The sequence below is a fragment of the Schistocerca nitens genome, unplaced genomic scaffold (genome assembly GCF_023898315.1).
Source record: "Schistocerca nitens isolate TAMUIC-IGC-003100 unplaced genomic scaffold, iqSchNite1.1 HiC_scaffold_376, whole genome shotgun sequence".
Taxonomy (NCBI): Eukaryota; Metazoa; Arthropoda; class Insecta; order Orthoptera; family Acrididae; genus Schistocerca; species Schistocerca nitens.
In genome coordinates this window covers 2,392,128-2,680,485 of record NW_026045910.1, presented here as the reverse complement: position 1 = coordinate 2,680,485, position 288,358 = coordinate 2,392,128, and the positions used below count along the sequence as shown (strand labels likewise).

The window sequence follows — 288,358 nt, the reverse complement described above, 5'->3', positions numbered from 1 at the left end:
CACAATATATTGAAATTATCAAATGGCTCAAATGCCTCTGAGCACTATGGGACTTAACTTCTCAGGTCATCAGTCTCCTAGAACTTAGAACTACTTAAACCTAACTCACCTAAGGACATCACATACATCCATGTCCGAGGCAGGATTCGAACCTGCGACCGTAGCGGCCGCGCAGTTCCAGACTGTAGCGCCTAGAACCGCTCGGTCACTCCGGCCGGCTTGAAATTATCACTCGCAAAAATCTATCCTTCAATAGCTCAGCTAACCTGATACTGAAAAGCATTTGTTGCAGTCAGTACAACGAAAAGCTAGTCCGAAGCTGCAAATTTTACTTTTTTTTTATTCATTCGATGACTAGTTTCGAGCCGAGACCCATTTTAAAATCATCGTAACATGGTCAAAAATAGTATTTCCAAAGCTGTGAAAAATGTGCCACTGATAGTTACAGCGCATACAGATAACTCTGTATCTGTATGCGCTGTAATTGTTCGTTGCACACTTTTGACATACTTTTCACATCTTTGGAAATACTATTTTGACCGTGTTACGATGATTTTAAAATGGGTCTCGGCTGGAAATTAGTCATCGAGTGAATAAAAAAAGTAAAATTTGCAACTTTGGACTGGTTTTTCGTAAGAGCAACAACAATAATAAACTTAACGTTCGTTGTGTCACTTAGACGTGTAGTGCAACATTTAGTTATTTATTTATTTATCGTATGGCAACAACAGCAAACATTGACAAGTACATAAAGTTTAATTTTATATGTATATCTAGTTAAGTATTTACATGTACTTAACTAAATATACTTTTACTTTTTGGCACAAATTGTATACACATTTTTAAATTGTGAAAATTATTAACTTAATATTACTGACTACTTTGACTGATATAATTGCAAGTTAAAAAAGGCAGATACATTTAATTACAGTTCAATATCTAATGATTGAAGCCAACTAACAGGAGAGGGAGTAGCATTAATAAAGTCACTATATGGTCCAGGATACTTCTGAGAACAGTCTCTAACAATATGTTGAACTGTTTGTTCTTGGACCCCACAATCAGAGGCTGAAGAATCTCGGAGTCCCCACTTGTGCATCATAGCGTTGCACCTTGCGTGGCCAGTTCTTATTCTGTTCAGCCTTGTCCACTCCCTTCTCTGCAGATGAAATCCAGGTAGGCTGGCAGTTGGGTCTTGGATACCTCGATGTGCTATTGTTGCAGCATTCCACCTCTGGTGCCACTCTTCTTTAATGTCGAACTTCTTATCGTTCCTTCCATTATGCCACAGTGGATTTCGAGATTTTAAGAGGTCTGGGGGAGGGTTGTTTAAGACTGTATGAATTGGGAGGTATTGTGGGTAGTCGGGGTAGTGTAGTATCCTCCATTCTCGATCGATTGCTTCTTGGCGTCGTAATTCAGATGGTAAGATGTTGCTGATGGTGTGCAGACAGAGGATCGGGGTGGATTTTAATGTGCCTGTAATAATCCTCATTGACTCGTTCAGGTGTACATCCCGCTTCCTCGTGTGGGCACTAAGTTGCCACACTGGAGCACAGTATCCGGCAACTGGGTACACCAGCATAAGTGCTGTAGTGCGTAGAGTCGATGCGTCGGCACCCCATGTTGTGCCAGTTAGTTTCTTCAAGGTGTTGTTTCGGGTCTTTAGTTTTTGGCTTGTTTTTTCAAAGTGTTTTTTATACGTCAGAGACCGATCTAGTGTGACACCAAGATATTTAGGCTGGAAATTATGTCTAACATTTTGTTGGCAGAAGCTGGCATTCAACCGCTGGTGCAAGCATTCAATGAAAGTTAGTAGGCCAGCCATAATAATGTTAATTTGCTTTTCCAAGACCCCTCGTACGCAGCAGCAGATTTTGATGTCATAGGATGTGCGAAGATGATACACTTCCGCACAGACTGCCTTTATCTTTTTTGTTCTTTTATTTTTGTCTCACTAGTCCCAAGCTGAATGCGCCATCCATTTCTGTCTGGTGGAGTCGCACCGCTTCCATTCCCTTTTATTTTTCTGCGCGCGCTGAGAAGTGGGGCGCCTCCATTACGCGCCGTTAGGGCGGCCGTTGGTGGCTGCGCGCAGATATGAAGCCCGTATTTTCAGTCGTGACTTATTCAGGCAGTAATGGACCTGAGGTAGGTAGGTAGGAGGGGGCGGGATCGGTCTGCGAGTCGCAAGGCCCGCAGCAGCGTACGGAAGAGACGTGCCTCATCTGCGGTACTTCCAGATCCAGGACGTTCCTGGAAGAACCGTTTTGCACGAGGGAGCAAGCACCGCGTCCACGCCATAAAAGAAACGGAGACGCTCACATTATTAAAGAAAGTACTTCTCGTGGCGTATTAGTGCGCGACTGTTTTTAGACTTCAAACTGTGTTTTACAGGCTCACAAGGTCTTCAATTACGTGCTGCATTCAATAAGTAATGGAATACATTTTTTTCTCGATCAATTTCGGTCGAAAAAATACGGAATTTGATGTGATACATCGCGTTTCAGCGACTGTAATTTCTTGAAGTTCCCACAGGTGAAGCCGGCCGCTGTGGCCGAGCGGTTATAGGCGCTTCAGTCCGGAACCGTGCTGCTGTTACGGTCGCAGGTTCGAATCCTGCATCGTGCATGGATGTGTGTGATATCCTTAGATTAGTTAGATGTAAGTAGTTCTATGTCTAGGGGACTGATGACCTCAGATGTTAAGTCCCATAGTGCTTAGAGCCATTTGAACCATTTGAACCATAGGTGACGGCGCTATGCGTACCATTCAAAATGGCGTCTGTAGCGGAGGTGTTTTCCAAACAGACAGCTGTCATTGAGTTTCTTTTGACGGAAAAGCAGAGCATCGCAGATAATCATAGGCGCTTGCAGAACGTCTACGGAGACCTGGCACTGGACAAAAGCACGGTGAGTCGTTGGGCGAGGCGTCTGTCATCATCGCAACAAGGTAGCGCAAACCTGTCCGAACTCCCGCGTGCCGCACACAGCTGTGACTCCTGCAGTGTTGGAACGTGCGGACACTCTCATTCCGAAGTGATCGACGGATCACAATCAAACGCCTCGCTGCTCAACTGGACGTCACTGTTGGTAGTGCTGAAACACAGGCCCTCCAGTTGGAGGTGTTCAAAGATGTGTGCCTGATGGGTTCATAACCATCTAACAGAAGATCACAAAAAGCAATGAAAGATAATGCGTGCAGAGTTGATTTGCTATACGAGGCTGATCATGACAATTTTCTGTCGAAAATCACCACAGGCAATGAAACATGGGTTCATCAGTTTCAACTGGAAAGAAAACACCAATCCATGGCGCCACACCACCTCCCCTCTGAAGAAAGAGTGCAAAGCCACACCCTCAACCGGAAAGTCACAGCGATGGTGTTCTGGAGCTCTGAAGGGGCTATTCTGAATGATGTACTCCATCATGGTGCAACGATCAACTCTGAAGTGTATTGTGCTATCCTCAGGAAATTGGAGAAACAACTTCAGAGTGCTCGTCGCCACAAGGTTGCAAACGAACTTCTCCTTCTCCACGACAACGCAAGGCGTCACCCAAGTCTGTGCACCCGAGAGGAGTTCTCAAAACTTCATTGGACTGTCCTTCCTCATCCACCTTCCGACTTCCATCTGTTTGGCTCAATGAAGGATGCTCTCCACGGAAAACAGTACGTGGATGATGGGGAGGTTGTTCATGCCGCAAGACGTCGACCAGTAGAGTGCTACCATGCGGGCGTACATTCTCTCCCATTCAGGTGCCGTAAGGCCATGGCACTGAGCGGAGATTATGTTGGAAAACTGGGTTTTGTAGGCAAAAGAGTGGGTAATAATATAGTGTATTGGAAACCTGAATAAAACCATCCTGCTTTCAAAAAGAATGTGTTGAATTACTTACTGAACGAACCAACTCACTGTGGATGAGCAGTCTATAAACTTTTACAGTGGTTAAAATGAATGTAGTATATTACTTTATTGTCGGTACTAGAAATAAAACTGATTTTATTCTATTAGATAAATTGCTACACCAAATGCGGATGATAAATGGGTATTCATTGGACGAATATATTATACTATAACTGACATGTGATTACATTTTCACGAAATTTGGGTGCATAGATCCTGAGAAATCAGTACCCAGAACAACCAACTCTGCCTGTAATAACGGCCTTGATACGCCTGGGCATTGAGTCAAACAGAGCTTGGATGGCATGTACAGGTACAGCTGCCCATGTAGCTTCAACACGATACCACAGTTCATCAAGAGTAGTGACCGGCTTATTGTGACGAGCCAGTTGCTCGGCCACCATTGACCAGACGTTTTCAATTGGTGAGAGATCTGGAGAATGTTCTGGCCAGTGCAGCAGTCGAACATTTTCTGTATCCAGAAAGGCCCGTACAGGACCTGCAACATGCGGTCGTGCATTATCCTGCTGGAATGTAGGGTTTCGCGGGGATCGAATGAAGGGTAGCCGGCCAGAGTGGCCGAGCGGTTCTAGGCGCTTCAGTCTGAAACCGCAGGACCGCTACGGTCGCAGGTTCGAATCCTGCCTCGGGCATGGATGTGTGTGATGTCCTTCGGTTAGTTAGGTTTAATTAGTTCTAAGTTCTAGGGGACTGATGACCCAAGCTGTTAAGTCCCATAGTGCTCAGAGCCATTTGAACCATTTTTGAATGAAGGGTAGAGCCACGGGTCGTCCACTATTCAAAGTGCCGTCAATGCGAACAAGAGGTGACCGAGACGTGTAATCAATGCACCCCATACCATCACGCCGGGTGATACGCCAGTATGGCGATGACGAATACAAGCTTCCAATGTGCGTTCACCGCGATGTCACCAAACACGGATGCGACCATCATGATGCTGTAAACAGAACTTCGATTCATCCGAAAAAATGACGTTTTGCCATTCTTGCACCCAGGTTTGTCGTTGAGTACACCATCGCAGGCGCTCCTGTCTGTCATGCAGCGTCAAGGGTAACCGCAGCCATGGTCTCCGAGCTGATAGTCCATGTTGCTGCAAACGTCGTCGAACTGTTCGTTCAGATGGTTGTTGTCTTGCAAACGTCCCCATCTGTTGACTCAGGGATCGAGACGTGGCTGCACGATCCGTTACAGCCATGCGGGTAAGATGCCTGTCTTCTCGACTGTTAGTGATACGACCCCGTTGGGATCCAGCACGGCGTTCCATATTACCCTCCTGAACCCACCGATTCAATATTGTGCTAACAGTCATTGGCTCTCGACCAACGCGAGCAGCAATGTCGCGATACGATAAACTGCAATCGCGATAGGTTACAATCCGACCATTATCAAAGTCGGAAACGTGATGGTATGCGTTTCTCCTCCTTACTCGAGGCTTCACAACAACGTTTCATCAGGCAACGCCGGTCAACTGCTGTTTGTGTGTGAGAAATCGGTTGGAAACTTTCCTCATGTCAGCACGTTGTAGGTGTCGCCACTGGTGCCAACCTTGTGTGAATGCTCTGAAAAGCCAATCATTTGCATATCACAGCATCTTCGCCGGCCGAAGTGGCCGTGCGGTTCTAGGCGCTGCAGTCTGGAACCGCGAGACCGCTACGGTCGCAGGTTCGAATCCTGCCTCGGGCATGGATGTGTGTGGTGTCCTTAGGTTAGTTAGGTTTAACTAGTTCTAAGTTCTAGGGGACTAATGACCTCAGAAGTTGAGTCCCATAGTGCTCAGAGCCATTTTTTGAACAGCATCTTCTTCCTGTCGGTTAAATTTCGCGTCTGTAGCACGCCATCTTCGTGGTGTAGCAATTTTAATGGCCAGTAGTGTACATGGTAAACTCAAACAAAACAAAAAAATGAAACCAAAATCTTATATAAGATTCCAACACAAACACTATAGTTTCTGTTTACTGTCATCGTGGATAACACATTGTTCATGAACCAACTGGCTTTCTTCTTAACTGGAAACGCTCTCAATGAGGTTAGGCACACTACTCACCAAATTGTCCGGTTAAGTCTTTGGGATACTGTCCCATTCCTCCGCACCAGGCTCTATGATGCTCTAGAAGTTTTCTGATGTGCTAGGACGATTGCACACCGCTCAATTTTGCTTTGCCCATGCTCTCCCAATGCATTTGAGATCAGGAGAATACGGAAGTCATTCCATCTGATTGATCCTGTCCTCCCCTAAGAAGGTGTTGACAAGACGGTGACGGTGACTCCGTGCATTGTGGTCTATTAGTGTGAATCCCACTCCAACGTGCTTATCAAATGGAGCCACAATGCGTGCAAGGTTGCTGCCCTGATAGGTCACACCAGTCCTAATTACCGGCGCCAGGGGTGTCCAGTGGCCGTACATATTTCTATCCCAAAACATGACTGAACCATCTTGATAAGGGTAGTCGTCTGCCATACAGTTAGGGTGTCAATTTTGTCCTCGTTGCCTCCACACAAGAATACTGGTATTGACAGACAGGAGTCTGATACGGATCTCATCAGAAACGAGGTTTGTGTCCCATTCCTGCCTGGTCCACAAAGAGTGATTTCATGCCCATGCGACACGAGACCCGCGCCAAAGCTGATTTAGAGGAGGAACCTTGAGAGCTTGTAACACCGTTACCGATTGTGAGTAGTTTATACAATGTTATTATGTGTTTGTAACTATGAAGTGATTGTTCTGTACTAGTTAATATCTTTGTATTGTCAGAGGTAAAGTGGAAGTTTATGATTTATATATTGTAAAGATTTAATAATATTTAAAAATAATGAAACTTTATAAAATATATATTCTCGTAAAAGAATTGTACCTTGAATACTGGTATATAAAGAAAAAGGCGAAGAGAACCCAATGTTGCCACATTGCGAGGGCAAATTGATGATATTAATGATAGATTTGACACTGAGATAATGAAAATCCAAGACAAGATAGAATCGTTGGTAGTAACTAAAGTTGACGAAAAGCTTTTTGGCCTTAAAACCACATTATTTAATAAATGTAACACCGAAATTTCTCAATTGAGACAAATGGTGAATGAGTCTGAAATAAGAATTCAATAAAGAAGTAGTAACTTGCGAAAAGAAGTGTGGGCATAACACAGATTCAGAACAAAATGAACGATCTTGAACATAAGGTGCGAGAAAAACCAAAATTATGCCAATGAAAGAGTAATTTGCAGTAAATTACTGGAGGGAGAAGAACGATTCGATCCAGCTAAAAGACATAACGGATGGCATCTCTTAGACTTTCTGAAAAATTTTGAGAGGAATTTTCCTGATTATTTGACTGATCAGGAGAAAATTAATGTGGTTTTCAGCGCTTTAGCAGGTGATGCAAAAAAGAGGGGACTGAATTTAGAAACAGACTAGATTCGTCTGAAGAGTTGAAGCAAAAATTTATTGATGAATACTGGTCAGAACAAAAACAGGACTACCTGTGATGAGAGTTCATTATGGCAAGGCTGTACGATAATAGGGGCAGGAATCCCTTAAAGAATTTTGTGAAATTTGGTACAGAAAATTGACTCATTTAAAAACTAGGCGAACCGAATCCGAGATAGTGTGGAAGCTATGGAAAAAGCTCCCAGAGGACTCGAAACGGTACATGGGAAGTAACCACAAAAGCTTTGCATCATTTACAGAATGAATAGAAGATGAGAATCACTGGAGAGGAAACCGTGATTATCATCAAAACAGCAACAACCGAATGAGGGAAAATTATGAGCCGAATGAACAAACGGAGAATGAACGATACCACGTGAACATGATACAGAGAGGTAGAGTCAGGGGTCGCGGTAACGTGTCTTTTCGCGGTAGAGGATTTGTACCGCGAAATTTTCAAAATAGAGATGATACGGAAAACTAGGGCCCGCGTGCATTAAGCGCCAGATTTTCGCGGATAACTGTTTTGGGCTCAAGCTGGAGAAACCATACCGGGTTAAGAAGGATTAGTGCAAGAGACAAGGCTGGCTGGTGTGGCCGAGCAGTTCTAGGCACTTCAGTCGGACATGTTAAATAATAGAAATGACAAGGGGAAAATGTCGTGCGGAAAGGAGTTGTCAGGAAGCGAAAAAGAGCGGAATTATGTAATTGACAGTGTAAAGCAATTTGAACAGGGAAATGTTGAAGAGAATTATATGGCCAAAGATGTGATGAAAGGAGGAAACGTTGGAATATAGACGTTTACCGTAGGTAGAAATGAGGTGGAAATACGAGCGCCATGCAAGGTGCGAGTGTAGCAACTTTAGGAGAAATTAGTGAGAGAAAAGGAGGTACCGCTACGGTCGCAGGTTCGAATCCTGCCTCGGGCATGGATGTGTGTGATGTTCTTAGGTTAGTTAGGTTTATGTAGTTCTAAGTCTTAGGGGACTGATGACCTCAGATGTTAAGTCCCATAGGGCTTAAGGCCATTTGAACCATTTAAGCAAGAGATGAACTAACAGTAGGAAAGCGTCCTGAGTCCGTGTACGCGAAATGACAAGTGCGGACATATATGAGTCATGCACTGGCTACAATGCGTCAGGCCTGAGTGTGCTTTGAACCTTGCGGAGCGATCAGCTGGCCGCTGTGAGACTGAAATAGCTGCAATAAAAAGAGATAACGCCGTTAAAGAGATAGTGGAACTGTTTCAGGGAAAAATTTCACTGAAACGCATAAAAATCGGACATGTTAAATAATAGAAATGACAAGGGGAAAATGTGCGGAAAGGAGTTGTCAGGAAGCGAAAAAGAGCGGAATGATGTAATTAACAGTGTAAAGCAATTTGAACAGGGAAATGTTGAAGAGAATTATATGGCCAAAGATGTCATAAAAGGAGGAAACGTTGGAATATAGACGTTTACCGTAGGTAGAAATGAGGTGGAAATAGGAAGCGCCATGCAAGGTGCGAGTGTAGCAACTTTAGGAGAAATTAGTGAGAGAAAAGGAGGTACCGCACGAAGTACACGAGCTGTCATTATTAGGGAAAGTGGTGTAGGAAATAGTAAAATGGCCAGTATAAGTAGAAATAGGGAGGAGGATGAAATCCTCAACAATGTAGAGGCGATCCTAACTGAAGAACATCTCGCACCAACAATTATTAGCGATAGTGATGAAGATGTCAATTCCGACAATTACATGCGAACCACTGAAGTCCACGATGGTTATACCGAGTACGAAGTGAAAGTCGATGTCATCGGAAGTAATGTTGAGGAAGTGCCTGAAACTGTAAGTCAAGTGCAGAATTTACGAGATGATCAGAAAACCGAAAATAACGAAAGATCAAACGTTGAATTAGCTCGTTGTCTTAGGGTCACATTCATGCTTGAATCAGATAGTGAAGGAGAACTCAGTAATAATCCAGTGGAAGAATACATGGATATAGAGGAGAGGGAACAAAACTTTAGCGAAAATGAATATGAAAGGTTAAACGAAGTCTTCTCAGAGTAAAATCCGGCGGTAGAGACCGAACCAAAGAAGAAAGAGCCGCTGGATGATACAATGCTGGGGCAACAATTGATTACAGTAGTGAAATTCTGAACTTTCAAAACCAAAGGAGCCACCTGACGATACAATATGATGGCAAGAATTGAATAGGACAGTAAAAGATGTAGAAAGTAGGAGACCAAACAAGACACCAGATACAGGTGATTGGTCAGTAAATAACAACTTACTGCCACCACAATCACAAGCCATGGGGCAGGTTTGTTACGGATTTTGAAAATAATAGGAATACTCTTTGTCACGAAACTACAGGTTTCACACCCGAAGAAATCCTGCTAAATAATAAAAGTGTAATTGAAGAGATTTTACAATTTCTACCCATTGTAGAACTCGATCTAAAAGAGAAAAAAGATTTGGTCAGAAAACGAATGAAAGAAAAAGCGGAAGCCGAGTTCTAAAGGGCACGATAATAGCCGCAAAGTGATTAAATTCAAAATTGGGGATTTTGTTCTAGTAAAACCTCACGAAAAGTCCAGTGAAATCAACCAAGAAATTTCTAAATTTAAATATATCTACACTCCTGGAAATTGAAATAAGAACACCGTGAATTCATTGTCCCAGGAAGGGGAAATTTATTGACACATTCCTGGGGTCAGATACATCACATGATCACACTGACAGAACCACAGGCACATAGACACAGGCAACAGAGCATGCACAATGTCGGCACTAGTACAGTGTATATCCACCTTTCGCAGCAATGCAGGCTGCTATTCTCCCATGGAGACGATCGTAGAGATGCTGGATGTAGTCCTGTGGAACGGCTTGCCATGCCATTTCCACCTGGCGCCTCAGTTGGACCAGCGTTCGTGCTGGACGTGCAGACCGCGTGAGACGACGCTTCATCCAGTCCCAAACATGCTCAATGGGGGACAGATCCGGAGATCTTGCTGGCCAGGGTAGTTGACTTACACCTTCTAGAGCACGTTGGGTGGCACGGGATACATGCGGACGTGCATTGTCCTGTTGCAACAGCAAGTTCCCTTGCCGGTCTAGGAATGGTAGAACGATGGGTTCGATGACGGTTTGGATGTACCGTGCACTATTCAGTGTCCCCTCGACGATCACCAGTGGTGTACGGCCAGTGTAGGGGATCGCTCCCCACACCATGATGCCGGGTGTTGGCCCTGTGTGCCTCGGTCGTATGCAGTCCTGATTGTGGCGCTCACCTGCACGGCGCCAAACACGCATACGACCATCATTGGCACCAAGGCAGAAGCGACTCTCATCGCTGAAGACGACACGTCTCCATTCGTCCCTCCATTCACGCCTGTCGCGACAACACTGGAGGCGGGCTGCACGATGTTGGGGCGTGAGCGGAAGACGGCCTAACGGTGTGCGGGACCGTAGCCCAGCTTCATGGAGACGGTTGCGAATGGTCCTCGCCGATACCCCAGGAGCAACAGTGTCCCTAATTTGCTGGGAAGTGGCGGTGCGGTCCCCTACGGCACTGCGTAGGATCCTACGGTCTTGGCGTGCATCCGTGCGTCGCTGCGGTCCGGTCCCAGGTCGACGGGCACGTGCACCTTCCGCCGACCACTGGCGACAACATCGATGTACTGTGGAGACCTCACGCCCCACGTGTTGAGCAATTCGGCGGTACGTCCACCCGGCCTCCCGCATGCCCACTATACGCCCTCGCTCAAAGTCCGTCAACTGCACATACGGTTCACGTCCACGCTGTCGCGGCATGCTACCAGTGTTAAAGACTGCGATGGAGCTCCGTATGCCACGGCAAACTGGCTGACACTGACGGCGGCGGTGCACAAATGCTGCGCAGCTAGCGCCATTCGACGGCCAACACCGCGGTTCCTGGTGTGTCCACTGTGCCGTGCGTGTGATCATTGCTTGTACAGCCCTCTCGCAGTGTCCGGAGCAAGTATGGTGGGTCTGACACACCGGTGTCAATGTGTTCTTTTTTCCATTTCCAGGAGTGTATAATGGTCCTTTTGAAGTGCAAGAAACTCTGCACACAAATGCTTATTATCTCGTGTACCCAAAGTCTAAGAAACCATTGGGGGTACGCAATATTGTAGATCTAAAATTGTATGTCCACAAAAGTGAATAAGAATGGACGAAAATGAAAAAGTGTCTATGTAATGTAATATACATGTTTTTTATTCATGATGATGTGTTAACAAATACACTCCTGGAAATGGAAAAAAGAACTCATTGACACCGGTGTGTCAGACCCACCATACTTGCTCCGGACACTGCGAGAGGGCTGTACAAGCAATGATCACACGCACGGCACAGCGGACACACCAGGAACCGCGGTGTTGGCCGTCGAATGGCGCTAGCTGCGCAGCATTTGTGCACCGCCGCCGTCAGTGTCAGCCAGTTTGCCGTGGCATACGGAGCTCCATCGCAGTCTTTAACACTGGTAGCATGCCGCGACAGCGTGGACGTGAACCGTATGTGCAGTTGACGGACTTTGAGCGAGGGCGTATAGTGGGCATGCGGGAGGCCGGGTGGACGTACCGCCGAATTGCTCAACACGTGGGGCGTGAGGTCTCCACAGTACATCGATGTTGTCGCCAGTGGTCGGCGGAAGGTGCACGTGCCCGTCGACCTGGGACCGGACCGCAGCGACGCACGGATGCACGCCAAGACCGTAGGATCCTACGCAGTGCCGTAGGGGACCGCACCGCCACTTCCCAGCAAATTAGGGACACTGTTGCTCCTGGGGTATCGGCGAGGACCATTCGCAACCGTCTCCATGAAGCTGGGCTACGGTCCCGCACACCGTTAGGCCGTCTTCCGCTCACGCCCCAACATCGTGCAGCCCGCCTCCAGTGTTGTCGCGACAGGCGTGAATGGAGGGACGAATGGAGACGTGTCGTCTTCAGCGATGAGAGTCGCTTCTGCCTTGGTGCCAATGATGGTCGTATGCGTGTTTGGCGCCGTGCAGGTGAGCGCCACAATCAGGACTGCATACGACCGAGGCACACAGGGCCAACACCCGGCATCATGGTGTGGGGAGCGATCTCCTACACTGGCCGTACACCACTGGTGATCGTCGAGGGGACACTGAATAGTGCACGGTACATCCAAACCGTCATCGAACCCATCGTTCTACCATTCCTAGACCGGCAAGGGAACTTGCTGTTGCAACAGGACAATGCACGTCCGCATGTATCCCGTGCCACCCAACGTGCTCTAGAAGGTGTAAGTCAACTACCCTGGCCAGCAAGATCTCCGGATCTGTCCCCCATTGAGCATGTTTGGGACTGGATGAAGCGTCGTCTCACGCGGTCTGCACGTCCAGCACGAACGCTGGTCCAACTGAGGCGCCAGGTGGAAATGGCATGGCAAGCCGTTCCACAGGACTACATCCAGCATCTCTACGATCGTCTCCATGGGAGAATAGCAGCCTGCATTGCTGCGAAAGGTGGATATACACTGTACTAGTGCCGACATTGTGCATGCTCTGTTGCCTGTGTCTATGTGCCTGTGGTTCTGTCAGTGTGATCATGTGATGTATCTGACCCCAGGAATGTGTCAATAAAGTTTCCCCTTCCTGGGACAATGAAGTCACGGTGTTCTTATTTCAATTTCCAGGAGTGTATTATTGTGTTGGAAAGAACTTTGCTGTTACCAGATTTCTAATATCTGTCTGTCAGTTTCAGATTCTATATAAAAAATGAGATGTACTATATATGCCGGCCGGTGTGGTCGAGCGGTTCTAGGCGCTTCAGTCTGGAAGCGCGCGACCGCTACGGTCGCAGGTTCGAATCCTGCCGCGGTCATGGATGTTTGTGATGTCCTTAGGTTAGTTAGGTTTAAGTAGTTCTAAGTTATAGGGACTGATGACCTCAGATGTTAAGTCCCATAGTGCTCAGAGCCATTTGAACCATTTTTGTACTATATACGTAAGTTCCGGCTATGTCATGTATAAGAACTGCAATGAGGGAATATTGAAGTACGACAAAAATGGACTGACAAATATGTTACTGGGCAGACAAGCCATGATGATCACAAAAAAAGGGACTGCATTGAAAACCAAGGGGGCAGCAAAAAAAAAGGAAAAGGACTTGCCAAACTGGGGGCAATAACGTATGTGTTAATCATAAACTGCCATAAATCAGTGTTAGGCAATGTATGGAATTGAAATTCTTTTGAATTTTTTCTGTGTAATGTTGTGTTAAAATTGAATTACCAGAAAATTTAAAGTGGGCAGTCAAATGTTTAGTGTCTGGATAAAATGGAAGTTTTTGCAAACATGGACTGCCAAATACTATTGCAGGCAGCAAAATCATTTGATTATTGTCTTAATTAATGTTGTGTGTGTTATCTTATGGTTTCTAAAATGGGCTGTCTGTTTCAAACAAGGGCAGTGAGAAAATAAGGCTAGGACCAATGTAAACTTGTTACATGTCTGTGCAATTAATCAAAAATGGACTGCTATTATTAGAAGCAGCATTAAAAACCTTTTACTTAGTAATTTCAGAACTATACTATGGAATGTATAAAATGTACATTGTAAAATTTCTTGTAGTATTATTATGTGTGTGCTTGGGTACATGTACACCTACATTTTTCTTGTATACTATGCAAATTTTGAAAAGGTAGAAAATTTTGACTAACCTATTGTTTCATAAAATGAGAGTGAATTATCACATGTTTATGGATTGAATATTAATGTTTATGTCTTGTTTTGAAAATGGTGTGTATAAAGTGTAGTGTGTTTTAGGGTATTTTGTGACTTTTTTTATGCCCAACTCTGGTTGGATTGATTTTTTTTAACTGTTCAACACCGCACAGGTGTTGAAATGTTTCATTGATGTAGCCCTGTCGGGAAACGTCAATGAAACATGGGGCATGTGTAACACCATTATCGATTATAAGTAGTTTATGTAGTGTTATTATGTGTATGTAACTATGAAGCGATTGTTCCGTACTAGTTAATATCTTTGAATTGTCAGAGGGAAAGTGGAAGCTCATGATGTATATATTTTAAATATTTAATAATATTTAAAAATAATGAAACTTTATCAAATATGTACGCTAGTAAAAGAGAAACTATACTTGGAATACTGGTTCATATTCAGGGGAATTGTATTATACAAAGGAAAAGGCGTAGGGAACCCCCTCCGCTACGGAAGGGGCTTGGCACATGTGAAAAGGTGGATCTGACGGTCAATCTGGGCGGGAAGAGAGACAGCACATTACGCAGCCAGTGTCTACATGTTGTACTGTTAACAACGCGGGTGCCAAGTGAGGCATTTGGAAGCCAATTTATGTTGAAATTGCCTCGGATGTGGTTTTTTGCTGGCGTATGGTGCTCTTGTTATCATCGAATGGCTCTGAAATGAAGGAAATACGTCACCAGGAAGAATTTATAAAGAGCATTCAACTCCAAGAGCATGGGACCACTTAGCCGCCATGTGCTTGCCACTACTATTGCGCCACTGCTCCACCAACTGCAGGATTCAGATATGTATCACAGTATGGACCAGTCTATTGATGTGAGTGTTTTTTCAATAATGATCCCAGTGACATAAAACTGTGTTTGCACCTTAAAATTTGTCCTAATCACAAACCAATGCAGGGTCCTGTCTTTAACGTACAGACAACCACGCATCCTGTTTCTGAAAATATAGTAGTTTGTTGTTGCACTAAAGGTGCTAAAGTTCAGTGCTAAAATATTTGAATGTTGTAATCAAAGCTACCTACTTCACAGGTGGTTAGAAAGGCATGTATATTGGACTATGGTGAAAAATAACTTGCATTTATTAGTATTATGAATTATTTTCTGAAATTGGTTGAGCTTAATATTTGACTAACTTGTGTTAAAGCATTAAAACATAAACTAGTGCAAGTGGGGCTAAAAATTTAATGATATGTAACTGCAGTTGGTCTCCGAAATAATTACAGAGTTTGCATGGAGAAAATAACAGGTTATGGGTCCACACAGAAATCTATTCTCAAATTGAAAGACAATTGGGTTTTTCGTCGCCATTAAAAGAAAATTTGTGACATTGCTAATAATGAAAGCATAATAAGTATAGGTGTGAGATTATTTAATTTCATTTGTGGTATTATGTGTTAGCTGAAATCAGAACTCTTTCCATGCCAAATTTCAGTCCAGTGTGTCTTTAGTGACATCTTAATGTTGAATTAATACTGAATCAATTAAGAATTGCAATAGTAACTTTTATTACTATGAGTGAAGTATTATTTAGTTCTCTATGTTTGCTGGTTTGTTGAAAAGCTATCTACTGCTAACCACTACGTAGTTCGTTCGTTAGTTGTGTGTATCCTTTGTACTATTTAAAAGGAGCATTAACGAAAGTCACTTCAGCAACCCATGTCAATTTTTCTTTAAACTGTTTCAAAGTATTATGCCTAATTAGGCTGGCGACCGTCGATTATTTCATTTGTATGCTTTTATTACTTTCATTATCTCAAAAACTTAGTCTGTTAGACTTTCTATTCTCTGACATAGCAGCAAAAATACTGCTTGAGACCCTCTGCCCATTAGGTTAAACCAGGGTCAAACTTCAAAAACCCTCCCATAGGGTAACGCTAGATTGCAATAGAGCGTTATACTCGACGCGAACTTGCAGTAATAGTGTTGAAAGGTCTTCTGCACGTAGTCGCTGCTCATGGAGCCTATTTTATATCGTTTTTGTTGTAACCTGCACTCATGTAACTGTTTGGAACTGCGGCTGTAGAGGTGCAGCATTGTCTTAAGGGTTTTTGCTTTCTGTTTGCTACGTTACCTAACGGATTTCTGCTGAGTAATTACTCTCTGAACAGCATACCACATGAGCAAATCAGTTATGTCTTTATCTGGTGTTACTACTACCTTAGGTAACAGGGCTATGCACGGCTCTGTTTGAAAAAGAATAGCTCAATGTAGTCATAGGGTTGAGCCACACTCTTCTGCTTTCTTGTCCAGCAGCTGACTCGCTGCAAATAATAATCTTTAGCTGTGATCCTGCAATTAGAACTGCGAGTTAATAAAATACACTCCTGGAAATTGAAATAAGAACACCGTGAATTCATTGTCCCAGGAAGGGGAAACTTTATTGACACATTCCTGGGGTCAGATACATCACATGATCACACTGACAGAACCACAGGCACATAGACACAGGCAACAGAGCATGCACAATGTCGGCACTAGTACAGTGTATATCCACCTTTCGCAGCAATGCAGGCTGCTATTCTCCCATGGAGACGATCGTAGAGATGCTGGATGTAGTCCTGTGGAACGGCTTGCCGTGCCATTTCCACCTGGCGCCTCAGTTGGACCAGCGTTCGTGCTGGACGTGCAGACCGCGTGAGACGACGCTTCATCCAGTCCCAAACATGCTCAATGGGGGACAGATCCGGAGATCTTGCTGGCCAGGGTAGTTGACTTACACCTTCTAGAGCACGGTGGGTGGCACGGGATACATGCGGACGTGCATTGTCCTGTTGGAACAGCAAGTTCCCTTGCCGGTCTAGGAATGGTAGAACGATGGGTTCGATGACGGTTTGGATGTACCGTGCACTATTCAGTGTCCCCTCGACGATCACCAGTGGTGTACGGCCAGTGTAGGAGATCGCTCCCCACACCATGATGCCGGGTGTTGGCCCTGTGTGCCTCGGTCGTATGCAGTCCTGATTGTGGCGCTCACCTGCACGGCGCCAAACACGCATACGACCATCATTGGCACCAAGGCAGAAGCGACTCTCATCGCTGAAGACGACACGTCTCCATTCGTCCCTCCATTCACGCCTGTCGCGACACCACTGGAGGCGGGCTGCACGATGTTGGGGCGTGAGCGGAAGACGGCCTAACGGTGTGCGGGACCGTAGCCCAGCTTCATGGAGACGGTTGCGAATGGTCCTCGCCGATACCCCAGGAGCAACAGTGTCCCTAATTTGCTGGGAAGTGGCGGTGCGGTCCCCTACGGCACTGCGTAGGATCCTACGGTCTTGGCGTGCATCCGTGCGTCGCTGCGGTCCGGTCCCAGGTCGACGGGCACGTGCACCTTCCGCCGACCACTGGCGACAACATCGATGTACTGTGGAGACCTCACGCCCCACGTGTTGAGCAATTCGGCGGTACGTCCACCCGGCCTCCCGCATGCCCACTATACGCCCTCGCTCAAAGTCCGTCAACTGCACATACGGTTCACGTCCACGCTGTCGCGGCATGCTACCAGTGTTAAAGACTGCGATGGAGCTCCGTATGCCACGGCAAACTGGCTGACACTGACGGCGGCGGTGCACAAATGCTGCGCAGCTAGCGCCATTCGACGGCCAACACCGCGGTTCCTGGTGTGTCCGCTGTGCCGTGCGTGTGATCATTGCTTGTACAGCCCTCTCGCAGTGTCCCGAGCAAGTATGGTGGGTCTGACACACCGGTGTCAATGTGTTCTTTTTTCCATTTCCAGGAGTGTAGAAACCTCACTTTGACATCTGTCTCATTCCGTGCTCCATTAGAGTAATTATACGGAGCCTCTGATCGTACGTTATTGTTGACCAAAACATCGTGAAGCAACACAACTCTTGTAATGACACACAGCACAAGTACTGTAATGTTTACAGGTGACGCAATGCCATAGACTGCACATAGTGCCTCCTCACAGTAGAAAGATGACTGTTTCCGCTAGAATTACATTATAAACAAACCAGTGTACTCAAACGTAATGTATTTCTGTATCACACCGATCAATATTAATGTTTCGACAACACTTATTTTGACCTACGTATTTTGGTGTTCTGCCCATTACGAAACTCTATAATAATGTTGGCTTTCCATCTTTCTCTGTTTCTCTGTCTACTGCTATTATTATTATTATTACATAACTGCTTTGCTCTTTCACTATATCTGTCACCTTGTACCCTGTTGTCCCTCTAACTCTTTTTCCATTCATCGTTCCCTCTAAACTACCTGAAAGCATACATCATCTCTTTAGATACTGTCCTAACGACATTTCCTTAAATCTCTTGTTATATTTGTCTTTTTTTCCACTAACCCTTATAATATTTCTTCATTCATAACTCTGTCCTGCTTATCTCCCCCATCTTGCTCCACTTCCACAAGCTCAAAGGCCTCTAATGTCTTTCATTTTTCTTCCTTAAAGTCCATGTTTATGTGGCATACGAACTACAGTGCAAATAAAACATTTTTACTGCTCGTTTTGTCAGCTGTCTGTTCAGTTTTCCACATACTAGTTTCTTCTTCCTGTTGAATGCTTCCCTAGCCATTGCAATTCTGGTTTCATTTTCCTGAGTCATGTCATCATTGCTAAGATGTCTAATTGTGTGAAGCCTTTTATTTGCTCAGTAGCATCCTGTTCTAATCTTATGCTTGTCTCTCTTTTCCCTCTTTACCAATGACCATATTGTTGGTTTTAATACTATCAGTTCTCATCCCATACTCTTGGCAAGCTGCACACAGATCTCCTACCATTTTGTTCAGTATTAATTCATCATCAGCCAAAAGCACCATGTCATCAGCGAATTTTATATTTCTTCCCACAGACAGATACTATGTTATACACATCAACACATTCCTGTACTACATATATATTGAACAAGTTGGGAGACAGACTGCAGGGGGACTGATGACCTTCGCTGTTTAGTCCCCCTTAACATCCCAACAACCACCACCACCACAGACTGCATCATTGTTTGAGCCCTGTACCTAACATACACAGGGTTGCAATTATTGAACTAAAATAAAATAGTCGGCAGGGAGTTTAAACTGCACGGCTAGCCGCGGGGCATGATGGGAATTAACACGCGCATGCATCCTTTGGTTTAGCGACGAAGCCCACTTTCATTTGGATGGGTTCGTCAACAAGCAAAATTGGTGCATTTGAGGACTGAGTATCCGCATTTCGCGGTCGAGAGGTCTCTTCACCCTCAACGGTCTCAGTGTGGTCTGCAGTGTCCAGTCACGGAATAATCGGTGCGATATTCCTTGATGGCACAGTGACTACCGAACGGTATGTGAAGGTATTGGAAAATGATTTCATCTCCATTATCCGAAGTGACCCTGATGTGGTTCATGCAAGACGAAGCTCGACTGTATCGCAGCAAGAGAGTGTTTGATGTCCTGGAGGAGCAGTCTGGGGACCGCATTCTGGCTCTGGGGTACCCAGAGGCCACTGGCATGGACCTCGATTGGCCACCATATTCTCCGGATCTGCACACATGCGACTCCTTTTCGCGGAGCTGTATTAAAGACAAGGTGCACGGCAATAACCTCAAAACCACTGCTGAGCTGAAAACAGCCATTCACGAGATAATCGACGGCATGGATGTTCCGACACTTCAGCGGTTCATGCAGAATTTCGCTATTCGTCTGCGCCACATCATCTCCAATGACCTAAATTCGAATATCCTTAGTAAGTATATATGTCGAATGAAGTGTGTGCACGCCGTAGTTTGTAACTAATTTACGTTTTTTTTCATGTAGTTCAATAATTGTCATCCTGTACACACTTGTGCAATCGAATTTAATTTCCCTACAACGATGTTAACCATAAATCTGCAACAACTGTCAACTGTCTCGTGAAGTGAAAGCCAGATTTAATCGTGACCAGTGTATGGTTTAATGTCAGCAATCTCGTATTCATAAACTTGTTTCAAATAATTTTTTGCGCAATGACGACTCATCTGTTACCTTGCTGCTACTGATACTGTCCAAGAAGTTCTTAAAAGTAGGCTTCTTCAACACGTTCCGTGCCGCAGTAGCCGACGCTAAAATCTCGCGCAAGGCTAGATTAAAGTAGTCCATTGCACTCCTTGTCACAGAGGAAATTATTGATGGCTGAACCTACTGTTAGCTCTTCTTCCTAGTGGCTCTCGCAATACGAGCTGCAAAATGTTTGTGTTGAAGGAAATGTACCTAAAATTTAAACAAACAAACTCTAAGAGCATGACGGTAACTAAAAAATAAGAATGTTATCATGTTAAAATGTCAGCTTCAATTGAGTCGCATACGCTTGTCAGTAAACTAATTATAAATTTAGATTTTAAAATTAGGAGGAAGAAGACCAGGAAGATGACTGGTGGATAAAATGATTTATAAAAGTAACCTCTGTTTATTTACTTGTTTTTGACAGGCTTCACAAAAAGTTACTTGGCTGCCAGTTGTGAAATTGGAGTCTTCCCCTAATACAATGGAGGAAAAAAACAGTTTTTGACGATTTATGCTTAAGCGTGATGAAATTGCACATAAAGTGCACTATTCAAAGTGGCAGCTGTGCTTCGTAACAAATCAAGTGCCACCGATTTGTTTCCTTAATATACCTGTCCATTGTCTGGCGGCATTTAAGTAAAGATTGGCTGGATTTGTCCCAACACAGCGACGTGAGAACATACGAGTATTCTCAAAGCAGCAATGCGGCAACAGTGCTGAGATGTTGTGATGCATACGTAACTATAACAAGTATTTTCCACAAATGATGCGGAGAACGGAAGTGCTTGCCGCACGAAAACGTAAGTAAATATTAATATAGGCGCGATAACGTCGCGAAAAACTAAATTACATTCTAGAAGATAGGTTAACTCCCAACAAAAAACTTTCTCATCAACAATGTTTGGTTGCAGATGACAAGCTACCTGTAGTAATTAACACAAAAGTGATCCAGAAAATTCATGCACACCAAATGTAAAGCTATTTACAAAAAGAAACGACCTGTTGTTTGAACTAAAAATGTACATAATTTTATAATTATCTAACAAAAATGTTCACATTGCAGAATAAATAAAAACGAAAACTCACTGATGATGGCACAGTGGTGCCGAAACATGTTTGGGTACTGAGAAATACAGTGTTTTGCATAACTGGCGGACCTCACATCCAAAAATTTGAACTGCAAACACGGCCAATACAAGGAGCTACAAACCAAAAAGATAGAAATGTTTCTTATTTGGCATACAATACGCCTGCTGTTAACAATAACAACGTGGGAGAGAAAAACTGTTAGTCCATAACGTGAATGATTACTAGAACATAAGGTCGCCACTTACCTAAAATTAGAATAACACCATGCCGGTCTGTAGTGTAAACGAGGATAACTTACCTAACATTGTATTTCAACCATTAGTATGTGTAAGGTGAAACTACGGGAAATGCCAGTCCTACAAAACGCCACAAGAAAATTTTACTCAAAGTATACGTCAGTTTAAGCGACCTCATGAAACAAAAGTGCCACTATATACATCTCATCACTCATCACATTAACAGCAAAATGGTAAAAGTATCTGAACAGCGAAACAACCGCATTGTCAGTCTGCATCGAGAATACGTCTTCACCCTACGGACCGCAGAAAATCCCCTTATAACTAGTCAATAAGCAACCTGTATTCCTCCGCCCAGCCTTTCCTGAATTTCTTTCACAAAAACGCTAAAAGGTGATGAAACCAAGGTTACCATCCTGTACTGATGACCTAGAGGTGTGAGAATCGTATTTTAATCCATCGCGGTCTAATTTCGTTTACGTATTACGAACAGCGCTACAACGGCTGCAATCTCCTATCCAGATGCAGATTGTGCCTGACCGTTGATTCTGAACGAAACAAGGTGTCTGTGAGTGAGAAAAGAAAGCTCTTTGCTACGTGAAAAATATAGTTTAGTGACTTAATAGACAGGTATCACGTAACCAGTTCTGAGACATTGACGTATGTTAGGGCGCACTGTGTCTCCAGAACAAACTGTGGATTTAGTCTATTGAACACTTCTCCCTCCGGCTCACAGTTACATATCCCGGGCGTGCCCGAAAAATTATAGCATATTCGACTTGCCGTGAAAAAAACTTCAGGGTACACAAATCGACACTCTGTTCATACGTACGTGTAGAAAGACAGAGATATTAAGCACTAATGTCAATATTCTGGTAGATGATACTACCATAGTGCAACAAACATTTCTGATCCCCTAGAAAAGTCATTAACAGTCATAAAGCGAAAATTAAAAGTGTCTGAATCATATAATATCCGTTCCCCGCTAATAACCACAAGTTTTCAGGTTCTGCCTGGCCTTATTGCCAGTTTAATAACTCGCAAGCTCTGAAAGCAATTTTCTACGTTCCGCCGACAGCGACGAAATTAATTTCGTGTGTCGCCCGCTACTCTTTTAATTTCACTAATTATTTTTAACCAGGCTGAAATTAAATGTTTCGCAGCCGGCAAAAGCTAGGCTAGCATTCAACAAAGGTCACAAACAGGAAAACAGTAAAAATAAAAAAGAACAAAAAAAAAAAATGTGTGCAAGGGTGTGAAGTCATTTCAGTCACGCGCATCATTGAAGTTGTCGGATTTTTCGCGAAGCGTGGTGTACTCCTGCGTTCTCTGCTACTTTGTTTTACACTTCACTTGACTTAATAACTTTTGACCACCTTTCTGCACTGAAGGCAACTTTACATTCGTACATTTGCTCTCTAACAAAGGCCAGCTACTTCATACGACCAAGAAGCTACAGTCTGACCATCATCGTGTAATAATTTCGCAAGCTGCTGAGAACAAAAAATAATAATACTTGAGTTTGGGCGATCCTAATTTGGCCCAGCGTAATTAAAATGGTTATCTGAGTTATTTGGCCTTAGAATGGCCCTTCGACTTTTCCCTTGCAACATACACCGATACACGGTGTTCACTGATTCCGCGACATTGGGTGTCGCCTGGTTGAACCGCTGGCAAGCAACGGCTCGAAAAATGTGAGAGGCGTTTTTTTTCAAAAAGCAGGTTGGTTTTATTCAGGAATCCAATACACCATATTATTCCCCACCGTTTTGGCTACAGAACCCTATTTTCCAACGTAATCTCCGTTAAATGCGTCAACCCTAACACCAACTCACTGGGAGGGCCTGAATGACTGCGTGGTACCATTCTACTGGTCGACGTCGGACACAACGTCCTGCTGGATCAATAACCTTCCCATCATACACGTACTGCTACCTGTGCAGTCATCGTTCATTGGGCCAAACAGATGCGAGGTCTGGGCTGTATGTTGGATGAGGAAGAACAGTCCAATGAAGTTCTGTGAGCTCCTCTTGGGTTCCGCAGACTTGTGCGATGCCTTGGATATGGAGAGGGAGAAGTTCGCTTGCATTTTTGCAGCGACGAACACGCTAAAGTCTTCTTTAATTTCCTGAGGGCAGCACAATACACTTCCGAGTTGATCGTTGCACCATGAGGATGACATCAAATAAAACAACCCGTTCAGAGTCCTAGAAGACCGTCACCATGACTATACCGACTGAAGGTGCGGTTTTGAACTTTTTCTTCAGAGGAGAGGTGGTGTGGCGCCATTCCACGGATTGCCGCTTTATTTCCGGTTCGAAGTTATTAACCATGTTTCATTGCTTATGACAATGTTCGACAGAAAATTGTCGCAATCACCCTCGTAACGCGCAAGTAATTTCTGACAGATAGTCCTTCGTTGCTCTTTATCGTCTTGTGTTGGGTGGAGAGAACCCAATGGGCACATAGGTCTGAGTACCCCAGCTGGTGGACGAATGTGTCAGCACTACCAACAGAGACGTCCACTTATGCAGCGAAGTGTTTGATTGCGATCCGTCGATCACCTCGAATGAGAGTGTCCACACGTTCCAACATTGCAGGAGACACAGTTCTGTTCGGCTGGCCGGCGTGAATGCGATCGGACAGGTTTTGCACGACCTTGTTGTCATGATGACTGACGCCTGGCCCAACGACTCAGTGGGCTTTTGTTCACTGTCTGGTCTCCGCAGAAATTCTTCATATCTTCAGTGTCTTCAAATGGCTCTGAGCACTATGGGACTGAACATCTGAGGTCATCAGTCACCTAGACTTAGAACTACTTAAACCTAACTAACCTAAGGACATCACACACATCCATGCCTGAGGCAGGATTCGAACCTGCGACCGTAACAGCAGCGCGGTTCCGGACTGAAGCGCCTAGAACCACTCAGCCACAGCGGCCGGCGCAGAAATTCTGCAAGGGCCTGTGTAAATGTGCACTGCTCTGACCTCCCGCCAAAGGAAGCAAGCTCTATGACAGCTCCCTGGTTGAAAATCACCTCCGTTACAGACGCCATTTTGAATGGTACGTACAGCGCTGACAACTATCGGGACTACATGAAATTATTGGGGCTGAATTTGGAACATTCCACGATGTCCGACAACAAATTCCGCATATTTTCAGCCGAAACTGTCCGAGAAAAAAATTTGTTGTATTACTTACTGAACGCCTCTCGTGTATACGTAGACAGCAACGAATGGGGAACCGTTCTATTGGCGATCAGGCCGCAAACGGGGACGTACCCTGATTTAAGCGACTTTGACAAAAGGCTAGTTGTTATAGTCTGGCGTGTAAGAATGGGTATAACTGGTCAGGTGTTTGCTGCTATTGTTGTGACAATTTATGGGAAGTGCTTGAAGGTCGCTGAAACCACGAGTGGGCGGTAAGGTGCTGGACATCCACGCCTCATCACAGAATGGGGAGGTCAGAGGTTTGCCCCCTCTTTAAGATAGAAGGTGATCTCGGGCAGACCTGACGACGAAATACAGCGCTGCAGCAGGCGCTACTGTTTCAGAATACACAGTTCAGTGCAAACTGCTAAACGTGGGATCCACAGCAGGCAAACCATAAGTGTAACCACGTTAATCCAAAGAAGGCACGGAATCATCTAAATTGGTCCGTGGGTCAATGGACACATGTCGCCTGTTGGTATGAATCACGCTTCTCATTACACCAGGACGGTGATCGAGTCTTATACACCGTCATCCAGGGTAATGTCTGCTCTAAGCATGCACCACGCCACGAATGCAGGCCGATGGGTGCAGCATCTGTACGCATGTGACATCATGCTCTATCTAATGTGTTCCAAAGCGCTGAGCATAAAAACTAGATTCATTGTTCATAGCAAGGTAGGATCAAGTGTTTTGGATAGCCCTTGGGCTGGGGACCATTTGCATGCATAACCGAAGGATCGTCGTACAGCGAGTGGATCTCCTCCAGTACAGAGTCAATATTTTATTATTACACACTTCCTCCTGCTTAGGCAAATGGAGCAATTCGATTTGCTCTTTTTGCATTATATGTGGTCTACGGTGTGCCTTAAGGGATTTATAGAAGCACCATTTAGTTTAAGGGCTGTTCCTGAGAAAACCCCAAAAATAGGTTTTTGGATACCAAAACCTATCGGCAGATTCCAACACAGCGATGCACAGTAAATGCCTGTAATTTTTGATATATTTCTATGATCTAGAGCTCGAAAAAGCTTGAAAAGTTTCTTAATATCTTTATCACTTTTCAAGATACATGGTTCAAAGTTACCCTACTTGATGTTGTTGTTGTCTGAAGACTGATTTGATGCAGCTCTCTATGCTACTCTATCCTGTGCAAGCCTCTTTATCTCGCAATAACTACTACCACCTGCATCTTTCTGACTCTGCTTACTGTATTCATCTCTTGGTCTCCCTCTACGATTATTACCCCTACCCTTCCCTCCAGTACTAAATGGTGATCACTTGATGCTCAGGATGTGGTCTACCAACTGATCACTTCTTATAGTCAGGTTGTACCACAAATTCCGCTTCTCCCCAGTTCTATTCAGTACCTCCTCATTAGTTAAGTGATCTATCCATCCAATCGTCATCATTCTTCTGTAGCACCACATTTCAAAAGCTTCTATTGTCTTCTTGTCTATACTTTTTATCGTTCATGTTTCACTTCCATACATGGCTACACTCCATACAAATACTTCAGAGAAGACTTACTGACCCTTAAATCTATACTCGATGTTAACAAATTCCTTTTCGTCAGAAAAGCTTTCCTTGCCATCGTCTGTCTACATTCTATATCATCTCCACTTCGACGATCGTCCATTATTTTGCTGCCCAAATAGTAAAACTCATCTACTACCTTAAGTGTCTCATTTAATAATCTAAGTCCCTCAGAATCACCTGATTTAATTCGACTACATTCCATTATCCTCGTTTAGCTTCTGTTGATGAACATCCTCCTTTCAAGACACTTCCATTCCCTTCAACTGCTCTTCCAAGTCCTTTGCTGTCTCTGACAGAATTACAATGTGATCTGCAAACCTCAAGGTTTTTTTTTACGTTTCCCTGAACTTGTATTCCTATTCTAAAGTTTTCTTTGGTTTCCTTTACTGCTTGTTCAATTTACAGATTGAATAACATCGTGGTTAGGCTACAACTGTGTCTCAGTCCCTTCTCAACCACTGCTTCCCTTTCGCGCTCCTCGACTCTTATAACTGCCGTCTGGTTTCTGTACAAGTTGCAAATAGCTCTTCTATCAGTTTTTCCATTCTTCTGTAAAGAATCCGTGTTAGTATTTTGCAACAATGAATTATTAAACTGATGGTTCGGTAATTTTCACACCTGTCAGCAAAGCTTTCTTTGGAATTGGAATTACTACATTCTTCTTAAAGTCTCAGGGTATTACGCCTGTCTCATACATCTTCCACATCAGATGGAAGAGTTTTATCATGGCTGGCTCTCCCAAGGCTATCTGTGGTTCTGACAGAATATCATCTACTCGCGTGGCCTTTTTTTGACGCGGATCTTTCATAGCTCTGTCAAATTCTTCTCGCAATATCATATCTCCCATTGCATCTTTATGTACACCTACTTCCCTTTCTATAACATTGCCCTCAAGTTCATCTCCCTTGTAGAACCCTCTATATACACCTTCCACTTTTCAGCTTTCCCTTGTTTGCTTAGGACTGACTTCCCATCTGAGCTCTCGATATTCATACAGCTGCTTCTCTTTTCACTATGGCCTCTTTAATTCTGCTGTAGCCGGTACCTATCTTTTCCCTAGTTAAATATGCTTCTAAATCCTTACATTTTTCCTCTAGGCATTCGTGCTTAGCCATTTTGCACTTCCTGTCAGTCTCTTTTTTTAGAACTTTGTATTCCCTTCCGTATGCTTCATTTTCTGTATTTTTTAAATTTTCTCCTTTCATCAGTTAAATTCAATATCTCTTATGTTACCCAAGATTTCTGTTAGGCCTTGTCTTTTTACCTATTCGAGTCTTTGCTGCCTTAGGTATTTCATCCCTCCAAGCTACCCATTCGTCCTCTACTGTATTCATTTCCTCTGTTCTAGTCATCTGTTCCCTAATGCTCCCTCTGAAACTCTCAACAGCCTCTGTCTCTTTCAAATTATCTATGTCCTAGCTCCTTAATTTCCTACCTTTTGCAATTTCTTCAGTTTTAATCTAATAACCAATAAATTGTGGTCAGTGTCCACATCTGCCCCTGGAAACGTCTTGCAATTTAAAATCTGTTTCCTAAATTTCTGAACCCTTCCGGTGTCTCCACGTCTCTTCCACGTATACAGCCTTCTTTTATAATTCTTAAACCAACTGTTAGCTATGGTTAAATATGCTCTTTGCAAAATTCTACTAGGTATTCCTTTCCTCCACTCCATATTCACCTATTATTTTTCCCTCTCTTCCTTTCTTTGTTGTCGAATTCCATTCCCCCATGACTATTAAATTTTCGTCTGCCTTAACTAACTAAATAATTTCTTTTATCTCATCATACATTTCTTCAGTCTCTTCATCACCTGCTGAGTAAGTTGGCATATACATTTGTACTACTGTAGTGGGTGTGGGCTTCGTGTCCACCTTGGCTACGATAATGCGTTCACTATATTGTTCATAATAACTTACCTGCATTCATATTTCATTATTCATTATTAAACCTACTCTTGCATTACCCCTATTTGATTTTGTATTTATAACCCTGCATTCGCCTGACCAGAAGTCCTGTCCCTCCTGCCAATGAAGTTCGCTAATTCCCACTATATCTAATTTCAATCTATCAATTTCCCTTCTTAAATTTGTTAATCTACCTGCCCGATTAAGGGATCTAACATTCTATGCTCTGATCCGTAGACTGCCAGCTTTGTTTGTCTTGATGACGGCATCCTGCTGAGTGGTCACCGCCTGGAGATTGGAATGGGAGACTATTTTCCCTCTGGCATATTTTACCCGAGAGGATGCCATCATTATGGTACTATGCAGTAGAGCTGCATTCCTTTGAGAAGAGTTACGGTTGCAGTTCCCCATTACTTTCAGCCGTTTGCAGTATCGGCACAGCAAGGCCGATTTGGTTGATGTTACAAGACCAGATCAGTCAATCATCCACACTGTTGCCCCTGCAACTACTGAAAAGGCTTATGGAACCACTCGTTTGTCTGGCCTCTCGACAGATATCCCTCCGTTGTGGTTGCGCCTACGGTTCGGCTACCTTTATCGCTGAGGCACGCAAGCCACCCCTACCGACGGCATGGAGCTCCCGTGTCGTTGTACTACTGATGCACATGAAAAATTTTTGTGCACATAAAATCCTGGCCGAGGTGTAAAATTATATGATTTTGCGTTATTTCAATTTCACATCAGTAGACTATCAAAATTTTACCCATCCATAAAATTCTTTTCTTGTGAGGGAGATGCACTGCTGTAACAGTGAAAAGATGGAAACCAGCGGAAAAATTCTCCTTTTGGATAACAAAAAAGGCGAATAAGCTCCTGCTTAAAAGAATCCGGCTGAAAAGTTGGGTACCAGCTGCCTCATTCTAACTTCCTCGGCACTTTTAAAAATTTGCATGTTAAAAAGAGGGTGAATATGTTCGCATGTCATGTTGTTTGGGAAAAAATTTAAAGGTGCTGAGTAAGACAGAATGGCTTTCCACTCAGAATCTTTTAATAAACAGGATCGTATACGCCGTTTCTGTGCTCCGACTGGAGCATTTTTCCGCTGGTTACTATGGGGAACATTCACCTGAGCTTCCATGGAACCTGTGATACTGATGGAAGAGCACCGTAACACAGTAGTAGCTGTCGATTACGTGAGAATTACTGTGGACTACCCGCAGCCCTTCCTGCTTCATGTCGTCCCCGACTGCGTGGCATCTACCAGAACGATAACTGTCCGTCTCACATTAGCAGAATCTAGCTACAGTCGTTTGAAGAGCTTGGTAGTGAACTCTCTATTATGTCTTCACCACGGTATTCACCTGGTCTGAAGTCGATGGGACATTACGTCAGGCTCTGTATTTGCGGAAAATGCGTGACCTTTGCATACTTGTCTGGTGCACAAACCTCTGGCAACCTATGAAAGACTTGTATTGCGTTCCAGAGCTGGACCAACATCCTATTAACTAGGTCGTTATAGTGTATAATGAAATTTTCTTTCAGTCTAAACCATATTTTAAGAACGACACAGAATTCAGTACTGTTTTTTCCGTCAACTGAGCTTCCAACTTAGGTTTCGTATTGTAACGGGACATCCTCCTCTAGCATTACTTTTCCTTAACACTAGTTGTCGATACCAGTATTATTTTTCGAATTTTGGACAGGTCAGTATTATCTCAGTTGCTTTTCTGAAAACTTTCATATAATTTTATACACGGTATATTATACTGCAAGCTAAAATCTATGAAAAGGAATTAATTTATAAAATATTTTAGTTTCGATGCTATAATCGATAAGTACTAGTTCTGAATGTTCAGTTAAACGTTTTTAGATACATTCGAAATTACGAATTGTTTGCACACTTAAAATTTCTATTATTAATTACGCAATCATGTACTGTTTACTATGTTTATTTCTGTATTCATTTATGAAATAATAATCGAAATTAATAATGTAACGAAAACTAGTAGGAAGTGATTTGTTAAAGTTTTAGACTCTTTGGAACATTGTTATTTCCGCACTGTGTGAGAGTCGTAATAACTTGCCTCTGATGTGGTCAGACTTATATCTGTATAATAGATGCGAGCAATGTAATTTGTCTTTGTTAAGGTGAAAAATTAAAATACTGTATGATATACTAATATGTGAGAAAATTTACATAAAAATGGTGCAATAACAATCTTCCAATTTATTTAGTTCAAAACCAACCGTGAGGACCTGATGTTAGATTTTCAGCTTCAAGAATCAGACCGTTGGACTATAAGAACTGCAGCCATCTCAACATGACAAACTAACAAAACCGGAAAGTTTATTGTGATCTTAGCTCCTCTCAAATCTTCATAAAAGACTTTGTTTATTAATTACTTGGACTGGGCATTGTTGATGTGGACAATAGATGGAAGAGGGAATGAGGGGGGGGGGGAGGAGGCGGGGGATTGCAGTATCCCAGGTCAAAGATCACATCTACGAGCACTTAACTTTTTTCACGTAGTATTGAAACCCTCTTGCATTGTCTGTAGATACGTTCACACAGAAAGAAGTCTGCATGCAGGAGGGTATAAAATATTTTTGAGTCGGCCGATCACAGTGACTTTTCGTTACAACGATTTTATGTAAAGGTACACGCTTGGACGGCAGAAAAATCGGACGATACCAGAGTCCGGAGCAAGGGAGAAAATTATCGGCCTCTCACTCGTCATTGGCCAAGGGTGTCACTCGTACAATTGTACACAAGAGACCGCGCATGTGTTGATTTCAGTCAGTCGATTGAATTATATTTTTTGGAAACTACGATAGAGGGAAATAATGCATTGACTTTGTCGACTTATGTTCTCAGCTTCAAATAAATATAACATTTATAAAATGGGTAATGCTAATATTAAATAGGAAACTCTTTCTAATGTTCTGCAAAACTGCAAGGATTCTCTCACGAACCGTCTTTCGGCTTCTTAACCCACCTTCGGAATACGTTATTGCTTTACTAGTGATACAGTGAACAGTTTTCTAAAATACAGGTCTTAGAACTATTGAAATGAAATGAATGTAATGTCCAATGGTCCGCTGTAGCTGTAATTGTTCACGTCAGTTATAAACCCACACAACCTGTTTCGCAACTTTTTAAGTTGCTTCTTCAGATGTAAATATGCTATTCCATAGTTGCAGAATGTCGCAGTGTAACAATTCGCGTGGCTAGGTAATGTCTTCAGCCCTCCTGAATTGGTAGAAAAAGGCATCGCCAGTTGATAAAATAATCATCGTTAACGATGATGTCATGTCTGTGTTAAGTCTTCGGAAGCCGAAAGCCGGTTCATGAACGAATCATTGTAATTTGGCAGAACATTAGGAAGAGTTTTCTTTTTAACATTATAATCTCGTTCTGTCAAGCTCCGACGGGTTAATTCAATTAATTAATGGCTAATATTGTTTACTTCATATACGTACTTACATTAAGATAATTAAAAGACTTACGAAGGTACTACTCCAGGCGGATGTAAAATGCATATGTGCAACGGAAAATACTGAACGCTAAAATGATGATTTGGCCCTGTCTGACTACCCCCTGAAGCAGATCTTAGGATCTCTTAATGCTCTTTAACATATAAATTATAACCTCAACTTAAATGAATGATTAACGCAACTAATACTACCAAAAGATAAACGTTGTTTCTTATTATACATTTATTGTAGATTGAAAAACAACCCTTTGTTACAAAGGTCTATATTTCCTAACTAAAATTTCTGATCAATTGCCCAACTCCGTCCCTTTTTATGGGCACACGATCTAACATAAATAACGCGAAATGACTGACATCATCTATGTACCAAACACTAGAAGACCCTACTTTCAAAGATGATCTACGGTGGAGTGGAAATAAACTAGCGTGATCACAGCTGTTTAGCTTTATAGCAATATCACCGAATGTACTGCGTCCGGTTCGTCAGAGCGATGTTTCTCGTACACGTCTGCGACGATGGAAGAACTCCAGCCACAAAATAAAACTCTTTCAAACACTAGGACGGCAGAAGGCGTTCCTCTGACTAATATACTCTAATACTGCCTTCTCCTCTCAGTGTTCTACAGATGAGAAACGCGAACTCCCAGCCACAAGGACGGAGTTCAAATAACGTCTCAACATAAGTATAGGCAGAAGAAGTGCACTCAATCACTGAATGCTGCATACTCAATGACGACTTCCAACCCAGAGGCGAAGTCATGAATCGTATAAGTTCGCAACAGTACAGAGCCAAACTGTTCTAACTAAAAACTCTCCTGAGAGCAAAGACAAGTCCGTCTGTACCAACAGAGCTGATACTGAGCGACTGTCACGCACGGGAGCTCAAAAACAGAAAACCCTTCCTCTCCACCGCTGGATTCCCAGCAAGACTCGGCTCCCCTCCCTCGTAACTGCAGAAGGCAAATCATCTTCTCGAAACCATGGAATATTCTTCCTCCCTGCAGATTCTTCCGAATGCCAACCAACCATGTTTTAGGCTTTTGTCGTCCAGCACGGAAAGTTTGCGAGGAAATACCTATGCTCGTACAATGGTACGCTTCTGAGTAATATCCGCAGAAATAACCCAGCCTGGCTGATTTCAAAGGTGACACTTCCTTGTTCCTCTCAGCTGCATCCAAAATTTTCATTGTTTCCGAAGTACAATCCTTCCAGCCTAGCTACAATACCGGCCAGCCGCTGCTGTATTGTGGCTATCGGGGTTAGCCAAGCGGTCTGAGGCGATGCAGTCATGGAATGTGCCTGGCTGATTTCCGAGATGACACTTCCTTGTTCCTCTCAGCTGCATCCAAAATTTTCATAGTTTCCGAAGTATAATCCTTCCGGCCTAGCTACAATACTGGCCAGCCGCTGCTGTACTGTGGCCATGCGGTGTTAGCCAAGCGGTCTAAGGTGCTGCAGTCATGGAATGTGCGGCTGGTCCCGGCGGAGTTTCGAGTGCTACCTCAGGCATGGGTGTGTGTGTTTGTCCTTAGGATAATTTAGGTTAAGTAGTGTGTAAGCTTAGGGACTGATGACCTTAGCAGTTAAGTCCCATAAGATTTCACACACATTTGAACATTTTTTGCTGTATTGTGTTTCTGCGCCCAGGTGTCCAGACGGTCCGTCTTGGCACTTCCTGTGTCAAGCATGACCAGCACACCTGTGCGGGCCTTTTTCCACCCAGGGCTTGAGTTCCGCTGCTGTTATCTCCACTGGCATTCCAACCTCTACCAGTATAGGCAATCATTCATTACGCCATTCTGATAATAAAGACACTCTGTCACCTTTCATCCAAAAGCTTTAACAATTATTTACAACACATACGTGACAATGTTAGTCTTCTTTAAATATTCATATATACTATGTACAACCTATCAAATCATACCTAATTGTGGTTGTAGATCAGGGCAAAATATGTAGATGAGTGCTTGTAAGGTGCGAAATTATAGCCACCTTACAACTTTCAATACTTGAAGCACTCTGGTGCACAAAACTTAGGGATGAAAGTAACTTTTAGATGGTCAGTTCCAAGTAATGCAACTCAGTGAAACTTGGATCATACATAGAAAGAACTGCTGCAGTATAGTACATTGCAGAAGATAGCTGAAATAAATATGCTTACTTTCTTTTTTTATTAGTTTATTGATTTAACATGATCACATTAATGCCATCAGGCCTTGTCTTACGTAGCACCAGAAATGACACTTTTACTCACAGACAATAGTTACACTATAGTCACTGCCATTCATGACGGTCTCTTGGACTTCAGCAACGGCAGGACACGATTCTTGATAATGTGTGTGATTACCATGGACGACAATATAGGCTACGCAACGTGCCCCCATCATGGCCACAAGGTTGGTAAGTAGTTCTCGTGGTGGGGTGCTCCATTCCTCCTCCAGTGCGGCTGACAACTGATGGATGGTTTTTAGTGCACGTGGACGTGCTGCCTTACGTCTCCCCGAAGCATCCCACACGTTTTCGGTGGGTTTTTAGGTCGGGAGTACCAGCGCGCCAGTCTATTCTCCGAATATCCTCCACCTGCACAGTTCGATGTCATCAACTAAAATGAAGTCACGGCCGAATGCACCACATAAAAGACGAACACTAACATGAAGGAAAGTGTCACAATATGATTGACTGCTGAGTATACCGTGTTCAAAGCTCTGGAGGTCAGTGCGACCATGCAACATTATGCCTCCTCACGCTGCAACACTTGGACCATCAGAACCATCATGTTCGAGAATGCTGGACGTACGCTCATATGATGAGAATCTGTAATGCATCCAAGAACGAACATGATCATTTTGGCAGTGGAGCTCTTGCAACGAGAGGGTATTCCGCGAATGGACTGGCCTGCCCGTTTCCCCAACTTAGATCCCAGCGAGCACGTGTGGGATGCTTTGGGAAGATGTACCGCAGCATGTGCACATTCACCAACGACCATCCAATGGTTTTCAACTACACTGCCACAGGAATGGAAAGCAGTACCACAAGAACCCCTTACCCACTTTGTGGGCAGTGTGGCAGCACGCTGCATAGCACGCAGTGCCGTCCCTTGTGATCATACACCCTGTTAAGAAGCATGTTTCGCCTTCTGTAATGTCCTGGGGGCCGTCATGAATGGCAGTGACTACAGGGTAATATTTGTCTGTGAGTACGAGGGTGAGTCAAATGAAAACCTTAAATTTTTTTTTTAATATTATTTTTTGTGCAGAAGTGGTACAAAGCTGTATCACTTTTCAACATAATCTCCCCTACGCTCAATGCAAGTCCCCCAGCGCTTACAAAGTGCATAAATTCCTTTAGGAAAAACATTCTTTTGGTAGTCCGCGCAACCACTCATGCACCTCGTGGCGTACCTCTTCATCAGAACGGAGCTTCTTTCCTCCCATTGCGTCTTTGAGTGGTCCAAACATACGGAAATCACTTGGGGCAAGGTCTGGGTTGCTCGCTCTCTTCGTTTCCGGTTGGTGGAAGTGAACCCAGGTTTCGTCCCCAGTAACGATTCTTGCAAGGAAACCATCACCTTCTCGTTCAAAGCGCCGAAGAAGTTCTTCACAAGCATCAACACGTCGTTCTCTCATTTCAGGAGTCAGCTGTCGTGGCACCCATCTTGCAGACACTTTGTGAAACTGGAGCACATCATGCACAATGTGATGTGCTGACCCATGAATAATCTGTAAAGATGCTGCAATGTCATTCAGTGTCACTCGGCGGTTTTCCTTCACTATGGCTTCAACTGCTTCAATGTTCTGTGGAGTCACAACTCATTGTGCCTGACCTGGACGAGGAGCATCTTTCACTGAAGTCACACCATTTGCGAACTTCCTACTCCATTCGTAGACTTGCTGCTGTGACAAACATGCATCACCGTACTGAACCTTCATTCGTCGATGAATTGCAATAGGTTTCACACCTTCACTACTCAAAAACCGAATAACAGAACGTTGTTCTTCCCTGGCGCAAGTCGCAAGTGGGGCGGCCATCTTTATACCGATACTGCGACGGTATGTGTGCATCTGCACTATTCTGCCACCTACAGGCCATTCTGCACGCTGTTTGTAGTACGCTTACCAACTTAGAGGATAACGGCGCGAAATTTTGATTTGTTATTATAAATTTAAGGTTTTCATTTGACTCACCCTCGTAAAAGAGCCATTTCTGTTCCTCTCATTGCGTATTTCTTTCAGATATGTTCTGCACTCTACTGTCGCACTCACTCATTTCTATGTATGGTCCAAGTTTCATCGGGCTACGTTATTTGGCACTGACCATCTTAAAAGTTACTTCTGTCGTTAACTCTTTGCACACTATTGTATTTAATACACTCATGAACCGCAACATTATGACCAGCTGCTGTGTACATCTACGTCTACACACTGCAAACCATGGTGAAGTGCATGCCCGAGAGTACGCCCCACTGTATCAGTTTTGGGGGCTTTTTCCCGTTCCATTCTCGTACGAGGTGTGATTGGAAAATTTTAATAATGAATCCCCTACTGCTTACCGGTTTGGCGGGCAGGTACACAGAGGGTGGGGAGTGAGTCATTGCCTTGTCCTTGAACGCGCTCTGACACGAAACTACGTTTCCTTTATCCAGTTCGTTGTGGCAGCTGGTTGAGTATGGATCTGTTAGGGCTTGTTGTCGGATTTTGTCTGCGTGAAAAAGGAGTTTGTGTGAAATTTTGTTTTAAAACCGGAAAGTCAGCTTCTGAGACTTATGAACTATTAAAAGCGGTTTTTGGAGATAATAGTATGAGCCAGTCAAATGTTTTTGTCTAGTACAACAGATTTAAAAATGGTCGTGAGTCATTTGAAGATGAACCACGGTCTTGCCGTGCTTCCACCTCAAAAACGAATGAAAATGTTGTGAAAGTTCGCGACTTAGTGCGCTGTGATCGTAGACTTACAATTAGGGTAATGGCTGATGAATTTAATTTAAGTTTCTGTGCAGTTCAGTCAATTTTAAATGAAGATCCGAACATGCGTCGAGTGTCCGCAAAATTCATTCCAGAAGTGTTATCAAGTGACCAGAGACAATACCGACTTGACGTGTGGTAAGAACTGATTAATCGGACTAACAAATGATCCAGATTTGTTAAAGAGGGTAATTACAGGTGACGAATCTTGGGTATATGGATGTGATCCTGAAATCAAAGTGCAGTGTTTTCATTTCTTTCAGCATCTCAGTCACACTCTACTGCGGGTCGAACAAACCTGTGAGCATTCGTGCTGCCCTTCTCCGTAAACGTTCACTGGCCCCTGCTAGTCCTATTTGGCACAGGTCCCACACACCTGAGCAGTATCCTAGGACAGATCGCATGAGTGACTTGTAAGCAGTCTCCTTTGTAGACCGACTGCACTTCCCTAGTATTCCACCAATAAACCAAAGGTTGGTGCCTGCCTTAGCCATCACAGAGCTCATGTGATCGTTTCACTTCATGTCCCTATTAAGTTTTAGACCCAAGTATTTGTATGAGTTTATAGGTTCCACCTGTGGTATTCTAACTTTATATTCATTCATTCATTCATACATTTCATTTTTGCCCTTATGGACAGTGTTTGAACTCGAAAATCACATGATGACACAATTTTCACTTCTTTCCTCTCTTCCTCTTCTCTTCCCAAAATCTCTTCATCCTTTGGCTGTGCTCCTGTTTCCTTTGCTCTGTCCATAATGTTCCTGTCTTCTTTCTCTCCTTTACAATAAATTTTGCACTCCTAACTTTGTTTCTGAAGTATTTCCTGTCCCCTATCATTTGCCTGTTGATCCCTATCTGCCTTAAGTCTTCGTCTATTTCATGATACCAATTTGTTTTCTTGCTTGAGCTGTTTACTACATCAAAAATTTTCTTTGTAAGTCGGTTGTTGTCCATTCTCTGTATGTGCCCATAGAAAGTTAATCTGCGTTTTCTGATCGCGTCTGTTAGTCTGTCAGTGTGTTGGTACAGCTCTTTGGTAGGTCGCTTCATCCATATGCCATCTCTGTGAATTGGTCCAAATATTTTTCTGAGAATTTTGCGTTCTATTTTTTCTGTGTCTATGATGCCTGATGCTCCAATTGTGGTTGTTTCTGACGCGTACAATGCTTCTGGTAATACAACTGTTTTGTAGTGCCTAAGTTTGGCCTGCCTCGATATGCTTTTCTTATTATAATGTGACCATGTGAGTTTGTATGCCTTCTGGAGTTTCTTCGTTCGTTCCATGTTAGCCGCCTTGTTTGATCCTCCCATTTGTATGTACTCCCCTAAATACTTAAATTTTTCGACTCTTTCTACGGATCCATATACAGTATGCATGGTGTGTACATTGTTGGTCTGTCGTTCCATATATTGTGTCTTCTCGTAAGATACCTGCAGACCTGTTTTGGCAGCTATTTCATGCAAGCATTCCAGTGCTTCCTTTGCCTCCTGTGTATTATTGCTGAGTATGGCTATATCATCTGCAAATGCCAGACATTTTATGATTGTTTTGGTTTCACGTGTTCTTCCCAGCTGTATTCCTTTAACTTGTTCCTCCCACTGCTTGATAATTTTGTCTAACACCATGTTGAACAGGATTGGTGAGAGCCCGTCTCCTTGTCGGACACCTGTGTGTATGTGGAAGGGTTCCGAAATTTCTCCCATGAACTTAATCTTGGAGGTAGTGTCTGTAAGCGTCTGTTGTATAAGTGTCCTGGTTTTTCTGTCGATACCATATTCTTCCAGTACGTCAAAGAGTGTCTGTCTGTCTATGGAATCATATGCTTTTTTAAAGTCCACAAAGGTAACTACAGTGTTTCTTGCCTGTCTGACTTTCAAAAGTGTTCTCAAGTTCCAGATCTGTTCGATGCATGATCTCCCTTTTCTGAAGCCCGCCTGTTATTCCCCAATTTGCAGATCTGCTTGTGGTTCTAGTCTGTTTAATAGCACCTTAGAGAAAATTTTGTATGTAACTGGTACTAGCGAAATGCCTCTGTAATTGTTTGGATCTGACTTATCACCCTTTTTATGTAACGGATGGATCAATGCACATTTCCATTCCTCTGGCACTTTCTCTGTGATCCAAATTTCGGAGATAATCTTATGGATTTTTTTGGTGATGTTTTCATCTTGGAGTTTCCAGATCTCGGCGATAATACCATCTTCTCCGGCAGCTCTGTTATTTTTCATTTGTTTTATGATTTCCTCTATCTCTTCTATTGTGGGTGGATCAGAATCGGCATTAGATGTGGTCTTTTGGAATGTTAATTTTCCTGTAGGTTTTTTGCAATTAAGAAGTTTATCAAAGTAATGTTTGAGAATTTTACAGTTTTCTTTTGTGTTTGTTTCCAGGGATCCATCTGTTCTTCGGAAGCAGAGGCTAGTGGGTTGATAGCCCTTAATATTTTCTTTGAAAGTTCTGTAAAAATTTCTTGTGTTATTTCTTTTGAAATCTTCCTCAATTTCTTTTAGTCTGTTATTGTCATATGCTCGTTTTTCCCTTCTGATTTCTTTCGATGCTAGTTTCTGAACTTCGTGAAATTCTTTCCATGTTTCTGAATTTCTGTAGCTACTGAACTTGTCCCATGCTTGCTTTCTTCTCTCAATGGCTTCATCACAATTTGCGTTCCACCACCTATGTTTGCGTTTTCTAGGTGTTTGTCCCCAGCACATAGTCTTCTGAACTGCTTTCGCCAGATCTGTCCATGTGTCTATTGAATGCCTATTAATTTCTTCAACGATTTTATCCCTGTTTATCTTCAAGTATTCCGGATCAGGTTTGACTATTTTGTTTTGCGCTGTCTGTTTTAGTCTTGGGATTGGCCTAATCTTAACTTGTAGCAAATAATGATCAGACTCGAAGACTCCTTTACGTGTTCTGACATTTAGAATTTCCCGCGAATTTTTCTTGGATATGGCCACATGATCAATCTGAAATTCTCCCCACACTGTGTTGGGTGCTTTCCATGTTGTAAGTTTTCGTCTTGGTTTTTGAAATTGTGTTGACATGATTTTGAGGTTAAAGTTTTGACAATATTTTATGAGGTGTTCCCCATTTCTGTTCGTGCGAATATGTGCTGAGTATGGGCCTGTTATTTCTCTGAATTTTCTCTCCTTACCAAGCTGCGCATTGAAATCACCCATTAAAATTTTCACATGTCTTTCTGGTACGTTGTTAGTTACTTCCTCCATGTCTTCCCACAAGTCTTCAATTTCTTGTGGCTTCTTTCTGTTATGGTCATTTGTAGGTGCATGTGCGTTGATAATTGTGTATGCTTTATTACCTGATTTGAAGGACAGTGTCGAGATACGTTCTGATATTGAATTGAAGTCTATGATGTTATCCATGACTGATTTGTGTACTGCAAACCCTGTACCAAACAATAATGGTGTTCCTCTTCTGACCGCGGGTTTACCTTTGTAAATCCTGTAATGTTCTGTGTCGAAATGGTTTTCATCTACGAAGCGCGTCTCTTGAATGGCAAGAATTTTGATGTGAAATTTATCTAGCATGTCTGTCAGTTGTTTTAGTTTTCCAAGTTTGAACAGAGTGTTTGCATTGAGAGTGCCAAGGTAGTGCTTGCGAAGAGGTTTTGAGAAGCTCCGACTCTTCTCCTCATGATGTTCCTGGTCCCCCAGAATCCGATGACCAGGAAAGTCCAGTCCGTTGACTGGGGCCTGGGGTAGCGGATTTCTTTCCATTTGTTCCATCATGATTACTTCAAGTTGAAGTTGGTTGTGGTGACCTTTAACAAGATCACGGTAATTGCAGACTTGATTGTTGAGATCAAGCCATATTTCACTGCCGCACCAACTAGGTAAACAGACGCAGACCACTAGTCGCTGGATACCAGAACAGACACTAATGGATTTCTTGATGTTGTGTGTTTGGTCCGCGAGAGCTATTTTATTTCGCTCAAGTCCGCCGGCAAGCCGGTGAGGACCCCCCTATCCGCCACCTGGGACGCGCCACGTCGGAGTATCACCTCTCCGCCTGCTACGACACCGTAGTAGGTTCGTGGCTAACTTTATATTCATAGGATACAATGTTTTTTTCGTTTTGTGAAGTGCAAAGTTTCATATTTTTGAAAACTAAAAGCAAGCTGTCAATCAAGCTGTCAGCTCTGAAATTTTATCGAGCTCTGATTGAATGTATGTACAACTTCGCGTAGACTGTTATTTCGTTGTAGGTAGCTGCATCGTGTTGGCCTGCCTTTGGAGGTAGTACAGCAGCTATTCTGTGCGGCGTGGGTTCGACGTGTTATTGGCAGGTTTCCAAAGCTGTATGGCAGCAGTTGTGTACGCCCAGGTGACGACGTTCACGTGAATTACGGGGCAGCGCCCGACTGCGTCCCAGATCAGGCGGATCAGTGGGCTGAGGAGCACATTTCTAGCATTTGTTATCTAGAATAAAATCCCGCAAAACCTTGCTATATAAACTCAACGTTAAAACCTACGTGAAGATAATCGAACTTACACTGAAGCGCCAAATAACCTGATATAGGCATGCGTATTCAACTACAGAGATATGTAAACAAGCAGAATAAGGCGCTGCGGTCGGCAACGCCTATATAAGACAACAAGTGTCTGGCGGAATTGTTAGATCGGTTACTGCTGCTACAATGGCAGGTTATCAAGATTTAAGTGAGTTAACGTAACGTTATAGTGGGCGCACGACTGATGGCGCACAGCATCTCCGAGATAGCGGTGAAGCGGGGATTTTCCCGTACGACGATTTCACGAGTGTACTGCGAATACCAGAAATCCGGTGAAGAATCAAATCTCAGACATCGCTGCGGCCGGAAAAAGATCCTGCAAGAACGAGACAGACGACGGCTGAACAGAATCGTTCAACGAGACAGAAGTACAATCCTTCCGCAAATTGTTGCAGATTTCAATGCTGGGCCATCAACAAGTGCCAGCGTGCGAACCATCCAACGAAACATAATCGATATGGGCTTTCGGAGCTAAATGCACACACGTGTACCCTTGATGACTGCACGACACAAAGCCTTACATCTCTCCTGGGTTCGTCAACATCGACATTGGACTGTTGATGACTGAAAACATGTTGGCTGGTCGGACAAGTGTCGTTTCAAATTGAATCGAGCGGATGGACATGTACTGGTATGGGGACAACCTCATGAATCTGTGGACTATTCAATGACAGAGGCTCTGTAATGGTATGTGCGATTGGAGTGATATGGGACCCCTGATACTTCTAGATAAGATTCTGACAGGTGATACGTACGTAAACATCCTGTCTGATAACAAGCATCCATTCATGTCTAATGTGCATTCCGACGGACTTGGGCAATTCCAGCAGTACACTGCGACATCCCCCACGTCCAGAATTACTACAGAGTGGCTCCAGGAATACTCTTCTGAGTGTAAACACTTCCACTGGCCACCAAACTCCCCATACATGAACATTACTGAGATGATCTGGGAGGCCTTGGAACGTTCTGCTCAGGAGAGATCTCCACTCTCTCGTACTCGAACGGATTTATGGACAGCCCTGCAAGATTCGTGGCGACAGCTCCGTCCAGCATTACTTCAGACACTAGTCGAATCCTTGCCACGTCGTGCTGTGGCATTTCTGAGTGCTCTCGGGGTCCCTATACGATATTAGGCAGGCGTACCAGTTTCTTTGGCTCTTTTGTGTATATGTAACGGACAGATAAAAATGCAAAGTTTTTTAGTAAACTATACGGGACAGAAAAAACGAAGCTACACCAGAAGAATCGGATACTGAGTGAACAAAGACACTATTATTACCAGCAATGGATAAATAGTGTCTACCCGGAGTGAAAAACAAAAAATAAAGAAAAAACACTTTCCAAACATAGAGAATCTCAGTAAGCAAACTGTCAAATAAATGGCAAATCCTATTTTATAGAGAACTTATTGTCAAATATGTGTCAAGACGTATTCCGCACGTATATACTGATCATAAAAGTGTAAAACAGGGGATGAAAATTTTTTTGGAAATATGTCGCTATTAAGGCGATTTTGAAGCTAAAACTACGAAAATCGGTATTTGGTTTCTCAGTCAGGAATAAAATAATACTTGTTTCAGCATTTTTGGAAATTCAACCACTAAGGGGGTAAAATAATGGGCGACAGTTTTTTTGAAAACAATTCATTATTTAAGTACTACTAAAGTGGTCTTGATGCTGCGTCTAAGAGAATTAGCATTTGATTTCCCGGTTAGAAATTAAAAATTCGTGTTTATGTGTTTTTAGAAATTCAATCTCCCTAACGGAGTGACGTTTGGGACGGAATTTTTATGAAATTTTTCATAATGAAATTATTTTTAAAGCCAAACTACGGCACTTTAAATATGGCTTCTCTGTTAGAAATTTAAAAAAATAGGTTTCACTGTTTCCGGAAAATTAACCTCTAAGGGGGTGAAATATGGGATGAAAATTCTTAAGAAAATATTTCATTGTATTAAAAATGATTTAAAGCAAAATCTATCGAAATAAAGAAATATGTGTTAGGGGACGAAAGATTACGCGGAAATATCATCACAAGAACGTGAAATGTGTGATTAACAAAAGCCTTGAACTCCAACTGCCAGAATCGCTTTTTGGTCAACAGTACATCTGTAGAAGACCATGCATTAACGGCAATAGTAAGCGTTAAAATCTGGAAGGTGTTGCAATTTTTGAACAGCATAAAAATTAGAATAACGACAAACAAAAGAAATGTGCAGACCATACAATCTACGAGAGCAAAGCAGCGGGCGGTAAGTTCGTAATTACAGTATGTCACGTAATCACTATAAACCAGATAGTGACAGTTTACTATGTATGCAATATGGGCATGAAATCATACTAGACGTAAGTACCAATGTAAAATACCGTATTTTAGTATTCACATGAACAAACCCACCACATATGTATATAGTATCACCGATGTTATTTCTGAATGGCAATAAAGCCTAAACGCCTGTCGTAAAGAATATCAAACATCTTGCAGCTAGTCTAAACCTTTTGAAAATGTCTTACTAGGACGTGTACTATTCTACCGGCCCATTCAAATGTAAAACATTTATTTACGGTGTGAACTGAGTCTCTGCAATTAGCGCCGATACACTGCAAGCTGTTTTTATTCTATTATTTATTTCTTTTCCTGTCCATCTAGTCATTGTCTTCGAGGGAGAATGTCAAAAGAATTCCTATCTCTTGTCTTTATGTAGTGATATAATTCTGTTACCTCGAACAGCCATTAAGATAAATGAAACAAAAATATTGACCCATAACCTTCTTCTAACGCGAACTCTCTTTTCTACGTCTCTCTCGGTCATGAAAAAAAGACAACTTACGTGAGAAGCAAATTACAAAAAAATGGTTCAAATGGCTCTGAGCACTATGGGACTCAACTGCTGAGGTTATTAGTCCCCTAGAACTTAGAACTAGTTAAACCTAACTAACCTAAGGACATCACAAACATCCATGCCCGAGGCAGGATTCGAACCTGCGACCGTAGCGGTCCTGCGGTTCCAGACTGCAACGCCTTTAACCGCACGGCCACTTCGGCCGGCTAAGCAAATTACACTTCATGATGGATCTTACAAGGGATGAAAGTCATTCTGTAACACAAATGAGAGCACGTATTTGCAACTCAAGATGTTGTCTTCTCCCAGCGTATTCTGTAGCGCCATTGTATACCGTGCCCCCTCCGCTTCTGGCGAGAACGAAATGTTATCCCGCGCCTATAGGACGAAACAAACAACTTCCTCCATTGTCTTTCGCCATCTCATTCATAACATTTCCTCTGAATCCCATTGTTCTTACTTACTGTATAGATTAATTTCCCCATTCCAATGAACAGTCTTCCTTATTCCGTTCCCAAACATTACCTATGAATTCTGTCGCTTTTTAGCACAGAAAAAAAAGAAAGAATAAGACGGTCGCTGTCCTCTTCCTTTCCCTAAAATCTCTGCAACACGAAAATTAACGACTTTTCAGCCTGTCGTGTTCTGCATGCGGCTCGATAGTGAGTCCGCAATTATTCTCTGACAAATCGCTTCAGGACCATTTCTTCAGTGACTGCCGCTCTACAGTATTCCTGATCACCTTATGTAGACCGATCTGTAAATATGCAGTAAATATAAATTTGGAAATGAAAGCATTTATTATATGTGCAATGCAGACCATTTTCTTTTTACACCAGAAAAGTAAGGCTTGTCCAAATGCGAAAAATTGTTATATATGAAATTTGGTGTGTATTTGTGTAAATCCTTTCTTAAGAGTAGCAATTCAAAATTGCCGCCTTTTAAAACGTGAAATGAAAGGCATTTTCAATTTTTTTTTTCCGTCTCCTAGGGGTAGAGTGGGCTGTGCGAGATCCTGCACACAGGAGATTCACTGTTCTATTCATCCAAATATCAGACAGTTTTTGTACTTCCATTCTTCTGTTGGAGGTTTGAGGGACTTCAGCCGTTCACTTATGTAATAAGATGGAAACCCTATAGTCATCCTTACGATGTTCTTTATTATATGGCTACCAGTTTCGGTGCTTCAGTTCATCATCTTCAGGAGCTAACTGACGCTACCACATATGAACTGAAACTCCCTGCAGATTAAAACTGTGTGCCGGACCGAGACTCGAACTCGGGTCCTTTGCCTTTCAACGTACGGGGGTATAATGTCTATTAAACATACTTATTTAGTGCTATCCGACTTTGGCTCTGTATAACTGCGCGAATAATATCCCCAATAATGTTTGCATCAATTTTGAATAATAATTTCTATTAACAAAACTCTTATTCTCAATGAGTGGTTTGCTAACTCCGGAAATAATAAATTTAATTATGGTATGTAATCAAATCTTACATTTATTAATTAAAAACTGGATGAGCAATATTACTAACCTAAGACATTACAACACCAGTCAAATTAATTCCCTAAATTAACTACCCTACCATTGGCACAATGGAAACTCTATTCCTTATCGCGCCCCTTTCCCTGGTTGATACAGGTCACGCAAGTCGTTGTTCTACTGAAGCTCCACCTAGACGCACACAGAATCACAGCTCAAGCACGGAGCTAATGGAACACGTACTCAATTACAATTGCAGTGCCCTACTTTGCCAACTGTTTGCGCTAATATCACCGTAATTTAATGTGAAGGTCATGACGGTCGTCCCACGCACCGGCGCAATATCGTCTTTCCCCTGTGAAAGCTGGACATTGTCTAACCGTGGACGTGATTTCCCTCCGAAAAACTCCTGGCCTTAAGTTGCTCAATTGCAGAGTCCGTCACGAGTCGATAACAATCTACTTGCACAAATGCCAGGAGTAGTTGGTAGACTTAAGGAACACTTAATGTGGCACTCGAACGCCACAAGTGAGCACAAATCTGTTTTCTCTCCTCAGCGCAACAGACGATTTTGCTTTTGTGGAGAGGTATGCACTAAAAATTGGCGAGCGATCACTGGTCGCAATGCCAGCAACATATCCAAACCTAACTACACTATTGGCCATTAAAATTGCTACACCACGAAGATGACGTGCTACAGATGCCAAATTTAACCGAGAACATGCTGTGATATGCAAATGATTAGCTTTTCAGAGCATTCACACAAGGTTGGCACCGATGGCGACACCTACAACGTGCTGACGTGAGGAAAGTTTCCAACCGATTTCTCATACACAAACAGCAGTTGACCGGCGTTGCCGCGTGGAACGTTGTCGTGATGCCTCGTGTAAGGAGGAGAAATGCGTACCACCACGTTTCCGACTTTGATAATGGTCGGATTGTAGCCTATCACGATTGCGGTTTATCGTATTGCGACATTGCTGCTCGCGTTGGCGGAGATCCAATGACTGTTAACAGAATATAGAATCGGTGGGTTCAGGAGGGCGATACGGAACGCCGTGCTGGATCCCAACGGCCTCGTATCACTAGCAGTCGAGATGACAGGCATCTTACCCGCATGGCTGTAACGGATCGTGCAGCCACGTCTCGATCCCTGAGTCAACACATGGGGACGTTTGCAAGACAACAACCATCTGCACGAACAGTTCGACGACGTTTGCAGCAGCACGGACTATCAGCTCGGAGCCCATGGCTGCGTTTACCCTTGACGTTGCATCACAGACAGGAGCGCCTGCGATGGTGTACTCAACGACGAACCTGGGTGCACGAATGGCAAAACGTCATTTTTTCGGATGAATCCAAGTTCTGTTTACAGCATCATGATGATCGCATCCGTGTTTGGCGACACGCACATTGGAAGCGTGTATTTGTCATCGCCATACTGGCGTATCACCCGGCGTGATGGTATGGGGTGCCATTGGATACACGTCTCGGTCACGTCTTGTTCGCATTGACGGCACTTTGAACAGTGGACGTTACATTTCAGATGTGTTACGATCCGTGGCTCTACCCTTCATTCGATCTCTGCGAAACCCTACATTTCAGCAGGATAATGCTCGACCGCATGTTGCAGGTCCTGTACGGGCCTTTGTGGATACAGAAAATTTTCGACTGCTGCTCTGGCCTGCACATTCTGCAGATGTCTCACCAACTGAAAACGTCTGGTCAATGGTGGCCGAGCAACTGGCTCGTCACAATATCCCACTCACTACTCTTGATGAACTGTGGTATCGTGTTGTAGCTGCATGGTCAGCTGTACACGCCATCCAAGCTCCGTTTGACTCAATGCCCAGGCGTATCAAGGCCGTTATTACGGCCAGAGGTGGTTGTTCTGGGTACTGATTTCTCAGGATCTATGCACCCAAACTGCGTGAAAATGTAGTCACATGTCAGTTCAAGTATAATATATTTGTCCAATGAATACCCGTTTATCATCCGCATTTGTTCTTGGTGTAGCAATTTTAATGGCCAGTAGTGTATGTCCTCCACTCGCCGACCAGACACTCCGTGTCTGCCCAGTACCACAGCAGACACCAGCGAGTTCTTACCTCTTGCTGCCGTCAAACTTTCCAGTTCCTCTCACATGTATCCCTATGCGTTTTCGGCCAATCAGGACTCTGAAATTTCGCGCGGTTCTCCCACCTTTCATGGGCACGCCGTATTTGTGTTCCGTTCCAACCGTTGTATTGCCGCAGTGGCAAGAAGCAGTCTCTCTCTATCTCGCATGTACGTTGTCTCTTTATATATCTCTCTCTGTCTCTGTCTCTCTCTCCTTCCACCTGTGTGGTCTCAGGCTCGCCCAGTGCCCCTTTGCAGTCACTGGTGCCGCTCTGCCACCAAAGCAGCCGCCGTGTGAAGCTCCGGCCAGCCGCCGCCCACCTCGCTTGTACTACAGCTCAAAACATCTGATATGTGGCCATGGTAATGACACACCAAAATCACGATACTAATCCGTTGTAGTTGCTACATATTTTATTACAAACAAAAGCATTATAAAGTCACAATCACAGTAATACAGGAGACTGCCTTACAAGGCCAGATCATTTGGACTAATAAATAAATTTCTTTAACCGGAACAAGATATATATAAAACTTGAAATTTGAATATGATTAAGCCGGCCGCGGTGGTCTCGCGGTTCTAGGCGCGCAGTCCGGAACCGTGGGACTGCTACGGTCGCAGGTTCGAATCCTGCCTCGGGCATGGATGTGTGTGCTGTCCTTAGGTTAGTTAGGTTTAAGTAGTTCTAAGTTCTAGGGGACTCATAACCACAGCAGTTGAGTCCCATAGTGCTCAGAGCCATTTGAACCATTTGAATATGATTAGGTCAATATATTCAGGTAAAGTTTTACTTAAATAGTATAAATGTCCATACAATTCCCATCAGAACTCTCATTACTTACAATCAGCTGAGGAACAGATTAAGGGTAAGAACACAGATCTTCTAAGGTTTGGCTAGCCAACTTTCCTAAATAAAACTATATACAAATGACTAAAACAATTAAGGAGGTGCTTTAATTTTGACCAAGCCGATCTTCAAATTTACTTAGATTAATCAACAATATTCTTAGAATGATTACAACTAGAACATGACCACATGACAATACCCCTAAAATGAGGTCGCTTCTATATTGCGAGTGAATCAGCGATAGACGCGAGCACACCAAGGATTCAAATCAATACGGGAGATCCAAGAGACAGGAAATGACATAGAAATGTACTCAACTTTGCACTGCAGTTGAACTTCGGATGTTATAATTCTCCACCGGAAAGATGGAATCACACTCCCGTCTCCGGCCATCCTGATTTAGGTTTTCCGTGATTTCCCTAAATCGCTTCAGGCAAATGCCGGGATGGTTCCTTTGAAAGGGCACGGCCGATTTCCTTCCCCATCCTTCCCTCACCCGAACTTGCGCTCCGTCTCTAATGACCTCGTTGTCGACGGGACGTTAAACACTAATCTCCTCCTCCTCCAAGATGGAATCACACAACAGTGACAACATAACCCAAGATGTAAAGGAGAGGACAGGGCCTTAAATACCTCTCTGCCCCCGTGGTGCTCTGCTCCCGGTATGCTCGCGTCGACCGCTGCCAATTATCTATAACACAGCACACGTCAACGGCAGACAATATTCTGACACATAAACTACACAACCTTATCTAGAGAGCAGGTGATCAATACAACTGAATAGAAACAAATTAGCCTCCGTGAGTTACCTGGCCTTAAACTTCGATTAATAAGTTCGCTAAAAATCATGCCCTAAAGTTAAGATGACAAGAATTATCTCGGCGCACGTCTACACGCCAAACTACCAAATTAACTACAAGGTAGAATAGAGGACGTATCTCGGCGTGTAAAGAAACGCCAGAGCCGGACTTACTCACTACTCGTTGCACTTCTAGCTACGTCTTTAACAACACTTCGTGTCGGTTGGTTGGGCGTAGCCACACTGCTTCAACTGCCGTCAAGATAGTTAGTCACGACACCGAGGTAGGTGATAAACAACTAAAACAATTCCAAAGGATTTTTAGTACACTGGCACATTCAACTAAGCCGCACGCAACCCACCGAAGCAACTCGGCGACTCCAATTCAATCGGCTGGCGTAGCTTATATGAGACTCGAAGGAGCTTGTCCTTCCGACCTCTAGGAAAACCAAATCACCATGGGCGGTGGATCTGCCCTCACGACTCAACACGCCGTAGCCGCTGGCCCCGCTCCTTCGTTGTCCGACTTGTCCCACAGTCCCACGTGACTCTCGCTCACCGCTGATCCAGACCCAGCTCCACAGCAGAGCGCACGCGCTGCCGTTAAATCCGCCCCGCCAAAGATGACCAGAAATTAGCATCGAAGTCGACTCAAAGATCAAAATGACGATCGACGGAAACTGGCGCCAGAAAACGCACCAGCTCAACACCTCTTTCCTGTGTCCGTCCAGACTACCTTCCCAATGATAATATGGACAGTTCTCAAAATCTTATGTACCAGTATGAACCTTGGTATGCTGGTATTAGTATTGTTCAATCTAACGGCTATAACTCTCCGCGTGGTATTTGTCATTTATTTTCTGAATAAATCTCAATAAGGTGCTAAATTCTGTCGCCTTACAGGCTTTCACAGACAAGTGCTGTACCAACTGAGCTACCCAAGCGTGGCTTACGACCTGTCCTCACGGCATTACTTCCGTCAGTACCTCTTCTCCTACCTTTCAAACTTCACAGAACCTCTCCTCTGAAACTTGCAGAACTAGCACTCCTGGAAGAATGGATTTAGCGGAGAAATGACTTTGCCACACCCTGGGAGATGTTTCCAAAATGATTTTTTCCACTCTGCGGAGGAGTGTGCGCTGATATGAAACTTCCTGGCAGATTAAAACTGTGTGGCAGACCGAGACTCGAAGTCGGCACCTTTGCCTTCCGCAGGCAAGTGCTCTATCAACTGAGCTACAAAAGCAGAACTCACGACCGGTTCTCACAGCTTTACTTCCGTCAGTACCTCGTCTCCTACCTTCCAAACTTCACAGAAGCTCACCTGCGAAACTTGCAGAACTAGCCCTCGTGGAAGAAAGCATATAGCTGACACATAGTTTTGCCACAGCCTGGGTGATGTTTCCAGAATGAAATTTTTTTACTCTGTAGCAGAGTGTGCGCTGATATGAAACTTCCTGGAAGATTAAAACTGCATGCCGGACATTGACTCGTACTGGGGACCTTTGCCTTTCGCAGGAGGGCACTCTACCAATTTCCTTTTTTTTTTGTCCCCTTCAACCCGTCCTTTATGCTCGCCAATTTTGGCCTTCTCGGCCCGGCTTTTCCGCCTTTAAAGAGAGAATTTAACTTGATGATGTGGAAACGCGCTTCTTCTGAACGGCAGACTAAGTGCGCCCCTTCTGTTGCCGTTTGTTTGCAACATGGCTTGAACAAAATAAATATAAATTCCACTGGAAAGGCATTTACATAATTGTTACGGAAACGTAACTGCATCTATAAATGTCTTTCGCAGTGCGTGGAAAAAAGGCAAACAAGCACACTCATTATTGCTTACATTTAACTTTTTCTTATTTAGAAAGGTAATGAAGTAAAGTAGGCTTCTGCTGCTTTATTTGACGCACAATTATCATAAAATTATCTTCTCGTGAAAGAAAAGGAAAGAAAGAAAGAACTGAATAAACGGTATTTGCCAGTTCCATCACTGTGTTGTACGCTTTCCTCACAACAAAGTGAGACATACTCATGGGCTTAGCTGGTCTATACTGATGATCTTGTCTGTCTACTTGCTGTTTCAAAATATCCTCCTGCTACGTGAAGTAGAAACTTTAACCAAAAATCATTCGTCAAATATACAAAATGTTTGGTTGTGTAATGTAAATTACTTACTTCTATTGTTTACAGTATTGTTTTTGTTAAAAAATTTGCAAAATTTTCTTTGTATTTTTTAGTACACATCAACTTGTGGTGCTCAGTTGTAAGATATACCCAGAAGTCCTCCCTATTGCTTGATTCTTTTGTTAGGATGTAACGCACCGTTTGGCCTTTCAACCAGTTGATTGCCTTTCTTTTTGTTTTACGGTAAGGTATACTGTCAGGGTGTAAAAATTCAGCAGGCGTAATGGCATTTGGCTTGGTTCTGCTGATACTCGCTATCTTTTGTCTTATGTAGAGCCATATGTCTTGTACCTTGTCACACAACAATCTATGCTCTTCTGTATCTGGTATATTACATAATGTACACAGCAGTGACTCTGCCAATCGAATAGAGTGAAGTTTAGTGTTCGTCGTAATTTTCCTGTTGACAGCAAAGCACCAGGGCGACTTGACATACGTTGGCAGGTTCCGGCAGTGAAAATTTTCCCATTTGTTTCCCAGTTACAACAAGGATACTTTTGTTCTACATCGTTTCTGGGTTTGTCTTTCATCAAGTTATTGTAAAGTTGGTTCACTTTCATGATGCCTTTTTCAGGGATCCTTCCCTGTATGTAGCTGTATTCCAGTAAAAAGTATTTCGACTGGTATAGTCCGTTGGGTATGTTGTAGGGAAGCAGCCTATTCAGGCCGTAGTAAATTCACATCAGTCTTTCCATTGTGTGCCAGCCAGTCTGCTGTAACTAGCTCTGACGTCATAAATGTTCTAGCATGTCAGGAGTAATACCTAATTAATATGTGTTGAATATCAGTTCGATAACTTTAACCATTTTCGAAATTTGGACGTTTTTCTGTAAAAATCATTGGCGCAACAGAAAAGAGCTAGAGACTTAAAAATTTATATTTAGATTCCTTTTCCATAATAATTTAATAGAAACAGTACTTTGGATCTCACAAATTAAGATTTTAGTTGAAATTCATAATTTTCTGGTTTTGGCTTAAAAATTAAGGAAGCAACATAGATTAAGTAGGCTAATAAATAAGGCTAGGATGTTTATATTTAAGTAGAATGGAGATCCGCTATAACCATAAAGATGTGAGAAGTTTCATTTGAATAACTATAAAACTATAGCGATAGCGTATCTCCAAAGGGCAGGTTCAGAGCTCGTCTACTTCGTGTAGTGTAATTAAATTAATTCTCTCGCCCAAACTATTTAACTTAGCCACGTCAAACTTTTATTATGATTACTTACCTGTGTGCTGAATGCACATTTAAATTGAGAGCTTCATCGGCCATCAGCAAAAGAAGCTATGATTTATTCGGTAACTTAAAGTGGTGCATTACTAGCCCAGCGGCTAGTCGGGAGAGCCGATTTGATCAGGCGTTCCCTTAGCCGTCCCCACCGCGGCTTTATACACTCCCGGAAATGGAAAAAAGAACACATTGACACCGGTGTGTCAGACCCACCATACTTGCTCCGGACACTGCGAGAGGGCTGTACAAGCAATGATCACACGCACGGCACAGCGGACACACCAGGAACCGCGGTGTTGGCCGTCGAATGGCGCTAGCTGCGCAGCATTTGTGCACCGCCGCCGTCAGTGTCAGCCAGTTTGCCGTGGCATACGGAGCTCCATCGCAGTCATTAACACTGGTAGCATGCCGCGACAGCGTGGACATGAACCGTATGTGCAGTTGACGGACCTTGAGTGAGGGCATATAGTGGGCATGCGGGAGGCCGGGTGGACGTACCGCCGAATTGCTCAACAAGTGGGGCGTGAGGTCTCCACAGTACATCGATGTTGTCGCCAGTGGTCGGCGGAAGGTGCACGTTCCCGTCGACCTGGGACCGGACCGCAGCGATGCACGGATGCACGCCAAGACCGTAGGATCCTACGCAGTGCCGTAGGGGACCGCACCGCCACTTCCCAGCAAATTAGGGACACTGTTGCTCCTGGGGTATCGGCGAGGACCATTCGCAACCGTCTCCATGAAGCTGGGCTACGGTCCCGCACACCGTTAGGCCGTCTTCCGCTCACGCCCCAACATCGTGCAGCCCGCCTCCAGTGGTGTCGCGACAGGCGTGAATGGAGGGACGAATGGAGACGTGTCGTCTTCAGCGATGAGAGTCGCTTCTGCCTTGGTGCCAATGATGGTCGTATGCGTGTTTGGCGCCGTGCAGGTGAGCGCCACAATCAGGACTGCATACGACCGAGGCACACAGGGCCAACACCCGGCATCATGGTGTGGGGAGCGATCTCCTACACTGGCCGTACACCACTGGTGATCGTCGAGGGGACACTGAATAGTGCACGGTACATCCAAACCGTCATCGAACCCATCGTTCTACCATTCCTAGACCGGCAAGGGAACTTGCTGTTCCAACAGGACAATGCACGTCCGCATGTATCCCGTGCCACCCAACGTGCTCTAGAAGGTGTAAGTCAACTACCCTGGCCAGCAAGATCTCCGGATCTGTCCCCCATTGAGCATGTTTGGGACTGGATGAAGCGTCGTCTCACGCGGTCTGCACGTCCAGCACGAACGCTGGTCCAACTGAGGCGCCAGGTGGAAATGGCATGGCAAGCCGTTCCACAGGACTACATCCAGCATCTCTACGATCGTCTCCATGGGAGAATAGCAGCCTGCATTGCTGCGAAAGGTGGATATACACTGTACTAGTGCCGACATTGTGCATGCTCTGTTGCCTGTGTCTATGTGCCTGTGGTTCTGTCAGTGTGATCATGTGATGTATCTGACCCCAGGAATGTGTCAATAAAGTTTCCCCTTCCTGGGACAATGAATTCACGGTGTTCTTATTTCAATTTCCAGGAGTGTATATAAGAACGCTGCACGAGGAAGGCAAGGCCCCAGTTCTCTCCAGACGCTGAATAGCACGCCATCTGTGTCGGGAGTCGCGTCGCGTCGCGTCGCGTCGGTATCATTGCTATAAACAGCCTCGGATGCCGTATTAAGTTACTCGGGATACGCGTAACCATGAAATCATTTTCGAGTGAAGTGTTAATTCTGGGATGACTTTAATGATCGATCTTCAGTTTGCGCATGTCGTATTTTCACGTGCCGCCGCGGGACAGACATTCTACCATTATTTTGCGTGGCGTTTGATGAGCATTATCATCAAATTATGGCGAGCATTCACTTAAACATTTAATTTGGACAGTTATAGTTGCATCAGCGCATTAGACTCTGAACTGCTCTGTTAGTCAGATTGAGTGGATCCTTTTTTTTTTTTTATTTTTTCATCAGTGACTTTCAGAAAATAGAGAACTTTTTTTTTCACGATCGTTTTTGATTATGAATCCCAGACAATTTCCTAATTCCTCAGAGCTTTAAGCTGTAGCGCTAAGTGTATTTCTCAGATGAAGTGGGCACTAGGAATTCTAATTACAGGCTTCACGTTTTGCCAATCACTTTCTGGTTGCCAATATTGTAGTTAGAGAGCCAGTGTTGACAACGGCAAAAGACAGCATAAATAATAGGAACACTTATATAACAATTAATTCCACCCGCCGCCCCACATATGGTTAAAACGGCAAGCAATGCATCTTTTCTACAAACCAAACATTTATATAAACAACATAAAATTCCACCCGCCGCCCCACAATGTGTTGGACATTTATAGGTGCACTGAGGTCGGCAGGAGCTATTTCGTTTAATCAATGTGCAGCAAGGCTACCGCTTGGTTCTTTCCATTGTTTGTATGTGGTGGAAAGGTATAAGGCTTGTCCTTTTTTGCTGACATCGGTGAGATTTAACCCACCACATTTCGTAGGGAGCATCAGAGTGTCATATTTGACTTTGAAAATACGTCCGCGACTCACAAAATGCCCTAGTGCAGATGCGATGATTTTAGACAAAGTCGCAGGTGGTGGCAGAACGTGTGCTACGTAATTAACTTTGGAAGTGATGTATAAATTTGCCACTGTTACTTTCTGAAGTTCGTTGAGTTTCCTAATACTATGTGCTTGCACAGAGGCATGTATGCTGTTAAGTAATTTTCGATAATTCGCTGCAATAGTGTGCTTGATATTTCTTTTAAAATCTATGCAGAGACATTTCATGGATATAAGCTTTCGTAACAGACACTGCGTTTGCGTACCAATTCCACGGCCGATGTTGAAATTCCCCGACTACATTCTATTGAGTTTTGCACCAGATGTCTGTACATATTTTGTTACCATTTGTAGTGCGCTTTCTAATTCAGTGCCATTCACGACTAGGAAACCAATATCATCAGGCTGAGGAAGTAGTCGGCAGTGCGCGTGACACGGCGGTGTAAGTTCCTGGCAGTGTTGTCATCGCCGGGGGCCTGGCGGCCTCGCCGGCCGGCAGCTGCGCCACGCGCCGCTCTATACATCTGCGCGAACGTGCCCAGGCTTGTTACAGGCGGCACAGGTTCGCGGTTGGTCGCCATAAATTACAATCCCTCTATATCCGCAGACATTGATCTACGACGGGATGTGCTTTTGTAACTCTACTCGAAGCTGCCGTACCCCGTTTAGTACTGGAAATTTGTGCGCGCTTGAACCATTTCTCGGCGAAGTTGCTGAGCACTTTCCCGAAGGATGAAATTACGGCATTAATTTGTTCTGCTGTAATCTCAAACGGCAACTCGAAGATTCGAACTTTGCGAATGCCGAAACCGGCATGGGCAATGGTGGCTTCACCAACTTTCCATCAGAATGCTTAAATTTCATGACACCTCCGGAAGACTCAACTATGATCTCGCACAACTCGGCCATAAACACAAGCTACAATCGACATGTGGATGCCTATTATATCGTTAAAGGACAGCTTCATACCTTCTTGTAACCAATTCTTTACTTCAAACGACTTGGGTCTAGCATAGCGAGTATCAAAAGTAAGTTTCAGTGTATCTTTTCGACTTGGTTGGGCCATCACTGCATACTACGCATTACTTCTCGAAGTATTTTATAAACAGAGCTATAAGCTGTAGCAAGCGCAAGACTTACCACGCGAAAGTACAGACGGCGCAGCGCACATCACACTATGTCTTGCCTCCACGACGTCCGCCGGCAAACTGACCAACTGAGCTACTCAAGCACGACTCACGACGCGTCCTCACAGCTTTACTTCCGTCAGTACCTCGTCGACTGATGACCTCAGCTGTTAAGTCCCATAGTGCTCAGAGCCATTTTTGAGTACCTCGTCTCCGACCTTCCAAACTTCACAGAAACTCTCCTGATTGGAAGGTAGGGGACGAGGTAATGGCTGAAGTAAAGCTGTGAGGACGCGTCGTGAGTCGTGCTTGAGTAGTAGTGCTGGTCTAGCCGCGAACCTGTGCGGAGCTCGCCGCGAGTGGACCACGTTGCCGGCCGTGTGTCGTTGTAGCTTGTGAGAACAACATAGCCATCCAGCTACGTTGAAATCTTCGTTCCCGTTCGGATACGACAGGCCGGAAGTTTATGAAATCGACGATTGTTCGAAAAGATTGGTTCACAAGATGATGACGTTCACGGTTTGTCATATGATTTCCTTGGTAATGCAGTGTATGTTAAAATGCGAGACGTTGAAACATGTACCCGGATTATGCCAAATCAGGCGGTTTCGCGAACTTTCTTCATTCCAGTGGTGAATCTAGTTCAATTGCGATCAGCTACTACGCTGGTTTAGGGTTGCGATCTGTGCGCATATTCAACCTCCCATTTGAACTGAAGTTCGATCTCATCAAATAAGCGTTAACCCCTTATGGAACGGTTTTGCAGGTTACTGGTGAAAAATGGACAGCTAATAAACATTTCAATGTTGGCAATGGTGTGCAAAATGTTAGAATTGATCTTCATAAGCATATCCCGTCGTATATTACGGTTCAAGGCTTCAGAGCCATAGTTGTTTATGATGCCCAACCAAGGACCAGCGTAGTATGCGGATCCACGGATCATCTTAAGGCAGTCTGACCCCTTGTCGCCTCTGCGGGCGATGTGCGACATCGTAGACCTTGTCAGCCCCATTACAGTCGGGAATGGGCTGGGCCCTGACATATCACATTAGGCAGAAAATGAAGGAGATCAAGATTCAACTGCAAGTAGCGTACTGCTACCTGAACAGAGTTCAACGGTTACCCTGCGAGTGTATGGGTTTTATTTTGTCAAGTTGCGCAATGGACTGATCCAGCAAGTACCCTTTAGCTCCTGCAAGAAATAATTTCCACCTCACACTACTACAGAAGTCAGTCAGAAGCTCCTAATGTACCAACAAGAACTGCTTGGAAAACTTTCAGCAACAACCTTCTTCTGGAGTCGTCCACTGTAAGGAAAAGACACAAAAATATTCTATATTCTTATGTAACTATTACTTGGGTACTGGAGTATTTTTGGTTAGCGTAAGAAAAACATTAAACGAACGAAAAATATTATTTGTTGCAAAAAAATTCTGACAAATCGAGTGAAACTTTTTCTTATAAATTAATAAATTTCCCGGTTCTTTTCGGAACTGTAGACTGCCTCTTATGGATAGAAATGCTATTAATTTACAAAGTATGGGAAGGTTTTTTTCTCCCTTTTCTTTAAGAATGTTATTTACTCGGCAGAATGACTGAGAGCCGCGCCTACACAACTTGAATAACTTTTCTAGGTATGGTCAAGGCTGTCATATGAGAAATGTAATAGAGTGTACTGTTATGGAGGACAGATGAGGCTCGCATGTGCTGTAGCGGACAATACCGTGAGCTGCGACAACTTCTGCCTGCGTCGCTCGCTGCTGACAAATAACACAACTATCTCTTTCTATCTGGAATGACCTTCGCCAATCAAACTTTACCTACACCTCGATGAAGACAAGGACTCCTATCCGCCCCTAGGCTACCTATTGGCATGGTACACTGGTCAGATAACCAGTCTACCGTGATGTCACTCAATATTCGCTCGCAGGCGTTTAACTAGTATTCTGTCCGTGTTCACACCGCACAATAAGTGTGGCGGCCAACACAGTGAACAACGCTTCATAGCGAGTGACTCAATATAGAGTATCACTCCGATTCGCTAATGACAGAGGTGCTCTCCCAGTGAAGTACTGAGGAAAGACTTTGTTCCTTGCTCTTCGCGTGCATGTACGAGCGCACTCGCTCTCGTTACGTGTTCCTGCTCTTTGCGTCAGAAATATTCTGCCAATCAGCGTTGCTCGTAAACGGGAGAATGACGTTTCGTTTAAGTCGACCAATGCGGAAAGATTTGGCATCTCCATAGGCGTATATTGTCCTCCTGTGAGAACTCTGTAACTACACAGTCGATCAGTCAAAAAATGTGTTGTGTACATAGTCCGTGTAGTCAGCACGTACACAACTTTCCCACTAGAGCGCGCCCCGCTAAGCACAACAGCGCAGGCGCAGCGCTCGTCCGTCTCCGCACTACGAGGTGGCGCTGTCTTAGAGACAGACCAAATTCTGCTTCCGCCGATCCGCGTATAGATATGTAACGCAGCCAATGCGATTGCTGCTAACGTAGAACCTTTTCTCCTCACGAATCACACACGCGCAGTGATACCTGAACGCGCGAGGTATTATAATGAGTGTACAGACCTCCGATTAGTCGGTCTGGATTAGTCTGCATTAGTCTGCATTTGTCTCTACCAGTCTATAGTCAAGTTTCAGTCTGCGCCTAATAAGATTATCATATTCCTGTACATAGCCATGAAGAGAAATGTATAGACACTTTGTCAAGTATCAGAGATATGTGAGAATAAGATTAACGTACCAAGACCAAAGGAACTTCAGAATGTCAATTGTAAACAGCATCCAGAATCAAGTTACGTAATATCTATGCTTTTTATTATTTTAATAAATGTGTCTGGAAATTAATCAAGTTCTGTTTAAAGTTGACCACCGTCAACCTGCTACTCTAAGCGTGCAAGTGGCATTTCTATCATCTGACCTAACGGCAGAAGATAAGCACGCCACGATAAGACCACGAGACATATTGCTAACACTCGCCTACTTCGTTAGAGCGACAAGTCAAATAATCTGATGGTGTGTGTACCGAAGGTCTTACAGTATGCACACCACAAAATGCGTCTTCTTGACGCTCCCACACAATGTAGTGGAATTTGCTTTTAAGTCGAACATGGGGGTCGTTATCCCTTCACTCTGGCAAAAGCTGTCCTCTCTCTGGGCAGTCGTTCCGGCCGAAGCAGGTGTCCTCCGACCCAACTCTCTGAAGGGATGGACCTCCCAGCGGGCTGGGTGCCTCTTTAGAACGAAAATTCCCGTGGCCGTCATGTTGTGTACGCCAGCTTCGACTTTTTCAACCTGAGTGCGCACTTGCGATTTACTTATTCGATTTGGATATCGCTTACATGAATTCATACAAAATTGACTCTACCTCATCGAGTTTGGGTAAAATGAAGTGTCTTGATGTGCAGAATACGATTGTGAGACGGAATATGTAAGAAATGAAGGTCAGGAGACCACGTCACCTTACAACCCTGCCAAACTGTTCGAATCAGGCCTCTCCAGGAGATACTAATTCCCAGACCTTAGACGGTAGCAAGACACATGAAAAAGAAATTACTATGCCTGTTACTCATCCCGAGCTACCAGTAAGTTGCAATCCCGACGGTATTCCAGTGTCATCAGTAGGTAATGACACGCCAGTTGACGAGTACACAAATCCAAACCACCCAACATTCAGAGACCGATCTGATCACCCACTATTAAGTAAGGACAACTCAAAAAAGTCGTCCAAACAAACGAAACGGCTCCCTGGAATGAAAAGTCAGGAAGAGACACAGGAATTAGAAAGGAAACTAACACGCAAAAGAGAAATCCTTAAGAAATCTCAGACAGGGGAAACGACAGTGGCTGATGCAATGAGGGTAATGGCTCCCATTTGGAATGAAGATGTTCTGATGGAGTTAGACAATCACATGAATACAACCGTGAAAGCATCTTCCTGGCCTCTTCCGGTTCCGAGAACGCTTTGGTCGAAAGAGATGGAGCAGTAGTAGATAGTTCTATGAAGACTTACAAGCTGGCTACAGTTAATGTCTCTCGGATAAGATCGGCGGTAAAGTTACAGTGTTTGAAAGATTATCTTTATGCCGCTGACATAGAAGTTGCTATGTTACAAGAGGTTGTAACACCTAGAGTAGCGGACACAACAGGTTATGAAGCCATCATCAACATCGGAAATGACGGGGAAACAGCGGTTTTATCCAAAGAGGGTATTTCGTGTCGAGCTCAAGCTATTTTAGAGACTGGTCGGGGTAAAATTGTTCAACTTCATGACATCATTTTAATTAACGTATATGCGCCCTCTGGGACTAATGAAAGACGACACAGAAGTAACTTTTATCGGAATGGGTTAGTTGAACTGCTGAAGAACGTTGGGGCCTCCGCCTTGCTTGCCGGAGATTTTAACTGTGTGTTGCACCGTGAAGATCAGACGCCTAATTTTCACACTTGTCAAGAGCTACAAACATTGGTGACTGAATTAGAACTGCAAGACACCTGGACTTACTTGGATCCCCACCATACCGGATATACTTACATCAGTATCACGTCACCAAGCAGGTTAGATAGAATCTATGTTACTAAAGAATTCATGTGCAATATTGATGATTGTGAGATATGGCCCATAAACCTCTCCGACCATTGTGCATGCCATATTTCATTCAGGTATATACGACAAAAAACCTTTTGGGACCGTGGGGTATGGCACCTTAACGTCTCACTATTGCAGGATGCTGAACTTAAGCAAGAGATTAAACACACTTCTCAAAAATGCTTACGCTCCCAAACGAGGTATCGGGAGCGGATCATTTGGTGGACCGAATACGCAAAACCCGTACTTCGTACATGTATTGCCCAGTATGCAAAAGCCCAAGCATATTGGCGCAAATAAACAGCGGAATATTACTTCTCTTGTTTGCGAGACTTTTATCAACAACCAGATGGCCTTTCGGCTAACATAATGAAACTGAAACTCTTTAAGTCGGAAATAACGGCCCTAGCCCGGCAGCGTCTGGACGGGGTGCGCACGCGAGCTCGAGACAAGGACGATCTTATGCAGGAACGAATGTCGTTATACCATGTGATAAGGGAGACAGGTAGAGGGAAACAGAGAATAATATCCGCGCTGGCGGACGATGACGGAGGAGAGTATACTACTCAGACCGCCATAAAACAATACGTGGCCAAGCATTACAGCGATCTCTATGCTGGAACGGAAGTAGATAGACTGGACGGTGGAGAACTTTTAGCAAACGTTACTACGGGAATACGTGAAAATGATAATGCCCGTCTAATCGAACATATAACTTACGACGAAATAAAAACCATAATTAGCGACGCTCCGAGGAACAAGTCAGCTGGTCCCGATGGGCTCCCAGTCGAATTTCATGTACGCATGTGGGATGTAATAGAGAATGAGCTCACAGATATGTACAATGAATTATTAACTAAACAGGCGTTCCCTCCTATATTTACGGAGGGAATGATTGTACTAATTCCTAAAAAAAAAACAGACGGCAAGAGGCTTCACGATTTACGATTACTCACCTTACTCAACGCTGACTTTAAAATTCTCATTCGTCTCCTGAACAGAAGGATAAAGTCCCTCCTGCAAACTATCATAGGTCCTTACCAAACGAGTGCAATAAAGGCAAGATCAATGTTAGACACCTTATGTGAGTATAGGGAAGTCATAAACCTCACTTCATTAAGTGACAATAGTCTTTCATTATTGTTTTTAGATTTTCATAAAGCCTTTTATAGGATCAATCATGGCTTCTTATTCAGCACCATGCAGACAACTGTCGTTCGTGAATGTATCAGTGGTGTTTTTTTCAAGGATTAAAATCAATGGACAACTGACTAAGACATTTCCAGTGCAACAGTTAGTACGTCAAGGACGTACATTGTCTATGACATTATATGCGATCGCGGAGGAACCTTTGCTTTCGACAATGCACGAGCCATTGAGAGGACTACAGATCTTCAATATTTAGACAGTTTGTCACGGTTATGCTGAACGACATATGCGTTATTGTAAATTCGAATCTTGAGGTCGACTAAGTACTCACGATCCTCTGGGGCCAAACTGAATTTTCAGAAATCCAAAATAATGCATCTCGGTTCTTCCTAAATGCAACAGGTCCGCACTGGTTATATGTAATTGAAGAGAGACTCCAACTTGGATTGTGGTTAAGAGCGAATCCCAAGCTCATGGCTACGAACAAATGGGAGCGTTAACTTAATGCCATTACAGCCTTGTTGAAGAACCATGGCCGGCCGTTGTCGCCGAGTGGTTCTAGGCGCTTCAGTCCGGAACCGAACTGCTGCTACGGACGCAGTTTCGAATCCTGCCTCGGGCATGGATGTGTGTCATGTCCTTAGGTTAGTTAGTTTTAAGTAGTTCTAAGTCCAGGGGACTGAGAGAGTCATTTAAACCATTTGAAGAACCATGACTTGCGATCGTTAAACCGACTGTAGAAAGTTAACTTTATAAATATACACATACTTAGCAAAATATATCATATCGCAGCAGGTCACTGCACATAAAATACTAGCTGCAGCATGTTGGTATGTGTGGAAACAAAATAGCTTCACAGTATCCTTTCACACGGCGATTTTGCAGCGTCAAAACGGAGGACTTGGAATTCAAGACGTTAAATCTAGATGTGACGCACTGTTTCTAACTCGTGCTTTTAAACTAATACATGGCACTAAGACAGGCATCACGAAACTTCTGTTCCTCTCGTTAGATCCTGGGGATAGGAAAGCTCCTGTTAATGCAGCACATATAGATGCCAGCCTAGATTACATCTGAAAGTCTATGTCGATTGGAGCTATACAAGACTTCCACTAGCACATACCAGCACTAGAACCGTCTATGATCATATTACCAGACATCGTATTCACAACCCAATTCAGGTAAAATATCCGACTAAAATCTGGATGAACGTCTGGAAAAATAGCAACAACAAAACTCTACCAACTAAAGTCAGTGCCATACGGTACGACGTTGTAAACGAAACCATACCCACATCGGAACGATTACGGAAAATCAAATTGAGACCATCTCCATACTGCGACAAATGTCGGCTTGTAGAAACTGTATCCCACATGTTCTCATGTGAAAATGGAATCAGACTTTGGAACTGGACTAGGAAGAAATTAACACTTATCAACAGAACCGCAGAAATTCATATACCGATAACTAAAGCTTTTCACCCCGACTGGAAATGCCGGCCGCGGTGGCCGTGCGGTTCTAGGCACGTCAGTCCGGAACCGCGTGACTGCTACGGTCGCAGGTTCGAATCCTGCCTCGGGCATGGATGTGTGTGATGTCCTTAGGTTAGTTAGGTTTAATTAGTTCTAAGTTCTAGGGGACTGATGACCTCAGTTGTTGAGTCCCATAGTGCTCAGAGCCATTTGAACCATTTTGAACCGACTGGAAATGTTACCCGTCCGAAAAGAATAACAGTTATTCGTGGCTTCTGGGACAGTTTGTGTTTTGTGTGTTAACAAACAAAACTTCGAACTTAGAAGAGTACATGTTTTATATTGCAGAACAACATTTTCAATTGAAGAAGAAGAACAACAAACATAAGGAATGGTTTCAGAACTTTTTATCTATTTTCAAATAACTTCCGGGAATTCAGCCAGGTAACACTTTCAGCAACCGCCGATATTTCGGCGGGAGAACACCCCGCCATTTTCAAGGCAAACTGCAACGGACAGGCGGCGTACATGCAAATTTAATACCTCGGTTCTCCGACAGAAGCAGGAAAGATAACACACACACACACTGAACACTAGTGCCACCAAAGATGACCAAAGTCAGAGCTATCGATAGTGAGACTATGAATTCGCAGGTGAGGCAGCATTGACTCTGTTCCTCTGTTTTTTGACAAGGGAGAGAGCCGGATTCCAAACAGAGTTTAAACAGAAACCTCCATCCCTGTTAACGAGGTTGCTCGCTAATTTAATCTCAACTGCCTCCCTAATGACACTGTCCCAATAGCTGGACGTGCATGCCAATATCTCGGTGTTATTATATAACATGGGGTGACCAGTATCCAAGCAATGTTCGGCAATAGCAGATCTATTTGGCTGCTGTAATCGTGTGTGCCGTTTATGCTCAGTACATCTGTCCTCCACGGTCCTGATAGTTTGACCAATATATGCCATGCCGCAGCTACAAGGAACACGATATACACCCGCCTTACGCAGTCCAAGATCATCCTTAACGGAACTCAAAAGTGCTCTAATTTTAAATGGAGGTCGGAAAACACATTTCACATCGTATTTCCGTAAAATACGACCGATCTTATTGGACGTGTTTCCTACGTAAGGCAAAAAGGCAGTAGACTTAGGTGTTGACTCAGAATTATCATCAATCACCCGATGTACAGTTGGTCGATAGCGCAACGCACGTTCAATCTGTCTATCACTATAACCATTTTGACGAAATGTAACTTCAAGATGGGACAGCTCAGCTGGCAAAGTCTCAGCGTCAGAAACGACATGTGCCCTGTGTACCAAGGTACGAAGTGTATATCGTGTTCCTTGTAGCTGCGGCATGGCATATATTGGTCAAACTATCAGGACCGTGGAGGACAGATGTACTGAGCATAAACGGCACACACGATTACAGCAGCCAAATAGATCTGCTATTGCCGAACATTGCTTGGATACTGGTCACCCCACGTTATATAATAACACCGAGATATTGGCATGCACGTCCAGCTATTGGGACAGTGTCATTAGGGAGGCAGTTGAGATTAAATTAGCGAGCAACCTCGTTAACAGGGATGGAGGTTTCTGTTTAAACTCTGTTTGGAATCCGGCTCTCTCCCTTGTCAAAAAACAGAGGAACAGAGTCAATGCTGCCTCACCTGCGAATTCATAGTCTCACTATCGATAGCTCTGACTTTGGTCATCTTTGGTGGCACTAGTGTTCAGTGTGTGTGTGTTATCTTTCCTGCTTCTGTCGGAGAACCGAGGTATTAAATATGCATGTACGCCGCCTGTCCGTTGCAGTTTGCCTTGAAAATGGCGGGGTGTTCTCCCGCCGAAATATCGGCGGTTGCTGAAAGTGTTACCTGGCTGAATTCCCGGAAGTTATTTGAAAGTTGTATACGCCAGGAGAAACTCAGGTCTCACATTTTTATCTGTTGTTTTATGTGGGCTACGAAGAGGTGGACAGATTTATTGATTAGAAGCAAAATACTATCCTTTCTCTTTTTTTATTCCTGGAATCTTCTTTTATGTTGGTTCTAAAAGGAGAACTGTTCTAATTTGGCAAAACCCCTCTTGCTCCGAAATTTGTTTCATATGTTGAAAATATATGGATTCCTCACAGACCTCAAATGCATCCAGAGCACAATAATTTAAGTTGTGAATATGTTTCTGAATGAATGGTTGTTATGTATCTTTCCGTCACCCTTTTGCCTGTTATGAGTTGTGTTCTACAAGGAATGTACGCCATTGGAAGCGGCAATCTGTAATTTATTTTCCCTTATTTACTACAGGGTGTCCACAATGAGACTCCAACATTTTAATATCCTATATCTTTCTCATTTCAGATGGTAGATCTGTGAATCCTGAAGGGGCAGACAGAGCGACTCAACAAGTCTGTGGTGTGTAAATTTGATACGCCAAGTGGCCGTAGTGGAGCTGCAATCAATTGTTTTAGCAAAATGGAGTATATGAAGGAGCGTGCACAAGTGAACTGGTGGTATGCAGAGACAAAATCGGCGACCCAAGTCCAAAGAAACTTTCGTGGAGTTTACAACAAAGCGCTCCCGTCGTTCAAGACTATAAACAAGTGGTGTCATCAGTTTTTGGTTACTGGGAGTGTTGCGAAAGGGCATGGTGATGGTAAGCCTGGGATCAGCGAACATCATGTGGAACAAGTGCGGCGGTCATTCGAACAAAGTCCACAGAAGTCAGTGCGACAGGCAGCACGAGAACTTCGTATGAAACGTTCAACAGTGCACAAAGTGCTTCATCAGCGATTACGTTTGTCCGCATATAAAGTACAGGTTGTACAAGAAATCGAGCCTGATGATCGACCAAAGCTAGAAGCATTTGCATGTGTCATGTTAGATCGCATTGCCGTGGACGAGACATTTTTTCACCCGTGATGTTTACTAACGAGGCAACCTTTCACGTGCCAGGGACTGTCTATTGTCACAATGTGCGCATCTGGGGGTCCGAAAATCCACGTGCACCTAAGGAACACAAGCACGACAGTCCGAAAGTTAATGTGTGGTGTGGTTTGATGATAAATCGCATTGTTGGGCCGTTTTTCTTTCAGGAGCCAACTGTGGATGGAGCCATCTACCTGGACATGTTGGAACAATTTGCCGTGCCACAGATAACAGACCTGCAGCCAAATGTGATGTTTCAACAGGACGGTGCACCACCCCATTGGAGCCTTGATGTCTGAAAATTTTTAAATGACACATTCCCGCAACAATGGATTGGCCGTAGAGGTCCAATTCCTTGGCCGCCACGTTCGCCCGACATAACACCCCTCGATTTTTTCCTTGTGTGGTTACGTGAAAGACCGGGCATACGCTACACCAATAAAGGACCTGCAAGACTTGAAACAGCGCATGAGAATTGTCATCAACTCTGTCACAGAGCAGGTGCTCCGCAACACATGGCACGAAATTGATTATAGACTTGATATTCTTCGCGCTATCCGTGGCGCCCATGTTCAAGTGTACTGAACCGTCCACCTGTGTATGAAAACTTGATGAGCTGCTGTATGATTTCCCTGTATTTGTTCGTCAATAAATTGTGTTTCAGATTTTATGAGTTCAAATGTTGGAGTCTCATTGTGGACACACTGTACTTCCGTTTTGTTCTACAATTTAAGGCATATATGGGAACAAATATGGAATACATGGGAATAATGGAGCTACTCAGTGACAGGCATGAGGTAGGCATTGTGGTCAGGCCTCGAATCTTCGACCCCTGTCCTCTTTGCCTCCGCCTGTCTACTGCTGAAAATATTCTCAGAGCCAATAAAATAAAAAAGAAGATATATTACAATAGATGTGAGCGTGTGACAGGTATGGGGGCGGCATCGTGGTCAGGCCTCAGGATTCTTGACCCCTGCCCTCTCTGCCGCCACCTGCCTGGCACTCACAAGGGGGAAAAAAACAAAAAATGACTCGGACAGAGCGTCTACCACGTAAGCAGGAGATCCCGGTTCGAGTCCCGGTCGTATAAAAAATAGAACAATGGGAAAAAACAAAAAAATTAGCTCAGTTGATAGAGTACTTGCCCGCGAAAGGCAAAGGTCCCGAGTTCGAGTCTCGGTCCGGGGCACAGTTTTAACCTCCCTGAAAGTTTCATATCAGTGCACACACTGCTGCGGAGCGAAAAAAAATTTCATTCTGGATCTGTGATCTGGTTTTCGGAGACTACCTGTAAAAACGATGTTGTGTCTCCAACCATTAACAACCAACTCACTGGAGCGCTGCTCCTTGAAGAGCTAATCGAGTAGCAAGATTATGCAACGATTGTAACTTACTTTGGTTTGTACACTCCGCTGGTACGGACGCACATAGTGATAAACAGAAATTTTGTTCACTTATTCGAAACAAGGGATGTCCGATAAATATTATTTCGATTTCTTCTGAGTGCAGTACTTTGAAGAGAATAGGATAACTGAACTTCGAACTATACAAGATTTTTATTCATCCAAAAATGTATGACCTCAGTTTGTATACATTGAGTAATGCCGCAGGATTGTCGGACATTGCTTTATGGATGTTCCTCGGCGAATATGTTATCACGGTCATGTGACCGGTAGAATTATTAACCCATTGTCAGCTTTGTGAAACTCTACGTCTCTGGCAAGGACACCCATGAGTCATGTGATTACTGTAATTGCACTTGCAGAGGCTCCGAGATTTCTAAGCGTGAAAATAAACTCAACATCAAGTTTACCGGTGGACGAATATTACTTAGCGGAGTCGCAGCTGACCGACCAACGCAGGGACTTCCTGCAATTCTCTGGAATTTGTGAGCTTTTCGTAATACTCTGAACTCACGAAATCATCGACTAATTAAATGAGCATACACTAGATAAAAAGACCATCTAATTAATTAGTGATACAAACATCTAAATAAAGCATTTTAATAATACTTTAATCATCCTAAATAAAAATTGCTTGCCACACGATAAGTACTTCAGTTCCAAGGTTCCACATGGTCATGGGTTTAGCAACAAATATTGCGTTCCACTTTAAAAGTGTTGCAATCGAGAAAATCTTGTCAGAACTGTATTTAATTGTCTATGTGTTACATTATTACTCTACTACAGACCAGTAATTAGTAAGGCAAGTCGAATAAGACAAGCATTATTATAAGAAACTAGTTACAAATTAAAAATATTTTGAAACAGAAGCTAATGGGAGCTAACACAAATTTCTATTTTCAAGACAGGGAAAATTGTTGTCACATTAGAGAAATTCATTCAATTTGCAAATATCACGTGTTCCACGGCAGAACAGTTTCTGTTTCAAAGTACAGAATGGCGCACGAACGACCAAATATGGCTTAACCTTCCACACGTTATGCATCTAGCATTAAAAATGTTTAGAATTTAGCTTACCACAAAACTCTGTAACTGAAGACTTTATATATCCTCATAAATGCTTTATATACTATCCATCATTAAAGACGTTAAATTAGTAATATTTACAAAAGCTGGATAAATCACAACCTCAATCACACTACAACGAAAACGGTAGGAAACGCCGAAAATGCTTATTGGGGTTTCTACTCCGCATTCCTTTCCTGACCAGGAAAAATCCTATGTTCCTATCCTCCAGGTACAACACACTCCCCCCTTCAAAAATTATCAAATTAAATGAATCGTGCCTGAACTATGGAAGGACATTGCTCGGACGTTAAAAAGTAACTAGACGAGACTACGAGAAATGACTCCACAATTTTCCTACTTACACCAAAGATAGTACTGAGTGCTTATTAATAGTGCGGAGTTGTGTGTCACATATTCGTAACCTTAACTGCAGTGCTGAGTTGAAGAGGCTGATATACAGTGAAGCAACATACAAAGGAATTTCCAGTTTTTAATGTGCTTTCTTTTTTTAATTTTTTCGCTTGGAGTGGAAAGACTTAATAAAAAGGAAATTGTGAGACTTCTAGAAACTTTTGCTATGTTTGGCTCCAGACACATCGACCGGCCAATACTTGTTAATAATAAGCGGGGTCGCTTATTGATCAGTCTCTTCCGAGAAGCGGTAGCATATTTGTGTCTAACGGACATCTGGTAATGGCCCTCGGTGAGGTCAAGGCTGAACTGTCTTCAGACATTGTAGTTGTACAGTGGTTTCATCTTATTGTAGAATAGAGCATTCGCTGCGACAGTTGTGTATATTTAAATCAGATATTCTTCTCTTTGTTGCATTTACAACCGAAATGACAGTTGCAACACTGTACTTATCATAATAATCTGGGACATCACGCCGTGTACGGATGCATTTCGCTCCATATACGGACAATGTCTTCAACAAGGTCCTATTCAGACAGTGGTTCGGTACTGGCTGAAGCTTAATTTCGTTCACACTGAGGCATGACGTCACATGACGGCAAATCTCATGACACAAAAATTCTAACAGGCTCTGGGAAATGGCAACCAGGAAACAGATAATCTAGTTTTAGTTCTGCCACGTGGACGTTCTGTTAGCGTTGTTGAGACATGACAAAGAGGAACTAGGTCGTGTTCATGAACATCTCGATTAGATTAATCTGAAGATTCAGTTCATGAAGGAGAAGGAGCTATACGCCCTGTTATTTTTCCTCGATGTGCTATTTTTCAAGAAAGAAAATGGTTAAATTGGTTCACCCACACACACACGATACGTTATCTACATCGGAATTCAGATCACTAATCACGGCAAAAGCGCGATGTTGTGAAGACTTTAGCGGATAGAGTGCGAGCAACTGTGAACCGGAGTTACTCGACACAAAACTGAACGTCCCACCAGTGAGTTTGCTGCGAAAGAAGTATTCGTCAGCTGACATAATAAAAATGTTAAGACAGCCGCGTAAAGATCGTCTGTGAAATCCAAAGTTTTCTTATCGTTTATTAAAGGCGTTAGTGACAACACAGGGCAAATTTTGAAGAAACGGAATATCGTCATACTCTAGAAACCAACTCGAAAAAGCACAGGAACTCTTGCCTTCCGGCAAGGAATCTGGTGAAAGCTGGAAATCCACGAATTTACAAGATACCATGTACTGGTAATTGTATACTACCAAAAAGAACGGGGGTAAGACGCTTACAAGAAGAAAGGTCAACTGTAGGAGAGAAAGATACAGGACTACTTAGACAAACTTTTTAGTTCGAGTGATGAATGGCAACTAGCCTAGCTCTAAATGTGGAAAATCTAAGTTAATGCAGATGTGTAGGGAAAAATTTGCGATGTGCAAGAAAGACTCACCCTCTGGGGGGTTTCGTACACACCTAATTACATGTATAAATACAGTTGCACAGAGCATATCTTAATCATAGCTAACACTTGGTTTAAGAATCATGAAAGAAGGTTGTATACGTGGAAGAGGCCTGGAGACACTGGAAGGTTTCAGATAGATTATATAATGGTAAAACAGAGATTTAGGAACCAAAATTTAAATTGTAAGACATTTACAGGGGCAGATGTGGAATCTGATCACAATTAATTGGTTATGAACTGTAGATTAAAACTGAAGAAACTGCAAAAAGGTAGGAATTTAAGGAGATGCGACCTGGATAAAGTGAATGAGCCAGAGGTTGTAGAGAGTTTCAGAGAGAGCATTAGGGAACGATTGACAAATACAGGGGAAAGAAATACACAAGAAGAAGAATGGGTGGCTTTGAGAGACGAAATAGTGAAGGCAGCAGTAGATCAAGTAGGTAAAAAGACGAGGGCTAATAGAAATACTTGGGTAACAGAAGAGATATTGAATTTAATTGATGAAAGGAGAAAATACAAAAATGCAGTAAATGAAGCAGGCGAAAGGAATACAAAGGTCTAAAATTGAGATCGGCAGAAAGTGGAAAATGGCAAAGCAGGGGTGGCTAGAGGACCAATGTAAGGATTTGGAAGCATATGTCACTAGGGGTAAGATAGATATTTCCTGCAGGAAAATTGAGGAGATCTTTGGAGAAAAGAGAACCACCTGTATAAATATGAAGAGCTCAGATGGAAAACCAGTCCTAAGCAAAGAAGAGAAAGCAGAAAGGTTTGAAGAAGGAATTAAAATCCATGAAGATGAAATAAAAACTTCGAGGTTCACCGACGACATTGTAATTCTGTCAGAGACAGCAAAGAACCTGGAAGAGCAGTTGAACGGAATGGACAGTGTCTTGAAATGAGAATATAAGATGAACATCAACAAAAGCAAAACGAGGATAATGGAATGTAGTCGGATTAAATCAGGTGACTCTGAGGGAAGTAGACAGGAAATGAGACACTTGAAGTAGTAGATGAGTTTTGCTATTTGGGAAGGAGAGTAAATAATGATGGTCAAAGTAGAGAGGATATAAAATGTAGACTGGCTCTGGCAAGGAATCTTTTCTGAACTAGAGAAATTTGTTGTTCTTGTTGTAGTCTTCAGTCCAGAGACTGGTTTGATGCAGCTCTCCAGGCTAGTCTATCCTGTGCAAGCTTCTACATCACCGAGTAACTACTGCAACCTACATCGTTTCGAATCTCCTTAGTGTATTCATCTCATGGTCTCCCTCCACGCTTCCCTGCAATAATAAATTGGTGATCCCTTGATGCCTCAGAACGTGTCTTACCGATCGATCCCTTCTTGTAGTCAGGTTGTGCCACTAATTCCTCTTCTCCCCAACTCTAATCAGTACCTCCCCATTAGTTGCGTGATCTACCCATCTGATCTTCAGCATTTTTCTGTAGCACCACATTTCTAAAGCTTCTAATCTCTTCTTGTGTAAACTATTTATCGTCCATGTTTCGCTTCCGTACATGGCTACACTCCATACAAATACTTTCAGAAAAGACTTCCTGATACTTAAATCCATACTTGATGTTAAAAAATTTCTCTTCTTCATAAACGCTTTCATTGCCAGAGCCAGTGTAAATTTTATACCCTCTCTACTTCAACACCATCAGTTAATTTGCTCCCCAGATAGCACAACTCATCTACTACTTCAAGTGTCTCATTTCCTAATCGAATTCCCTCCGCATCACCTTATTTAATTCGAGTGCATTCCTTTATCCTCGTTTTGCTTTTGTTGATGTTCATCTTATATACTCCTTTCAAGACATTGTCCATTCGGTTCAACTGCTCTTCCAGGTCCTTTGCTGCCTCTGGCATAACCACAATGTCATCGGCAAACCTCAAATTTTTGATTTCTTCTCCATTGATTTTATTACCTACTCCAAATTTTTCTTTTGTTTCCTTTACTGCTTGCTCAATATACCTTTCCTTAATCTATCTTCTAAGATAAGTCGTAGGGTCAGTATTGCCTTGCGTCTGCCAACATTTCTACGGAATCCAAACCGATCTTCCCCAAAGTTGGCTTCTACCAGTTTGTTAAGTCGTTTGTAAAGAATTCGTGTTAGTATTTTGCAGCCAAGGCTTATTAAACCGCTAGTACGGTAATTTTCATACCAGTCGCCACCTGCTTTCTTTGGTATTGGAATTATTACATTCTTCTTGGAGTCTGCATCTTGTCTCATGCATCTTGCTCACAAGATGGCAGAGTTTTTTCATGGCTGGCGCTCCCAAGGCTATCAGTAGTTCTAATGGAATGTTGTCTACTCCTGGGGCCTTTCTTTGACTTAGGTCTTTCAGTGTTCTGTCAGACTCTTCACGCAGTATCATATCTCCCATTTCATCTTCATCTACGTCGTCTTCCATTCCTAATATTGTCCTCAAGTACATTACCCTTGTATAGACCCTCTATATACTCCTTCCACCTTTCTGCTTTTCCTTGTTTGCTTAGGATTGGTTTTCCATCTGAGCTCTTCATATTCATACAGGTGGTTCTCTTTTCTCTAAAGATCTATCTTAACTGTAGTGATATATGCCTCTACATACTTACATTTGTCCTCTAGCCATCCTTGCTTAGCCACTTTGTATTCCTTTTCACCTGCTTCATTTACTGCATTTTTATATTTTCACATTTCATCAATTACATTCATTATCTCTTCTGTTATCCAAGGATTTCTACTAGTCCTTGTCTTTTTACCTGCTTGATTCTCTGCTGCCTTCACTATTTCATCTCTCAAAGCCACCCATTCTTCTTCTACTGTATTTCTTTCCCTGTATTTGTCAATCGTTTCCTAACGCTCTCTCTGAAACTCTCTACAACCTCTGGTTCTTTCAGTTTATCCAGGTCCCATCTCCTTAAATTCCTACCTTTTTGCAGTTTCTTCAGTTTTAGTCTACAGTTCATAACCAATAAACTGTTGTCAGAGTCCACATTTACCCCGGGAAATGTCTTACAATTTAAAACCTGGTACGACACCATGGTGTCCGAGCGGTTCTAGGCGCTCCAGTCCGGAACTGCGCGATTGCTACGGTCGCAGGTTCGAATCCTGCCTCGGGCATGGATGTGTGTGATGTCCTTAGGTTAGTTAGGTTTAAGTAGTTCTAAGTTCTAGGGGATTGTGACCTCAGATGTTCAGTCCCATAATGCTCAGAGCCATTTAAAACCTGATTCGTAAATCTCTGGCGTACCATTATATAATCCATCTGAAATCTTGCAGTGTCTCCAGGCCTCTTCCATGCGTACAACCTTCTTTCATGAGTCTTAAACCAAGTGTTAGCTATGATTAAGTTGTGCTCTGTGCAAAATTGTGCCAGGCGACTTCATTCCTTATCCCCAGTCTTATTCACTTACTACTTTTCCTTCTCTTCCTTTCCCTTCTATCGAATTCCAGTCCCCCATGACTATTAAATTTTCGTCTCCCTTAAGTATCTGAATAATTTGTTTTATCGCATCATATATTTCTTCAATCTCTTTATCATCTGTGGAACTAGTTGGCATATAAACTTATACTACTGTGGTAGGCGTGGGCTTCGTTCTTTCTTGGCTACAATAATGCGTTCACTTTGCTGTTCGTAGTAGCATATCCGCGCTCATATTTTTTTATTCATTATTAAATCTACTCCTGCATTAGCCCTATTTGATTTTGTATTTACAACCCTGTATTCACCTGACCAGGAGTCTTGTTTCTCCTGCTACCGAACTTCACTAATTCCCACTATATCTAACTTTAACCTATCCATTTCCCTTTTTAAATTTTCTAACCTACCTGCCCGATTAAGGGATCTGACATTCCACGCTCCGATCCGTAGAACGCCAGTTTTCTTTCTCCTGATAACAACGTCCTCCTGAGTAGTCCTCGCCCGGTTATCCGAATTGGGGGACTATTTTACCTCCGCAATATTTTACTCAAGAGAACGCCATCATAATTTAACCATACAGTAAAGCTGCATGCCCTCGGGAAAAATTACGGCTGTAGTTTCCCCTTGCATTCAGCCATTCGTAGTACCAGCATAGCAAGGCCGTTTTGGTTAGTGTTACAAGGCCAGATCAGTCAATCATCCAGACTGTTGCCCGTGCAACTACTGAAAAGGCTGCTTCCCCTCTTCAGAAACCACACGTTTGTCTGGCCTCTCAACAGATACCCCTGCGTTGTGGTTGCACCTACGGTACGGCTATCTGTATCGCTGAGGCACGCAAGCCTCCCCGCCAACTGCAAGGTCCATGGTTCATGGGCGGAGAAATTTGTAAACGTCGAATAAAGGTTTAAACATCAGGAAGTCTTTTCTGAAAGTATTTGTATGGAGTGTAGCCATGTACGGAAGTGAAACATGAATGATAAATAGTTTAGACAAGAAGAGAAGAGAAGCTTTTGAAATGTGGTGCTACAGAAAAATGGTGAAGATTAGATGGGTAGATCAAGTAACTAATGAGGAGGTACTGAATAGAATTGGGGAGGAGAGGAATTTGTGGCACAATTTGACTAGAAGAAGGGATCTGTTGGTAGCACACGTTCTGAGAGATCAAGGGATCGCCAATTTAGTACTGGAGGGAAGCGTGGAGGGTAAAAATCGTAGAGGCAGACTAATAGATGAATACAGTAAGCAGATTCAGAAGGATGTAGGTTGTAGTAGGTACTCGAAGGGGCTTGCACAGGATAGAGTAGCACGGAGCGCCACATCAAACCAGTCTCTGTACGGAAGACGACAACAACAACAACACACAGACAGTTCATCGATTTCGGGAATCGAGAGTTACGACAATTTTTAATTGTTATCGACAATGATGCTTGCTTGATATCAACGACTTTCGAGAATGCTTAATTTCAAGTCTGAAGTCGGAAAACAAATGACAAAAGACATATTTTTCGGGTGGTATAATTACAAATTAACAATTTCATGTTTTTTTCATTTACTTCTTGCCAAATTCCATGGTTCTACGTGCGACAGTACCTAACGCTTGCTGCTGAGTTGCTCTTGTAAACAGCATCCCATACGAGCAAACCAGCTGCGTCTTTACTTGTGGTTACTCATACTTTAGGTACTTTGGCTATGCACGGCTCTGTTTAAAAATAATAGCTCTATGTAGTCACAGGGTTCAGCCGCTCATGTCTGCTTTCACGCCCCATAGCTTATTCGCAGCAAATAATAACGTGTAGCTGTGGTCCTGCAGTCAAACAGTACATGCACTGCGAAGAACTGCGACTTAATAAATTATACAGAAAAATGAAATGACAGACAAATAATTACACTCATGCTCATAAATTAAGGATAACTGCAGAATATGGTGCTACGCAACGTGGCACTACACACAACTGGCGCTAAACGAGAAATGTAACACCTGGAAACTGTCCTGAGGAGCAATGGGTACTCCACAAATTATATTAGAAGTGTAACAGAGCCAAACACTCGGCGAAGTAAGGAACCAGAAAAAGAAATGTCGGGTACAGCCTTTCTGCCATACATTCCCAGAGTGACGGACAGAATCGGCCGTATATTGCGCAAACATGGCGTAAAGACAATTTTCAAACCGACAAGGAAGATCAAAGAGTGTCTTAGATCGGCGAAGGAGAAAAGAGACCCACTTGCAATGTCGGGAATATACCGCATACCATGCACATGCGGAAAAGTTTATGTCGGAATGACTGGACGATCCATTAACACCAGGATCAAAGAGCATAAGCGACATTGCAGGTTGGGGCAGGTGGAGAAATCGGCCGTGGCAGAGCACGCACTGAATGAGACCGACCATGTAATAAAATTCGCCGACACGGAAGTTCTGGCTGTAGAGAAGCACTATCACACGCGCTTGTTCAGAGAAGCTGTAGAAATACAAAAACACGCGAACAGTTTGAACAAGAAAGAGGAAAGCCTTAAGGTCAACGGATCCTGGCTTCCCGTACTGCAGCGAACGACCGTCGCAGGTAGCAAGAGGAGAACCGCACCGGAAATGACCGCGGAGAAGCCCTCGGACGTTGGCGCGCCAGGTACATATAGCCTGCGCCCGCGAGCTCGGCTCCAGTTCACCACCGGCAATGGAGGGTGAAGCTTTGACAATGCCAGCCACTCGTGCTGGCGAAACGTCAGAAAAATCATTAGATGAACGTCGGCCGAAGAACCCGAGACAGAAGAAAATAGGCAGTTTGTTAACCTAATGATATCACACACATCCATGCCCGAGGCAGGGTTCGAACCTGTGACCGTAGCGGTCGCGCGGTTCCAGATTGAAGCGCCTAGAACCGCTCGCCCACTCCGGCCGGCCATGATCAGTGGTTCCTTGAATCTAAAACGTGCAGAAATTAGCACAGTTATAATTATAAAACACTGTAAAACATTATTACATGTGTACTGTTTATTTTTTAAATATTGTTTTCTTTGAATACTTTCATAATGCCTTAATTATTATACGTTAAGCATGGTTTTAAGATTGTTGTCACTCTCTATGGGATATTTTCCGTGTTTTTCTGTCACCGTTCTTCTCGGCCTATTTCATGTCATTTGCAACTGAGTGAGCGGCTGTTAGGTAACAAATATGAAAACGCGAACCTACCTAAGTCAGCGTTATACAACTGAGATTGCGGTAGTGTTGTGGATACAGCTTTGGTGTGTACTAGGCTGTTACTTAGTTTGTCGTGTACCGACGTTCTTGTATGTCGAGAAAAACGACAACAGAAAAACACAGAAAATATCCCGAAAACAATGACAATATTCTTAAAACCATGCTGTCGTTTATAGCAAATAAGGTGATACCGAAGTAACCACAGAAAACAATATTTAAAACACAAACAATATACATGTAATAATGTTTTAGTGTTTTATAACTATGCTAATTCCTGCATGTTTTAGACTTACAGAACTCACCGATGATGGCGATATTTGTCGCTGAATCTAGTTTGAGGATAAATAAATAAAAACAAAAGTGTGTTGCATCAAGGCGGACTAACAGTTCCCACATTGTTGCTTCTGTAAGCAAACAAGAACCAAATGGACGGGCTCAAAACTGAAATTGTTAGTCCTACCGTATGTAATTATCAACACGTGGCTTCACCTCAGTATGATACATGTAAAGATAGTTGTGCGTTCTCTTCAAAGCTGAAATGAGATCATTATTAAAGCTGATGTTACACCGTATCAGTGTGGCGTTCCTGAGGGTGACTAATTTTTTGTGTGCGTTGTGCTAAATATATTTAGTTGTTTACATTGTACTGTTTGACTCAAATGCAAAAATTCAAATGGCTCCCAGCACTATGGGACTTAACATCTGAGGTCATCAGTCCCATAGACTTAGAACTACTTAAACCTAACTAACCTAAGGACATCACACACATCCATGCCCGTGGCAGGATTCGAACCTGCGACCGTAGCAGCAGCGCGTTTCCGGACTGAAGCGCCTAGAACCGTTCGGCCACAGCTGACTCAAATGCAGATAACCTTCATAACAAATAGTTGAATTCAGTAGACACAAGAGAATAAACAAACCACAAGCATGCTTCATTAAGCTCATATTGAAAAAACGTTTCATTCAAAATTGGAATTTCATCTTGAGAAACGAAATATGATTTCACTGCAGGATACAGTTCAATTAGTCTTGTAACACAAGGGAAAAGATACCTATTCTTAGAACAACTTAATAGTTGCCTATATTGTACATCTATGGATCCACAAAAGTCCTTAAGTCTTTCAGTGCATACTGTGTAAATAGAAAAAAATTAAATATTTTAATACTATGAAATCAACGTCCAATATGACCCGTGCATCAATACCACGTTGAATACAGTTATATAAAACTTGAACAGGGCAGCCTACGCGCATTTACCTATCATTTAAATTGTTTTTCAGGTGGGCAAAAGCATTATTTGCAGACATATTAACAATTCCACTAATTCCACCAAAATTTGTATTTGTATTGTCTCCGTAAAAGCAACACATATTTTACCATTATCTCTACTTCTAAGATGCAATCGTTTCAGATTTTTCGTTTGGAGCACTTTTAAGTTCTATCACCTTTGTTTGAATCCCCCCAGATTTAACGTCATAGTACTAAATTAGAATTGGAAGTACTTTCACAGAACCATGGTTACTGCCGTCTCTTGCGACAACAAAACATTAAATAACCTCTACAATGTCGATAGATACTTAACAGAGTGAGATGACATTACAGAATTAATAATTGCTTATGTTTTAATACGAGCGCGTGGTATTTGTTTGTCTATATTTGAGTCTTTAAGTAACACTTTCTGCAATTTTTCTGTACAGTTCACTGATTTAAAACTTGGGATGATGTCTGACCTTGTGAAAGGACAGGTTGCCTCCGGCTGCATGAGCCAGATCACTAAGTTTGGAATCCGTTTCTGCAAAAAAAAAGTCGTCAACTTTGGACGAAGATGCAGTAATACAAACCCGCGTTTTGCGTTAACCACTGTTTTGATGATATTCTAGGACTAACTTCCTTGAAAAATAATAATTGTGCACCGTATTATATGTTATTTAGTAGAACAAAAACTGAATTATGATAGGCAAATTTTCAGTGCTATAATGTCCGCCTCCATAGCTCAGTGGTCAGCGCAGCAGAATGCTGTGCAAAGGGACCCGGGTTCGATTCCCAGCAGGGTCGGAGATTTTCTCCGCTCAGGGACTGGGTGTTGTGTTGTCCTCATCCTCATATCATCCCCATCGACACGCAAGTCGCCGAAGTGGCGTGAGCTAAAAAGAGTTACACCAAGCGACCGGTCTACCTGACGGGAGACCCTAGCCACACGACATTTCCTTTCATTAATGTCATAATACTATATTTACGTACAAACGACGGCAAGGTAATAAACCTTACTTTACTAGCAGCCGAAACGAATGTACCAGATGGAGAAATAAGACATTCCGCCTCGGAGTTGATTCTTCCCGGCCTTATGTCAGAACATCGTTTTTGTAATACGTCGCTAATGACACATTTGCGTTTTGGTATGATTTCAATTAAACATTAACACTGCTTCGCTTCACGACAACCGACAAACAACTGCGTGTAGAGCAGCTGAAAACACTCATTCTAATTTGAAACTATTATAAGCCAAGGTATGGTCCATTGTTGCATACGTAATGCTTTTAACGAGCCACCTCGCAGCTCGTATTTCACGATAATTAACACGCCATTTATTTCATTTGTTCTGAAATTTTAACTTGTAGTTGGCACGACGGCAACGCAGAAAACGAGTAGGGGAAAAAAACCACATGGTTGGAAGAGACGTTAACTGTTTAGAGTTGCATTTTCGCACTTTCAAGCTGAAGCAGCTGTATAACTCAAAAAAGAGGAGATCTCTTCCATTGTCCTAAAAAAACGTCCAGATAATTTTTAGGGTCCAAAAAAAGAGGGGGCGTCCGGGAAAACGAGGACGTCTGGTAACTCTAAGTGGACGTCAAATGGCAGATGGTGACGTTTATTTATGTCACTGTATCTTAGAACGTACGTATTACTGGTTTCTATAGTCCTTAGTACTTCTTTCTTTTTGTGCTTACGTTTTTTCATCGATAACGGTTTCTGCTGGCAGTTTTCTTCTTTAATCTCACATTTTAGATTAATTGCAGATGTCATTGCTAGTACCGGTCTCTTTCTTCTCCGCTCTTTTACTTCTCTGATGTTTACGTAGTGTAGACTGTGTAACTGTACTACCCTCGGTAGACATATATATTTTTGATAGCCTTGTGTGTTATTCTGAGCGGCGCTTTGATGTTGTCTAGCGCCGCGTAAGATTTTTTCTTCACACCAGTTCAGCTTTCGCGCATCACGGAATTCAGCGCGTTCGTTCTTGCGTAGTCTCTTGTTATTTTAGACAGCGTTCAGTTTGTTCGATGCCGCAAGACACGTACACACTACTCTTGTAACCATCGTATTAGTATTGTTTATCACAGTTCTTAAGTGGTCATGCTACACCTGTATTTAGAATGTGTCGTTACTGATGTATAACGTTAATTTAAAAGATTACCAACTCTGTAGATTAGGACATTTTTTTGCTAGTGACACGCAGTCTTCAATGACAAAATCACAATATTTAATTTCTCGCTTGGAGTCAGGTGCGCTTCGGAGTCAGTATCCGTTTTTCTAAGATTACATTGACGTAGTTGATTCAGTTGATAACGTAGCAGTAACTGAACGACACGACTATTATTTTTACCGCAAAAGAATTAAATAGGATACTAACGGAAAAATAGAATGTTAATACTGTTTTGCAGAAAATTGATACGCCGACACCATAACTGCATAGAAATACGTGTTTATTCATACAACAACACATAAACAGCAATCAGCAATTATCAAAGTGCTATCCATTAAGAACAAAAAGCGCTGTTCCTGGTGAAACGTGGTTGTGATGCCTCGTGTAAGGAGGAGAAATGCGTACCATCACGTTTCCGACTTTGATAAAGGTCGGATTGTAGCCTATCGCGATTGCGGTTTATCGTATCGCGACATTGCTGTTCGCGTTGGTCGAGATCCAATGACTGTTAGCAGAATATGGAACCGGTGGGTTCAGGAGGGTAATACGGAACGCCGTGCTGTATCCCAACGGCCTCGTATCACTAGCAGTCGAGATGACAGGCATCTTATCAGTATGGCTTTAACGGATCGTGCAGCCACGTCTCGATCCCTGAGTCAGCCGATGGGGACGTTTGCAAGACAACAACAATCTGCACGAACAGTTCGACGACGTTTGCAGCAGCATCGACTGTCAGCTCGGAGATCGTGCCTGCGGTTACCCTTGACGCTGCATCACAGACACGAGCGCCTGCGATGGTGTACTCAACGACGAACCTGGGTGTACGAATGGCAAAACGTCATTTTTTCGGACGAATCCACGTTCTGTTTACAGCATCATGAGGATCGCATCCGTGCTTGGCGACATCGCGGTGAACGCACATTGGAAGCGTGTATTCGTCTTCGGTATACTGGCGTATCACCCGTCGTGATGGTACGGGGTGCCATTGGTTACACGTCTCGGTCACCTCTTGTTCGCATTGACGGCACTTTGAACAGTGGACGTTACATTTCAGATGTGTTACGACCCGTGGCTCTACCCTTCATTCGATCCCTGCGAAACACTACATTCCAGCACGATAATGCACGACCGCATGTTGCAGGTCCTGTACGGGCCTTTCTGGGTACAGAAAATTTTCGACTGCTGCCCTGCCCTGCCCAGCACATTCTCCAAATCTCTCACCAATTGAAAACGTCTGGTCAATGGTGGCCGAGCAATTGGCTCGTCACAATAGGACAGTTATTACTCTTGATGAACTGTGGTATCGTGTTGAAGCTGCATGGGCAGCTGTACCTGTACACGCCATCCAAGCTCTGTTTGACTCAAAGTCCAGTCGTATCAAGGCCGTTATTACGGCCAGAGGTGGTTGTTCTGGGTACTGATTTCTCAGGATCTATGCACCCAAATTTCGTGAAAATGTAATCACATGTCAGTTCTAGTATAATATATTTGTCCAATGAATACCAGTTTATCATCCACGTTTCTTCTTGGTGTAGTAATTTGAATGGCCAGTAATGTAATTTTTTTTTTTTTTTTTTTTTTTTTTTTTTTTTTTTTTTTTTTGCAAGATTGCGTAGAAAGGCATCGACTCCTGTGAATGCTATCGTCTGTGGCCTTTGTGCATGATTGTTTGGACGCTGGTTCCCATCTGCAGTTTATTTTTCTCCTGTATACCGAAACACACTGGAGGTTCTAGAGGGTTCCAGGAGAAAAATAAAATGCAGATCGAGGGGCAACAGAGCATCACATTGATAGGAGACAAGACCTGTCTACGCAGCAGCTAGCTCCATCTTCTCCACTGGCGATCGTGGCACTCAGTCAAATCGGAAGACTTGCACCAGGCGAGCGGTCTACCCGACCGGAGGCCCTCGTCACACGACATTTCATTTCATTTCATCTCGATCACTGAATAATACACAACATTGCGACACGTTACGCCTATGGTCCGTCGGTGTACAAAGTCACGTTTTCTGCCGACGGGCTAACCTAGCGGCAGGCGCCAGCGCCTGTAACTTCGAAGCTCTGTAGCGCCGTTGGATGAAGTTTCCAGAAATATGTGCCTATTCTCGATTTGTTCCTCAAGGCACCCTCTACAACCCCATGAAGTTTGTTGCAACAGTTGTGGCACACCCTGTATACACAGCTAGACAAAAGTCAAGCACTCGGAGGCGGAGGAGAAAATAGAATGAAACTTCAAGGACTGAGAGGGCATGTCATGTTATTTCAGTGATTACAAAACAGAGTCATATTCATAATAAACTGGGCAGTGTGAGTCGAGATATCAGTATGACGTTGGACCCTGAGAGTTGGTTGGGAAGGGTGTTGTAATGACATTGTCACCCCTCCTGAAGGAAGATGGTTAACAGTTGTAACATGTGCTTGATGTCCTGGATGCTGTGTAACGTGTAGTTATTTTGTGTAAAGTGATAGTGGGTAAAGCTATTTTGTGATCGCGCGCAAATGGATAACGTATCTTAATGTCTTCTCAAGCCCAGGGTGGTAAACATACATTTACATAGCTATTAATTTTGGTCCTGTCATACCGCTAAAGGTAAGTGCAGATCATCTCAAATTAATTAGAAATTCTGCGATGACATAACAAGACTGCATAAATTGATATAAATGAGAGTTTGGGATTTTTTTCTAAAATGACAACACAACTTCTCCCTTTTTCATTCTACATTTAATTTATCACTGCTTTCAGGGTTCAGTTGATACATAACAAGCAAGTTCAATTACTTTCAATAAAATAAGTAACATTTAGACATTGAATATGTGTATATTAAATCTTTATCCCTATATATGAGAATGTTATAAATAGCAAACAAATCTTCATCAGGGAAATTTACATCTACCCTGTCAATACTGTTCAATGGACTAAGTTGGTGGAGAATGAAATTTTATCTTTTAAACTAATCCAACTCTCATGTACTCAATGGAGGGTATGTTAGTATTCAACTCTTGAAATTCTCTATTCAAAGCGTGCGCAGGTTGGAGTGAGCAAACTCTCGACTCAACATTTAATGTCACCTAATGCGCGTTGGTACATTACCAATCAGGAACTGTGGCAGCGTTGTCTCCATGCTGCATCTGAAACGCTAATTCCCTACTCTGGCCTTGACTGAGTCACTCTGTCTCAACTTTCCTGCATTCCATAGAACGTTAAATTTTCCCTAGTCAAAATAACGGCTATTTCACGGTCGCTAAGGGATGGAGCGATGTGCACAATGCTCTGCCCACAAAAATTCCCGCAGGAATATGAACTACCGCGTTACATCCGACACCACGATTCGTGAAGCGTACCACCCTCACTTCGCAGGCGTAAAGGTCTCAACGTCTTCGCTATTTTTCCACACATAGGTGTGGCCCTCTGCGATATGAGAGAGCTCTGTTAACCTAGTTCTCAAAATTGTTTTTATATGACGTGACTCTCCCCATCGTGTCTCTTCTACGACACAGTATGGCTTCAGGCAACCGCTTCCTCGTTACAGGTGATATTTTTACTTTTCTTGCCGGGTCGCCGCTAGCCTTGTTAATGCTGTCTAGCCACTTAACCACAGTCCTGTGTTTATTTAAAAGTTATTACATTTTTCACACCTTATTTCTTTCTGCGCTGCAGCTGGGCCTTCTTTTGTTAATGTTAATTGGGGTTTCCCAATGCCATTAGCCATGTGCACAGTCCGCCTCCAAACTGCATTCACTTTATCTCATTTATGTATGCCCCTATCGTTATAAGGGTACATCTTGTTTTGTTATTCGGCACATGAGATTATTACAATTGTTTCCTGTTAACAATATAGAGTTATTTTCTGGGGATTTTATTCTGTATCGTAATTACGAAGCTCATGTAAGGTCCGAAAAATGTGGACGCCTCACAATTGGCACTGGGACAGGGTTGATGTCCAAGCTCGTCTCACAAGTGCTGTACTGGCAACAGATCACAGTATCTTGCTGGCAGTGGGAGTACGTCAACATCATGGATACGTGGACGAGCATTGGCCTGAATAAAAATGACATTACAATACTATGAATGAAAAATAAGACCATTGTGCCTTCTGCATTCCCTCATTCACTACCAGCCGTGACATTTAGTCATACCCTATTGGATCCCCTTACCATAATGACAGGAGTAACACGACTCTGCCTCTCCCAAAGATTGGAAAAATGGGACCTCTCCCGAGGTTACGGCCATACCCACCGATGATGTTTACCCAGAAGTGCGATTAATCGCTGAAAGCAGTGCAGCATCATTCAGCAACAACCCATTCTTCAACAACCCATTCTTCCTGGTCACGTCACCACTGTAGATGAAACCGTTTGTGTTGCGGTGTTACCGACAGTCTAGGCATGAGACGGCAATTCCCTAGAACGTCTGCTGCTAGTCTCTGACTAATGGTGCACCATGACACAGGATACTCCAGGTAATCCGCTAGTTGTTGTCCGATGGGAGGTGCACATGTGAATGGGGACGATGCGCTTGGTGCACATTACAGTGGTCCCACCTTGTGGTGGTCAGAGATGGTCGACCAGAATCTTGATGACCAGTACACCTGCCTTCCTCAGGATCCCATGTAGTCCAACGCCGTCACGTCCGAATGTTCCAGAGATCTGGATCCTGCGCTATTCGTCCACCCGGCCAAGTGGAGACCCACAGTGGGACCCTTTTCAGTCTCAGCCATGTGCTGATAAAGCTGTCTCATACGAGTACGCTCCGTCTTTTAAGGCACCCCTTATTTGCAGATAAGAGCTCATCTTACTTTTTTTCCAGTGGGATGAGGTGCCGATGAAGTAATCATTCATGGCGTCACCAAAGAGATACTTAGAGACGGTACATTTATTGTGGCGGGAATGAAGTAACTGTTATTAATAAATATTTTCTAACAGCAGTTGCCTTTTGCCACTCAACCATTAGGAGGAGTCTATGCGTCATAAATACGAGGATTGGAACTTTAATAGTGGCAACTATTTATTTATGGCTCGTACAAAATAGATACGCGTTTCGAAATTTAACTCACCTTCAAAATAGACACCAGCATTGTGTATAACCCGTTGCCATCGATCTGGAAGTCGTAGGATACTCTTATTAGCAGTGCCAGGTGTGTTGACAGTTCGAGCGGCGCGGTCTATTGCCCGACGAATTTGTAGCAGTTCTGAAGCGAATGCCGTGAAGTGTTTCCTTCAGTTTAGAAATCGAGTTGAACTCTCGAGGGTTTAAGTCAGGGGAGTGCAGTAGGTGGTATAGCACTTAGCAGCCCCATCAGTCAAACAAATCAGTAACAGTTTGCACTGTACGTGCTTGAGCATTGTCCTGCAAAATGATGGTCAGGTCCTGCAGAAAGTGTCATCACTTCTGTCTCTATGCTGTTCATTTTTGGAACACAACCTACGACCAGCTTAGAGACAGAAGTGATGACACTTTCTGCAGGACCTGACCATCATTTTGCAGGACAATGCTCAAGCACGTATAGCGCAAGCTGTTATTGATTTGTTTGACTGATGGGGCTGCGCCGGCCGCGGTGGTCTAGCGGTTCTAGGCGCGCAGTCCGGAACCGCGCGACTGCTACGGTCGCAGGTTCGAATCCTGTCTCGGGCATGGATGTGTGTGATGTCCTTCGGTTAGTTAGGTTTAAGTAGTTCTAAGTTCTAGGGGACTGATGACCACAGATGTTGTCCCATAGTGCTCAGAGCCATTTGATCCATTTTTTGTTACTGATCTGTTCGACTGATGGAGCTCTAAGTGCTGTACCACTTACTGCACTCCCCTGACTTAAGTGCTCGTGAGTTCAGCTCAATTTCTAAACTGAAGGAAACACTTCACGGCATTCGCTTCAGAACTGCTACAAATTCGTCGGGCAACAGACCGCGCCGCTCGAACTGTCAACACACCTGGCACTGCTAATAAGAGTATCCTACGACTTCCACATGGCTGGCAACGAGTTATACACAATGTTGGTGACTACTTTGAAGATCAGTAAAACTTTGAAACACGTATCTATTTTGTATAAGCTGCAAATAAATAGTTGCCACTTTTAAAGTTTCAACCCTCGTACTATCCTTCGGTAGTTTTACAATGCCAGGGAACGTTGATATTAATAAATAAATAACTGTGGGATAATCGAAAATGTACGGTCTTATACCAACTACACCGATTGTACGCTGAAGTTGCAGACTGTGCGCCATAGTCGGCAGTCGTCGATAGGATACCTTTCGATCTAGTCATGCGGTGGACCATGCTCTCATACCGTTGATAGACGTCTTATAATCAGTGTGAGCAGGTTGATTTTACGGTGTTCCGTAAATGAACGCACCATAATGGCATCCCTTGTAAAAATTATTTGCACAAAAAACCTTCTTCACGCTTCATTACGTAAAACATAGACAGCAGTATTACACTGTCAGAATCCGACGGCGCTAGTACGGTTCTGCAAGGGGACATTAAACTACGAGAACATCTCCACATAACAAGTAGGTAGAAGTAATACGCAGCGGCTCACTAAGTCAATTCAAGGGCGGACTGACTTAATGATCGCAAAACTCGGGGGCGAAAGCGTGACCAGTTACAGCGTACGCGGCTTATACCACAATCTACGGACTGACCGGCTAAACTGAGACCTTTCTGGAGGTTTAGTACGAGTGGGGAGGTTCTTGCAGTCTTCGCGACCTGTACAGTGCTCAGTAAACATCTGACGCTGTTCACGCCTCTTATATATACAGGCCTGGTAACAACACTAAACACGAACAATGCTAATGAACTGTAGTCGCTGTTGTACCTCCCATTGACAGCTGCAACTCTTTCACATACCTGTCTTTGAAGTGTATATGACACCTGACGGCGTCTTCTAAGTGGTTCGGGCGGTGTCTCACTACCTCAAATGTCCCACTTTTATAAGAGTCTATTACATGATGATGTAAGGGGTGATTTCGGTCAGTTTTATCATTTGTACTATACTGTAATATAAGTTTAAGGGGCACGTTACTGTTTGTTTCTGGCTTCGTCACTGGGCCTGGTTTGGCGCTCGCCAGCGTGCAGCGATGGTAGAGTGTAAGTATGCGTGAGAGAGTCGCTTCGTGTCCGACACCCAGACCTCCAGGTCTGAGACACTCAGATCGGTTCAAAACGTTGTATGTCGATAGAGTATCAACCAAACCTCCGGTCTGGTTTGTACTATCTACCGTCGTCCAGAAGAACGGGCGTAAGCGGTAAGTAGATTTAACACCAGTGCTACGGAGCACAGGAAAAACGTAACTGTGAGTAACTCATGCTGCTTCCGCCGGGAAGTTGGTAGAGAATTTGATCATCGTACCGAGAGTCCCGGTTTCACACCGCAATGACGACATTTTTTTTTACTGTATTAAGAGTGCAAGTGTTGTATGGGACAACGAGTTTATGACATGTAAAAAGGCTCTTTGGAATTTACAGTAATGTTCTGTCGGCAGTCTGCCTTCGCTTCGTTCCTTTGAAAGTAGTAAAACTACGGAGAACACTTGTAGTTTCACAAAATATAGAATCAGAGCAGAAAATTAAAGAAACAACTGCATCGCACGTGCGGAGATAATAGTAATAATAATAATTAATAAAATAATAAGGTCAATAATAAGTACATAATGCTCAAATAACGAAGAGAAAGCAGATTCCAAAAAGATCATTGCTACAAACACCGAAAAGTCACTTCACATGTCAGGAAAATGTTGTCCTATATAACAGTTTCAGACGTATAAACAGTATTAAAAAAATATTGTCAGTGGGGTCTGAACGCTCTATCTCATCACCCTTGCGACAACTACAATTCAATTACTTACAAATACGCTTTTCCTTTGCTCCGTACTTCTGGTGATACTTTCAGTTACCGTTTACACATCTTCTACTGGACGACAGCACACAGCACGAACTAAATCGGAGTTTTGGTTGATACTCTATCGACGTACAACGTTTGGTACCGATCTGAGTGTCTGACATCTGCAGGTTTCTGTCTGAGAAGTTTTTCGAGCTAGGTAGCAGGCCACACTGTAAGGGGTCACCACCATGCTGGAGCAAATGTAATTTCGATGTATTGCTCACGTGATGCCTGCGACAGAAAATATCTTCGCTGCAATAGCGTCGCAGGTCAGAGCAGTCTCGGCAGTTGCTGCAGTCGCTCGCTGCTACAGTGAAGTTGTAGTCTGTCGCTGATACAGCGCAGTTCATAGCTATGTGTTGTAAGGTAAATTGTATTAATTTTATTGGCATGCGCGTAGTTAAGTCACTTGCCTGAGATGTTAATTTGAATTTGTTTCAATCTTTTTGTGACTCGTCAGCACCAGTTGACCCAGATTTGTAATATTCAATTTTTCATATAATGGATTGCAGATCTTTATCAATAATGTAAAGGATTTTCAGAATATAATTTTTACCAGTCTACAAAAAAGGAATAATTTTGCCTTAAGTCATTACCAATCCCGATCCAGTCATTTATTTAAATTTAAATATTTCATAATTTTTCGCAGATCATAGTCACGTGTTCTTTAGTAATAAGACGGCCAGCTGTGAAGCTGTGTCAATAAGCAAAGTCAGTTTTTCTAATAATTCAGATCTCAGACAAATGTTGTCCAGTTTTAGTAGACGGGGCAGCACTGCAGGCGAGGGAAAAACGACCGCCTATATGCCTCCGTATAAGCCCTAATTTCTCGTATCTTATCTTTGTGATCCTTACGCGCAATGTGTGTTGGTGGCAGTATAATCGTTCGGCAGTCAGATTCAGTTGCCACCTCTCTAAATTTTCTCAATAGTATTCTTCGAAAAGAACGTCGCCTTCCCGCCAACGACTCCCGTTTGAGTCCTCGAAGCACTTCCGCAACACGTGCGCGCTGTTCGAACTTACCACTAACAAATCTAGCAGCCCGCCTGTGAATTGTTTCAAACCCTTCTTCAATTCGCCCTGGTCGCATGCCAAACTCTCGAGCAGTATTCAAGAATAGGTCGCACCAGCGTCCTATATGCGGTCTCCTCTACACAAGAAGCACACTTCTCTAAAATTCTCCCAATAACCGAAGTCGACAATTCGCCTTCCCGATAACAGTTCCCGCATGCTCGTTCCACCTCAAACCGCTCTACAACCTAACGCCCAGATATTTAAACGCCTTGACTGTGTCAAGCAGAACACTACTAATGCTGTATCCGAACATTACTGGTTTGCTTTTCCTACTCATCCGCATTAACTTAAATTTACCACATTTAGAGCCAACTTTCATTCATTCCAACTAGAAATTTTGTCTAAGTCTCTTGCTTCTCCCTGCAGTCACCCGACTTCGACACCTTACCGTAAACCACAACATTGCTGCCCACCCAGTCCGACGAATCATTTATGTATGTACAGAACAACAGCGGTCCTATCACACATCCCTGGGGCCCTCCTGACGATATGCTTGTCTCTGATGAACACTCGCCATCGAGTACAACATACTGGGTTCTATTACTTAAGAAGTCTTCGAGCTACCCACACATCTGTGAACTTCGGTAACAACCTGCAATGGGGAACGGTGTCAAATGCTTTCCGGAAATGTAGGATTTGAAATCTATCTGTTGTCGTTCGTCCATAGTTCGCAGTATGTCGTGTGAGAAAAGGGCAAGCTGAATTTCGAAAGATCAATGCTTTCTAAAATCATGCTGATTTGTGGACATAAGCTTCTCAGTTTTAAGAAAGTTTATTATATTCGAGATGAGAACATGTTCAAGGATTTTGCAGCAAACCGATTTTAGGGATATTGGCTTGTAATTTTGTGGGTCTGCTTTTTCTTGTATGCAGGAGCCCCTCCGTTTTTTTCCAGTCGCTTAGGTCTCTGTGCTGGGCGAGAGATTCACGATAAATGCAAGCCAGGTAAGGGGCCAATGCCGTAGAGTACTCTGTAAATTAAACTGGGGTTCCATCCCGACCTGGTGATTTATTTTCTTTCAAATCTTTCAGTTCTTCCACTACGCCAGGGATGCTTAATACTACGCCGGCCACACGGAAGTCTGCCCGATGGTCAAATGATGGTATGTCTACGATTCTCCTGTGTGAACGATTTCTTGAACGTGAAATACAAACTTCCGCTTTCGTTTTGTTATCTTAAGCTGCCACACTAGACTGATCAACAAGGGACTGAGTGGAAACCTTAGACCCGCTTAGCGATTTTACATAGGACTTACTTATTACGTGAAGTGTACAGAGTGTGGAAAACAGAACTGGCTAGGGGAAAATTTCAGGCACCTTAGAATAGGCAACCCTCTGCACTTCAGCTGGCCCAGATGAGGAAGATGTGAGTCAGGTTACCTATATTAAGGCGCTTGAAATATTCTCAGGGCCACTTTTAATTTTGCCCACTTTATGTGGTGGAAGAAGTTATATGTTCTTTGAATCACTTCCGAAAGCGGGAACTCTGAAATTTCATGAGTAAAGTTTCCGTGATGCACATCGTAAGGTCTCTCAGTGCAGTTCGTTGAGAATATCCCTAACGCTCAGATTCACCGCAAGCTGGAGCGGCTGCTCGTCTCTGTTGGCTCATTCAAGTGCTCTGTTGTCACACTGGAAGCAGCGGCGTGAGGCAGTTTTTGTCTTCCAGCTCATAGTGCAAGCATCATAAACAGAGAAAGACTTATAGGGGAGGTGGGAGAATGCAACTTTTTGGATGACCCCAAGATGGCCGCCGAGTAAGTGACGCCAGAAACCATTTCCAGAAAGATAAGTGATTTAGACAGTAATATAATTTAGTTTAACGCCGACAACAAATTAAATACGTGCATTAGTGTATCGTTTAGTCTTGCCATTAAAGGTTTCACTTTTCTTTGCGTATTTTTTCAGAAAACACAAAAAGATCGTAACTTCGCGAAGTCGCGCTTAGGCTTAAATTTTGTAAACGTGTTTGTTTCTTGTTTCACGGTAATTTAACTAGTTTCTCGGTAACAAATAAGTAAACAACCGCAAATAGCGTATAACTTCATTGTTTTAATACAGATTTCAGAAAAACAGCGTAACTTTATATCAGAAACTTGCCTATATACATTTGTTTATAGGCCTAATTCTCGTAACGTTTTTGGAGAATCAAAGTTAAAGTATCTCGTTTAATTGTCCTTTTTTTCATTCCATCGAGTGAAATATATAATAAATAGCGTATACCTTCATTGTTTTAATACAGATCTCAGAAAAACAGCGGAATTTTAAATCAGAAACTTGCTTATATACATTTGTGAATAGGCTTAATTCTTGTAACGTCTTTTTTGATTTTCGGTAATTTAATTGATTTATTCTAGCTAAAGTATTATTTTTGCCATGAGTGAGAAGTGCCTGACTTGCCGTAGAATTGTTAGTTCCGGGGTTTGGTGTGATGGATGTAGTAGTTTTTTTCACTGGGGGGACTGCAGTGGCGTGGGTGTTGGGAAAGTGGATCAGGCTCATCAGTGGTTATGTAGGATTTGCAGCAGAGATAGGAAGATAGTGGAACAGGAGGGGAAAATTGCTGCCCTTCAGGCTGAGCTAGATCAGGCTAGGGAAGATCTGGACAGGTTAAGGAGGGAGAAGGGCAAAGAGAGGTGGGAAGTGGCAACAGGTAGCAGAAGGAACAGGCCTAGAACTAAGTCTGACAGTTTTGTGGTGAATGTCAAAAATAAGTTTGACCTGTTGCTTCAGTTAGAAACTGATGAGCCTCAAGCAGAGGTAGGTGTAGACAGGACACAACAAACTTTCAATAGGAAATTGAAAAAGAATGTAGGAAAGTTATCGAAAAGGAAGAAAGTTTTGTTGTTAGGCAGTTCTCATGCCAGAGGTGTAGGCCAACTTCTGCAGGAGGAATTAGGACCAGAATACCAGGTCACAAATTTTTTCAAACCAAGTGCTAGTCTGGATCAGGTGACAGAGGATTTAGGTTCACTCTGTAAAGGATTTACCAGGGAAGACACCGTGGTTATTGTGGGAGGGCCAGGGAACAGCATTGACAGAGATCCTGGGTACAGTATAGAGTGTGACCTGGTAAAGATTGCGTCGGCATCGAGACACACCAATGTTGAATTTGTATCTGTCCTGAGACGTCATGACCGGCCTCATTTGGACTCTTCTGTTGGGAGAGTTAATTTGGAGTTGGAACGGCTGCTTGGGTCGGGTGCGGGGGCTCATATTGGTGTGGTTCCTGTTGATTATCTCAGTAGGTGGGACTATACCAGGCACGGCCTACATCTCAACAGGAAAGGGAAGGGGAAACTGGCTGGGGTAATAGCAGGAAATTTAAGGGGGGGAGGCACTGCCATGAATGGTAAAATACCAGTGGTTACAGGTGTTGGAGCAGCACCTTTTTTAGGATAGGTAAGACAGAAAGATGTCAAGTTCTACGAGAGGTCAGGATTGAAACAAATCTTCAGTTTAGGAAAGAAATTAAACAGCACAATTCTAGCACATTGGATCACCAATCACAGCTATCAATTATAAATTTTCACCAATCACCAGAAATTTTATTTCCACCAAGTTGTAGCTCAGTCCTAGGTAATTGCATTGATGAATTAAAGTCACCCAACCCAGTTGACATAATCTGCCTCTCTGAACACCGTGTGACCACTGGTATAGGAACTAGGCCTAAGCACAATGAGAAACTCAGACAGGAGAGTACTGCAAATGTTAGAATAAGGAAAGGTTCTCATAAAGGTATAATTAAAAATAATGTAAGTATATTTCATCAAAATATTGGGAGTTTAAAGAATAAAGTAGATGAGCTTCTGGTTTGTTTAGAAGATTTAGAAGCTGAGAATGAAATAGATATACTATGCCTGTCTGAGCATCACATTGTTACTGATATGGATAAGGTAAATGTAAGTGGATATAAGCTCTCTGCACATGTAATGAGAGAAAATATGGAGAAAGGAGGAGTTGCCATATATGTCAAAAGTTATCATTGTGCAAAAAGTATAGAAACAAAAAAGTTTTGTGTAGAGAAACATATAGAAGCATGTGCCTGTGAGCTTAAATTAAATAAAGGCACATTTATAATTGTAACTGTATATAGGTCCCCATCAGGAAATTTTCATCTATTTCTGAAAAATTTGGACTCCTTGTTGTGCTATCTGTCAGACAGGGGGAAGCAAATTATTATTTGTGGGGACTTCAATGTAGATTCTCTGAAAGAGGGTAATAGGAAAAATGACCTTGAAGTATTACTCGGTTCTTTCAATTTGACACCCGTTATTGATTTTCCTACTCGGGTGGTAAAGGATAGCAGCTCACTGATAGATAACTTCTTTATAGACCAAGATAAGTTTAACCAGATAAATGCTCAGCCTGTTGAGAATGGTCTTTCTGATCATGGTGCACAGCTAGTTACAATATATGACATAGCTCCATTCAGCAATACTAAACAGTCCTCCAAAGTGGTACGTTCAGTCAACGATTTAACAATTGCAAATTTCAGGGAAAGCCTACAGCAGTTAGACTGGGATGAGGTGTACCGTGAACCTGATGCCAATTTAAAATATAATTTATTTCATGACATTTTTGTAAATGCATTTGAAAACTGCTTCCCCAAGAAAATAGTTAAATATACTCGTAAGAAACCTTGTAAGAAACCATGGCTTACTAAGGGTATAAAAATATCTTGTAACAGGAAAAGGGAAAGTATCTGACAGCAAGAAAGAGTAGTGACCCAGAAACTATCAAAAATTATAAAAACTACTGTGTTATATTAAGAAAAGTTATTAAAAAATCCAGGAGTATGTGTATCATGTCTGAAATCAGCAACTCTGGTAATAAAATTAAAACAATTTGGAATATTATTAAAAGAGAAACAGGTCAACCAAGAGCAGAGGAAGACAGTATTACCATCAAATTGAATGAAAACTTTACGAACAAAAAGTCAGAAGTTGAAAATATTTTTAATAATCATTTTCTAAATGTTGTGGATATAGTAGGATCCAGGTGTTCATTAGAAGATGCTAGGCTGTTAATGGAAGAGGCCATACCTATGCAATTTGATACAATTGAAATCTCACCCACTTCTCCCTTTGAAATTAGGAAAATAATAAACTTGCTTAAAAGCAAAAACTCACATGGAATTGATGGCATTTCCAGCAAAATACTAAAAGCTTGTTCTCAACAGATAAGTAAGATTCTCAGCCACCTGTGTAATAGCTCTCTGGAACAGGGCATTTTCCCTGATAGACTGAAATATGCTATTGTTATACCTTTGCATAAAAAGGGGGATAGATCTGATGTCAACAATTACCGTCCAATCTCCCTTCTAACAGCTTTATCCAAAATTTTTGAGAAAGTAATGTATTCAAGAGTAGCTTCACATATCTGTAAAAATGAAGTACTAACAAAATGTCAGTTTGGTTTTCAGAAAGGTTTTTCAACAGAAAATGCCATATATGCTTTCACCAGTAAAATTTTGAATGATCTGAATAACCGAACACCACCCATTGGGATTTTTTGTGATCTCTCAAAGGCTTTTGATTGTGTAAATCATGAAATTCTGCTAGACAAGCTCAAGTATTGTGGCATGAGTGGGACAGTGCACAAATGGTTTAATTCGTACCTAACTGGAAGAGTGCAGAAAGTTGAAATAAGTAGTTCTCGTAACATGCAAAGATCAGCACATTCCTCAAACTGGGGAACTATCAAGAATGGGGTTCCACAAGGGTCAGTCTTGGGTCCTTTGTTGTTCTTATTATATATTAATGACTTGCCATTCTATATTCATGAAGAGGCAAAGTTAGTTCTCTTTGCTGATGATACAAGTATAGTAATCACACCTGACAAACAAGAATTAACTGATGAAATTGTCAATACTGTCTTTCAGAAAATTACTAAGTGGTTCCTTGTAAACGGACTCTCACTGAATTTTGATAAGACACAGTACATACAGTTCCGTACAGTGAATGGTATGACGCCATTAATAAATATAGACCTTAATCAGAAGCATATAGCTAAGGTAGAATATTCCAAATTTTTAGGTGTGTCCATTGATGAGAGATTAAATTGGAAGAAACACATTGATGATCTGCTGAAACGTTTGAGTTCAGCTACTTATGCAATAAGGGTCATTGCAAATTTTGGTGATAAACATCTTAGTAAATTAGCTTACTACGCCTATTTTCACTCATTGCTTTCATATGGCATCATATTTTGGGGTAATTCATCACTGAGGAATAAAGTATTTATTGCACAAAAGCGTGTAATCAGAATAATAGCTGGAGTCCACCCAAGATCATCCTGCAGACATTTATTTAAGGATCTAGGGATATTCACAGTAGCTTCTCAGTATATATACTCTCTTATGAAATTTGTTATTAACAACCAAACCCAATTCAAAAGTAATAGCAGTGTGCATAACTACAATACTAGGAGAAAGGATGATCTTCACTATTCAAGATTAAATCTAACTTTGGCACAGAAAGGGGTGAATTATACTGGCACTAAAGTCTTTGGTCACTTACCAAATAGTATCAAAAGTCTGACAGATAACCAACAAGTATTTAAGAAGAAATTAAAAGAATTTCTGAATGACAACTCCTTCTACTCCATAGAGGAATTTTTAGATATAAATTAAGAAAAAAAAGAAAAAAATATTAAAAAAATAAAAATAAAAAATAAAGAAAAACAAAAAAACACAAAAAAATAAAGTTGTTATATTAACTTAAGTATGTTGTTAAATTAACCTAATTATGTCATGTATTGGAAAATTCGACTCGTTCCACATCATTACGAAATATCGTATTCATGATCCATGGAACTAGTATTAATCTAATCTAATCTAATCAGCAAGCAAACCTGTGACGAATCGTGCAGCCCTTCTTTGAATCTTTTCTGTCTGCGGTGATCCAACTTCGAAAGGATCCCAGATCGACAAACAGCACTCACGAAGTGCAAAATTCAAAGTCAAATGGTTCTAAGCACTATGGGACTTAACATCTGAGGTCATCAGTCCCCTAGACTTAGAACTACTAAAACCTAACTAACCTACGGACATCACACACATCCATGTCCGAGGCAGGATTCGAACCGGCGACTGTAGCAGCAGCGCGGTTCCGGACTGAAGCGCCTAGCCGGCCGGAGTGGCCAAGCGGTTCTAGGCGCTACAGTCGCAGGTTCGAATCCTGCCTCGGGCATGGATGTGTGTGATGTCCTTAGGTTAGTTAGGTTTAAGTAGTTCTAAGTTTTAGGGGACTTATGACTTCAGCAGTTGAGTCCCATAGTGCTCAGAGCCATTTGAACCATTTTGAAGCGCATAGGAGCCGGCTCACGAAGTGCTCAAACTAGGCTTTTGTAAGAGATCTCTTACGTGCATGAGTTACTCTTCCCATTGAGGACGACAAGAGATTTCAAATTGATCCGTATTTCTACATTTTCAGAAGACTTTTGACACTGTACCTCACAAGCTGCTTGTAATCATATTGCGTGCTTATGGAATATCGTCTCAGTTATGCGACTGGATTCGTTTTTTCCTGTCAGAGAGGTCACAGTACTTAGTAATTCATAGAATGTCATCGACTAAAATAGAAGTGATTTCTCGCGTTCCCCAAAGCAGTGTTACAGGTCCCCTGTTGTTTCTTATCTGCGTAAACGATTTAGGAGACAATCTGAGCAGCCGTCTTAGGTTGTTTGCAGATGATGCTGCCGTTTACCATCTAGTAAAGTCACCATAAGCTCAAAACCAATTGCAATACGATTTGGATGAGACATCTGTATGGTGCGAAAGTTGACAATTGACTCTAAATAATGAGAGTGCTAAAAGGAATATGTTAAATTTCGGTTCCACGATAAATCAATCAAATCTTAAGACCCTAAATTCAACTAAATACTGAGGAATTACAATTACGAACAACTTAAATTGGAAAGAATACATAGAAAATGTTGTGGGGAAAGCGAAAGAAAGACTGCGATTTATTGGCAGAACATTTAGAAGATGCAACAGATCTAGTAAAGAGACTACCTAGATTGCTTTAGTCCGTTCTCTTTTGGAGTACTGGTACGATGTGGGATGCTTAACGGATAGGATTAACGGAGTACGTAGCGAAAGTTCAGGGAAGAGCAGCTCGTTATGTACACTACTGGCCATTAAAATTGCTGCACCACGAAGATGACGTGCTACAGACGCGAACTTTAACCGGCAGGAAGAAGATGCTGTGATATGCAAATGATTAGCTTTTCAGAGAAACCTTGGTTGGCGACGGTGGCGACACCTACAACGTGCTGACATGAGGAAAGTTTCCGACCGATTTCTCATACACAAACAGCAGTTGACCGGCCTTGCCTGGTGAAACGTTGTTGTGATGCCGCGTGTGACGAGGAGAAATGCGTACCATCACGTTTTCGACTTTGATAAAGGTCGGATTGTACCCCAGCGCGATTGCGGTTTATCGTATCGCGACATTGCTGCCCGCGTTGGTCGAGATCCAATGACTGTTAGCAGAATATGGAATCGGTGGGTTCAGGAGGGTAATACGGAACGCCCTGCTGGATCCCAACGGCCTCGTACCACTAGCAGTCGAGATGACAGGCATCTTATTCGCATGGCTGTAAATGATCGTGCAGCCACGTCTCGATTCCAGAGTCAACAAATGGGGACGTTTGCAAGACAACAACCATCTGCACGAACAGTTCGACGACGTTTGCAGCAGCATAGACTATCAGCTCGGAGACCGTGGCTGCGGTTACCCCTGACGCTGCATCACAGACAGGAGCACCTGCGATGGTGTACTCAACGACGAACCTGGGTTCACGAATGGCAAAACGTCATTTTTTCGGATGAATCCAAGTTCTGTTTACAGCATCATGGTGGTCGCATCCGTGTTTGGTGACATCGCGGTGAACACACATTGGATGCATGTATTCGTCATCGCCATACTGGCGTATCACCCGGCGTGATGGTATGGGGTGCCATTGGTTACACGTCTTGGTCACCTCTTGTTCGCATTGACGTCACTTTCAACAGTGGACGTTACATTTCAGATGTGTTACGATCCCTGCGAAACCCTACATTTCAGCAGGATAATGCACGACCGCATGTTGCAGGTCCTGTACAGGCCTTTCTGGATACAGAAAATGTTCGACTGCTGCACTGGTCAGCACATTCTCCAGATCTTTCACCAATTGAAAACGTCTAGTCAATGGTGGCCGAGCAACTGGTTCGTCACAATACTCCAGTCACTACTCTTGATGAACTGTGGTATCGTGTTGAAGCTGCATGGGCAGCTGTACCTGTACACGCCATCCAAGCTCTGTTTGACTCAATGTCCAGTCGTATCAAGGCCGTTATTACGGCCAGAGGTGGTTGTTCTGGGTACTGATTTCTCAGGATCTATGCACCCAAATTGCGTGAAAATGTAATCACAAGTCAGTTCTAGTATAATATATTTGTCCAATGAATACCTGTTTATCATCCGCATTTCTTCTTGATATAGCAATTTTAATGGTCAGTAGTGTATTATCATGAAATAGGGATGCGAGTGTTACGGACATAATACAGGATTTGGAGTAGACATAATTAAAACAAAGGAGTTTCTCATTGCGGACGGTTCTTGTCACGAAATTTCGATCACCATCTTTCACTTCCGAACGCGAAAATATTTCGTTGATGCCAACCTACAAACGGAGAAACTATCATTCTAATAAAGTAATGGAAATCAGAGCTCAAACGGAAAGATATAGGTGTTCGTCTTTTCCGAGCGCTTTTCGACAGTGGAAAAACAGAGAATTGTTGTTAAGGTGGTTCTATGGTCCTCTGCCAAGCTCTAAAGTGTGTTTTGCGGAGTATCCATGCAACTGCAGATGTAGAAGACGAACTCAATAAGTCTAAACCCACCATCTCACTTCTCTCAGGTTCGATTTATACGCTCGTTACACTTTAAATAACTCCAAACAGATTCTCCCAGATACAGCGGAAAGCGATTTTGAAAAGGATGTAAACAAAATTCTATTAATTTTTCCAGATTGTATTTTTACTACCTTAAATAGCGTAAAAGTCATTTAAGAAAATTAAGTAAATGCAATCAAGTTTTCAGAATAACTCAAGTAACATGACGTCCTTTCAAGCGTAGACAGTCTGCCAGATGAGCGTTGAAGTTATTCGTCACATTCCACAGCACCGCTGATGGGGTTTGAACTACCCCGTGTAGCATCCGTTCTTTCAGTGCTCCAGCTGCTCGTGGTAGGTTATTCTGACACTCTTTACTATTCAGGTAGCCCAACAATAAAATGTCGCACATCCTGAAGTCCGGTGAATGGGCAGGCCATGCAATATCGCCATTTCGGGAGATAACATGATTTGGAAATAAATCATGGAAAATATTCATGCTTATTCTCGCCGTGTGGGAGTTAGCTTCGTCTTATTGAAAAAAAGGATCTCCTAGTTCAGCTCGTACTGAAGGAGTTGTGGAGTAGAAGACTTTTCCAACAAGTTTGCAAAAAAATTGGAAATTTGTGGTTAGGTCTTATGGGACCAAACTGCTGAGATCATCGGTCTCTAAGCCTGCACACTACTTAGTATAACTTTAACTAACTTTCGCTACGGACAACACACACACCCATGCCTGAGGGAGGACTCGAACATTCGACGTGGGGAGCCGCACGGACGTGACAAGACGCCAGAGACCGCGCGGCTACCCCGTGCGGTAAGAAGTTTGTGTGTCTCTATCACGGCATAGTCTAGACCGTTTTTGATCAAGTAGGGATGTATGATCCTTGATGAAAACATAGCGCACCACTTAGCTTTTTGTGGAATGGATACGTTGCAGATACTGTTGTCTACGATTCATATCACTGCAAAACGAGAACTTCTACTGCTGACGTGACAGGAAAAATGAAAATGACCCTCGTCACTTACCAGTAAATTATTCACAATGTCTTCATTTTTATTAATTTAAATCAACATTACTACATAGAACTGTCTTCGACCCAGGTGATCTGGTTCTTTAAGAGGCTGAGCAATTTAGAGCTTATAGGGTGATAGATAGATTTTACACAACGAATTACACTAACTGTTTTGCTTTATACCGATAGTTTAATGTAAGCACCCTGCCCAAACTGTTTTGACTGACTGCGGCGTTAGGACAGCAGAACAACTACAGGTATCTGACATTCATTCATAGTATCAATTTTATTTAAAACTTCCATGTAAAGATGATTTACTCATACCAAAATAAATACTCCTCCAAAATTTACGCACTTATACATATTCTTCAATATATTGAAAATTGTTACTTCAGAAATATCAAGCCAGGAAGTTATGAACAGCAATGTACCACGATACACGAGGTTTTCGAGAATTCCCGTTACAAACTTCTAGGAGTTGTAGAGGGGAGTGAGCACACAATATTTTGAATAAGAACCCATGTCCGCAAACTTACCGTTTCTGTTCTACGACAGTTTCAGTTCAGATGTGTAACACGTGCACGTCTGCTGAGGGAAAGAGAAAAGTCTGAGAGCTGCTTGTCCTGGTATGCAATGGGTTAGAGAGGATTACGTGTACGACGTTAGACTATCACCTGATGTCACCTAACGTCTTCCCTGCAAAGCTTAATTTACGAGCCTCCTGTACAGGCAGAGGAAGATCTGCCGGCACGAATTCTGGCCGCTGCGCTATAAACTGAAGCCATACCAGGTGGGGTGGAGCGTGTGTACCAGAACATGCTTCGTAGCTACAATGTCTGTAATAACATTCGTGGTCGCCACATCTAGCCGCTGTTGTAATGCGTCAGTACTGTTCTGTACGTACGGTATGCTAGGTTCTTTCTTGTTTTAGAACAATGTAAACACATAACGTTTAAGTGCTAATACAAACAAATGTGCTTAAGTGAGAAAATTGTGTTTTATCATGTTTGCTTTCGAATTCTTGTATAATAATTGTACTGCATCACGCCTAATTCAATTCCTCAAGCAGGAGTGGATGAGTTAAACATCCGAATTGAAACCGTAGTAGAACAGAAACGACACGTTTTTGGGCATGGGTTCCTATTCAAAATCTCACTCCCCTCTGCAAGTCCTAAGAAGTTTGTAACAGGAATTTTCGAACACCCTGTATGACATCATAAATGACAGATACTGGAGAGTATCTCTAACAATAAATATGTTACTAAAACTCTGAAAAATTTCCACAATGTCTCTATAACTTTAAAACAGTTTCCCGAAATGTTAATTACTGTAGAATTCGGAAACATGTTTTGAAACAACAAACGTAACAACAAATCACGTAAAACTGCAAAAGCATTAGGTAAAACCCGTTCAATTCTGTTAATACAATACAAAACGACTGAGTAATACAAAAGGTAAAGTTTATTATAACGACAGGCTGAGTGCAAGGCAATTAGGTCTGTTAAATCAAAACAATTTTACGTCATATATTCCATGTATCGCGCCCATCTCTTAACCATCAGTGGGACCACCGACATCTGCTTCCATTACAACATCGACCATATTAGTAATATACACTCCTGGAAATTGAAATAAGAACACCGTGAATTCATTGTCCCAGGAAGGGGAAACTTTATTGACACATTCCTGGGGTCAGATACATCACATGATCACATGACAGAACCACAGGCACATAGACACAGGCAACAGAGCATGCACAATGTCGGCACTAGTACAGTGTATATCCACCTTTCGCAGCAATGCAGGCTGCTATTCTCCCATGGAGACGATCGTAGAGATGCTGGATGTAGTCCTGTGGAACGGCTTGCCATGCCATTTCCACCTGGCGCCTCAGTTGGACCAGCGTTCGTGCTGGACGTGCAGACCGCGTGAGACGACGCTTCATCCAGTCCTAAACATGCTCAATGGGGGACAGATCCGGAGATCTTGCTGGCCAGGGTAGTTGACTTACACCTTCTAGAGCACGTTGGGTGGCACGGGATACATGCGGACGTGCATTGTCCTGTTGGAACAGCAAGTTCCCTTGCCGGTCTAGGAATGGTAGAACGATGGGTTCGATGACGGTTTGGATGTACCGTGCACTATTCAGTGTCCCCTCGACGATCACCAGTGGTGTACGGCCAGTGTAGGAGATCGCTCCCCACACCATGATGCCGGGTGTTGGCCCTGTGTGCCTCGGTCGTATGCAGTCCTGATTGAGGCGCTCACCTGCACGGCGCCAAACACGCATACGACCATCATTGGAACCAAGGCAGAAGCGACTCTCATCGCTGAAGACGACACGTCTCCATTCGTCCCTCCATTCACGCCTGTCGCGACACCACTGGAGGCGGGCTGCACGATGTTGGGGCGTGAGCGGAAGACGGCCTAACGGTGTGTGGGACCGTAGCCCAGCTTCATGGAGACGGTTGCGAATGGTCCTCGCCGATACCCCAGGAGCAACAGTGTCCCTAATTTGCTGGGAAGTGGCGGTGCGGTCCCCTACGGCACTGCGTAGGATCCTACGGTCTTGGCGTGCATCCGTGCGTCGCTGCGGTCCGGTCCCAGGTCGACGGGCACGTGCACCTTCCGCCGACCACTGGCGACAACATCGATGTACTGTGGAGACCTCACGCCCCACGTGTTGAGCAATTCGGCGGTACGTCCACCCGGCCTCCCGCATGCCCACTATACGCCCTCGCTCAAAGTCCGTCAACTGCACATACGGTTCACGTCCACGCTGTCGCGGCATGCTACCAGTGTTAAAGACTGCGATGGAGCTCCGTATGCCACGGCAAACTGGCTGACACTGACGGCGGCGGTGCACAAATGCTGCGCAGCTAGCGCCATTCGACGGCCAACACCGCGGTTCCTGGTGTGTCCGCTGTGCCGTGCGTGTGATCATTGCTTGTACAGCCCTCTCGCAGTGTCCGGAGCAAGTATGGTGGGTCTGACACACCGGTGTCAATGTGTTCTTCTGTCCATTTCCAGGAGTGTACATTTGAACATGTTGCGTTAATGCTGTCCGCTTCGGATAGATGTACGCTTTAGGCATAGGATAATGGCAGATCATAAACACATGAAAAAGACTGAAAATAGGGCTTGCTAGGCAACAGTAACCTTTCCAATATGTCTCAGGAAACAAAGTGAAAATATCTGTCCTTTAAGGTGAGGCCCAACAGTTCCAATAAATACACACATCAAAAAAAAGTTTTGCTTCACCCCAGTACCCAGAACTCCTGAAGATAGTTGTTGACTACGGATATTGTATCACAGACGCAGTCCCTTGACTGTTCAGAGATGTTACTAAACTCGCCCAAAGATGTAAACAACCAGGCATGGTTCAAAAATGGTTCAAATGGCTCTGAGCACTATGGGACTCAACTGCTGAGGTCATTAGTCCCCTAGAACTTAGAACTAGTTAAACCTAACTAACCTAAGAACAGGACACACATCCATGCCCGAGGCAGGATTCGAACCTGCGACCGTAGCGGTCTCGCGGTTCCAGACTGCAGCGCCTAGAACCGCACGGCCACTTCGCCCGGCCAACCAGGCATGAGCAGCACCTATTAGGCGGAGGGGATCCGACAGCCGATCAGTTCCAGCCATTCCACCAGGAAGCAGGTACACGGCTCGTGTTGTCTGTAGTTCAGCCATGCCTAGACGGTCAGAACCGCGGTTCGATCGCGTCCACATTGTTACTTTGTGCCAGGAAGGGCTCTCAACAAGGGAAGTGTTCAAGCGTCTCGGAGTGAACCAAAGCGATGTCGTTCGTACGTGGAGGAGATACAGAGAGAAAGAAACTGTCGATGAAATGCCTCGCTCAGGCCGCCCATGGGCTACTACAGCAGTGGATGACCGCTACCTACGGATTATGGCTCGGAGGAACCCTGACAGCAACGCCACCACTTTGAATAATGCTTTTTGTGCAGCCACAGGACGTCGTGTTACGAATCAAACTGTGCGCAGTAGGTTGCATGATGCACAACTCTCTCTCCCGGCGTCCATGGCGAGGTCCATCTTTGCATCCATGACATCATTCAGCGTGGTACAGATGGGCCCAAAAACATGCCGAATGGACCGCCTAGGATTGGCAGCACGTTCTCTTGACCGATGAGTGTCGCATATGCCATCAACCACACAATGGTCGGAGAAGTGTTTGGAGGCATCCCGGTCAGGCTGAACGCCTTAGACACACTGTCCAGAGAGTGCAACAAGGTGGAGGTTCCCTGCTGTTTTGGGGTGGCATTACGTGGGGCCGACGTACGCCGCTGGTGGTCATTGAAGGTTCCGTAACGGCTGTACGATACGTGAATGCCATCCTTCGACCGATAGTGCAACCATGTCGGCAGCATATTGGCGAAGCACTCGTCTTCATGGACGACAATACGCGCCCCCATCGTGCACATCTTGTGAATGACTTCCTTCAGAATAACGACATCGCTCGACAAGAGTGGCCAGCATGTTCTCCAGACATGAACCCTATCGAACATGCCTGGGATAGATTGGAAAGGGCTGTTTACGACGAGACCCTCCAGCCACTCTGAGGGATGTACGCCGAATGACCGTTGAGGGATGGGACAATCTGGATGAACTTGATGAACTTGTTGATAGTATGCCACGACGAATACAGGTATCAATCCAAGAGGACGTGCTACTGGGTATTAGAGGTACCGGTGTGTACAGCAATCTGGACCACGACCTATGAAGGTCTCGTTGTATGGTGGTACAACATGCAATGTGTGGTTTTCATGAGCAATAAAAAGGGCGGAAATGATGTTGATGTTGATCTCTATCCCAATTTTCTGTACAGGTTCCGGAACTCTCGGAACCGAGGTGATGCTAAACTTTTTTTGATGTTTGTATTTTCAAGGACCAGCGAGACAAGCAAAACACTCCTAACGTAGCCTCAGAAAACGTAGTGAAATGTCAGTCTTGACATAAGCTTTAAGTATACTTGATAAACTTTACATTCGCTGTGAGAGTACAAATCAAAAACCACAGCTTTCACTTAGCGCTTCAGATAGATTAAAAATCGGTAATACTGAACACGACAAGTACAAAAATATTCTTAAATAAACTCGGAGGAAGGGCCATAATTATTGTATAGCTTGAAACGAGCTGAGATAACTACTACTCGGGTTACAGTTGGAGCAGCAGCATTGGTCTACCAGACGAAGTTGCACAAATCTAAGCATACACGGTAAATGTCGGTATTACGTCATAACAAAGTACCATAAAACAGACACCAAACCAAGACCACATGAACACAAGATGATCCAATTCAAGGTCGACCCGACAAGCACCACACGAGAGCGTCTCAGCGCAGCACTTCTTGTCGAGTGCAGCTTATACTTCCCTGTGGGCACGCACGCACAGCCACACTTAGCTGTACCCCGTAATACTTTGTAACCTCCCAACAAAAAAATATTTATATCATTGACATTCAGTCTATCCTCCCCACAGATAAATTCCGTAACCTACCAATAATAAAATGTGACTAATCTCTCCAACAGTAAAAATACGCATAGCATTCCCATTTAGTGTAACCTCCCAACAGTTTATTATTCTGTAACCTCGCATTAATAACGTGACTAACCTCCCAATAAAAAACTGTGGCTCACATATAACCTTTCAATAATTAACTGACTGTGAATCTCAACTGGCAAATTTGAACGTCAGCAGTGCTGCGTCATGGCCCTGAAAGATCATTCTGAATAAATTGAAAATTCTTACCTCAATGAAATCGCCGGATAACGCATATATGTCTGCTCCTACAAGAAATTTTTCTGGCACAGCGCAGTGAAATGCTGGCCACTAGATTTGTTACGTACAGAAAGAAACAACTGATTTTTCTTTACGATAATAGGGATGACCATGGATAGGAGAAATTAGTAAAATCTTTAAATTCAGATGAATGACTGTCAAAAGTTAATTTTATAAGGTAGATTATCATTAAAAGATTTTAAAAACATTCATATGGGACTTGATATGACACTAGTACAAATTTAGTTGCAACAAACTACAATTGCGCGTGGCTGCTTTTACCTTATACTACATCGCTCAGGCGCCGCCATCGCTCCCCACGACCAGCCCAGCCAACACAATATACTCGACTGCTAGCTACTACTTACTCCTACTGATACTGCTCTTACTGCAGCCAACACTGCTCTCTGGTCTGCGATTCTCTTACAGCTTACATATCGCAGGCAACGCGTGAGCAATCCATCGAAATTAGATCTGCTCGAATGAGCTAGCAATAAATGCCTTAGTCATGGACCTCTTACAACGTATCTGGAAAGAACTGCTCCCATCAGAGAATCACTCGAATTTCACTGCAACACCTGCAAATATTAACTAGGAGCCCGTTACCACAGCGCAGTTAAACGCGGTACTGTTCGATGGTGCAGAAAACATGATGTGTCATTCTCTGCGAGCTAACAACTTGTCTCGGCATTAAGTCGTTTGATAAAATATTGATACTGTTCCTATAAAATATCTGTACATATCCGCGATATTTTTTCTTCCGATACGTCGATATCAAAATGGCAATATCGAAGGACGATATTTTTTATTTTATATCATATTTTTTCGCTGAATATTTAAGCTGTTTGTTTGAAATTATAGTAGAACATAATTTTACGTTCACTGTGTGAAGGAGTCTTACTACTTGTTGAGCCTTTATCACGTCCAATATTTCTCTATGAATGTGTGAAACTAGTATAGGTGGCGCAATTTAAGAAGTCCGATTGTACTGGAAGGTGACAGTGTGAATGAAATAATAAGACTTCCGATGTGAAGAAACGGCGTACCAGTTGCTTTAAAAAATAATTTTCTCGCAGTTAGTGTGCTATTTCTTCACACTGGCATTCTTCAGAAACAGGTGATGAACAAAATCTGAATGACAAGATTGGTCTCTGCGGTGGGTGGAGACGTGAGAGGGGAAATCCTGATGTAATCGGCGCGCGGCGCTACCAACAGAAGCTGCAACGTTTAGCAGCAGCATGCAATTTTGACAATACAGCTGCTAGGTCGCTGGCGTTAGCAGAAGTGAAAAAACAGCGAAGTCGCCCTGAAGTGTTTCTGACAAATACGATGTGTGACGAAACCGGACGACGGACCCATCGGACACCTTTTATTCGGCCACTTACATGCATTTACCATTGTTGGCAAAGTGATTATCGCCAAGCGTGAAAGTACATCGTTTACCTTGCAGTTCTTGCTCTGAGGGAGATAAGCAGACTGCTAGTTTGTTGATGTACAGTATATCTTATAATAAATCAGGACTTAAATATACAGCTCTAAAACCGGTAGTATATTTAGAATGTGCAACCGATATTTTTATAGGCCGGTATGATTATATTTTTCCGTCGATATATCGGTATATCGATACATTTCTTCGATTTATCGAGGGTCGATAATGTTATTTTTTTAAACATCTATGTATTGGATTCCTGATATTCTTCGAAATATTAGCAGTCCTACTCGGCATCATTCCCACATAAGCGACCCGTAAACACAATATTCTGTCGCCCCAGGCGGAAGGTATACTTCCGTTCGCTGCCTGGCTCTTCCTCCTCATTCCTCAGATCACGTGTCGATGTCACCAAACCCCACCACAGTCTTTAACACGGCTGCGGTCGGGTTCCATAACGCCAACCACCGGCTTAGTTTGATGTCCGAAGTGTTACAACCATAGGTGGAAGCATAAGCGGCCAAAGATACTACGAGCTAGGGCATAACCACCTATGCCAAGCTAACATACTCCCACAAAGCGGCAAACGCCAGCAAGCCCCTGCATATCAGCAACGTTGACTGGATATACCAACTGCTATTAAAGCCGACCAACAGGCTACAGCAGGGAAACCGAAGAGCTCGCCCACTGACGCACAAATTAATCGCAAACATCATCCTTCACTGTGCATCTGATACATGACCTGTCGTACACAAAACGATGATGAACCTAACTGTTACAGGTATGCCGACGCTGACCGAGAGGTCAACACCGGCACCCAGCGGCAGCGGCCGAGTAACACCACCGCACAACGTCAAAGGTATCGACATGCATGATACCCACTACTAACAAAGCCTATCCTTGCACGACCTGTCGCAGGCAGCAAGACAACCGCTACTGCTCTTACTACCCGACATAACTATCGTAGAGGTTTTCTTCCCTTGGCTCTTGCCTTGGCACTTTCTTTTCCCTCTGCCCTTCAAACCGATACCCTTCGTTCGACTTTCGACCCAATCTGTCTCCAGAAGAGCGCGTATTGATGATTAACCATAACCACAAGTAGGCAAACATTGCAGTACCCACATCCTGCGACACCACATTTCAGTGAAAACTAACCCTTATGCAGAGAATAGTAGACCTTTCGAGTTGGCCATCATGCCGGTGTGGGCGTGGAGGGGCTCCACCTCTTGTAACGCGGGATACCATCAACTGCAACTCCTACACACTTTATGTTCTCAGGAAAACGCACTGTCTTTGGTTTCCCAGGCATCTTCAAAGCTCATATTTTTGTAATTTTTAACTCCACAGACGGACAGCACCGGTAGTTTCTCATTAGTGTGGAATTGGGTGTGAAAAGCACGACGTGTCTGGACGCAAAACGTTTTGATAGCGTCCGCGGGATGCTGGGGTATCGGCGGCTCCACTGCCCCACCACCTTCCATCAGCTCAGCAAGATTCCCGTGCTTTCCGAAATCACTCTTTACCCTGCTGTATCCTGGACTTGCCTACTCTGATTGCACTGACTGATGGCATACTCAAACGGCATCATATATGTTCATCTACTGACGCGCGCTACGTTGCATCTGTTTGTGTATAGAGCCCACTGCCATTCTTTGAAACAAATATGGATCATCTGCAAGTCATTGTGCAGTACGTAACAAGAATCTATGTCGCCTCCGTGTACACAACGTCGTTGTATGCAAATAGTCTCATGGCACTACATGAGTATAATGTAAGCATATCAAGGAAAGTAACAAAAAACGCGCAGAATGCCTGGTTAGATGTAAGAGAGGGCCTCATGGCCTATCCTGGGAATGTTAAGTAAATAAACACACTTATCACGAACTGGAGTAGGCATGTAGGTTCTCCTGCTGTCTTGGAACTAGCTGCTGAAACACGTCTTTGTGTTAATTCGTCCACATTAATTAATTTTTTGGGCACACCAGAGCCACGACTGTGTTTAGTCTCTGACGATCCACTCAACGATAGCTTTCCAAGTCTAGCGACGAGGTACTGCTGTGGTCGTACAACCCTGTCCCAGTCGAACTGAACTTATTCAGTCCTAAAACACGTCTATGGTGGTGATCTGTTGCCTCTGTTCTTATGCATCTCCGCATGTGTAGCGTGACGTCACCCAGAACACGTTAATGCTATGTCTGGGGACAAAATACACTCCTGGAAATGGAAAAAAGAACACATTGACACCGGTGTGTCAGACCCACCATACTTGCTACGGACACTGCGAGAGGGCTGTACAAGCAATGATCACACGCACGGCACAGCGGACGCACCAGGAACCGCGGTGTTGGCCGTCGAATGGCGCTAGCTGCGCAGCATTTGTGCACCGCCGCCGTCAGTGTCAGCCAGTTTGCCGTGGCATACGGAGCTCCATCGCAGTCTTTAACACTGGTAGCATGCCGCGACAGCGTGGACGTGAACCGTATGTGCAGTTGACGGACTTTGAGCGAGGGCGTATAGTGGGCATGCGGGAGGCCGGGTGGACGTACCGCCGAATTGCTCAACACGTGGGACGTGAGGTCTCCACAGTACATCGATGTTGTCGCCAGTGGTCGGCGGAAGGTGCACGTGCCCGTCGACCTGGGACCGGACCGCAGCGACGCACGGATGCACGCCAAGACCGTAGGATCCTACGCAGTGCCGTAGGGGACCGCACCGCCACTTCCCAGCAAATTAGGGACACTGTTGCTCCTGGGGTATCGGCGAGGACCATTCGCAACCGTCTCCATGAAGCTGGGCTACGGTCCCGCACACCGTTAGGCCGTCTTCCGCTCACGCCCCAACATCGTGCAGCCCGCCTCCAGTGGTGTCGCGACAGGCGTGAATGGAGGGACGAATGGAGACGTGTCGTCTTCAGCGATGAGAGTCGCTTCTGCCTTGGTGCCAATGATGGTCGTATGCGTGTTTGGCGCCGTGCAGGTGAGCGCCACAATCAGGACTGCATACGACCGAGGCACACAGGGCCAACACCCGGCATCATGGTGTGGGGAGCGATCTCCTACACTGGCCGTACACCACTGGTGATCGTCGAGGGGACACTGAATAGTGCACGGTACATCCAAACCGTCATCGAACCCATCGTTCTACCATTCCTAGACCGGCAAGGGAACTTGCTGTTCCAACAGGACAATGCACGTCCGCATGTATCCCGTGCCACCCAACGTGCTCTAGAAGGTGTAAGTCAACTACCCTGGCCAGCAAGATCTCCGGATCTGTCCCCCATTGAGCATGTTTGGGACTGGATGAAGCGTCGTCTCACGCGGTCTGCACGTCCAGCACGAACGCTGGTCCAACTGAGGCGCCAGGTGGAAATGGCATGGCAAGCCGTTCCATAGGACTACATCCAGCATCTCTACGATCGTCTCCATGGGAGAATAGCAGCCTGCATTGCTGCGAAAGGTGGATATACACTGTACTAGTGCCGACATTGTGCATGCTCTGTTGCCTGTGTCTATGTGCCTGTGGTTCTGTCAGTGTGATCATGTGATGTATCTGACCCCAGGAATGTGTCAATAAAGTTTCCCCTTCCTGGGACAATGAATTCACGGTGTTCTTATTTCAATTTCCAGGGGTGTATAATGTATAATTCCTTCTGAAAGTAGACCTGTAAGTAAGTACATGCCAGTGTATATCGATTTGTTACGTTTCAGTTACGTTCTGTTACGTCTGAAACCCTCAGGAAAGTAGTTACACACAAGGAAATCGAAAGATCGGACTAAAAAGGACGTAACGAAAGGTTGTAATTTTTCTCCTTACTGTTCAACCCGTGCGTCGCTGAAGCAATGGAGGAAAGATAAGATAGTTTCAGAAGTGGGAATGAAATTCAAGGTAAGAAATATCAAATGATAAGATTCATAGATGACATTCTTATCCTCGTTGAAACAGACGCATTATTACAGCACCAGCTGAATGGAATTAACAGTCTACAGAGCGCAGAGTACAGACTGACAGTATATCAAAGAAAGACGGAAGTAATTAGATCAGCGGATAGATTCATACCGCATAAGTTAATAAGCGACGGGACTGATCCAGCATGGTACACAAAACACGTCAGAAATTTGTTGCAGAAGAAACGAAAAAAGCATGCGAAATTTAGAAGAACGCAAAATCTCCAAGACTGGCTAAGTTTCAGGGAAGCTCGAAATTTAATACGGACGTCAATGCGAGATGCTTTTAATAGTTTCCACAATGAAATACTGTTTCTGAATATAGTAGAAAACCCAATGAGATTCTGGTCGTATGTAAAGTACACCAGTGGCAAAAAAACAGTCAATACCGTCACTGTGCGATAGCGATGGAAATCTTATCGATGATGGTGCCACTAAAGCGGAGTTACTAAATTCAGTTTTGCGTAATTCCTACACGAAAGAAGACGAAGTAAATATCCCAGAATTAGAAACCAGAACAGCTGTCAGCATGAGTGACATAAAAGTAGATATCTTAGGTGTTGCGAAGCAACTCAAATCACTTAAGAAAGGCAAGTCTTCCGGTCCAGATCGTACACCAATCAGGTTCCTTTCAGAGTATGCAAACACAATAGCGCCTTTCTTAGCAATCATATACAACCGCTCACTTGACGAAAGGTCTGTTCCTAAAGACTGGAAAGTAGCACAGGTCACACCAATATTCAAAAAAGGAAATAGGAGTAACCCATTGAATTACAGACCCAAATCACTGACCTCAATTTGCAGTAGGATTTTGGAGCATATACTGTACTCGAACATTATGAATCACCTTGAAGAAAATGACTTATTGATACATAAGCAACACGGATTCAGAAAATATCGTTCTTCAACACAGCTAACTCTTTATTCCCATGAAGTAAATAAGTGCTGTCGACAAGGGTTCTCAGATCGATTCCATGTTCCTAGATTTCCAGAAGGCTTTTGGTACCGTTGCTTACAAGCGACTATTAATCAAATTGCGTGCATATGGAGTATCGTCTCAGTTGTGTGACTGGATTCGTGATTTCCTCTCAGAGAGGTCACAGTTCGTAGTGACAGACGGTAAAACATCGACTAGAACAGAAGTGATATCTGGCGTTCCGCAAGGTAGTGTCATAGGCCCTCTGCTGTTCCTGATTTATATAAATGATCAATGTGATAATCTGAGCAGCCCCCTTAGATTGTTTGCAGATGGCGCTGTAATTTACCGTCTAGTAAAATCATCAGACGATCAATTCCAATTACAAAATGATCTAGAGAGAATTTCTGCGTGGTGCGAAAAGTGGCAATTAGCACTAAACAAAAAAAAAAAGTGCGAGGTCATCCACATGGGTACTAAAAGAAATCCGAAAATTTTGGGTATACGATAAATCGCACAAATCAAAGGGCTGTCAATTCGACTAAATACCAAGGAATTACAATTACGAACAACTTAAATTGGAAAGGCGACATACATAATATTATGGGGAAGGCGAAACAAAGACTGCTCTTTGTTGGCAGAACACTTAGAAGATGCGACAAAGCCACTAAAGAGACAGCCTATATTACTCTTGTCCGTCCTCTGCTGGAATATTGCTACGCGGTATGGGATCCTTACCACGTAGGATTTACCGAGGACATCGAAAAAGTGCAAAGAAGGGCAGCTCATTTCGTGTTATCGTGCAATAGGGGTGTGAGTCTCACTGATATGATACGCGAGTTGGGGTGGCAGTCACTGAAACAAAGGTGGTTCTCTTTGCGGCAAGATCTATTTACGAAATTTCAATCACTAACTTTCTCTTCCAAATGCGAAAATATTTTGTTGACACCCACCTACGTAGGGAGAAATTATCATCATAATAAAATAAGAGAAATCTGAGCTCCAACGGAAAGATTTATGTGTTCCTTTTTCTCATGCGCCATTCGAGAGTGGAATGGTAGAGAAGTAGTATGAAAATGGTTCGATAAACCCTCTGCCAGGCACTTAAGTGTGAATTGCAGAGTAACCATGTAGATGTAGAAACTTAATACACAAATTGGGATCACGTAATTGAGGAAGTGAAGGTATTCTGCTACCTTCTTGCCAAATAACGCATGGCGGGGGCAGCAAAGAGGACACAAGGAGTAGACTTGAAACATCCCCTTAAAAAAATTAAGAAAGACTGTGCTGGTAAACCTCTTACGTTATTTGATTTTCAAACAGCTGAGCAAAACTGAACATACTCAGACATTTCTCTCTTTACTTATTCTGATCAACACTAAACCGACACACAATATTTTTTTAGCGCAACGCAAGCTGACTTTCTATCATTCCTACAAAAGAATGGCCCTGACTAACAATAACCTGTACCTTTCATGAATCACTTACCTCACAAAAATCTTCGTTACTCAAACTACTGCAATACAGCGAGCGCCAACACTGCCAGCTAAATAAAAGATTCCAACTACGGAAGGCACTAACTACTGATATGCATAGTTAGCAAATGAAAGATTTTGGCAGAGAACAAACAATGTATTTACCTTAATACTGTTCAAAACTCTTTTTTCTGGCGGACACACATCCAGATCGTCCGCTCTCAAAATTCTGCCATCTCTCTCCTCACATCCACCATTGTTGGCGGCTCATCTCCAACTGTGCAACGCTACGCGCTGTTCACATCCAACTGCCCAACACTACAATAGCAAATATTCCAATAATGCCAACCAGCCACAGATTGCACACAGCACACTGAGTGATTTTCATACAGAGCGCTACGTGTCGTTACCAACATAAAAACCTAAACAGCCTACTTTCACAGCCCCTATGCTCCCCACAAAAAATTTTACAAATTGTTTTGGCACTGGCCAATACTTATTTGCTAAAAATTTTATATTAACGCTAACAAATATATCAAATGCACACACTTATCGATACAATGCTGGTCAAAAGCAAAAATTTTCTCACAGTCCATAAAGGCAGTCCTGATCATTCATCACAGTAGTAAGTACACTGCACAAAGTCTGATCAGTAAAAGAAAATGCACACGGAAGTAGTGGATTTCCATGCAGTCTTGAAGTAGTGTTGTCCTTCCAAAGGAAAGACAGTGCTAAGTCTTGACATGCAGACAGGTAATGGGCCACAACGGAGCAAACCCACAGCGGAGTCAGTAGAAGTTTTGAGGAATATTGGTAGGTAGGTCATCACAGAGCAGACCCACTGTAGTCCTGGTAGAGAGTATGGTATTGGTGGGCCACCAGAGCTGTAGACCCAATGCAGTCCTTGTAGAGATGGCCAGCAGCCATCTGTTGCGACTGTGCAGGTGCACAAGCACCGTCGAAGAGTCTTGTGGACAATATAGCAAGTCCATAACCACCACTTGTGCACTCACAAACTTTTTGGAATGACCTTAGAACCAGCAGTGCTGTTAACCAGTCCCTTGCTGAATTATCAACACAAGTGCAAACACTAACAGCTCCCTTTTTTTTAACTTCTCACACATTATGCATATACTATAACCAACAGAAACGTGTGCAGTGAAATGAAACTTAATTTGAAGAACTGGTGTCTATACAATTATAAATTTACAGCATGAGAATACAATTACAAAGGTACAAAATACATTATTCAAAAACATAATAATACAGGTAATATTTGTAGTAATACAGGCTTTACAAAAGAATAGAAATAAATATATACATCAGTGTTACAGAAACTATGACATAAGTAAATACATAAAAGATCAGAACACCTTTCGAAACATCAACTTCACACATGAGCATTAGAACAAAACAGAATAATGTCTAAACATCTTTACAAAGTAAATAAAATATTATTAGAAAAATTCTACAACATAACTATTATCAGATAAACACATAAAGACAGGAAGAACACAAATACACAAGGGTACATAAACACATAGCTGAATAACACAACAGGAAAGGACAGGGTTTGTTTTACTGCAGTACAGGGCTATTACAAATGATTGAAGCGATTTCATAAATTCACTGTAGCTCCATTCATTGACGTATGGTCACGACACACTACAGATACGTAGAAAAACTCATAAAGTTTTGTTCGGCTGAAGCTGCACTTCAGGTTTCTGCCGCCAGAGCGCTCGAGAGCACAGTGAGACAAAATGGCGACAGGAGCCGAGAAAGCGTATGTCGTGCTTGAAATGCACTCACATCAGTCAGTCATAACAGTGCAACGACACTTCAGGACGAAGTTCAACAAAGATCCACCAACTGCTAACTCCATTCGGCGATTTTATGCGCAGTTTAAAGCTTCTGGATGCCTCTGTAAGCGGAAATCAACGGGTCGGCCTGCAGTGAGCGAAGAAACGGTTAAACACGTGTATCTGGACATGCTGGAAAATTGGCTCATGCCACAACTGGAGACCGACAGCACCGACTTCATCTTTCAACAGGATGGTGCTCCACTGCACTTCCATTATGATGCTCCGCATTTCTTAATCAGGAGATTGGAAAACCGATGGATCGGTCGTGGTGGAGATCATGATCAGCAATTCATGTCATGGCCTCCACGCTCTCCCGACTTAACCCCATGCGATTTCTTTCTGTGGGGTTATGTGAAAGATTCAGTGTTTAAACCTCCTCTACCAAGAAACGTGCCAGAACTGCGAGCTTGCATCAACGATGGTTTCGAACTCATTGATGGGGATATGCTGCACCAAGTGTGGGAGGAACTTGATTATCGGCTTGATGTCTGCCGAATCACTAAAGGGGCACATATCGAACATTTGTGAATGCCTAAAAAAACTTTTTGAGTTTTTGTATGTGTGTGCAAAGCATTGTGAAAATATCTCAAATAATAAAGTTATTGTAGAGCTGTGAAATCGCTTCAATCATTTGTAATAACCCTGTATTTATAGTATTTGATTTGCAAACAAAAGTTTCTCTAATTCTTGGAAATCTCCCTTAGCTCATCATTATTCCCAAAAAGTCCTATCTATACCTGCTTTCTGTATTCATATCCTCTTTCAAAATAAATATTCTTCATTGTGCATTAATTTTTCTTTTCCAAACCTTTTTTTATATAGTTTCTCAATGCATTTCTTCCAGTTCATCGCAACTCGATCTGATAAAAGCTGGATTTGAGATCAATGGAAAACAAAGGTTTTAGATCATTAAAATTTTGAAGAAGTTCTTCCAACGTTTGCGGTCTGTCTGTTTCAGTAATGATAATAGTATTGATTTGTCTCGAATCTAAGACAAGCCTGATCGATCCATTTTTCTTCTCAACAACATGTAATGGATTGTTGTATGAGCTTACTGCAGGCTCAATAATGCCTTCATCAAGCATAGATTGTATTTCCGTTCTAACATGGTCCCTATAATGTGCCGGAATTACGTATGGTCTAACACAAAATTTAGTATGCTCACGAACACAAAATTGGTACTGAAATCCCTTGATTGTTCCTGCTCTGTGAGTAAAAACTGTGGAGTGTGATTGTAAAATCTCAAAAAGGTCCTGCCTATCATTGTTAATACTATTCTCAATTGTTTGAATTTTATTCTGAATCAGCTCATTATTATCAAATATGCCGTCGATATCATCCCTCTCAATACTTGCAGAGTGATTGTTAGTGTCAAGTTCCGTCGAAAATTCCGAACTGTTGTCTAACAGGAGGTAAAGCCGATTAATTCCCTCGTCATGGTTTGAGAGCCAATCTTCAAATTCCCAAGCTTTTGACTTACCTTCTTTCTCTAAACTTATTTCAGCGTCGTGAAGTTTAAGATTGCTTTGTATTCATTCAAAAAGTCTACTCCCAATATAATTTCTGTTGACAATAATGGAACAATAAGGAAGTTCATAGAAACTGTAGCTTTGACAAAAGAATTCGAAGTTGGTTTGTTGGCATACATCTACACTTTTTCCAAAGATTGTACCTTGTAATTTAATCTTACGTAACGGAAGTGTGACGCAATCGTTCGGTTTGTTGCATTTGCTAAAGGCTGTTTCACTAATTACTGAAGTGGGACTGCCAGAGTCAAGTACTGCCATAAATTTTACGTCATTTACTGTAATGTGAATTACAGGATATGCAGTGTTGTTCTGTTTTACGTCGTGTTCCTGGAGTAAGATGTCCCTAATGTCTTCCATTTTTACGTAATTACTAGCCACGGCAGCTACGTCGTCAGCTTCATAAGTATGTTTTGTGGCTGCCAGCGGTGTGAGTCATTGCTTTCTGTCTCTTTGTTGGCGCGCTTCGTTATTGGGATTAGGAGACCTAACTTCTATAAATTCACCTTGCCGAGAGGGCCCTGCCCTGTTTGAATCCCGCCAGTTCTGATGGAATTCAGTTCTGTCGTTATGATTATATCGTCTGTCCTCATGTCGGTAGTTTCCATAGTTCTTTCTTGTCGGTCATGTGGTGGAGAAAAATCTCCCAGAATTGTAATTGCACGGTGGACCGTTGCATCTGAAGTTATTCTGTCTCTCGTGATAATAATTATGTTGGTTCCCATATTGTCTGTTTCTCTGATTGTCTCTGTTAGAGTCATTACTGCGGAGAGGTGATCTTTCCCTGCAATTATTATTACTCTGCCAACGGTTGTCATACGGGTGGTGTCTGTTTTGGTCACGATTTGCGTTGTAAGAATGGCCTTGTCGTGTCCAGTTATTATTTCTGTCATCGAGGAATTGTGACGGATGTGACATGTAATTGTTTTGTTCCTGTTTTCGCGTCCCGCGATTGTCAGTGTCAATTTCCAATTCTTGTAACAGTCCCTGAAAACCTTCGATGTCGTCTTTGCAACGTCCTGCCAAAATAATATGTCGTAAATTTTCAGGCAATTTGATTAAGAAAATGCGAATAAGTTCTGAGGGGCTGTATGGGTTTGACAGATACTGGTTCTTGTGAAACATGTCTTCAAAATATTTGACAAGACTGGAAAATTCAGATTGTTCGAAATTTTTCATCATTATGATGCTATGTTTTGCGCGATCTTGAGTAGCTTGAGTAGCTGAGAGGAAGACATGATAAAATTCTCCTTCACTGTGACAATCGTGAATGACCGATCGCATTCTTACAGCTGGTTCATTCTCTAAGTAGCCACACATAAATTCTAGTCTGTGCTCTAATGACCAGTTGGGAGGAAAACAATGAGAGAATTGATGAAGCCATGCTTGTGGATGAATGTCGTTGCCGGAATTCTTAAATGTTTTGAATTTACGTGTAGTAATGAACAGCGTATAGTCAAAATCATCATGTCGGCGAGTCGCATATCGGTCAATGTTACGTCGTGTCGGCGGTTCCATCTCAAAAATCGGTGCACATTGTCAATTTCTTTCATAATTTCCGAAATGCCCTGTGTTATTACTTTGTGACTTTTCCATATTTCTAAGTCCCTCTTCCCGTGTTGGATCACGAGTCTACTTTGAAATATGTAATTCTTGTATTACTTGCACCAACTGATCTTGTACTTCCCAGATTTCTCTTTTACGTTGCATATTAATTTGATTCAGATTTTGTCTGAATTTCCTAATTTGTTCGTACTCTTCTGTGTTTATTAAAGACTACTGGTCTTGTGTCATTCAGATTATCATCTACCTTCGTAGATAAATTATTTAGCTGATCCGAAAATTCGACTACTTTCTCTGATAATGAACTGATTTCCTTCATGTGTCTTTCTGAACCAATTTTCAGAGTATCTACTGTGTCCTTTAAGTTTTCCTGAGTTTTTGCAAGTTGCGTAACTGAATCGGTAGATGCAACTGAGTCAATTTTAGCTCGCAAGGTGTTGTGATTTTCATGGACAATGGTTTGCAGTTCTTTTATGGCAGCTTCGTGATTCTGTAATGCATTTTCATGCCGCGAAAAAATAGGTTGAAAATGTTCACAAATTTGTGTTTTTACGTCATTACAGACTTTTTGACATTTCGATTCGATGTTATGTAACTCAGAAATTAAATCTTCACGTGTTTGTTGAAGTGTTTCTTTAATTTGTTTCTGATTTTATTCCATTTGTTGGTGTGTTTGTCTCTGATTTTGTTCCATGTGTTTCTGATTTTGTTTCATTTGTTGCATTAATTGCAATAATAATGTGTTAGTGTCTGGAATCTGTTCCTCTATGCTTTTCGGCAGTGCATTTGCCCCGGCATCATTCGCATTTTGAAAAGCAGAAAATGTGTCTTGACTTAACTGAGAAAAAGGTGAGGCCGCAAAACCTGAATCTACGGTATTTGCAAGATTGTGTCCTGTAATTTCGGGTTCCTGGGGCGAGGTGTTCCCGATCGATCGATCGACAATACTACCCTGTCGACTAGCTGTTTCAGTGTCTAACGATTATTTATTGCCTCGTCCATCCCCCTATGCACAGTTACCAAATTACTATGTTGAACATTAGTTAATTCATTACAAGGTGGCGCTAACACACTACTCTCGTTTTCACTGTCATTTCTCAGTTTACTTTGGGCCTGTATTACGTTTTTCACACGCCATAATTGTCGCAATATTTCACACGATAACACAGAAAAGCACAATTTAAAGAGTAAAATAAGAAAACACATTAACATAGCACTGAAAATAATATCTAGTTAGTTGCAAGCGCAGTTGCGAAATACTTGATGCAAATCTACAAACATGACACAACTGTTTTACAGTACATCAATGAAAAACTACAACTACAAAGGAAATTCTCTCTACAACTACGCGCTAGCAATAAACAATAGCTACACTAATTACACAAACTACAAGAAAACATCAGAAGATTCCAGTGAGGTATCCTCAGCTAAGGGTCGACATACGAAACATCCCCTCAGAAAATTTAAGAAAGACTGTGCTGGTAAACCTCTTACGTTATTTGATTTTCAAACAGCTGAGCAAAACTGAACGTACTCAGACATTTCTCTCTTTACTTTTTCTGATCAACACTAAACTAACACACAAATTTTTTTAGCGCAACGCAAGCTGACTTTCAATAATCCCTACAAAAGAATGGCCCTGACTAACAATAACCTATACCTTTCATAAATCACTTACCTCACAAAAATCTTCGTTACTCAAACTACTGCAATACAGCGAGCGCCAATACTGCCAGCTAAATAAAAGATTGCAACTACGGAAGGCACTAACTACTGATATGCATAGTTAGCAAATGAAAGATTTTGGCAGAGAACAAACAATTTATTTACCTTAATAATATTCAAAAGTCATAGCTATCTTGTCAAATATCTCTGGAACAATAACAGCTATTGGAAAACGACTTTCACCGGTACCAATGTAGGGCTGGGGCCCGTGAATGTACATATTTGGAAACATTCTAAAACGAAAGCATATGTGTTTTTTAACACAAACTTATGTTTTTAAAATGGACCTCCTATATTTTTTCTTCAGCAATCCATAGCATGACAAAGCACATACACAATGACGTTGATTGCATCGCAATATTCCCATTACATCCCGAGATATTGAGACGCGAAGTTGACGCTTGAAACACCCGACAAGCGCTGCTAGCGCCCGTCCTGAGGCTCAGGCGTGAACCCCATGCTGCCCGTAATCGCGATGTGATTGACATGCGTAATCACACTTCCATACTTATCAAGAGATCCGAAACGAATAATACGGTCTGCTGCCATCAACTCTCATAAGCACATAATGGTTTCCCCTCTTGCACGTTTTACGTATCTACGTACACAATATGAACCAGTACCGATCGGTGTTCACCCGTCAGGTTGTCTTATTTATCCTGTACACCCAAAATAAGGTTTATCTAATGCGTTATATGACCCATTGTGCCAGTCGCGCAGGTCCTGGCTCTACCTAGTCAAGTGTCCAACGTAGTTCCCACTACTGCCACAGTTACCACTTCGCCTTGTTTATTATTTGCGAACCACGCAAACTCCTGTACTCCACCACCCTCCGAGCATCCCATTTGTTGTTGCTTTGGCGTGCAGTACACCGCTTGCCAGTGTAGTCGTGCATCAGAGTAATCTAGTGACGGCACGGAGGTAGTACACATTGTGAATAAACGTTGTGTTGTGGAACTTATACTGTACAGTATAATGTACACACATTAAGATATGGTAGAAATGCTGCTGATCTATGGAGAATGTACGTTGACGGGAAATACGTTATGAGATTGCTTGTTTGTTGATAGTACTGTTAGCGAACATTATGATTATTAAGTTAATATGTCTGTTTTCTACCCTACTCTACATACCTGTACTGTACCCTGTTGTAGGTGGACGAAATGCTGTTCAGGCCGAACGACTGTACAGAAGACGATTCCCTGACAAGCCATCGCCTTCGCGCCGGATGTTCGGTCGTCTCACATCTCGTCTACGTGAAACGGGAAGCTTAAATCCAAGACCTCGACATCGTCCTAGAACACGCACAGATGAACGTGCTGAAGTTGCTGTGCTCGCTACCATAGCTCTGAATCCTCAAATCAGCACACGTCAAATTGAACGTGAAGTTGGTGTGTCGAAATCAAGTGCACAGCGTATTCTTAAACGTCATAAATTTCAACCTTACCATGTTCATTTACACCAGGCTCTTCATGGAAATGACTTCCGCAATAGGGTAACATTTTGTCGGTGGGCTCAGCAAAAACTTCTGACTAATCCAAATTTTTTTGCAGATGTTCTCTTTACCGACGAGGCATCATTCTCCAACAAAGGAATTGTCAATATGAGGAATATGCATTATTGGTCCGCAGACAATCCAAAATGTCTCCGTCAGGTAGAGCATCAACGTCCGTGGAAAGTTAATGTTTGGTGTGGGATTATTGGAGATACCATTATCGGACCTTTCTTTATAAATGGCATCCAAAATGGCAGACAATACTCGAGACTTATACGACACAATCTTCCTGTTCTCTTGGACACCGTACCTCTGAACCGGAGAATGGTCATGTGGTATCAGCATGACGGATGCCCTGCACATAACGCCTTACGAGCACGACGACTTCTGAACCGTAAGTTCCCTGGTAGGTGGATTGGACGAGGTGGCCCAGTTAGGTGTCCTGCCCGATCTCCGGACCTTACACCGCTGGATTATTTTCTTTGGGGAGCAGTGAAGGATGCTGTTTACCAACATGAACCAACAACACCAGAGGACATGAAGCAACGCATTATTGATGCTTGTACAGCCATCAAAGAGGAAACAGTAGCACGAAGTAGGGCATCCTTCATCCGCAGAGTGACCCTATGTATGCAAGCCAATGGGCATCACTTTGAGCATGAGATGTGAAGCCGGCCGCGGTGGTCTAGCGGTTCTAGGCGCGCAGTCCGGAACCGCGCGGCTGCTACGGTCGCAGGTTCTAGGTTCTACCTGGACTTCCCAAATCAAAACATTTTTACCTAAACAACGGTAAAACTGTTAGTCCACTTGCTCGTTTCACTAAAACCATCAACATTAATTTTACTATTACGAGTGAATGATTAATTGTCACTTGCGCTAGATCTACAGTAAAGTAAAGTTTTAACGTTGAACGGCATTACCTTTTTAGTAACGGATTAACGATAAGCGAAGTTAACTTTGTGACTAACGTTGCGGTACACAGATATGTTACAGAACCGCATCACCCCTAGCCTATGGGATAAAAAACATACTTCCGACACCAGTCACTACTCTTGATGAACTGTGATATCGTGTTGAAGACGCATGGGCAGCTGTACCTGTACACACGGTGACGAGTATAGAATCCTAGTGAAAGCTAGCCCACGTGTGCTAATAACAAGGATCCCACAGTAAATGAGCCAAGTAAATTAAACACTCTTTTGGCAGCAGTGGTGGGGGCCTGAGGATGGCAGTAATGTGCCGCCGAAAGTAGTCGTGAGACAGAATAAAGACATTCTCAAGATGAAGCTGAGGTGGTACTTTTCCTCATGCTTTAAGTAGCTTTTTCTCGCCGACATCCCCCACAAAATGATGAAATAAAAGTTTATCGCTTACTACATTTTCCTGTTCATCAGTAAACGCTTTAGCACCAAGCACTGAAGTTTCAGTTTATCACTTTTTACTACTAACTTAATTCGCAACCCATTTTTCAGACAGCATCCACATGTACTCGTGTCACTCCATCTACCTGAAAAATTACATCATTTTACGACTCACAATTTAGGAGATATGACATTGTAAACGTTGAGATGCGTGAAAGAACGGAGCTTAAAACAGAGCGAAAATTACCCCCATTACACTCATACAGTGTTTGATAGCCAAAGCATTTAGCGACTTCCAACAAACTTTAAACACAATTTCATAGCTTTTCTAATATTTTTGACGCTGACATGTTTAGCATCAAATATTTGAAGCATTAACTGATTTGTAGAGTTGGAGTCCTTATAGAATCAGGGGTAATTCATAAATCACTTGCCAGATAATACAGATAACAGCCAATGCAGCATCGTCGGACGGTAAGGCCAGACTTAAGGAGGAAGAGTTCAGTTGACAGGTGCGGAACGGAGTGAGGAGCAGCTGGGCGGAGCTGCGTGGGAGGATGCCTGTGGGCGGCAGCAGCCCTTGCCACGTGTCGTGTGTGCCACGTGTCGTGGCTCACGGTGCCACCCCGTCGCTGTCTGTTACTCTGGGGATCGCCTCGGGGAACTTCGGCTCGGAGAAAGACAGATGCCGTAAGCCGCGACAAGAGCGAACACGGTGGAAGCAAGACACGTAGGTCTAGAGCTCAAACATACGTGGCCCTAAGGAAGAGCAGATGGAGTAGCTACACTACTGGCTATTAAAACTCCTACACCAAGAAGAAATGCAGATGATAAACAGGTATACATTGGACAAATATATTATACTAGAACTGAAATGTGATTAGATTTTCACGCAAATTGGGTGCATAGATCCTGGGAAATCAGTACCCAGAACAACCACCTCTGGCCGTAATAACGGCCTTGATACGCCTGGGCATTGAGTCAAACAGAGCTTGGATGGCGTGTACAGGTACAGCTGCCCATGCAGCTTCAACACGATACCACAGTTCATCAAGAGTAGTGACTGGCGTATTGTGACGAGCCAGTTGCTCGGCCACCATTGACCAGACGTTTTCAATTGGTGAGAGATCTGGAGAATGTGCTGGCCAGTGCAGCAGTCGAACATTTTCTGTATCCAGAAAGGCCCGTACAGGACCTGCAACATGCGGTCGTGCATTATCGTGCTGAAATGTAAGGTTTCGCAGGGATCGAATGAAGGGTAGAGCCACGGGTCGTAACACATCTGAAATGTAACGTCCACTGTTCAAAGTGCCGTCAATGCGAGCGAGAGGTGACCGAGACGTGTAACCAATGGCACCCCATACCATCATGCCGGGTGATACGCCAGTATGGCGATGACGAATACACGCTTTCAATGTGCGTTCACCGCGATGTCGCCAAACACGGATGCGACCATCATGATGCTGTAAACAGAACCTGGATTCATCCGAAAAAATGACGTTTTGCCAATCGTGCACCCAGGTTAGTCGTTTAGTACACCATCACAGGCGCCCCTGTCGGTGATGCAGCGTCAAGGGAAACCGCAGCCTTGGTCTCCGAGCTGATAGTCCATGCAGTTGCAAACGTCGTCGAACTGTTCGTGCAGATGGTTGTTGTCTTGCAAACGTCCCCATCCCGGATGGAAGCTGCCCTGCGGATTACCGAGAAATGTCTGTGAACTGGCCGGCCTGGATGTGATTTTTAGACGGTTTCCCACATCCCACTAGGTGAGTATCGGGCTGTTACGCAAGGTTCGCCTCAGTTACACGATTCGCAAACATTTAGAAAGCTGTGACTAAACAAATATTTCAAAAAATGGTTCAAATGGCTCTGAGCACTATTCGACTTAACTTCTGAGGTCATCAGTCGCCTAGAACTTACAACTAATTAAACCTAACTAACCTAAGGACATCACACACATCCATGCCCGAGGCAGGATTCGAACCTGCGACCGTAGCGGTCGCTCGGTTCCAGACTGTAGCGCCTAGAACCGCACGGCCACTCCGGCCGGCACAAATATTTCATTTAATTTTTTCTGAAACATTTACCATCACAGATATTTTATATTACCGCCCTGAACATGGAACACTTATTAAATTTCCTGAACGGCTATCTTGCTGCAGATCATAATTTCGTAGCATACTGTGAACACAGAAAATGTGCAGAGTAGTAAACTAAGACGTACTCAAGGGACTGGGTGGGTAGCAAATTATTTTCACAAATATGCATCACACACACTCCCGGTCTGTAGGCCATATTTCGAGACTCAAATGTCTTCTACATGACGCTGTAAGAGGCAAGACAGGACGAAAATGTGGGGTACGAAGATGATTGATGAAAGAAACATCAACAGAAAATGTTTACAGTTGTCGAAAGAAACTAAAGATATATTAGTTACACACTGACGTAAAAAAATCGCAACAACAACAAGGAATTGAGCAACATAAACGAACGTTGCTCGGCGTCTTTCTACACGTAAAAGATGACATCTATTCAAATTTCGCGCCGGTCGCATAAGACTGGCGTCAGTAGCGGCACTGTGAGGATACTAATCAAGTTTGCTTTAAATAGACGCTGTAACAGTCGTGAGAGTTAGTTACTTTTCAGATTGGTCGTGGTGAATTGATGTAAGTCAAGAATGCCTTTAAGGCGACAAAGACGCCATTGTCAACACTTCATCGCATTTGAAAGGGGCCGTGTAATACGGCTACGAGAACCTGCTGTTCCTTCTTCGATATTGCAGAGAGACTTGGCAGGACTGTAGCCACTGAACACGATTGCTGGCAGCGGTAATCACGATAATGCACGGTCGCAAGAAGACCTGGCTCCAGACGGCCACGTGGCACTACCGAGAGGAAAGACCATCGTGTTCGACGTATGGCACTGGCTCATCGTACTGCGTCTGCAGCAGCAATCTGAGCAGCAGTTGGAACCACAATGACACAACGAACTGTTACAAATCGGTTGCTTCAAAAACAGCTCCGAGCCAGACCCCCATAGCGTGCATTCCACTGACCCAAACCAGCGCCAACTGGCACTTCAATGGTGTCAAGCAGGAGCTCACTGGATGGTGATGATGATATTTCGTTTGTGGGGCGCTCAACTGCTCACGTATAAATTCCCAATCTTTTCACAGTCAATGCAAACAGCGAGTCCCCAGGCGGAGAAAATCCGCGACTCGGCCAGGAATCGAACCCGAGACCCAGTGATCCAGATGCAGCAATGCTAACCATTAGACCACGAGTTGCTTAAGAGCTCGCTGGAGGGCAAGGTGAAGATCTGTTGTGTTTTTGGATCAAAACTGGTTCTGCCTCGGAGCCAGTGGTGGTTGTGTGTTGGTTATAAGGAGCCAACTGAGAGGCTGCAACCAACCTGTCTGCATGCTAGACACACTGGACCTACACCTGGAGTACAGTCTGCGGTGCGATTTCGTATGACACTAGGAGCGCTCTCCTAGTTATCCCATGTACATTGGCTGCAAAACTGTACGTCAGTCTGATCATTCGACCTCTTGTCATTCATGAACAGCATTCCAGGTGGTGTTTTCCAACAAGATAACGGTCGCCCACATACCGCTGTTATAACTCAGCATGCTCTACAGAGTGCCGACCCTCCTGACCATCTACGAACCTCCCAGGGCGAACACTATTGCTACTGATGACAAACTGTGACGCTTACTTACGAGATAAAGAGGGTAAGGCAACACAAAACAAAACAGCCAAAACTGACTGGTTTAAGGCGTGCTTACAAAGTGATTAAATGCGACACTTACTTTCCCTATGATGTTGCTTTTAATAAGACCGACTTTCAATAAATTCACTCGCTCACCGCCACTGTCGAAATAAACGTCACGGTAACCTGCTCAAGTCAGCCCAAGTTGTGGTACAAAACACCACATGACCACCCCTGGCCTCAACTTCAACCTCCACACACCTCATTGGGCAGCCGACGCACTCGATGTCTTGGGTCATTTCAAAAGAGCCGAAATCGTGACATCGTACCACAGTAGAGGCCCCCAGTCAGTGAATGTCCAGTTTCTGTGCGGTCTGGGCCACTGAAGACGCGCAGTAGAACATACCGCTGCGAACAATATCCTTTTGCGAGGCACCAGACACCAAATTTACAGTATATGCAGTTCGCTTCACACTACTCTGCCAGGAACTGATTGAGATTTATCTACTGTAAGCAATAGCAGCAGTTCCTGAACCCGATTGTCATTGACAAAACATGACACTCGTCTCCGGTCCTTGTTAATTGAGTCAGTCACACACAGAGTAAGGTTCCCTGCAAGCTTACGTGCTGGCTCACACAATGGCTCCCTAACAAGGTCCGTGAACTTGTAGCCTGCTCCCTTACAGATAGCTTTGCATGATTTCCGTGACGATTCCGGTGCTGTTTCCCTAGCTGGGCTCTCTCAATGACATGGCCCGTCAGGAGTCCTGTTGGCATCTGACGTCACAGACAGGAAGACTGGGTCTCATTGAAACCATTGGGTAGCCTGTGAGACAGAACAGAATGTCATGCATCTGCTAGGTGCTCTGCAATCCTTCTCTCACACTTTTAAGGGGAAGTTTACTGTCTTTTGGTTAAAAACAATCTATTTTTTAAAATTGCATTTTTGGATCCATAAATGTGTTTAGAACCCACCCTTAAAACGGTTTTTCCGAATACGGAGCGGAAATGTTTGTTATTCGCGGTTGAACAAAAAAATGCAACTGCCTGAAATCGGCCTTCTTCACGCACCAGTTTTTTTTTCTTTCGGAGGACGAGTTATTGTACCGGTGTTTGGGAGGAAACACACAAAATTCAAATGGAAGTTTGAAGGCGTGTGTTTGGAAGTTAGCCCCCAAGCATTTGCATTCTGGTGCGAAGACTGTGGAGATTGCGTCTTTCCTGGCAGTGAGCAGCTTCAACGAAGGGTATTCAGCAATTCTGAAGACCATGACAACGATGGACGTCACCCTCTATTCGACGCAGTTCGCCGAGCATTCGGACGACCACCGGATTCAAGTGGCCGAAAACCGCTGTCACCGGCCGTACGAGCGGCTCTGGAGCAGCGCAGGATGGCCCAAATCGAGCAGAACGCCCTCTATGAAGAAGAGGAAGGACTAGTTTATGGACCCGAAATAGCAGATTGAACGTACGTTGCATAATATTGCATTTATATTTAGTCAAAAGTTCAAACGCATTTTTCTCGAAATAATTTTCTTTTTATCGCGCGGTGTGATAACATCAAATCTACTGAACCGATTGCCATGATTCTTTATTTCCGACGAAGCTAACTAAACTGTCTAGGAGTGTATCACTTTTATTCTGATCCATCAATACAAATATTTTTACTTGGCCGACGAAGTCGAAAAATCGATTAAAAAACCTATTTTTCAAATGGCCACCATTTTGTTTCCTATGGTGCAAATAACTTAATCGAGGTACATCTCCTAAAGAATCTTATATACTTCGCTAACGTCAACTCAATTTTGATTTCAGACGAGCCGGCTGACCTGTGATATACCGCGCGTGGAGGTCTAAATCGAAATATTGTTTCGTTCCGACGGCACTTCCACCTTTGCTCTTCGACATTTCCGATCGAAAAAATTCCAGATTGTAGAGGATATATTAATAAACATTTTGACCAAATTTGACATTGATATCTATAATACATCCCGAGAAAATAATTCTCAAAGAACATGCTTTTTCGGGCCAAAGATAGTAAACCTCCCCTTAAAGTAAAAAAATAAAAAAAAATTTAAAAAAAATAATTTTCACTCGTATCTCATTGCCTCATTCCTCAGATTTATGATGAACTGTCTATTATTTCGTTAATGATATGGTTATTGGGATATTTCGAAATTAAGAAACCTACTGCACGAAATTCGAATAGTTTTCAATGAGAAAGTAGGGGACGCTATATCTTTGGGTCGTTGCATAAGAAATGAGGCCATCATACTAAATTAAACTTTGTTAGGAGCAGATCTATATCTGTCTCCAATCTCGAGAAACTGGATTGTATAAGGGGCGATCAAAATTTTTTCGTCTGAGGGCGTTTGCAGCGTATACGCAACCCACTGCAATTCCGATGCAGGTCTGTAAGGACTGATATGTAGGCAAAGGGCTAGTGTGGGCTTCGGACGGAAACTTTTTGATCACCTCTTACACGTAGTACACTTACTTCCATTAGTATATGCCAAAGATAAAATGAGGATTAAATACTCAGAACATCCCACGTATTTAATAAAAGTTTTGAGATATTAAAACGAGTTTTCGGCAAACGATAGTCTGTGAAGAGGAGAGTATTTCGCCATAATGTTAATATGCAAAATGTCTTTATCTACACAATTTCTGCAATGGAATAGTGTAATATTTAAGGCTCATTAGTAGCTGGAGAAACGAGAATGCTGTGGGTTTTACAACAACATATGTCAATAAATTACTTGCTTGTTTACTTTGGGCTTTTCATAAACTACTGACGACTCTGGTCCTCAGTTGCTAGTTCAATAACACAGTGTTTCAGGATTCTGTGTTTAACACGACGGCAAAAGAAGTGCAGGTGTTTCTCAAAACTCATCACTCACGCTCTTCTTAAAAAAAAAGGAGAGAGAGAGATTTGTCATGCCAGAGATATGTTCATCTTGACGAGCCTTTGCAAATGGCTCCTAAAAGAAATAATCCATAGTTTTTTGCATAGAACTATGTTCCTTTTTGGAAATAGAATTACGATTCTCAAGAGGCAACACAAAAAAATCGTAGCTCTGAAGCTGAGATCACACAAACGATTTGCCCAATACTGTTAACTATCTCTCAAGGAGAGCAGATATCATTCCCTTTGGCAGACTAAAAGATATTTCAAGTGAAAAAGTACAGTTCTTCAGTCTGTGCAGGGATATAAACTAAAGTATGATATACTACATATTGCAAGTTGTTTTCATACTTCTCAGAACATTAAGATAGAGAACTAAAATCCTTTGGCAAATTTCATTCACAGTCACTCATTATTAAAAATACATTGGGATTATGGTTCGATGAAAATTGCAACTGAAGTGGCGATTTATTTTCCCCAGACTTCTTCATCCTAGATTTCTTCAGAGAAGTGTCATGTCATGAGTGATTTGAGTAACATCTACACTTCTCTTGTTATTATCTTAAGTTTTTTTTTTTTTTTTTTTTTTGCCAAATCACAGCAGAGTTTACAAAAATTCATCTCACTAACTGTTCAAACTGTGAAGATATTCGGAAACAGTCTATTATTAAACCAGCAACTGAAGCCAAGGCAGGTCAATTGTTTTTGAAAAAGCCCAAAATCGATCTAAAAATAAGCGTGTAATTTGTTCACCGTTCTTGCAAAATCCACAGCAATTCCCGTTTCGCCAACTATCGATGACCCTTAAAACATTACATCATTCCACTGAAAAAAATCTGTAGTTACTTGTGTATTGCGATAGACAAGGAAGGATTCCATAATAACTATGTGAAAAAATACTCTCTCTTTGCGAGTCAGCATTGTCCAACATTTCGGTTCGATGCCTCAAACGGATTATCAGGTATAAGAGATGTTATGAATATTTAATTCAAGTTTTATCGTTTGTCCACGTGAACAGAACTGACTGTACTACACACAGTCCATTTTCTTCGTACTGGAGATACATATAGATTTCCTTCCAAGTTTAAAGAGTGATTCAGTATTTTACCTACATTTAGTATGCACTAATATAGGATCTAAATTGCACCAAATACAAGCCCATAGCGACCACTATTTCTAACTGAAAGTTATTACGTGCAGTGGCTGACTTAATTTCGTAGTATCTCAATAACTACGAGTTATGTTCCATTAAGTAAATGATAGGCAGACCATCATAAAGTGATGAGCGAGGCGATGGAAACTAACTAATTTTTTTGCGAAATACTTTCTCTAACATCATTTAGGAAGAGTTCAGGGGCGCCGGTTTTTGCTTGCACTGTCGTCCGCTGCACCAAAAATTACAGTGTGAGAGCTTTGGCAGACAAGTTAGCCAGTCGCAGTCCCTGCTAGCCAACATGCAAGCGCGCAACTTGGTAAACCTATGGGTAAACCTTACTCCATGTGAGATGGGTGGTAGGTTAGGAGCGCTGTTCTTACGCCATGTTATAAGGCTGAAAACGGTATATCGATCTTTGTAGACTCATTGTACACTCCACACTGATCCTCCAACAAACTGGGCAACCTCATTCACGATGTAGTATGGGCACATCAGAATATGGTAGCTCCAATCTTTCATTCTGCCGCGCGGAGTGGCCGTGCGTTTAGAGGTCCCACGTCACGAATCGCGAGGCCCCTCCCGCCGGAGATTCGAGTCCTCCCGCGGGCAAGGGTGCGTGTGTGTTGTTCTTAGCTTAAGTTAGTTTAAGTAGTGTCTAGGTCTAGGGGCCGATGACCTCAGGAGTTTGGTCCTTTAGGAATTCACACACACACACACACACACACACACACACAATTTCATTCTACCATGCCTCCACTCGATTCCTCACAACCGACTAACACTTATACACCGCTTCACTGCCATGACTTACGTCAGCAGTGGACAGGACAGTCGTATGACTGCTCGGTACGAGTTCTGCATCACCGTGTACTCTGTCAAGGGGGCCGACTAATAAACTGTCCAGTGAGGTTACATATAAGTGGATTTTTCCAGAAAAATATACAGGTCCTCTTTTATTTGATACCGAAATGCAATAATCCTGAAACCTTTGTCATTTATGTATTACCATGTAACCATTATATGGCATGGCCTTATTTTAGTTAAAAACATTTTCCTAGGTCTTGTAATTTGGATAAACACCAGCTCATTATTTATTAATGTATAGCCCTGTATAACGCACCATGAAGATAGGACTGACTCGGTAGATGTGACGTACATGAAAAGAGAAACAAATGATTACAATTACAGAAAAATTTGGTGATTTACTCAAGAAAAAGAGTTTCACAAATTGAGCAAATCAATCACGTGTTAGTCCATCTCTGGCTCTCTTGCAATCCTTCTGAGGGATGTAGTGCCAAATTCTACATCTACATCTACATCCATACTTTTGCAATCACTTATTCGGTTTGGCACTGATTGACAGAGTTGGTGGATATCCTTCTGAGGGATATAGTGCCAAATTCTACATCTGCATCCATACTCCGCATGCCACCTGACAGTGTGTGGCGGAGGGTACTTTGAGTACCTCTATCGGTTCTTCCTTCTGTTCCAGTCTCGTATTGTTCGTGGAAAGAAAGATTGTTGGTGTGCCTCTGTGTGGGCTCAGATCTCTCTGATTTTATCCTCATGGTCTCTTCGCGAGATATACGTAGGAGGGAGCAATATACTGCTTGACTGTTCGGTGAAGGTATTTTCTCGAAACTTCAACAAAAGCCCGTAACGAGCTTCTGAGCGTCTCTCTCGCAGAGTTTTCCACTGGAGTTTATCTATCATCTCCGTAACGCTTTCGCGATTACTAAATGATCCTGTAACGAAGCGTGATGCTCTCCGTTGGATCTTCTGTCTCTCTTCTATCAACCCAACCTGGTACGGATCCCACACCAGTGAGCTGTATTGAAGCAGTGGGAGAACAAGTGTACTGTAACCTACTTCCTTTGTTTTCGGACTGCATTTCCTTAGAATTCTTCCAATGAATCGCAGTCTGGCATCTGCTTTACTGACGATTAATTTTATATGGTCATTCCACTTTAAATCACTCCTAATGCCTACTCCTATATAATTTATGGAATTAACTGCTTCCAGTTGCTGACCTGCTATATTGTAGCTAAATGCAAAGTGCTCCAATTGGAGCGTCATATCAACAAAATCCCGAGCTGGTTGGAGGGATCCTACAAATAATGCTTTGAACTTTCTTAATTGGGCCTATCTGGCCAAGGTAGGGTTTGGCAAGCACTATGACAAACAGCAGAAACTCTCGTCGTGTGCAGACGCCATTATCTTGCTGTAATGTAAGCACAGGTTGGCTTGACATGAAGCGCAATAAAACGTGGCGTAGAATATCGTCGACGTATCGCTATGGTGTAATGGTGCCGCGGATGACAACCAATGAGGTCCAGCTACGTAAAGAAACGGCACCCCAGACCTCAGAACATTCAGGTTAGTAGTCCACCGCTGTCCAGGGCGTCTCCAGATATGTATTCGGCCTGGAATCTCGTTTATTCTTCAGTGATGAGTCCTGCTTCGAACTAAGTGCCGATGACCAGCAAGATGTGTCTGGAGGTGCCACAGAGAGCGGTGGGATACCAACCTGATTCTTGCCCGCCATACGGACTGACAACGAGGAGAGATGGTCTGGAGTGCCATTTTATTTCATAGCACGACCCCTTTGGGTGCCACCCTCGGCACTCTTACAGCTCAGCGGTACATCGGCGATATTTTGCACCTCGTTTTGTTGCCCTTCATGGCAGGCCATCCTGGGCTTAGATATAATGCCCGCCGACACATGGCGAGAGTTTCTACTGCTTGTCCTCGCGCTTGCCAAATCCTACCTTGGCTAGCAAGGTCGCCGGATCTCTCCCCAAGTTGCGTTGAGTCCTCCTGAATCCATCTACCCCACAATCCATGAAAATCGTGATATCCCGGCTAAGATGAGCAGCAACATCGCCATGACACTGCCGATGTCGAGTTCCGACGTGTGCTGGTACACATTCCTCCTTCTAAAGTGACGCATAACACCGTCTTTCCATACAATACCAACATTCTAATGTGGTTTCTGAATGAGAAACCCGCTGCTTAATCGTTCCTTAGACAGGGTGTCACAGGAGGAATGGCCAGCATTCAGGGATATGACAGAAACAATCATTCGAAGCAACAAAATCTGGTAGCTATGGCCTCTAAAGTGCGTATTTCAAGTGCTATGAGCAGTTGTTTAGTGGAAGAGATGTGTTTTACAGAAGCCGGCCGCGGTGGTCTCGCGGTTCTAGGCGCGCAGTCCGGAACCGTGCGACCGCTACGGTTGCAGGTTCGAATCCTGCCTCGGGTATGGATGTGTGTGATGTCCTTAGGTTAGTTAGGTTTAAGTAGTTCTAGGGGACTTATGACCACACCAGTTGAGTCCCATAGTGCTCAGAGCCATTTGAACCATCATTTTGTTTTGCAGAAGCGAAGATGAACAAGTGTTCTTAGCTCGTAAGCTATACATATCAAAGACCACGTTCACTGGACATTTTTCCATATTTTTGTGCATACTAGGACCTGTAAAAATATGGAAAACAAAGAGATTGCAGTAGAAGAGATTTGTTTCACAGTATACAAGGTGAAAATGTGCTCGTAGCTCTTAAGGTATGCATTTGAGAATTAATGTTTACTAGACTTTTTGCTTCGAATGATCGTTCCTGTCACGTCTCCGAATATCGAGCGTTCCTCCTGGCCACACACTTCAAAAAATGGCTTTACTCCTCGTACTTTGTGTAATTGTACTGAAATGCTAATTGTTTGTACATCCAAGCATGTAGTTCCCTTCATGCCAGTCTGAAATCCGTTGCACTCTGCCTTTATAATGTCGCAGCTGCAGAGTCCACCAGTGTAACACGCCCACGGTACTCCTCTAGTGGCGGAAGTGGTGCGCCTACAACGTTCCAATACGGCAACCGGTGCACCTTCCCTGTCTCGATGTTGGTCGCGCGAACAGGCGTTCGGTTTGTCTGTCTTTCCTGAGTCCCAACTACTACACTGGTGTGCAAAAGTTAAGGGGAAAGTAACTATCGCATGATATGTCACAGTCACGTAACATGGCTCGACAAATTCGTGCCATATATAGAAAGAATTGCTGCACTATAATACAGAAGATGACTGAAAGAAATACGCAAGAAGACGAACGGAAATGACATTTTTATTCAAAGACAATACACTGACGTGACAAAAGTCACGAGGTACATCCTAAATCGTGTCGGACCTCCTTCTGCCCGAAGTAGTGAAGCAACTCGACGTGGCATAGACTCAATAAATCGCTGGAGGCCTCTTTCAGAAATATTCAGTCATGCTCTCTCTACTGCCGTCCATAATTGCCAAAGTGTTATCGGTGCAGGATTTTGAGCCGAACTGAGCTCTCGATTATAGTCTATGGTCATTCCATGGGATCCATGTCGGGCGATCTGGGTGACCAGATAATTCACTCGAACTGTCCAGAATATTCTTCAAATCAATATGGAACAATTGTGGCACGGTGGCGTGGCGCATTGTCATCATAAAAATTGCATCGTTGTTTGGGAAAAGAAGTCCATGAATGGTCTTAAAGTTGTCGAACATAACCATTTCCAGTCAACGATCGGTTCAGTTGGACCAGAGAACCCAGTCCATGCCACGTAAACACAGGCCATACCATTATGGAGCCAACAGCAGCCTGCAGTGCCTTTTACGCAACTTGGGTCCATGGCCTCGTGTGGTCTCTGCCTCACTCTAACCCTGCCGTCAGCTCTTACCAACGGAAATCAGAACTCGTCTGACCAGGCCACTGTTTCCCAGTCTCCAAGGATCCAAGTGATATGGTCATGCCGCGCGGGACTAGCCGCGCGGTCTTAGGTGCTGCAGTCATGGACTGTGTAGTTAGTCCCGGCGGAGGTTCGAGTCCACCCTCGGGCATGGGTGTGTGTGTTTGTCCTTAGGATAATTTAGGTTAAGTAGTGTGCAAGCTTAGGGACTGATAACCTTAGCAGTTAAGTCCCATAAGATTTCACACACATTTGAACATTTATATGTGGTCTTCTCCCCCAGGAGAGGCGCGGCAGTTGATGCTGAGCACTCGCGTCGGTCGCCTACTGCCATAGCCCATGAACCCCAAATTTCGCCGCACTGTCGTCACGAATACATTCATCGTACATCCCACACTGATTTGTGCGGTTATTTCAGCCAGCGTTGCTTGTCTGTTAGCACTAACAACTCTATGCAAACGCCGCTTCTCGGTCGTTAAGTAAAGGCCGTCAGCCACTGTCTTGTCCATAGTGAAAGGTAATGCCTGAAATTTGGTATTTTCCGAACACTCTTGATACTGTAAATCTCCGAACACTGAACTCGCTAATGATTCCCGAAACGGAATGTCCCATGTGTCTAGATCCAACTACCATTCCGCTTTCAAAGTCGGAAACTTTTCACTTGAATCACCTGAGTACAAATTACAGCTCCGCCAATGCAAAGCCATTTTACGTTTTACGAGGGTTGGAACTTAAATAGTGGCAAATATTTATTTACAGCTCGTACAAAATAGATAAGTGTTAGAAGTTTTACTGACCTTCAAAGTAGTCACTAGCATGGTGTATAACCCGTTGCCAGTGATGTGAAATTCGTAGGATACTCTTAGCAGTGCCAGTTCTACTTACAGTTCGAGCGGCGCGGTCTGTTGTCCGACGAATTTGTAGCACCGACCTACATCGATACCTCCCCACAGTGCAGCACTCCGTGAAGAATGGGCTGCCATTCCTCAAGAAATCTTCCAGCACCTGATTGAACGTATGCCTGCGAGAGTGGAAGCTGACATCAAGGCTTAGAATGGGCAAACACCATGTTGAGTTCCAGCATTACCGATGAAGGGCGCCACGAACTTTTAAGTTATTTTCAGCCAGGTGTCCGGATACTTTTCATCACATAGTGTATGTAGTCCATAAGGACTGCAGAGATAAGATTTTAGAAAATAGGGCTCATACAGAGGGATATACACAATGGTTTCTCCCTCGTCCTATTTGCCAGTGAAACAGGAAAGGAAGTGAGTAATAGCGGTACCGGATACCCTCCTCCACGCACCGTACGGTGGCTTGTGGAGTATCTACGTAGATGTAGATAAACCTTGTCCCGCCTTTTCCAATGACCACAGGCACATTGTAACCTCCCCTCACTTATCGACCTTAATGACAGTGAAAAATTGAACCGCGTGCACCTAATGGAAATTTGGGAAAAGCAATCGTCACCAAAGTTAATTTGTCGGTAAAGAGGGAGGAAAGGGTCACATCTAAATGAATGGAAAAATGCAAATGAAATTGGTGGAAATTAATTTTGAAAAAAGGGTAAAATTAATAAAGAAAGTATATGTGCGGTCATTGTGTTAACAATTAATTGGCGTTAATTAGATATTTGAGATTTGGGGAAAATTACGGTCGCCAGTCTTACAGACAACTACTATAATAACTGAAAATGAAAGATTAATGCTCATATAATTAGCACTAAAAGCGTGGCAACTGAAGGTTGACATGTGTTGTGTGAAAACTGAACGTTTGTCAGAAGTAATAAATTTCGCTACACTCTGACTTAATTTAGCAAAAGAATTAATAAAACCGGAAAATTGAAAGTTAATTTAGTGACTGAAATTAATAGTGAACTTTGTTTCTGAAGCACTACGAAATTCAATAAAAGAAGGTTAGTCTTGGGCTACCTTAACAATCATTTCAAAAGTTACTTGAATCTACGCAATTTAAAAATAAGAGATTTTAATTTGAACTTCAATTAAATGATTCTGAATAATTAACAATAGTAAAATTTAGTATTTACCACGCTGAGCTGCAGTCACAGGTAAGCTAAAATATGGTAACAAAACTCGCACTCTTAATTTCTGCTCGTTTAATCTAAATATTGTAGCCATCTATGAATACTTTAACTGAACTTTGAAATTAAAGCAGTGAAATGGAATGATATTACTTTAATGCTGGCGTATGAATTTCAATGACACTCGGGTTCATTCCAGAAAAGGAAGGGACCCTGCTTGGTAATGCAATTGGCACAATGAGCAACAAAGGTTCATGCTAAGTTGCTGTATTTTTGTGATGCAACAGTTTGAAAAGCTGAGGTCTGCCATACAGTTCTAAAACTTTACTTGCTTTTAGTCTTCCTTGTTGGCTGATTGAAGGTTTGCAGTCGTCGATCGGGGAGATGGCTACAGTCACTCATTGTCAGCCGTCGCTGTTGCAGAAGCTGGATGTTGGTGCGCCTTCTTCTCGACACTGTCACCAGGCGAAACAGGCTCTTGATGTGCGCCAGCTAATGCTTCCCGTCCGTGACACTGTGTCAGAAACTATCATAGGAAGTCGAGCGCAATTACATGCTGCCAAACCCCGAAAAGGCGGCAACTCGCGGGTGCATCACACAACACACCTGCTCCACTGCCCTACTCCAGCCAGACTCTGCTCTGCCTGCGCTCCACGTGGCAGAGTTAACACTACTAAAGATCCTAAACACTTTGGTTCTCCACACGACCTATCGATGTAATCGTTCGATAGCATAGTTTTCCCTAGGCAAGACCCAACGTAAAAATACAAATAGTATTTACAAAACAAACCAATTATACAGCGACAGAAATGCATAAATAAATATATATACAAAAATTAAAACAATTACAATATATAAAGACACAGAAATATCGTATCTTCAGGTAACAAAATAAGGAAAAATTTTATAGTACAATAGATGGAAATAGGAGGATATGCATTACCGGCGTTACACGTGCCCCACATTGTCTGAGGATGTTCGTGTAACCTAAACAGACTCAAAAAATGTCCCAAAAAGGAAAAAAAGCAGCAGAAATGCATATGCTCAAAACATCATGAAAATTTAGCATTAGGCTAATTAACCATAAACCAATTTTTAGACCATAATAATTGAGTGGAGAGACTCCTAACCTTATTCCACTCTGTCATCTTACACAAAAGAAAACAGGTTGACAACATATTAAAATTCATAGAACACATAGAAAATGGTTTAGCTATTCTAATATCAGCAAAATTCCTAACAGTATCAAGAAATGGAATACTATTTACAAAATTAATCAGAGTACATGGTCATAAAAACAGGTAGATCAAAATACGCAAATTAATAATTAATTACATAGAATACACATTTTTATATAACCTTTTAATAATTAATATTCTTGTCATGAGAGTCCACTTAACGCTAAACAAGAAAATAATACACAGCAGATCGAAAAAAAAACATATTGACAGCAGAATTCTTTCACATCAGCTGTTCGGGAAGAAAAACAACTCTGCCTTTCCTACTTGCAAGAATGCCGACAGTGGCACAAGAGCTGACAGCAGCTCCGCCTCGCCAGTATTGTTGCGCCCGCGTGTGCGGCACACTTGATCTCACTCGCCTGTGTAACGGCATTTCCAGAACGTCCGTTTCACTGAATTCTTTCAGAAAAACTCATCCCGAGTAATCTCAAGGAGTCCATTAACACTATCACAGTGGATAACTCAACACTGTCCATCGTCACACGCATGTACTAGCCTGAAACTTAAAACAGCGTCTAAGTACATCGGCAATGACTAGTAAATCACATATTTATGAAATCTTACAGCTAGTTACAAAATCATATTTACATTCCTTAATCTACTGTGACTGAGCTGAAAACTTAAACTAGCAGCTTGGATTTTTCAATTGATTAATAATCAGTTACTCTTAAATCATTTAGTCAAAATTAATTACTTATTAATTACAACTACTTTAATGTCCTCTTGGTCAGCAAAAGCATAGAAATCTAGCAAATCGTTAAATCTTACACTATATTTACATACTGTACAAATTACCCATTCTGTGGTATTAATCAATCCTAGGTTGGTACAATTTCAAGTCTACAATGTTCCGTATACCTAATCGTTTTCCAGAGCTTGGATACTCTAAGCAATAAGCATTTGTGTGAGGTATACCAATGACTTTATATGGTCCATTATAAACAAACTTAAATTTAGAGATTTCATTGTCCATCTCGCTCGATTTCTCATGAGCTTTTACAAGTACTAAGTCTCCGATTGCAAACTTAGCAAAACACGCTTTAGAGTCATGACGACGTATGCGAGCATCGGCTTTTAGCTTCATTATTTCTCGCAAACGATCTTTTTTCACACCAATACTAATGTCAATCCGTGGAGGGAATTTGATTATCTCTTCCACTAGTTATGGTTTGTCTGAAAACACACTCTTATTCCTCATTATTACTTCATACAGGCCTCGTCTTTGTTCGTGTGTTACGTTTGACACACCGTCTACAATACTTTCCAATTCACTTTCTACACTATTTTCAATGCCAAGATTCCTCACGTTACAGTAGTTAAAATTCATACCTACGTCAATGGCATCCGGCCAGTTAACAATGTGAATAGGCTGGTATTGCCAATGCACACCGTATCCTGCCTCATCAAAACTAACTACTATTGTTTTATCTTGTGACATACATGTCAAAGTTTTGCTTTCGCAATTAATCACTGCACGGTACTTTAATAGCCAATCTAACCCCATAATTACTTCTGTAGTTAAGTCTGGCACGACGACAAATTCTTGTTCAAATCATGCCCCACATATCTCGAAGTTGTGAAAAATCTGTTTTGTGACCGGTTTACTGTCCTTCCCAGTAGCACCGATAATTTTCACTCATGTTACTGGCATAACTACGATACTAGGTCTGTCTACCCAGATACAGCACTCAATTCTGCACCGGTGTCAATCAACACGTTTAGTTGTAGGCCGTGCATATTAACAGACACTACTATCTGTCTAAACTTATCCTCGACTGTTTCTTTATTTTCCCACAATAAATCCTCGTCTATATCCAGGTCATTCCAGAAAAAACCATCCGGCTTTGATCCTAAATCTGGCTTATCTGGCGGCTTTTTCAGCCTCTGTTCACATACAGTTTTAATTTCAACATGTTTGTCCTGAGGCTTAGTCTGTAGCTTCGCCTCCAATACCGAAACCTTTTCCTGTGACTCGTCAACTAGTGAGTGTTGCTTTGCTATCAATTCACTAATCGTCACCTTCGTTGATTCCTCTTTGGTCAGATTGATCTCATCTGCCAATCTACCTGGAGGAATGTGCCCAGTAGTATCTGCAATTACTTCCGCTAGATCTGCGCAACCCACACTGCTACCGTTTGACAGTATAACGTCAGCTATAACCTCATACACCCTGTAATCTACGTGCTTTTCTACCAATCGTGTCCTTAATACTCTCGCAATGTTTAAACTGGAGTTTTGCGTCGGATGGGTCGGCTACTTCTACCACTATAACTTTCGGTAAGGTCTGCCGGTTAGGGCCAGAACTTTCCGTTACTACTTCAACATCCAACTCCTGCGGGACGAAACACGACGAATCTTGCTCGTGCTCCCCATTAACATCAACTATTTCTGGTAAAGTCTGCCGGTTAGGGCCAGAAATTTCTATCACTCCACAAATACTATCTTCCTGCGGGACGAGACGCGGCAAATCCTGCCCGCGCTCCCCATAAACACTTCTCCCGTACAGGCCCCTATAATCTCTTAGATCGTCGTATAAGCGACCGAACTGCCTTAACCAGACCTCATCCCTCTCTGCATCCCCTCCCTCGATGACGGACGTGTTATCCGACATCTGATCTTCTCTCAACAATTGCGAATCATTCTTAAACTCAATCTCCAGTTCCGCGGTGGGTGTTACAGCTGCCACTTTATAATCGTTTTTCGGAACCCTACTTAAATTGTTCTCCCTGACAGTGAATGTATTTTCTTCTGCCGTGTCTACAGCTGATCTACTATTTGTGGCGCACTCCTTTCTCTTAACACTGGCACACTCTCCCGCCATTGATTATTCCATACGGAATTTTCATAACGATGACACCTGGGTTTTCTCCTGTTATTGGGCCGCCAAAATTTCTCCACGCCCTGTCGGCCCCTTACCGGCGCGGCTAATGGTTTTCCTGTCTCGTCCCAGCAGATCGGCTCCCCAGATGCTGCTGAGGCGGCTTATCACACCCTCTGGCGTTATTACTATTCTGTGAAGACCGTATCACGTTAGTATGATACTGTTTTCCGTCATTCCTGTTATTATTTTCATTGTACCGATTGTTATTACGGTCCGAACCATTATTGTTATTGCTGCCATGGTTGCGGTATGCATTATTCCCATGGTTATCGTTGCTGTGGTTCTTGTGGTACCCGTCGTTACCACGGCCTTTACCACTGTCGCGATTATTGCGCCAATTGTCCTCGTCATCAACTCTTTCCAGGAAATCATTGATTGTCTTGTAATTGCTTCCTACGTAGAGTTTTGTATCACCTGGAAACTTCTTGTAGAGTTCCCAGACTATTTCGTATTCCGTGCGGCGATCACGCAAATATTCCAACTTGCGGATCAAGCCCTCACAAAACTCCTTCATCGAGCCACGCAAATTCGCATCGAAAAGTCTCGATACGACAAATTCGCGCCAGACACTTTGTTGTTTTTGCTCTGATCAGTATTCGGCCAGAAACAAATTTTTAAACTCTTCAAAAGTCAGGTTCGTGATGTTGAGGTTTAAGCCCCAACGCTTGGAACCACCAGCAAACACGTCAATAACCGCATTAATTTCTCTCTCATTAGTCCATGATCTGGGTAAAACTCTTTCACAATTTTTAATGAAATCCGTCGCGTGTATACCGCCGTTTTTAAAGGGGTCTAACCGCTCCTCTTTCGTCAACAATTCCGAACTATGTGCACAGATTGGCACATAGCTCTGTCTTTCGTCAAGTTTCTTTTCTAATTCCGACACTATCGTAATTACTTGGCAAGTGGTTGTCGCAAGCGTTTCCACTTCCCTCTTTTTCTCTTCGCAGGTATTAGCATACTTCCTCACTTTAGTATCTCCTTCGGATACTAAAGTCTTTAATGTTTCCACCTCATGTTGATCCTCTTTTTTCACTAATTGAAATTGTTCCGTCACCTTATTCTCGATGATCGGAACAAGTGCTAATCCTACACTTTTCTCGATTCTGCTAATTTATGTTCGCAATTTCCGCCTGAACGCCTATCATTTCCTGTTTAAGATTACCGATTTCGGTATTAATCACAATAATATCTTCTTGATTTTATCAACTTTTGTGTTAACAACTCCAACATTGTTGTTAACAACATTAATAGCTTTGTTCTGATTGTCCAGCTTCCAATCAATTTTTTCAGACTGAGCTTCTTGCTTGGGAGACTGAGCTTTAATTTCTGCCGATTGAGTTTCTATCTTGCTAGATTGAGCCTTGATTTCGTTAACCAAAACATTCAATAAATCACTTAAATTCCCAGAAACCAGCAGTTTTACTTCCGTAGCGGGTGCCTCTTTAATTGTCCCCCGTATTCGTCATCAAGGGGTTCAGATTTGATTTTTACTTCCGATTCCGAAAAATTTTCTTATGTTTGGAATTCCATTTCTGCTCTTTGTTGCGTTTCGGCCTGCCCCTGAACCATGGGTTCCGCATTTCCCACTGTTCGACCGATTGTTCCGTATCCAAGTCTACCAAATTTTGGTAGTAGTTGCCTTCACTCATCTTAATAATTTTCAATATAAATGCCAAATCTAATTAGGGTTCCTCCCACTACTTATTCTCACTGAAGAACTACCTGCTCGTAACCAGTACTTTGTTACGAGATTTGCACAACGCAAAATTCATATCCAGTACAACCTCAAATCCGAAGATTTTCCTGTCACTAGGTCGCCACGTGTAACCTCCCCCTCACTTATCGACCTTAATGACAGTGAAAAATTAAACCGCGTGCATGTAATGGAAATTTGGGAAAAGCAATCATCACCGAATTTAATTTGTCAGTAAAGAGGGAGGAAAGGGTTACATCTAAATGAATGGAAAAATGCAAATGAAATTGGTGGAAATTAATTTTGAGAAAAGGGCTTTAATTAGATATTTGAGATTTGGGGAAACTTTTGGTGTATTTTTATCAATTTCCAAGTACCAGTTTTCATCTTTATCCATATGTCTTTCTAATGGATAATTATTCCTATTTTGGAAAAAAAGCATGACCTAAAACATTTCCTTTTCCATCTAACTCCTTTGGACAATGTTGGCCATTAAATTCATATAAATGTATTCGTCTTTTAACTGTAATTAAAATATCAGGATCATTCATATCATGAATAAACTGAATACCACTATATTTCTGCCATAAACTAAAAGGTGCATTTGTTAAGTCTAATACTCTTTTATTTGCTCCTTTATAATTCTTTTTATTCCAATTACATGTACCAGAATTATAATTACCAAATGAATCTTTTACACCACATCTAAGTTTGTTCATAAAACGTAAAGTTTCTTCATTTAATTCACCAGTAACCTCAAGATTGTGTGTTAGTTGAAATAACATTAATGATTCTCTTAAAAATTCATCACTCACTTGGGTTATGTCAGTTTTTGGTGAAATATCTAAGTAACCACAATTAGCTAAATATTTAGCTACCTCATTCTTTTGCAAATCTAAGTCTGGTGCAGCTGCTATTATTTTCACAAACAGCAATAACAGTAATATCTTCATTTAAAATATAATAGATAACGTTTTTTCATTTACAATTTAATTTAATCATAAATACAAACTACAAATTTCACATATTGTTTATTTTTTGCAAACTAATAAAAAATATTTCTATTAAATGGAGCCGATTGTAGACATCATCAACAACAAGCTTACATACAACAATAAACAAGTTTTAATGATTATTGATGAAGAAATTAATCCATGGTTTAAAGCTTTTAAGCATATTGATGAAGATGATAAAATATTATTAAAACTTTTAAACCCTACCAATTTAGATGTATTAAAACGCAATGTAAAATCTACTATTTTTACCAATGAAGGTGGCCTTTACTCTTTAATTGTAAAATAAAAAAAAAGAAGAAGCTAAACAAATTAAAGGATGGGTTACTCTTGAAGTTTTACCATGATTAGAAAACATGGTGAATATAAGATTAGAAAAGAGATGATTGAAGCTTAGAAATATCAAATAAAACACAAAGATAATTCTATACAACAATTACAAGAATTGAATAAATTAAACACAAAAATAATTCAATTAAAAAATGATAGAATTAAAATGGGAGATGATCATATTCGGAATTTGAGAGAAACAGTTAATATTGCTTCGAAAATAATAGGTAAAAGAAATGAGGAAATAAATAATTTATTACCACATGTAGTTCCTAAAACAATTAATGAGAACTTAAGACCAACATCCATTCTCTTAAAATTATTTGATGATGAATGTGAATATGATTATTATGTCATTAGAACACAACAAAAACATTTACAGAAACAACTATATAAAATAGAAGATAGACATCCAAATTGTGAAGAAATGTTAAGATTGAATTATAATCGTAATTCAATAAATTTATATCAAAGAATGAAAGGAAATGTAAGGATTGACTGTCATATGAACTACTTCAATATTTTGAATAACTATACACAAGAACAATTGGTTCATGATATAACGAGTCAAACTGAAACTATTGTGTGAATTATCAAAACCTAACCATTTAACATAAACTTTATCAGCTTTCTTTTTTGAAACTATTTCAACTAAGTATACATCTGGAATTTCGTTTTCTGTAGTTCTTGTTTATAAAAATTTTCTTTTATATCTTTTAATTAATATGTAATTGGACTAGAATGAATAACATCTTCAATTTCAAGTACTTCTGTTGACCAACTAGGTGTATATCCTTTTTCAAAATCACCTTTATGTCTACTAATTCTAACTTTACAACCTTTTTTAAAATGCCTAGCTTTTCACTAGATATAATGTAACCTATTTTTAAATGTTTTAAATTGACTTCATTTTTATTATACAATGTTTTGTGTTATATTAATCAATCAGATCTTCAACTAAATTTATCCATTTATAATTTCGTTGTAAAGAAAATTTATTCCACATCTTTTCTTTAAGTGTTCATTAAAACGTTCAACAACAGATGCTTTTAATTCTGAAAAAGTAGAATAATGACTAATGTTATATTTTTCATTAATTTTTTAATCTCTTTGTTATAGAATTCTTTACCATTACCCGTCTGTAAATTATTTGGTCGTCTATCTATAAAATTTTTTTGAAAAGCATCAACTATGTTCCTACTTATTTTATATTTAATAGGAACAGCCCAAGAACATTTCGAAAAGACATCAATAACAGTTAATAAATATTTATATCCTTTATTTATTTTAGAAATATCTTTTAAATTACCAGAATCCATTTCAACTAAATCAGCTTGCCATAATTAATCTATATTTAAAAAAATAACATTTCTCCATTTAAAATTCTCTCTCATTTGTTTATGTAAGTCATTAATTATATTTTCACAAATATTATTTAAACCTTCACCAGCACTTACAAAAATGTTTTAACAAATTTACTCTTTTTAGATTTACAACCTGTAAAAAGACTCAATTCTTTGTCATTCATTTTTAGTTGTTACTCTATGTGGATTATGTGTTTCAGGAAACTTTTTACACTTTAAACAATAAATATGATAATCATGTGAAGTATGATTTTCCACTTATATAGATAAAAAATTTATTAAAGTTTCAATTATTTCACCAAATACAATTACATTTACATCTACAGGAACAGTTTTAACAGAATCATTCAATATTACAGTTATAAAATTTTATTTATGTCCCATTATTTGAATATTACTATTTATTTTATATAGCTTATCAGCTATGCTGACTGTTATATCAAAATCATCGAAGTTTAAATCCATATTTATATTTTTACCAACAATAATTATTCTTTTATGTTTGAAATCATATTCATAATAATACATTTTTTGTTCACCACCTGTCATAAAAGTAAATTCCATTATTTGTTTATCATATACTTTTTCTTTAAGATTACTTAACTGTTCTAAGTATGGTGTTAAATCTGGTTTTGACAAATAATCTGAAAAAGCTTCTTCTACTGCCTTTTTTGTAAAGAAATTCTTAAAAGTGTTACAGTTATCTTGATGAATCTGATTAATTTTTTCATTAAATGGTGTATTGGTGACATAGTTATTAAATTGTGTTAGAATGCTCATAAATTCTGGTTTTGTAACATAATCTGTTTTTTTAGTATTGTTTGTTAACTACATCTTTTGCATCAATTGGATCATTTACATTGGCAAGTCTTCTATTTTTGAAACCCATATAGCCTTTAGTTACATTAAAAATAGCATTAAATTCTTTTTGAAATTGTTTAATTGCATTAGTTATCATTGGATAAAATTGCTTAATGATATTTTCAATTTTTTCTAGATCGAATGTAGATGTATTAACTACATGTTCACTGTTTTTAAACAAATGTATCTTATTTCCAAAAATGTCCATTTATTATATCTAAAATATTATTAAAATTATAATTTTCACAAAGCAATTTTAAAACAAAAAGACACAAATGACCACATATTACTTCAGGAAAATTTTGTATTATTCCTGTATTGTAATAGTTAACTACTTGTTTTGGTATATTACCAATAAATGAATAAAATACAAATTTTTATCTTTATTTTTATACTAACAAATCCAATGTGTACCAGGATTATCAGATGTATCTAAATTTACTATACCACATTCAATTTTAATTGGTTTTTTTACTAATGCACCAATCATATATACACCACAAAAGTGTTTAATTTTTAATTGTTTAGTAAGTTCTTCTACATCATAATTGCTTAATGCATTAGGATATTTATTAATTACTTTTTAGAAATTTTTTGTTTTCCTTATTCCAGTTCCAGATTTCTTTTCTATTTCTACGTTATGTCTTTTTTGTTCTTCATATTCCTTCTTGTTTATAACTGCATTTGCAATTGCTGCAGATCCACCAGCTGAAGAACCAATTGTTGCTAAATATGTTAATGCAGCTAATAATAATGGTAAAAATCTTTCTTCATGTTGCGTTAATCCCTTACCATCTTTCTTTTTTGTTAGATATTCAATAATTTTTTAACAGGAATAGCTAATGTAACAGGCAAATTTTCACCAACTTTCTTTTCTGTTTTCTTTTTTGAACATCTGTTAAAAATGGTTCAATTGCATTTAATTGTTCATAATTTAACATTAATTTAATTGACTTTGGTTTGGTTTGCCACTAGGTAGTAAAGTATAATCAATTGTTAAGTTATTCATTTATATAGTTAAAAATTTAATAAAGATTTTTATACTTCTATTCTACATAACTCCATAAAAGCTTCATTCTGCAGCTTTTCTTTACTTCATTTTATTTGCATTCTAAGTTTATTTCTATTTCGTGCCATTCTGGATCTTGCATATGTTTATGATAATCTATTCTATGTTTTTTTTCTCTTGATTTCTTGTCTTTTCACGATTGTAAGAATATGCTAAAAGTACATTTAATAAAATCGACTTGTCATATTTTTCTGTTTCATTCTGCTCTTCTATTCTGAATTCTTTTATTGATGAATCTACAACGGATTTTACATATTCAATTCGAAAGTTTTCAACACCTAAATGTCTCATATGAACTGAAATAGGTTTTGGATTTCCATTTCTTGCATCACATCGATGTACTGTCATTCTTAAACATAATTTTGTTGTTATACTTCCAATGTATATTTTATTGTCAATGCTGTTTGCAATCTTGTATATTGTACCATGTAGTACATTCATATAGATACAGGAAATTTTATTAGAGAAAAAATAATAACAAACATTTCATGAACCCCAACCATTCTCATCAACATCAATTCCCATACCTAGTTTCTGTTTACCATACATAATGCCTCTAACTGCTGTTGCAACCATGTTCTCTTTAAAACTAGAATCATTTGCTGGCATTCTTTCCTTTGCAGCTATCTGAAGTTATTTATCTGCTTCATGTCTAGTTTGCAAATCTTTATGATCTCTGTATGCGATATCATGCTGTTTACAAGCTTCATCTAATGGATTTATTCCTGGATCACCATGTGTTAGTCTTTCTTCAAGTTTAGTAAATGGTCCACAATAATTATATCCTGGTAGATGCATCCCAGGCATTGGAACATTATTTAAAACCCAATTGACTAATCCTTTTCCTTGTTTATCACTTCGCCAAAATATATGTAGATTATTCAAAAATCTAATTAAATATGGAATTACTTATAGATGATCAATTATGAAATCACTAAATTTATTTGTTAACATTTGGGCAATACTAACCTTTTCATTATGGTAATTCTTATTTCCAGCTAATTCTACACCATGAATTACTGCTAAGCTATCAATTAATTGTGTAACATCATTCATCCAAACATATTCAATTGGTTTATCTGCATATTTTTTAATTAATCCTTCACCTATTTTTTCAGGAGTACTTATTTCTGAATCATCTATAGTATGTCTTCTTAAGTTTGGAAAATAATCATCCACAATTGGATTTATCAAATATTTATATTTATTACCTTTACTTGATCTAATTTTACTTGGATTACTATCAGAATACAATGCGCTAGAATCATATCTGCATAATTTGATAAATCTACACCATTGAATTTTTCATTCATATCATCTATAGTAATTTGTTTTTCAGTTAAAAGTCACTTTAATCCATCGGTACTTTCATATGTTTTTTCACCAATTTTGAATTTATCTCCATTGAATTCAACAGGTAAATTACCAACATATTTAAACATGCCAACAGGTTTTAAACCAAAAACCTTATCTTCCTATGATTGATGTACTTTAACATTATTTCACTAACATTTATCTTTTTAGTTTCATTTTGGCTACTACATTCTTTTTCTTCTTGGTATTTATTCAATATATCTTGAACTTCTGATTCACTTAATGCATAATCATATTTTCCAGGAATATCATCAGACCAATCTTTTAATGGTTTAATTGGTTCTAAGTCTCCAAAATCTATATGATGTCGATATGGAATCCTTTGTTTTTCTACTTCTCCATTTTCTTCAATTGCTTTTAAAACATTACCACCTAATCCTTCGATTCCTTGTTTAACTTGTTCAATTGCTTCAATAACAGGTTGATCTTCCTTTTTATATTTATCATATTCTGTTCTTGGTTGCTTTTTTTCAAAGCTTAAATTGTTCTTTTAATCCTTCAGCTTTCTTTTTATTTTGTTTAGCTTGTTTAACAACTTTTTCATCGTACTTTGCAAACATTTATTATGGAAGAAAAACGATTGTGTTTATGTTTATGTTTCTGTTTAATGTTTAAGTTTACATTTGTGTTTAATGTTTATCTTTAATGTTTATGTTTATGTTTCCACTTATGTTAGTGTTAATGTTTATGTTTAATGCTTGTTTGTAAAAATTAATAAGGTAATGTGTTTTAATTATACATATATCATAATAATAACAACCACATGTGTCTGATCCACGTGCAGCATTATCGTTAGACCATGAACAATTTTTAAAATGTAGATCACAAATGGATTCTACTTTTTGTGATTTCTCATATTTTTTTAAGTGCTCAAGGGCTGCTTTTAATTAATTTATATGTTCAGGTAAAACACCATGATCTTGGTCTAATAGACATGTAATATCATTTTTTAATGTGTCCATTCATTAAAGATAAAAATTAATTAAAGTTTCATAAAATGTAGTATTTTATTTCTAAACTTACCTTCATTTGGTTTTCTAGATATTATCTATTGTGAAAAATCCAAACTCATCATTCCAACATTTGCTACACATTTCTTTAAAATTATCAAACTTTAAATCTCCACCAACAAATTCATGATAAATATGATTTAAAACATATTTTGTCTAAAGATATTTAAAAAATTTATATTGTCTCTAACTGTTTAGGTATTGTCGAATAACTTTGAGCTAAATAAAAGAAATCTATACCTTTTTGTCTGCCTCTAGTAAAATATTCTCTTAGAATATCTTGATTTTCTAAAACGAAATCATCGAATACCACAACTGAATTGTCTTCACATTCATCTAAAGGAATAATTTTTTCGTCATTTTCAATAAAAGTAACAATATTTTCATTAATTTTATCTTCAATTGTTTTACATTGTTCTATAATTCCTGATACTTTGGCTGATCTCAGCTTTTTGAATAAACATATAAATCATTAATTTTATTCCACTTTAACCATCCTGGCTCTGAAATATAATTATCAATCATTAATGTTGTTTTTCCACAACCACTTGCTCCAATTATTGCACATCTAATAGAATTTGGTAAAAGTTTGTTTGTTTTTTAACTTATTTCCTGGAATTCTTACTCTAGGTTCCCAATCTGTTTCATTCATTCATTTAATTTTTTTTTCAGTAGTAAATGAGTAGATTATTTGAACTTAGTGATAAATCTAGTATATTTAGAAAAAGATTAACTGTTCCAATACGCGATAGTTACATTAATGTTTCACTAGTTGTTTTTTATTCAACTTTAACACCAAATATTACAACAAGAAATAATAAACTTTATTGTGATGGAGAAACGATAGAAACTCTTATAGGTCAATATAGTCTGAAAAATTTAGAAAAATTTATTCATTCGAAAAAACCTAATAGACATATTAAAGCAGATGAAATTTTAAACAGAATTGTAATTGAAAGTGATGTAAAATTGTATATGGATGTAGCAGATAGTATTGGAAGTTTACATGGTTTTAGTAATCAAATTATTTTACCAAATGAAAACGCTGTAGCTAAAGATGTTCCTAAAATAATTCCTTTTCAATTAATAAATATAAATTTTAATCTTGCTGATGGAATGTATGTAAAACATAATGATCACTTTCATAAAGAAACTAATATTATTGCTTCATTTAAACATAATGCTGAATTTGGTGGATCAATAATTTATGAACCAAAATATCCTGTAAATGTTCCTATTTTTTATACAATTCAAAATTTAGATGTTACTGTAACTGATGAAAATGATAATTTAATTGGCTTTAATGGTGCTACTGTAACAGTTGTTTTAGAAATATCTTAATTTCTTAGTCGGAGACTAAAGTCTGCTTTAGCTAACGCTAGTAAAATTTTTCCTTAATAAAAAACTGCGTCATGAATAATATTTAAAGTTATCAATTTTACTCATTCCCTGAGAATGAGAAAACTAAAAATAATTTAAATGTTCTTAACAAAGATACAGAAATTGTTATAAATATTGGTGATGGTTGGCTTCATCCAAATGATGCACAATTGTACATGAATTTTAGTATTATTGGAAATGATGGAACAGATTATCCAACTTATGATGGAAAATCAAATAAAAAATTAATTGATAATTATGTAGCGAAACTGTTTGATTTTACAACAATAAAGAAAGGAAATAATATTTCATCTAGAATCGCGCATCCTTTTATTTCTTCTTCAGTTTTATTACATCTAACTTCATCTGTTACTGATAAAATAAGTTTAGAAGGACATATAATTATTACAGGAAAAACAAATAGTAAAAGAAATGAAGTACTTTATCCATTATCAACACTCGGTGGATTTTTTAAAGATTATAAAGAAATTACGTGGGAAGGAGATTTAACTTTTAAGGGGATACGGAATCACCTATCCCCGCAATGTTAATATATGCCTACTATAGGGAACATTTTCTCACAAACTACTGGAGACAGAGAGGTAAAAATTTTACTGTATGTGCATTCATATGTTACAACAATACTGAAACAACAGTTTATTGTCAAAGTATTTTCTTACAGAGATATTGTACATTTATTTTTAAGTAAATTTTTTCCATCGCTTTTTACTAGACTATCACCCCTAAGTCTTTTGTAAATCAAGTAATTAAAAAATCGTTGTTTCAGTATGTAATAGGGACCTATGTCACTACGTCATAAAAATTTCAGACTTCTAGGTTGACCAGTACCTGAGATAATGTTCCTAGATGAAGTAAAAAGTAAACTTACGGGAAACGGAGAAAGAAGATTAAAACATTCCTGATCCGTAGCTAATACCCCCTTCACAGTCTTCATAATCATCTTCAAGTCTTCTTTTGTTACCCCTCTGCACCTGTCTTGCTTTTTTCACTAATGTCTTGATTATATTATCAGCATGCCTTAGTCTGTGCTGATCTAAAAAGAACATAGCACGTACCGTACGGGAACCAACACACATACCCAACTTTTGAAGGACCTGGCATTTAGTTATATTTCCAAGATTGAAGGTTGCCACAGCATCATACACACCAAAATGTAGTGTATTAATTCCGACAAACACTGTTTTTGGGAGACGATGCCATATCACACTATTCAAGCACTCGTTGGGGTTCTGCGTTTTTCCGTGAAGACATTTCATCAGAAGACTTCTGTCAGCCAGATCTCTGAAAATGGGCTTTATTTCTGCCATGATGGCTGATGGTAGACTGTGGTGGTGAATGTATTTCTCTCCTGTTGTTAGTCCCCTATTGTATTTACACCAGCTGTTTTCACCTTTGGGGCACAAACCATGTTGTGGATGCTCATCCGTGGATGCGGTGTGGAAATATAAAGCCCATATAGCTCTCCTCATTTCTTCAAGATTGCCTGTATTTTGCCTGATTGCAAGGCCATAGCAGTTCTGAATGTGGTCTATTATGGAATCAGTCAATCTTCCTCTGCCATCCAAGGTTTTCCCATCATCTAGTTTTTTCCCTTTCATAACTGATTTTAACCTTCTCAGCCTGGCACCCATTCTCTTCTGCACATGTCCTATACATTCAAGTTTGCTTATATTTACACTGTTCCCATATGGTTTGCTTTCCAAAACTTCTTTGAATGCTTTAGAGTCACCATCTCCCAGATATTTGACATAGCGAACATTATACCACTGTGAAGAGCGATGAAAAATTTTCTTCACCCCAGCAACCTCCATGCCACCACTACTACCATAATAATTAGCAATACAGTCATCACTGTGTTCATTTTTCAGCCTGCCTGTGCACCTACAGTATTTAGACATAATTGCAACATCAATAACCTTGCCAGTATCAACACTAGTTGCTGTTACAACACCATTGTTGGAGGTGTGGCCCCTTTTCTGCCACGTGCCATCAAACGCCACTGTGAGGTCACGACTGCCGTCATTTTCTTCCACTGCTTCTTCCACAGCAACCTGCATTGACTTCTGTGCTACATCTTCAACTGCAGATCCTAGTACATAATTGTAAGCTTCAAACTTTGAAGGTGCACTTGGAAGATTTAGAACACCACATAGCATATCACCAGCTGCTTTGCCCTTACCAATTGCTCGCAATCCATAAACTAACCTAATATTTACACTATAAAGTTCAGTTTTCTTGTATCCATTATTTACAGTTACTGAAACCGAACTTGGAAACTTACAGCTGTATTTACAAACACTGCATATTAAATTAAACTGGGCAGCCAGGCCAACATGGGATTCTACTTTCAGAGAAACGTTTCCATGACATTTTTTGCAGCACAAACTGTTTTCAAGAGCTTCACACAATATATTCGTATCAATGAGTTCAAAAACTTCATTCCCTCTATCAAGTAAATTATATTTCTCTTCCAAATCTCTTAGTTTTTTATGAGAAGCACTGTTTTCATTTGGTGTAAGTTCGTTCGGCAAATCAGTAATAAGTGGATTCACATTTTCCAACAGTGATGATGATGAACTGCTTTGCTTTGCTAATGAATCATTATTTCTTTTCTTTTGCCAGTTCACACGCTTTTTAAATACTTTTGCTTTAGCTCTAGGCATTTTCACTGCGAAAAATGAAGCACTAAATACGAAATAACTCAACAACAACTACTTTCTTATATCACACTGTTTACAAAACAGTCCCGCCACAAAGTCAAAGAGTAACTTGAGGAAACCAGAGAGAAACATTTTCGGGCAACTAGTGTATAAATAGTCGCTGGAAACCGGGATATTTGAATTCATGTCACTTTAAAGGTACTGCCAAAAAGTTCATGGTCAGCCATGAGAGACGTGTATAACTAAAGCGCAATACCCGATCTCACAAATATATAAAAATAAAATAGTTATAATTGTAGTAGAGCTATGTATGATACGTCATTTTAAAGAGGAAACATGGCAGAATATAATACGCCAATAAAAAAAATTCGATTTTTTAACCCAAAATCCGATTCTGTATCCCCTTAAGGTGTATGCATCGCCGGCGATGGGTGAAGCATGACAGAATCTTTGACCAGCGAGTAGTTTATTGTTAGTGTTGCTTGTCGCGAGTCTGCGCGAGTCGACAGTGGTAGTCGGAGTCAGTCTGCAGTAGTAGCAAGTGGACTGCAGTAGGGAGTCGGCATGCGTCGGCTGTGTGCTCTGCTCGTGACTCTGGAGGATGAGTATTGTTATAGAAGGTAAAGAAGCAACCTTGTGCATTTTTAATAATGTATGTTAATTGTAATTTAATTTGTTAAAAAATGCCCAATAATATTTTTTTATAAAGTAACTTTTTTAAAGAAAAGCATTCATTTCAATTTAAAGAATTTTTCCACTCCTTTGAAGAAAAAGCATTCATTTCAATTTAAAGAATTTTTCCACTCCTTTGAAGAAAAAGCATTCATTTCAATTTAAAGAATATCTCCTATGCATTCCTTCCAAGAATATATATATATATATATATATATATATATATATATATATATATATATATATATATATATATATACACACCAGCATTGCACGAAGCTGTGACGATAAATAAGTGCAGATATAGTTGCAGTTTTTATTGAGGTAAGAATTTGGTTTTGTTATTCAGAATACAGGGCCGAAGGTCAGCGCTGCTGTCCTTATAAAATTTACCAGATATTTCTGTTAGGAGGTTACATTTCGTAGATGATTCATTATTTAATCAACATTATTGTGTGGTTTATGGTCAATTTTCATTTATCATTTTTGTGGGGAGTTTACGCTTGGCTCCATTTTGCATTATTATTAAAGATTATTTTTGTTGGGAGGTTACACTTGGCACCATTTCAAATTATTATTTAACAAAATTTCATGTGGAGCAGTTACACTTGGCGACATCCGGCCAGGATCGTATTTCTTTGTGAATCTTCTGAGAAGTAGTCATATATCTGCTCTTATTTACTTAAATGTAATTAGCATTTGGCGCAACGCATTTACTAATTTGTCACTCTTGCTTTCACAGATCAGCAATTTGTTGCTCTTTGTTATAATTGTGTTTGTTGCATTTTGCATTGTCTTTGTTTCATTAGTGAATAATTTTGATTTGTGTAAAAATGCCACGAAAAACTTATCAGTACATCGCGATGTACAATGAGTGAAATAGCCGATCCGAATAATTTGACAGATAGTATCTGTGACACTCAGTGTAATGATGACAATCCTTCAATTACAGACAATCAGTGTGTACCGACCACTAATGTTGATTTTGATTCTAGTGATGAACAGACGAATTCAGCTGTGTCCTCTGTTAATTTAGCGACAGTTGATGATGCGGGACGTTCTGCTACAATGAAAGCTGCCCAGCTTGACACACCCGGTTTACGAAATTTATGTAATGAACAGAAATTTTTCTAACGAAAATTAACAGTGTACTCAAAGTACGGCAGATTTATTTGATGCCGATGTAGTGACTAACAGTGCACATCCGATTAGCAAACATTTTCAAGAATCACAAAATGTCCGAATGATTACACAAAACGTGACAATATCAGATACACCATCACACAGCACAGAGAATGGAGTTGCTAATTCTGGCTCGGATCAAATTGTGGCACTGTTGCTACAAATGAACAAACAACTTAATGAAAAAATGAAAATGTTAAACAAATTAATGAAAGTCTTGAACAATCGAGAAAAGAACAAGAATACAACCACAAACAGCTTAGTGAAAGTCTCAAACATCAAATTAATCAAATTAATGAAAAACAAGAAACCTTAATGAAAAATTAGACAACAATTCCAGACAGCTTAGTGAACAGATTACAGCCGTTGCCGCGCAGTGTCATGATACTGAAGAACAATTACGTGTGGAAATGGAGGCTTGCGCTAGGAAAAGTAGTGAAGAAATTAGATCTGTTGCTCAAGAATTAAGGGATATGCAAACAGCTGCAACAGAATCACTCAGACGACATTAGTGCAGTCGGTAAACAATGCTCTGAAAAAGCAACAGTTACGCGACGAGTTTAAATTAATGACAGCAGAACTTTCGCGCACAGTGGATGCAAAAGTAGACGCGAAATTCGACCAACAGAACAGTCAAATTGACGAACGCTTTAATCATCACCTGCAAAACAGTGAAACCCGTTTCCGTAAATTTATACAGGAACAGAATAAAGTAAAGCGACAAGTTATGGTAACAATTACCGCACAGAGACAGGAAGATAAACGTAAATTGTTTATGAAAGCAAAAACATACGAGACAACAATATTGCTACAGTATCGGACGAAATTAATACAATCAAGCGGTTGAACACCGAATTGCGTGATGAAATTTCCGATCTTAAAACAAAAACAGACACATACACAGTAGATTTTCAGACAGTGACCGACAGACTTGAACAATTAGAACTAACACAGAATTCCAATGTCATCAAAGCTGACGTTAAAAAATTGAAGAAACCACACCTAAAATACAAACACAAATTAATGCTTCTGACACTAAAAACTAAATATCAGGTAAAAATACTGACTGAAAAATATGATGAATTGGCCAGTCGTATTGACGTTATTGAAAGTAATAATGACAGCAAATCAGACGACACTTCGCCGATTTCGTTTAATCAAACACCTGAATTCCAAAATTTACAGCAGACAATCAGTGAGATAGATTCGTCTAATAATACATTATGTAGAAAATTGTCAACTTTACAGAAAGAGGCTACAGAGATGAAAAATGTTTCAACGTTTAATACATCACAGCAGACGCCACTTTGCGAACATTTGTCAGACTCACACGGCCAGTATAATTTAGGTAATTTACAGAGACTACGCGACTTAAAATCCGAAGTGACAGACAAACAGATTCTTATGCAATCGTGAATCTGTTCACACATTCAGTGACGAGAACGTTGATTATAAGCAATTTGTATGTGTAAAAAAATCTAAGGTATTTGAAAATGAGAGCATTGGTACACGCATTGAACTGGATATGTCTATTTATTTTTGTACTTTCACCAGCTTGGTCTGTAACGCAGAAACTAGCTTTGAACTGGATAGGACAATTTGCTCTTGAATTTTTACAACAATTTCGTGTAATGCAGAAACTACAATTAGCATGGATACAGCAATTTATTTTTGAATTTTCACTGGCATTGCCTGTAACGCAAAAGCTAAAATGTATTTGCAGCGCATAATTAACCTCAGGGGATTCATTACGCTTTAATGAGTATGTGCCGTAGCGTGCACAGGGCCCCGAGCCGTAGTAGTGCTGTTTCATCTTTAGTTTTCTGCACTGCTGCCTTCTCTTCTACTATCCTTTATATCTATCAAAACAGCTCTTCAACTATTGCTCTACCTAGTATTGAAAAAATAAAGAAAACCCAATATGACAAATTTTACCAAAAGTGAATTTTTTTATTAGGCGCTCAGGAAATGACAACCACGAGAACTTTAATATCAGAGAAAATTTTAATCATCAGTATATGTAAAAAAATTATCAGCAAAAGGAACCACATTTTTAGTAATAGAGGTTTTTCACCACAATAGCAACAAAACCAGCCGGTTAGCATACCTAACCAACAATGCAGTCTACAAGGTCAACCAAGCTTTAATGTTTCGCCACGTGCACGTATAGTCTCAACTCCAACAAATTGGACGAAACCAAACAACTGTAATGCGGATATGTGACCGTTGGATGCAGGAGGGTACGACGGACCGACGTGGTCGATCGCATTCACCTCCTTGCACCACTGCACGTGCTGATAGGCAAATTGTGCGCATGGCAGTGACAGATCGCTCAGTGACATCCCGAACCATAGCACAGCACATTGCGTCTGTAACCCATCATCCAGTGTCTGCGCGTACCATTCGACGCCGTTTACAGCAGAGTGGTCTGTCCGCAAGACGTCCATTGCTTCGTCTACCATTGACGCAGAACCACAGACGTCTCCGTCGCCAATGGTGTGATGACAGACGGCTGTGGACGGCAGAATGGAATGACGTTGTCTTTACTGACGAGGCACGCTTCTGTCTGCAGCACCACGATGGTCGGACTCGAGTGTGGAGACACCGTGGAGAGAGGATGCTGGACAGCTGCAATATGTACCGTCACACTGGTCTTGCACCGGGTATTATGGTATAGGGCGGTATTGGATATTACTCTCGCATGCCTCTAGTACGCAATGCCGGTACTTTAAATAGCCGGCGCTACATATCCGAGGTGCTGGAGCCAGTTGTCCTTCCTTACCTTCAGGGCTCGGCCACAGCCATATTTCAACAGGATAATGCGCGACCACACGTGGCACGCATTGTCCAAAGGTTCTTCGTCAATAACCAGATTGAATTGCTTCCCTGGCCGGCTCGCTCTCCGGATCTTTCGCCGATAGAAAACATGTGGTCCATGGTTGCTCAACGAGTGACTCAGATTACATCCCCAGCTGCCACACCTGATGATCTTTGGCAATGTGTGGAAGCTGCTTGGGCTGCTGTACCCCAGGAACTCATCCAACGTCTCTTTGACTCAATGCCGAGACGTGTGGCAGCGGTGATCTCCAACAATGGCGGCTACTCTGGCTACTGATTCTGGCAGGAACCACATGTCACAGACGTCTGTAAACGTAATCATTTGATACTTGGTCAACATGTTATCTACAAAATAAATCTTGTTGTGCTACCTCTTGTCTTTCTTGGTGTTGCATTTACGGTGGCCAGCAGTGTAATTATTTAAGTATTTGTTGCAGTTCGTTTTGACAGTATGTGTTCTATCGTATGGTATGATGACTGAAGGTTTTGGAAAGACAGCTAGAGAACATATATATATTTTATACACATTTCACTACCTGTTAATTCGAAGTTCACTACTTTTCAGCATAATATGCGTTTCTTCTTTCAGGAGAAATTATTCATGAAATTAATGTGGTATAAATAGTTTATTAAACCTATTTCGTTTATGAATGTGATCACATATACTCTACTTGTTTCATAACCTTGCTACAGCTGACTCATGACGAATGACGTTACACATCATTTGCAGCAATAACTCAAAAGCAAACAAAGTAATTACTGATCCCAAATAATGCTACTACTTTAAGAGAGTTCTGAATAATACTGATCAGCTCTGAATAGTATGTCACTTCAGTAATGACTTCTGAATAATACAAAAAAATGCTTTGTAACTGGCCAATGAATGCCACTGTTTATTGTAATAAGATTAGCTATGATGCCAATGATTATTATAATTACATTAATTATGTATAAATGCTATGCCAATAATTCTCATTTTTCAATAGTGACTTCTTAATAATACAAAAAACAATGATGCTTTGTAGCTGGCCAATGAATGCCACTCTTTATTGTAAGAAGATTAATTATGATGCCCATGATTACTAATTATGTATAAATGCCATGCCAATAATTAACTCATTTTGAATAATGACTTCTGAAGAATACAAAAAAAAATGCTTTGTAACTGGCCAATGAATGCCACTGATTATTGTAATAAGATGGCCAATGAGTGCCAATGACTACTATAATTAACTGAATTATGTTAATACTATGCCATTCATTAGCTTCTGTTTTGAATGATGACTTCTGATGGTTTGTAGCTGGTCAGTGAGTGCCAATGTTCTCTGTAAACAAACGATTTATGAACATTCTGTTATACTACATACATGGTACAGAAATGTTCAGTAACTGGGCGATGAGTGCCACCAATTACTCAAATCAGTTGTTAGACTAGTGTAATTCTCAATGAAGACTACTATGTGACTTAATGTCCTTCACCTTCTGACCTAATTACCAGAAATTACTGCAATAACTATTTGTCCTGTCTATCCTCATGATCATGGAGCACTATATTTGGTTTTTGCATTAATTCTACGTTGGTCTACTTTACAAGAACATGGTGTTGACATGACATGCTGTCCACCACCTTGAGTGATGGAGATATTATGGTCCCACTGTTTGGTGTACCTAGTGTACTACCAAATTGATAGCATGGAATATTATTACGACATTTCAGTGTCTTGGCTACACTGATTTATACTTCAAGGAAAAGAGCTTCAGATTGTCTCACTTGGTGCTGTGCTTCTGTAGAAAGATATGGACTTTCAGTGCAGCTGCGTGCAACCTAAAGTGCTACAACCATGACGCAATCCTTCCTATTCCTTTCCTAATTCTTGTAAAATGAGAAAGTCATATACAGTGCGTGTGCACTTCATTTGTTAACAAGATCAGTTGTCCTGAAAATACTAAAGACTTCTATAGTGCATATGCACTTAATTTCACTCCTTAATATGTTTATTTGTTGTAAAAAATATTACAGAGTTTTACAGTACGTGTGCACTTTGTGCCATTTGTAGTCATTACGTATACATTTTTTTGTGATTCCCAGATATGTTCTGTACTACAGTGCATGTGCACTTTTGCCATTTGTTAATATGTTTTGTATTCATTGTGTATACATTGTCATTGCCTGATATGTTCTGTACTCTGTGCATGTGCACTATATTTTATTTCATGTTCTGCACCTATATATATGTACATATTCTGTTATTGTAAAGTTAGTTAATTATGAAAAATTTGTTGCTCATGGCAAGTCCAATTGACTCACCATCGCTGCCAAATTTTTGCCCCCCCAGTGGAGTTATGTAAGGTGTATGTTTCGCCAGCAATGGGCGAAGCATGACAGAATCTTTGACCAGAGAGTAGTTTATTGTTAGTTTTGCTTGTCGCGAGTCTGTGCTTGTCTGCACGAGTCAACAGTGGTAGTCTGAGTCTGTCTGCAGTAGTAGTGAGTGGACTGTAGTAGGGAGTCGGCATGCATCGGCTGTGTGCTCTGGTCGCGACTCTGGTCAGGACTCTGGAGGATTATTAAATATGCGCAAGGCTGTTATCCTGGCAGGGTCGCCAAGTGTAACTGCTCCGAACGAAATTTTGTTAAATAATAATTTGAAATGGAGCCAAGCGTAAACTTCCCACAAAAATGGTAAATGAAAATTGACCATAAACCACACAATAATATTGATTAAATAATGAATCATCAACGAAATGTAACCTCCTAACAGAAATAATAATATCTGGTAAATTTTATAAGGACAGCAGCGCTGACCTTCAGCACTATTCTGAATAACAAAAGCAAAATTCTTACCTCAATAAAAACTGCAACTATATCTGCTCTTATTTATCGACACAGCTTCGTGCAATGCTGGCGCATATATATATATATATATATTATATATATATATATATATATATATATATATATATATATATATATATATATATTCTTGGAAGGAATGCATAGGAGATATTCTTTAAATTGAAATGAATACTTTTCTTTAAAAAAGTTACTTCATAAAAAAATTATTGGGGCATTTTTTTAACAAATTAAATTACAATTAACATACATTATCAAATATGCACAAGGCTGCTTCTTTACCTTCTACAACAATACTCATCCTCCAGAGTCACGACCAGAGTCACGACCAGAGTCACGACCAGAGTCACGACCAGAGTCACGACCAGAGTCACGACCAGAGTCACGACCAGAGTCACGACCAGAGTCACGACCAGAGTCACGACCAGAGTCACGACCAGAGTCACGACCAGAGTCACGACCAGAGTCACGACCAGAGTCACGACCAGAGTCACGACCAGAGTCACGACCAGAGTCACGACCAGAGTACACAGCCAATGCATGCCGACTCCCTACTACAGTCCACTCGCTACTACTGCAGACAGACTCCGACTACCACTGTCGACTTGCGCAGACTCGCGACAAGCAACACTAACAATAAACTACTCTATGGTCAAAGATTCTGTCATGCTTCGCCCATCGCCGGCGAAGCATACACCTTACAAACTGTAATTTTTACACGTAGTTCATCTTCCGGAGACACTATTTTACATTGGTCTGATAAAAATGATGCTGGAATTGAAATAAAAGATACACTTCCTAAAGAAGGAAAAATAGTTAAAGAATCTATGAAAATTCGTGTACCAGTTAAATATGAACCAAATTATGAACTTTAACAACGTGAAATTATTCTTCTAAATCCTAAAATTCCTATTTCTTTTTATGAACTTCAAACACAAGAAGTTGCCAGATTATCTGGTAAAAACAATTTTGAACTAGATATAACAAATTTCTATAACTCTACAGAATTTGATATGTCATACTTCGTATTTGTTACATTTAAAAAAATCGTAAAAATAATCAGTTAGTTGATTCATCATTATTTGATCATGTTAAACTACAGAATATATATTTAAAACATGGTAGAAATGAAGTTTTTCCCCAAGAAATGTGGAGTATCAGTCCGCCAAATAATTTTCTGAAGGCATATGATGCATTTTTAGATTTTAAACGAATTACTTTACTAAAATCAGATATTGATATTAGTCCATTTAGTTTCATAAATAATTATCCAATTTATGTAATTAATATGACACGTAGAAAGAATGTTGTAACTACACAAAAAACTATGAAACTTTGTGCAACTTTTAATGATAAAATTCCGGATGATACACTTGCTTATGTAATTATGTATGTTAAAAAGAATCTTACATATGATGCCCAACATAGAATACATATTGAAAATTATTAATTATCATTTGCTTCTAAATAAATGAATGAAAAACTTAAAAAAATATGAAAGTGTTAACTTCTTGCTTATATACATTTCTGAAACATTTTAAGAAAAAATTTTAGTATCTTACTTATTAAATTGTTTCTGATTTGTTTCATTTAATCTTATGGCTGATAAAGCGGAAAGTAAATAATTATATATACTTATTCTTTAATGTTGTTGTTGTCTTCAGTCCTGAGACTGGTTTGATGCAGCTCTCCATGCTACTCTATCCTGTGCAAGCTTCTTCATCTCCCAGTACCTACTGCATCCTACATCCTTCTGAATCTGCTTAGTGTATTGATCTCTTGGTCTCCCCCTACGATTTTTACCCTCCACGCTGCCCTCCAATACTAAATTGGTGATCCCTTGATGCCTCAGAACATGTCCTACCAACCGATCCCTTCTTCTGGTCAAGTTGTGCCACAAACTCCTCTTCTCCCCAATCCTATTCAGTACCTCCTCATTAGTTATGTGATCTACCCACCTTATCTTCAGCATTCTTCTGTAGCACCACATTTCGAAAGCTTCTATTCTCTTCTTGTCCAAACTGGTTATCGTCCATGTTTCACTTCCACACATGGCTACACTCCATACAAATACTTTCAGAAATGACTTCCTGACATAAATCTATACTCTATGTTAACAAATTTCTCTTCTTCAGAAACGCTTTCCTTGCCATTGCCAGTCTACATTTTATATCCTCTCTACTTCGACCATCATCGGTTATTTTGCTCCCCAAATAGCAAACTCCTTTACTACTTTAAGTGTCTCATTTCCTAATCTAATACCCTCAGCATCACCCGACTTAATTCGACTACATTCCATTATCCTCGTTTTGCTTTTGTTGATGTTCATCCTATATCCTCCTTTCAAGACACTGTCTATTCCATTCAACTGCTCTTCCAAGTCCTTTGCTGTCTCTGACAGAATTACAATGTCATCGGCGAACCTCAAAATTTTTATTTCTTCTCCATGGATTTTAATACCTACTCCGAATTTCTTTTGTTTCCTTTGCTGCTTGCTCAATATACAGATTGAATAACATTGGGGAGAGGCTACAACCCTGTCTCACTCCTTTCCCAACCACTGCTTCCCTTTCATGCCCCTCGACTCATAACTGCCATCTGGTTTCTGTACAAATTGTAAATAGCCTTTCGCTCCCTGTATTTTACCCCTGCCACCTTTAGAATTTGAAAGAGAGTATTCCAGTCAACATTGTCAAAAGCTTTCTCTAAGTCTACAAATGCTAGAAACGTAGGTTTGCCTTTCCTTAATCTTTCTTCTAAGGTAAGTCGTAAGGTCAGTATTGCCTCACGTGTTCCAGTATTTCTACAGAATCCAAACTGATCTTCCCCGAGGCCGGCTTCTACTAGTTTTTCCATTCGTCTGTAAAGAATTCGTGTTAGTATTTTGCAGCTGTGGATTATTAAACTGATTGTCCGGTAATTTTCACATCTGTCAACACCTGCTTTCATTGGGATTGGAATTATTATATTCTTCTTGAAGTCTGAGGGTATTTCACCTATTTCATACATCTTGCTCACCAGATGGTAGAGTTTTGTCAGGACTGGCTCTCCCAAGGCCGTCAGTAGTTCCAATGGAATGTTGTCTACTCCCAGGGCCTTGTTTCGACTCCGGTCTTTCAGTGCTCTGTCAAACTCTTCACGCAGTATCGTATCTCCCATTTCATCTTCATCTACATCCTCTTCCATTTCCATAATATTGTCCTCAAGTACATCGCCCTTGTATAGACCCTCTATATACTCCTTCCACCTTTCTGCTTTCCCTTCTTTGCTTAGAACTGGGTTTCCATCTGAGCTCTTGATGTTCATACAAGTGGTTCTCTTATCTCCAAAGGTCTCTTTAATTTTCCTGTAGGCAGTATCTATCTTACCCCTAGTGAGATAGGCCTCTACATCCTTACATTTGTCCTCTAGCCATCCCTGCTTAGCCATTTTGCACTTCCTGTCGATCTCCTTTTTGAGTCGTTTGTATTCCTTTTTGCCTGCTTCATTTACTGCATTTTTATATTTTCTCCTTTCATCAATTAAATTCAATATTTCTTCTGTTACCCAAGGATTTCTACTAACCCTCGTCTTTTTACCTATTTGATCCTCTGCTGCCGTCACTACTTCGTCCCTCAAAGCTACCCATTCCTCTTCTACTGTATTTCTTTCTCCCATTCCTGTCAATTGTTCCCTTATGCTCTCCCTGAAACTCTGTACAACCTACAGGTCATAACCAATAGATTGTGGTCAGAGTCCACATCTGCCGCAGGAAATGTCTTAAAATTTAAAACCTGGTTCCTAAATCTCTGTCTTACCATTATATAATCTATCTGATACCTTTTAGTATCTCCAGGGTTCTTCCATGTATACAACCTTCTATCATGATTCTTAAACCAAGTGTTAGCTATGATTAAGTTGTGCTCTGTGCAAAATTCTACCAGACTGCTTCCTCTCATTTCTTAGCCCCAATCCATATTCACCTACTATGTTTCCTTCTCTCCCTTTTCCTACTGACGAATTCCAGTCACCCATGACTATTAAATTTTCGTCTCCCTTCACTATCTGAATAATTTCTTTTATTTCATCATACGTTTCATCAATTTCTTCGTCATCTGCAGAGCTAGTTGGCATATAAACTTGTACTATTGTAGTAGGTGTGGGCTTCGTATCTATCTTGGCCACAATAATGCCTTCACTATGCTGTTTGTAGTAGCTTACCCTCATTCCTATTTTCCTATTCATTATTAAACCTACTCCTGCATTACCCCTATTTGACTGTGTTTATAACCCTATAGTCACCTGACCAGAAGTCTTGTTCCTCCTGCCACCGAACTTCACTAATTCCCACTATATGTCACTTTAACCTATCCATTTCCCTTTTTAAATTTTCTAACCTACCTGCCCGATTAAGGGATCTGACTTTCCACGCTCCGATCCGTAGAACGCCAGTTTTCTTTCTCCTGATAACGACATCCTCTTGAGTAGTCCCCGCCCAGAGATCCGAATGGGGGACTATTTTACCTCCGGAATATTTTACCCAAGAGGACGCCATCATTTAATCATACAGTAAAGCTGTATGCCCTCGGGAAAAATTACGGCCGTAGTTTCCCCTTGCTTTCAGCCGTTCGCAGTACCAGCACAGCAAGGCCGTTTTGGTTATTGTTACAAGCCCACATCAGTCAATCATCCAGACTGTTGCCCTTGCAACTACTGAAAAGGCTGCTGTCCCGCTTCAGGAACCACAAGTTTGTCTGGCCTCTCAACAGATACCCCTCCGTTGTGGTTGTACCTACGGTACGGCTATCTGTATCGCTGAGGCACGCAAGCCTCCCCACCAACGGCAAAGTTTTTCACAAAAGTAAAATATAGGACATTTTTAGGGCTAAGAAAAAGATATACAAATACTTTTTTAGAAACTGTTTTGAAAATAATTTTAAAAAACACGTTTTTAACAGAATTATTAAATAGGACAATTTTTGGGTCTAAGAAGATGTTTTAAAAATGTCTTTTAAAAAGCATGTTTTTCACAAAAGTCAAAAATATGGTAATTTTTGGTACTAAGAATAAGTTGTAAAAAAGTCTTTTAAAACTTGTTTTTTAAAATAATAGTTAATTACCTAATATATTTAATTACATTACATTACATTCACCTTTTGGAAATGTATATGGAATAAATTATTTTTTATTATAGTTATTATAGTATATTATTATTAGATAAAAAGGGTAGTAGTTATAGAATGTATGTTCTGGGAGATGAGGACAGCCGGCCGAAGTGGCCGTGCGGTTAAAGGCGCTGCAGTCGGGAACCGCAAGACCGCTACGGTCGCAGGTTCGAATCCTGCCTCGGGCATGGATGTTTGTGCTGTCCTTAGGTTAGTTAGGTTTAACTAGTTCTAAGTTCTAGGGGACTAATGACCTCAGCAGTTGAGTCCCATAGTGCTCCGAGCCATTTTTAGATGAGGACAATTTTGTGAAAAATAAGAAAATCGTGAGTGATAACAAGCGATTTTTTATTTTTTATAAAATTGTCCTAGTGTTCCAGAACATACATTTTGTAACTACTCACAAACCTTTGTGTCGTGCAGTGATCAAGGGTACACGAGTGTGCCTTCGGTTCCGAAAGCCCATATGGATGATGTTCCGTTGATTGTTTCACACGCTGACACTTGTTGATGGCTCAGCACTGAAATCTGAAGCCATTTGTGAACAGGTTGCACTTCTTCCAAGTTGAACAATTCTCTTCAGCCGTATTTCAGGATCTTTTTCCGGCCGCAATGATGGCAGAGATCTGATGTTTTACCGGATTTCTGATATTCACGATATACTCGTGCGATGGTTGTACAGGAAAATCGCCACTTCATCGCTTCCTCGGAGATGCTGGGTCCCATTGCTTGTGCGCCGACTATAACAGCACATTCAGACTCATTTGAATCTTGATAACCTGCCATCTAGCAGCAGTGACCGATCTAACAACTGTGCCTGTTGCCGATCACAGCGCCATGTTCTCCCTATTTACATATCTCTGTATTTGAATACGTATGCCTACACCAGTTTCTTTGGAGCTTCAGTGTATTTATACACTCTTATGTTATTGGCCTCAGTGCTCTCAATTTAAAAACAAGCTATGCACATTGATGGAGGTTTCTGTCTGTCCATGTTACAATAATTCCCGCCCATCGCGTGCGAGCTCGGTTTATAACTTATCAGTATCATTTGTGCTAGCTTTGGTACTGAGGGTTAAGATTACTGATTGCTGTTGAAGCCAATTAGACGTTTTTATATTTTATTTACACATTTTTTATCGTTGCCCATTTCCTTCGCAATGTTCCTTTATAGTGCACCATTGCCGGTTCTGATCTGATAACAAAATGTTATTAATTTCAGATTTATTATCGTGGAACATTCGATAGTTGAAATGTTCTCGCTGTTGTTCACACTGTGCTGTAACTACCGTAATCTATGTAGAAACAAAACTACTGGAGTGGAATGAAACTCTTTGCTTGCATGCATTTGGATTTCTCAGACTTTGCGTGTTAAAGAACTCATAATATCTACTTTTAGTTGTTTATTCTGGTTCAGAAGTTACGTTTTTGTGATGTGACGCTATACCACTTCAAATTTCTCGCTTGCTACAGTATACCATTTAATTTTTCAAGAAATAACTAGCACATTTTTTGTAATAATGTGAAAAACGGAAGGAGTTAATATGTTTTGTTGATAGGACAGTGTAAATTATCAGTCAGAGCGTTTCTTGGTGGGAGGAGAGTGGCAGAAGAGGCGCTGCAGAAGGCGTCAGACTGGGCAGAACGCTGTATGGGGCTACCAAGACTACAGCTCGGCGCCAACCCGCTGTAGCACCAGCAGAAGGCCTTACACGAGAGCCAAGTGTGGCCGCGCATAGACACTGACTCACTAGTCCATCTTCTCTCAGGCATCAAGTCAAATTACGAGCTCTTCCAGCACGTGACACCTGGAGCTACAATAATTAGGAGGATATACCTATGTTAGTCTCGGCTATAAAGATGGCTGTCGTTTGCTGCACTATATTTGCGAACAAGACCAACACAGACTTGAAAAATCTTATAACTAAATACAAAGACTTTCTGGGAGATGTTCAAACAATTTTAGGGATGGTTCATTTAAATATCTACTGATGTTTATCAAATATTCCTCCTTGCAAAAAGAAAACTGAAGCTTCCAGAAGACACAGCCGATTGACAATGTACATCTACATCTACATCTACATCTGCATACATACTCCGCAATCCACCATACGGTGCGTGACGGAGGGTAACTCGTACCACAACTAACATCTTCTCACCCTGTTCCACTCCCAACCAGAACGAGGGAAGAATGACTGCCTGTATGTCTCTGTACGAGCCCTTATCTCTTATCTTTGTGGTCTTTCCGCGAAATATAAGTTGGCGGCAGTAAAATTGTACTGCAGTCACCCACCCGAGCTCCTGAAGCATTTCTACATCTACATCTAAATTTATACTCCGCAAGCCACCCAACGGTGTGTGGCGGAGGGCACTTTACGTGCCACTGTCATTACCTCCCTTTCCTGTTCCAGTCGCGTATGGTTCGCGGGAAGAACGACTGTCTGAAAGCCTCCGTGTGCGCTCTAATCTCTCTAATTTTACATTCGTGATCTCCTCGGGAGGTATAAGTAGGGGGAAGCAATATATTCGATACCTCATCCAGAAACGCACCCTCTCGAAACCTGGACAGCAAGCTACACCGCGATGCAGAGCGCCTCTCTTGCAGAGTCTGCCACTTGAGTTTATTAAACATCTCCGTAACGCTATCACGGTTACCAAATAATCCTGTGACGAAACGCGCCGCTCTTCTTTGGATCTTCTCTATCTCCTCCGTCAACCCGATCTGGTACGGATCCCACACTGATGAGCAATACTCAAGTATAGGTCGAACGAGTGTTTTGCAAGCCACCTCCTTTGTTGATGGACTACATTTTCTAAGCACTCTCCCAATGAACCTCAACCTGGTACCCACCTTACCAACAATTAATTTTATATGATAATTCCACTTCAAATCGTTCCGCACGCATACTCCCAGATATTTTACAGAAGTAACTGCTACCAGTGTGTTCCACTATCATATAATCATACAATAACGGATCCTTCTTTCTATTTATTCGCAATACATTATATTTCTCTCTGTTAAGGGACAGTTGCCACTCCCTGCACCAAGTGCCTATCCGCTGCAGATTTTCCTGCATTTCGCTACAATTTTCTAATGCTGCAACTTCTCTGTATACTACAGCATCATCCGCGAAAAGCCGCATGGAACTTCCGACACTATCTACTAGGTCATTTATTTATATTGTGAAAAGCAATGGTCCCATAACACTCCCCTGTGGCACGCCAGAGGTTACTTAACGTCTGTAGACGTCTCTCCATTGATAACAACATGCTGTGTTCTGTTTGCTAAAATCTCTTCAATCCAGCCACACAGCTGGTCTGATATTCCGTAGGCTCTTTGTTTATCAGGCGACAGTGCGGAACAGTATCGAACGCCTTCCGGAAGTCAAGAAAAATAGCATCTACCTGGGAGCCTGTATCGAATATTTTCTGGGTCTCATGAACAAATAAAGCGAGTTGGGTCTCACACGATCGCTGTTTCCGGAATCCATGTTGATTCCTACATAGTAGATTCTGGGTTTCCAAAAACGACATGATACTCGAGCAAAAAACATGTTCTAAAATTCTACAACAGATCGACGTCAGAGATATAGGTCTATAGATTTGCGCATCTGCTCGACGACCCTTCTTGAAGACTGGGACTACCTGTGCTCTTTTCCAATCATTTGGAACCCTCCGTTCCTCTAGATACTTGCGGTACACGGCTGTTAGAAGGGGGGGCAAGTTCTTTCGCGTACTCTGTGTAGAATCGAATTGGTATCCCGTCAGGTCCAGTGGACTTTCCTCTGTTGAGTGATTCCAGTTGCTTTTCTATTCCTTGGACACTTACTTCGATATCAGCCATTTTTTCGTTTGTGCGAGGATTTAGAGAAGGAACTGCAGTGCGGTCTTCCTCTGTGAAACAGCTTTGGAAAAAGGTGTTTAGTATTTCAGCTTTACGCGTGTCATCCTCTGTTTCAATGCCATCATCATCCCGGAGTGTCTGGATATGCTGTTTCGAGCCACTTACTGATTTAACGTAAGACCAGAACTTCCTAGCATTTTCTGTCAAGTCGGTACATAGAATTTTACTTTCGAATTCACTGAACGCTTCACGCATAGCCCTCCTTACGCCAACTTTGACATCGTTTAGCTTCTGTTTGTCAGAGGTTTTGGCTGCGTTTAAACTTGGAGTGAAGCTCTCTTTGCTTTCGCAGTAGTTTCCTAACTTTATTGTTGTACCACGGTGGGTTTTTCCCGTCCCTCACAGTTTTACTCGGCACGTACCTGTCTAAAACGCATTTTACGATTGCCTTGAACTTTTTCCATAAACACTCAACATTGTCAGTGTCGGAACAGAAATTTTCGTTTTGGTCTGTTAGGTAGTCTGAAATCTGCCTTCTATTACTCTTGCTAAACAGATAAACCTTCCTCCCTTTTTTTTATATTCCTATTAACTTCCATATTCAGGGATGCTGCAACGGCCTTATGATCACTGACTCCCTGTTCTGCACTTACAGAGTCGAAAAGTTTGGGTCTGTTTGTTATCAGCAGGTCCAAGATGTTATCTCCACGAGTCGGTTCTCTGTTTAATTGCTCGAGGAAATTTTCGGATAGTGCACTCAGTATAATGTCACTCGATGCTCTGTCCCTACCACCCGTCCTAAACATCTGAGTGTCCCAGTCTATATCTGGTAAATTGAAATCTCCACCTAAGACTATAACATGCTGAGAAAATTTATGTGGAATGTATTCCAAATTTTCTCTCAGTTGTTCTGCCACTAATGCTGCTGAGTCGGGAGGTCGGTAAAAGGAGCCAATTATTAACCTAGATCGGTTGTTGAGTGTAACCTCCACCCATAATAATTCACAGGAACTATCCACTTCTACTTCACTACAGGATAAACTACTACTAACAGCAACGAACACTCCACCACCGGTTGCATGCAATCTATCCTTTCTAAACACCGTCTGTACCTTTGTAAAAATTTCGGCAGAATTTATCTCTGGCTTCAGGCAGCTTTCTGTACCTATAACGATTTCAGCTTCGGTGCTTTCTATCAGCGCTTGAAGTTCCGGTACTTTACCAACGCAGCTTCGACAGTTCACAATTACAATACCGATTGCTGCTTGGTCCCCACATGTCCTGACTTTGCCCCGCACCCGTTGAGGCTGTTGCCCTTTCTGTACTTGCCGAAGGCCATCTAACCTAAAAAACCGCCCAGCCCACGCCACACAACCCCTGCTACCCGTGTAGCCGCTTGTTGCGTGTAGTGGACTCCTGACCTATCCAGCGGAACCCGAAACCCCACCACCCTATAGCCCAAGTCGAGGAATCTGCAGCCCACATGGTCGCAGAACCGTCTCAGCCTCTGATTCAGACCCTCCACTCGGCTCTGTACCAAAGGTCCGCAGTCAGTCCTGTCGACGATGCTGCAGATGGTGAGCTCTGCTTTCATCCCGCTAGCGAGACTGGCAGTCTTCACCGAATCAGATAGCCGCCGGAAGCCAGAGAGGATTTCCTCCGATCCATAGCGACACACATCATTGGTGCCGACATGAGCGACCACCTGCAGATGGGTGCACCCTGTACCCTTCATGGCATCCGGAAGGACCCTTTCCACATCTGGAATGACTCGCCCCGGTATGCACACGGCGTGCACATTGGTTTTCTTCCCCTCTCTTGCTGCCATTTCCCTAATGGGGCCCCATTACGCACCTGACGGAGTTCCCAACTACCAGTAAGCCCACCCTCTGCGACCGCCCGGATCTTGCAGACTGAGGGGCAACCTCTGGAACAGGACAAGCAGCCGTGTCAGGCCGAAGATCAGTATCAGCCTGAGACAGAGCCTGAAACCGGTTCGTCAGACAAACTGGAGAGGCCTTCCGTTCAGCCCTCCGGAATGTCTTTCGCCCCCTGCCACACCTTGAGACGACCTCCCACTCTACCACAGGTGAGGGATCAGCCTCAATGCGGGCAGTATCCCGGGCAACCACAGTCTTAGTCCAATCGGGGGATGCGTGGGACGAGCTGGCCGTCCCCGACAAACCCCCATCCGGACCCCCACAGTGATGCCCATTGGCAACAGCCTCAAGCTCGCGTGATGATCAAACCTACCAGTAACAAATCTAGAGGCCGTCTCTGAATAGCTATGTCCTTCCTCAATCCGACCTGATAGGGCTCCCAAACGCTTCAGCAGTACTCAATAATAGGTCGCACCAGCGTTCTATAAGCGGTCTCCTTTACAGATGAACCACATCTTCCCAAAATTCTACCAATGAACCAAAGACTACCATCCGCCTTCCCCACAACTGCCATTACATGCTCGTCCCACTTCATATCGCTCTGCAATGTTACACCCAAATATTTAATCGACGTGACTGTTAAGCGCTACACAACTTATCAAGTATTCAAAAAATTACAGGATTCTTTATCCTATCCATCTGCCTTAATTTACATTTATCTATATAGTTAGCTGCCATTCTTTACACCAATCACAAATCCTGTCCAAGTCATCTCGTATCCTCCTACAGTCAGTCAACGACGACACCTTCCCGTACACCACAGCATCATCAGCAAACAGCCGCACATTGCTATCCACCCTATCCAAAAGATCATTTATGTAGATAGAAAACAACAGCGGACCTACCACACTTCCCTGGGGCACTCCAGATGATACCCTCACCTCCGATGAACACTCACCATCGAGGACAACGTACTGGGTTCTATTACTTAAGAAGTCTTCGAGCCACTCACATACTTGGGAACCAATCCCATATGCTCGTACCTTAATTAGGAGTCTGCAGTGGGGCACCGAGTGAAACGCTTTCCGGAAGTCAAGGAATATGGCATCCGTCTGATACCCTTCATCCATGGTTCGCAAGATATCATGTGAAAAAAGGGCGAGTTGCGTTTCGCAGGAGCTATGCTTTCTAAAGCCGTGCTGATGCATGGACAGCAACTTCTGTCTCAAGGAAATTCATTATATTCGAACTGAGAATATATTCTAGAATCCTGCAACAAACCGATGTTAAGGATATTGGTCTGTAATTTTGAGGATCCATCCTTCTACCCTTGTTATATACAGGCGTCACCTGCGCTATTTTCCAGTCGCTCGGGACTTTACGTTGGCAAGAGATTCCCAATAAATGCAAGCTAAATTAGGAGCCAATGCAGTAGAGTACTACTCTCTGTAAAACCGAATTGGAATCCCATCAGGATCTGGTGATTTATTTATTTTCAACACATTCAGCTGCTTCACAACCCCAAGGATGTCTATCACTATGTCCTCCATACAGGAATCTGTACGAGACTCAAACGGCGGTATGTTTGTTCGACTCTCCTGCGTGAAAGATTTCTCAAATGCTAAATTTAAAATTTCAGCTTTCGTTTTGCCGTCTACCATTGCCAGGCCAGACTGATCAGTGAGTGACGATGTAATCCTTCGACCCGCTTACCGATTTTACGTAAGACCAGAATTTCCTTGGGTTTTCAGCAAGATTTTTTGCTAAGGTATGACGGTGGTAGTGGTTGAATGCTTCGCGAATCGCTCTTTTTACAGCAGCACGAATCTCTACTAACTTTTGCCTGTCCTCATTCTCCCACTCTTTCTTGTACCGCGAGTGCAACTGTCTTCGCTTCCTGAGCATTCTCCGAATGGCGCTGTTAAACCACGGTGGGTCTTTTCCGTCCGTAACCCTCTTTTTCGGCACATACTTGTCCAAAGCGTGATTTACAATTTGTTTAAAATTTGCCCATAATTCTTCCATGTCCATCGTACCAAAAGTAAATGAAGTCGATTCATTTACTAAGTGGGATGCTGACAACTGCTTATCTGCTTTTTCTAGTAAGAATACTCTCCTAGCCTTCTTGACCGAGTTTTTAACTTTCGTAACCATAGTCTTAATGACAACATCATGATCATTAATCCCTGTCTCAACACTGACACCGTCGATGAGGTCTGGTCTGTTCGTGGCTACTATATCTAAAATATTTCCATTACGCATTGGCTGTCGATTTAGCTGCTCAAGACAGTTTTCGGATAATGTGTTCAAAAGTAATTCACACGACATCTTGTCTGTACCACCTGTAATGAATCCATAAACATCCCAGTCTATACTAGGTAGGTTGAAGTCGCCTCCGACTAATATAGCATTATCTGGGTACTTCTGCGATACAGAATGTAGACTCACTTTGAATGATTCTAGAACAGTCACGGTGGAACCTGATAGCCTGTAAGAACACCCCACAATTAATTTTATATCCCCTAGCCCTGTTAAATGTGTCCAGATAACTTCACAATCACACTCTACTACCTCAGTAGACAATAGTTTTGTCAACTGCAATGAAGACACCACCTCCTACGGTGTCTAATCTGTCTTTCCGATACACGTTCCAACCCTCACTAAATATTTCAGAACTTCCTATCTCAGGGTTCAGCCAGGTCTCAGTCCCGAGAATAATTTGCGAGCCACACGCTTCCTGGAGGGCAGTAAATTCAGGAACTTTATTCTGAACACTCTGAAAATTTACTGCTAATACCTTGATAGCTGAAGTGTCTTTACACTGAGCACGTCCTGATTTCCCTGCCTGCACGTCCACAGGTGAGTGTTCATCAGGACACCTCTCACTACTGCCTAACCTAAAAAAAAAAAAAAAAACCATGTGCACGCCGCAAGTACTCTGCTACCCGAGTAGCCACTTCCTTTGTGTAGTGCACCACTGACCTATCTAATGGCGTCCTGCAATTCCCCACCCAATAGCGCAAGTCTAGAAATCTGCAGCCAAGACCGACACAGAGTCGACAAAGCCTCTGGTTGAGACCCTCCACTTGGCTCCAAACCAAAGGACCCCGATCCACTCTGGGAACGATGCTGCAAATGGAGAGCTGTGCTTGAACCCCGCGTGCGAGGCCAGCGGTCTTCATCATATCTGCTAGCCGCCTGTACGAACTGAGGATTGCCTCAGAACCCAAGCGACAGGCATCATTGGTGCCGACGTGAGCAACTACTGGCAGACGACTGCACCCCGTACACTCGATAGCTGCAGGCAAGGCCGCCTTCACATTTTGGATGAGGCTCCCAGGCAGACAAACCGAGTGTCCGTTTGATTTCTTTCCAGCCCTGTACGTTATTTTCCTAAGGGACTCCATCACCCGCCTAACGATGGAGCCTCCAATAACCAGCAAGCCTTTCCCCCCGTGTGCCTGCTCGGGCCCTGCTGAAGGTGCAGCCACCTGCCCACTGACAAGATGAATGGGCGAGGCCAGCCGCCCAGCCTCCACATTGGCCCTCTGCCTCAAGCGACACGAATGTGTTGCAGTCCGCCACTCACCCTGACATGAGGGCGGCCCAAACGCGCCGGGTACACTGGAAAGTGCCTCAGCGGCTGAGTCAGCGGACGCAGCAAGAGACACCTGGGGTGTCTCAAGCGACACGTCAGACCCTCCGCCATCGCTGCACCTGGAGGCAGCAGCCTGAAGGCAGCTGACCGTGGCCAACAGCCCGCTCAGCTGCTCGCGAACCGCGGCCAGTTCCTCCTGCGCCTGCACACAGCACGCACACACCCTATCCATCCTGCTGCTAATATCTAACGACTCCACGAATTTATCCTCTACGGCTATTAATAAGCAATAATACTCTTCTCAAATACGAGAATACGCAAGATTTTTATGTAATTAAATATGCAAGTGCACAAACAATCTGAAATAAATTAAGATTCAAACTACAAAACAAATATGAAAGCTAAATATGCGACTCGCTACTGCACCGCTGCTGCACTCCAATGTAATTTGTACATGTACACTGGCTGGTATGTAAAATATTTAGAGCTGTAATTCTCTGTGACAGGTAAAATGGGCACCAGAATGCATTAATGTTGTTCAAGTTTAATGCAGTTGCTACATCTGATAAGGTATGATGTGGTATCACATACCACCTCACAGGCGTCATAGCAATGGAATTGCAAGTTTCCGTGAGATGCCAACCGCAGTCGTGTGGGATCCAGTGGACCCAATGGAGTATGCTCACCGAGTTATGTTTCTAGTAGTTCAGTACTGCGAGCACCCCTCTCCGCCACAATATACACTACTGGCCATTAAAATTGCTACACGACGAAGATGACGTGCTACAGACGCGAAATTTAACCGAAAGGAAGAAGATGCTGTGATATGCAAATGATTAGCTTTTCAGAGCATTCACACAAGGTTGGCGCCAGTGGCGACATCTACAACCCGCTGACATGAAGTAAGTTTCCAACCGATTTCTAATAAACAGCAGTTGACCGGCGTTGCCTGGTGAAACGTTGTTGTGATGCCTCGTGTAAGGAGGAGAAATGCGTACCATCACGTTTCCAACTTTGATAAATGTCGGATTGTAGCCTATCGCAATTGCGGTTTATCGTATCGCGACATTGCTGCTCGCGTTGGTCGAGATCCAATGACTGTTAGCAAAATATGGAATCGGTGGGTTCAGGAGGGTAATACGTAACGCCGTGCTGGATCCCAACGGCCTCGTATCACTAGCAGTCGAGATGACAGGCATCTTATCTGCATGGCTGTAACGGATCGTGCAGCCACGTCTCGATCCCTGAGTCAGCAGATAGGGACGATTGCAAGACAGCAACCATCTGCACGAACAGTTCGACAACGTTTGCAGCAACATGGACTATCAGTTCGGAGACCACGGCTATGGGTACACTTGACGCTGCATTACAGACGGGAGCGCCTGCGATGGTGTACTTAACGACGAACGTAGGTGCACGAATGGCAAAACGCCAGTTATTCGGATGAATCCAGGTTCTGTTTACAGCATCATGATGGTCGCATTCGTGTTTGGCGACATCGCGGAGAACGCACATTGGAAGCGTGTACTCGTCATCGCCATACTGGCGTATCACCCAGCGTGATGGTATGGGGTGCCATTGGTAACACGTCTTTGTCACCTCTTGTTCGCACTGACGGCACTTTGAACAGTGGACGTTATATTTCAGATGTGTTACGACCCGTGGCTCTACCCTTCATTCGATCACTGCGAAATCCTACATTTCAGCAGGATAAAGCACGACCGCATATTGCAGGTCCTGTGCGGGCCTTTCTGGATACAGAAAATTTTCGACTGCTGCCCTGGTCAGCACATTCTCCAGATCTCTCACCAATTGAAAAGTCTGGTCAATGGTGGTCGAGCAACTACTCTTGATGAACTGTGGTATCGTGCTGAAGCTGCATGGGCAGCTGTACCTGTACATACTATCCAAGCTCTGTTTGACTCAATGCCCAGGCGTATCAAGGCCGTTATTACGGCCAGAGGTGGTTGTTCTGGGTACTGATTTCTCAGGATCTATGCACCCAAATTGCGTGAAAATGTTATCACATGTCAGTTCTAGTATAATACATTTGTCCAATGAATACCCGACTATCATCTGCATTTCTTCTTGGTGTAGCAATTTTAATGGCCAGTAGTGTAGGACAGCCGGCGGCAGCGGCGCAGCCCATTCACGCTCGGAGTCACATGGCTACATGAAACTACACAGACGCTACCTGGTCGTGGCTCTGTGACCCTCGTTGTTGCTGTTGTATTAGCTGAACTCTGTTTCTTGCCGCATCACTTGTAATAAATCTTCATGTGCTTGGAGAAATACAAGTAAATCTTTAATTTATTGTCTTAACTTGTTCGACAATCATTTATGCTCCTGTCCAGCTTTCCTGTGATGACGTTACCACCCATCTCTCATTGTTGGGTAAGCAGCCGTACACATGTGTAAGGGGTGTGAACAGCATCAGATGTGTTGCCATTGCGAAGGATGCAGAGATGCCACGTTCTCATGGGAGACAGCGTTGCCAGGTCCTAATAGAGTTTGAAAGGGGTCTCATTGTGGGTCTCCACTCCGCCAGTAGACTGAATCGTGCAATATCTAGATTTCTGGGGCATTTGGACGTGACAACAGCCGAGTATTGCACTGCATGGAAACCTCAGGGCAGGCATACTCATGAAGATGCCATTCGACCATATCTGACCAACACAAGAAAGGAATGCCGTATCGTGGACCAGTAGCTCCTACACATCTTAGCTCGTCACTCGAGAGCAAGTAATGGACTCCATACAAAATTCTGTGTCATTCCACGGCATGTGTCAGGGACTAGCAGCAGCCAGATTAGGGAATTACCGTGCCACAGGTAGGCTGCCATTATCACTACAACATATATGGCTATGTTTGGAGAGATTCTGTGACAAGGAAATGCGACTGATGATCAGTGAATGACGTCACATTGTGTTCAGCGATGAATCGCGGTTCTGCAGTTCCCCTCACAGTCACCACCGGGCAATATGTCGACGACCTGCTCAGAGAGGCCATTCTTCCAGGGTTATGGAGAGGCGCAGTAGAGTTACAACTGGCGTCATGGTGTGGGGACGCATAGTGTATGACTTCAGGTCATGGCTGCTAGTGACTGATTGAACTCCCAAGTCACCACTGTAAGTCACGGACATCCTGTGACCTCACGTGTTTCCCCTCAAATGGCAGTGTCCTGGTCCCACTTTATTACAGGACAATGCTCGTCCACCCGTGGCATGTGGCTATGTGCTGCCTGCGTGCTCATGTGCTACTCTCATTGCCAGTAAGACATTCAAATGAGTCTTCGACAGAAAATGTGTGGGAACAGCTCGGATATCAGTTCCATCCCAGTGCCAGTATCCAGCATATCAAGGATCAGTTATGACAGTCGTGTGCAGTGCTCTCATAACATGAACAAAGAAGGGTCTGTCACAAGAAGAAATGAGTAATAAAAAATACGTTCGCGAAACAGTTTGTCGCACCAAAATCACATGTTTAAAAATCAAGGAAGGTGTTAACTCACTGATAAAATTCATATTTACATCGTTTGGTTTGTAGATGACAAGCTATCAATGTAGGGCACCATATGGACAGTCCTGCTAAACTGTATAATGTAAAATTAATGCAATGACAGAAACTAAAGAAAACTGTCTTTAGGCCCCATTTTGTTAGATCAGTTACAATCTAAAATATGTTCACATTTTACAGTGTTTCAATAAACAAAAACCAACTGATGATGGCACAAAGGTGCCGAAACATGTTTGGGTTACAAGAAAAAAACAGTCCAATAATGTTAACTAAAGATGCACTAAAAATACAACAGCTGCATATCCAAAAAATGAAATCGTTTAATGTATTTGAGATGGTGACTGTAATTTAAAGTTAAATTAAATAAGAAAAAAACACTTAGTGTTATTTTTACGAGTGAATGAGCAAATTAGATGAGTTTCAACATCCATTCTGCAATGAGTATTCTACAATGTTTATCAGTTTTCCAATATATTGCATGAAGGACCTGTAAGTTATTGTCACAGCTGAAATCACACATGTGGTAATTACATACTTCTTCACACACAAGACAGTGTGTCTATTTATTAATAAAAGATATAAATTTCCTGTATGAGTCTGTGATCAATGAGTGCTGTATCCCGCCTGGATGGCGGCGCGTGGGTCTGCTCCTGATAACTGAGGGTAGGCCGATTGTAGGAAGGTGAGCAGGTGAAGTAGAACACTTGGTACTGCAAATAAAAGTGGTTTTACTATGTACTTAACTTTGGCTGAGATGAGCACATAGGTGAGAAGCCGTACATCACGTTACAAATGCTCGCCCACTATGAAACAGAAACAATGTTGCTTGGTTGTCACTCTGAATCAAATGGGCTGAATCCAGAACAGAGCACGTACAGCTGCACAGCACCGGCTAGAGGGCGCTGTCGTTGGTGTCGGTGTCCTAGTGCCAACCTAGCAGAGCGCACCTACATTGTGGCATTGTAGCTATCGATACCACAACCCTCCCCCCTGAAACAGCGCACCGTCGATGAGTAGGGCTTCTGATGGCGGGTGGAGGGACCCAGGGACTGTGCAACTGACGAGGTGCACAGTGGAACTGCCGAGTTGCGCTGTCCACCAGGATCCCCATATTGCTCGCGAGGGGGCGAGGAAAACGCTCAGTGGAAAACCCGCCCAGGTCGCGCACCGCCACTGGATATGCTCAGATGAGGAGGCGGAGCAACGACCTCCATGGGTGACGGCGACGGCGGCATGACGGCAGCCCCAGCATCCATCAATTCTGACACTGCGGAGGAACACGGCGGCGGCGACGACGACAGCGGCGGCGGCGGCGGCGGCGACAGCCAGGCTGGCGAAGAATGCGTCCCTGCTCCCAGCGCTGCCTGCCAGAGAAAATGCGATAGAACACCAAATCATGTGGCGCCAAGCCAGAACGAGGCGAAGCAGCGGGAGAGCGCGATGGTAGGTGCGATAGCTGCAAGAGCGACCGATGGGCGCGGCCATGTAGCAATTCCACTGGGGAACGGGTGCCGATGGCCAGGAGCAATATGAAGCAAGGAAAGTCCACAGCGCGCACTCGCGAGAGTGCGTGGCGTGCAACTTGGTCATCTGCGACTTAAATGTATGCAGAAAACGTTCAGCCTCGTCGTTCAACTGGGGGTGGAGCGGGGCTGAAGTCAGATGGCGAATGCCATTAGCAGCACAGAACCTCTCAAACTCTGAGGACATGAATTGGGGGCCATTATCGGAGACAATAACTTCAGGAAGGCCCTCAATGCAGAGAATAGACGTCAAAGCCTGAATAGTTCTGGCAGATGTAGTAGAAGACAGAGGCACAACAAAAGGAAAATTTCTGTACGCATCAATGACTATCAACCAGCGGGTGTCCCATAAAGGACCCACAAAATCAATGTGAATGTGCTGCCAAGGCGCAGTATGGGTCGGGCATGCAAAGAACTGCTGGCAGGGAGCAGATTGATGCTCCACGCAAGAACGACAATTAGCAAGCAAATTCTCAATTTGTTTATCAATGCCGACTAAAGTGCAGTGATGATGCGCTAATTGCTTTGTCCGCACTATACCCCAATGACCAGCGTGCAGCAATCTGAGGATTTCCGGCTGCAGCGAACAGGTACAACCACACGAGACTGATCATTGTCAGTTCTTAACAAGATAACACCATGGTGTACAGGCAAGTTGTGACGCTGCACAAAGTAACGTCAAGTGGATCGCGAATCTGTGTAGCAGATGGAAGCCATTGAGTACGAATATACTGCAAAAGAATCTGCAAAGAAGCATCGGCGGCTGTCGCGGAAGCAATGCGACGAAAATCTACAGGAAAACCATCAGCTAATTCCTTATATTGCGAATCAATAAACATGCAGGACAATACGGAAGAATCAAACACTTCGTCAGGACCGATAGGTAGACGAGACAAAGCATCGGCATTGCCATGCTGGGCTGTAGGCCGAAAGAATATTTATTCATTGTAGTTAGACAAAAACAAAGACCAATGTTGCAATTTTTGTGCAGTACAGGCTGGAACTGGCTTTGACGGGTGAAACGACTTCAAAGGCTGATGGTCGGTGACCAAACAGAACTTGCGACCGTACAAAAAATCATGAAACTGTCACTACATATAAAATAGCTAAAGCTTCTTTCTCGATTTGAGAATAGTCTTGCTCGGCAGAACTGAGCAACTTAGACGCAAAAGCGATCGGGCGATCGACAGAATTAACGCAGTGTGAGAGAACTGCTCCGATGCCATGGGAAGATGCATTGACAGCCAAAACAACTTGTTTGGATGGATCGAACGGAACCAAACAGCGATCACTCAACAAAGCAGATTTAAGCTTTTCAAAAGCAGCCTCACATTTCGAAGACCAAAGAAAAGGAACGATCTTACACCAAAGGCGATGCAAAGGCGCTGCAATCAACGCTGCATTTGGTATAAACCGAATGTAATATGTAATTTTGCCCAACACAGACTGAAGTTCTTTCAAGTTCCTGGGTGCTGGCAAGTCTCTAATCGCACGGAGATGTGATAGTGAGGGGTGGATACTCTGCCCGTTAATCATACGTCCTAAATGCTGAATCTCAGTTTGAAAAAATTTGCACTTGTCTGTTACACTTTAGTCCTGCCTGCAAAAGTACAGTAAATAAGGCACGCAAATTCTGCAAATGTTCATCAGGGGTCCGACCTGATACAACTATATCGTCCAGATAATTGGAACAACCACGGACTGTGGCACACAACTGCTGCAAATAAGACTGAAAAATAGCAGGAGCCGAAGCACAACCGAACGGAAGACGCCAAAACTTGAACAATCCAAGACGGGTGTTGATCACAAAATAGCGCTGCGACTGTTCGTCAAGCAGAATCTGAAAGTATGTGTCCCGCAAGTCAATCGTGCAAAAGAATTTTCCCGCACCAAGCTTATCAAAAATGTCTTCAGGATGCGGTAAGGGAAAGGTAGCTACCACTGTCTGGGGATTTACTGTAGATTTTAAAGCCAGCACAAATACAGTGACGACCGTTTGGTTTCTTCACAAACACTGCAGGTGAAGCCCATGGCGAAGCAGAAACAGGTTCAATAACACCACTGTGTGACAATACAAAACCCCATTACTAGATGAACAGGTGTAGTATGCAAGCATTGCTTTTTGGAGAGCGAGCTCGCTACATGGTGCGCGGTTCGCCGAAGCGCGTGTCGCGCCCGCGCAAGATTTGCAACGGTCGTTGGGTGGCCACGTGGCCTGCAGCTTGGGGGCATTGTTTGGTTTTTCGCGCATTACGCGATACCTATGTAACTTACGGTGAAGAGCGATGCGGCAATGGACTGTGGTCAGCAATATGCACCTTCTGAAAGATCGATCTTTATTTCAAGTCACAAGGCGCAATTGTTATAGTAACCTCAAAATCGGTTAACAAAATGTTCAAATGTGTGTGAAATCTTATGGGACTGAACTGCTAAGGTCATCAGTCCCTAAGCTTACACACTACTTAACCTAAATTATCCTAAGGACAAACACACACACCCATGCCCGAGGGAGGACTCGAACCTCCGCCGGGATCAGCCGCACAGTCCATGACTGCGGCGCCCTAGACCGCTCGGGTAATGCCACGCGACAAATCGGTTAAGGGGCTCCGGAACGCCCTATACTTGCAATGTTAAAATAACGCTTATAAATTACATATTTCCTCACAAAGTATTTGAGGTAGGAAGTTGAACTTTTTACAGATTATTTATTGGAATATGGGCTACAACGTTACACAGGGATTTTACAAAAGTTTAGTTCAGTTATTAAAGATGATTTTTTTTCAATTGTAATGAAAATTCACAACATTTTTTGCAATTTTTTATTTATATATTCAAAAATACAGTTTTTTGGAAAAAGGCTGTGTTAAATTATGCAGAAGGTACTGTGTAACATTTACTGAAAGTTTGAAACAAATATGTTTGGAAGATCCTTAGAAAACATGTAATTAGTATGAGAAAATAAAAGTTTTGGGAATCGAGCGACAAAGATTGGATTAACTTTTTAGTGCATTCCAGGTCCATAGGATGGATTATCTTCATCCTCTGCAAACTCCTCCTCCAGCTTCCTCTTGTTCCTCCTCCTGTTTACTCTTGCTTGTATTTCTAGACTCTTTACAGCCCTGTCTGCAGCCCGAAGGCGTTCCTTGTCTAAAGCAAGCATCGCTCGTACCATGTTAGAACCTATCTTCATTCCCATATTTTTAAATACCTTGCACCTTACAATGTTGCCATCATTGAAAGTCGCAACAGCATCATACACACCAAAGTGAAGTGTTTCTATTCCATCACATACAGTCTTGGGGATTCTCGACCATATAACACTATTTACACTTTCATTGGGGTTTTGAGTTTTTCCGTGAATACACTTTTTCAACAGTTCAGGTGCTGCTAAGTCTCTGAAAATAGGTTTTATCACCTCCATTATTGCATGAGGCAGACTATGCTTATGAGTGTACACTTCACCAGTTAGCAATCCTTTGTTATATTTACACCAACTGTCTTCTTCTTTGGGACACAAGCTATGTTGGGGATTTTCATCGTCTTTATTGTTACAGTAATAACACATACCTTTGGCTTTCCAACATTTCTCCTTTTCTTAAAAGCCTTCAGAGGATTTCTAATAACTTTACTTTTACTCATTATTATACTTCAACAAAACAGAGACTCAAGAAACAGAATTAATTACGAATATTTTCGAGATAACGACAGAGTAAATAAACATGAAACAATCGACAATCACACCAGCGATATATATTGAACCATCACAGGTTAGCCACAACACATACTTTATCTCACATCACTAAAATGTACCTGATGAACACGGACGTTAATAATAACACCATTTGACAGCAGTTTAACAGCGCCACAGTGGGTCACACCCATGTAGAACACATTTCAAAAAAAATTTAAAAATAGTTGTAGTCTTCGGAATTGAATAAGTTATATATCTATTAAAAGGTAATAGTCTGCAGATTCAGAAAACGCAAAAAAGGAAAAATTGAACTTTTCATGATTTTGAGCCTTTCCGGAGCCCCTTAATATCACGAATACTGAAAGATTAATAAAAATAGTAAATAACAACTTACAGGAATGAGCGAGCACTCATTAAAAACGTTTCGTCATAGCGGAACGAGTGCCGTAGTCATATGTTAAGATTCATACATAATTAACCCCGTAAAGAGCAATAAACAAAGTTTGAGGCAAAATTGTTTATAAAGTTCAATAGAAAGTTCATGGCGTAAAGAACGGCACTATATAATATTTTGGGTGGCATCACACGTATTTTAAACTAGTTAAGTTATACTATATACTTAACTTGCAATAGTTTTCACTGTTTGCAAATTATTATTAACATTTATCGCCCATAATTAATAATTGTAGATATGAAGATTTTGAGCAGCACAATGTGTTGATCGCTATAGATTACGTCTAAAAACGGTGCTATATGCAGGTCTATGTTGAAACTTTGCAGCACAGATGTCAACAAACAAATTTGCGCTAAGTGGCGAAATTTTACAAAAACTAAAACTTGATTTATGGGCGATAGAATAATCTTAGAAATTAATGTAACATAGTAAATAAGATGTACTTTTGAGCGCGGTTCCGATGGTGTACTTATTTCTGTCTAAGGATGTATATCTGGAACCGCGCGACCGCTACGGTCGCAGTTTCGAATCCTGCCTCGGGCATGGATGTGTGTGATGTCCTTAGGTTAGTTAGTTTTAAGTTGTTCTAAGTTCTAGGCGACTGATGACCTCAGAAGTTAAGTCCCATAGTTCTCAGAACCATTTGAATCATTTTGAAGGATGTATGTATCAAAATTTGTAATCTTAACTGGTGAGACTGGTACTTAAATAACTAGGGGTTTGGACATCCGAGCCTATATAAGCGAGCAGCCACCTTGGCCAGGGGTCAGTCGTTGGTGAGTCGTTTTGGAGAGTGGGTGACGAGCAAGCCTCACTGGACGGTGGCCCAAGTGGTCGTTTGAGAATTCTTTTTCGCGCCGATTTATTTCGACAAAGAGTATTGTTTAATACTGCAAGTGTGCAAGCAAATATTTGGTGAACTGGAAAAGCTACGATTATTTGTGTGAGTGCGATTTACGAGGTATACATCGTCGTAAGTGAACATGTGGCGAACTGATTTCGCGCCAAAACTGCTAGAACAAAGAGGACAGTGGGACTTTTGGTTCTGTTCGTATTATTTGAATAAATTTCGTTTATAGCAGCCTACATTATTGCTATTGTGGGCTCGAAGTCAAATTATTATTAAAGTAAAACTGTAAACTGTCTTACTAGTTCTAATTTCATTGTGTGAAAGAAAAGGACAACGCCAATAAATAGTGATTGGACTGTGTTGTGAAAAACTTATTTTAGTATTATAATCGCCTAATTCTTGTTCCCTAGCATAAACTGTACTTATGTGTAAGTGAATAATTAATTCAAAAACTATAACAAATGCGCGGGTGTGGAAGTGTACTAATGCACCAAGTGTGAAAATCATCCCCTGAGACATACGTGAGAGCCAAAATTTGCAACAACATTTTTTAACCAACATTTGTATATGCACATTTCGTGTGAAAACTCCGCAACCGCACTTCTTTATTTACCGTCCCGTCGCAACTGTCTTGCAATTGCGTAAGTTCAGCAGCTACGGCATCGCGCAGTGTGTGCGGTACCAGGAGTGAGCGCCAGAAAATAGGCATGGCATTGTCTTTTAACTACAACATGCGCTGCAAAGTCTGTGGCACAACCAAGGCCATCAGAAAAGAGTTCCGCAAAGTGCAGCAACACTGTCTGCATGGTCACTAGCGTTGATGCAAAGTACATTGTCTCGAATCACGAGGCCAAAAAGTTCAAATGCGTCCATGCCAAAAATGTTCGTATCGTCACTAGAGCAGAGCACATGGAAAGATACCGTACATGTCATTGCACTATATGTGGCTTGCAAACTACACACGCCGAGCACTGATTTCCTGTCCAGTAAATGCAGTCAGTGTGGAATGTGAACGACGAAGCGGGAGCAAACCAAACAAGTCATATGTCGATCTGTTCAGTAAAAAAACTGACGCACCAGTGTCCAGGTGCATACGAACAGAACGTCCACAAATGCTCAAAGTTACAAAAAGTTTCCTCGCATTGCGCTGAATGCGAGAGGAAGTGTCTGGCAAAACTTGATTCACACGACGAGCTGTTGAAGTACGTGAAGCAGAAGGCTTTGAATAAATGGCATTACGCCCATAGGCTGATGTGAATGATGATCACGGTGATTTCCATTGCAAAGACGGGTTTTTAAATTTGAGGATTTGCTCGCGGACGCAGTGACCCACGACATTCTGTGCAATAGCATCTCTAATCATTATATCCGCAAATGAGCGTCCACATGAGCAATTAATGGTACAATCAGAAGTTAGTCCCTGAAGGTCCGCTAACCAAGATTTATTGGACTGAGTAGGGCCATGCTGGAGACGAAAGAATCTGTAGTATGCAGCTACCACATTGACACTGTCACAGAAGTGGGAATTCAAAGTGTCAATCACTTCGTCGTAAGTCTTAGTTTCTGGGTACCGTTGGGTGGCTTGCGGAGTATAAATGTAGATGTAGGAAACAATTTCACGAGCACACGGTATAACACAACATGCGCGTTGGCAATGAAAAAGGCAAACCACTCTGTACCTGGTACGTTGTACGCTGCGACTTGAGCCTCGAGCTGGGCGATGTATTCTGGCCAGTGTTCAACGTCAGGATTGAAGGCACGAAATGGTGGCGCCGTTGGCGACGGCGTCGGTACAGGCGGTGGCGTCAGAGGCGCCGAAGTAGCTGCAGTTTGTAGTGTGACCAGTCCTTTTATGGCAGCAAGCAACTGCGTCATTTGCTGAGCCTGAAAACGTACAAGCTGGATAGCAAAGCCTGTTCCTGTGGCGAAGCCATGTTCTACACAAATTAAAGACTTATACCGAAAGGTGGGAACGCACATTCATTCACTCACACATGGATAGCACAAAAAAGATAAAGCAGTACCAAGCTAAAAAAAAGATAGGAGAGGATAAAAAAATTTTTAGTCCCTGCTCGTCGCCACTTGTTGTATCCCGCCTGGATGGCGGCGCGTGGGTCTGCTCCTGAAAACTGAGGGTAGGCCGATTGTAGGAATCTAGGAGGAGCAGGTGAAGTAGAACACTTAGTACTGCAAATAAAAGTGGTTTTACTATGTACTTAACTTTGGCCGAGATGAGCACATAGGTGAGAAGCTGTTCATAAAGTTACAAACGCTCCCCCCTATGAAATAGAAGCAGTGTTGCTTGGTCGTCTACTCGGAATCAAATACCCTGGATCTGGAGCGGAGTTCGTAGAGCTGTACAACGCCGGCTAGAGGGCGCTTTCGTCGGTGTCGTAGTGCCAACCTAGCAGAGCGCACCTACGTTGTGGTATCGTAGCTATCGATATCACACTGAGAATATTTTGTAAATAAAACAGTCTCGATCGTTATTAACATATTCCTTATTTAGTATGCCAATTTGACTACTTCTGTAATCAGATATCACCAATTAAGATTAGAAAAACATAAAGGGTGACACATGTTTGTTACACAAAAGAAGGTACAAAAGATGAAGAGTTAAAAAGTTAAAAAATTTCAAAAATATTTTTAAAAGTGCACTCACCAATTAACTTAGAACTTGCAGAACAAGGTGCAGTATCGATAAACCTATCCACAATCAAGGCGTCATCTAACAGTTGGCTCAAACTTTTGTACAAATATGTAAGTTCTAGCTGCCAGATAGCACTACGAAGGGGGCTGTTGCTTTCAAATTTTATTGTATTATTTATATTTCGCTCTCTCTTCATACTTACAGATAGATAGGTAGCTTTTAAAATATAAACAATCAGAGTCAGATTATAAAATACAATTAAAATAATATCAGGTTTTCAGACAGCATATGCACATCACTTCTACACAAACAGATCGTTGTGTATGGACAGGAGATTTGCGCAGATACGTAATCTGCGCAAACCTTGACGTTGGAATCTGAGTTTTGAGGAAAATGGCTCTAATCTGTGGGCACCAGTCACGTGTGCACACATAAATCGTAGTGTGTGGACAAGAGGTCGCAGCAAATGCGGCGCGCAAAATGTTTTGAGTCGACTATTTGTTCAGTCTGTTGTTTCTTTTTTGTGTGTGCACAGTGAATTTTGAAGTGGCAAATGTACTTTAGTGCTCTGGACAGTTCATTGCAGGATTTATTTATGGGACTTAACGCATATTAGTAGAAAACTAGGAGCAGGAAATACGCTATAGAGGTAAGATGGCAGAATGTACTGAGTTTCAAACACGACTAAAATATAAAAATATTATCTGTAACTTGTCACAACAGATATACATTACGGGATAGAGATATTTTATTTCATCAAGACATGGCAGAATATACTGAGTGTCAAACACGTCTAAAATATATTATCTGTAACTTCTCACAACAGATATATATTACAGGATAGAGATATTTTACTTACCTTCAAGATTTCCTTCTTCAGGACAGTGTAAATAGCTTCCCTTGTGTTACCTATGATTTCGCTGAATTCTTGTTTCAAAGTTTCAGCAGAAAATTCCAGGTCCTTCTCAGGGTGCTATTTGTGCTTTTACCAGGAGGGGGGGGGGGGGGGGATATCTTCGGGGGTTATTAGAATTATATATGTTACTAGCTTGGACCGTGGCGTTACGCATGGTTAAACAGCTATTTATAAATAAATGTTAATGCCGAAAGTCACTATTCACGCATATGCACTATCAGAAAAGCCATCCCTTGTTATATCTTTAAAAGTACATTATAGGTAAAGCTTATTTACAAAATCCTCTACGTACAGGTATATGAGGGGAATTCAAAAAGTAGAGGCAAATTTGTGAAAAGCTGTACTTATTCTGATGATAGAAAACTGAAACATATTAATAGTATTAATAGTAAGACTTATTAAAAACTTTCAGTATTCAGCTCCACAAATTAAAATTATATGTAAAGTTTTACTCCAGTGCTTGGGAAATAAACATCCCAGGTTGGGACGCATAAACTAAAACCAGAGGAGGGGATGGTCTGATGCAGAGGGGGGGAAATCCCCCCCCCATCCCCCCCTGCAAATCGCACACTGGTCCTTCTGTTTCTTTCTGATGCAAGAAATCGTAATGTCAATTTCAGCTGCTCACGTGGGGAAGTTGCTCTTCTCATACAAGTATTTTTTCCTTAGTGTATGCTCGGTTAACACTAGCAAGTTATTGCAGCAATTTACTTGCGCGGTGAAACTTGCCGCGCGATTTGCGAGTGTAAACATATCGCCAAGTCGACTTGCGACTGTAGCAATTTATTGCGGAAGTGACTTGTTGGAGTTGTTGCACGTTTTCCGCTTCCAGTGTGAACAACACGCAAGAAGTATCTGTAAGTAACTTGCAGCTTTTAGGATTTATTTCTATTTCCTGCAAGTAGGAAGCGCAAGTTATAGTAAGTATGTTGTCTGCATAACATTCATATTTAACATTTTACTTAATGTGATGACTTAATTTTATGTAACCATCTTACGTATTATATGCAAACAAATTTCAGAAATGGAGGAGAAACGGGAATGGATGAAGCAGGATACAGAACATTTTATTGAAGCCGTGAAGAGCTACCCCGAAATACGGAACGTGCATAACCGAGACTTTAAGGATAGAGTGAAGAAGATGAGCGCTTTAAATGAAATATCGTCGATATTCGACACATCTATAAAAGAAGTACATAGGAAGTAGCATAACTTGAAGACACAACCCTTTTGCCACCTGCATCCACTCGCTTGTTGTTTTAGGAGTCTAGAAAAAGACGATGTGTAATTATTACATGTTCTATTTACTTAGCTTTTCACTTTCCATTTTATGAGCATTAGAAAAAAAAAAACATTTTTATAAGCATATCATTTTGTAAAATGCAGTTTATTTCAATAAACATATAATTTCATTGTTGTGTTTTCACATACCTTCAAATAATTTTCTCTTTTCAAGACGTTAAAAAAGGCTCTACATACATCGGGTACGATCAGAGAAATCGTGCAGACGGGAATATGAAACAAGTACATTAGGGACTTGTATGAGTCTCCTACAAAGAAAAGATTTCAAAATTCAAACTTTTTTGGTTGTATGTTTCTCATAAATAAATGAAATGCCTATTTTATTCGTAGTTCACCGGTAGCTGTAAATCATAGTGACTAGCAAACGTTCCTTTGCTAAAATAGCAGTACCGAAGTTTGTGTCTCGTTTTGATATGACGGGCGCTATTAACATTAACAAATACTGAGGATCATTTGAGGACATTCTGCAAAAGTATCCATGCCCTCGATACTAAGTTCTTGCTAAGGGTTATTACCGGCACCATTTTACGATCTTCTCATTATCTACTCTCTAACCAAAATACTTTTCTTTTTCACGTTTTGCATTACAATTACAAGAGCTGCAGCATATCCCACCCGCCTACTTGTCATTTTACACTTCGGCTGACACTCGTAGTGGTACTGAAAGCATATGTAAACAGTATGAGCAAGTTGTTGACGCAAGTTTCCTGCCAAAGAACTTCCGGAAGAATCTTGCGTAATTCTTGCACTGCTGTGTAAATACAGCTGCAAGCGGCTAGCAATAACTTGCAGCAATAACTTCTGCAAGCGACTTGCTAGTGTAAACCCAGCTTAAGATGGGCTATATGTCTGTTTGTTGAATTTTGTGTCCATTCTTTTTTTTTTTTTGCAACACATTTGCGAAATAAACTTAGAGGTTGTGAGAGCGTAGTCGCTTGTCGCCAAAAATTCTTTCATAGGCCGACAGATGGCGGGCCAGCGGTAGATGGAAACTTGTGTGGTGACGACATACTACATTTTCAGTGATCGCATGCACAGACTTTTCAGCATATATATTGGCAGACAGTTTAGGACGTTATGCCATGTACATTTTAGTTCATTGGAGATTCTGACATACTGTGTTTCTTTCTTTTTGACGAACAGTAAATGAAATCAGATTTTATTCTACTCCAAATAATTGTTGTGTACAGTTCTATGGATACGGTTTCGCAAATACGTGAAATACATCTAGACTTGTAATATCTTTGACTGGTATAGAGGTTTATTAATCGCTGACTGCGTATGATCAATGTTACGTGAAAATGGCTACCATACCAAGAACTCATGAAGGTAAAAAAATTAAAGTTTTATTATACCTGTGAAAGTACTTTATTGAAATATTTGTTATACTTTTATTGAATTTTAAAATTTTGTACAACTTAACACTCTCCAAACAATGTGAATTTCGAACAGATGACCTTTGTGTTTACTTTTGTGTAAATATTGCTACAGAATGATCTATTGTGCAACAGTTAATGAGATCCCCATAAATATATGTTGTATTTTTTGTCATTTTGTCTCCCTGAGTTAATTTGCGGTGTTTGGTATATTCATTTCACGGTACAAAATTACCGTAAACGTATGTTTTGATTAGACTTTGATATGGTCTTCAGTTTACAAACAAAACAGTGCACAATTTGTTTGACCTGGGAAGTTTCAAAAATGTTTACCATATCTACGACTTATAACCGTCATTGTAATTTCTTATAGCCTTGACGATACTATTTTTTTAACGTCTTTTGTCGTTTGCAGATATTGAAGCTCAAATTCGCGACATACAAGCCCGAAAGAAGGACTTAAACGAGGAAGTCAATGAAAAGGATCGTGTTGGATTAGGAGAAAGCGGATACTATGATCGTGACATATACGATGGAGGCGGCAGTAAATTTGACGGATACGTCACATCAATTGCTGCAAATGATGAAGTTGAGGTATTTGAAATACAAACCTGGAATATTTATTTCTTACGTTCAGTGATAAATTTTGAGTTGACAACCGCATTGCTTTTAATAACGTTAACCTTTTGTGATGTAGATGTTTATTTTTTGTATCCATGTTTACAGGACGAGGACTATGACGTAGTATCCTTCAGCCAAAATAAAAGAGCAGGCTACACAGCCCCAGCTGCTCTTCTTAATGATGTTGCTCAGGTAAGTTTAGTCTGTGAATAGGACATATTTGAATGACTTTTATTGTGTAGTTTGCTAACAGAAGTGATGGTACAGTATTAAAAAAGAAGAAAATAAATGTGTGCAGTTGTAAGCTTAGAAAGTGACAGTTTAGGATGCCGCATAAACACCTCCACTGGAAAGATGATTTTCTTACAAACATGTCCTCCACTGTCCCAACTTTGTTCCTTGCAAAGATTTCTGGCCATACTTGTGGCAAATCTCATAGAGCCGATTCTATAACTGCTGCTCACTGGAGATCAATTTTGACCTTAGTTCACAAATTTGCTATGTTGTGTAACACTAATTTGAACACGTTGCAGAGTAGTTCTAAATGAATGCAAAATGTGTTTGGCAACACTGCTGATTCATCTGCCCATCAAAATTATAATTGTACTTATAGGTTGGAGGTTTTGTGTTTTGAAGATGGTGGAAAATAAATGGAGAAACTTCTAATACTTCTGCAGAGCCAAGAAACATCTAAATAGTCAAATATCCATTAAGTAAACAAATAGAAACAATGTAGTTCTCGGCACTTAAGCTCTTGAGCACAATGCTGTGTGGACGAAAGTTTCGTTAGCTCCATGGTTTTAAAGCTGCTGTTATTCAGTGGCAAAGAATCTGCCAACAGAAAGTGGCAGAGCTATACATTTTCATGTCATCAACACAAAGGTTTGTTTGGTATTTTTTGGAGGTGATATACTCTTCCATTCCTCAGATGTCCATGCTGATATATATGCACCAATAGTTTAACTTCGACTGCAAACCATAATGCAATTCAGCATTTTGCCAATTAATGTTGCCAGGGGAAAAATGTGGCTGGAGGGGAGAGGACCATGTGGGATCAAACTCTAGGCATTTGGCACATAACCATTGAGCCACTGGTACACAATTTTATTTCATTAACAGATAAACATGACTTTGCTAATAGAGTACATATTGTGATGGCTGTGCTGATTTACCCACATGTCTGTCAGTCAACGTGCATGCAGTTGTCATTGCTAATTAAGCACATGTAGGAGTTTAGTAGTTCGATTATTACCCTCCTGTAACCAGTGACATGCCTGGAATTTAATATGAATTGTGTAGTTTCTGCTGTTCAATCCTAAGGAGATTTTTTTGTAAGCGATGTTGGAATATAACCCTCCTGTCCCTCCCCCCCCCCCCCCCCCCCCCCGCTTTCCAAAATCTTCTGAACAGTGACAGGCAGACCTGTTCACAACATGAAACTCATTCTTCTTTTGTAATTACACTATTTTGGGCTAAGAATAGCGAAGCAGAGTGGAGCAAAGTAGGGGCAATGGTTTCAGTTCACTGGTGCCTTGAGATGCAACAGCTTTGCATTTCCATACTACCTTTTGTACTCCCTGTTAACATGCAGTATTGAATTTGCATTACACGATCTGTGTTGCTTAAAGAACACACGCCTGTGTAGAAAATGATACTGTTTTCATATTATGTATGTGTCTCGACAAAAGCAACAGTACTTGCATTGTCTTTTACAACAATCAGTGTAAGTCATGTTTAATTGGCTTATTCAATGCAAACAGGGTGCTCAAATGGTCTAAACCCTTCTTGTAAATACAATAACATGAAAGTAATATAAGCATCAACTGCTCTAAGTATTTACTGATCACTTTAACGTGCAGGCAGTTTTCCGTACTTGGGCAAAGTGGTATTCCTTAACAGTGGGATGATATTTATTACAGATGTTAGAGATAGGAAATGTGTTCCGTATAACTGCTTTAAAGTAGGCAGCAGAGCCTATGACATCATCACTGTTTTCTCGGAAACCTGACTTCAGTCTCTGGCAGTGTCCAGTTATAACTGTAATCCTGTCACTTGAGTTTTGTCAGGTATATGATGAACTCCACCAGCAAAGAAAGGACAAGTACCAAAGTTCATAGCTACAAGCCTGCTGTTTGCCCATAAACACAAGTTGCCGTGACTTCTACGTAAATAGTGCTCTTCTTGGTCACATAGATATAACAGCAATGTTGCTGTGTACTTCTGTTTTCATTTGACTGAGCACATATGTTCTCTCATGGGGGAGGTGGAATAAACAAGAATACAATAATTTTGTTTTCATTGGAGGAGCTTTGTATGTTTTTCATCTGGAGGGTGGACAACAGCATTGAACTTTTTCCAGGCAGTAGACTTTCTCTAATGGAGCACATTTGCAATTGTATATACTGCATCATTTAATTTTCGTCTTTCACTCTCCTCAGTATCACAAAACAAAGCTTCATTAGAGGTCGTCTGAACCCGACAACTGGTCATTTCACCCTGCCAGTTCTATGTAAGTAGGAAGTGATTGAAGTGCCACAATACTCAGACTTGTGGAGCTATAATGGGAAGGAAGAAAGCCAATATAGCACTGATGAAACAGCAGTGCCTTGGTTTCTAAGATAGGCAGCGCTCAACATTAGACTCATATTCACTCTTTTTCTGATGTCTTCAGACATTTCACTCAAAATATTAAATACAAACCTTGTCTACAAACAGCGAAGAAGACAAATTATGACAGAGGGTAAATTCTACTTAGTTCAGAATCACTTCCTTCCTCAACATCTGTGCTGTGCTCCCTGGAAGAATCACTTGAAATACCCAAGAATATAATTATATTTGCAATACTACCTTCTATATTCGGAAATACGGAAGCGTCCGATCCAGCCCGTCTGCTTTGACCCATGATGCCACAAATATGGCGGAAACGACCATAAACTAAGATTCCAATATGGCGCATATAAAGTCGGTACGCACACATTATGAGGGCGAAAATACATCGAAAAACAAACACCCACACTTTCCACGAAAAGCCTAATGACACTAACGGGGCAAGCGCGGGAAATGGGGTGTTTTTGGGTGGGGACAAACTAAATATAAACAAATTTAGACACCCACCCCCATACAAAACCACACAAGACGATGAGAAAAACAGACATCACAAAACTCCCCAAATACCACTAAACACAATATCATCCGGAATCGGACACTTCCCTTGACCTATATAGCTCAACAGCAGCTCCCGATCCCATAAATTAGGATCAAACACTTCCCTTGGCCTATATAGCTCAAAAACATCTCCAGATACCAATATCAACATACACAGCCACACATTGGGGTCGAACACTTCCCTTGACCTGCGCACTGTTAATTTTATCCGTCATATTCATTCCTGAACCAAAACAACAACCGATTAATTTTACTAAAATTACCACACAATGCACAGCGAACAACACTAAATTAACCTTAACACAAAATCGTTAACTCACTGAAACGAATTCCACTACAAACACAGCCGACACTCGAACAATTCTGGATAATGAGCAAAAGCAAACTGAGCCCATTACACCACACAAACGAAAACCCTCAACATACCACCAGAGAGCACAACAAACCACAACACGGCGACGTCTACAAACACACCACACTCACAAACTAAACTCCGCGCCGTCATGACGTCACCTACGACAAAACCCTTACGTCACGGGTCAAAGCCAACGCGTGGGATCGGACCCTTCTGTCGACCCCTATATTCAGTCCTTTTTTTTTTTTTTTTTTTCCCCCCCCCAGGCTGCTTTAAAAGCTGCTTTTGTGTGGCGTATAGCTTTACTGCACATCTCTGGCTTTGTTTGTGTCAATGGTTCCTTTGAATTTCTGCTACTGTGAGTGGTAGTGGTATGGCGGGTGCCTAAGAATCTTGTGACTTTGTTCGTTGGACATCTCATTAACAACTTTCTGTTTAACTGTGGCATATTTAGTTTCAAGAGTTCAAGCCTTGCCTTAGGCATCAGCTTGCACATAACAGTGTTATGTTTTAAGCATTCAAACAGTTCACTTTTTCTCATTTCCATTGTTGGAGCTTTCTATTTAATACATACATGAGTGGTCTGTAGCATTATCCAGTACAGTGATAGCTGATTAGAGTTTTCTAATAGTTGCCCCATGAACCACTTCAGAAAACTATCATTATTCATCTCCTCATGATAGTCACTTGTTTTCCTTGATTTGGAATATTCAAGACAAAAGTATCAACAAGTATATCAGTCTTATAAATCAGTTCATACTCTATACTCTGATGCAGGGATAGAGGATAGCATGTCATTCTAAATTGTTTCTGTTGTATTTTTTTTACAGAGTGAAAAGGACTATGACCCATTTGCTGAGCGCCGCCGTCCAACGGTTGCAGAAAAGGAGGATGAGTATCGACAGCGGAGGCGTCACATGATAATTTCCCCTGAGCGGGCTGACCCCTTCGCAGAAGGTTTGTACTGTAGTATACTTTTCAGTTATTGCTACATTTAATTTCCATGCACAATCTGAATTATGTTTATGTTGGAATGTGGTGAGAGGCACTTAAGAAATCAAATGAGAAACATTCAGTAAAGTGGTTGACATGAAAGATTGTTGTTGCTTTGAAGTGTGTTTCATTTATACTTTATGGCATTGTAAGAGTTGGTAGCTTCAATTAAATATTAAATAAGTAGCTTGTGAAGTAATTAATACTCTCGTAAGGTGTGGTATTGAACTGTAACGTCGTCTTGAGTTTGCAATAGAAATCCGAAAATGCTGTCTGCATTTAGATGGTGCTGTAATATTGTAAAATTTCAAAATTAGTCGTTAACGTTGGAAGGTGGTGTTGAAAGAAGCATTTAAAAAATATGTAAATACCAATGCTCAAATGCATGATGGCTCATTTTTAGCATGTGGCTTAGTGCGACCGGGGTCATGTAAGTCCGACATTAAAATATATTGGAGTCATAAAAGGGTGAACCAAACATTCTGCAGAAAGATAAAATGTAAAAACTACGCCCGCATCTCGTGGTCTTGCGGTAGCGTTCTCGCTTCCCACGCCCGGGTTCCCGGGTTCGATTCCCGGCGGGGTCAGGGATTTTCTCTGCCTCGTGATGGCTGGGTGTTGTGTGATGTCCTTAGGTTAGTTAGGTTTAAGTAGTTCTAAGTTCTAGGGGACTGATGACCATAGATGTTAAGTCCCATAGTGCTCAGAGCCATTTGTAAAAACTACGGAATATTAAAGGTTGAATGGGAAGGGATTTTATGCTGGTCTGCAATTAATGTAGGAGAGAGATAATAGAAAGAGTGATTTCAATAAACCCATTAATGAAGTCTGCAAATGAAGTAAATGTATGCAATAGAGATGAAACCCATAGGTGTGAGGAAGCTGAAGATTTAAGTGCATAGAATGAAGTAGTGAGGGTTTGCTGAAGGAATCTCATAAAGGTTCTAGATGTCTCATCAAGTAAGATGAATCACTATTAAAGGAAGTGTTCTTACTAAACTGGGATGACAATGTGAAGAAGTAGTGTTTCGAAATGCAGTATGTCACCTCATCAAACAGTGCCTTTTACCCAAGTGGAAAATTTTATCACTGTGTATTGGAAGTAAATTTGAAATGTGCCTCTTATTCTGTCTATGAAATCATCTAATCGGTATGGAAATGACATGGCCAGAATTTGAGGTGGTTATTTATTTACATTTGTGAAATTTTGTTGTGAAGAAAACATATACTGCGTCAGCATTAGTATTTAATTTGTTGTGAAAAGTTGAATAAAGTTATATTGGAAGTACTGATTTAAAAAAAAAGAGAGAGAGAGCGACAGCTTGAAGCTCTAGAGATATGTATAATAGAACAGTTGTAAACATTTCTTGACAGCAGCATGTTGTTAAGAAGAGGCACAAGTTACGTCTCAGTAATGGGAAGTATGAGTATGAGAAGGTTCTGCAGTATATGACCAAAGAAATGAGCAGGACTAAAATATCTGTGTATAATCTAGATAAAGTAATTGGTACTGTTGTAAAATACAGTTTACTCTGAGTACTTTTTTTTTCTAAGTAATGAAGATGGGGTCAGGATTTGGCAAACAGTGGCAGCTGTTATAAAGAAAACTATTAGTTTGCAGCACAAAATCCTCTGAGACTGGAAAGTTCAAACAAGAGGCAGTTGCAGAGCTATGTTTAAGTTTTGTAGAAAATAAGTATTCAAATAGTGGAAAAAGTCAATGAACATAGCCTTAATTTAAGGCCCTGAATGACCCAAAATGAGTTGGCATATAGAGAGATGATCAGTGTTCTATGGGGGGAGGGGGGGGGATAGGTAAAAGATAGTTAATAAGTTTGTTATGGGAGTTGATTCCAACATACCTTGGATGTTGATGAGAGAATTGGATATAACATTTTGCATCAGAGTGTTGTTTACTTTTCGGCAGTCTTTTATAGAAAGTTGATAGACCATTACGTAAATTTACGTTGGCAGTTTATAAGGGCTAAAAAAATTTATTTGAGCTGTTGAGTAAGAAATATAAAAATTCTTGAGTAGCTCATTGATTAAAAAAGAGGAAAAACTTTTGAAATTAGTCATTTCTGTTCCCTCTGAATTACGTCAAATCTGTTGTTTTCATTAAACTAACCATCTTTGAGGCTTCGTTCACTGACATGATCTCCCATGGTGAATTTTAGAGTATATGTAGTTGGTTCAAATCGTAAGGATGACAGGAATTTCCATCACCTCTGCATGGCAGACAAGGGGAGATAAGCTGACACTGAGCAGTTACTGATTTTAAAGCTGTATAAAATTACAAAAGTTGCACAGAGTTAATTCTAATGTCTCCTTAGTCCCTTGTGAAATGAGGACGACAGTTGCTGCCAACAGTGATCTGATTGATACACATTGAACTTTGTCACAGGTATGATACACTTAGGTGAGAGTTTTGAGCCCCTGTTTTGTACACCAGCCTGTAGTTTTATGCTGTACTGTATTATCTTGTGGTCTGCATTGAATCTAGAAGGCAGTACACAAAACCGGGTGAAATACAGTATGGCCATGGCAGTTGTGCAGTATTTGGAGCATTTTGTGTCCATGTCAGCTTTTAATGCGACCTCAATTAATTCGTAACAGTCATCTACTGACTGAGTAGAAGTTCAGGTAAATAGTTTTTTTTTCATAATTTCATTATGAAGCATTCACTGTTTTTGTTTGTGCAAGGATTAGTGGTCTTCCACGTAAGTATTTTTCCCTCCTGGACATAGCTCTTAGCCATTGTTACACTTCAAGTTTTTCTTCTTTTGTCCAGTTTGTCGTTATCATTGTCTACCTTTAGTGTTAGGCTTTTCCACCTGTTTTGAACTCGACATTACATCCACTGTGAGTAATATACAAAGACAGGCCAGTACTTACCTTAGCTCAGTGCAGCTGACAGTCACACAAAAACTGACAAACATAAATGGGGAAAATCTAGCTTTCGAGATTTTGCCCCTTCATCAGAGGAGGAGGAGGTGGAAAAAAGGGAAGAAGGAAAGGTGGATGTAGGTCACTCACAATTTAGATTATGGGGTAACAAGGAGAAGGTAAGCAAAGATGGAGTAAAGGGTGTGAAAGGGAAGTCCAAGATCGCACATCATAAGTACTGTGTTGGCTTCAAAGCAAAGAGGATAGTTTGAGAAGTGAAGAGGTATATGTGAGTTGAATAAGAAAAATAATACTACAGAGAGAAAGATAACAAAATAAAAATTAAAAAAAAAAAAACATGAAAAGTGAAAAAATTAGAAATGAAAAATAAATGAGTAAAGAAACGAAGAGGAGACAGGAGTACAGGTTCGCGTAAGTTGAGTCCAGGGTGATGGTGGGATGAAAGGATGTGTTGGAGTGCAGGTTCCCATCTCTGCAGTTCTGACGATCTGATGTTGGGTGAGAGCAAACCAATGGTTTGTGTGGTGTAGCAGGCACAGGGGTCTGTTGAGGTAACGCAGGAGGGCATGCTCCACCACAGGGTATTGGGCATCCCCCAACGCACAGTTCATCTGTGCATGTTCGTGCTTTCAGTCAGTTTAGTGGATGTAAAAGACTGTGGAGAGAATACGTCAGCTGATAGATTACGTATGTTGTTTCACATGTTGGCCCTGCCGTAAGCAGTATATGTTTTATCCAGTGGTGGTTTTGGAGTATGTGGTTGTGGGGAGTGCATGGAGCATGGTTTTCAGTGGTGTCAGTTACAGATGTAAAACCTTAAGCACAGATGATCTGGGAATGTCATAGGGCTGGACAAGTATATAGTGGAGATTAGGACGCTGACGAAAGGCTGCTGTGGATGGCATGAGGATGATATAGGGGAGGGATGATCTCATTTCAGGGCTCAATTTGAGAAAGTCCTAATCCAGGCAGAATAATCTGTAAAGACATTTAAGGTCAGGATGGGTGGTTGTCAAAGGGGGTGCCCCTTTGCGGCTTAGAGGCAGAAAGGTTAGGATGAAGACTATGCAGTACTGTGTAACAACAAACTGCTTTCAATGAGCTGACATCACAACTGTTAGCATTTCGCGGGAAAATATTGCAGTTGGTGGTTTGAGAAGCACTACTTTCAAAGTAAATTTCCTTTTACACGAAATGAATTGTGTTAAGTGTGAGAATGAGTGATGAATTTTTTAAATCACGGAGCATTTGACCCTCATTCAAAACTTAAACTTTGAGAACTAATCACTTAGAAAAATGTCGGGTCCACAAGACAAGCCATTAATGCCATTATTTAAAATTTTACCGGCGCATTTGTGTTTGATATATCTTAACGGTAAAGATAACACATGTCGGAAAATAACAAGTGTCAAGGCTAGTTTCTCATATTTATTTCAGTTCTTTCGTAGATTAAAACTTATGCAATAATGATGGTAAAAAGTGTAATTAAAAATTCTTTCAAAAAAAGAGTATGAAGTGAGTTTTTGAGCAATTTCACACATAATTGGCTTTTCTATGGAAAAGTCGAAGTGCAAGTGTAATCAGCCAGGTAACCCATGAGGTATTCAGCACACAGCAGCGAAATTTATAATTGTCCTTTCCAGAAACATTAAGCTGCTGCAATTTAAGCTGTCCTCTTATGATCCGGCCTAACCACACCTTCAGAAAAAAACAATAAATGTTCGGCGACCAATATTAGATGTGAAAGCTTATCTTTTCTCGTACCTGTACTGTATGTATATTAATTTAAACCATTAATTTTTCCTATCATTGTGTTCCCATAAATAAACAGTGATGTTATTGACTGACTACATAACGTGTCCTATGCTCAGAATATTAGCTGTCGTTGGCTGGTGAGATCACGTGACAAGCTCTGATTGCCCGACAAAAGCGCATCACACAGCGTAATCTTTATTTCAGTGTTTTGGAAGCTACTATGCTGTATTTGCTGGAAATTGAATTTATACTTTGTGATATGAAAATATGCAGTTTACGTGTTGACATGCATCAAATATTTCTCCAAAACACGTTTGTTTTTTACTATGTTTTGATTCCTAAAGTGCTGGGAAGTTCTATGCTGGTGCATAAAACCTTTACTATTCAAAGGATTGATAAGTTGTACAGCTCTGAGGGTATGTATATTATCACTTAACACGGAAAAAATGTACTCCTACCTTGGATATAGTGCATTTTCATCTGGTAAAAAGTGTATTTTTAATGGGGAGATCTGGGAAATTTTTTTCTTGTCTTCCTATACATCCTGGTGTAGTTGTTGAAGGATTTGTCATTAGAGCAGAAAAGTTTACCACAGATACCTAGGCTGCAGGGAATGGAGCATTTGATGTGGAAGCAATGGGAGCTCTGAGAGTGGAAGTACTTTTGTTTGTGGGTTTGTTATGGGAAAAAGTTTGGATGTGAGCCTCAGCTGCCAGAAAGGCAGCATAGGTTCTGCATTAGAGTTGAGACTTTGAAGGAAGTTACAGAGTTTATTTTCACCGCGAGTCCAGACCCCTAAGATATTGTCTGTAAATCTACACCAAGCCAGGGCATGTAGCTGGTGGATCTTCAGGGGCACTTCTTTCACGTGGCTCTCGGAAAGGTTGCCACCTCCACTGCGTCCTTCCCTACCCTGTAACTGACCCCACTACAAAACATGCCCCATGCATCCCGCAACTACATACTCCAGCCACGTCCATTAGCAAAACTTGTATAGTTCAAGGTAGGGCACCCGCAAAACAGCATGTCGTCTACACCTGACATTTGTTCACTGCACAGTCTTCTACGTTGGTATGACAACCACCAAACTGGCTGAGCTCGTGAATGGGCACAAACTGTCCGCCTGGGGTTGCCCAAGACCCAGTGATGGGGGATACCTTCCAGCATAACTCTGGAACCTAGGCACCTGCTACACCACACAAGCTGTTTGGATCCTCCCACCCAACACCTCTGACTCAGAACTGCGCAGATAGGAACTTGCACTCCAGTACGTCCTTTCATCCCGTACCATCACATAGGACTCAAGCTACGTGAACCTCTGTCTTCTCTTTGGTCCTTTACTCATCTAATCAGTTTTCACTTTTCGTCTTCTTTCATTTTTTATTTCATTATTTTCCTCTTCTTTATTATTGTTATTCATCTTTCTCATCTCGCATAGATCTGTTTACGTCTCACTCTCTCCTTTTTGCTTTGAAATTGACACAGTATTTACGATGCACAATCTTTGACACCCTTTACTCCATCCACTTTTAATTCTGTTCCTCCCTCTCTCCTCCTAATGAAGGTTTTTATTTTATTTATTTTCATCATTGTTTTGTGTGACTGTTCCCTGCACTGTTGGTGAGTGTAGGTAATTACTGGCCTACTTCTCTGTCTCTTTGTATATTTTTCTCATCTGTTTAAGAGTGTTCCCTTTTAATGAATTATAGATTACATCCACTGTTTCTTTGCATCTCGTTTTGGGCCTGCTGACTGCGGAAGCTATCTAGAGAGGTGATGCTGTGGTTAAGACACAAGACTCTCATTCAGGAGGACAGTGCTTCAGATCTACTTCGTGCAATCCATCTTTAGGTTCTCCTTGGTTTCCATAAATCACTTAAGGCATTATTGTAATGGTGTCTTTATCAGCCTTCCCTATCCAAGTTTGTGCTCTTGTCTTTAATGACCTCATTGTCATTCCTGCCTCACTTCTCTCTTTCTCCCACAGAACATAGCTGTGTCACGCAGAGCTTCATGGTGAAGTAACACACAAGTAAGAATGGCACTTACATATTGAAACACTTAACCGATTTATCTATGCTGATCATGCAGTCACTGAAATGCATTTGTTTCTGTTTTGTGAGGGGTGTAGTCATCGTAGCATGTAAAAGATATAATATGGTATTTTGTACCTCATTGATTTCCTGACAATCTCCAAGAATGTAGACTTATTGTGTCTGCAGGTGTCTTTGGATGGAAGTTCACGAAGTGGTACCTACAGTGTTGAACATAACCTACGTAGTGGTAGTTTAACAAAATGATTGTGATGATTCATGTGTTGAGTGAAGCGAGTGTTAATTCAGAATTTTGATGTGGTACACAGCAAACTTGCGCTAGTGTGACTGCAAAGTACGAACTAGTCATTGTCTCACAGCATTACTTTTTTCTTTAGTTCCATTCCCAAGAGAGTGAATTCTCATTCATCAAAAATATTAGCTTCGGATTCTGCCAATTCAGATTATACAGAATTAAGGCTTCCAGGAATAGTTGATAAGATATGGATGCACTTTTTTCTACGTGCATCATCTTGTCACTAAAAAACTTGATAAAATAATCGGCTGGAGAGGAAAATAGCTCTTTTGTGGAAACAGTATCTTTGAAATGATTCAGATTCATCTCCTGATATTTTCTGTTGTTTCCCCAGGTACACAACATAATAAATTGAGATAAGGCCAACTAATTCACAACTACACCAAGTTTCACCATGTTCATGCGAAGCCCGTTATGACCAAGCCTAAAATGGAGTATCTTATTTTGAATGCAGTAGATGAAAGGTTAATCTTCACATGGATAAATGCTTTGTCACGTACCGTGGACAAATGACGTGTGTGTGATTATTTCTGCTCCTACAAGTAATTGGAATAACTGTACATTCTCATAATGTATATAAAGTTATGTATGAAAAGCATGAAAATTTACTGGAAAAACACATAAAAGAAAATTTATTTTAGAGTTATGTAATTTTGTTATAATAGCAAAGCTATATTATAATTGAGTGCCTAAGGATTTGGAGTAACTCTTCTCACTAATCACTGTTTGAAGTAGATTTTCCTTAAAGTCTTCACAGTTAAGTCTTGCACTTATTATCCACTCAAGGAACAACACATTTAAGACATTAAAAATTTTATAAGTTAGAGCAGGGACGCAAGCGTTAAAACAAAGTTTTTGAAAACAGCCACAGGTCTTGCTTTGTATCTTTTTGTTGACCAATTTTGGCCATCAAATGAGAAAGGGCATCATCAGGATACACACTGTAAAAGATATAAATTGAGCTAATACGGAAAATTTACATTGACATGACATGAAGTACAAAAGGCGTTCAAAAAGTTTTGCACAGTCATCTCTAATTTTTTTTATTGTTTTCAGAAGGAGAATGAAATTTTTTGTCAACATACTTGAAACATTTAGCTATACATTGAGCCTACTCAATGTAGCCTCCATCTGCTGTACACGTCTGGCCCAACAGTCTTTCCATGGTGTAAATGCACTTTGGTAAAATTCTGGGGATTGACTGTTACACCATTGCTTGACGCAGGAAATAAGGACTTTCTCACTATCAGATGTTTCACTGCGCAGGTGGGCCTTCAGATGACCAAAGAGGTAAAAATCAGACGGAGCCAAATCCGGACTGTAGGGAGGGTGAGGGACAATTTTCAAACCCATTTTCCTGATTTTTCTCTTGTGTTATATAGACTGTATGGGGTTTGGCATTGTCATGGTGTAATCTGATGAGAGCTGACCCTGAAGCTGTGGTCTGTGAGTCGTGATGGCATGTCGCAGCTTGTCCAATGACAAACAGTAATGGTCCCGGTTAATTATGGAGCCAGGTTCCAGAAGGTCAATGAAAATGACACCACACTGATCCCAGGAGGAGTAGGCCATCACGTTTCGGCCTGCTGTTCGTGAAAGTCTTTGTTTCTTCTTCCGAGGGGAACCCGGATGACACCACTCCATGGATTGGGTTTTGCTCTCAGGTTCAGACAAAAACAACCATATTTCATCCTGGGTAATGATGCCAGCAAAACACCGTTTCCACTCTTCAGTAAAGGTCTTCATGAGACCCTCGCACACATTCTTCATCATCATTTTCATTTCTCTTGTCATTAATCTAGGTACCCAACATGCACAGATTCTTCTGTACCCTAGTGACTATACCAGTGATACCAGACTACCCAATGACAAAAGTCATTTCAGCAAGCTGTCGTGTTGTCACACATCTGTCATTTTGGATGATTTGATCAATGGTCTTCTTATTCACATCACTCGCTGCCGTCAATGATCTACCGCATCGTGGATTGTCCAGAGAGAAATTACCTTCTTTAATCCTCTTCAACCACCGCTGGATACTGCTGCGATCCACTGTGTCCTCTCCATAAACAGGGAGCAACTTCCTGTTAATCGATGTAGCAGAGTCATCGCTGGTCTTGAAGAACAACTCCATCACCTACCATTGTCACAACATGGTGTCTACTTCAAGGTCCATTATGGCTCACTTGTAAATAAAAGAAAATAATTTTATATACCATCTTATAGTTAAACGTTCCAAGTATGTTCACAAAAAATTTCAGTGTCCTCCTGCAAAAAATAAAAAAATTAGATAAGACTGTTCAAAACTTTTTGAATGTCGTTTGTACATAGTGTTGTTCCAGTATTGTGACTTCAGTTTAAAGTTAACTAATGGCTCTAAAGATTGAACTGGTTGTAATAAAGCGCTTAAACTTACTTAAAGTACATTTACACAGAAGTAAATGATGACATTGATATTGCCAAGATGAAATTGACTCTACAACAGTACTTGTAACATCCATGGTATTTTGTATCCAAAGATAATTTACAACTACAGAGAATGAAATTTACATTTTATCACCTCTTTTTATGGACGTGTGTATGGACATCTCATATCTGTAATCTGCTTATCTTTCAAAAAATATGAGTTCATCTGTAAAACTTAAAATAATTCAAAGTACATTATAAAAATACATATTTAACATATCTATACAAAATGCTTTTTAAAAATATTTTTGTTAGGATAATGTGACAGATATTTTATTTTGATTGCTTATCTACAGCACATCATCACATAACTGGTAGAACCCATGTGAATTAAATTCGTTTTTCTTCATTTAATAAATTCTTTAGGTTTTTCTTCTTTTTTACAAAAATTTCGAATTCTTCCAGAACATTTAACAGTGGGCCTTTATCTGCAGAATGGATAAATTTCATACTATGTTGTATCTCATGAACTGTACATTTATAATACTAAAGGGGGGGGGGGGGGCGGGGAGCCATTAAGAAAAATTTATGGTAAAATGCTGGATAAACTATTACCCATTGCTAGACCGTTTCCCATGCAATAAATTTTTCCATGAAAGGTAAATTACCTGACATCAAGGCTAACATGCAAAAGGTCTAACAGCTCTACAATCTCACCTACTGCTATAGTTTTATGCTTTAATAAATTATGATTAATTATTTCTAATGTTTCATCAATTGGTATGTTCATAAACATACTAATAACATACCAAGAGGTGAAAATTGCATGTTCTGGATTCCTATTTATTCTTATTTACTGCATTGTTAGCAGACTGGATGCAATTTTTGACGGTGAAAGTTTTGTCAGATTTTTACATACTTTTAAGCTTTGTATCGCATATGTAATTTAGTTCACTATAGGAAGCATAACAGATTGTACTACAAGATGTTGCCCAATTAGCAGTGCCCTTAGACACGCAGTAAAAAAAATTACACGAAGAGAACGTACAAAAGAATAAATACATTAAGTCAGGAGTGTGTAAAATGAATTGCCAAAATTGTCAGAGCTCATACATTGGCCAAACTGGAAGAGTGTCTAGAACACATTATAAAGAACATTACAGTTTAAATTCAAATCATACAGCAAACATACATTACATGAGATTCAAGATAGTATAAAAATCACACTCCGCAGATATTGGCCCTCTGTTAAATGTTTTGGAAGAATTGAAAATGTTTGTAGAAAAGAAGAAAAACTGCAAAATTTACTAAACGAACAAAACAAATTTAATTTGCATGTGTTATACCAGTCATTTGACAAAGAGGTGTTGATAAGCAACCAAAATATAGTACCTGCCATATTATCCTAACAGAAATATTTTTAAAAACAGTAGTTTTGGTTGCATTTTTGTATAGATGTATCAAATATGAATTTTTATAATGTATTTTAAAAGATATTTAAATTTTTTAACGTACTCGTGTTTTTTGAAAGATGAGCAGACATGTACGGATATGAGATGTCTATACACACGCCTTTAAAAAGAGATGATAAAATATAATTGTATCTTATCTTTATATACACTATACCATGGAAGTTACAACTACAGTTGTACAGTCAATTTCATCTTTGGCACTGTCAGCATTATCATTTATTACTGTACTTTAAATGTAAGTTTATATACTATAGTACAGTCAGCTTAATCTTTAGAGCTGTAAAGCCAGCTTTAACTGTAAGTCACCATAGAGTATGTAGTTTAGTAACATCAATGTAAATTTTCCATACTATCTCAATTTGTGTCTTTTACAGTGTATATCCTTATGATGATCTTTTTCATTGGAAGGGCTAAACCATCAATAAAAAATACAAAGCATGACTTATGGCTGTTTTCAAAAACTTAAAACTAAGTTCATGTTTGTATGAGCAGATCATCAGTGCAGAATGGCATAATGACGTAAGATGATGATGTCAGTTCACTGTGTGTTCCAAACGTTAAGGGATGCTCAAGGAGAAAGTCTAGGGCGAATAGAACAATTTCGTCATATCACATTCTTGTACAAACACACGGCAACTTTGTCTCTCAGTATTGCATTAGATGTGTCTTACATTAAAGTGTGTTGTCTGAATGAACCTTTGTGACAAATTAACTGTGTGCTGGATCAAAGTTTGAACGTAACCTTTTCTATTCATGAATGACTGGTTGTGTACACCTCAAGGATTGATCGAAATCGTCAGCAGCAGCAGCAGCAGCAGCAACAACAACAACAACAACAACGCTTTGTTTAAAAAGGTACAGCGCACAGTTTCCTCACATTGGTTTGCTTGTAAAATATATTATGAAATGTTAATCATTAGTGTAGGATCCCTAACTTATGGAATTTATGGCTCATATTGAAGATATGTTGTGCAGGACAAGAACAGTGTGATCATACTGAAAGAGAGTAGTGTCATCAGAGATAGAAAACTTCTGATTTCTCAGATCAGGTTGAAATGACAATTACTTCATAAACGAAGTTGTTTACAAAATTTCTGGGACAAGTTTCTTTCATATAAAAAATATTTGGATAGCTCATATATCACTCACCAAAAGATTGTACAGATAATATTTATTGTAGAGTTTGTTGAAATAGAAATAGTTCTCCTACATTTAACAGGTGAATGAAAAGTGTGGTAATGAGCACAATTGGTAACGTAAGTTAATTCCAGAGTGCAGATCTTAAGAAGTCTCACTACATTTTCTTCTTTCGTGTTACATGTATCTTTACTGTATTGCAGACTTCTCTGGCTACTGAACTACTCACTAATAGTTTTGAAGAAAGTTAATCAGATACATCCTTTCTGGGATGTTGTTTTATTCTTTTTACACCAAGTTCGGCATAATACTGTCACAGGGTCATAAAGACCTGACCTCGTTGTCCACTTGGTTCTTGCTTGTGCGCACTTTTCCCATTTTTGTCCCTTGAGTTCACTGTTCTTTGGTTGTTATTTGTCTTTAAATAGTGTTGTTACCTACAGATTTATGCTTAGTGCAGCCCTTAAGAGCAATATTCACAATTTGTATAACGGGCCTTCTTGAGAGACACTTAAGAATTTCTACTGTTATATCCTGTAAACTTGTTCCTTACAACTCAGTCATTGTTGCAGTATTATATTCATTGTTGTCTGTACTTTGCAATTACTGTTATTCCTGACAGTTATTTTAAAGGGATATGTTAATTGCATGACATTCATAAATAATGCAAGTAAAAACGTGGCACATACTCGTCAATTGTTTGTAACAAAATGCATGCTGTTTTCATCCCTTACTCGGAGCCCAAACTGAAGTCAGGCTGGAATTCAGAAATTGGAAGATTGTTTTCCTTGACATTAGTGTAGTAGTTGGAGATTTTGTGGGGAGACATTATGATGCTCTTCTTTCCAATTTTTAAACACTTGCTTCCTTTATCTATTTTCTACTCGGTTTTAGTTTTGTGTCTGACATCATGTGTATAATTTTATCTTTTCAGGAGCTGCACAATTCTGTTGCATTTGTTCCTCTTTAATTACAGCAGCACCCCATTTTTTCATATACAAATAATTCTTTAAAAGTCTCACCTCGTAGTTTCACCTCATACTTGTATGGATTTTGTTCAACTTAAGCAAACTTCCTTTCTCTGCTGCACCTGAATCTTTACTAGGAGACACCTAAGATTTAGAAACCAGAAGATTTTATTCTGTTACTCTCTTGTATCATAACTTACTTTTGATGAAAATTCACACCACATTTGCTTTCAGAAGACAAGTGTAACATCTTACAGCACACCTCATTTGATTTCTGTGCCAAGATTGTAATGAATTAACTTTTTTTTCCATCGTAGCACTCGGAACTGTATGATTAGTTGTAAGAGCATATTTGTCACAAAAGGAAAAAAAAATGCTCACCACATTCCAGTGTCAAAACTTGCACAAACACAATTTATTACGAGTGAATGGATGTATGTATGTGTGATTTAGGCATTTTGAGGTAGGCAGGCAGTAGTAGTCTTATTGGGTTTACATACATGTAGCATGTATGTGCGTATGTAGTGTGGTTGGTTTCCATTTAGCTTTCTTTATTAAATTGTAATTTAAAAGTTTAAAAGATAAGTAGGCTTTTGTTCTGTCATGGCTGGGGAGGGTTCATTTAGTATGTGGGGTGGGTTGGTTTGCAAGTTAGCCTTTACTAATGATCTTCAATTTTCTTTCCCTTTGAGGAAATCCTTCAGCGCAGTCAAGGAACATCATCGCCAAACTGGAAATTTCGAGGACTGGTCTATATTGTAACAAAACATTCACAAATCTTACATTTCATTATTTCTGACAACACTTTCAAAGATCTAATTAGTGCTTCTGCATGTAAGTGAAATATTTGTTTCCTTAAAAGGCTTTTTCATATTAGATGTGTACGGTACAGAAGATACAGGGATGGCATATTAATTGTGACTGTATGTGTCAATTTTATCACATTCAGTAAAGGAATCTGCTGGCAGTGTTTGGCATTGTCCAAATGCTTATCTAAGCATTCAGTCTTGTTTATTTACCTGTCTGTTACTCATCTATTCACCTATATAGTAAGTGGCTACTTTCATTGCTTTCATTGAGTTCCACCCAGCATTTTACAGTATCATATTAATGTTGTACTACAATTTTTGTCTTGTAAATGTATATCATCTCCTTCACCTTAAAAAGCTGAAAATTGTGTAGTTGGATAAGTGTGGCTGCTGATTACAGCAAATCTTTTTGTCCCTTACAACATTTACTTCAGCTTCAATTTTATTCTCACAATATCATTTATTCTGATGTATACAATACTGATATTTTTGGTGATTCTGAGCATTTTTTCCATTTCACAGATACGTTATTCTGTGTTCTTCAGTTTGGTCATAAAAAGTTGTAGCTGACCTGTCATACAATAGAACAGATTTAGTGCATGCAGCACAAAGATAGTTTTAGTATTGCTTGTTAAGCTAAATGATTGAGTAAAATATATAGAGTGAGAGCAGATATCGATTTGCTGTCCATTCAGCCTGATATAGAGTACCTGAATCAGTGCAGATTCATGGCTGGATGCTTCTTTAAATAAACCGCAGCAGCTTCTTTACTTCATCTTTCTCTGCATTAGTTAGTGCTCAATCTCTTGTGGCCTTGTTGTCAGTGAGACATGAGACTAACTTAACGGCATGTTTTTATTTTGCATTTTAAGATCATATTTTCATGATTTTCAGTCTTGTTATTCAGGTCTTTTATACTTAATTGAAGCAATGTGTCAATTCCTATTCTAGGCAGAGATAGTCTGAATCATGAGCTGAGCTGTTTTCTGTTAATTCTATTTCAAGAACAAGTATCACATAACACTTTGTAAAGTACACTCCAAGACAAAAGAAAAAGACACACCATGAAAGAATTATCCGAATGGGATTGAAATCGGTGTATGTGATGTTCATGTACAGACAGACAAATTATTAAAAGTTCAGAATACTTCTATGAGTTATTCAAGGGGAAGAGCTTCACAAATTGAGCAAGTGAATAATGTGTTTCTCTACATCTGGGCCTTGTGCAAGCTGGTAATTGGCTTGACACTGTTTGATAGACTTAAGGATATACTCCTTAGGTATGTCATGCCAAATTGTGCCCAGTTGGCATGTTAGATCGTCACAGTCGTGAGATGGTTGGAAGGTTCTGCCCATAATGCTTCAAACATTCTTAATTGAGGAGAGATGTGGTGACCTCGCTGGCCAAGGTGGGGTTTGACAAGCCATGAAGACAAGCAGTAGAAACTCTTGTCATGGGCAGGTGAGGCATTGTTTTGCTGAAATGTAAGGGCAGGATGGCTTTCTATGAAGGGCAACAAAATGGGGTGTAGAATATCATCAGCATAACACTGTGCTGTAAGGGTGCTGTGGATGGCAACCAAAGGCCACTGCTATGAAAAGAATTGGCACCCCAGACCATCATTCTGTGTTGCCTGGTCATATGGCATGTGACTGTCAGTTTGGTATCACACCACTGTCTGGGGCATCTCCAAGCACGTCTCTGGCCTGTAATCTCATTGACTGGAATAGATTTGTCTTCAGTGATGAGTCCTGCTTCAGGTTGAGCCCCAGTGACCAGTGAAGGTGTGTTTGGAAACGCCCCAGACAGCAGTGGGATACCACCCTGCCTGTTGCCCACCATATGGCTTGACAACTAGGATTTATGGGCTGGGTGCCGTGTCTCTTCATAGCAGGACCCCTTTGGTTGTCATCTGCAGCACCCTTACAGCACAGTGTCATTTTAATCATATTCTACACCCTGTTTTGATACCCTTCATGGCTCGCCATCCCAGGCTCATATTTCAGCAAGATAATGCCCCCCACATACGGCGAGAATTTCTACTGCTTGTCTTCGAGCTTGCCAAACCCTGCCTTGACAAGCAAGGTCACCAGATCTCTCCACTATTCAGAATCTTTGGAGGATTGTGGGCAGGGCCCTCCAACCAGCTCTAGATTTTGACAATCTAAGTTGCCAGTTGGACAGAATTTGGCTGGATATCTCTCAGGAGGATATGCAACAACTCTGTTAATCAATAACTGCTTGCATAAGAGCCAGATGTGGATCAACACATTATTGACCTGCTCAGTTTCTCTTGAATAAATCATACAATTTTTCTGAAATTGTATTTGTTTGTCTGTAGATGTACATCACATTTACCAATTTGTCCCATTCAGATAATACCTTTGTGGTGTGTTTTTTTAATGTATTATCAGTAATGAAGAACAGTAGGAAAGCTATGCATGGGAAAGTAGATGTGCTATGTACAGTTATTTATGTAAATGTGGTCTGCTACAATAAAAAACATAAAATTTGAGGTTGATGAAAGGGCACTCAACTGACTCTACTAATTATGTGGTACTACTTGACCATCAGGAAGGTTGCATTGATGGTCGCATCCTTGTGGATTACAAACTTGTTTGTTAATGGAAAAAATTGTGTGTGTGGGGGGGGGGGGGGGGTTAAATTGTAGAGGCAGGCCAAGGCTCAAATACATTAAGTAGATTCATATGTAGTTTGTTTCCTTCATAGCATGGCAGTAGCATTACCACCGACCACGCAGGGGGCCTAGTTTTGATTCCTGGCAGGGGACTGGGTGTTGTGTGATTTTCATCATCACTGGCACTTGAGTCACCGAAGTGGCATCAACTAAGAAGACTTACAATACGGCGACCGAACCCTGAAGGGGATATCTCGGCCAGTAAATGCCATACGATCATTTCATTTTACTATCCAGAGATGAGGCGGCTTTCACAGAATAAACTAGTAAAGGAGGTTGCATCTAACTGGTCTTTGGACATACTAGAACTACTAAACATAAGAACAAAAGGGTAGATAAAGCCATGAGAGTGACAGTATAATGCCACAGTATAGCTTCTTGATTTTCGTTGGAGACAAATATATGATTGTTTGATGCAGTGTCTTGCTCTCTTAGCAGGAGACTGCAATATAAAATGGGTATTTTTTGTATCAGTTGGTAGTTGGATAAAATCTGCTAATTACGCCTTACATTTCAGAATTAATATGCCTTCCAGTTATAAATGATAACACTGTTTTTATTGTGCATAAATATGAGGGATATTTTCCTGATAGTGATACACAGTTTCCACTTTCAACAATCTTCCTCTGTTGGAATGTTCTCCTTTGCCTAACATCTGACTATTTTATTTATTTATTTTTTTTATATATTTTTTTTTTTATATAGCGTCTAAATTAGAATTTTATGCTTTACGGAATGTTTAGGGTAACAAAGCATGAATATGTTAACAGTAGTGTCATGAGGTTGAGGTCTGGTGAGATTCTCTGATTTTGAGAGTTGTGGTTAGTGTGTCATGTATTGAAAGGACTAGCACAGTCATTGGATTAAGTGGAGGTACATACCATTATCACATTTGTAAGGAACAAATATTAAAGGAAAGCAGTCCATGTTCTGTCACTTCCAAGGGACATTTTTGTACTGACTGGTTTTTTGTTTTATACATTAACATTTAAATATTTTCATATTGCAAGTATATTATGGAAACAGTAGCAAGGCACAGCCATCCTAATGTAGGATGAGGGACAGATTAAAGTTTTAATGTTACATGTTGCAGCAAGTTTTGTTTCTGTAAATGGTTAGTTGTATTCCCAACAGTTCTTTTCCTGTATGTATCAGAATGATGGTTACAGAGAACTGATTTGGGAAATGGTCAGAAACAAATAGTAGATACATGTAACTCTCACTGATTGAGTTACAAAAGGAGAACATTCCAGACACCTGGTTGACATTATGATAAATTTGTAATATGAAAAAGCCTCAGAAGATAGGGAAAGTAAAAGTCATTCACAAATTGTAAGAAGTATTTTTACTGGACACAAAGGAAGAACCAACACGGATCATCTGTGGAGAAGCTGCAGGAGAAGTTTTCTTGGGTGTGTGATTGTTGTGTGAGAGTTATCAGAAATCTATTAATCACCCCAGCTTTTTTCTAGGTGGCTATTAAAATTCATCCATGGATCAAGATGTTTGCAAACAACCGTTTGCTGAAGTGTAGCAGCAGGATGGGCATGTACGTATCTTGGCAAGTTCAACATATGCCCAAGCTCAAGCAGTCTGAAATTGTTCAGTTTTCATTGTCTAGATTTTTTTCTGTAATGGAACATATTTTTTTTAAATATAGGAAACAAGTCTTTTATGTATGTTTGCTGAGAAGGAATTAATCTCATTTTTACCATTCATTTGTTAGCTAAGTTTCCGAATTCATATGCCATGTAAAACTTTGCACCGCAATATTCAGTATGTTTTTAGTTTAGATTTTTTGTAACTACAGTGTAAAGATTTTGATTGCTGAACAGCTCCCTAATAACAACTGCAGAGGCTTATTTCTGCTTGTGTGTTCCTTGTTATGTTCTCATGTAATAATGAAGAGCATATCTGTTGCATTTTAGCTTCTGAAAGATCTTGCACTACTACTTCCTACATATTTAGGTACTTGGTAAAAAGTCAGTAATTTTACTTCAGTGTAGGTGTGATTCTCCTCCAGTCAAGATGTACACACAAAGTTAAAAAAATACATAAGCTCTTATTAATTGACATATCCATATCACATGATAAATGCGAATTTGTAGAGAATTAGTGAGTTGCATATGGTGGAATTGGAAACAGGTTGTACTTTTCATTAATGAGCTTATGGAATATTTTATGAATTTATTCTTCTGGGACAAAGGAAATAGGTGTATTGGTTAAGGAAGGGAAGGAGGATAGTAGTAAGATGCACAAGAATGTGTATTAACATATTGCTCTCTGATGGGAGGAAGGAAGGAAGGAAGAAGGAAAGGAAAGGAAAGAAATAAAAGGAAGGAAGGGCAAGAAAACATTAATTAAAAGATAATATGGAGATAAGAATAGGGTGAACAGAGCTGTAGGACAACAAGTGAATATAAATTGTACTTTGGAGGGATAAGTTTCCATTGTGTTTTGAAAAAGTTGTTATTTTAAAGACTGTAATATTAAAGTATTATAATAGTTCTTGCAGAACAGTTGTAAACATATGACACATGTTAAAACTGTCGTCATGACCTGGTTAGAGACTAATTTTATTGAATTAATATCTGTGGCATAGCCGTTTTCTATTGGATTATTGTCGGTGTGGTACGTAACATGTATTATTAATGATTTCCAATGGTATTTGTTCTACTGCTCTCTCCTGAATCAGTTGTTGTGCGAAATGAAAGTCTAGTAGAATCGAAAATTCCATGACAATATATTTTCATATTGTAATACTACATGTGAGTAGCAACTCAGATTTTTTTGCCACTCTTCTTTTTTGTACTATTCCTGTAACAGGCACTTGCAGCAATTATAATTGAAGCACCCTACTCTAGTATTACAGTATGATACAGATATTTATCAGAGTGGACAGTTTTGTTTCAGTAGCATGTTGGATCTGCTCTTTGGTATGCAGGCTGTTGTGACTGAATTTTCTCTGTGTCATTCAGAAGGGCAGCACTTTTTTTGAAACTGTTTTTTGTTTCTTCTTCTTAAAACTGTTATTCCATATTGGAAAAATGTGAAGGAAATTAGTAGTGCAAGATTAGATTTAGCTATTTTTTAACGGTTGTTGTGCTCACGAATTTTTTTGCATCAGTCACATTGTTGTACCATAATGCCTTAATCAGAATTTTTCTACAAATTTTATTTTAAGCAAAAGTTTCAAAATATATGCCCTGTCTGAGTGTCCATATGGATGCACAATAAGATTCACAAAGGAAAAATCTGTAACGTAACATCGTTAAAGGTTCAAATAGACTTTTTACTGCATTTTACTTTTTTGTGGTTCCTGAATCTGCAAGTGACATTATAATGGAAGGGAGCTAAAGAAATTTGGCTTGCGGTTAGCTTCCAGTTATGTTAAGGAATGTTTTGAACATGAAATGAAACTATTTCAGGATTTCTCTTCAAAATGACATATGTATAATATCTGTGCAGTGTTCGGTTCTTGTGCAATAAATAATTGAGTGTTTCCGGATTTTATGTACACCCTGTCTATCCCTGTATATAAATTCCATTTGCAGGTTTTCTTATATCGTATGCATTGCTTTCTTCTGCTCCAGCACATATATAGTCATATTGGCAGGGTAACATTTAATTTCAGTATTGGGTTCTCCTAAGATACTGATTGCGAATTGTCAGAAGTGAGCAACTCGTAAGTGTCGGCAAACAATAGGTACCAGAAATGGTAAAAATGAGGCTTATTTTCTGCTACAAACTGTTCCATTCTGGAAAGAAATTGTACCTCATAACATTTTCAGTTACTCCTGCAAATTTAATTTGAATAGCTGTTTAAGCTGAAAGTCTTGTTAGAAAATATTAAGCATTTGTGGCTGTAATAATGACCAGCTTAAACATTGTGAAGAAAATATGGTATATGTAAATTGATAATTTAGCTGTGTTTAAAGTAATTTTGAACAATTTGAAAATCGAACTGGATATTTCAGACGGGTGGAGGAGGAGGAGGGGGGGGGGGAGGGGGTTGCAGAAGAGCAGCGAGTGTATATGTTCTTTTTGTTTCTTTGCATGACAAGATTATACAATGGACTAATACAAACACAGGTTATGGGGAACACTCTTCTGGAGAAGGGAGGTAGGAAGTTTGAAATGAGATAAGAAAGAATAGTAGATGCAATTGCGGCAGAGTTACGTTGGAAAGAGTTCAGTTCATGCCATCCACTAATTTTAAGAATGCAGGTTGCAGAATATGTAGGTATTGTCCCATATGCTTAATTGTAATAGCTTAAATAAGCTCTGCCCTTATATGCATTTTTAAGTAACAGAAGATGGCAGTTTTGTTTGATTATCCGTATCTCACATTAACATTGCAATCAAGATGGAATGCAACTGTGGCTTGTTCGTAATTCTGTTGTGGAGCTTTTCATATATTTAGCAAACCACTTCTAATTTTCATTGCATGCACTTCTCTCATGTCTCACATGTTGATATTATTCATGAATGACATTGTTGCTGGTTAATTGCATATTAAAATTCGTTTCAGATCCAACGACCATTTGACATATTGAAATCCTCATTTGTTTTGTAGGTCTTGGATAGAACGTTCATTCTTCCATTATCATACATATTTCAGTAACACTCTGAACACAGTTGCTTTCATATTTGGATTTATTGCATCAGCATCTTGCATCTTTTGAAAATGAACATTTCACAATACAAATTTAGTTGTAACACTTCTGAAATAATATCAGGCATTGTCTTGGCTTGGGCAAATGTTCCAGTGGTGGCTTTCACAAATGATTTTGTTTGTGAGTTAGTTCTAACATTCTTGTTGTGTGTCTATTCCCGTCATGGTGACATGTTCAGAGCCTTGTAGATATTCTGTTTATATCCATCTATATTTGTTGTGCTAGCTGCCACTGTTTTTCAAAACATATTCAGCAGTTAAAAGTCACTAAGTAGTTTCATTATAATACATTCAAAGTAATAGCAAATTATAAAAAATAGATTTAATCTAGTTTAGGTCTAAGGTGGTGTAAGCTGTACCTGTGCTAATACTGTTCTGTTGTGGTTCCAGGTGGGAAGACACCTGATCTTGGCTCTCGAACATATACGGAGATCATGAAAGAACAGTTACTGCGTGGTGAGGAGACTGAGGTTTGTAAAATCTTACTCATTTCTAATGGCTTGTGGTCTGATAGTCACCCGTTTTCATGTCTCGATGGTTCCATGAAATAATTTCAGAATTGAAATAAGTTTGATAATGTTAAACCACATTGATGCAGCTTTGATTAAATTTCCTCAGTAAGTCATGCTGGCAACTGTGATTATTATGTGTATCAGGTATTGTTAAATGGTTTTGCTTGAAAGTAAATCCTAGCCAGAAGCTTCACTTTCAGGAAGAATATTCAAAATGTATGCGATACTAATCAAAATACAGATAATCAAAATAGTAAAGATAACCACTGATCATATAGTTGAATGATGGACAAGCACATAAATAAATGGAAATGCCGTGTGGCTAGGGCCTCCCGTCGGGTAGACCGTTCGCCTGGTGCAAGTCTTTAAGAGTTGACGCCACTTCGGCGACTTGCGTGTCGATGGGGATGAAATGATGATGAGAGACACACAACACCCAGTCATCATGAGGCAGAGAAAATCCCTGGCCCCGCCGGGAATCGAACCCGGGACCCCGTGCGCGGGAAGCGAGAACGCTACCGCAAGACCACGAGCTGTGGGCGGACAAGCACATAAACAAGACTAAACATATTGCATTCACATCAGCATGCATGGCTTCATTGTCCTGGGAAACAGTATTGTCACTCTGCCTTAGCCTGTGTAAGATTGTGGTAGTTTTGAGTGCTGTACCACTTATTCATCAGTTAAAAATCATTAAATATTAGGTTGATGCGTAAGTTCATAATATTTTTGTTTTTCATGTTGATATTATGGTTGATATGGGTTAATTTATTGATTGTCATTTTTTATTTGTAGTTCACTGGGGCTACTTGAGTTTACATAATGTGATTTTGTCATTTGGAGATACTGAGTGGAGTTGTGAACACTATAAAATGGATTGCTAATTGGAGAAATTGGAACATTTCCTCTGTTTGAGTTCGATAGAGGAGTGACAGAAGCTGAAGCAGCCAGAAACATTTGCACCATCTATGCAGACAGTGTCTCTGGACAGAGCATGGCAAGAAAATGGTTGTCACATTTTGAGGAGAATCGTTTTGACATTAGTGATTCTCCATGTTCAGTAAGACCTTTGGGTTTGATGGAGATCATTTACATCCACGCATTAATCCACATCAGTGTACTTGAGACCTGGCAGATGTGATGAACTGTTCAACCATCCTGCAACATTTGCATGCAGCGGAGGAGGTACAAAAAGTGAATGTACGGGCACCTCATGCTTTAAGCCAGTACCACTACCTCTACAGGCTCGTGGACAACACTAATCATTTCTACATTAATGGTAACAGGAAATGGTGTCTTCATACTAACATAAGGAAAAGAAAGGAATGGTTGAGCCCAGACAAAGCAGAAACTCCCTGCACAAAGACATGTGCGCATCCACAAAAGGTAATGTTATGCATCTGGTGGAACAGCAACATTGTGGTGTACTACAAACTGCTGTCCTGTCATGTAATCATCACTGCTGACATTTATTTGCAACAACTGAGATGTCTTGTAGACCAAGTCCAAGAAAAATGGCCAGGAAGACAGCGTAAAGTGATGCTACTCCATGATAACACCCACCAGCATTCTGCTAGGCTCACAACAAACACTGTACGGGATTTGGATTGGGAAGTCATTCTGCCCCCGCCTTATCTGATTATGTGCCTTCAGATTTTACCCTTTAAGGGCCCTGTCAAACAACTTCAAGGAACTTTCTTCCTGGATGAAAATGCACTCTGCATATGGCTCGATGAGTTTTTCGACCTCAAAACCTCATGATTTCTACAGTCGCAGAATCAAAAAGTTACCCCAGCGTAGGCAGACTTGTAAATAGTGAAGGAGAATATATTATTGATGATGAAAGTCTGTTACGTGTGTCAGTTGTGTTTATTAAATTTATAGAATAATGCTATGAACTTGTGCACCAAATTAATAGTTTCATAATAATACATTCGAAAAAACAGTAAGTTATAAACAATAGATTTAATCTGGTGGTTTCCTCAATGGGCATGCTGACATCCGTTAGTATCATGGTATCAGCTGTTCGTTAAATGGTTGTGCTCGAGTTTTCATCGTAGCTCAGAAACTTAACTTTCTGGAAGAACTAAGTGCTGAGCAACGGTTGGCAACTGGCAGACTCCTGTCCAGATATGGGCTGAAGAAAATTGAAAACTGGACCACCAAAAAAATATTTTCTAACTTTAATTTCTGCTCAAATTTTAATTCAAGAGACAATTCTCTTACTTTGTGCATGCCATCAAATCCTTTCGCACTGTTAAAATCGCAACTGAACTGCAAGTGCAAGAACCTTTTATAATGGACTCTTGAATCTGTCCTATGCTAACACTATGTCTTATGTTCTGCACAATGCTTGCAGGCAGTCTGACAGTCATATTTTGGCTAAGGATTGGTGCAGGGACCCCGACATTAAAATAAGGTAAAAAAATAAACAAACTTAATTCTAGTGTGTGTCTGTGCACACATATTTGAGTGTCTTGATTTGATGCTCTCAGAGACTAGGGTTATGTTTGTTTATTTTTTACTTTATTTTAACATCAGCAGTGCTGAAATTTTACAGAGAAAACTGCTCTGCTCTCCACCAGTTGTTTTTGAACCTTAGTTGACAAATTTGTTCGTTGGTACATGTGTGGTAGCAGGATGGCTGCCAGGAGGGGTGGATGCGGGCTGGCATTTGTTGTCATGTTCGCATGCAAAGTGAGTGTTTGTTTATTTTTGTTGTTTATTGGAATGTGGTAATATTGTTTTGCGCATCAATCAATGTGTGTCTTAAATTGCGTAAAACTGTTGGTGAAAATATAAATTGCACTAACATCAGTTTTTGTGTTATTTTTGCCATTGATGAAGGTGAAGTATTTAAAGATGAGTTACTAGTACTATTGCCATTGAAAGGCAAGACTCTTGGAGAAGATTTTGATGAACTCATGGCAAAATCAGACAGTAGTTATGATGGAATGGTTTCCCTTTTAACTTGCAGGGCCCTTATGATGATGGGCAAAGAAAAAGTCTCGGTAAAGAGAATCAAGGATAAGACTGCTGGGTTCAGGCAGTTCAAGGAGTTTGTCAGACTGTGTGTCGGCATATTCTGACTGACTGCAGCACAACAGTGTTAGCTAGCTAAGTGAAGACAAAGTAATAGCACAATCCTGGCAAATAAAACAAGTAATATCATTCTTGGAGAACTTGGATACACAGGAAGGAAGGGAATACATGGAAATACTAACAGATGCCTGCAGTATACTAGCTGTGGCTTTGTTGAAAGACATTCTGAAAATTTAAACTTGCTTGACACTGAATTATAAGAAAATTTGAAGTGACTATGTGGTTCAATGCAAAGTGTGTCTGCTTTCCATCACATGCTGGATATCTATTGAAAAGTTATTTGAAATCAAGAATTTGTTTTTCAACAGTACTTGAATATAAAAAAGAATTTGAAAATAGACACTGCAGTGTCTTTGTTTTATGGCAAATCTTGGCAAGGAATTTTCAGAAAGATTCCAAGACTTTACATAAACAGGGAAGTTCACAGTTCTTCAAATTCCTGTATGGAGTTTCTCCAGTGGCAGAATGGACTAATGTGGCTGCAAGTTGCCCAGTCTTCCAAAGTCTTCATTTCAAATGAAGATAATTGAATTCCAAGAATATATTTCCATGTACGAAACTAGATCCACTGAAGTATTTTGGGGTAAAAATCTTTCACAAAATTACTCATACGCAAAAATTGTCTGTTTACATGCCTATTTTGTTAGCTCCATGTACAAGTGTGATTCAACTTTTTTAAACATGAATTGCTTGAGAAATAAAAATTGTGCAAGGTTAACAGACGCTCACCTTGAAGACACTCTTCGCATAAGTTGTTCCTTGCAAGAACTGGACTGTAAAAATAGGCTCAAGACCGCAAATGTAATTTCCACTATTAATTTCTAACCTGTCTAGCTCATTATTTTTAAGAGTAAAAATTAAAAGCTCATTTGTACCTATAATATGATTTTATATAAATAAACCACACCTTTTTGAAAAACGAAAATTTAGCTACATTTGAATTTTTATATTTTCTCTGGACCACGATAAAATTTTACAAAAGCATCCACAACTCACTAAACTTCACTTGTGTTGTTAGAGGTGATGGCTGAGGGCCTGGGAGGGAGTCAGTGGGGGAAAGCCAAGGGTCCAGGCAGTAAGGATAGTATGTGGTGACCATTCATTCATAGGGAGAGCTGAGTGGTCATAACCACATAATCTGCTTCCCATCAAAGTCTTATCCTACCACAGCATATGTGTCCTAAAATTTTTTCTTAGTCACAAGATGATCCACAGATTTGTAGTGAGAATAAATTTTATGTTTTCAGCTGCGTAAGAAACTTGTCGAGAAGTCAAAAGAGGGCACACTTAAAGCAGTGGCAAATGGAGAGGTAGCAAAAGCAGCAGTGAAACGAAGAGGACGCTGGGATCAGACTGGAGGTGAGGAGGCTGTCCCTGTCAAGAAGAAGCCAACAGCTCCGGTTGTCGCCGCTAGTGCACAGCAGCCGAGCTCAACCTGGGACAAGGAGGATGTAAGCCATTCACATTTTTATACCTGTTCTGCTGGTAAATTTGTCCCCAGTGATCTTGTCATTAACAAGATGATATGTCCTAGTCTTCCTCCCTGCAGCTGAAAATCACTAGTGCTCTTCTCTCGCACAGTAGGAATGTTTGTTGAAACATTATACTAGTTGAATATTTTTACCTCCTGCTATCTATTGACATTTCAACTTAAAAGAGGAGTGAATGTCTTCATATGTTGTTCCATATTGTAATTTATAATTAGTTCATAGTTCGGCACTTAATAATGCCATATATATTACACTGCAGCACAGTCTGCTGATAACATTAACTGTCAAAAGTGGTGTTACAGAAATAAATGCCCATGTTATGCATATGGATCAAGCAGAATCGTCCCTCTAATTTATATTATATTTTCAAGCCTTGGGAAAACTGCCCTCTCTATCACTACCGTATTCCACTCTTCAATTGATAGTTAACAGATATCTTTTCTGAAACAACTTGGTTACTTCAACATGACTTGCATGCTGCATATGAAGCAAAATAGCTGAGCTGCTGTATTATCCTGCAGTGGCTATCCCCCTTGTCAACGGTATCAAGAGCAAGCAAGAAATTCATACCATTCTAGCACAACATATTATTACAATTTTAAATTAGTTTGCAAATGTTACTTTCTTGGGTACTCGAGTGTTTGAAGAGGCTTCAAAATTTTGCACTAATTTTTATATTGTTGAAATCAAACCTCTTGTCTCTGAAGTATTCAGAGTTAAAATGTAATCTGAGAGGCTGTTAAAGGTGACCTGAGCTAATGTAACTGTTGTTCAGATTTTATTGGTTAGGTATAAGTGTTGGGGGTGCTTCCACTATCCCAAGAACATTTGAAATAGCAACATGTCAGTGCTTGGTTTCCAGATCCCCATGCCAGTGTTTGGGTTCCAGATCTCATCTGTTTGGTGCAGACTTGTATAGTAAAGACTTTTGATTAGAGTAGTGTCATCCCTTCTAAGACAGAGGAGAGGCATTTCTCGAATGAAAGGGTGGTCATAGCTGAATACTGTAGTTTTTGAAAACAAGTACAGGTTGGAGAAAGAAGAGGAAAAAGGATAGATGTGAATGCTGGTACTAGTATGTCTTGGGAGAGAAAGTTCTTGGGACAGTATTTTGATATAAAAACATATACTACACATGCATGATTTTCTTTCCTCCTGAAGAATGATAAAGACACAGTATCACTGAAATATGTAAAAGCTGTCTGTTACAGAAAATCACTTCACCAACTCTTTCTGGCCTGTTTCTTCATGGTGAAGCACAGCCATGAACAGCAGTGTTTACTGTCTATGAACAGCTTGACATTCTCTGGGTTGCTCTTCACTGACATCCTTACAGACATAATTCATTCCCATGTCACATAACCCTTATTGGGTTGGCTGAAGGTGTTGGTAGTAGGGCAGGATTTCCGTTATGGCACAGAAGATTTTATCACTCAACTCAAAGAGCTTAGTTGTTGGAATGGCTGTGTCTAGTGCAGTCTAGTCTTGTATATGTGTTAACCCATAAAAGTTCGTCGTCTGAATTTGCTTTTGTCTCCAGTGTTTTTAATCTGTGTTTCAGTATCAGATGAATTGTGGCTGTTGCAGTCATTCTGGTGGCTGTTGCAGTCATTCTGGAAAATAAAAAAAATTAAAATTCTTTTACACAGTCATCCTAGAGTTCTAATTGTTGCATACCACCACAAAAAGTTTGTTTTGTTTTCAGTACTCTTAGTGTGATCCTTTATAACACTGCATTAAGATTTTTAAACTGTTTTACTTCTTGTAATGTAACATTATATTGATGTTATATCTTTTCCATAAGTGGTCAAATGAGTCTTGGAGTCCACTCAGTGTTCTTTTTTGTCTTCACCTTTTCCTCAAGGAGAATATAAAAAACTGTCTAATTGGAGTAGAGAGTATTTCGTTCTATTGAGAGAAATTACGGTAACTTACAGTTGTTCCTGCTGTGCCCCAAGTGATGTGAGCAGTCTCAACTTGCCCTCTGAGCAAGCTCAGGCGCACATTCACACCTCATTCTGTCACGTGCGCACAGCCTTTGTCACTGATATTGCGATACATTTAAGTAACTTAAATATGACAGTTCAGGGAAGGAATCTAGTTATTATTGACTTTTGTGACAGTTATGTGTAAATGGACAAATTGCATGTATTTGAAAGGCAGACTGTTACAGTATATGTACTTCCTACCTGACCCTCCCCACCACGGATTATCTTCCAGTTTTGAAATCCTACAAACAGCTTTCTGGGGAGGCCAACCACAGCATAGAAACACAGAGTATAACAGTAAGAAACACTCAACATTAAAATTATCGTAAAAATTATAACAATTAAAGAAGTCAAGAATGGTGAGCTGTTTCCAAAATCCTCATAGCTCTATGAAGGTGCTTTGTTAACAACTACTGGTTTCATGACAGCAGAGACACATCTTCAGGGTTATCTGCCAAGAATACAAACACTGTGTGGAATTTTTTGAAACAGTAGAAATTCAGACTGTAGATAGTGTTGCGTTCAACAAAAAAAACAATAACAGGTACTCACAATGGCTATATGTTCATAATGTAAATGGACAGTTATGGAGTCCCAGCATTCGGGAAGTTATCCACATTAAGAGTCGAACCACATTGGCGGATTGTCATAATAAAATTGAGTACACCAGAAAGATGCTTGTCAAAATGTACAAAGCATAACTGCTGAATGAGAGAGGCAGAGAAGAAAAAGTTAGGAAAAACAAATAGTGAGTGAGACACTAATGTGCACAGGGATAAAACATGTAAGAAGTAACTAACATCTAGGGAAATTACTATAAGTACACAGAAAGTGTAATCCAAAAAATAGTACTCTAGAATGGGACTGAAATATTGAGAATGGAAATAAACGGGAAATAGCTTAAAAGAGAACATACCATAGGGTATATTACAGGATTTGATAAGACACCAGCTGTATAGAACTGAAGTAAGTAAAACATAAAATCGTGTGTGATTCTCGTACTTCCACCGTATTGCTATTAGGCCTATGGGGTGTAAGCAGCTTGTGGAAGCTAACAATACCACAGTGCCAAAGAGGATGTTATGATTTTCTCATTGTAACTGTTCATGTGTTTATTTTTTCCTTTTTGGAACAGTGGCCTTCCACCTCCCAGGATATTGCGAGCGTTAATGGGCTGCTTACACATCAGCCTGTTAGCTGTGCAGCAGAATTATGTACATCACACATGATTTTTTAAGTTTTGGTTACATCTTGTTATGTAGCTGGCATCTACTGAATTCTGTAATATATTGTACATGATGTTTTCAGGTTTTTTCCATTCACAGTGTTTCAGTTCCCTATTATAGTGTTATTTTTTAATGATGTTTCCCATGTATTTATAGTAATCTTCCTAGATGTTAGTTTTTATCCCAGTGACATTAGCGTCCCATTCATTATTTGCTTCTCCCCAGTTTTTGCTAGGCCTGGCACATTCAGCAGTCGTGCATTGTACATTTTGACAAGCATCTTTCTGGTGTACTCAATTTTATTATGACAACCCACCAATGTCATTTGACTCTTTTAACTTGGATAACTTCCTGATTCCTGGGACTCCATAATTGCCCATCTCCGTTATAAAAATGTAGCCATTGTAATTGGTATTGTTTAGACTTGAATGCCAACACTATCTCTTGTTCTGCATTTCTACAGTTTCAAATAACTTTCACAAAGTGACTTTTATTCTTGACAGATAAACCTGTAGAAGCGTCTATACAGACGTGAAACTGGTAGCTGCAAATAAAGTACCTTTGTACAACTACGCTGATTTTGGAGACACCTCGTTACTCTTGACTTCTTTGTTATAACATTTATGATAATTTGAATGATTGTTGAATGTTGAGTGTTTATTATTATTTACGATCTCCAAAATTACTTTCAGGCACACATTTCATGAGTCATCAAAATAACATTGTGAAACTTCTTCGGAGTTTTTGACACACATGTGTAGCCTAGTAAGTAATTTAAAATTGTTTAGTACTCTTGTTTCCTGTTGTGTCAGATATTGTATCTTTGGAAATGCAATTAGAAGTGACTGATTTACAAAACTACTCTCTATGAAGACAAGTATTACAACAGCACAGAATTGTTATAATGGCACGATGATGTACATATCAAAGAGTTTTTCAAGCTACCCCACTTTCTGCAGTGCAGCCCAACAAGGCACTCTGCATCTTGTGGAAGTATTTCATCACTCATGATAAAAAATAAATGTCACAGTCTGCAAATTTAATCAGATGTTAATATTTCTACCTGGGTTGAATTTTTCTTGTAGAATTGTCCTCTTAACTGCATTTGTTTAATCAACGTTAACTGACTAGCCAGTATTGTGTGCAAAGCATTGACTGCCAATGCACAAGCTGTTTTCAGCCTCTGTTCACAGGCATCCAGTTGCCCATGCATAGGCACTTGAACTGGATCAACCTGACTCAAGGCGTTTTCTCATGCAGATCTGGTTTTTAACCTTCAAGCTTAGAAATAGCACGATGTCTTTTGGCCTCAATGTTGTTAAGTATGATACAAATGTCATGTTCTGTATTTCCATGGAAAGTGTATAGTTTATGCTTCTGTGTGTCTTCATATTGTAAGAGTATCATGTAGACTTATGTTTACAAAGTAGAAATATTATGTACAGTTAACTTTAGTAATGTTTCATTTTTCCTGGAAAGGCCACCCCAGCTTCAACAAGATGGGACGAGACTCCTGGTCATGCAAAGGGTAGTGAAACCCCAGGAGCAACGCCTGGGCAGAGTACACGAATGTGGGACGCAACACCGGGACATGCGACACCCGGCCGGGAAACACCACAGCATGACAAGGGAATCTCGAGCTCACGGCGCAACCGGTGGGATGAGACTCCAAAGACAGAAAGAGGTACATCGTACATTTCTTTTTATTCCAAAGTAGTTTTTGTCATGTGTCTTCTCCGCCTTAAATGTTTAAAAGTTCATTTAAAACATTTACTCATTTGGTAAAGTGGTCATTGAAATATATACAAATTTTCTGTTTTCACACTTCTCGTATTTATGAACTAGCAAAATTCTTTTTGCTGTAGCTAAAACATAACATTGTATAACTATCTATTGCAGAAACACCTGGACACGGTAGTGGGTGGGCAGAAACACCTCGCACTGATCGGACTGCCGGTGACCCCATCCAGGAGACCCCGACACCGTCTGCTAGCAAGAGGCGCAGCCGTTGGGATGAGACACCATCCAGCCAGATGACACCTGGTGCAATGACCCCACAGACTCCCGGCACGCCACACACACCACATGGTACTCCACACGGCACACCTGGGGCCACGCCATCACTGATGACTCCGTCCGGTGTTACACCAACTGGTCAGAAGGCCATGGCGATGGCCACCCCTACTCCAGGTTTGTGATGTTCAGATAGAAGTAATCTGGCATTCGAGGAATGATTTCTGTAAGAAACTTACAGGAGGTTTTATAGTTGTTACTGTTTGATGGTACAGCTTAATTAATGATTCTCCATCACAGTGTTGAATATTTGAACTTCTGTCTCAAAACATAGAAGTTGGCTGTTGGTTACAGCTTGTTACACATTCTACTTTATCAGAGCACTTCAAGGAGTTATACCAGTTTAGTTCATTCTATAGCTTTGCTCCAATCTTATTTCATGTTTTCTTCAGTTTTCTGTTCATGTAGTGCTGATCATCTCTGTGTTCTCCAAAGTTATGTCAGTTTATTTATTGACACTTCAACATTACTGAGTAAAATTTTAATGTTTTTTTTTTTCCTTTTCTTTTTTTTCTGTTGTATTCAGTGTGGTATATTGATTACCTTTTAATGAACATCTGTTACATTTTGAATTGGGTTATTTCTTCTAGATGTTCTTTCATTTTTACAGGGCACTTGGCGACGATGACTCCTGAACAGTTACAGGCATACCGCTGGGAACGAGAGATTGATGAAAGAAACAGACCGCTCTCTGATGATGAATTGGATGCAATGTTCCCACCAGGCTACAAAGTGTTGCAGCCTCCAGCAGGTCAGTGCACAAATATTTACAGTGAAATATTTCTGGGGTTGGGAGTTACACATAATCTTAAGACTATGAAATACACAGATACATTAAACAATGGAAAATCCAGGGTGGAACATAACAATATTTACAGATAATACACAGATATAGATGTACCAATAATGTTCTGTTTCCTTCCTTATTCTGGTGCCAAAAATGAGGCTCCTCAATGATCTGTTAGTATTTCAGACAGACTAAACAATAATCATATCTATGTAGCAGGTGAAAATCCAGTATGAACTGTGTGTATCAGGATAGGTGCCCCCTCACTGACAGGCAGACAGATAACGAAGAGAGATAGCAGTTTGCATGCACATGTAATCATATTTACGCAATTATAAGAGGAGCATTTTTCACAAAATTGTCAGAAAATATGGGATTGTCTTATATTCACAGATTAAACTAGTGCTGCTGAGGTCAACATTTTACATTGTTAAAAAGATTGATATAGGGGTTGTTTACATTTACAGATGAGGCTTTGACTATTGAGGTCAAGTGCAGATTTAATATGAAGAATTCAGAAGATTAGGTCAGGCAAACGATACTTGCTCTCGAACATGCTCAAGATTTCTCAATACACTGAAGTGCTCAATGCAGAGTCGAGATTGCTCAAGTTATTGCATGTCATTTGATTCGTGCAGTGCTAGTGCAATGGATACTAAAGGAGCTATGAACTAGCCACAACTACAATGTATTACATCTATTATTTTGCTTAAAATTTGACAATTTTATGATACACAACCACATAGCACTAAATTCTATTGTGCTATAAACTTGTATTTGAATAGGTTTGCAATAAAAGTTCTCATACATGTATGGAGACCGTAACAAACATTTATGGTGCGTTTAAGTGGAGGTAATACTGAAAGGTGAAAATGTTCTTCAGTAAACATTACTTGATTCTGAACACACGCCAATATTTTATTTGGTTATAAAAGACTGTAATTATTTACCAAGTGGGTTGCAAATGAGGAATTCGGTCATTGTTCATGTATTAGAATACCGGCTAAAAACATTACCACTTTTAATCAGCTTCAGGACAAGCTGGTGGCATTAATACAAAGCAAGAAAGAAAATTAACCCAGAGTTAAATGTCTAAAAAATAAAATAAATCATATTAAGTTGACCTTAATGATTATCATGAGAATGAGTTACAGTGGCAAGACCCCATGTAGGTAGTGCTAACAATGTCACTAGATCCGGGATGAATGAAAGCTTGAGAATCAGACTGAATCACGATTGTTGTCTTTTATTCATGTATTAATGGTGTTTTTTACATGTGACGTCACACTGCGGAATATTTAATTCTGTGTTTCACAGTTGCTCAAACACAGCACTACAGAAGGGCTGGATGGGGGACAATGATAGCAGCCATGCGGGGCGGGAGTGATGAGTGGGTGGCAGCAAATTTTGTCGTGCTGCCAACCAAGAGAATCTACACCACGTTCTTTGGATTTTTATGAGTGTTCCCATGTTTTAACTACAGTTTGATTGAATCCATTTGAATTGACTTTAAAACCAGTCTAATACAGTTCTGCAGGAGACAGTAAGAGTCTAGACGGGCCAGTTGCATACGTAATGTGTTTCCGTGAGCAGTGTATTTGATTCTCTTCATTAGATATGACTGGAACGAAAGAGGGTGTGTTAGCTGATGTTTCTCTGCAGCCAGTGAGAGAGCGGCAGGCAGGCAATATGTTTGAAGCAAGAAATATTGTAACATTCTCATGTCAGTATGAAAGTGAAATCCAATATGTATTCGGCAAAAAACAGCTGTGTTCTGAGGTGCTACTGTAACCTCGGAAATTGCCACATATTGGAGGGAACAGCCAAATATTGGTGACAACAAAGATATAAATTTAACAGTTGTGCTATTAGGATGACTGTGATGATTAAAAATGGTGATACCCCAGACATCAGACTTGTAGTTAGTAAGCAAAAAAGGTAGTGAATATAATAATTAATGTAAATCATTTCTTTATGTTTATTTCCCCATGTATTATCAAAGTGTAGGCAGTTAATAAATGGCCCAAGTTTAGAACAGGTATAATGCTAATGTAAATTGCAAGTCAAAGTAGTTCAGAGTTTCCACAATTAATTTAAGGCACCATTGATGTGCTTTAGTGGGTTTGTTCATTTAGAAAGTCCTTGGATAAAATACTGGCATATCAGACATTGTGTATGTTCTTTGTAGAATGTAGAAATTGATCCAACACTCATAACAGTAATTAAAATGGTAATTAATGCTGTTTTAGGTTGATGGGCAGCCTTAATTTTATTTTCAACATTTTTTATTTTATATTTTGATATTGTAAGTATGTTAAATTAATTTCCTTTATATTTTAAACCAGTCTCACATGTCAGTTTCAGATAATACTGTCTCTTTGTATCACAGGGTATATTCCAATACGCACCCCGGCCCGTAAGTTGACAGCAACACCAACACCTATAGCTGGCACACCGGCTGGTTTCTTTATCCAGACAGAGGATAAGACTGCAAAATATATGGACAACCAACCTAAAGGAAATCTGCCCTTCATGAAACCAGAAGATGCACAATATTTTGACAAGCTGCTGGTAATTTGGAATTTCTTAAAAATATATTGCAAATATTGGTTTCATTTGTTACATGTCTTGATTCCTCCAGTAAATTAGTCTATTCTTTGGTTTTAAAACCTTCCATTTGGCTACTAATTGAGAAGTAGATAATTTTTATTTATTTAATTGTAGTTTCATGTGACTGGCAATTTTCTTATAGATCATAGTACCCTTGTTAAGAATGTGAAAAGTTTTAAAAATAATTTATAATTTGAATCCAGCTACCATTAACTAATGTTATCAAATGAAAAGCAATTAATAGTAATGATCATTCCAAAATAAAATACTTCCTCTAGAGTAATAGGTGCTAGTGTGTTATTAATAGCCCTTTTCAGTAATCTAGGTAACAGTATTCCTCCTTGCTAGTGGTCCAACTAGTAAAACAACTGAACTTTCACTTATTGCATTTTACATTCATTAGGTCTGGAATTTATTACATTCAAGCATAGTTCGTCTTTTTGATGAAACCCCTTTCTCATCTCACAAATAACTGCTAGTTAACCCTCCAGCCATGGGTGATGCAGATGTGTATTAAAAGGCCTGTGATAATCACAGCAGACTTAATTTCCACTATGTTAGCACATTGGAAGTCACAGTTTTCCCTTCAAATATTTTCCTGCTGCTCTGGAACATCGAATGTTGGTAGTTTTCTGTCTGAAACTGCAGGAGTCGTATTTTACATGTTATCCGGACTCACTCACACATATACCTTCTCATTGCAGCTGTATCTTATTTGTATTGTTGAGCATTTGTCTGGAACCTTTTTTAAGATAAACAACACTCAGAATATGTACAAGTAAGTTTATCTTGCTTCATAGCATTGAATGCAGTTTTTCACATTTCCTTCATTATTTACATTGTCTGTTAAAATTCAAGTCTAAAGTAAATTTTTGGTTTTCTTGTTACATTACAATATTTCTGTCCTTACAACCATTTAAATTAACAAATAAAAATGCACCATGGTTTTGTACAGAAAAATCAGAAAATTGCCTACAGTTAGAGGGTTAATTTGTGTTAAAGCAGTGTGCTTTCATCACCTCTTTTCAAACATTGATTTGGGGCTTTCCACTTTGTATGCTTATAATTTGTAGTCATTTTACTGTCTTTGACACTCCCTCATATTTGTAACAATTACATTGTGTTCAGAATTAAATTTAGCACAAAAGATATTTGCAGTAGACCTTATTTCCTCCTTCAGTTGCTCATCTAATTTATTATGGTGTCCCATCTCCTCCCATAGCATATGAAGAGCGGGCCTGCTTCTATATCCTGGTTCTAGTCATATTTGTTTGTTCACAATGTAACGTCTCAGACTGATTGCTGTCTGGCCAGAGCTGGAGTCTACCACCTCTCTACATATAACATACATCTTTACACGCGTTAGAAATGACTGAACATTCATCTGTTCTGTACTCATTTTCCCCATCTAAATTTTATCATACCAAACTAAACATTAATTACCCAATCTTGAATACTTTATTTTTTCGTGATGTGTGTTAATTGTAACTTGTAAGATTTATTTATAGAGAGGTCATCACTATTGGTTAGGAATGTTGGCTTCATACATTTGCTCATATGATTCACAGGTGGAAGTTGATGAGGAGACTCTAAGCCCTGAGGAGCAGAAGGAGAGAAAGATAATGAAGTTACTTCTGAAAATCAAAAATGGAACACCCCCTATGCGTAAAGCGGCTCTTCGCCAGATAACAGACAAAGCAAGAGAATTTGGTGCTGGTCCATTGTTTAACCAAATACTTCCTCTGTTGATGTCGCCTACACTTGAAGACCAGGAAAGACATTTGCTTGTGAAAGTTATTGACAGAATTCTTTACAAGTTAGATGATCTTGTGAGACCGTATGTGCACAAGGTATGTAACACATTTTATTGAGTGTGCAGTTTTACAATTCGTCATCAGCTCTGCTAAATGTCTCTCTCTAATACATTATTGCTGAAGGAAATGACAAATAAAAAAAAACTGAAATAATACAACAAAGAGAGCTGGTGACTCAGTAGCTCAAGAGTCAGACTACAAATACAAGATTTAGGGATTAAGTCCTCTGTCTGTTCAAGGAATTTGTTTTGTCACTTATCATTTCTTTCATTTTTCTGGAAACAAATAGTTACAAGCAGTAACAGACATATCTGACTAATTTCATGCCTTAAGTGTTTTTTAACAACCCGTAGTTTTTATTGATCTTCCTCACCCACAAAATGGTTTAGTGAAATACAAACAGTGGAGAGTCCAGATTGGAATATCAACAATATTATGAAAAGTATGGGCTGCTACTCACTGTAAAGATGAAATGTTGAGTTGCAGAGAGGCACAAGAAAAGACTGTTACACATTACCTTTTGGCCAAAGCCTTTTTTATAGTGTTGTTGTTAGTGAATAACAATTAAGAGTAAATTGGGTCATTGCAAATAATGAAAAGGTGTGCATTTGTCATTTAACAATGTATGTACAAAACAAAAGAAGTCACACTTGATCAGTTCACAAATAAGAGTAATTTCTGTAATTTTTATTCACTGTTACAATAACTAAATAAAAAAAAGTAAAGATATAAAAGCAGGAGTTAATCAAAATTTATTTTTGTATAATTTTTTGGTCGAATGGGATAGCCTTTCTGTTTTCAGTGACCTTGTTTCATTCTGAATTTATACTTTGCTGTATCAAAGAAAAATTCAGTTAAGAAAAATAAATTTCTGGTCATCGTTTACCTTCAGGAGGTGAAATTTGTAGCACTGCTGATAAGATGCACAAGAGAGAAAAAAGCCACACTACCTAGGTTTTGGACTAACAGGTCCTTCATCAGGAAGGAGGTATATGTTAGGCATGGTTAAAAAGGGAGGTCAGTTCCCTCATACCTCCAAGATGAGAGGAACCCACCTGTTTATTTATAATCTTAAAGATAAGCAAACATGCATCATAGGTTACTCATTAAAAACGCACACATTATCATTGGGTATTGTTTCCATGCACACTGATGTTGCATAACTACAGTTGATCTAAAGTTCAACTAAGCCCTAATGTTCAGTGCAGTATAAATATGCAAAGCTGATTGATTTATTTCCTCCCCAAACCACAGGTTAGTAAGAAAGAGGTTCTGTAGAAGGCAGTTGGTTGTTTTCTGCATGGAGTATTGTATCTGTAGGAAGCTGAAAACAGTTGTCTAATTTTTGTATTTATATTTGGAGTGGAAAGAGTGCATTTTGTTGATAAAAAATGTGTATGCCATTTTCAGCATATTCACTTATTGTAGAGATGCAAATGGTCCTCCATTTTTCTAATCATTTACACAAGTTTGTCAATTATTTTATTGTGTGTTATTATGTGCTATACATTTAATTTTATGGCCTCTTGACAGATTCTGGTGGTTATTGAACCACTTCTCATTGATGAAGACTACTACGCCCGTGTAGAGGGTCGTGAAATTATTTCAAATCTAGCTAAAGCTGCTGGTCTGGCAACAATGATTTCAACCATGCGTCCCGATATCGACAACATTGATGAATACGTGCGTAACACGACAGCCAGGGCATTTGCAGTGGTTGCATCTGCACTTGGAATTCCATCTCTCTTGCCATTCTTGAAAGCCGTGTGTCGTAGCAAGAAATCGTGGCAAGCTCGTCACACTGGTATCAAGATTGTGCAACAAATTGCCATCCTAATGGGGTGTGCTATCTTGCCTCATTTGAAGAGCCTTGTAGAGATTATTGAACATGGTAAGTGAGCAGCAATAAAACAATTCTTGGGCTGATTTCTCAAAACAAATTAATACTTTGACAAACGTTTTTCCAAAACATTACACTGTTGAAATAAATCTTGCCACTTATTTTGTGTGTCTGCATTTTGATACTTAAAGAGTTCCCCAGTAGTGGGACTGACTTTCTGAAACTGTGGTTTCTGTGATGTAGGTTAATATCCCAGCTATCACAACCTGCAGTCATTCACCTTGGTGGGCCCTCATTTGCAAGTTATTGACTGAAAAAAATTGGAAATTTTACGCAACCCTCAATACCGTTACTATAGTAGCTTCACATTGACTGTTTGCATTGTGCTATATATAGGTAAGGCTCTGAAATGGAGCAGGTCATGGGTTCGAATCTCACCAAGTAGTTTTATATTTTTATTTTTTAAATTTGTATCAAAATTATTATGATCATTGTTTTTATTCAATTAATTGGTTTGTGTGTGGTTTCATATTTCTATTCCTTGGCCACATCATTTTAATCATCATATCAGCTCCTTCATTTTCCCTCATATCATTTTTTTCCACTTAAAATCTTTATTCATGTTATTTTAATTAATTTTATATATTTATTTTAATTTTATTTCTTTTGTTTTATTGTCCTATTTTTCTTCAAAGTTATTGCTGTCATTGTTTCTATTCCTCATTTTTGTTGAACTTAGTGTTACTTACACTCCTTTTCTTTGTTTAAATTTTCATCTCCATTATTTATTTCATAGTACAATAGGAATTTAGGCTGTGTTTTAAATGTTTGTACGATTACCCTCCAAAAGAGAAATGTACGTCTTGTAATGAAAAATAGTTTTGACACTATTGTACAGCTAATGTAAATAGATTTCATCATTTGTTTTTTAACCAATAGATCAGCATTTTCAGATATTTAAATATTAAAATAGATAAATATAATTAAATTCACATTCATAAAAATTCAAAGTGGAAATGGAAAGTTATAAAGAGAAGATAAGAACAAATGAAAAAATAAACATACAATGATTAAAATGCAGCAAAGGAATAGAAATAAAAAAATACATTAAAACCAATTAATTGAATAAAAATAGTGATCAACATCACCAGAATGAGATTTTCACTCTGCAGTGGAAGGCAAAGGTCCCGAGTTAGAGTCTCAGTCCGGCACACAGTTTTAATCTGCCAGGAAGTTTCATGATCAAAGTCATTTTGATAAAGATTTAAAAACAAACAAAAATTAAGCCACCTGATGAGATTCAAACCCACAACCTTTAGCATTTGAAGGAAGGCCTTACCGTAGCCACTCGACCACACAACTACTCTACAACCTTTAGCATGTGAAGGAAGGCCTTACCGTAGCCACTCGACCACACAACTACTCTACAAAAACCTTACCTTTTGGTGCTATTGAGCATCACATGAAAGTCCAACTTTTTCCGTCAGTCACTTGAAACGAGGGCCCACCACGGTGAGTGGCTGCAGGATGTGATGCCTGATATCTTATCTACATCACCATATAGATGCTTTCAAAAAATCAGTTCAATCTCTGGGGAGCTCTGCTTGTTCGTAAATGTCTTAGCTCTCAACAAAATGTTAAGCTAAATAATAAAGATAGAATATTTGGTTTGTTCAGAGCGTATTTGTATATCTAGTGTATTACATGAAATATAATGGTGGTCACTGTTAAAATTCATGAAGCTAATTCAGTACTGGGATATTTGCACAATAAAATCAGACTTATATTTACAAATCCCTTCTGTTTTCCAGAATCAGATGGGTTTTGATATTTGTAGGCTACTTCAAAACACCTATGGTTATTTGCAAAATTGCAGCACTATTAAAATGATCACTATTCTTTCAAAGGTCTCGTGGATGAGCAGCAGAAAGTTCGCACCATTACTGCCCTTGCCATTGCAGCTCTTGCTGAGGCTGCCACACCATACGGTATTGAGAGTTTTGACTCTGTGCTGAAACCTCTGTGGAAAGGTATCAGGACGCACCGTGGTAAGGTAAGACACTGTTTTCAATTCATCATCTCGAGCTCAACTTGATAAATTCTCTAGTGCAACATTCTATTCAGCCAGGCAGTATGTTGCACATATTCATCATTCTGTATTGTCTTACCATTTCAAAAGGTGACAAATTTCTTTGCGCAGCTGCATTGTTCCTTATTCCCATTTTAGTTTGCCTTTCTCCATCCCACTGCAGTCCCTCCCATTGATGTTGTCAATCACTTCCTTAATAGTCAGGCTCTGTTTTCCCCTGATATATACACATAATTTTATCATCCCCTATTCATAACGCTATAAAGGTTTAAACATGGTTCCTACAAAAGGGAATGTCCAACTTCCTTTCTCATCCTCGAAACATTTGGGGCTTGTACTCTGTCTTAATGACTTCTATGTCGACAGATTGTTAAATCCTAATCTTCCTTCCTTATTACCTTGGTACCCAGATTTAAATAAATAGTTGTCGTATTCATTTGGTGTAGAGAATGTCAGTGCGTAGTCATGGGAGTCATGATGAAGGCTATTTTTTTATGAATTTGCTGCTCTCATTGTTTAATTTTATTGTTAGTATGCCATCTCATACTCGTACATTATTTGTTGTTGACAGGGTTTGGCAGCCTTCCTGAAAGCCATTGGTTACCTAATACCTTTGATGGATGCTGAATATGCCAACTACTATACCCGTGAAGTGATGTTAATTTTGATTAGAGAGTTTCAGTCTCCTGATGAAGAAATGAAAAAAATTGTGCTGAAAGTAGTGAAACAGTGTTGTGGCACTGATGGTGTGGAATCGCAATACATTAAAGATGAAATTTTGCCACATTTCTTTAAACATTTCTGGAACCATCGAATGGCTCTTGATAGGCGTAATTATAGACAGGTATGTAATCATAAAGTGTGCATTTCCGTAAGTTATGCACATTTTTGTTTAATTAGGTGTTCATCCTCTGCATTTTTAATTACTTTTACATGCTTTAATGTTGTTTCTTATTGCTTCTCACAGATACTTCTTTTGTATTTCATGATTATTTACAGTCTCATTACTGATATGGAAAAATATTTTCTATATTAAATTCTATGTGAATGAATGGTAGCTTATCTTGTTCATACATAGAGCATAGTTAGAAGGAAGCTGTCATTTGAATAATTTTTCATCATATACTCTCGCTATGCTTCCTTTCTTAGCGTTTAAAACATGAAGGGTAGGGTGGATGAAACACATTTCTCTGGCAGTGTTTAAAGTTACTAGTTGCAGAACAGACATTATTGCCATTTTAGGAGCTATGATACTGTGGACAATGTTCCAAAGTTCGTTTATAGGAAGTATGTATGTTGCGTCTGTAATGTAAATTTACTTAGAAATAGTTACCTTTGCATTACCTAGTAAATTAGTGAATTTGCTGGTGGCATGTGAACTTTATCAGGTCCTGTTCTAATTTTCTTATTAGCAAGTTTCATGATGATAGAGAGATGACTAAAAATTACTTGCATTTGAAAGGGTAATTAACTGTAATTTTCAGTAGTATTTGCTGTTCAGGTGTTATTTTCTTGCTTTTCTTTTTCATTATGGTAATTTTCTGTTTCAGTTGGTGGACACTACAGTGGAAATAGCAAACAAAGTAGGTGCCTCTGAAATTGTGAATCGAGTTGTGGATGATTTGAAGGATGAGAACGAACAGTATCGTAAGATGGTGATGGAGACAATAGAGAAGATAATGGGTAATCTAGGTGCTGCAGACATTGATAGCAGATTAGAGGAGCAACTTATTGATGGTATACTATATGCATTCCAGGAGCAGACCACAGAGGTATGAGACATGATTGCATTTTTAATTAGCTTCTTATTTACCTGGCCCCTTTGCTTTGTTTACTGTAGTAACTTTTAAAATAATAAAATTTCAATTTTTGTTGTCATGTAGGCTCCTCATAAATCTCTACATCTGTACATTAGTTAATCAGTATCTGTTAAAGTTTTTCATAGTCAGCTTTGTAGTTAAGATGCCACTATAAAAATTTGCCTGTTGATGTTCTACACCTGTTAAGACTTTAATTTTTGCTGTTGTGTTAAACTGATACTATTATCTATGTTATTGGCTCAAGGCATATTTCCCCATTTTAGGACGTTGTGATGCTGAATGGCTTTGGAACCATAGTGAACCAGCTTGGGAAACGTGTGAAGCCTTACCTTCCACAGATTTGTGGTACCATCCTGTGGCGATTAAACAACAAGTCAGCTAAAGTTAGACAACAGGCTGCTGATCTTATATCCCGTATTGCAGTTGTCATGAAGACTTGTCAGGAGGTGAGTCACGGTTGTGGTCTCCATACACATTACGTTTGTCTGTGAAACAATCTTTTGAGGATAGAAGATTTAAAGTTATTCGTGAATGGTATAAACACGCAGTGAATTTCTTTGTGTGCAGGAAAAGCTCATGGGGCATCTTGGTGTTGTGCTGTATGAGTACTTAGGAGAAGAGTACCCTGAGGTATTAGGTTCCATATTGGGTGCTCTGAAGGCTATTGTTAATGTAATTGGTATGACTAAAATGACGCCACCCATCAAGGATCTACTCCCTAGGCTCACACCAATCTTGAAGAACAGGCATGAAAAGGTTTGTAGATGTTGTATTTAGTGTACATTGTTTTGTGTTGACTATTTCATGTTTATTTGATGGGTATAGAGATACAATGTCATCTTAAATGCTTGTTCATAACTTAGAAATTGAGTGGCTACAAGCTCAAAACAGTACACTTTGCTTTTAAGTGGTTTCCAGGTTAGTTTGACTGAAATGGAAATGAGTTAACACTTTCAACAAGGGCATCTCCACACCAAGAACTTTTCTGTGAACCAGGATAAATCTGGTTTGCTTTTTAATGCCATTTACCAAATAAATAAATGTGATAGGTGTGTGATTCTTGCATCATGTAAATAGGAAAAGGAAGAGTATTGTAGGAATATAAATGTGTATGGCAATATATATTTCAAATAGACATTGTAATGAGAACAAGACACACATGAAAGCTGAGAAAAAAGGTTCTCGTGTACTCCATCTCTTGAGTGGTACAGTTATGATTCTGTCTGCACAAAGATAGTACTGGAATATTTAAAACTGGATACATGTAACTGAGACTATTTTATATGTTTGCAATGTAATTAATTTTAGTATCATAATCCTGTAAGCACTGTGGGACACACCTAATGTGCTTACCAGTCTCCCCCTTCCCTCCACAGGAAAAACGGTAGTTGGAAGCTGTATTCACTATGTTTGCAGTCAGTGTGTGAGGACAAAGTGGGTAGATACTGAAAAAAAAACTTTTCAGCCAGTTTCTTCCCACTGTCTTCATATAATGTGAATTATTTCTCATAGCATTCTCTGTGCATAGATGGAAAAATAGTTTGTTCCACCAATTCCATCTTCTGGAAGATGGATAACATCTGAAGAGCCAATATGCTGTGTCAACACAAGTTTTATTCTTATTGTCATCAGTGATGTCTGGCTTTGTTTTTGGCTGTACCTCTCTTGACCCTCACAGGAATATAGAGGGTGGTTTTCTTTATGTTTAGTGGGAAGATTGTAAGTATATCATTTTGACTTCCACTTTACTGCCAGGAGATGTGCTGTACTTTGAAAAAAACACCTAATACCCAACATCCCCTGAGAAGGACACGTTTCATATGTTGCAGGATTCAGGTCAGGATGATTACTATTTCATTTACTCAGAAAGAAGGGCCTCATCTCATGAAGAGACTCGTGCTTTTCTTCACCTCTGCCAACATATTTAGCATTGTCTTTAAGATATAATGTGGAAAATGTAATACAAAATCGATCACAAATTGTTTCAGCAATTTGAGGATGCACATATGCAAAATAATAAAAAGAAAACAGTAAATTTCATTTACTTTCACTGCAGACCATTTATGCCATAGAGAGTTTATTTGTAAACAAAATCAATAAGGAATCCAAATAGGAATATCAACAGTATAAGGAAAAGATAGATTGCCACTCACTGTAAAGATGACACACTAAGTTGTAGACTGACACAACGAAAAGACAGTTACACATTAGCTTTCAGCCAAAGCTTTCTTTAGAAAAGGAAACACACATTCGTTCACATAACCAAGCACACCTCATGCACACATGACCCACATGACCACAATCTCCAGCAGCTCAGAACTAGAATGCCATACGTAGAATTCTCTCTCTCTCTCTCTCTCTCTCTCTCTCTCTCTCTCTCTCTCTCTCTCTCTCTGTGTGTGTGTGTTTGTGTGTGTGTGTGTTTGTTTTTTATCAGTGTCCTGATTTGTTTCACTTTTGATGTGTCAAATCATGCAGTCATTACAGGAATGACTAAAATATTCAAATTTCTCAGTGATATCTGCAAAAAGAGAAACTGCACCCACTTCTTCAGGGAAAACTGACACTTGTTGATTGTCTAGTTCTGACATATTTTACCCACTCTCCTTAAACATTTTCACATGATGAGGTACTACAGACAGTGACTTATGGTCTGTATCATTGTCTGGATAGAGAAAAAAGGTTAAGGAATGTCCACACAAAGCCTCTTTTCTCATTTGAAAACACACACGGGAACAAAAGCACATGCAGAAAAATAAGTAGAGAGAACTTGTCTATGCAGGTGTGTATTCTTGCCCACAACTTACCTGGTTTTGCAAGCAGTGTGGTATACGTCCGTACCTTTGCTTAGCAATTTGTGCGTGTGTATTGTGATGGAAAGCAACACAAAAAGAAAGGCCTAAGACAGCTATGAGTAAAACATTATCTAAATAAGCACAAGAAATACAAAGTGATAGTGATATTTGTTTGCAGATTTCACGAGGAAGTCGCCATGAGATTTTAGATTTTGTGTGTGGGAAGCTGATTGACTTTCATACATCCTTAAACAAAAGATTATGTATAGATTAATATCCTCAGACTCAATAAATTCAGGAATGCCATAGATCCTAGAATCCACTTGAACAGAGGTTGTGTTTTCTAGTTTTGTATTTTTTTTCCCCCTCACCAATGTCCTCCCATTTCAGTTTGTAGTAGCTACACCGCTCTCACATTTTCCATTGTTCAGATGTCACTATCCTCAGTTGTGCCATTAAATTGCCGTAGCGCGAATTTTTCTCCACAGTCTCCATACACATATCGGTGGTATCTAACTAAGGTAAACACAAATAAGAACTTACAACTTAAGATGTCAAAACACTCATTAACACACACCAAAACACCATATGGCAGAGCAACCTGCTCCTACACACACTTTCCGTAAATTTGTAGGTTTCATCTCTGTTTTCCTACTTAAAGACTTGTCTTACTCTTTACATTACGATAATGCCCTCCAATATGAAGAAATTACGCTTGTCTCTTTGGACTGCTGGAAATGTAAAGAGCCATCCACATCTTCAGTATTTATTGTGCAATAATATTGACTATCTCAGGTATCGATAGTTTGCACAATATATTGAAGGAGACTGCGGAGTTTTAAAAATATTGCTCAGTATGTTATGCAATATATTGTACCATGTAAGGGTGATATTTTGCAATACATCGCAGTTCCTGCCGAGAGTTCGTGATATGCGGAAATGCAAACAACTGATAAGGCAACCCCCTTATGAATAAGAATAAATCAGTAAAGACAGATGAAAGCAACCATCTCTGCAAGTGCATTTAGGGAAGTAGTTTGATTATGTATTTAATACTTACTCTGTAATTAGCTGTAGAAATATTCAACAAAAGTGGCAGGGAAATAACACTCAACAGCTAGTTCGTTCATTTCAGAAACTTCAGTAATTTATTTATTGCATAAATACACAGGATTAATAGCTCCCCCTCCCCCCAACAATTAGTGACAATCACAGTACATGCGCATCCCGCATCATCGAGCACTAAGATCTTTTCTACAGAGGCAGAGTAAACATTGCACAACAATATTGTGCCATTCTTGGCCTTGCGCTTTCACTCAGTACCTTGGCACAATTTGTCACACAGCAGACATTGAGCGTGTGAGGGCCCCGTGACTGTATGCGTAAAATTGGCAATAGGCAGCACTGCGTGACAGGCATGTTGCATGGGAACAGTATCAGTCTGCCATATATACCTGCTTTGCAGTGCAGCCTACATGTCACGTGCAAAAAATGGTTTTCTGGGCCCCTATATGTAGGCAATCCTTTTCACAGATGTTTTGTGTCAAGAGTAGTATCGGCCTGCTTTATTGAGTTGTATTGCAGGGGCTACATGGGTTGATGAGCATGGCTCAGGACAAATTGAGATGGATGAAGAAGGGGATTGATAGTGAGGGAGATGAGGAAATAGACAAAGAGAGGGGAGGAGGGTGAGATGCATGAGGAAGTTGGAAGATTTAGAGGGATAGTAGGAAGTTGGAAAAGGAAGAGATGGAAGGAGGAAATGGGGGGAAGGAAATGGTGAGAGGGAGGGGAAGGAGGAAATTGGGGGAGGATATGATCAGAGGGAGTGGAATAAAGATGTGGACATTGTGCATTGGTGGAGGGGGGGGGAATAGTTACAGGTGGGGGAATGAGATGAACATATAATTTTGTGTAATTAATTATACACAGTCAAATAATTGCTTTACTTCATTATTGTTAACAGGTGCAAGAAAATTGTATAGACTTGGTTGGAAGAATTGCTGACCGCGGACCTGAATATGTATCTGCTCGAGAATGGATGCGCATTTGTTTTGAACTGCTTGAGCTGCTAAAAGCACATAAGAAGGCTATTCGAAGAGCCACTGTAAACACATTTGGTTACATAGCCAAAGCTATTGGGTAAGTCATCATGAAGTCATCTCACTATTTTTAAAGTTGACATGTAGTCACTGCCTGAGGTACACAGGGTTATAGAATATGGCTGGAAAACTAACTTTTGGTTGTTTTTTATCTGGATAGACATAGCTTAGGTATTTGTTTATTTTTGTAATGTGTTTAAATAGACATCATGGAAGGACAGGCTGTCACTTGTTTGTTGACAGAACTTTGAATTGATAGTCATAGCCACAGCCAGTTTTCTAATTTCAGTTTAGTATAAATATAAAACTTGTTTAACGGAGCAGTTGTTGGCATTGACTAAATGCACCACAAAATTTGGTCGACCTGTTACAATATATTCCCATAAGTGCTTTGCAGTGCATTGTCTTCACAGTAAGGTTTTAATAGTTCCAGTTACAAATTCTCATAAGCCCAGAAGGTAAATTTTTGTGTTGTAAGTTTTCTGAATTATTGTGTATGTGTCTAGAAGGCATGTAGATTTTTAGTGAAGTTATGCGGTGTTTGTTAAATATATACTCAGCTTTTAAGATCTCAAGAAGCAGAAATCAGAATGGTTGTAATTACATATTTTTTTTTTTTTTTTTTTTTTTTTCACAGCCCCCATGATGTGCTGGCAACACTTCTGAACAACTTAAAAGTCCAAGAGCGGCAGAACCGTGTGTGCACCACTGTTGCTATTGCCATTGTAGCTGAAACATGTTCTCCATTCACTGTACTTCCTGCACTCATGAATGAGTATCGTGTTCCTGAACTTAATGTTCAGAATGGTGTTCTCAAGTCTTTGTCCTTTTTGTTTGAATATATTGGCGAAATGGGAAAAGACTATATCTATGCAGTCACACCTTTGCTGGAAGATGCTCTAATGGATCGGTAAGTGGCATTAATATCAACATTTTAGAGTTATCACGCCAAGAGTTTGTTAATAGATATTAAGATAATATTATTTTCAGTTAAAATTAATTTTTTTTTTCTCTATGTGTACTAATGTTAAGATGTCTAAAGCTGCTTGATGTTGCAGCTTTTGTTTGCTCCCATTCCTGGGTAAGGTAACTGTGATAAACAATGTTAAAGTGCTATCCATTGCTGTTTGAATGTGTAATGCTGAACTGAGCAGCCAGCTATGTTGCACAGTGTCAGGCATTGCAATTTTTAACCATTCACATTGTTACAGAGACCTGGTTCACCGACAGACGGCATGTGCAGTTATCAAACACATGGCCCTTGGTGTGTATGGGTTTGGATGTGAAGATGCATTGATACATCTTTTGAATCATGTGTGGCCCAACATATTTGAGACCTCCCCTCACCTCGTTCAGGCATTTATGGACTCCATTGAAGGGTTACGGGTAGCACTTGGTCCTAACAAGATACTACAGTATGTACTACAGGTGAGTTTTTATTCTAAAATTAAAATAGAATGGAAAAATTTTCGTTGATATAGTGCTGAATTGGAAAATGGGATTTTGTTTGTTTGTAGAACTGTAACAGTCCAGAAAAAAAATTGCCTTTTGAGAAAATAAATGATCAGGAGTGACAATAAAATTGAGTCACATAAATCTTATTTGAGTAGAAATCAGAACTCAGACTGTAATGAAGGAGAAATCTATCCACTTCCCCAGCACTGCACAAGTTTTAGGCTACTTGTGTTAAAAAGAAGACAAATGATTGTTTCTAAGTGCTCAACTTCGTGGATCTTTAACACTTTCTAATAGATTATGAGACAGAATTGCTGGCCAGCACTCAGCTTCAGGTAAAATGCGTAGTACTGCCGATAGGCACACACAAAAGTAAAAATGTAGCACTACCTAGCTCTCAGAACTAATAGTTCCTTTGTCAGGGAGGTGAGGGGGATCTGTCTGGGGAATGTTAACAGAATAGCAGTGGTAACTTGCCCCAAATGAGGTAAGTATTAGTTCAGTTGCCTTAGACTGCAGACGTGTGTGTGTGTGTGTGTGTGTGTGTGTGTGTGTGTGTGTGTGTGTGTGTGTGTCATCTATTTTTGATGAAGGCTTTACTGGCCAAAACCTTTATTTGGAACAGTCTTTTTGTTATGACTATCTGCAACTCGGCATCTTCGCTATAAGATGAGTAGCAACTTTACTTTTCATAATATTGTTACTATACATTTCATCATTTGAAGGCAAGTACTGGCCATCAGTTCTGTCTCATAATTAGTTAGTTTAGTTCTGTACCATAGGTGATCTTGTAGATCTTATAATTAAATTAAACCATGATATATTGAAGTCTCTTCTTTATCTATGATAATAATCAAATCAGAAGAAATGAATTATCTTAGATAAAGAAGAGACTTGAATGTCTCAGTGTTTCATGTAATTATAAGATCACCTATAGTACAGGACTTTCCCATTACATCTAACACTGGGGTGCTACTCCAATGCCGGAGAGCCCTGGCAGTGGTGACAGTGTTAAGGGAAAACAAGCTGAAGATGTGAATTGAAGTTTGTGTTGGGGAGCGCACTCCACTTGGGTAGTTCATGCAGCAATGTTGACCGTTGTGCTGTGGTGATGTAATGGTTAGCATTTCTGCCTAGCTAGTAAGACAACCTGGGTTCAAGTCCCAGCTGCAGCACAAATTTTAATTCATTTCTTCTGCTTTGATCACCTGAGTGTTGTTGAGATTTGCCTTTACACTACTGACTTCATAGTAAATACCTTGAATATGTCAGCTCCAGACATTTCACCTATGCTCATAATACAGCAGTGGCTGCTCGATGGAAGATGTTTGAAGAGTAAGAAGAAACACTCACTTAAAAGTGTAATTAATCTATCATTTTTAATCTGTCTCCTTACTTAATTAATAATCTTGCAGACACACAGGAACAACGCAGTGTACGACAAGAAATGCTTGCTTACATGAGATATTTAAAATGCCATCTCTTAGCATTCATACACGCATCAAAATGCTGCTGTAGCAACCCAGAGTTGCTTAGGTCTCCCTGAGAATTGCATATGGGCTTGCAAAACAAAACAGGAAGAGAGACTGCGTCTAGTACAGAAGCTCAATACATGAAAGCTATCAATGCTCCAACAAATAAGTTTTGGGGGGTTAGGTCTGGAGAACATCAGAGCCGGGAAATCATTTAAACTTCTCTTGTTCATCTGTCACAGAATCTGTTACATACAAGCTGACTGACATGAACACTGAAATGAAGAGCTCCATTGTGCAGGAAACACAGGTTTTGCCACATTGATAAAGGCCTGTTATCTATAGGGTCGGGTGGATTATTTTCTTGAAAGCATTAGTTCATCCATTGAGCCTGTGTGGAAGTATGAGAGACCCTAGCCGTCAGTAATCAGTGCTAAAACCAAACATTGACAAAAATATTTGTTGATGACATGCTTAATCTCTTATTATAGGATTCACCGATTGTGAAAACATGGTAGCTGATGGTGATGTAATGTAGAAAATGAATACTAATATCGAATCTGTCCACATGACATAGAGTAGTTTCTTTGTGTGTGGAAAACGTATCCTTAAAGTCTGGCCATACTTTTTCCTTAAATCTTTTATTGTGGTAATGTTACGTGGTATCCATATTACTTGTCAATTAGATTGAGATAGTTGCTATGCGTGTGACTGTTTTTTTAATTTGAGGATTTACATATTATGGCAGTTTAATGCTGTTTTCTTTAAAATCCTTGGAATGTTGGTGGCATCAAATAAAAGTACCAGTCCTAGTTAAATTAATTAGGAACAAAGTGCTAATTAATGTCTGGCATGCCAAGTAGGAATGCAACACAATAGTAGGTCTTGCCACTAGAGAAACTTCAGCTGAATGATTGATTAGTGGCATCTGTTCAGGTCCACTTAAATTTTCTCATGTTAAACATGACCAACCATTTGCAGATTGCAAAGAACTTTTCAGATTAATGAAAGTATGCACTTTGTGTGACAGTTTAATTAAGAATAATTTCTGGAATTACCACATTATACAAGGTGTTTCCAAAATTCTTTTACAAACTTTGGGGACACCTTAACACCAAACCAAGGAAGAAAAAAAAAGTTCACGTAAACACGTGCCTGAAAATCACGTATTTTTCAGTTATTAATGAAGTTCAGTTTTCAGCTGCTATCCAGGTACAACCAACTACTTCACTTACCTTTTTGACTCATTGTATCCTGGATGGTGTCGTGTCACCAGGGAGACTTGTTTACATTTGTCATTCATCTGTCTTCAGCTTGTCAATTTTGTACGTTTACTACAGGTAATGAGTTAACTGAAAGTACTCAATTCATACATCGCAGGATATTCATTTTGTAAGCAGGCAGACATGACTTTTATGTATGGCTGGGCAAGTGGTAATGGACACGAGGCTGCATGGGTGTATTACACGGTCCTTCCAGACAAAAGCCAGCAGAGTCATCCAATCTTTAGTGCTGTATAATGTCACGTTGGTGAGACAGGATCCGTAGCATCACAGACTATTGGCTGAGGAAGGCCATGTGTTGCTCATACCCCTGACCAGGAAGAGCACATTCTATGGGCTGTCGAGTGAAAGACAAATGTCGCTGGCATGTATTATATCTCCAAGTTCACCATGGAGGATCCTTAATAAGCAACTTGTATATCCATATAATCTTCAATGTGTGCAGGGCCTCTGGCCAGCCAATCACCCATCACGGGAGAACTTTCCCAATGTTCTGTTGCACAAACTACCAATCTGTTGTTCGTCTCTTCAGTTTTGTTTACAGGCAAATCAATGTTTGAAAGGGATGGAATAACAAATTTACCCAACCAATGCATATGGACTGATCACAATATTCATGCTGCGGTACAGGCTAGACATCACTATCTCTATAATGTGTGAGCCGGAATTATAGGTGACTGTCTGGTGGGTCCATACAGTCTCCCAGCACATTGTGCAGGTGCTGTCTACAGGAACTTAATTCAGAACACCCTCCAAGAGGTGTCCTTGCAGATCTACCATGATGGGTGGATAGGTAGAGGAGGGGCAGTTCCATGACCTGCACATTCCTGACCACAGTCCTTTGGCTTTTGAACTTTGAGGTCACTTTTAAACAGCTGGCCTATGCAGGAGCCCATCTGGATGCAGAAATCTATCGTGTCATAGAAGCTTCTTTCTTCTTCTGGGTTGGCCCCACAGCCCCAATAAATTTGTTAAGTGACATGATTCCATAAAGATGTGTTTTAAATTACTTTGTTTGCACAACTGGTTTCAGGTACTTCCAAGTGAATCTGTAGTAATGGATGTGGACACATCGTTGCAGTGTAGTACAAAATCATGTGGATTTTCTTGTATTTCTACACTACGATACCCCATACGATGATTGCATAGTATTTTAAGTCTCGTCTGTGCCCTACACCAACAGCATAGTTATAACTAATTTGTATAACTTCAGTAATGTGTTTGTTTTATGCTACCCTGCTGTGTTGTTTTCTTACACAACTCATACTCTATATTCCCTGTGAGCATTTTAACTGTCAATGTGTTGCTTCATATTGTTATTGTGCCCTCTGTTTTCTTTTTATCATTCCACATTTATACCAGCATTTGCACTAAACGAAATAAAGTTTCATTTTCATATTAAAGTATTTACCATTGTTCTTGTTCAATATATAAGTTTATGCTATTGCAAGTAACACATCTCAGCTGGTGAAAAACTTAAAATAGTTGTTATATTGTATGAGATGGCTTGTGCTGTACTGTGCAGTATACAGATACAGGTCATTTACAGCACTATATACATTTTGACCTCTTAATACTATTTGCTTTACCTTTAATGCAGTGTTACAACTTTACCTTAACTATGTCCTATACAGACATAGGATATCTGTTAGACTTAGCAGGTTTATTTGGCATGCAATTGGTTTCTGATGCCTGTTCATTTAGTGATGTGCTGTAATTGTGAACACTTCTTTTTCAATAAAGACACGGGTATAACTTCATGCATTCTTCAACATTTTGTACTAAAATGTAAAGTTCAAAATTCGACACTATATGTGTCACTTATCAATAGTGTACTAAACATATAATGTAAGTATTTAAGTTCTGTCGATGAAATATGATGTCTTGATGGTTATACTGAAACCCTCTGTTGGCGCTTGTGTGTGACACCAATTAGAATTTGAGTATCCATGACTTCCAACATAACTGTTTGTATAAGACAGGTATGTACTCTGAAATCATATCAATAGTACAGCTCCTTTCATTTTTATTCTCTGACTGACAGTTAAAATTTTCATGTGCATTCATGCCCATGGAACAATCATTTGAACTGGTGCATATAGTGTGATTTCTAGTAAATGTTAACATTTTATTAGAGCAGTAGTGTTATTGTATTCAAAAGCGCTCAGCATGTCATGTGCTTTATATTGTAGATGATGACTGGTGACAACCATGCTGTGCACAGATATGCGTGGCTCAGGATTTTTTAATGAATTGACAATGATGTGTCCACTTATGTTACTATAGATGCAATTGAAAACGGGCAGTTTCTGAAACAAGTAATGCAAATAAATTTATTTAAAACACAGCGTCGTGGAATCGTGTCGTTTTTTCAAGTGTCACAGGAGCATGCAAAACCATTCAAAACAGTCAAGGAATGCAAATACACTTCTCCGGTTTGCCACCGGATTATATTGTGTAACTCGCACAATATTTCATCCGTGCAACTGCTCGACATCATCAGGCGGTGGTAGCTGCTACTGCTGCTGCTGTCACTGCTGCAAGGTTCAGCAGCTACCACCACCTGATGATGTCGAGCAGTTGCACTCGTGAAATATTGTGTTACACAGTATGATACAGCGGCAAACCCGAGAAGTGTATTTGCAACATATCCATTGGGAAAGCATGAAAAGTCATATCCGTCAAGGAATATGTGAAAGTGCACGCTTGTTTAAAAACAAGAGGACGACATTTCAAGCATTTATTATCAGTTTGTGTTGATGAATTCCAATCCTCTGATTGTAGACTTCCATTAATAACTCTGAAACAAAGGATTTTCAGACATGTTTATATGAACTTTTTTCTTGTTTGGGTGAAAGGAACCTGTCTCCAAAGTTTGTAAAAGTATTTTTGAAACACCCTGTATATTGCAGACACACACAACACGAGCTTTACAGTAATTACTTAATAACCAATTCTAAAGAACAGTGGAATTGAATAGTCAATATAGAAATCATACGTTTAAATGGTTTTTAACTGTAATGTGCGAAACTTACTAATTCTGATTTTGGAAAACAAATCAGAACTAAATATTGATCCATTTTTTTGACCAATTGTTTTGGTTGCCTTTCTGGGTAACACGAACATTCCTTATTGTTTTTGTATTTCCACAGGGTCTCTTCCATCCAGCTCGTAAGGTCCGTGATGTCTATTGGAAGATCTACAACTCACTTTATATTGGTGGACAAGATGCACTTGTAGCTGGATATCCTCGAATCCAAAATGATCCAAAGAACCAGTACATCCGCTATGAACTTGACTATGTTCTTTAGCCACATCTTTCATTCCTTGTTTTCTCTTGTACAAAAGCCATTACTCAGTATCTTATATTGCCTGAATGCCGCATGAACGTATGTATGTCTGCGTGTGAATATGTAAGCTGTGTTGTGTTTTTTGGAGTTTTTTAAAAATAACTTGTGTTCTCTCTCTCTGTACGTGTGTGTGTTTGTGTGTGTTTGTGTGTGTGTGTGTGTGTGTGTGTGTGTGATAGGGCATTGTGACGTACCAAAAATTCCTGGTATAGTTTACAGTGACTCAGCAAATATATTTATGTAAATTTTGCCATACTATAGAATTCTATTTACTTTTGTAAAAGTGCTGTTGTGCAGCAGTTTCGCACACTGTTAATTATTTTATGTGAATGTAAAATAGGAATTATTTTGATTTTTGTTGAATAAAGTCTTGATACAAGTTCTATTTTTTCTCAGTAAATTTAATTAATATTTTAATGTGTGCATTTAACAGACCTATTTATCACGTGCTCTTTTCAAAATCCTGTTTACGTACTTCCTCCAACTTCACATATTCTGCTGACTGAAGTCTTACTTGGTGTATGGTTTTAGTCTTTCCCAGTGTATGATTATAATAGAGGGAAACATTCCACATAGGAAAAATATATCTAAAAACAAAGATGATGTGACTTACCAAATGAAAGTGCTGGCAGGTCGACAGACACACAAACGAACACAAACATACACACAAAATTCAAGCATTCGCAACAAACTGTTGCCTCATCAGTAAAGAGGGAAGGAGAGGGAAAGACGAAAGGATGTGGGTTTTAAGGGAGAGGGTAAGGAGTCATTCCAATCCCGGGAGCGGAAAGACTTAGGGGGGAAAAAAGGACAGGTATACACTCGCTCGCGCGCACACACACACACACACACACACACACACATCCATCCACACACATACAGACACAAGCAGACATATTTAAAGCATTTTAAATATGTCTGCTTGTGTCTGTATGTGTGTGGATGGATATATGTGTGTGTGTGTGTGTGTGTGTGTGTGTGTGTGTGTGTGTGTGTGCGTGCGCGAGTGTATACCTGTCCTTTTTTCCCCCTAAGGTAAGTCTTTCCGCTCACGGGATTGGAATGACTCCTTACCCTCTCCCTTAAAACCCACATCCTTTCGTCTTTCCCTCTCCTTCCCTCTTTCCTGATGAGGCAACAGTTTGTTGCGAAAGCTTGAATTTTGTGTGTATGTTTGTGTTCGTTTGTGTGTCTGTCGACCTGCCAGCACTTTCATTTGGTAAGTCACATCATCTTTGTTTTTAGATATATTTTTCCAGTGTATGATTATTTCAAAATGTTATCGGGTATTCATTTGGATCACGCCACCCAGCCAATATGCAAGAACATACCAAGTTGTCGCCTCACTTGCCTCCCACAGTGCTGTTCTTCATATTATGAATTATGGCGTATAACGTGGCGTGTACATCAATGTCTGTGTGAAAATGTGGATGGGAGATAATAAAAAGCCTATTATCTGTACAAATTCAAAATGTTGGTCCTGCAGCAGTTGCCACATCGTGATGTTACTTTCCTGTAACACCTTCACATGTCTTTATTCTTCTTACCTACTCTTTCTTTAGTATATGCTTGTAAATATCACTTCTCGCGTAGCAGTTGCAAAGAATGTTACTAATTTATTGCAAAATTGGTGCTTGTTTTAACCCCTTTTGCTGCTGTAGATGTGTATACATGCCCTACCCTGCCATTTCCCAGGTGCTGTGAACATGTAAAAGTGAGATGCTTGGGTTTTCCTACAGTGCTATTGATGTCTGTATGGGTCCTGAGTAACCAACCTCTCTCTGCAGTTACTTCCATATGTCTACGAATAAAGTATTCATTGTTTTATCATCCAACATATGTGCCTTTTCTGTACTGTCATTTGCAGACAACCCCATTTTGATATCTTGAACAGTTTGTGAAATATGGTGATTGTTACGACAGTCTCCAAAGTGCTCATGCTATGATGCACCCTAGGCAATAGGAATGTCTTCTTTTCTCCCATCCTCACAACCATCTCCCATGTGTTGATGCGAAGTGGTCATTTTAATTTCTGGTGTGCTAGTGATGTGCGGTGGGAATGAGAAGAACCATACAGTGTTTCTGGACACAAGTTCTACGATATGATTCCTGATTGCTGCTCTGATGATCTTGAGTGAACTTTCTGGTAAGTAGCTCCATAGGCACTCAGCTCTCCTCCACAGGACCAGATGGCTTTTCCTTCATCTAATAGTACTTGTGCTGCAGTCAGTTCTTTCATGTTTTAGTCTCTTTGGAGACTCTGCCTTTCAGTCTCATGATAGACCATTAAATATAAAACTTGCAGTACCATGTCACAGTGCTTTAATTCGTCATGTTCAAACCCTCATCATTTCCCAATCATATCAGATCAGATCACCATGCACTGTGCATTTCTGTAGGCAGTTTTTCGTAGGCTGTTTAATTCTGCCTTTGGCCTACATGGCCACTGAATCCATCGACCCCCTTGCTAAAGGAGCACAACACTTGCTGAGTGCACATGCATGTTAACATTACTGAGAACCCACACAGAACAACCGGTTGAGTGAAAAACACTTTTTGAATCTGTTTTTGTGCAAGCCGTGAGCTGTTTTGTATACCCATGTTAGGTTTATTATGTGTTCAAATTATGGCAACCAGTACATTTGATTTTTTTGCAAGAACTAATGTGTGTCCATGTGGGCCACAGTGGGGTCCAAAAGTTGTGCTTAAACTGTTTATATACATGACAAGTACCGAATTCTTCCAGTTCTTGGTAATTTCTGTAAGCTCCACAACGACTAGAGAACTGCATTTCTATTTCATTTAATCGCCATCTTTGTATTTTTTCCGCACTGGGCTTCTTGTTTTTTAAGAAGTGCAAAATTGATTTTCTCATGTTTGCTTTCTTTTTGTTAAAGCTTCACCAACTGTTTTGTCAATAACAATTGTAATTGTTAATTGTACTTTATTGCATTTAGTTGCTTGTAATAGTTAAGTGAACTCAATAAAAAATTGATTGTGCTTCTTTGCAAACCTAAGGAGAAACCCTGATTATTCTGTAGTGTAACATGCATTCCCACCTCCCTTCCCATCGTTACCTTGTCTAAAATTCATATTTTGTGCTTGCATGAGTTCTGTCTCGGCCACGAGGATTTTTTATCTTCTTTTCTGGAGACATGTTGTCTCAGCTCTACCAGTCTATAGCTCCATGATCATGTTTCAACACAAGTGGCAATGAGTTTAGTCAGTAGTAAGGATAACAGTCAGCTTAGTTTAGTCAAGGGTGGGACCACTTTAAGTAACATTTGACTGAATCCTGAAACTTGGCAGGGAGGTATTTACTGCACTTATAGGCTAGACCAGCGGTAGGCAATAGTTTTGGCCACTTGTAGGCTGGGGCCTCGTAATGTAATGGAGGGCTGAGAACACAGGAGTGACAGACAGTTGGAGGTGATGTTATTGACATAGAGTATGTGGTGTACATCAGATGAAAATTGCACGAAGTATTCCCACTGGCAGAACTATCAGGGCAAAATTTGGGTGCCTTTTTTCTGACAAAACCACTTTGTGGAAGCAGAGGTTAGCAGAACACCCTACCTTCTGAAATGATTCCAAGCAATAGCGAACTTTGAATTTCAGAAAAGGTATAAATTGTTACATAAAAATTCTGACAATCTTGGTGGGCCTCACAAAAGCCATTAGCAGGCCATATGTGGCCTGCAGAGCACCTTTTGCCCACACCTGGGCTAGATAATATTGTACCCAGTTTCCACACCAAAATGTAAGCATTAGCATGAGGTAAATTCAAAATTTTGTTTGCTCCATTACAAGTGAATTTGAACTTGCTAATCTTTTGATTAATATCACTAGATTTTTCATGAGAACTAAATCACCTACTTCGAAAATTGGAAATTTCAGATTCTCGCCATGCTGATGAATCCTACCTTCAGCTTATTATAGCATCTTGTCTCTACGTAGTTGTTTTTCTTCTTGTCTATCATAATTTCTTTGCAAGGAAGTAAATCTAGCAAATGTTCCACTAGTCATTTTAATTTCTCTATTTTTAATATTCCTTCAAGTAAAACCTATACTTTTATTGTTTAACATGTTCATGCTTTGTTCAAACTCTGTTACGTACTCAAAGATCTGTGGTGTTGCTGGCAGTAAGTCTCTCAGCTGGAACACTTGATAGGTGGTAAGTGAATATATTCACAACCTGTACTTGGTTGTCTGCCATACTATCTTCCCATTGCTCTGAGCAAAATTGAGTATGTTTATCAGATAACACTCTCTTTGGTTTACCTATGTTCACATAATAGGCCATGTTCATTTTATTATATACAGGGTGTATACGATCCGGGAATTGTTTAGAATTCCGGGAATTTTTCATTGTTTTAATTTTCAGTTAAATTTTTGTGATTTTGACTGGTAAGACAAATACTCTAACAAAGGATATTATTGTATCCCGCTACTGCAGAATGATACTGCAGCAACAAAACTTGAACGGGAGGGGAAAAAAAAAAACGAAAATAAAACTTAAGTTGCAAAGGAAATGCGCCGTATACAACAACAAAACAGTGCTCATACAAGCGTCTGCCAACAGTAAAGTGTGTCAAAGGCTTTACGAACACTAATCAATGCTTTATAACAACAAATTGCCTCCGATGAGCGTGACGTGACAACTGTTTAAATTAGATTCGTTTGAGCAGTTGCGGGCGGGTTCTTGGGCATGCGCAGTTGAGTCCCGTATGATTAGTACCTTCTCCCACTTCTGGTTACGGAAGTGTGGCTAGGCGCCACTACTTAGTACTTAATATTGCCCCGGTTCGGAAATATCGTAGATCCGGCGCTGATGCACAGAGCAGTCCGAGTTGTGGGGAGGTGGATCCTCTCCACGTGAGCTGTGTTTACGTTTTGTTGTTTCCTCTTCGTTTATTGCTCTCACGTTAAATGATAACAAAACGGATTTTTGTGGCCGGGGGTTATGAAATGAATTAAAATACGTTCGCATAATTACGGCAGGCTAAAATATGTTAAGTTTCAGATTTTATTTCCACCTTTGACAGTCAAGCATTAATCGCTTTACAGAACAATGAAGTTATTTTTGCTGGTTTGCTAAAGAGATTTGGCTTCTATTAATCCTTTCTACTGAGGCAGTCAATTTATTTGAAACGAAGTGTTTAATTTCACACTATTGGCTAGTATCAACTGTTCGCTGCATTTCAAGTGCACGTATGGCATTATGCTATAATAAAGAACCAAACATGAGTACTGGTACTCAAAGAAAATTTACATACGGATGTGCATTTTAAGCCGAATTATGCACTTTAGTATGGTTCGCGAAATTCTTGTTTCTTTTGTCTTGTTTCTTTTATGGCATAATGTAAGATCTTTTAATGTTTCACACGTACGAACATATGGGCTTCCTGCCTCATCGTAGCTGCGCAAGCGCGGTGACGCCAGTTATCTGGCGCTTTCTTGCAACTGCTGAAACGAACCTATTTATAACAGATAGCAGGAAAATATTGTGAATGGTGGTTTGAAAAGCGTTACATACAAAGCAGATTTCCTTTTATGCAAGATGAATTATGTGCGAGAATGTACTATGAATTTCTTAAATCACAAAGCGTTTGACTCTCATTTAAAAATCAACTCTTTGAGGATGACCATTTAGAAGTATTTCGCGCCCAGAAGATGAGACATTTGCGTCGTTATTAAAAATTTTACTGGCCCATTTGTGTGTATCTTAAAGTGCAACACGCGCAAAAAAGATCAACGTTATATGTGGAAGCTTAGCTTCTCTTCCAACTTATTAATCTTCGAGACCAATATTATATGTGAATGCTTTGTATATTAATTTAAGCCATTAACTTTTCTTGTTTGTGTATTCGCGCTACTTAAGAGTGATATTGCTATTGGCTGACTGCATCACGTGTCCTATTGCTGTCATCAGCTGGCGAGATCACGTGAATGACCTATGACGCTTACAAAAACGCATCGAAATCTCAATTTCAATGCTTTGGAAAGTGACGTGTTATTTGGTGTAATTCAAATTTATACCTTCGTAATACGAAAATATGCAGCGCATGTCAAAGGTCTTTCAAAACGTGTTTTTCCCCCTGAGTTTCGTTTACTAAGTGCCGGGAAATTCAACGTCGGTATATAAAACCGTAAACATTCAAAGGACTGACTTTTACAGTGCCGAGGAAGAGTATACTGTCACTTAACACGGAAAAAAGTGTATTTTCATCAGGGAGAAAGTGTGTTTTTAACCGGGAGATCCGGGACAAATCCGGGAACTTTTTTCCTTGTCCACGTGTACACCCTGATATACTGCCCTGCCTGTCACGTTCCTCGATGGGTACAGCTTTACAAATTTAGAAAAAAGTTCCACAACCACTAAAAAGTACGAAAAGTTACTCGATATCGTTGGTAATTATCCGAAAATACCTAAGGTGATTAAATCTGACATGTTCTCTGGTTTGTTTGTATAGAACCTCTGTTTGTGGCGTTCATAACTTTCGAATTTTGACAAGTGTTGCAGAATTTAATCCTCCGCATTAATCTCCTTATTAGATTATTAAAGGTTATACACTCCAACTTTTCAGTACATTTTTTTTTTATGGCCATGACAAATGAAAATAATCCATCGCCTCAGTCAAATTGTGATGCCCAACTGGTGCTCCATATTCCTGGGTTAACTGCTTTCTATGAATACAACACCCCTTTGTATATTTTATAATAAGTTCTAACATTGATGGCATCAGCATCGTCAAATTTGACCTTCACCAATTTCAAATCATCTGCATATTCTTGCAAATATTTCTTATTACATCCTTACCTTCTACAGCTTTAAAATAACTAAGCCAAAATTTTCCTCAATTCTATTCAGAATCTCATCGTTTCTGGTTAATCTCGACAATGCATCAGGAACATAGTTTCCTGTATCCTCAACATATCTAACATCCATGTCATTCTGTTAAAAGCACAGCACCCATCTCATGAGGCATATGTAACAGTCAAAAACCCTTTAGAAAAGTCAGTGTTTGGTAGTCTGTGTGTATTATGATTTTATTTCCCCAAAAGTAAATCTTGAACTTCCTGAACCCGAAGGACGTCCCCTCAAGTTCATAGCTGAGTACTCACTCGGATTTTTACAACAGAGGACACCTAGCCCTCTGGCCGAACATGCTGAGCTACCATTCCGGCACCGCTACACCACGCTCACAGATGTAACAACTCTAACAAAATTCAAGACTTCCTTCAGGAACTGCCGCATCCTATGGAGTTGTCAGACTGTGCAGATAGCCAGCCTCATAGAATTACCAGCGTGGCCAGGTTATTTATCCCATGTCATGGCCGGCGCAGACTTAGACTCTGTGGCAGCTGTCTGCCGGCGCCGGCCGAGGTGGCCGAGCGGTTCTAGGCGCTACAGTCTGGAACCGCGCGACCGCTCAGGTCGCAGGTTCGAATCCTGCCTCGGGCATGGATGTGTGTGATGTACTTAGGTTAGTTAGGTTTAAGTAGTTCTAAGTTCTAGGGGACTGATGACCTCAGAAGTTAAGTCCCATAGTGCTCAGAGCCATTTGAACCATACATTCTACAGATCAACGTGAATAGTCGTTTTCTTGCCACTTCCTCTACTGATTTTAGAAATTATGATGGAGTGTTATTCATCCCTTCTGCCTTATTTGACCGTAAGTCCTCCAAAGCTCTCTGAAATTCTGATTCTAATACTGGATCCTCTATCTCTTCTAAATCAACTCGTGTTTCTTCTTCTATCACATCAGACAAATCTTCCCCCTCATAGAGGCCTTCAATGTACTCTTCCCACCTATCCGCTCTCTCCTCTGTATTTAACAGTGGAATTCCCGTTGCACTCTTAATGTTACCAACCTTGCTTTCAATTTCACAGAAGGTTGTTTTGACTTTCCTATATGCTGAGTCAGCCCTTTCGACTATCATTTCTTTTTCGATTTCTTCACGTTTTTCATGCAGCTGTTTTGTCTTTCCCCTGCACTCCCTGTTTATAACATTCCTCAGCGACTGGTATTTCTTTATTCCTGATTTTCTCTGAACACTGTTGTACTTCCCTCTTTCATCGATCAGCTTAAATACTTCTTTTTGTTACCCATGGTTTCTTTGCAGTCATCTTCTTTGTACCTACATTTTTCTTTCCAGCTTCTGTGATTGCCCTTTTTAGAGGTGTCCATTCCTCTTCAACCGTACTGCCTACTGGACTACTCTTTACTGCTGTATGTACAGCCTTAGAGAACTTCAAGCGTATCCCACTTCTTTGCGTATTGATTTTTCCTGACTATTCTCTTAAACTTCAGTCTAATCTTCATCATTACTGCGTTGTGATCTGAGTCTATGTCTGCTGCTGCTTGCGTCTTACAATTCAGAATCTGATTTCGGAATCTCTGTCTGACCATTGTGTAATCTAACTGAAATCTTCCTGTATCACCTGGCCTTTTCCAAGTATGCCCCTCCTCTTGTGATTCTTGAACAGAATATTTACTACTACTAGCTGAAATTTACTACAAAACTCAATTAGTCTTTCTCCTCTCTCATTCTTTGTCCCAACCCCATATGCTCCTGTAACCTTTTCTTCTACTCCTTCCTCTACAACTGCATTGCACTCCCCTTGACTATTAGATTTTTCATCTCCCTTTGCGTATTGTATTATCCTTTCAATATCCTCAAACACTTTCTCTGTCTCTTCATCTTCAGCTTGCGACGTCGGCATGTATAACTGAACTATCGTTGTCGATGTTGGTTTGCTGTCGATTCTAGTAAGAAAAATCCTATCACTGAACTTTTCACAGTAACACTCTCTGCCCTGTCTTCCTATTCATAATAGATCCTACTCCCGTTATACCATTTTCTGCTGCTGTTGATATTAACCTACCTCATCTGACAGGAAATCCTTATCTTCTTTCCATTTCACTTCACTAATATATCTAGGTTGAGCCTTTGCAGTTCCCTTTTCAGATTTTCTAGCTTCCCTACCACATTCAAGCTTCTGACATACCACGTCCCGACTCGTAGAACGTTATCCTTTCGTTGGTTGTTCAGTCTTTTTCTCATGGTCAACTCTTCTTTGACAGTCCCCTCCTGGAGATCCGAATTGGGGACTATTCCAGAATCTTTTGCCAATGAAGAGATCATGATGACACTTTTTCAGTTACAGGCCACATGTCCTGTGAATACACGTTATGTGTCTAATGCAGTGGTATCCATTGTCTTCTGCATCCTCATGCTGTTGATCATTGCTGATTCTTCCGTATTTAGGGGCAGTTTCTGGCCCCAAGGACAAGAGGGTGCCCTGAAACTCTGTCCGCTTCTCCGCCCTCTTTGACAAGGCCGTTGGCAGAACGAAGGTAACTTCTTATGTCGGGAAGTATTCGGCCGACAATGCTGAAATAAAGAACAAATCGCATAAAATCGATCGCAAGTCACCGTTTTCAAGTGGTATAATGTATTACACCGTTAACAATAAAATGTATCTAACACCAGACTGTATGTACAGAACGAAGACAAACAGTGCTTGGTATATTTTATCATCGACAATATATTTTACTACTTGACAACAGTGACGTATGAGGAATTTTATGTTATCTGACGATATAAGTTACATAACACCATGTAACCTGTTTTAAACATCTAACATACCTGATGGTAGTCTGAGTATTGAAACAGTTAGTAATAAATAAGTATTTGTCAGCTCTTGGCGGCGAACCACGTCTTTTTTTAAATTACTTACGAGCTTTGCGACATCAGCTTCACAAAGTACCACATCACACTAGTTGTACAACTGTGCTTAGGCACCTACGAGAAACCATATATTTTCCGTGTTAGAATTATTGCAGATAATGAACTTTTTCATTTTGTGAAGGCATTTTCACAGAACCAAGGGTAAATGGAGTGACAAACTGATGCGCTGATGCCTTTCAACCTGACGGGTGTAGCGCGTGACCAAGCAAAAAAAAGTTAGCATCGCGTTCTGACGCAAGAAACTGTAGAGAGGCCGCAGTGACACGATGGAAATATCCATCCCGGCTGTAGAGCGAGACCAGTTACCACAGTTGCAACCCCCGTTGCTGATGGTGGCGCTGGGACAGTGACGACACAGTATAATACTGAGGGACAGATGTAGCAGTGGTGTTCCGTATTACACAACGTCTGAGGCTAGCAATGCACTGCTTCTGGGACCTATATGGTCAAAAATGATGTCTTGTGACAACATGAGGGGGTTGAACGCCCCAGCTAGGCAGGATCTGTTGTCATCTGCACCCAGGTGCCAGAGGTGCTCCTCGATGGCTGTCGACCTAATGTGGGCTCACAATCATTAGACGCCGCCTCTGCTAGCTGTAAGACTACAGGCTGTACCTAATACTGACGGTGCTAGTTGCTGGGCTGGGGTCTTCCAGATGGGGACCATCTACTGGTTGACATCAAATGACTTCAGGACACCTAACCAAGGGTTTGTGGTTCGCACCTACACATGCCTTGCTGCCGAACTGCCACCTCTCCTGTGTGCATGCTTTGCACTTCCGATGGGGGGACGTTGGCGTTGTGACATACATTGTGGTCCTCGGTTTGCCGCCACGTTCGAGTGCTCTCTCGAGTGGGCCCATCGCAGGCTCTTAGCTGGTCACGCATCGGCACCTTACAGCGTCACTGACTTACTACAGAGCCTCCTGTCGCTGTGTGCCTGCCTCCTGCACCCTGCCGGGGAGTGACACAGCCCTGCACTCACAAAGGTGCCGACAATGCTTCGTCACCAGCTACCTGTTCGACTTGGCGAATCCGTGAATCGGCCACCTCCTGAGGCTGTGTGCCCAGCTAAGCGCACACTAGCGTCCAGGGAGAGCCTGCACTGCTGACCACAACAAGACAACATTTCGACTGCTGTATTGGTTATAATGAATAAATTGGCTATGGTTTTCTCCCTGCTTCTGTGACTTTGCGATGGATGTCTACCTAGCTCTACACACCTGCTACACTGCCAGCCATCCTGTGTTGTTATTGCGACCTGTAACGAAGTCAATAAACTCCCAAGCCCTACTGTGACCGCATTGGAAGGCCGAACAGACTATGAAGATCAAAGGTATTTAAAATCCGCCTTTGCAACTACTAAAACTTGTCCCCCTTCTAATAGCTGTGTACCGCAAGTCTCTAGAGGAACGGAAGGTTCCAAATGATTGGAAAAGAGCACACGTAGTTCCAGTTCTCAAGAAGGGTCGCGAGCAGATGCGTAAAACTATAGGCCCATATCTCTGACATCGATCTGTTGTAGAATTTTAGAACAGGATTTTTGCTCGCGTATCATCTCATTTCCGAAAACCCAGAATCTACTCTGTAGGGATCAACATGGATTCCGGAAACAGCGATCGTGTGAGACCCAACTCGCTTTATTTGTTCATGAGACCCAGAAAATATTAGATACAGGCTCCCAGGTAGATGCCATCTTCCTTGACTTCCGAAAGGCGTTCGATACAGTTCCGCACTGTCGCCTGATTAACAAAGTAAGAGCCTACGGAATATCAGACCAGCTGTGGGGCCGGATTGAAGAGTTTTTAGCAAACAGAACACAGCATGTTGCTCTCAATGGAGAGACGTTTACAGACGTTAAAGTAACCTCTGGCGTGCCACAGGGGAGTGTTATGAGACAATTGCTTTTCACAATATATATAAATGACCTAGTAGATAGTGTCGGAAGTTCCATGCGGCTTTTCGCGGAAGATGCTGTAGCATACAGAGAAGTTGCAGCATTAGAAAATTGCAGCGAAGTGTAGGAAGATCTGCAGCGGATAGGCACTTGGTGCAGGGAGTGGCAACTGACCCTTAACATAGACAAATGTAATATATGGCGAATACATAGAAAGAAGGATCCTTTATTGTATGATTATATGATAGCGGAACAAGCACTGCTAGCAGTTACTTCTGTAAAATATCTGGGAGTATGCATACGGAACGATTTGAAGTGGAATGATCATATAAAATTAATTGTTGGTAAGGCGGGTACCAGGTTGAGACTCATTGGGAGAGTCCTTACAAAATGTAGTCCGTCAACAAACGAGGTGGCTTACAAAACACTCGTTCGACCTATACTTGAGTATTGCTCATCAGTGTGGGATCCGTACCAGGTCGGGTTGACAGAGGAGATAGAGAAGATCCAAAGAAGAGCGGCGCATTTCGTCACAGGGTTATTTGGTAAGCGTGATAGCGTTACGGAGATGTTTAGGAAACTCAAGTGGCAGACTCTGCAAGAGAGGCTCTCTGCATCGCAGTGTAGTTTGCTGTCCAGGTTTCGAGAGGGTGCGTTTCTGGATGAGATATCGAATATATTGCTTCCCCCTACTTAGACCTCCATAGGAGATCACGGAGATGCCCATGAACCATGGACCTTGCCGTTGGTGGGGAGGCTTGCGTGCCTCAGCGATACAGATAGCCGTACCGTAGGTGCAACCACAACGGAGGGGTATCTGTTGAGAGGCCAGACAAACCTGTGGTTCCTGAATAGGGGCAGCAGCCTTTTCAGTAGTTGCAAGGGCAACAGTCTGGATGATTGACTGATGTGGCCTTGTAACAATAACCAAAACGGCCTTGCTGTGCTGGTACTGCGAACGGCTGAAAGCAAGGGGAAACTACAGCCGTAATTTTTTCCCGAGGGCATACAGCTTTACTGTATGATTAAATGATGATGGCGTCCTCTTGGGTAAAATATTCCGGAGGTAAAATAGTCCCCCATTCGGATCTCCGGGCGGGGACTACTCAAGAGGATGTCGTTATCATGAGAAAGAAAACTGGCGTTCTACAGATCGGAGCGTGGAATGTCATATCCCTTAATCGGGCAAGTAGGTTAGAAAATTTAAAAAGGGAAATGGATAGGTTGAAGTTAGATACAGTGGGAATTAGTGAAGTTCGGTGGCAGGAGGAACAAGACTTCTGGTCAGGTGACTACAGGGTTATAAACACAAAATCAAATAGGGGTAATGCAGGAGTAGGTTTAATAATGAATAGGAAAATAGGAATGCGGGTAAGCTACTACAAACAGCATAGTGAACGCATTATTGTGGCCAAGATAGATACGAAGCCCACACCTACTACAGTATTACAAATTTATATGCCAACTAGCTCTGCAGATGACGAAGAAATTGAAGAAATGTATGATGAAATAAAAGAAATTATTCAGATTGTGAAGGGAGACGAAAATTTAATAGTCGTGGGTGACTGGAATTCGAGTGTAGGAAAAGGGAGAGAAGGAAACATAGTACGTGAATATGGATTGGGGCTAAGAAATGAAAGAGGAAGCCGCCTGGTAGAATTTTGCACAGAGCACAACATAATCATAGCTAACACTTGGTTTAAGAATCATGAAAGAAGGTTGTATACATGGAAGAACCCTGGAGATACTAAAAGGTATCAGATAGATTATATAATGGTAAGACAGAGATTTAGGAACCAGGTTTTAAATTGTAAGACATTTCCAGGGGCAGATGTGGACTCTGACCACAATCTATTGGTTATGACCTGTAGATTAAAACTGAAGAAACTGCAAAAAGGTGGGAATTTAAGGAGATGGGACCTGGATAAACTGAAAGAACCAGAGGTTGTACAGAGTTTCAGGGAGAGCATAAGGGAACAATTGACAGGAATGGGGGAAAGAAATACAGTAGAAGAAGAATGGGTAGCTTTGAGGGATGAAGTAGCGAAGGTAGCAGAGGATCAAGTAGGTAAAAAGACGAGGGCTAGTAGAAATCCTTGGGTAACAGAAGAAATATTGAATTTAATTTATGAAAGGAGAAAATATAAAAATGCAGTAAATGAAGCAGGCAAAAAGGAATACAAACGTCTCAAAAATGAGATCGACAGGAAGTGCAAAATGGCTAAGCAGGGATGGCTAGAGGACAAATGTAAGGATGTAGAGGCTTATCTCACTAGGGGTAAGATAGATACTGCCTACAGGAAAATTAAAGAGACCTTTGGAGATAAGAGAACCACTTGTATGAACATCAAGAGCTCAGATGGAAACCCAGTTCTAAGCAAAGAAGGGAAAGCAGAAAGGTGGAAGGAGTATATAGAGGGTCTATACAAGGGCGATGTACTTGAGGACAATATTATGGAAATGGAAGAGGATGTGGATGAAGATGAAATGGGAGATACGACACTGTGTGAAGAGTTTGACAGAGCACTGAAAACCCTGAATCGAAACAAGGCCCCCGGAGTAGACAACATTCCACTGGAACTACTGGCGGCCTTGGGAGAGCCAGTCCTGACAAAACTCTACCATTTGGTGAGCAAGATGTATGAAACAGGCGAAATACCCTCAGACTTCAAGAAGAATATAATAATTCCAATCCCAAAGAAAGCAGGTGTTGACAGATGTGAAAATTACCGAACTATCAGTTTAATAAGTCACAGCTGCAAAATACTAACACGAATTCTTTACAGACGAATGGAAAAACTAGTAGAAGCCAACCTCGGGGAAGATCAGTTTGGATTCCGTAGAAACACTGGAACACGTGAGGCAATACTGACCTTACGACTTATCTTAGAAGAAAGATTAAGGAAAGGCAAACCTACGTTTCTAGCATTTGTAGACTTAGAGAAAGCTTTTGACAATGTTGACTGGAATACTCTCTTTCAAATTCTAAAGGTGGCAGGGGTAAAATACAGGGAGCGAAAGGCTATTTACAATTTGTACAGAAACCAGATGGCAGTTATAAGAGTCGAGGGACATGAAAGGGAAGCAGTGGTTGGGAAGGGAGTAAGACAGGGTTGTAGCCTCTCCCCGATGTTGTTCAATCTGTATATTGAGCAAGCAGTAAAGGAAACAAAAGAAAAATTTGGAGTAGGTATTAAAATTCATGGAGAAGAAATAAAAACTTTGAGGTTCGCCGATGACATTGTAATTCTGTCAGAGACAGCAAAGGACTTGGAAGAGCAGTTGAATGGAATGGACAATGTCTTGAAAGGAGGATATAAGATGAACATCAACAAAAGCAAAACGAGGCTAATGGAATGTAGTCGAATTAAGTCGGGTGATGCTGAGGGAATTAGATTAGGAAATGAGACACTTAGAGTAGTAAAGGAGTTTTGCTATTTGGAGAGCAAAATAACATGATGGTCGAAGTAGAGATGATATAAAATGTAGACTGGCAATGGCAAGGAAAGCGTTTCTGAAGAAGAGAAATTTGTTAACATCGAGTATAGATTTAAGTGTCAGGAAGTCATTTCTGAAAGTATTTGTATGGAGTGTAGCCATGTATGGAAGTGAAAAATGGACGATAAATAGTTTGGACAAGAAGAGAATAGAAGCTTTCGAAATGTGGTGCTACAGAAGAATGCTGAAGATTAGATGGGTAGATCACATAACTAATGAGGAAGTATTGAATAGGATTGGGGAGAAGAGAAGTTTGTGGCACAACTTGACCAGAAGAAGGGATCGGTTGGTAGGACATGTTCTGAGGCATCAAGGGATCACCAATTTAGTATTGGAGGGCAGCGTGGAGGGTAAAAATCGTAGAGGGAGACCAAGAGATGAATACACTAAGCAGATTCAGAAGGATGTAGGTTGCAGTAGGTACTGGGAGATGAAGAAGCTTGCACAGGATAGAGTAGCATGGAGAGCTGCATCAAACCAGTCTCAGGACTGAAGACCACAACAACAGGAGATCACGAATGTAAAATTAGAGAGATTCGAGCGCGCACGGAGGCTTTCCGGCAGTCGTTCTTCCCCGCGAACCATACGCGACTAGAATAGGAAAGGGAGGCAATGATAGTGGCACGTAAAGTGCCCTCAACGACACACCGTTGGGTGGCTTGCGGAGTATAAACGTAGATGTAAAATTTCAGTAGTTGAAAAAAGGAAATACCCTTAAAATTGTAAAGGAATCATGGACGTTAAGGCGACATAAATGAAGAATTTAAACGATAAATATACTGTAAGACAAAAAACTACACACGACAAAGGAATTATCTCAATAGGATGGAAATCAGTAGATATAATGTACACGTACAGACAAAGAAATAATTATAGTTTCAGAAAAGCTGGATGATGTATTGAAGAGAAAGGGCTTCACAAATTGAGCAAGTTAATAGCGCGCTGGTCCACCTCTGGCCCTTATGAGAGCAGATGGTAACGGCTTGGTGTTGATTAATAGAGTTGTTGCCGTCCTCCAGAGAGATATCGTGCACAAATTCTGTGCAATTTGCACGTTATATTGTCAAAATCTCAAGCTGATTGGAGGGCGCTGCCCATATTGCTTCAAAGGTTCTCAACTGGGGAGAGAACGGGCGACCTTGCTGGCCGAGGTAGGGTTTGGCAAGCACGAAGAAAATCAGTAGAAACAATCGCTGTGCCAGGCTGGGAATCACCTTGCTGAAATGAAATGTAAGACCAGGACAGCTTGCCATGAAGGCAACAAAATGGGGCGTAGAATATCGTCGATGTACTACTGTACTGTAGGGGGCGGTGAATGACAACCAAAGGGGTCCTTCTATGAAAAGAAATGGCACCCCAGACTATCAATCCTGGTCTTCGGGCTGTATGGAAGGCGACAGTCAAGTTGGTATCGCAGGGCTGTTCAGGGCGTCTCCAGACACGTCTTCAGCTGGAAATCTCATTGACAGGAGTAGATGAGTCCCGCTTCGAACTGAGTCTGGCAGACACACAGTCTGTCCAAAAATGAGCAAATGAAAAATAGAGTCTTCCTTGCAATCGGTACTTTTCTTCGAAACCTTAGGTGTCGAATGACCCACACAGCTAGAGCTCTGCCTCAACGGGACACAGGTTGTTCTGCCGTCAAGACGCGTGTCCGTGAGTGGTACAGTCACGTCCCGAGATCACGTGATACCAACCCGTAGGCGCCGTGTCGTGGCAGTTTAACCGAGTGGTACAGCCACCAGAAGGGTCGATAAGATATCGCGGATTAGCTGGAGGAACAGTCAAGGTTCTTGTTGCTCGCTGGTTACGACAATCAGATCAGCTGGGATTACGATGCAACTCAGATTACGATTTCGTCAGATGCCTCCATGCTGTTTCTGATAATCTGTCATCTTCTACTGCCACTTGCCCTAATTAGACAGTATATCTCCCGCTTGACTTAGATTATGTGATTTATACCTTCTTTTTGCGTCCTCTGATTACATGTGTGATTTTTATGACTGACCGAGTGTTGTCTACTGGTCCAGAAACGACTTTCTAGTATCTGCACACTTTTGTCACCTATTTAGTGCCTCTTTACCCTTTTCAATCTGTGTGCTTAACTGTTAATATGCTTGTACGCCTTTATGAAAATATACACTTTTAACAGAGTCTGTGGTCGATTCTTATTAGAGCAGACTAGTGCTGTTCTCTTACGTCCTTAATTTAGCCGCTGTGATTGTGAAGGGATAGAAGACCTGTAGCGGGAGATGAATTCGATGCCTTAGGCACAGTCATGCAATGAGTATGGTTATGTTTTCCAAGCCACACAGCCGGGGGACGCGGTTTCACCTTTGCACAAGTGGGCGGAATGTAGTGTTTGTATTCGCGTTCTTCCCCCCGAAGGCAACGGTTTTCCCTACCCTTACTGCAGCCATAGCAGTTGTCGATGTCTGATTTTTGGAAGTACTAAGGAGCATGAGCCAAGAACTAAAACTTGCCTCTGCAAACATTAACTTGGAAATGAACGTCAGTAAACACAAAATCTAAGCCCACGTATCCTACCACTTACAGTGGGAAACCAATCTACGGAAGCTATTGATCTACCACGTCCACAAAATTAAACCATCAAAAAACAAAATGTTGAAATTCCTTTCAGAACAGGACAGAGTCGGGAGCATTTCTGAAATTAAGCTTTATCCTGAACAACAAGGATGCCCCAAATAAAATGAAGGCTAAGGTGTATACTATGTGCTTACTACCAGTTACAACCTATGATCTGTAAAATATCACTCTCACTAAGACAAGTCTTCGTATATTAAAGCGCGCATAACGAGCTGTGAAGCGACAGATGCTGGGAGTCGGGCTCAGGAATACAATTCGATCAGATGACAAAGGTAACAGACTATGTACACCATTAGCCATTAAATTTGCTACACCAAGAAGAAATGCAGATGATAAACGGGTATTCATTGGACAAATATATTATACTAGAACTGACATGTGATTACAATTTCACGCAATTTGGGTGCATATATCCTGAGAAATCAGTACCCAGAACAAATAGAGCTTGGATGGCGTGTACAGGTACAGCTGCTGCCCATGCAGCTTCAACACGATACCACAGTTCATCAAGAGTAGTGACTGGCGTATTGTGATAGTTGCTCGGCAACCATTGACCAGACGTTCTCAGTTGGTGAGAGATCTGGGGAATGTGCTGGCCAGAGCAGCAGTCGAACCTTTTCTGTATCCAGAAAGGCCCGTACAGGACCTGCAACATGCGGTCGTGCATTATCCTGCTGAAATGTAGTGTTTCGCAGGGATCGAATGAAGGGTAGAGCCACGGGTCGTAACACATCTGAAATGTAACGTCCACTGTTCAAAGTGCCGTCAATGCGAACAAGAGGTGACCGAGACGTGTAACCAATGGCACTCCATACCATCACGCCGGGTGATACGCCAGTATGGCGATGACGAATACACGCTTCCAATGTGCGTTCACCGCGATGTCGCCAAACACGGATGCGACCGTCATGATGCTGTAAACAGAACCTGGATTCATCAGAAAAAATGACGTTTTACCATTCGTTCACCCAGGTTCGTCATTGAGTACACCATCGCAGGCGCTCTTGTCTGTGATGCAGCGTCAAGGGTAACCGCAGTCATGGTCTCCGAGCTGATAGTCCATGCTGCTGCAAACGTCGTCGAACTGTTCGTGCAGATGGTTGTTGTCTTGCAAACGTCCCCATCATCTGTTGACTCAGGGATCGAGACGTGGCTGCAGGATCCGTTACAGCCATGCGAATAAGACGCCTGTCATCTCGACTGCTAGTGATACGAAGCCGTTAGGATCCAGCACGGCGTTCCGTATTACCCTCCTGAACCCACCCATTTCGTATTCTGCTAACAGTCATTGGATCTCGACCAACGCGAGTAGCAATGTCGCGATACGATAAACCGCAATCGCGATAAGCTACAATCCGACCTTTATCAAAGTCGGAAACGTGATGGTACGCATTTCTCCTCCGTACACGAGGCATCACAACAACTTTTCACCAGGCCACGCCGGTCAACTGCTGTTTGTGTATGAGAAATCGGTTGGAAACTTTCCTCATGTCAGGACGTTGTAGGTGTCACCACCGGCGCCATCCTTGTGTGAATTCTCTGAAAAGCTAATCATTTGCAGATAACAGCATCTTCTTCCTGTCAGTTAAATTTCGAGTATGTAGCACGTCATCTTCGTGGTGTAGAAATTTTAATGGCCAGCAGTGTAGTTCAACAGAACAAATAGTCGTGCCAATGGAAAAGCCACGTATAATGCTATCGGCTGCTATTATATTAGCACTATTCCGATAATATTACATAAGCGAAAGGTTTTTTTATGTGTAAGAAGCTAACGATTGTCCTACTGATGGAAAAGAAATGCATAACACTATTATACGAGGAATTGTGCATATAGTAATACAATATTACACCTTTTACAGTATTTTACCCTGATTTGTGACTAATGGATGTGCGAATTAGTTCCTTTCCCTAAATTTTTTTTGGCTCTTAGAAAGGAACACGTTAAAAATGGAATAATACTGAATCTAGGATCTTTCTGTACGAAGTTATTTGTAATGTCCTGCGGTTGGCAGGAAAGAACTGACAGTCAGTTTGAATACACATTATTACAAGTAAATAAAAACGCCTGTTTGGCATACACTAAGTTTTAAACGCAGAACAACAACAACGAAAAAAAAAAAAAATCCCGTACAACTCTGTGGTAGCAAAACAGATGAGAAAACAAGACGATGGAAGAAAATACTGACCAAAACTACTCTACAAAATACAACGTGCTGTTACAAGATTACCGCGAGTGAATACGAGGCTAGGGCCGGCGTAAGTACTGGCCGAGCTGTTCCTACCGGTTGGTAAACACTGCCGGTCTGACATTTTTTTCCTTTATTGAATTTCGATTCCCCCCAAAGGTGGCGGACTGGCAGCAGCTTAGTACGCCGCTGTTCAGCCTACAGAATTTTTAAACCAGAAGAAAGAGACAATAAACAATAAAAGAAGGCGATAAAAACGAGGACTTAAATTGTAATATGGCGGAAGCCGGTCTGACGGTCTAGGCGTGCTTATAAAGCCATGTCGGCGGAGTGATACATCAGTCATATGAGTTCCGATTGGTGTAACACTGTCACATGTCTGGCGAAGTAGTTCCGAGTTTATTTGAAAAGTCTGTTACTGTTTCTGTACGCTGGCGATGTTTCTCCCCGCGCTGCTGAAACGGGTTAGCAACCTATTTTGCGTGTCGGTTCTGCGGGCCCTTTAACTATAAGGGACCGCTATGACATTCAAAAATGGTTCAAATGGCTCTGAGCACTATGGGACTTAACTGCTGAGGTCATCAGTCCCCTAGAACCTAACTAACCTAAGGACATCACACACACCCATGCCCGAGGCAGGATTCGAACCTGCGACCGTAGCGGTCGCGCACTTCCAGGTTCGGCCACACGGCCGGCGCTCGACATTATTAAGTGTTTAATAGATTTACGGTCGCCAGCCTATGTAGGCAAAGAACTGGTGTTTCAGAAAAGCAGAAGATGAAAATTTGGTCTACTTTCCTGCTGTTGCCTAATATAACTTCACAAATAAGTATAGCTCTGAGGACATAATTCTGAGAAAGACACAGGAATTTCTTAGCTACTACACCTATATGTATATATATAGTTTTTATCTATGAAGACTACAAATTTTAGTCATTACTATGTGCAAGAAAAAAATTTGGCCAGGGGGGACTTCTATGTTTGCATTCTGTATAACCAACAAATTAAATACTTAAATATTCTAATAGCATAAGAAATTTTCTGTTCATCACTCTTTGTACTTTGTTGTTCAGTATTTACATGCAATCGTACTTCAGTGTTACTGAGCCACATTACTGAATTACATTTATAACTTAAATAATTTTATCTGTATTTTACTCAAAACTTATTTACTCACTTTCACTTTAAAAAATTTGTTCACAACAATTATTTTCACACAAGATTAAAAATTAGTGCTTGTAGATACTGAATAAAGCACTTCAGTTGGTTTTAAAACAGGTTTCCTTGGTATAATCCAACACCAGAAAATGATCCTAAGTAGGTGAAAGATTAGGAATAAAGAACAGGGTCAATCAAACTTTATGTTTTAACACAATAATTATTTAAAAAAGTTAATTTTGAATTAGTGGTCCATACTTCTACACAATTCTAATTACACAGTTCGTAACCTGTTGGCTGTAGGTGTTGTGTGTGGCGGACAGTAATGGCGGCTACACTGCCCATGGTACGGCGTACAAGTTTCTTGACATACGGATTAATTAATTCCTTTTGGGCGTCATTTTAACGTCCTTTACCTAGTCCAACAACTTGTACCGAAGCCGTAACTATTCAACAGCCGTCATCCGAGGCTATGGTGCAGCAATTTCCAGGCAAGGCAGCGTCTGCTCCATCCGAGTGTTGCTTCTTTCACTGCCGCCTACAGACTGCGTCCTATCGTTCCCGCTCGCTCTACAGGTAAATCGCCAAAAGTCCAAGCCACCTTTCACGGTTCCCACAGTAATTTCCGTGCTGTAGAAAAAACTTCATCTTTTACATAACACATATCGTACACGTTGTCCCTAAGCATGTACCATTTTATACGAATGACAACTTGCATAAATATAGTAAATTACACACACACAAACATTTTAATTTCATTAATCCATGACAAAATACGAGGCCTGTCCAGAAAGAAAGTTCCGGTTGATCGCGAAATGGAAACCTCAGTGAATATCAGAAATGTTTTATTTGTAACATTTAGCTACACCTTCCAGCTATTTCTCTACGTAGTCGCCGTTCTGACTTAGACATTTGTCGTAGCGTTGTACCAACTTTTCAATACCCCCATCATAGAAGGCAGCTGCCAGTGCTTTCCGCCAATTCTCCACACTGGCCTACAGCTCGTTGTCTGTGCCAAAATGTTGTCTTCATAAACAGCGGTTCATGTGACCAGAGATGAAACTCAGAGGGAGACAATTACGGGCTGTATTGTGGGTAATCAAACATTTCCAATTGAAAACGGTGCAGGAGCATCTTCATTGCCCCTGCAGAATGCGGCTGAGAATTGTCTTGAAGAAGAAAGAGCACGACACTTATGTAATGTTGGCTGCATAGTTTCAGGCGAAATTTCTCACCAGGCCCTCGTACTTGGCGGGAGACACTATTTTTTAGACATCTTTCCGCGCTCACTGTGAGCTCAGAAATGAGAAGAGCGACGTGATACTATACTAGAGACACTGCTCAACACATCTGTGCAAAGCTTTATGGGATTTTCATAGCCGTTTCCATTTCGCAACCGATCGGAGCTTACTTTCTGGACGCCGCTTGTATTATTTAGTAAATTATACATTTCACATATTTCTTTACATAAGTTACAAATATAAATTAGCAAAGCACTCTGACATTACATATATCACATTTTACAAATAGTCTTTGCATATAACAGTTATGTTGCGATAAAATTTAAAGGCAAAAAATTTTATAAATTTTAATGACTGATTCAAGAATACTGTTATAAGACGTCCCAGAGAGAATTGCAAGCCTGAAGTGCACGACGAGCCATTGAGCGATAGATGCTAGGAGCCTCACTCAGGGACAGAATTCGATCAGAGGACAAAGGTAACAGGTGTCCTAGAGAAAATTGCAAGACTGAGGTTGCAAAGGGTCGGGCACCTAGCTCGTCAAGATCAGTGCAGGTGGACCCGTAGAATCACTCACTGGAGACCATGAGACAAGAAGAGAGTCTTTGGAAGCCCCCAAAAGAGGTGGCTTAATGACGTGAAGCTGGTATGTGCAACACGACGGTATCAGGTGGCTCAAAATCGAAGACAGTAGAAATACATGGAAGAGGCCTGTATCCAGCAGTGGATTGAGATAGGCTGAAGAATAAGAGATACCCGGTGTCTTCAACAAAATATATCACACTGAGTCCAGAATTAAGTAGTAGTTTCAACAGCAGCGTCGTCAACAAGAATGAACCGAAAGCAAAAAGTAAAATTCTATCTAATTTTTGGTTTTTACCTTAAATCAGTAAGCGGAAGAAAGTTCTGTTTAGTCGCTCAGTGACCTTATAAGCACCAAAATGGAGGATGACAGAGAGAAGGCCGTAATACTAAATTACATTTACCAAGGTTGTTTGAGGAAAATCGCACTACAGTTGCTTCCTTCAATCGCCACAACACTAAAATGATAGATTATGCGTGTCCTGTTGGGACTTCTAATTGTTTAACATTTCACTGTAATACTGTATAAATGTTTCAGCGTAATGTTCTGAATGTAAAATGGAAGGTTCCTGTTATTATTGGTGTGTGATCTTCAAGCCGTGTAGCCTGTGTAGTAGTGACCTGAGCGCAATGTGACAGCGCAGCTTTCTGAATACGAAACGCAACACTGTGAATGTGCAGTGGTACAGAGTTTTCTGAGGCAATATTCTAAAGATAATAGGAAGTTTGACCTAGCAGTTGTGAGTGATAACCATTCAACTATCGAAAATGTGATATTGACGTGGGGTGTAGAACAACCATGTGCAGTTAATGACACTAACTTGAATTTATATAGAAATAGATAGATCTTCATTGTTCCCAAAACACACCGCACAGTGCTTCGACGTGGTTCTGATTCTAATTCTTGCCTGAGCAACCAAGCTGATGACGCCTAGGTCTGCTCTACCACCTTACACTTCGCTGCACGTCGCCCTGAAAAAAATCACGCTGCTTCACTGTAAAGAAAATCCCTATACATAAATCACGCAAGAGTAATGCGCGCGAGAACAATCGAATTTCAGTTTCAAGGTAAAGCGAATCAGTCCTTTTTCGGTTTAAAGCTATATTACACTCGTAGATGAGAAAAAGAGACAGTGAAAGTATTTCAGTTACATTTCGAATGAGCTCTACGAGTTTCTTTTGGGCACTGTCAGTAACAATCACATGGGCATGAATATGATACATTAAATCCTTTTAGAAAAACTTTTTCCGGCGATAGGTATATCGGAAAGAGTAAAGTGTGATTTAGTGAATTCCTGAGTACATGTGCAATAATCGCGAAATGGCGTCTCATACAATGTAGAATTTTATCCATCTTCAGCAACTGTAGTCGTATATAATCAAATAATAAGCAACCTCTTCAATATAATTTCACCCCCACTCTGAGACCAACTTCAAGATATGCATGTCATTGGCTGATTGGCTCCTGTTCTGGTGTGATGTCTGCACTTGTTGGTTCGCTTCTTTGTACTAGTTTTATGCAGACACTGTGATCTACTGTAGTCATTTAAGAGTTCTTATTACATTAATGTATTGTAATGTTTATTGCTCCTGCATATTTTTAGGACCATGACATTTTGCTGCATGCCCATTATTATTGACACTTGCAAATAATGCGATAGGCATAAGTATGAACAATTTTTTATCTTTAAATTTAAAAAAAACTGTAGTTTTCGTTCCTAATTTTAACATTCTTATCTGACTTCTACTTATTTGTGGTATATTTCCTGTACAGCCTTCTGAAGAAGGACACTAGGTGCCCGAAACCGGTAAAGAAATTAAATTTCTTATATGCAGCTGGTTGCTTATTTCATTACAAGAACATAATTTCTACATTTGACTTGCGAAATGAAAAATCTTCCTCGGCCAAGTAGCTCAAATTTTCTAGTGGACTTTATCTTACCCGGCGTACGCCGAGATGGAGGCAACGACATCCCGAAAGAGTAAGTCGCCACACTATCATTGCCAACAGTACAAGCCGGAGACCCTCGTGCCCAGAAAGAAGCAAGTCAGAGAGTGACGTCATCGACCTCTAACAACATTGACTCTGGCAGCCCTGAGAGATCTTTTCCATCCACGTACTCAGCAACAAAGCTTCCTGTGGCAAAGATTTCAAAAACTACCGCCACTTCTCCTCGTACAGACACCTTTCGAGATATCGAAATAAGTGGCCGCAGGACAGAAAATCAACTAAACGGACTCAGCAGACGAACGCGATTGGACCTTCTGGGATACCTATACGATTATGCATAGAGTATGCGAAAGAACCTGCTCCTCTTCTAGCAGCAGTCTCGTAGGACTCGAGAAGAATGTAGCTTCCTAGTTATCGATAAAATGACCAGGTCATTCCCGTTTTCAAGAAACTCCATCCGACAGACGTACGCACCTATTTGACTGCATCGCTGTCAGTATGTCGTAGAATTTTCGGAACATGTTTTACGCTTGAATTTGTGGAGCTAACACTAAAGTATAGAGGGAGATTAATTGCCTGCTGCAGAAGAGAGTGTCTGTATTTACACATACGTAGAATATTTTATGAAATTACAGTATTCTACAAACTTAGAACGTTCCAGAAATCACAAATGTTAAATAACTGCATATGGTAGGAATCAAACCGGTGACCCGTATGCTGCCATTCTGAAATTATAAATGAACTATGCAAAGGCAGATAACACACAGCAGGGGCCAGTACATAGATTGAACAAAAATTTTGTGGTCACAACTTCGGATGTTGTTCCGGGACATTTTCTAAGAATTTCGGTGTAATAGACCCGTGGTCTCCATTGGCTATTACGGAGTAATAATATGAATCTTCCTGCCAGATTAAAATTGTGTGCCGGTCCCAGGTCGTTAACCTTTCGTGCGCCGGAGTTCAACGAACTGAGCTACCCAAGCGCAACTCACGACCTGTTCTCACAGCTTTACTTCCGCCAGTACTTCGTCTCCTACCCTCCAAACTTCATAAAAGTTCTCTCGCGTACCTTGCAGGACTAACAGTCTTGGACGAAAGGGTACTGCTGAGATATGGTTTAGCTACATCCTGGGGGATGTTTCCAGAAAGCAAGGCAAAGGTCCCGAGATCGAGTCACGGTCCGGCACACAGTATTAATCTTCCTGGAAGTTTCATGTCAGCGCGCACTCCGCTGCACAGTAAAAAATTCGTTCTGGAGAGTAATTATATACACTCTAAGACAAAAAAAAAGACGCACCACGATGGAATTATCCGAATGGGACGGAAATCGGTAGGTGTGAAGTACTTGTACAGACAAACCAATGATTACAGTTTCGTAAAAATTGGATGATTTATTTGAGACAAAGATCTTCACAAACTGAGCAAGTCAATAAAGCGTTGGTCAAACTTTGACACTTATGCAAGCAGGTACTCGGCTTGGCATTGATTGATAGAGTTGTTGATGTCCTCTTGACAGGCACTGTCCTTCTAATGGCCAGAACCGCTTCTGTGGCGTCTCTCTGACGTATCTACGCGCGAAAGACCGTTGAAAGTTCACTAAGGCCTCCCATACGACGGGAAAATTGCCAACTTTTGAGTTAGTTGCATTTATGACCAGCAAAAATTAAGAGCAGTGCCTTTATGGCGGGGTATCATTACCGCCTATTTAGTATCTCTCGTTCGCCCTCGTATCACACATCTAATCAGTAATCAAATCACAGTCAAAATTGTTTAATATCATTGCTAGCCTCGAACTCTTGTTAATCTCTAATTAATACACTACTGGTCATTAAAATTGCTTCACCAAGAAGAAATGCAGATGATAAACGGGTATTCATTGGACAAATATATTATACTAGAACTGACACGTGAACATATTTTCACGCAATTTGGGTGCATAGATCCTGAGAAATCAGTACCCGGAACAACCACCTCTGGCCGTAATAACGGCCTTGATAGGCCTGGGCATTGAGTCAAACAGAGCTTGGATGGCGTGTACTGGTACAGCTACCCATGCAGCTTCAACACGATACCATAGTTCATCAAGAGTAGTGACTGGCGTAATTGTGACGAGCTAGTTTCTCGGCCACCATTGACCAGACGTTTTCAATTGGTGAAAGAACTGGAGAATGTGCTGGCCAGGGCAGTAGTCGAACATTTTCTGTATCCACAAAGGCCCGTAGAGGACGTGCAACATGCGGTCATGCATTATCTTGCTGAAATGTAGGGTTTCGCAGGGATCTAATGAGGGGGTAGAGCCACGGGTCGTAACACATCTGAAATGTAACGTCCACTGTACAAAGTGCCGTCAGTGCGAACAAGAGGTGACCGAGACGTCTAACCAATTGCACCCCATACCATCACGCCGGGTGATACGCCAGTATGGCGATGACGAATACACGCTTCCAATGTGCGTTCACCGCGATGTCGCCAAACACGGATGCGACCATCATGATGCTGTAAACAGAACCTGGATTCATCCGAAAAAATGACGTTTTGCCATTCGTGCACCCAGGTTCGTCATTGAGTACACCATCGTATGCGCTCCTGTCTGTGATGCAGCACGTCAAGTGTAACCGCAGCCATGGTCTCCGAGCTTATAGTCCATGCTGCTGCAAACGTCGTCGAACTGTTCGTGCAGATGGTTATTGTCTTGCAAACGTCCCCATCTGTTGACGCAGGGATCGAGACGTGGCTGCACGATCCGTTACAGCCATGCGGATAAGATGCCTGTCATCTCGACTGTTAGTGACACGAGGCCGTTGGGATCCAGCACGGCGTTCCGTATTAACCTCCTGAACCCACCGATTCCATATTCTGCTAACACTCATTGGATCTCGACCAACGCGAGTAGCAATGTCGCGATACGATAAACCGCAATCGCGATAGGCTACAATCCGACCTTTATCAAAGTCGGAAACGTGATGTTACGCATTTCTCCTCCTCACACGAGGCATCACAACAACGTTTCACCTGGCAACGCCGATCAACTGCTGTTTGTGTATGAGAAATCAGTTGGAAACTTTCCTCATGTCAGCACGTTGTAGGTGTCGCCACCGGCGCCAACCTTCTGTGAATGCTCTGAAAAGGTAATCATTTGCATATCACAGCATCTTCTTCCTGCCGGTTAAATTTCGCTCTTCGTGGTGTGGCAATTTTAATGGCCAGTAGTGTAGAAGAGTGTGGCGCCACACATTGTCTACGTCTACACCTACCTATACAAACCAGCGAATGGTGCGGGGCGGTCAGTACTCTGCATCACTCATAGTCATTCCCTTTCCTGTTTCACTCGCAAACAGAGCGAGGGAAAAACGACTGCCTATAGGCCTCCGCACGAGCCCTAATCTCTCTCAACTTGTCTCCGCGGTCCTTAACCAAAATGAACGTCGATGGCAGCAGAATCGTTCTGCAGTCTGCCTCAAATGGCGGTTCTCTAAAATTTTCTCAGCAGTGCCCCTCGGAAAGAATGTCGCCTGCCCTCCAGTGATGGGAATCACATTTGAGTTTCCGAAAGATCTCTGTAATATTTACGTGTTGTTCGAACCTGCCGGTAACAAATTCCGCAACTCGCATTGTCCAGGTACCAGTGGATACAAAAACCTCGATGTACACCGAGAATACAGCAGTGTTTTCGCGAGACACTGGGCAGGATTCGACAGACTTGCTAAACGGATTCGACCGCGTCACTAAATACAACAGGTGGGGTGGCACGATGTGTCTTGCCAACATTTTTTACTTGACACGGGTGAAGAGATAATACCACCAATACAAATAAACCAAGGAGTAAAACAAGGCTTATGCTGTCAATGACGTTATCCATTATCTATATAGATGAGGCGACGAATGGAAAAAGAGATAGAACACCATCAGGCATAAATACTTGGAGGAATAAATATATTAACGCGATATTATTCATGGGTGATCAAGTTGTCATACAAGACAGCGAAGATAAATTACAAATGGCATTACATAAGCACATAACTGCAAGCTACAGTTTGATCATATCTGTAAATAAGACTAAAATCGTGATCTTTTTAAGTATTCACCCAGTGTTAACAGAAACATTTCTCGATAATAAACCGATAGAACAGGTAGTCCATTTCAAGTATTTAGGACGCGACATATCAAACGATCTGAAATGGATACACAGAAAAAACCTGATACTTAGCAGCGTATCTGTGGCACAATAAGGAGAACAGTTAATGGTAATCCAAGGGGAGAAAGACAGCTGAAAATCTGTAAAGTCATGGCAGTTCCTACTTTCTCATATGGGGAGGAAAGCTGGACGCTGAGAAACAAAGATTTAAGGCAACTAGAAGCATTAGAAATGAATTTTCTAAGATCTGTGAAAGGCTGCACTAGGGAGGGCATAATTAAATATGAAGTAATAAGAGAGGAAATAGGGACCCAACCAATAACCCAAACGGCAATCCTGTACAAAGAAAAATGGAGAGAACGTTTACTTCGTACGTTGCCACAAAAGCTTCCTAAAAGACCAATGGAAGCAAGAGATGTATTGGAAGAGCGAAGATGAGATGGCGGGACCAGAACAGGCCCTAGGCGTAAGCCAAGTGACGGCTTCGACAACCGCAGATATTCCGACAGGTTTACACACTGTCATGTTCAAGCCACAATGGCAATGGCAGTGTGCTGAGCTAGTAAATTTAAAATGTCGGTGTGTGGGGTGTATATCGAAAGACAACACACGAACAGGCACACACACACATACAGCGTTAACATTAGTGTCGCCACACAACCACAGATGACGAACCTCAGCAGTTATCGATACTGAATATTAATTACGAGTATGGATATGGTGTCTGTTTTTTCGGACATGTCCGAAAGAACAGACACCATTGATGACCTGCAGCCGTCTAGAACGCAATTAGATTTATATATTAATACCTTCAGCTTGTAATCCCCGCGACACTGTACTCATTAAAGCCTGTGCTATGGTAAGTGAGCGGGATTCACCTTATGAGAAAGGATTTTCGCGTAGATATCGACCGTGTGTACCTGAATGGTGGCAAATCAGACTTACATCCACTCTGTAATAACAATAACCCGTCAAGTAAGTTGGACGGTTCTGGCGCTGCAGTCCGGAACCGCGGGACTGCTACGGTCGCAGGTTCGAATCCTGCCTCGGGCATTGGTGTGTGTGATGTCCTTAGGTTAGTTAGGTTTAAGTAGTTCTAAGTTCTAGGGGACTTATGACCTAAGATGTTGAGTCCCATAGTGCTCAGAGCCATTTGAACCATTTGAAGTAAGTTCGAAATGCAATTACACGTCAGGATGGATCAGAAACAACCAAGAAGATGCTACTAATGTGATAATAATACGCTCGCCAGCCTAATTAGGCATTAACTGAGTTTCTTCGTCCGCAGCTCGTGGTCGTGCGGTAGCGTTCTCGCTTCCCGCGCCAGGGTTCCCGGGTTCGATTCCCGGCGGGGTCAGGGATTTTCTCTGCCTCGTGATGACTGGGTGTTGTGTGATATCCTTAGGATAGTTAGGTTTAAATAATCTAAGTTCTAGGGGACTGATGACAATAGATGTTAAGTCCCATAGTGCTCAGAACCATTTGCACCATTTTTGAGTTTCTTCCCTATACAAATTGGTATATATTCACGCAAAACAACAAGTTTTAACACTGCATAATATAGTAGAATTTTAGAACCAGAAAATCCATTGAACTGGTAGTTTCACGTTCTGTACTGATATGGAAAATCATGAATACATAACACTACACTATAATGTTTACTACAAAACTTTTTACTGTGTATTAATCTGATTAAAATCGGGCATAGGTTACCCTAGAAACTGTACTTTCATGTCACACACACAAAATGTCAGTTTTGACAAAGATAAAACACTGATAAATTTTGACTTTTATATTGACTTTAACATTTGCTGGTCAAACCAATTTAGAACACTTCAAATGAATGGGGGGGGGGGGGGGGGAGGCTGAAACTGTTATGATCGCTGTATTTAAAAAAATTGATTACTGAATTTATTATTCATTCAAGATTTCCAGTATATAAGTTACTACTCTTTTCATCTTATTTACTGCTCATTTAAATGCCTTTAAATCTGTCTCTAAATAATAAACTTCATTACTATGTCAATACTAAAGTTATCTTTCGACTTCGTTAGACCTTCGCTATTCATTTACTGGTTCATTAACAAAACATTTCTTTAAACACCATTCTAATATAGCTAGTTATGCAAATAATTATTATTAACACAATTTTTAATTTTCATTTCGGGACACTCGGATTGCACAACGTTTGGAAAGGACCCTGTCTAGGTCAGTTGTTGTTGTCGTTGTTGTGGTCTTCAGTCCTGAGACTGGTTTGATGCAGCACTCCATGCTACTCTATCCTGTGCAAGCTTCTTCATCTCCCAGTACCTACTGCAACCTACATCCTTCTGAATCTGCTTAGTGTATTCATCTCTTGGTCTCCCCCTACGATTTTTACCCTCCACGCTGCCCTCCAATACTAAATTGGTGATCCCTTGATGCCTCAGAACATGCCCTACCAACCGATCCCTTATTCTGGTCAAGTTGTGCCACAAACTCCTCTTCTCCCCAATCCTATTCAATACTTCCTCATTAGTTATGTGATCTACCCATCTAATCTTCAGCATACTTCTGTAGCACCACATTTCGAAAGCTTCTATTCTCTTCTTGTCCAAACTATTTATCGTCCATGTTTCACTTCCATACATGGCTACACTCCATACAAATAATTTCAGAAAAGACTTCCTGACACTTAAATCTATACTCGATGTTAACAAATTTCTCTTCTTCAGAAACGCTTTCCTTGCCATTGCCAGTCTACATTTTATATCCTCTCTACTTCGACCATCATCAGTTATTTTGCTCCCCAAATAGCAAAACTCCTTTACTACTTTAAGTGTCTCATTTCCTAATCTAATACCCTCAACATCACCCGACTTAATTCGACTACATTCCATTAGCCTCGTTTTGCTTTTGTTGATGTTCATCTTATATCCTCCCTTCAAGACGCCATCCATTCCGTTCAACTGCTCTTCCAAGTCCTTTGCTGTCTCTGACAGAATTACAATGTCATCGGCGAAACTCAAAGTTTTTATTTCTTCTCCATGGATTTTAATACCTACTCCGAATTTTTCTTTTGTTTCCTTTACTGCTTGCTCAATATACAGATTGAATAACATCGGGGAGAGGCTACAACCCTGTCTTACTCCCTTCCCAACCACTGCTTCCCTTTCATGTCCCTCGACTCTTATAACTGCCATCTGGTTTCTGTACAAATTGTAAATAGCCTTTCGCTCCCTGTATTTTACCCCTGCCACCTTTAGAATTTGAAAGACAGTATTCCAGTCAACATTGTCAAAAGCTTTCTCTAAGTCTACAAATGCTAGAAACGTACGTTTGCCTTTCCTTAATCTTTCTTCTAAGATAAGTCGTAAGGTCAGTATTGCCTCACGTGTTCCAGTATTTCTACGGAATCCAAACTGATCTTCCCCGAGGTCGGCTTCTACTAGTTTTTCCATTCGTCTGTAAAGAATTCGTGTTAGTATTTTGCAGCTGTGGCTTATTAAACTGATTGTTCGGTAATTCTCACATCTGTTAACACCTGCTTTCTTTGGGATTGGAATTATTATATTCTTCTTGAAGTCTGAGGGTATTTCGCCTGTTTCATACATCTTGCTCACCAGATGGTAGAGTTTTGTCAGGACTGGCTCTCCCAAGGCCGTCAGTAGTTCCAATGGAATGTTGTCTACTCCGGGGGCCTTGTTTCGACTCAGGTCTTTCAGTGCTCTGTCAAACTCTTCACGCAGTATCGTATCTCCCATTTCATCTTCATCTACATCCTCTTCCATTTCCATAATATTGTCCTCAAGTACATCGCCCTTGTATAGACCCTCTATATACTCCTTCCACCTCTCTGCTTTCCCTTCTTTGCTTAGAACTGGGTTTCCATCTGAGCTCTTGATGTTCATACAAGTGGTTCTCTTATCTCCAAAGGTCTCTTTAATTTTCCTGTAGGCAGTATCTATCTTACCCCTAGTGAGATAAGCCTCTACATCCTTACATTTGTCCTCTAGCCATCCCTGCTTAGCCATTTTGCACTTCCTGTCGATCTCATTTTTGAGACGTTTGTATTCCTTTTTGCCTGCTTCATTTACTGCATTTTTATATTTTCTCCTTTAATCGATTAAATTCAATATTTCTTCTGTTACCCAAGGATTTCTACTAGCCCTCGTCTTTTTACCTACTTGATCCTCTGCTGCCTTCACTACTTCATCCCTCAAAGCTATCTATTCTTCTTCTACTGTATTTCTTTCCCCCATTCCTGTCAATTGTTCCCTTATGCTCTCCCTGAAACTCTGTACAACCTCTGACCAATATGTGACATGCCACAACTGCAAGGAATACGGTATAAGGAGATCAAGACCATCCTTTACAGACCCTGAAAAGGACCTAATCTTAGGTGGTGGTCGAAAAACACATTTCATTTCATACTTCCGCAGAATACGACCAATTTGTATGGATACGCTACATGGATAGCGCGAGAAGTCCGTAGACCTTGCGCCAGCTTGTTATTTACGTCACTCGCCCAATTCACAATTTGTCGATAGAGTGATGCACGGTTGATTTGTCTTCCACTAAACGGAGATTCTGGCATTATCTTCCAGCTATTGCGGTGGTATTATTAAGGAATCAGTTGAGATTATGTTAGCGAGTGACCTTACAAATAAAGATGGAGCTTTTTGCTTAAATTCTGTTGAAATCCTGCTCCCTTCCTGGCCAAACAACAGATGGACGGTATTACTGCTACATGTTCGAACGTTGGTAATTGTCACTATTGATAACTGCTGACGTGTCTTATCCTTGGTTGTGTGGTGTAGCTAGTGTTTATGTGCTGTGCGTGCGTGCGTGCGTGTGTGTGTGTGTGTGGGGGGGGGGGGGGGTTGTCTTTCGGTACATATTCCGCATACCGAGATTTTAAATTTCCTTGAACAGCGCGCTTTTACTGCATTTATGTCTTGAAAAGGACAGGCAGTGCACCTGTCGAAATATGGGTTGTTTTCGAAGACGTCATCCAGCTGCATTCCTGAAAGTTGTTTGAGCATTTTATATGCCGGGAAAAACTCTAGTTTCTCTAAGAATTTATTATTATTATATTAAAACATTTATACATGGTGAACACGTGATGATGTTACAAACTGTCAGGAATGGTGGAAAAGGGCGCTTGCTGGTCTTCGCTACTGTGAAACACATCTCTTGTACTGAAACTGAATAAGTGCCCACAGCTCTTAAGGTGTCTGTTTTAGAGCCGATGTTTACTGGACATTTTTTTCTTGTTGTGTCCACACTATCACCTCTTAAAGTTGCCTAGTGTAGCAGTAACAGTACCGATACATGTATGCCACTGTCAGAGGCATTGTATGCCACTGTCAGAGGCATCAGAACGATTTTCGCCTATGACACTCGTCTCAGTTGTTTCCGCAACAGGGTCCCTTAACCCCAAACTGATACATTTACCCTTCTCCATCGTCCTGGAAATTTGCAACATTATCACAGAATCGCCCTGTATATTTCAATGTAATTATTATTAAAATCGTAGGTGTCTATAGCACCTTGAAAGTGGCGAGGAGACGGTAGCATACTACGCCGAATAAAATGAAGACATTTAGAATGTCATTATTCTTATATAGCGACGAATCTAAGAGAATATTTTGAGCGCCTTTTGGAGTCACAAAATAAATCAGTTCATGCGTTAGTATAATTCCGATCCGGGTATCTCAGTGCATGCTTAATGGAAAGTCCTATGCAGTACACCAAATATAGAAAAAAA

General features: G+C 41.0%; 2 protein-coding genes across 2 annotated transcripts; both read left to right on the top strand.

The window, feature by feature from the left end:
- Positions 1–124,327: 124,327 nt before the first annotated feature.
- Positions 124,328–181,957, top strand: LOC126229630 (protein TsetseEP-like). Its single transcript, XM_049942371.1, has 3 exons — positions 124,328–124,460; positions 163,047–163,276; positions 181,823–181,957. The coding sequence occupies exons 1-3, from the start codon at positions 124,328–124,330 to the stop codon at positions 181,955–181,957; spliced, it is 498 nt and encodes a 165-aa protein (XP_049798328.1).
- Positions 181,958–193,309: 11,352 nt separating this feature from the next.
- LOC126229603 (splicing factor 3B subunit 1-like) lies at positions 193,310–253,983 on the top strand. The gene is made up of 21 exons (XM_049942344.1): positions 193,310–193,435; positions 193,898–194,076; positions 194,209–194,295; positions 198,454–198,580; positions 220,181–220,260; positions 224,652–224,855; positions 229,588–229,792; positions 230,008–230,298; positions 230,792–230,932; positions 233,358–233,539; positions 235,147–235,428; positions 236,926–237,283; positions 239,140–239,285; positions 239,893–240,165; positions 240,872–241,093; positions 241,405–241,587; positions 241,709–241,897; positions 245,903–246,078; positions 246,676–246,948; positions 247,250–247,466; positions 253,401–253,983. The coding sequence occupies exons 1-21, from the start codon at positions 193,408–193,410 to the stop codon at positions 253,557–253,559; spliced, it is 4,002 nt and encodes a 1,333-aa protein (XP_049798301.1). The 5' UTR covers positions 193,310–193,407; the 3' UTR covers positions 253,560–253,983.
- The last annotated feature ends 34,375 nt before the right edge of the window (positions 253,984–288,358 follow it).

Bases quoted from the DNA above. Each gene is read 5' to 3' on its own strand.
- LOC126229603 (XM_049942344.1), top strand. From the start codon at position 193,408: ATGGCTACCATACCAAGAACTCATGAAG. The intron at 229,793-230,007 runs GTACATCGTACA...TATCTATTGCAG, and splicing joins GACTCCAAAGACAGAAAGAG to AAACACCTGGACACGGTAGT. The intron at 233,540-235,146 runs GTAATTTGGAAT...TATGATTCACAG, and splicing joins AATATTTTGACAAGCTGCTG to GTGGAAGTTGATGAGGAGAC.
- LOC126229630 (XM_049942371.1), top strand. From the start codon at position 124,328: ATGCCTGTGGGCGGCAGCAGCCCTTGCCACGTGTCGTGTGTGCCACGT. The intron at 124,461-163,046 runs GTAAGCCGCGAC...CTCATCCTCCAG, and splicing joins CTCGGAGAAAGACAGATGCC to AGTCACGACCAGAGTCACGA. The intron at 163,277-181,822 runs GCATGCCGACTC...GCTGTCCACCAG, and splicing joins GACCAGAGTACACAGCCAAT to GATCCCCATATTGCTCGCGA.